Source organism: Papilio machaon, chromosome 23 (assembly GCF_912999745.1).
Source record: "Papilio machaon chromosome 23, ilPapMach1.1, whole genome shotgun sequence".
In the NCBI taxonomy this organism is placed as follows: domain Eukaryota; kingdom Metazoa; phylum Arthropoda; class Insecta; order Lepidoptera; family Papilionidae; genus Papilio; species Papilio machaon.
Genome location: NC_060008.1, coordinates 3,202,917 through 3,421,489, shown reverse-complemented (window position 1 = coordinate 3,421,489; position 218,573 = coordinate 3,202,917). Strand labels below are relative to the sequence as shown.

At 35.8% G+C, this 218,573-nt stretch overlaps 4 protein-coding genes and 1 non-coding gene across 20 annotated transcripts; 3 read left to right on the top strand and 2 right to left on the bottom strand.

The window, feature by feature from the left end:
* The first annotated feature begins 3,257 nt into the window (after positions 1–3,257).
* Trnan-guu lies at positions 3,258–3,331 on the top strand. The gene has a single exon. It is a non-coding gene; the product is annotated as a tRNA-Asn (tRNA).
* A 9,063-nt stretch (positions 3,332–12,394) lies between these two features.
* On the top strand, positions 12,395–101,581 carry LOC106708970 (transcriptional activator cubitus interruptus). Its single transcript, XM_045683629.1, has 21 exons — positions 12,395–12,660; positions 38,094–38,118; positions 56,557–56,895; positions 76,949–77,073; positions 92,709–92,801; positions 93,154–93,357; positions 93,697–93,871; positions 94,066–94,209; positions 94,508–94,670; positions 94,849–95,043; positions 95,608–95,772; positions 96,042–96,159; positions 96,474–96,646; positions 96,862–96,960; positions 97,391–97,547; positions 97,700–97,820; positions 98,096–98,236; positions 98,494–98,584; positions 98,819–98,986; positions 99,142–99,279; positions 99,398–101,581. The coding sequence occupies exons 3-21, from the start codon at positions 56,735–56,737 to the stop codon at positions 101,480–101,482; spliced, it is 4,716 nt and encodes a 1,571-aa protein (XP_045539585.1). The 5' UTR covers positions 12,395–12,660; positions 38,094–38,118; positions 56,557–56,734; the 3' UTR covers positions 101,483–101,581.
* LOC106718052 lies at positions 49,980–52,072 on the bottom strand. The gene is made up of 2 exons (XM_045683798.1): positions 50,101–52,072; positions 49,980–50,026 (listed from the first exon to the last, which is right to left on the bottom strand). The coding sequence occupies exons 1-2, from the start codon at positions 52,070–52,072 to the stop codon at positions 49,980–49,982; spliced, it is 2,019 nt and encodes a 672-aa protein (XP_045539754.1).
* A 4,838-nt stretch (positions 101,582–106,419) lies between the features above and the next one.
* On the bottom strand, positions 106,420–107,184 carry LOC106709037 (dual specificity protein phosphatase 1B). Its single transcript, XM_014500682.2, is given in 1 exon segment — positions 106,420–107,184. A coding segment is annotated over 1 exon segment (717 nt). The 3' UTR covers positions 106,420–106,467.
* A 16,940-nt stretch (positions 107,185–124,124) lies between these two features.
* Positions 124,125–214,945, top strand: LOC106708969 (twitchin). Of its 16 annotated transcripts, XM_045683723.1 has the most exons (157): positions 124,125–124,332; positions 128,178–128,415; positions 129,141–129,280; positions 130,430–130,451; positions 131,039–131,201; positions 131,990–132,131; positions 133,227–133,362; positions 133,450–133,653; positions 133,730–134,031; positions 134,191–134,817; positions 134,902–135,074; positions 135,158–135,331; positions 135,476–135,730; positions 136,026–136,145; positions 136,381–136,830; positions 137,059–137,166; positions 137,251–137,367; positions 137,465–137,629; positions 137,708–137,821; positions 137,941–138,039; positions 138,140–138,238; positions 138,374–138,469; positions 138,794–138,901; positions 140,668–140,775; positions 140,861–140,977; positions 141,066–141,230; positions 141,309–141,422; positions 141,534–141,632; positions 141,742–141,840; positions 141,917–142,012; positions 142,507–142,599; positions 142,684–142,761; positions 142,846–142,956; positions 143,031–143,126; positions 143,688–143,801; positions 143,893–143,967; positions 144,212–144,328; positions 144,788–144,895; positions 145,155–145,205; positions 145,600–145,632; positions 145,918–145,980; positions 146,442–146,534; positions 147,101–147,151; positions 147,367–147,468; positions 147,545–147,637; positions 147,705–147,818; positions 148,141–148,299; positions 148,405–148,467; positions 148,546–148,626; positions 148,717–148,800; positions 148,877–148,969; positions 149,369–149,434; positions 150,374–150,550; positions 150,633–150,881; positions 152,136–152,177; positions 153,057–153,089; positions 156,712–156,856; positions 157,564–157,800; positions 158,008–158,144; positions 161,422–161,547; positions 161,633–162,062; positions 162,148–162,253; positions 162,327–162,487; positions 162,564–162,702; positions 162,975–163,189; positions 163,276–163,607; positions 163,688–163,871; positions 163,986–164,110; positions 164,184–164,361; positions 164,481–164,605; positions 164,827–164,853; positions 165,847–166,006; positions 166,087–166,220; positions 166,409–166,580; positions 166,984–167,135; positions 167,438–167,588; positions 167,700–167,808; positions 168,309–168,505; positions 168,635–168,776; positions 169,122–169,270; positions 169,386–169,543; positions 169,742–169,883; positions 170,060–170,199; positions 170,652–170,886; positions 171,345–171,551; positions 171,795–171,958; positions 172,143–172,278; positions 172,516–172,640; positions 172,903–173,059; positions 173,659–173,856; positions 174,263–174,522; positions 174,603–174,753; positions 175,002–175,283; positions 175,590–175,730; positions 175,999–176,157; positions 176,557–176,695; positions 176,771–176,934; positions 177,033–177,346; positions 177,428–177,695; positions 177,786–177,946; positions 178,114–178,255; positions 178,689–178,797; positions 179,009–179,213; positions 179,409–179,676; positions 179,907–180,067; positions 180,605–180,749; positions 182,825–182,977; positions 183,640–183,768; positions 184,201–184,391; positions 184,940–185,054; positions 185,330–185,525; positions 185,968–186,186; positions 186,738–186,939; positions 187,533–187,677; positions 187,833–187,964; positions 188,326–188,539; positions 188,934–189,087; positions 189,808–190,044; positions 190,414–190,628; positions 190,725–190,944; positions 191,073–196,061; positions 196,202–196,369; positions 196,588–196,740; positions 196,899–197,048; positions 197,450–197,644; positions 197,913–198,117; positions 198,736–198,894; positions 199,339–199,680; positions 200,050–200,259; positions 200,505–200,860; positions 201,088–201,208; positions 201,703–201,900; positions 202,095–202,214; positions 202,509–202,673; positions 203,002–203,172; positions 203,289–203,405; positions 203,501–203,666; positions 204,132–204,292; positions 204,444–204,602; positions 205,784–205,991; positions 206,567–206,753; positions 207,129–207,283; positions 207,526–207,678; positions 208,029–208,158; positions 208,350–208,449; positions 208,803–208,968; positions 209,110–209,234; positions 210,600–210,795; positions 210,916–211,085; positions 211,223–211,341; positions 211,506–211,665; positions 212,069–212,235; positions 212,633–212,771; positions 213,195–213,309; positions 213,428–213,564; positions 214,053–214,222; positions 214,636–214,944. In XM_045683723.1, the coding sequence occupies exons 2-157, from the start codon at positions 128,243–128,245 to the stop codon at positions 214,837–214,839; spliced, it is 29,616 nt and encodes a 9,871-aa protein (XP_045539679.1). In that variant the 5' UTR covers positions 124,125–124,332; positions 128,178–128,242; the 3' UTR covers positions 214,840–214,944. The 16 variants fall into 16 exon arrangements, with proteins under 16 accessions (XP_045539679.1, XP_045539683.1, XP_045539682.1 ...); XM_045683727.1 differs by lacking the exons at positions 138,374–138,469; positions 138,794–138,901 and adding an exon at positions 140,076–140,171; XM_045683726.1 differs by lacking the exon at positions 138,794–138,901.
* The last annotated feature ends 3,628 nt before the right edge of the window (positions 214,946–218,573 follow it).

Sequence of the window (218,573 nt, the reverse complement as noted above, 5' to 3'; positions counted from 1 at the left end):
AACTTAATGGATTAATAGATACTAATTTAGTATCTGTGGTCAGCAACTTAGTGTGCACTTATTTAAAAAAAAAAAAAAAACAATCCCAATCAATATTCTCAACTGTAATCTGTCTGTTTTCCAAATTTCATAAACATATTGGAGTTTCATGGTAACAGTAACAAATATTCTATACTCCAAAATTTCACGTTTGTAACATTAATAAGGAGCCGTTGTCATCTTGTAGATACTGCGCAGATTGCATAACAATGTTTTCTTGCACCAAACAAGAACATCAGATGAATGTACATATAAAATTGTGAAAAAAGTAAAAAATTAGCAAGAAGTTTGTTAAGTATTAATTGTCTTACAACTACATAACTATTAAATTACTTGGACCATATTACTACTCTAGTCTTATAAGATAAGAATAATAACAAACTTTCAAGCAACCCTCTCAATGCTGACTCTAAATATGTATACAAAATATTAACACTTCTAACAGTCTACTTGTTGAAACAACAAAACACATGTCTCTATTGACAACACAAACAAAGGTAGTCAAAGGAGTCTCACTATTAACAGACTTTTTAAGAAGTTTTAGTCCTGGACCAGACAAATGACAAAAATTTTTTAGGAACTGAAAGAATATAATCAGGATTAGGCATAATTACTTCCTTGCCATTTTTCCCCTTTATGCGAAGTAAACAATATTGTTCATAAACCTATATCTTTGGTTAGCTAATGTTGGGTATTTGAGATATTTGTGTGTATGCATATCCATTTAATCATAGCATTTTAAGTTGGTTCTATGGAAACATAAAGAATTTAAATAATTAACTATGTTGTCTGGAGGTAAAGTTGAGAATATTTTAATTTAAATAGAAACAGTAAAAATTAATAATAACTAAATTAAAATTCATAATTAGTGTAGAAATAATAAATACAAGTTTTATAGAATTTGATGGCATCCATTCCATCTAATATTTATTCATATTAAGAACCCATAAGATTTGTTACATAATATCAAAAAATATACCACTAAAAAAGTTAAAAAGTAAATTTTGCTATTATATGTCAGCAATCTTGCATATTTTTAAACATAATTTTTTAAGTTACAAACCCAATAAGAATTTTAAAAGATTAAAAATAACGCTCAAAATGGCGTTTATTCTTACCAAAATTATTGGTATCAAGTAATTTGTACACTTTTTTAATATAACACTTACTTATTACAACTAGAGTTATGTAAACACGTTCAAAATATTAATATTGGTGGCTAGTCAATTTACATTTATTAAATTATAGTAACTGACTAGGTGTTTGAATGATTGAAAACTAGGACTGTTACAATGAAAACATAAATTCATGGTCAGGCGTAAAACGTATTTTAAAACAATTTTTTTGATTTGTAATTAATTTATTTCTCACTAAGATTATACTTTAATTTATTGTGATAATAAAAAGTGTAACAATGTAATATAAAAGGGGATAAATATCGATCATACACTCACCACAACAAGACAGCCGGCGAACTTGAAATAACCGCACCGATTCCCGATTTTTGGCCACGTTTCCCACAATGTTGGTCACTTAAATACACCAAAAAGCACTTCACTGAGGTAAAACTAGATAACCATAGAAATAATCAATTTTTTAAGTCACGGAACGAACAAAATACACAATGTTTTCACGAAGAACAAACGGTCGCAATTCACACGAACTACCGCTTTCGGTGGCAGAAATTTACTGTCAGTCTGATTCAGCCCACGAGCTTTGCCTGTATTGACTTCGACGGATTCAAGTTTACATTCGTTATAACCCTACTAAGTTGTACATCCCTAGAAAAACGTCGATGGCTGACAATCATCATTACTTTTTATTTTAGTAGGGTTATGTAAAATGTAGTTTGCGCCACCTAGTATTAGCGATTGTAAGCTTTGTGAAAATAATTACCTCACACACAGCGACATCTGTATTGATTCACTAAACCTATTTGTAAAACAGCGCCATTGCGCGTGTGAATGCTTTTTTAAGAATATGTTTCAAAATACGACGCATAGATGTCCTATTATTTTACAAATACTTTGGAATAAGATATCATGAATTTACACAATAAAAATCTTAAATTTAGTAAATAAATTAGAATACGTATAACGATTCGATTTGTAAAGCAGCATAATAAAAAAGTCACGATCATAACTAGATTGGTAAAAACCAACCAAAATATTACAATGATGTCCATATTCCTTTAGGACTAGTCTCTAGGTAGGGTTGCCAGTTTGGCCAGACATTTGGGTAGAAAGGCCGGACACGACCGTCAGTCGACTCTCGTCGCCGGCGCTCGGTCACTCTCGTTTGCGAAATGTAAAAAGCCTAACAAAAGCTGGACAACCCGGACACCCTTTATTTTGGAACGCGCAATCAAAAAACCTACCTATGTCCGTCTTTTACCGGACGCCTGGCAGCACTAGCTCTAGGTCTAGGCGAGTATCTCCAGGCATGATTTTTCTATTTTGTGTATTTGTACGAAGTTAAAATAATATGAAGCATTGTGTAAAATAAAATTGAGAAATAGATGAACCACTATCCTATTTACGATATCAGAAGATACGGTGCTAATAGATCTTAAAACAAAGTCCTTCCATAGACAAAGTTCCCATACATTGGGAACAAGAGATTTGTTTTATTTTCTTTTTGTAGTCGTAAACTTTCCAACAAGAAATGAATGAAAAAAGGCGTCTCTAAAACTCCAAATGAACGGTTTCGGTAACTTCCGCCCGAGGTGACCGCTGGCGACGAGGGTATTAGGGTGCAAAGATACGGACAGAGAAATACATCGCGAGGTTCAGTTAAAAAAATTAATTAGATCTGGAAATTACTGTTTGTATTTTAATTACCGTTTTCCGATCTAACATATCTAAAACAATTAATAACATTGTCTTGAAAAAAATTCTTACTAGCTGTCGCCCGCGACTCCGTCCGCTATGTGTTCTTCCAGACTGTATTCTACATCTATGACAAATTACAGCGATATCCACGAAGCCGTTCTGGAGATACCTTCCAACAAACATCCATCCATCTAAACTTTCGCATTTATAATATTAGTAAGATAATTTCCTCTCAATAACAACTCAACCCACGCTTCTAACCCAGAGGTATTGGCAAAGACAAATTCTTCTCCTGTTTGTATATGCCACAGTTGAATTTAATACGCCTAAGCTAAGGAAGCAACAATAAGCTGAGAACACTATCCACTAAGCTATAGGTTCATATGTGCCTCCGTGGCGCAATTGGCTAGCGCGTTCGGCTGTTAACCGAAAGGTTGGTGGTTCGAGCCCACCCGGGGGCGACACTTTTTGCCCAAATGTCCTAGAATCAAGGTTATTAATATCACATTTTTCCATAGCAAATTGGACGTCCTCGTACTTCTAAGAAAGTCACGGAGCGACTGTAAATAAGCGTTACCTAACCTAATACAAAGTAAGCCAGTATTGTTTCAAGTGAATTATATTAAATCAAAAAAGTTAATTAGTTGTAATATAGAGCTTCGACTCTACGCCTTTCTATAAAGGCGGCGTGAAGAATGTTATTAAGTGGGTGAGCTGAAAAAACAAAAATATCTCTATCTATCCACCTCGGACGTGATAATTAGAGATATTGGACTGTCCCGAGACAGCGTCACGGACAGACCGGCTAATATTTATATCTTAAGATCGACCGTCCATTTTAGTGGAGTAATTTAGTAGTCCGAGACCTTTATTGTCCTGCTGTTTGCGTTAAAACCGAATTCCTTAATTTTACGAGTCTTTGGTATTTTTTCTTTGTGATTTTTTAGTAGAAATTTAATGTTAAATTAAGTTGTAAATAAAACGTATCATAGTTTACTAAAATAATAAAAGAACAGTTAAAAGTTTTCTAAAATCAACACAGTTTAACCTAAACAATCAATCAAATTTCTCTTTTAAAAGACTCAACAAAGATATAAAATAATAACTATAAATTAGATTTCTAAAAAATTACTACATTATTCTATCTATATATATATATATATATAAAAGAAAGTCGTGTTAGTTACACTATTTATAACTCAAGAACGGCTGAATCGATTTGACTGAAAATAGGTAGCTTAGAACCAGGAAACGGACATAAGATAATTTTTACCCCGTTTTCTATTTTTTTATTCCGCGCGGACGGAGTCGCGGCTAAAAGCTAGTTAATAATAAAATTTGAGCGATTTTTAATAAACTAAAAATAAAACTGTCAACATAACAATGGAGCATCACCAATCATAACGAACTACGTCATGGAAGCCGCCATTACAGTTTGAATTTTCTCATACACACTATTACCTGCATTTTAAGTACTAATTACTATCATTATAATGTAATTAATTAAAAAAAAAAACAACATAATGTGATTAGTAAGCTAAAAATTACATACAAAACAAATAAAAATGGAACAAGGATACATTATGTGCCGGTAGTATTGTTCGGCTAAATTTATGTAAGTATAAAGTAACATTTTAAAATAGAAAACATTAATCTTTAGAAAACTTTAGTTGGTTAAAAGTTATTTTAAAGTTCCTTATCATAATTAATTTGATAACTGGCATAAGTCTTTGAGAAATGTTGAGTAAAATTTTCTCAAGTACAAGTTTTATAATATATAGTCTATCAAATAATCTAAAGAATGAATTAGACTTAATTTAAGTATACATAAATTAATAAATATGCCACACCCACATTTGAAAATATCCTTTTATAAACCGCTGTCTAATATCAATAAATATTCCAATTTATGTGCCTTTAAAAAATAATCCGTCAATTAATTTTCCTGGCGGATATTTCAGAAGCTAAAAGCTTAATATTTGCTGTAATAGAAAAGATTACCTTGTCCAATACATCGTTTGCTCATACATTTATCCTGTAAAATATTTATAAAATTTAATATGTTTTTACTCTTGTTCTGGACACTGAACTACCTACATAAATTTTTTGCAATATGGCTTTTATGTACCACAAAACGTTTTCATTAAAACGTAGTAAATCAATTCTGTGTAATATTTTTAATTAATTACACTTGAATTAATTTTTACTAACTTTTTATTTAATAAATTATACTTTTTAAAGTTTTATAAATTGCGTCGCGTGTTGGTATAAAATATTATATTAAATATATTACAAATAGTCTTTTAACTTGATAACGTTATGACTAATAGGCTCGGGGAGCGGCAGAATTAATGAAAAAAATACAATATACACAGCCGCGGTGTCGGATGCCTCTGTAGGGTTTCCAATAAAGCCTATTTCAATTTATTAGCTTGCTTTTAATGTATCGACGAGTAGAAAAGTTGTTACGAAGTCATTCCAAGAAGTTAATTAAATAATTATTTAACTTAATTACATGGCATACGATCTTGATCTTTCGATGTTAGACATTTTGTTTGAGAAATTTATTTCACGAGACAATTCGCTCTATCATCATCAATCTCAAGTCCTTTAACTTTTCGGAACATCAATTGCTCGACAACCCTTCGACCGGTTCGGATGCTACTGGAGAGACGTAATGGATCTGAAGTTGCGCGAGCTGCAAGCAGATAGCAAGCAGAGACGGCGCAAGTCAGGCGGCGTTGGCGATCTCTGGAGTCTGAAGCCAAGACCGAGTTCGGGTACTTCGCCATCGTAGTATGTATGCTTACATTCTTTGTCTTTAAGTGAATGGTACAAAAGAAACAATGATGAGCACAGAAGTACTATTTTATTTCTTAAAGGAACTACCCGCTGCGTTCGGTTTGTTCTCTAATATCTTTCTTACCCATTTATTAAAGGTTCGAACGTCTTCGAAAGCTTGACATTGATAAAAATAAAATTCCGAGAACACTTTCGAGCGCGACAGTACCTACTCGTAAACAACACAGATCTTCGTTTTTGGATGAAAAAAGTATCATGTAAGAAGAACCCAGCTGAGTAATATTTATGACTTTATATAGTCCCGCCTTATCGCACTTATGGGAATTATATTTATCTTTCTTCTTCTGTCTGCCCCCTGTTATCTTCTATTGCGTTTCTCCTTGCTGTGAGAATTGTTGGATTTTTTTTTTGTAAATTTCGTAGTCGGTAGGCTAGAAAAAAATAAAATAACATTTAAGTAAATTACTGATCTTTAAGTGTTAGTTTACATTATTATTTTTAAGCAAATCAATGTTTCCAGACAATTTTATTAAACCGTGGTTACATAAAATATTACTACCTACTGGACCATCCCCTGTGTACATTAGAGACCGGTGTAATCTTATGTAATCTATGAAAGTGTAATGTATATCTTACACCAAATAAACTTTTTTTCTATGAGTAATCTATACTTAGAGTCTTCCTTAGAGACCGATAAGACTCTGAGTGCGATAGTTAATTTTTTGAGTTTTGTATCGTTACTTAAGGGTTAACGTCGACACCTCTACTCCTCGCCCACCCGGCAGCGCCCCGCCTCGGGATCGCCGCGGCATCCACTCGAAGACTTACACGGGTGGACGCCGCGCGATCCGCGAGTTGTCGACGAGACGTCCACTCTCAGACCGCACGCCATCCACCCGTGCAAGTGAGAATGCTGTATCGCAATTTTACTATATTTATCCTACTCAATCGACGGTGTCGAGGCAGCGGAGAGTGAATTCCGCGGCGATCGCGAGGCTAGACGGTGCCGAGTGAGAGGAGTGGATCAATGCGTGATAACCTTTAATGAAATATAAAATTTCAATGTTCATTGGAATATGATATTTTGTCATACCAACAAAACGCTTACAAGAGAAATAAAAATTATATTTTCTAAGTATGCATACATTGGATCGAAGTTTCGCAATCTTCTGTAAAATGATACTATCCAGGTGTACATTTTCAACGTTTGTATGCTTCAAAGTTAACTAATTGGCAAAACAATTTACTTTGTCGTAATCGCCACTGACTATTTATAACATGACAGGCGATATTCTTTATACATTTTTAAGTATGCGATAACCTTTAAAAATATAATGTATACATATTTTTATTACTTAGGTAGTCTTTTACTTTTTATACCAAGTATAATCTAGGAATTCTAGATTTTTAGGAGTAATTTTATACTATTCGAACTTTTACTTCAGTTACCAGTTGGTTTCTACGACCAAAATCTCTGTATAAAACATATCTTCATCCCTGTCATTATTTTCAATAAAACGAAGATAACAATATGTGTTTTAAATGGGGATTTTGGTCATAGAAATCTACGATCAGTTACATTTCGAAAAAGTAATCGTGAAACGCTGAATCATTTTTTCAGAAGCATTGTTTTCTCTGTTTGTTTCATAGAGAATGAAAGGGACGATAGTTGTTTTATGCAGATGCAGTGACAGACAGAAAAGAAGTGAAAATTCAGATGACACGATGAGATAATGAATTTCATTATTTTATTACATCTTACAAAGATCGTCTTAGAACAATTTTCTAAAGAATCCATGTAAAACGATATCTAATTCCATTTATTTATTTGATAGCATTTTTTGTGGTTCTATATATAGAAAGAATAAGCTTTATATAATTAGTAATATGTTAGAAGGGGACAGGTGGACAAATCAAAGTGATCACGCTTCCCTAGCACACCACATTTTTTAACTTTATTAACATAAATTCCCAGTCGCAGCGACACATTGTGCTTATCAGAATGTCCATTTTTTATCTGTCTATATGGTAACCCTCTTAATAAAACCGATCACTTACTTTTTGGGAACAGATTAAGTTAGGATTTTTAGGGATACTTATAAATCAAATATTAAACACAGCGAGTGTATTCTTTTGTTGAATACTTTCTTAGTTATTGAATTTGAGTGTCACTAAGAGGGCCCTCTTACGGTCGCACTAAAAGTTTCAAACAGTCAGTAAGGGACTTCTTTAGTGTATAGATGTAATATGAAAAATCTGCACGAATAAATTATGCGAGTAATTATAATTATTAAAAGACCGATTGCATCAGTTAGTGTAGATTCAGAAATATTTTCTAAGCTTCTTTTTATGTAGAATGAATGAATGAGGAAGTACGCAAAGATTAAAAATTATTCTATTAATTAATTAATTATATTAATTAATATAATAATATTAATTATATTAATTATATTATTATTAAATTATTAAATTAAAAATTAACTTTAAAAGCTTCCAGTAAGATAAAAATAAAAGAAACAAAAAGAAACAAAAAGTAACAAAAAGCAACTAATCACGCTTCTTAAATGTCTATTTTTAATTTGACCGATTTTTAAGCAGAACAAAGAGTAAAAACAACATTTAATCGATTGCCACAAAAGTTTAATGCCAATGCGTCTTTTTCGTTGTATGTTTTTTGTTTGCTACGGAACCACGATTTAACGCGTCCGAGACGCTCTTTCTTTTTTTTTTTAATTCATGCGACTTTACTTTAGAGAGGACAGCGGAGTAACGGCGTCAGAAGAGATTATTGTAGATTGTCTATTTGTTTGGTTTTTGATGGCTTAATGATTCCATCGGAATTATTCGTGTACCAAAGTGATTTCAAATTGTCATGTTTAAAGTTTTATTCATTTCGTTATCGGGGTACGGAATGTTATTAAAGTGTAGGAAATGCAATTAACGTTAGCATAGATTTGTAATTGCGACTCATCTGAAATCGCGAATTTTCATTACTGTAGAACGCTTACAAAACATATTACTAATCTCTATTTTTTCAATGTGAATAAGAGAGAGGAAAACATCGTTTTTTACACGTGTTTCGCAGTAGAAAGTCAGGGTTAAGGGATGTTCTAAAACTACAATTAAAATATTCATAGAACAACGCACTAGTAGTAAATGAAGTCTACTGTTGTACTACAAGTATCATAAGTACCTACTAGTTACAACAGCTTGTATAAAACTCTTTAAAAGTATTTAATCATTTAACATGAGCTAGCCATTCCTAGAAATACTAGCACTAGTAATTCTCAACAGATAAGCACGTAATATTTTTGTACATCAGCGTCGCACGGGTGTCAGTGTCATGTGCACGATCAGCGAAATCGCAGGTGCATCGGAGATTAAAACGCACCGCGCGCGATACTATAATTGTACAGATAATAAATGTCAGAACGTCACAGATAAAACTAAGTTCAAAAGAAATATCAGATATAAAACCTTTTTGCTGCAATTTTAGTTTTAATATTTAGTATTTTTGTCGCAAGGTCTATTATTATCTATTACATTAATATATTAGGTAAGGATAAAGTAAGACTAAAAGAAGTATTTTGCTTTGACGAAAGGCAGAAATAAAGATTTTTTTAAAATACTAAGTAATTTTATGTGGTAAAGATAGTTTATATTAAATAAGACAATGTCTGACCGCAAGTGGCGTTGAAAATTATTGCAAGTAATTTGTTCAATGTGTTATTTTATCCCAACGAAATGATAGGTTTGAAGGATGTATGTGAATTGCGAACCGGGTTATAAAGATCGTATGTTACTATAAACTTTTATAAATAATTTAAATTGTTTAAATTTTTTTTATTAATTTTTTCCTTGTCAGCAAAACTTTTACAGTATAAATAAATAATCAGCTAAGTTAATTATGATTAAATGAAATGGAACGTTGCAAAAAGAATTAAAGTCCACGTCTAAATTAAGATAAGATATTTGTACCCGCTAAATAATTCAACATGAGGTCAAATGCTCGTCGACTTTAGGTGTCGGTGTGAGTTGACTCATATTGTTATTTCATTATAAATGCACGAATGTCTTAATTAAAGATCCAAACCGGCATAATAACTCTGAAAAAATACACAAGCTAAGATCTGACCGGGTCCATCGCGTATCCCTTTCTAACACGTCGTAATTTGATCGGCCGTCTCGTTTTGCGCCAGACAAACTTGTAAATTGTTATTTTTACGATTCATCTCGACTGTAACGACTTAACGCATCAAATAACTTATGAATTTAGCATTTACTACGTCGTCTTTAGTCTTCGAATCGCTTGTATCGATTGTTATTTAAGCCGTTCTTATAATTGTTGAGATGATCAAGTTATCTCGCTCAGACAAAACAAAATACAGCACAAGTCCTTTGAGCTTTCGAGTTTAGTTGCTTCACCGCGATTCCTTTTTGTAGTCCCGTCCCTTTTCTTTGAACATTTCATTCGTAACGTAAAACCTGTTCGATTTTCAAATCCTTTTAATGCCATCTAGTTTCAAATTGAATAAAACCTTATACTCTTTATTCGTAAGAGGAATAATTGAAGGAAATTTGTATGGATGTTAGGTTTTTAAAGGGTTTACTTTGAGATGTTACTGTCGCGTACTATCGATGTGGGATTTATATTTTGTTTTTTGTTTGCAGTGCATTAAGTCGTACTGACTTCAGGGCAGTATGCATTAGTTCTCTCTCTAACCATACATGATTCATACGGAACCCTATAAAGAGTTGCGATTTCACGCTAGTCGTTGACAGCGGTGTTCATACCTTCAAACTTGGTCATATATTTTTTGCTGCCTAATTAACACTCGTTATAAAAATAAAAAACTAAACGCAACTCGCAAGGCATAAATATTAATAATGACTTCATAATCACTAACAAGATAAAGTAATAAAACACTTATAAAAACGATTTCTAAATTTTATATTAATATGCAAGGAGAAAATAACATTTGTTTGTTTGTTCTGAATACGGACAATAAAATTATAGATTTTAAACCTTAGAAGGAAAGAACAGACTAATATAAATTCTGACTCGATTTTCGTTGAAATCTAATGAAAACAAATTAAAGCTACTTTTTAAAATTTAGTACAGACATAATAGTCTACAAGTATGTTGAGCATTTAATTCAATACTAGTTGTCGCCCGCGACTCTGTCCGCGATGAATTAAAAAAACTTAATTCTATATCTATGTCAAATATCAGCTACATCCGTTTAGCTGTTCTATATACACATAATAATTAACATTTGCATTTATAATATTAATTATATTAACTGTTGGAATCTATATTATAGATAAAAATGTCTGTGTTTAGACCTTATATATAAAATTCTAGTTACACAATGTTAGTTACCGTACTATTCCGAAACGGCTAGACCGATTTCTATAGCATTATATGTAACTATATACCTACATATTTAGTGGGTCTGAGAATCGAATACTATATATTTTTCATACTCCTAAGTTAACTGGAAGAACACATAGGCTACTTCTTAAGTTTTAGTTTAAGTGAGTTAAGGAGAGACAACTAGTATGTATATAAGTAAATGTATTATGTAAATGTCTGAAGGGACTAAATAATTATCTATTTGTAAAGTGCTCGACAAATACTCGTCACGGCAGCTTGTTTGTTATTGACCACTAAGCAAATGTTTTCCCAACGACAATGCACTGACGTTTCAAGTCAACGTTATGGGAAACTTCAAAAAAATTCCGTCTTCATACTTAAATGGACTAGTTCCCATAGGTTAGTTAGATTTGACTTGCGTATTTTAGTAGCTAAGTATATTTTCGGCAAAGATTGGCTGCGTCTTCACTAACCTTTTTTTTAACAATTAAAACTGTAATTAAGGCTGTTAAAACAGACTCTTCGTAGATTTCTACTGTTACCAAAATTTGGACAATTCCTTAAGTTTTGTCGACAGTAAACTTTATAATTATTAACTTTAAGGTATAATTTGTTACTATATTGTTTTTTTTTCTTTTTTTTTTGTAGAAACTAAATTACGCAAAAAAGTGCGGGCGGCACTTTCATTCTTGCAACATTGATGCGGAAGTTTTTACATTAGATACTGCTAAAATATTTGTGGATTGAAAGAAAACATTTTTCAAATTATTAGTATAATTTAAAATCTAATTAGTTGACTGTAACAATAAAAAACTTAAAACAAATACTGACTCATAAAACTATGTAGATTTAACATTGTATTATAAACATGCGCAGGCTCTGGTAAGACAAATAAAATACATTATCATTACTGTCCTCAATTTATAGACCACCCGCAAAATAAATTCGAAATGGTAACCATTATGTTGACTCACTAAAAAGCCTTTATCGTGCATGCAAATCCGTGAATTATCATTGTTTATGTAGTGCATCAGTCAGCATAGCGCTAAGAAAATGCGATTAAGACATTATCTGGTAACACTATCCGCGCCAGACAGGGACGGAAAACAAATACGCCCGCATACAATTTGTACGGAAATAACTTTGCGGGGGAGCGAGACGGTGAAATGTCAGTTTCTGTAATGTTTGGAACTGTTATGAGAAAACCACCATCTCTTTCGCACCTGACGTTTTACAATCGTTTATTGTCATGTTACTGTCTCGTTTCGACGGGCGAGATTGAGATGAAATCGCCGTTCCGTTGGCGCGTTTCATCCATGTTTTGCTATATCGGTTCGAGCCGCGCCGGCGGCGGACGTCGCTGTTGATTTGTTTTTTTTCTTCGTATGATTATAAACAGTCGTTTTAATATTATTTTTATAAAAGAAACTCAAGACTTTTAACGGTCTGCGTGATTCTGTGAACGATTGGATCTTATTATCTTCATTTGTAGTGTGACAAAGTTTATTTTTTTCATATTTATTTGACAAGTGCCTGTGTTGTGTTGTATTTATTATGCGAATGGATTGCTGCAGCATGTAGTTTGACACAAGATGACCTGACAAATCAAGAGTAAGTCTCTCAATATCCTATTTATATTCCCTAGTATAATATTAGAAAAAAGCAATTTACTTTAACATGTGGAAAATACTTCACGTGTTTATTTTTTCAAAAAAACGCGCGCTAAAGTTACTTTTTCTTAGTTATTTGTTAGTTCAAGTGACAATATTACGTGTACTAAAAGCTGTCAACATGTGGTCCGAGGAGGATTTTGTACCTGCCTCGGCCAGAATGAGATGGGGCTGACTTTTTGTAAGTTTTAAAAACAAAGCGATCCCGAGCAACGGCGGGGAGCCGGCCTTACAGTGCTGCAGTTCAGTCACGTTTTTAGTCTTTCCCGGGAATTGCTGGATTTTTTTTATTTATCACCTAACGTCTTGTCGTTGGTGCATTTTTATTAGAATTCTTTTGTATTCAATTTGAAGTTTTTTTTATTGTTGTGGCAAAGGAACGACGGATGTAGGTTTACCATAACTAAGCAGTTAGAAATTAATAAATATGGAATGTTTGTAGCATTTCATTTATTTTAAAAAATAAACAAGAAATGCAATAAAATGTTGCAATACTAATTAGTTAATTCAATGGCAGTAAATTAAATATTTGTGACAAAACTTACAAGCTAGATTATTGTTGGTTATTCATAAGTTTCATTATATCTACCTAAAGAAAAGTCAAAACCAAATAAATAAATTAAAAGCTAAGTCAAAGCGGTTGACGATGACCATCAAAAAGATAATGTTCTGAAGTAAAAATTCATCAGCAATAATCCGATTAAACAATAAAACGAATTTTATTTTCAAAGCCATTTTATGTTCAAATTGCAAACTATAAATCGATTTAAGTTGTAAAGTTTTACAATACAACAAACCGTTTTCGTGTTGCAAATGTTAAATTTAATTGGCAATAAATGTAAGTATTATACAAATGTCCAATTATTTATAAATAGCTTATTAAAAGAATTAACTGACCGATGTTAGTGTTTGTAAATTAAAAAAAAAACTATTAATAGGTCAATAATTATTTAACCATGTTGTGACCAAGACAAACAGTCATAATTGCACTACGACACAAAGTAACGATAATGTCAAATTTAATTTGCTTAAAAATTGCTTTGTAAACTTATTAATTAAATAGCTGTCGCCCGTGAATAGAACCGCGCAGATTAAAAAAAAAATTAGTAGCCTATGTGTTCTATCAGACTATGTTTTACATCTATACCAAATTTCAGTGTGATCCGTTTAGCAGTTCTGGAGATACCTTCTAACAAACATCCACCCAACAATCCATCGAAACATTCGCATTTAAAATATTAGTAAGATGTAATTTAAATATTTAACAAGTAACAAGGACTATATCTATGAAAACTCTTAAGGTAATTGGAGCTCAATTTTAAATGTTTTAGGATTGATTTTTACTTTTTATTTACTATTTCAATTTCTTATTGTCTGATGTAGTTTCCTAAATTAACAGAGAATGTCGTGTAACAAGTATTTAGCAATTTTTAATCTATGTGCTACATTAATATTTGGCTGTAAAGCTTTGTTACCTTTAGCTTATAGTGAAAAAAAAAACTATCTGTTATAAACTGCCCGAACAAATGGCGACGTTTGAAATTCTTTCCTCCAGTACGACAATGCGGTGCTTAGGAGCGCCGGTCACGAAACACGAACTGATAGAGTAATGATTTGTTTGGATTGCAAATTCGTTGCTCTCCATAGACCTAAGAAATACAAAGATGGAAAATAAGCAGAATATTTATTATTTACAAATTATTAAAGAAACAAATACTTTGCTCTTCGTGCACTATTTAAATTATTCCAAACACAATACGTAGCAAGTAAACAACATTGCATTTACAATTTAATCGACATGAAAAGAAAGATGAACATTATTCGAATAAAAAAATATCGAATGTACAATCATGTACTTCTTTGTTCGTTGTAAAAAGCATCGGTTCGGGCACATTAAATGTAATCTTTATAGAAATCGTTAGTTTTGTAGCGCTTGATTGGACCTCATCTATGATAAGGCTGCGATACGAATCATAAAATGTAACAACATATCCGTATAAAACGCCCTCCGTAGCCGACTCTCAACAGTTATAACTCTGCTTAAGATTGTAAGGCGTTCTTTCGGTCGCCGACTTAAATTACATTTCCACTAGACGAACGTTTCTGAAAAAAAAAACGTATTTTTCCTTAAGTTGATATAAAACCTTTATATTTCATCTTTGACTTGAGTAAATTTTCTAATGACTTAACCAAGATTAAAGAAATTTTATGTTTTTCTTATTTTTTAATTCTGAGGCACAATACTTTAATTTTATTGTAATATTGATTTGTTATGTACGATAAATAGAAAGAATTAAATAAAGTGGTCTATCTACTCTACTTTAATGTTATAAAGCATTAAAACCACAGTAACAAAGTGTTCCGCATACGAATGTTAGCTTGCGTTCGCAGTAATGAAAAATGTATAACTTAAAAAAGCACCATACCAAAGAGATCCAATCCATAGATCATCAATCGGGCTGATTAAGCAATTACCTAAACTATAAGTTCCTTTACTACTCCGCGGGGATACTGCCTTTTGATAATACCTCTCTGGTATACAGTGAGATTGTAAACGCTTTAAAAAACCTAACGATGTAACTATATTGTCGAGTTGATGAAAATTAATGATCCTCCAATCGTTCTTAATAACACCTAATACCTTTTGATCGGTCGTAACGTAATCAACGAATTATTTTATAGAATTTAATGTTATTTTTTATATTCAAGTTGCGGTTCAAGTGATTCTATAATTATGAACGAACAAGCTAGAGGTTTACTGTGAGTTAGCAACGACAAAATGACTGTAGAAAAATATAACTGTTTCTGTTTTTTTCAAAAAGAACTAGAGAGACGAATGTATATTTTAAATATTTTATTTAAAAAACTAGCTGTTGCCCGCGACTATGTCCACACCCAGTTAAAAAAAATAATAGAGGTATGTAAAATAGATAGTAGCTGATTTTCAGACCTACTGAATATAATATTTCATAAAAATCGTTCAAGCTGTTTCGGAGGAGTATGGTAACTAACATTGTGAAACGAGAATTTTATATTGAGATACGTTAACTATTAATTATTATTTTGTTGCACCTCTCTTAGTCGCAGATTTTTAAAGGTAGTCACTGAATAATGAACTTTTCATTCTTAAATAAAATATTAAATTTTTTGATACAAAAAGCTACAGTATAAGAAGATTACATTGTTCATGTAAAGAAGGCAAAAGTATATCGTTCAATGCAAATTCTGTGAATTTTTTAAAAATGAATCCGACATGAGTTGGTAACATTGGAATGTTTGTACGTGATTGTACTTCAATACAGTTTGATATACATTTTGTGAGATAGGTCAGTGGTATGTTTTACAAAAGCATGCTTCGGTATTCTCATAAATATGTCGCTGGAACATTGAAATACGAAAGTTTATTAATCGTTGTTACAACAGTCGATAAACTTTGGTAAACTTTTATCGGTTGTGACATTTCTTCATAAGTAAAAAAAACAAAACTGTTTTAAACAAAAAAAAAGGAAACCTTTATATCTTCAGGGTATTTATGTAATTTCACTAAAAAATTAACCTTATTATTGTGCAATAAGATTGAATTTATCTTACAAAGTAAATTATGAAATGAAATTGTTAAATATTATTACAATACGATTCGATAAAAAGTCGTATGAAAAAGTACAAATAACAATAACATATGTAAATAAATGGAAACGACTGTACTCACAGCGGGGTATTGACAAAAATTATATCGACCTATCAAACAAACAGAGACACATCTCGGGTTACATCTCTTAAATGATGTGACTGTTTTCGTCACATGGGTACATGTAATTCGTGTTTTAGTCTGATATCGCTAAGTCGGGACGCTGTTCGAAGATAAGTTGGAACAGGTCGCGGTAGGGTCACCCGAGGTCACGGGCGATGAAGACATTCGGACCCGGCAGAGGATACGAGACCGATTCGATAATGACCGGGATAAAAAATTACAGTACTTCTATACATATAATTGCCCGTTAGAAATATGTTTGTGTTATTGAATATCGCATAAACAGCAATGTTATCCGGGTTGCAAAGGTTATGAATACAATAATAAATTGTATTTGGTTAAACAAATTATATATTACTAGCTTCTACCCGCGACTCCGTCCGCGCGGAATAAAAAAAAAATAGAAAACGGGGTAAAAATTATCCTATGTCCGTTTCCTGGTTCTAAGCTACCTGCCCACCAATTTTCAGTCAAATCGATTGAGCCGTTCTTGAGTTATAAATAGTGTAACTAAAACGACTTTCTTTTATATATATAGATTAAAACATATCTGAATTTAGTAAGTCACTAGCTGTAGCTCGCGACTCCGTTCACGCAGAATTAAAAAAAAACTTAATAAGTAGCCTATGTTTTCTTCGAGACTATGTTCTACATCTGTGCCAAATTTTACCAAGATACGTTGAGCCGTTCCGGAGATACCTTCTAACAAACATTTATCCATCCATCCATCCAAAACATTCGCATTCATAATATTAGTAAGATTACACATTGAATAAGGGAAAACAAGACTTGTATAAGTCCTATCATTTCGCTTTAAAGATACTCGGCATTGGGTGGTGTTTTCAAATTTCAAATAGGTTTATGCGGATCCTTGTATGAAATCTATAGATGGAATATAAATATGTATGTTACTTCCCCTTAAGTACTATATGTGTTACCTAAAAAGTTTTCTCTGATTCCCTTTATCGGTTACTTTGATGCATTACTCTTTCTCTGTTGGTAATGATGCGTGCGATACGGAGTCATCAATTACAATCCCAACAAACGTCTCGGCGGCGTCATATCCTTAAGTGTCACTTCCACTAGGCGATTAGTCGTGTACGACCATATCGGCAGAAGCAGAACAAGCAGTCGAAATAACGAAATAGTCATCGCAACCTGTTTCTTAGTGGAAATGGGATTTTATATTCATGTGTAGTCTAAGAGCTTCTTTATTAAATTATCAAAGTAGTGAGAAATTCAATTAAATATTATTTTTCATGTCCCAACAAATAACGGATACAAAACGTCTTCGTGAATTAACATGTTAATTTGTTTTGTAAGATTGTTTGTTAATAATTTATTATGAAAATGCTACTGGTATGAAAGTCTTCAAAACAGGTAATAGGAATAAGCAGTTTGGACCAAGAGTGAACATTTTATTAATATGTACTTTTATCAATTTATTTATCCTAGTTTTGATATTTGTACTGTTACTGAGCAGATTTTTCGGTCTTTGTTTAGTAGGAATTCATTCATTCATTCAGTGATTGACACCATTATGGTCATTGTTTATAGTCCTTTAAGATTTTCCCATGGGTTTATTCTTGCTAACGTTCAAATCACGGTATTGTTAATATACATTTTTTGAAATAAACTTTCCGTCCATTCGAGATTTTATTGGCCAAATATAATTCTAGTAATATTTTATTGTCTACGAAAGCATTTCTTAGTATGTTTCGTAGAAAAATATATACTGTACATTTCAAACTAAAAATCAGGACAACATTAACTCGATTCTCAGACAGTATTATTTTAAACAAGTGAATTTCAAAAGAATATAAGTCAATATTAGTTTTTTTTAATGCAATCAAAAATCGAACAAAAATGTATTCGAACACCGTGACATTGCCAGAAAATACGTCTACAAAATATTTGTACAGTCAGCGTAGTAATGAGCACACAGGAGCGCGACGAATTCGAAACGTCGAAAAAAAAAACAAAAATCCAAAAGATCGTAGAACCAAAAAAAGCGTTCGGAAACCGAACGTCGAAAGAGTCGTCTTTCTAGGGTAGAACTAATTGGTATACGCTTGCCGTTGTTAAAAAAGTTATTTGTTGAGCTTGTAACACTGTTTGATAGATTCGAACGGAACGTGATATAAAAAAAAATCTGTCTCTCGGCATTGACCAGTAATTATTTCGGAGGCAGCCAGTATTATGCAACATGTGATTGTACCGCATAAGAACTTTTTTGATTGTGGTTGGATGTTTGGTTTTCACAATAGATTTGTAATGAAATCCATCTTCTAGATTATGAGTTTTTGAATTCATACAATGAAATAAGTACTCAGAAAATAATTAAAAAATAGTTTTGTCATTACATTATTTGGTTGGTATTACCAGAGAAGACGGTAAAATTCGAAAATGAATTGTAGCAATCAGTATTCCGAGTTTGATTATTATTTTTACATCCTTTAAATAACAGGACTGTCTGATATTTACATATAAGGAATCGAATGATTTAAACATTCTAGCATATGATTAACAAACTAAAACAGTTTCAGGATATTCATATTTGAACAAATGTCAAATCAAGATCAAACGTCAAGTTAACATAGTTTCTGGCTGTTAATAAGTCAAAGGAAAAAACTAAACCTGTCAATAACTATAATAATTGTTCGAACTTAAGACAGTTCAATCTTCTAACACCTATGTCACCGCCTACCTATCCACTTTAACATAACCAGCTATTGTCCATACATGCATAGCTGAAGACTTGCTAACAAGGGATGTGGTACAAAAAAACCCCTCGAGAAGTTCCGAATAGAGGAGATTTAGTGAACAAAGGACAAGCAGGTAGAATGGATTCTATTGTTAGACAATATTAGGACGTAATGCTCTAAAGACGGGGATGTAATAAATTCTACGAATGCTAAAAGCATGGACAGGTTGGGATGCTGTTGAGGATTTTAACTTACCTTTTCATGTTATGTAAGAAAAATATTTTTACTGAGATTTTCTTTAAGGTACAGTCGATGATAAAATGTACAAGATTTTTAGAAACACTTCATAATTTTACTATAATAAAGTTGAAGACGAAGTTAACATAATTATTATACGGCAACTTGTTTAATAGATGCGTTAAAGATAACCCGTTTCCAAACGCGTCTAACATTTAACTATTCTCTAATAGAGTTGGATCAATTTATTAGAAGTGATCAAATTAAAAACATCATTAAGCTCTCTTTTTCATAGGTTGACGTTAAAGTTACATTTTCATTAGTCTTCCGCCCTTGAATCGATTAATGTAAAAAAAATCGATTAGAATAAAAAGCCAATGCATAATTTTACATCTTGATCGTTCCATCTTCGATCAGATATCGTGTTTTTTATTAGAAATTATTATCGAAGGAATAAATTCTCTCGATTCTGTACAAATCGCGCTTCGGGCGAGGGACTATGGTTTAAATTAATGACATTTCTTTCACCGGAGCCCCTAAGTGTCGGTTCTACCTGACCCAATGATGTTTCTATTTAGCCATCAAAATACTCTTTTTTTTCTCTCGTTCCGCCATATCTGTAAAACTAGTTTCGGGAACACAAAACAGTATCCCATTGTTGGTCGTCCTTTAATGACTTTTCGACACCGTTTTGCCGATTTTAGGGTATCGTTTATTCTACGAATCGGCGCGGTCTATTTCGCCTATTGTATCGGTAAAAAGGCATCGAATTTGGTGCATTCTAATCAGTTAAATGGGGTGTAATTTATGTGTAAGGTGGACGTGATATATCCACAGCTATGCGGCCGCTGCCCTGTTATTAACGATCCTTTGACGTGTTTAACTACACAAAATGTGTTCCTTTTAGCCATTTGTGTGTTATAAAATTTGAGGAAGTTTCTGCGGTTATATTTTCAACATTGGATACAAGAGTACATTTTGTTTTATTATAACTTTATTGGAAATAATAATTTTGCGTGTGGCTATTTCATAGAATAAGGAAATTAATGTTTTTTTTGCGGAATCTTTTCTTAGGCGTTGTGATTAATTAAATATTCAAGGACAACTTATTCAATATATTCATATGCTATTTTAACAAACAAAAAGCAACTACTGTCTTGAGACAAATGTAGTTGTAGAGATAAGTTATCTAACCTAATATACCGAGGCGTAGCGAGCAACGGAAACGAATCAAACATGGAGTATTAAACAATCAAGCATTGAAGTGTATTTAAGTATTATCTTATCAAACGGACAGACAGACAGGATGCCCGCGTTAGCTCCCAGCGGAGTGACAGCGTGATCCCGGAGCAAACTGAGCTCAGCCTGGGTTACTTGGTGCGGGATGATTGCTCAGTGTTATGACGGAATTTGATACGGGTCAGACCCCTTGTTTGCGGAGGCTGCCTAACAAATTGTAGGGGTAGTTAGAAAGATTTAAAAAATTTATTCTCAACTAAAAAACAATATGAGGACATTCACCTAGAAGTAACTGATATTTCTGTTTGTTTAAATTTTATTTTATTACTTTTGTTTACTTAGATTTGAACTCCGATGTTCCGGAGATATGTACGTAAATAAGTCGTTTTGTTAAAAAAAACTCTGAACTAATTTCCTATCAGCCTATTATATTGGAAGTGCATATCTATCATAGAAATAATTGACTATATAGGGCAAGGGTGCTAGAATGAAGACCAAAGTATTTACGGATAGATGTGAAATATACATAAGAATCGAGTAACCTAAAAGGAAAAAGCAGGAAGACTAAGGACAAGAATACTATGTACCGCTACAATTTCAGTTCCTCTCTGTACTAACTCTACGGGGTATATTTCACCATTGCCCAAAACAAACACATTACTCTCATAAGCCGAAGGCGATAATAACAGTTTGCCTCTCCACTTAACATGTCGGTGCTAGCTACCGTCCGAACCTAGCTCAGATGTTACTGCTAGTGATGTGATCGTTTAACTTTTAACTTGTTATTTATTATCATTTATATCACTAATATTAGGTCCTTACATATGAAATTGGCGTTTTGTATGGGAGGAACAAAAAGTCGAATATTTTTTAATATGATATATTTAATTAATCAAAGTATGAACCATTATTTTCTATGCACTTTTGCCATCTCATAGGTAGTTCATTGATCCCTTTACTAAAAAAAAAACAGTCGGACGGGAATCAATAAAATCTTTGAAGGCGATTTGGACTGCCCCATCGGAGTTGATTTTTTTCCCTTGCAAGAAGTTATCCAAATTTCGAAAAAAATGGTAATCTGTTGGAGCAAGGTCCGGGGAGTACGGAGGATGTCTTAGACTTTCCAATTGAAGCTCTTCTAATTTAGTAGCCGTCTGTTGCGCAGTGTGTGGTCTAGCGTTGTCGTGAAGCAGCAGTGGCGTGGAGTGATTGACCAGCCTAGGTTGTTTAGCCGCTAGCTTTTCCATCATGGTTTGCAATTGCTGACAATAGACATCAGCCGTAATAGTCTGGCCAGATTTGAGAAAACTGTAATGAACAATACCGGCACTAGTCCACCAAACGCTTACAAGTAACTTTTTTGGGGTTAATTTTCGCTTGGGGCAGGATTTGGCTGGCTGGCCAGGATCCAACCATTGCGCTGAGCGCTTCCGATTATCGTAAAGAACCCATTTTTCATCACAGGTAATGATTTGGTTTAAAATACCTTCATTATTGTGCCGGTTTAGTAATGTAACGCAACAGTCGACGCGCGTTTGCCGGTTTGCTTCAGTCAATTCGTGAGGTACCCACCTTTCAAGCTTTTTAATCTTCCCAATTTGCTTCAAGTGAATTAAAACAGTTTTATCACTAACATCGCAGCCTGCAGCTAACTCGGACGTGGTTTGCGATGGATCCGCTTCCACAATAGCCTTCAACTCTTCATTATCAACTTGAGTCTCAGGCCGTCCACGGGGCTTGTTCTGCAGATCGAAATTTCCAGAACGAAAACGTTGAAACCAAAAACGAACTGTGTTTTCTTTTGCAACACGACCGCCATACACATCATTCACCCTTCGAGTCGTTTCCGCAGCACTAGTGCCACGGCGGAACTCGTACTCGTAAATAATGCGATATTTTAAGTTTTCCATTTTGTAAAATGAGTGACGCAAACAGAAAAAAACAGAAGAAAAAAAACAAATGAATGACGGTCATCGAACCACAAATACATGAGTCTATAGCTGTACAAATTTGAATTTGGAATTCCTTACCAAAGAGGAGAAATTCGTGATTAAAGTGGCCAGTACGAAAAACGCCAATTTCATATGTAAGGACCTAATATTAGTAATTTATGTTTTGACATATTTACATTTCGACTTCTTGGTATATCTAAATTAATTTATTAAAAAGTAGATTTTATAGTATTCAATACGTTAGAGATTAAATCATGAAAACAATGATATAGAGTATCTAATACAATAAGGTAGTTTCAACGTCTTTATTTTTGTTAGTGTTGTTATAATTTGAAACTTTAGTGGACATTTTTATGTTTCTTTCTTTTACCACCTTATTCAACATAGTGTAATCATATTCAGAATAGCCTTTGGTATTTTTGTAAAAATACAAATATTTAATATAGCAGCTTTTTAGGAACTAGTTGTGGCACATCACTAGCGGTGATGTTTGGACATAGTTATTATCTTGACGTTGATTTAGGCTGCGTGAGCGCAGGATTACGCCTAAGCGTTCAGTTTGTAGGGGAAACTGATTTTATTTTTTTATCCGTACACACACTTGTTTAGGGAATGTTTTGTTACTGATTTATAATAGTCTGTCCTCGTGGTGATTATTTTGTTAAATATGTAAATATTGTCTTGATTAATCGTCTAAGAATGTAATGTAAAAAGGCATATAGATGTTTCTTAGAATCTCAAGCCCCTTTTTCGTTGCACTTGCTGTATCGTAAATGGTTAAAACCACACATGACCTCGTCTACTGACAAAAGAGAAGTACTTAAATAAAGTTTTAGGATATAAGTGAACATGGTTCTTAATAATATATGATTTTCAAAAATTTTTAATTGATTCATCCATTTTACATTGTCATTACGGTGGTGATATTGAGTTGTTTTAAAAAGTTTCATCACAAATCTCTAATAGGTAATTCCGTAGGCCTTAAACCTGTTTTTGTCGGAATGCGAGTGGGCGCTTACTCCGGTTCGATTCCTGGCTGTTTGATTAAGAAATGTTTCGGCCTACTGGAGTCAGATTGGAGTGGACTACTTGAGCATGGACGAGGAAAAGCGCCGCTTCACTGGCTTCTATCAATAGAGCGAAAAATGCTTGAAGATCACATGGTCTTCAAGCATTTTTCTACACTACTACTTCTTACTACTTCCGAATTGTTATTGAGTAAAATGTTTAAACTAGCCTTTCTGTTATGTCATTTCTGGTTCGTTACATCTACATCAGATCAGATGAGACTAGTTGGACATATTTCTTAAGATTTCTACAAAAGTTTTGTAGCTCTTTTGCTATAATCATTCGCGAATTTACACGCGCGCGAAAAGACAGTTATCGGAAATGGAATTATGAATCTAGTCGCTAACACATCCTTCGTCGGCGACCCATAAAGCTTTGCACGTGACTTGTGGAACAAAAAAGCCTACTCGTTATTGTATTGCCCGGGGCCTATACTCGAGTATTAATTACACGCACTGTATTTATGGACCACTTTATAAAATATATACCAAAATTAAAACGCCCGTCTTGAGTACACGATATTTTACGTTCGGTTTTCATTTTTATTATACTGTGAGTGTTTAATTGGCGGCTTTCCAAACGCCCAGAGTTATTGAGAAATATTTTAATTATTCTTTGTTTTTACTATTTGCTTTTGAATTATATATTATTTGTTTTATATTATAAAAATTTTAATTATATATTATATATTGTTGTTTGTATACTAATGTTTACTTTGGTAATTATTTGGCGATTAACTAAATAGATTTGTTTCCTTTGGTTTCTGATACCAAAATATCTGTGTAAAACATCGTCATCCCTGTCATTATATTTGACAAAATAGAGTGTTTAAACAATATGTATTAAAAGGGGATTTTGGTCTCAGAAACCCACGGTTAGTATTTTAATTAACAGTAAGAACTGCCGTAACATAAAACAATATTATATAGTGTTACTTAACAAGGCTTTAAAAGCTACAATTAGACGTACCAATGGATTTTGCTAATTAACTTCGATACATGAAGTCTAACACTATTTATTTAATCTAAGTTAAGTTTATATAAATTCTGTCTGTTAAGTTGTTCATTAAATTATAAAGACATCATTTAAGAGAAATAATCTGTTTCTTCGCATTTAAAAAACCGCAATAACTCTTCCACCTTTATTTTTCTTTATTGATGCTCGTTTTTGACTTTGACGAATCGCTACCAAATATCCGTGTCAGAAGCAAACAAATCTTATTTCTTATCTCAATTCTCGAAACTTACAAAGAAAGCGAAAATAAACTTATCTTACTAATATTATAAATGCGAATGTGTAGATGTATGTATGGGAGGATGATTGTTAGAAGGTATCTTCAGAACGGATCAAAGACTCTCAATGAAATTTGGCATAGATGTAGAACATAGTCTGAAAGAAAATATAGGCTACTAATTAAGTGTTTTTTTTTTATTTCTTGCGAATGGAGTCGCGGGTGACAGCTAGTTAATACGTATTTTATATATCTCTCTGCCATTGTGACTATAACACGAGATAACTTGTTTTTGTATACAAGTGTTATCGTAATTAGTCGAATTAACCAGAACATATTAAATGGTAATAGCTGATCTGATCTTTCTCGGATAATGCCTAGACCTGTTTGCAAATAAATTGTAGTCTAGAAAATTATGCGTAAACCAGACTGGACATTAGGGTATTAGTCGTTTGACTAGATTGGACATTAGGGCAAGTGTAAGATATAGTTGAGCATACTGCAAGCTAACGTAGCTTTGATATATTTATTAGACTTGGTATATTAATTCGCCACTAAACCTCTTTTCCAAATTGTATAGTGCACGTGTCGTCATCGGAATTGAAAAAGAAATATACAGATAAAATATTTATAAACCTGTGCCCGCGACTTTGTCCGCGTGAAATACTGTCTTCGGATAGCATTTTAATTATTTAAGCTTATTTTGCTTAAACTTACAAAACATACACATAAGCCGTACATATTGCCATACAAACTGTTGTTTTACACCATTGAGTGTCAAACTTTTACAATGTTTGACTGTCATAAATATTTATATGTCAGATTAATAGCCTAAAAAATTAATTTCTAGCTTGTAGCTCTAAAAATGATGGTACTTCCATACAACATTTCATTCCCCCTTTCAATCCCTTACAACCATTTCTTCGCATTCAAAAGTAGCCTATGTCCTGTATCAGGCTCTAGACTATCTGTGTACCAAATTTCATTTACAGCTCAGTAGTATTGTCATGAAAGTGCAACAGACAGACAGAGTTATTTTCGCATTTATAATATTAGTAAAGATTAGGTAAATATTATTTATGTTTAAGGGTTTCTACACTTTTAAACATTCTTTAAACTCGAGTGGGATTAGTTAAGAAATATTGTAGGTACTTAAACACCGATAATCTCCGATACTTTATTGTTTGAACAAGTGGTTCTCTTTTCGTGGTCCTATACTTTTTTTTTAGTAAAAGGTGACTATTGTAGTCTACATTGTCAAAAGCATATGACATGTTAAACAGGTCCATATAACAATGGGATACGGGTATTTGAGAGAAATTATGAGTTATTGTATTCTGTGAGTGCTCGGGATTTGAATGCGGCTCTCTTTTAATAAAAAGATTATGTTCACAATCTTTTCATAACTTTGACAATTTTGTTTTCTTTTCATCTTGTATTTTTGCTACACTTGAGTAAAAATTGCAACAATAAGAAACACTTTGGTCTTTATTTTTGTGGATTATGCGGCAATTTCTTATGTATTTAACATATTAAAAAAAAAGGACAATTTATTCAAGACGTAAGTCGAGTAAGGCGAACCAATCAATACATAAATATGTTTCTCAAAAGTACTCCAAAACCTAACCTAAAGCAACACCTACTAGTCATTAGCGTACAGAGATTCCTGGATCGGCCAGTATCAATTGACATTTTATAATTCCTTATTACAATGTAATAAAGTCGAAAGTCCCTTGTTTGTGAGTTGTATAATAAAAGGCAACTGTAAATAGACAAGTTTGCCCATAATATCTCACAGTAACACTAAAAGTGATTCCCGGAAAAGGTTTTAAGTATATCTAATATTGACGGAGCACTGCCGGGGGGCGAACGGTAGCTTATTGGTATTTTGGATTCTGGTGCGTGTCTGTAAATGTTGGTTTATTAACAGTCACTAGATTTAGGGTGAAGAGGCTGAAGTAATTATTGTCCTTTTAACGTTTACGATTATTTTTATTAGTAAAAAATGTCAATTATTAAGTTTGTTATATCTCATTTTTTCATCTACTTTTTACCTTAACCTTTACAAAAATAATACATGTATTTGTTTTAAGTTTTTTTTTTCATTTGTCTAAATATTCTAAGTTTAATTAACAACAAATCTATAGTCAAAATATGATAATGTCTTTATCGTTTATTTAGTTTGTTATTTATTTTTTAATGTTCAGTCGGCGGTTCCACATCCAACTGTAAAAACTTAAAATTAATAAAATTGTCGTTAAAATTTTAAAACCAATTAATTTACAATCGTAGCTTTGCTCAAGTATTAATAAGTATAGATAAGACTATTTTGTAAAAAAGTATATTACGCTACCTGTGTTTTTATCGTTTCTCATATTTAATGGCTTTAAAATGTTAATCACCAATAAATAGTTGCATGTTTATTTTGTCAATATCTTAACAAAGTTAAATGTCGATAAACGCTAAGATTTTTATCTCACAAATAGATTTTATTCGCATAATTGAATGAAAGCCTTACCTTATTTAATATACCAAAGTAAAATACTGTTGTTTTAATCCCTATAGCGAAAAAAAAAATTGCATGTCTTAGTAACCAATAAAGTATATTATCATAGTATCAGTAGCCAAAATAAATATATTCTGACTTGCATAGAATTAATAAGAATTCGAAATATGTTAATAGAAGTACGTGACATGCGAAGAGAATCGTATGTATTTTTAATAATTGAGGCCGCCACTGAGCCAGAACAAATATTATCCCAAATGAATAATATGAACCGCCTGAATAAACATAAATCCTTTAATTTTTAAACTTTTTTATAGTACGTGAAAATGTAGTAATACAAGATGCACGCTTTATCCAATGATCGGTAAATATGGATGAATGTGTACACAACTCGAATAATTGTAGCAATGTAAAATAAACGTCCAAGATTTCCGTTTCTGTCCTTTGCTCCATAAAAGCTTCTAGTCTGAGCAACCTGTTTTAATAGGGTTGTCAGAATTTAATGTATTTGATTATTTAAAAAAAAACTTTTTTTTAAGTAATGGAATTTTTTATTTTCTAATTTTATATGCGCCTTATTTTGTGTATCATGTCCTGGATTAATTAATTTTTTAATTAATTTGTTATCACTTTAGGAGCCATTAAAATGATAAGAATACGGGTGAACGGTGGTAACCACAGTAGTATAAGACAGTAGCGTTGAAAATCAGCGCTGGCAACAACGGGCATAATGTAAACACTAACTGTTGATGGCGCCTGAGCCATATAGTCCAAACCAGCACTACTGTCCACTGTACTGGCAAAATGTAAAGTCTATTCATTCATAAAGACTGAATTTTTATCCATTACTACATTGCAATCACTTCGCTTTTTTAATAACTTCAATCAATAATTAAATAATGTTACGTTTATATTAAAATATCAATTCAGTAATTATTAATTACTTAATATAACAAAGTATGTAACTTTAAGTAAATTTAATAAATAAAAAATCCTAGATAAATCGTTCGTGACAGCCCTGTGTCTGCTCAGTCAATATTGACTGGCGCAGTAAGCTGCAGCGACGCGTCGCGGCAAACTGCCACTGCGTCAATATTTGCCTGTTTGCTTGTTTGCCAGCTCGCATCAACGTAATAATGCACCAGCTATGAACTAACCAACTTACAAACTGATTGGATATGATGGTTGCTTTTTAATCGTAATTTAAGAAGAATTAGATAAGATATGTTGATTTTGAAGTTAGTAGGTATAAGGGTGAGTTTTACGAAAAATGTTTACAAACGAAGTATTCAATGTAATTCAAAAGAAAGATTAAAAAATCATGGTTGATTAATATTTATATATCAGCTCACCATACATATGTCCCCACTGAGGGACTCGGAACCAACCCTAAGTTAGGGGTCACTAGGACATAGTTAACCACGCTGGCCTATTGCGGGTTGACTTCACACATATCTTTAAATTTCTTCGCAGATATGTGCAGGTTGCATCACGATGTTTTCCTTCATCGTAAAAACGTCGAAAAACACATTGGTACATAGCGGGATTCCAACTCCGTACCTGCAAATTACAAGTAAAGTGCTTAACCCCTGAGCCACCGACGCTTCATTTTAAATTAACATTATTTTATATAAGTAAAACATATTTATTACACATTAATAAAACTAATGCACTTCTCGTACATCAATATAACATCACTATTATCGCAGCAATAATCCATTTCCAGTCCGTTTCTCAGGACGTGAATTTATCTGGCGAGACATAAAATTAATACACTTCAATTGCTTTCTCTGCTATCTGTACTCGGCTTGGGACTTGATTGTGCGTTGAAATTTGTACAGTCAGCAGAGAACGGGTTAAACGAATGCGCCGAGTACCCGCTCTTGTATGTTAACGATAAAGTCCCTGCACTCAACTACGAATAATGATTGTCCTCAGAATATATCGATGTCGATATGAAAATCTTAGTACCTTTTGTCGAAGAATAATTATGTTCTTGAAGACGAGTTTATAGGAAAGTAATGAAAAAAGTTGTTCAACCGATTAATAATTAAGCGGAATTAGTTTTTTTCTACCAAAAACAAAACTTGATCTTTGATGTTAAGTGAGTTTTTAAGTTTTCTTTACTTAATATTGGTTGATTAAGATGTCTGTAACCGATTATACGAGTAAACAAAATAACCATATTTTTTCAATAAAGGTCGCAACTTCGTTTTGTAATCAACACATTTGCTTCTTTGATTAATTAACTACACCGATAAGGAACTTACATATTCAAACGCAAACGTTCTTAATTAATTTAAGTCAATTAAGTGTTTATTCTTTTAGAAGTTTCAAAAAGCCCACGCATTTAAGAAATTAAAACATATCAGAGATGGTTAGTTTTTTTTAAATGAAACAATAACTTAATACAAGTAAAAATATCGCATTTAGATGGAAGAAATCTTTATTACGCTTCCCACAAAACAAAGGCGCATAATAAAATCGGCTCGAGCCAAATCGTTAATACCCTACGCTTTCTTCCCGGCTATAATGCTATGGGCGTGGTGCACTGCGGCCGGCCACAAAACGAATACACAACAGAACAGGTATATTGTTATTACAACGTGACGAATATGTGTAATGCGCACACGCACGATTTGTGTGCGCAAATTGATAGGTGCGCGTCGGTAAATGTAAGACGAGACGTCGCACCGCTTCTTGTATTGATTGAAATAAGTTGAGTGGGTGTGCGAGCTTGATGAAGCGATTAGTTGTCGATCTATCTTTAACATATTTCACTCATGAATAAAACCTATTCATTATCATTTGTCATCATTAATTAAGTAATTTATTTTTAAATTAATCGTGTTAATATATTTAAAATTTATTTAAATCTTTTCACTGTTTAAAACTAATTAACAAGCCATAATATAAAAGTTCTTATTTGGTAAATAAGAGTGTCATGATGTGTTATTTTTAAATATTATTTAAAACTGTAATTTCAATAGCATTTAATATAATTAAATTTCGAATTTTTATGTTCCATAATAAGGAAGTAAGTACAGCAATAATATAACATTAACCGACTAAATTTCGCCCGCCGACGCAAAACGTGATACAATATCTTATAAAAAAAATATGCTCGCACTATAATTCATCGTACGCACTTTAATGATATCGACTGCGTAGTCCCGGCTCTATATAATTTACTAAGGATTGAGTTATTAGTACTTTACGTGTGGAGATATGAAAGAGTACTGCTTTAATGCGCTCGCTTTTTGGACATCTTAATGTGATTTTGATACGTAGAGTGTCGAGTAGAGAGTTCGAGATATTTTTTTTGTGGGACATTAGCTAAGATTGACTTTTCACGACGCTCATCAGATTGAGATATTTAAAAAGGTCTTGGAGTGACGAAATGTGGTGATTAGAATATCGTTTTCGTCTTAAATTATGGTACAGCGTAGATAGTGTGATTTTTATTATGTCGATTTGCATAATGAATCAGTGCACTAAAGATCATTAACATAAGAAAGTTATAAATTTAATTTTACTATAATTATGTTCCTCTTCACAACGCTGTATATTTTAAGATGGTAGCTTTCATAGATTATCAACTAATATTTTAAACTTTGAAAATAATTCTGTAATTTTAATAATGACTACTTAATTAAGATAAAATTCTTTTGTCACAAATTATTCTGTTAGTCCTTCGAGTCGGATCGTGGGCGTTGATTTGTCGCTCTATCGTGTCCCCTCTTGAATTGATTATGATGTTTTTTTAACGTTGCATTGTAGGGTAATAACCGATTCTTTATCTTTTTTAATGATCTTAGATTAACATGTTGGAAAAGAAAGACCGATACGACGGAAAAGTATGACTACGACAAAATTTATATAATTTGAATGCAAGCTATTTATTAATGCGTTTCACTTTATTTGAATTTAATGTTACATTTAATTCATTAATTAATAGTTTTTAAAACAATTGCGCTTATAAATCAAAGTAATGAAAACGTAATGCGATACAAAAGCAAAGTCCTGATAATTTAAGGTCAACGAACAATACAACACATACATAAATTGTATCAGATCAAAAGGAACAAGACAATAAACATTGTCTTGCACGTGGTCTAATGTAATAATTTCAAACCCTGCAATTGGCTGTTGCTTAATCGATTCGATATTCAAGCGGGACGACATAGTCATTAGTAACTGTTTCGTTCTGAACAAGGAATTATTATCTTCAAGTTGTATGTGAAGTCTTAAGATTTTACATTTAATTAGTAAAGATGTACAATCAAAATTGGAAAAGCGAAAAAAATATTGCGGTCACTTGGACTCTCTCTTATCCAGATGCGACTGTATACGAATAGCTTCAAAATATTATATTTTGTATTTTGGTTTTGCTTTCTTTTCCTACCTTTATTAAATAGTCGCCTTTAATATTTCTGTAATAGAATACGTTTGCCATACTACATTCCAAAGGTTATCCTTATAACGGAACCTGTTTCATCATAAAGAAATTATTTTTGAATATGTGCCTTGTCATCTCAAGTTTGTTAACACAGTCGGAGACTGGAGAGTTACCTCACTAATGACGTAGTGAGTTGCTTTATCGAAGAGTAATTAATTAATATTTTGAGAGCATTCAACCCTTAAGCACAACAGCTGCTTTATTCTTTACGATCATTAAAATTCTTAACGTCATACTTTTATACAAATGAAATAAAGTCGAAACGAATTTCGACGCGCTTTTTCAAAATAAAACCTCTTTAACATTTGAATCCGAAAGCGGGACCGCGAAACGAGTCCCTAACGATTTTAAAAAATATTTTTATTCTTTTTCTGCTCTGGCAAGACAGCATGTCGGCGCACAAGAGTCCTCCGGGCGATTTGGATATTTTTTTTACCTCCACTTGGCCGATGTGGTTGCCCTCGTCCGAGCTCGTTCTTGCGCGTAATGGCTTCATTATACCACTTGGAAAGTCGGAAAGAAGCTTCGGGGGCCGTACGCAAAAACTGGACGCGTATAACCCGACCCCGATCGAGACGTGCGCAAATTTCACGTGTTTTTACGAGCCTACGAATTATTACAGGGTACGATCGAAATTGTTGTCGTAATTGTTTGTGTGATTATGCAATTATGTGCTCAGTTTTGTTATTTTTGAAACTGCTGGATTTTGGTTACCGTTGCAATTTGTATACTGTATGATTACATCTTCTCGAAAATATATGTATTTTTTAATTCATTAAATATTTTTATAATTAACAATGTACATCTATATAAAATACAATTTTTATTAGTTAAATATTTTTTTCCTTTAAATAACCGTTATGTAATTAACGTATGAACTGTTACCCCCTCACTGGTTAAGTGCCAATTTACCGTCACGGGGGTCCTTCAATCGGCTCTCGAAGTAATGACAGGCTCCCGTAAATTCTTTGAAGTATAACCATCGATGTTTTTATTTTATTTTTTACGTTTCGATGCTTGAATCGTTTTACATTCACCCTATAATTAGGTACACCGTGTCTGTTGAGGCTCGTATTGTTTAGGAGAATTGGTAACTTTAGATCGCCGATAGTATGAAGATTCTCCTTTGCATCTTACTAATATTATAAATGCGAATGTTTAGACGGATGGATGGATGTTTGTTTGAAGGTAAATCCGGAATGTCTGTACGGATCTTGTTGAAATTTGGCACAGATGTAGAATATAGTCTGGAAGAACACATAGGCTACTTATTGTTTCTTTAATTCCAAGAGTGAGATGTCGCGGCCAAAAGCTATTTGTTATATACTTCGAAACTTTTATCTTTAAAGTTAATGAAAAGAGCTCTTTATTTCTAATCAACATTAGAAGCTCTTAACCGACTTCGAAAAGAAGTAGACTCTCAATTTGTCTGTATGTTATTTTAATCTTTGTATACTTTAGTTTTTAATATCTTAGCGTAAAGTTATTTTATATTGCATGAGAATTGCATGTTGTGTGTTACTCGATCCTTAAAGAAGTCATTCCTTTAAGAACATCACTTAAATAAATATTAACATTAATAAATTAGTTCAATTTCCAACCAAAGATGTGGTTGTAGACAAAACAGTTGAACAATTGTCGTACACGATCCTTTATACGCTCACAAAAGGGTCATTAATCTGGTCGTAGCATATGTTTATCTCTATTCATCCATTCAAAAGGTGCAATAAATACAGTGGATTCACGTAGTGCAATTGAAACGTACACTACTTAATAAACGCCGGCAAGCGACTATGTCGGCACAGCAGCGCCCCGTGTGGCCGGCGCAGGCATCGGTACTTCGTGCCCGGTTTATCGATAACGCGGGAAAGCGCTGTTCACATCACTATTTGTTTTGATTCTCTAATACATTTTATACTGAATTGTAAAAAGGGACTTCATTACAAGTTCCTTATAACGCATTCAATGACAGATTTTTTTTATTTGTAAGTTGCGCAGTAAAATATTGATACTGTCAAATTAATTAATAACATTTAAAGACCAAAATATGTATAGATTTTTTTATATAAAAGCAGTCAAAATCGTTTAGATGTTGTTCATTACTTTGTCTTACTTCTTTGCGACTTATTTGTTTGCAATTCATCTTTGTTAAATACCTACCACTAGTTAATTATATATCCATTAGTTTCAATATCTGGATGTTAGTTGACGTAATAATTGTTGCTCGTTTGTTCGCGTCAATTTTTAAAAATAAACTTTCTTGCCTTGGCTCGTATGTAGATAACAACGGTGGTCAAAATCAGGTTCAATGTTTTCTGTTGATTTATTATTTAGACTCAAGCTTTAACATCTTATTATAATGAAGTTTGAATATAAAAATAGTTTTGTAGTTTTTAACAATATTTTAGTAGTAAAGTTAATAACTTGTTTGATTCGTCGTTAAGAGTAAAAATTTCTTTTTAATTTTACTTTTGTTATATTTGGTATTTTGTTTTCGTTACGGATTTTGTTACGGAAATTCCAGGATTTTTATGTGAATACACATAAAGATCCTGGAATTTCCGTTATAAGAATGTGATTGAAAACATAAGTTTAACATACATATATCAAGAATACGAAAGAATTGCAGACGCAGGTATTAAAATTCTCGTCTCAAAAATATAATATCGATAATCGATTACATTACGTGTGGTCGTGTGGCGCGATCGGACGCGTCGATATCTCGTGAAAATATGCCATTACAGAGCGCTATTTCTCTCAGGCCCCGCCATATTTACCTTGTCGAAACACACGATTTATAAGTTAATCTTATTCGCTTCGTGCATTGTATGGTGGGGCGATTAGTTGAGTTTTTATTGGTGTACCGAAGCTGATTTACTGCTCTATAATTGTCAAGTGGCCATGATAGATATTTATGACAGTAGGCCATTGACTAGTGTTGTTAGTTACGACGCGTTCGTGAGATATCGATACATGAAACAGTCGATAATTAACATTAGAATTCAATCGTACTTATTGCGTAGGGTCATTTAATTTATTTGCTTTTTTAATGAAACTCATTAAGGTATCGAGGCGACTCTTTAATTATTCCATGATTAAAAATCGACGGATCTTTATCATTGTTTTGATTTTGGAGATTGTTGTATGGATCATTTCGTTTTTATTTTGTTTATTTATTTATTTATTTATTTATTTATTTATTTATTCGGAGAATTAACAGAAACAAGTTTATGTTATAGTTACATGCGTACAATCTAATATATAAGTACATAAAAACTTATATCCTAAAATATTCTCACTGAGACATACATATATGCAAAAGAAGCTACAAAAAAAGTAAGATTACATACATTTTAGTTTAGGAATTACTAATTAACTTTTAAATCGACTGTACTGTCAACTATCTTTAATTGTATCATAATGATAGTAATATGTCCGGGAAAACATATTCATTACTCAGTCATAAAATGTAGATTACTTAGTTAAATAGACTGAGATCATAAGTGTTTTTACGATCTAGATGTCCCACACCGCCGCGGGCGCGATGTTCCTGCCTTGATTACGTTCAGTATCAACTTCTTGCAATAAATCTTTCATATTTTCCGTATGCAACATTGATGGTGTTAGTTATAAACTTATAGCTGTATGTATGTTTAAGTTTTTATACAATTTTTTTTTATTTTAACTTTAAATTGTACGACTTTACTGAATTTTGATGTATTTTTTTATGGATAATGTATGGTAAATTGATCTCCTCAATTGTTTTTTTTCCATGATTATGATAATTATCTATGTTTAGATAATAGATTTGCAATGATATATCATTGCAAATCTAATTTATCATAATTTATAATTTATGAGGAAATAAGAGATTCAAGGCAGTCTTATGCACCTTTGTAGGATAATAGTGCATATATTAATCGTTGGTTTCTAAGACCTAAATCCCTATATAAAACATATTATCTCTGTTTTGTCAAAGATAATGAGAGGGATAATGATATGTTTCATACAGGGATTTTGGTCTCAGAAACCAACAATAAATCGTTTTTATAGACCTTTACTCTTGTGACTTGCACCAAACCGCAAGGCGCAAGTCTGCATACAAGTCCCCTTAAACACTTATAAAGCATTGTGCTGGCAGTTAATTAACCCTCAGTAGATTTATTGCGTTCACTTGCGGCCGTGTCACTTGTGATATAGAGGGGTCGATACAAACCTGTTCTCGGTCAAAATCGATTTTTGGTATCGGGGTTAATTGACCGAAGTGTCATTAAAATTTTATTCTTTAAAGTCAATGCATCGATTGTTTTATCGATGCTTAATTAAGTGGCTACACTTTTTGCTTTTGGAATTGATATGTTTAATAACTTTATAGTCAATATAGACCAAGTTTAACGTGTTTAATGAAATTTAAAAACGTGGTTTATTTTATGTATGTAAAAAAGTTACCTTAGGGAAAAACGTTTACAAATTGGATAAACTTAAATAATTAACAAGAATGTTAATTGTGCGTATATTACATGGTTAAAAAATTCCACAATAAACCTAATTGAGTAGTTGAAAAATACCTTGACGAGTGCACAATAATCAACCAATACGGTTAGCTAACTGTAGTCTTAACCTTCAGTGGAAAAAACGCCCATCACCACGCTATCCGTAGGTAAAGGTGGTGGCACACCGGTGTCTGTAAGGCGGGGCGCACACCGGACCTGTCCGATAATTAAAGAGGCCAGCGAATGATAAATAACGACCGTCCACGTTTTTACTACAGATGTCATTATCTCGACCAACTCTATCAGCCGTTGCTCAATTATGGCCGGGATGTCTATAGAGCTGTGCAACTCGGAATTTTTTGAAACTTTTAAATAGACAATATAATGCCTTTTTTTAAATAGAAATTGATGTAATTTAAATAACCACCTGCAGGCTACCTTTTAAATATGGATGTTCATCGCTTAATCGCTTATTACCTCCAAGATTGACGTTTTATAATGAAATTTTTCAAAGCAAATATGTTTATCGAACAATTATAACAATATCCTGTAGACTATTTTTGAATAAAGTCCTTAATATTCCTATCTTGTTATTAAATCTATAGTGATTCAAACGACATAAAACGTAAAAATTATCATCATGAGTTGTAGCAACTCTATGTTATATAAAAAGTCCTCGCGACAGCGTAGCGCATGAATAATCGAAAAGTCTGAGTTGATGAGAAGTGCGTGAGAGCTTTTTTGTCGTGACCGCGATGCGTGTGCGCCCCGCAGCCTGCGCCCTCTATAAAAAACCTTAAGAAACAAATAATTTATAATTGACCGTAAAAAATGTCACTTGAAGCGAGGCGTTAATTTGGAGGCGGCGTTTAATTGCATTGTTTGCTTTATTAGTAGGGGTGGGGTTAATAATAAGTTAATTGTAGATTTAGAGATGTATAGATAAAATATTTGAACAGTCTTGTTATTTTTAAACAATTTAAACTAGAGGATTTTTTTTAATCGGACTAAAAAGTGGTAATTTGTTTCATAGTAAAGTAAAAATGTTATTAAAGCTGCTTATTTCTTTTTTTTTTTAGATTTTGAAATTTTAATTTACTGTACTATACTATTTTTTTAAAAGAGAAGGTGGCAAACGAGCGGCGGGAACACCGAGACAATCAAAGGCACACATGGATATTTGCAACACCAGAGGAACTGCAGATGCGTTGCCGGCCTTACGGAATTCTAACAATTTCTAGTTTTTTTTCCATAAATTAGCAACGAACTTTCACATTAGAATTTTATCTTAAGTATTTCAGTTTCAATTTATTGACACTTAAATTTCATGATCATTAAACTTAATGCTTATTAAAATTATTCTTATGAAAGTTAAATTACAACACCATTAAATGTAAATTGTAAATATCAAGATGGCAAAAGTGAAAACATAAATTACATGGCTGCGTCGATAAATAAAGGCAAGACCATCGCTCAAATACATTAAGCATTCTACGTATAGTAATGACAATTTTCGGTTATGCCTGATTCACACGAAGGCAGTGCAAATGCCTTTATCAGTAAACGAACACTTAAACAATAGCGGTACTGTACTGTTTACTACTCTGCCCTCGTGTGAAACTAGCATTAATCAACGACACAATTCGCATTGACTGTTTTCCTACACTTTTTGTCAGACAAAACACGCCATTGTTCCAAACTTATAATTATAAAGACATTATTTTTGTTTACAGATGTCGAAGCGAGCCGTATAGTATGGTAAGTTTGTATATTCAATTGATTTTTTATCCTTCATCAAAAGGAACAGCCTGTATATTTTAATAAACTTTCAACTTTATTTCGGTCAATCTGTTTCTTAAAGAACATGTTTCTTAACTTAATTGAAATGGGTAACTGTATTTATCTTATACAATGTTCTACTACGTAAAAGAAACATATATCTAACATATACATATCGTCTGTACGTGTGAATACAATTAGATCAGAAGCAAATCACAAGAAGAATTCTTAATAAGGTTAGGTTATATTAAACAATTCGTAGAACGCATATGTCTACATTGTTGCAGTTTAATACATGTGAAGTATCGAAAACAATGCTTGCAATAGGGTTGTCCAATCTTAAATGACACTCTGAATTCTCTTAGGGGTTTTGTAATTTAATATAGTAATTTGAGTAATAGCTATTTGCATGCGTTGGAAATATTGACTACTTTATTTAATTAATCCTATTCTACATTTTGCTTAGAAAATAAATAAAAAAATAATTCTATTTAATTTAGTTCGATTCATTGGTAATTTAAATACCAATAACACTAAAAACTGGAGATATACAAAGTTATGTTTTAAAAAATGTCTTACCGTTAGTATATTTTCTCTCACTAAAAGTATTGTTGGAATTCCTTTAAAAATATAACTTAATACCATAACTTGAAACAAAGTTAGCTTGTTTACTCTTCAACCCTCATGTAGCGAGATTATTTTTAAGTTAATACGCCCTTTACATTGTAATACCTTACTCCAGCCGTCCGTTAGTCACGCGCCTTCGGACTTTATTGTCGTATTTACTAAATTCAGAGCCCCCTTTTTCTTTATTAAGTTCAATACAACTGGGTGCTTGCACTTTTCTGATGCATTAACTGAGTTGTTGCATTTGTTTTGATTTAGGTCATTGACCCTACAAAGTTTTGCAATTTTGTTGAAACTTTTAAATGTTTTTTGATACGGAAAAAATCTCTGCTTACATGATTAATAAGTCAACTCTTTCTCGTCACATATTATTATTAGAATTGTCTTACAGACGGTAAATCTAACCTCCTTAGTTTATATAAAATCTTGGAAAACGTATGTCAATTAGTAAAGTTCTTAACTAGATATTAAATATTGGTTATCAATTCACGTCTGAATGCAAGACTCCACTGTTTGAGATGTCTTATATCGAGTCTCCACTATCATAAAATGTATTACAAAAATAATACCATCCCTTTTTTATGTTTGAAAACACCAGTTGTTAGTCCTACTATGATTGTTAACGTGACCAGCCTTAAATGTATGCTAACGGTCTATGAGTTAGTAAATTGTATGTTTGTATGTTTACGATCAATTCACAGTATCAGCGGGCTATTCGTGCTTAAGTCCTATTGCGTGGGCAGTTTGAAAAATATTTTGTTGCGCCATATATTGAAAACACGTAATGTAATAAAATTGTTTATTTAATGTTTTTGAAGATGTGCAGAAAGGGACTACTGGTTCAGGGGTTAAGAAATTGACTTGTAATCTGGGTTCGAATCCCGCCATGTACCAGTGTTTATCGAGTTTTGATTTAGATATGTACATTTATACGACGTTCTTACGATGAAGGACAACTTCGTAATGCAACCACCTATTTTTCGTAATGCACATACCTGCGAAGAAATTAATTGATATGTGTGAAATCAACCAACCCGCACTGTGCCAGCTTGGTTAACTATGGCCTAGTTATCCCTAACTTTGGGTGCCTACCCAAAGTGCTTCGAGCCCCGCAGTGGAGACGTATAGTGATGATGATGGTGTAGAAAGGGATTCCCTGTTTATGAAACAGTAAAGAACAATAATTAATAGACGAGGATGAAATTACCAATAGAAACAAAAACAATCTAATTCAGTAGGGAAAAAATATCATAAACGTCAGTTTTAATCTTGTACTACGTAAAACGCATTATGGTCAATAGTTTGCTGTCCGTAGTACACCTTGTCCCGTCACGTACCGAACATTGGTAATCCCTTAAAATATGATCGTTGTAACATTCCTTTCATATTGATCAAATTGCCTTCCATTTACACGAATCTTAAAAGATGTCATAGAAAAAAAGAATACTATAAAGTGTAAGGATAGTTTTGAAAATGTGTTCCGTAGATTTTAGGAAAAATTCACTACCAAAATCCTGTAAATTAAAATAAAAAAATGAGTGTTTGTGTACCTGTACATAGATCTTCTACTATATTTTGTTACAATGTGTAGATCTCGGAAGGTTTTTTTAAAGTAAAAAACAACTAATGTACGCCAAATTGCTACTATAGACTATGTCAAAAGCAAGGCATAGATCCGTAGGAATGAACATTGTTAGAAACCTTACACGAGACATACCTATCACATTGAACGACGTGCATAGGAATTAGTACCTTGATGAGTTCTAAGAACAACATGACTAGATTTTATGCAAAGGTATCTGTACTAACAAATAACTTTTTTTTACATTATGTTTAGCATATTATTCATAATACAAAATATTAATCCGACCGCCAACCTTCGCTAGTCGGAGAAGCACCTCAAGAAGCTGGAGATAAACGATTGAACCTAGTTTATTTCTTGAATTACGACTAACATCTCATTTTTTGGCTGATTTTGTGGCATGATGTGGCAGGCTTTTCTCATTTTGTGGTATGATTTGATTGTTATAACACACTGACTTCTATAAATAGCTATGGCTATAAGACGTCATGTTTTGTGCCTATTTGATTTTTGCCAACTAGTAATTGAAATAGAAATAACTGTCATTAACATCAAAAGACGCATTTAAGTCGGAACGAAGCAAAATCTGTTATTTCCAAGCAATGACCTTTCTATTTATAGAGATCAGTGACTAACACATTATTTGAAAAAACGTTTATACAAACACATTAGGTGTTATTAAGATTAATTCCGCATGGAAGAAGTCGCGGGCGACAGCTAGTCTTTCATATAATTGTACAATCAATAGATTTAAAAGCACTGATTGCGCGACATCTTGAGGAACCCTAAAAAAGGTAGAAATAGTTCGTAGAGCACAATAAATGCAGTGTCGCTGTCGGTTTTTATCTCGATTCTAAGAAGCGCAGCAAGCAGCGAGCATACCGATACGTATACTACCTGATTAAGGCGAAGGTACAACCTTTAAATGGCTAGTTATTTCTTGAATGCGTATAAATTAGTGTTGGAATTCTTTTAGGTGCAAAGTTGTTTATTTAATACATAACTTGAGACATATAAATTACGTTAATAATGCCATTTCTTAACTTAATACATTTTAAAATGTATTTAAAATTTATACAATCAAGAAAATTATAGTGTCTGTGTATAATATATAAAATAATTCGTGAATATCATGTGTTGATACGAAAAAAACAATTGTTAAAATTTTTGTCTGTCTGTCCGCAAGTCTGCGTTTGGTTCTTCGAAAAGGCCTGGAAGGGACAGATTTTGTTGGGATTTTTAACTGATAGATATGGAAATATTATAATCTAATTCTACAATGGCAAAATCGCGGGCGATAACTAGTATAAATCTAAAAACTCTCAATTTGATTTAATTCTACTTAATTTCTTATTCTGTACTTGCCAGACTGTTGAAGTATTCGAATAGTGCAGAACTGACATCCTATTGGTTAGTTAAACGTTTAAAAGGTAATTTATCCATTGAACTGTCTTCAAACTGCCGTCCCCTTAACCGTGGTCGTGTCCGCAACGCCTGCAGTATTATAATGTTATGTGTCGTGCCGCGTGAATCATTCTTTATTGGATTACATTATATTGGCTGGAACCCTCAGCCGGGCAGTCGCCTGCCCTCGGCACCTCGACCTTCTCCGCAAGTATTAAACGGGGCCGTTTATCGCCTTTTAAGTCCCTGAAAACTAAGACTTTAGTTTGTAGGTTACGTGTGTATTTATCTATCGATTAACTTCTTGATAACCTTTTATGTATTAATCTTACGTTAATTTTCCACCGCAAAAACATCTGTAATAAAAAAAGGATGAATATTTTTTGTGCAAATATTAAAGTCGTGGAATTCCACCATTATTGAAATAGTCACAAGGTAGATTTGCCAGCTTAGTATGTAAAGAAAACGTTCACATTAAAGTTAATCCCAATTTCATTATAATTATTTGAACATCACTTACGAATAAGTTTTCGAAGGTCTTTGTTATCGAATACTAGAGAAAACTTATTATTAATAGCACTCCAGTCGAAACATGAGTTTGCGGTTAAAAGTGCTAGGCTTGTACTTGGTTAGGGAAAAAACAGGCATCGCTAAGGGATCTGACCGCAGAGCTAATGCGGCGCGTGCACTGGCAATTGTAATGCGCGGTTAATTTACCACTTGACACAGTGGTTAGGGTATCAGGATTTCTAGTGTACGATCTGGGATTCTTCAGTGAAATGATTTTTCAGACTACCCTTTTTCTGCTATTCGCTACTCTTCCATACATATCTATCAGCCGTCATATTTGAATTCACCCCCTTATGAGACATATCCTCTTTCACACAATCCATCCATACCTTTCATTACTTTCTTGTTTATGTGATAAAAGTAATTTTATTACGTAACGTTCTTACGTCACAAAGAAAATAGACCTAAAACATAATCATCAAATCAAAATAAGAGATGAGCATACGTTGATAAAAACAGAAATAAGAATGTAGCAAATCGATATTCAGAATTACCTAATTTATTTTAGAATGCATAGTAAAGTGACCCCCCACCCCAAACGACCACCTCCAAATGTTAATTGCCTCATTATATTTTTGTATTCGCGCGACGATTTCTATTCGTTGTTTATGATAGGTGTCGAGGAATGTTTGTTTAAGTACTTCGAAAGTTTTTGCATACGTAGAGAATAATAATAGAAAAGTAAAAAAAAAATGGCGCTGCCGCTATATAGTCGTAAATTACTTTTAAACTGATTGATAATCTACAGTCTATACGATATTCATTCAATGTGCCGTGGGTTTTCACTGCTGACACATCTATACAAAAATATTACTTCTTGGATAATTTGACTTGTTTGAGTTTTCCGGCAGTGGAAATATTTGGTGACATTAAAAAATACAGGCGAACCTAGATATAGGTATCTTCTCTTTAACCCGAGGTCCTCCTTTACTCCGTTGGAACTACACATGACTCTCGCTTGTACGAGGTTTTTTACTTATCCAGGTTCGAAATTCTAGTTATAAATAGAAAATCTTGATATTTTCCTATTTCCATGTTAACTTGCAACCTGTGTTAAATTCCAACTAAAAAAAACTTTTTTTTTTCCATAAATTATTTTCTAAATATGTATGAATAAATTTTCGTTATTTCATACCTATTTCATAAAGTAGCTCCATTATAAAAATTGATTAATCTTTGATTATAAAATAAATATCATCCTAACTCAATAACGTTGATGAAAAACATATAGAGATAGAATATAAATAGTTTTATTTCTGGAACTATCTTATAAATACGTCATCGATGATACATTTATGTGGATCAATAAAAATCAATAGGACTTAGTTTGGCCATGTTCCATCTTTATATTACTCGGAGGTTAATAGTTTATCTAGTGATGCAATAGAATAAATTAAATAAATGATTTAGTATCAATAGAAATTATTAAAACTTGAATAACACATTTAGTATTTTTATTAATATTTTAATGAGTTATTTAATACTTATGTATACTGTTCGTAAGAAACGGGATTCTTACCACGATTAGGCTGTTTGAGATCCCGATATTTCGGCACAGTTGCATGCGCCATGTTCACGGGTTGACTGGTGTTGTGCGGTAGTGTAAAAATGTTAAAGATAGCAGATGTAAGAATCCCGTTTCTTACGAACAGTATATTAGTAAAAACCACGAAAGTTTGAAGTTATAATACTTATGTATTCATTAATTGTTCATTAAATGACAAATCTTACTAATATTATAGATGCGAATGCTTAGATGGATGGATGGATGGATGGATGTTTGTTTGAAGGTATCTCCGGAACGGCTGAAAGGATCTTGATGAAATTTGGCACAGATGTAGAACATAGTCTGAAAGAATACATAAGCTACTTATTAAGTTATTTTTTAAATTCCGCGCGGACGGAGTCGCGGGCGACAGCTAGTATAATATGAATTTAATTTCTGAAAATCAGAAGAAGTTTCTTTTAATTATAGTACATAACTTTATAGCAAAATATAGCACTGAATTCAGTGTTGAAATGCTGATTTTGTAGAGACAAATGAAATCCTATAAATACCGCCAGTGCGTTTTAAAAATGATAAATCTATAAAATAAACTACTTAAGTATAAAAATACATTATACCGGTAATAAATAAATTTCACCTTTAAATTTTATTATCTGATTTTATATTCGTAGCTGCGAGTTTTATATTTAACTTCCTTCAACCGTGTCAGGAATACACTAAACGAATAGACACTGAATCTATCATGTATTCGAGCGTATCCAATCAATCCAAATTAGATCTTATAGCCATCAGAATAAGATTGATGATATCTTATTAAATGGTAGAGGTAACTTTGTTTAGTCAGAGGCGTCAAATCATTAGGTAGTCGACGCCGAAAACTAATAAAAAGTAGAAAACATAAAATGTTACCGTGAACGAAAACGTATTTGAGGTACGCGTCTGCAATAACGTATTGTTTTTGAATTAGTTTGCGTCTACCAAACTGTTTTATGTACTAGATAAGCTTTAGCAAGACATGAAATACACATTACGTATTAACGGTGATTACGATTGACTGAATTCCAAACACAATAACAATCCTTACTGATATTTTAAATGCGAAAGTAACTCTGTCTACTTGTTAGTCTGTCGCGCTTTCACGCCATAACTACAGAACCGATTTAAATGAAATTTGGTACACAGATAGTCAAGAGCCTGAAAAGGGACATAGGTTTCTTAATGCGAAAAAAAGGGTTGTAAGTGGTTGAAAATGTATGGAAAGTTGAATGGAAGTAAAGTCATTTTGTACAGCTAGAAACTTGAAATATGTCAAATATGTTTGGCTTAATTGGCTGTTAATTTGACAAAAATAAATATAACGTTCGAATTTTGTAAAAAATTAACCTCAAGGGTGTGAAATAACAATAAGTTTATGTTTTGTAAGTTTAAGTAAAACAATTAGCCTAAATTATTAAAATTCTACCGAAGGCATTATTTATTGCGGACAAAGTCGCGGGTGCAATTAGTAAAAAAAAAACTTATGTTACTTTGGGTTTGTGTAAGTTTCTAACATATAGTAATGACAGATTTTTCAATTAGAATACGAAAAATTAAAAATAGGTTTGTCAAAAGAACGCAAAATAATAATTTGTTCAGACAAAACAGTTGTTAACGCCCGTGATCTGTAATGAATGGGGACTAAAAGTCTCTATTACCATCATGTACTGTAGAATTTTTATTTTTATTTTTTATATTATTACTTTTATTCGAGATCTAAATTCTAAAAGCTTAATTCAGAATGACTGAATTCAGCTACTTAATTCCATAGTCACGTGTTGTCTAGACGCATTTCATTTAAAATTCGGACACTGACTTGCCATTTAATAAGGTGATAATAAGCGGAACAATTGATATTCAACATACTAATAAATATATAATAGAAACGTCTGTCCGGAACACCATACAATCGAATAGATCTATTAGGTTAACAAATCGTACGTACATTGTGCTTAAGTTTGTGCGCCAGAGAAAGATAAAAATATAAAATAAAAATTTTCTTCGCATTGAAAAAATTATCAGATCTTTAAATGTTGATGCTCAATTCTATAATTTAAAAATATCAATACTATTACGATAAAGCTCATTTTCATAAAATTCGAAAGAAGAAAGGATTTTTGGACCACGATTGGGCTATTTTTGAGCACACGATATTTGTCACCAATTATATATTTGACTGGCTAGTTTGTTCTCTCCTATATATATTCAAGTGCTTTTTTTTATTTAGCGTGTTTTATTTCCTTTCGTGCTATACAAATCAAAGTAACTTAAAGCATATCTCTTCTTACATCACCAGCCTTACCTGCCGGACGCGCACGTATAATACGCTTTTGGCTCCACACCGCTCAAAGGGCCTTATTCGTGGGGCAAGTTGGCGTTAGAGCTCATTGTAATTTATGGATGTCCACGCGCACCGCCCTGCGAATGCTAAGTCCCGATGAAAGGATTAACCGCCTGCCTTACTGCTCAGATAGACTAAGTTATCTGAATTTATTCAGTCGTTTGTGTGTCAGGTTTATGATGAGACCTTGTACTGCGTCTTTTTATCAGGTGTTTAGGGTCGTGCAAGTGTTGATTGTATCATTGTAAAGATGGTTGAGAAAAAAACTTTGTGATAGTCTTTGTGTTCTAGACTATGTTTTACAACCCTTTTTTTTTTTTTTTTTTTTTTTTATAGTGGGGAAATGCGTTACGCATACCACCGCGCCCTAGAGGGGAAAGGCGCGGTGGTTATGTCGGACTCTCTCCCTAGACGGAAGCCTACCGACTAAAACCCCACTGTTTCCCTCAGCTCACCGAGCACCAGGGCGCGGGCACACTGCGCGTATTCATCGCACGCCCCGATGGTGACTGGCCACAACGCCTCCTCAACATGTTTGCGTCCTCTCGTTGCACGGGAAACCTGTGCGTCCTCACTACTTTGTCTGAGTGACGGACTTCCCCCTAGTCCGCCACTCTAGTTCGGTTAAGGAGGGATAAGTCGGGCGAAAGCCCTTCTTCTCCCCCCTCTGCGGCGGCTTCGGATGGGGTCCTGGCTGGACGCCTCCCTCAGCCTCTCCGCTTCCTCTTTCTGCGAAATGACTACCTCGCAAAAGGTTTGGACGGCCCTCCAGGCTCTGTCCGACACCGTCATCCTCTGTACTACAGCCGGCAGGGAAAGATCTGGGCCCACTACCGCCACGAGATCCTGCCTTTGCAGCGCCCAGGCAGGGCATTCCGCCAGCGTGTGCTCTGCCGTGTCCGCAGGACAATCGGCACAGTGATGGCATTGCGCGGACGGCTCCCTCCCAATCCGGCACAGATAGCTGCCGAAGCAACCATGCCCCGTCAGCACCTGCGCCAGACGGAAGGTTACCGCACCGTGCTCCCTCCTCAACCAAGCCACCAGAACTGGGCCGATTGCCCCGACCGTTCTGGCGCCAGCCCGCGGCTCGCGGAGGCGGCATTGCCAGCTGGCCACTGCCGCTTCGCGTCTGCTCTGGCGAAACCTTTCGACCTCGGCTCTAGGGGGCAGAGAACCGTCAATACGGGTTCGATTTTCACGCCAAGCGTGAACCGCCGCCAACACTTCTGCCTCCAGCACCCACGGCAGAGAACCGGCCAGGGCGCAGGCCGCCTCATAAGATATGGTGCGGTACCCTCTCACCACCCTTATCGCCATCGTCCTCTGCGGTCGATGTAGGATGTCGACCGTTCGCCTGTTTAGGGCGCCGCTCCAGACTGGTGCGCCGTATAGCGCCATTGAGCTAACGACACCCATAAACAGGCGACGGCTCGCCGCCTTGGGGCCACCGACGTTGGGCAGCAAGCTGCCGAGTGCAGCGGCTGTCCGGAGGAGTTTGGGACCCAGCTGACGGAAGTGGCCCTCAAAGGTCCACCGACCGTCCAGCAAGAGGCCCAAATACCTCATGTGAGGTTCGATTTTAATATCGACGCCGCCGACCGTAATGTGCAACCCTGGAGGAGGTCTCCTCCGAGGACCGTGAAAGAAGAGGGCCTCTGATTTCTGGAGGGCGACCTCCAGACCTAGGGCCCGAATCCTCCCCACGACCTGGGCCACTCCCGCCGTCGCGAGGATCGCGCACTCCCGGTGTGTGGCGCCACGCGCCGTCACTAACGTGTCGTCGGCGTAGCAAGTCACGTCAACACCACGTATGAGAGAGCCTCGCAGGACCCAATCATAACCCACGTTCCAAAGAAGGGGGCCAAGGACTGAGCCCTGCGGAACCCCACAAGTAACCTCGTGACTACACCACCCGTTACGACCCCTATACGACACCGTTCTCTCAGATAAATAGTCGGCCACGATGCGGATCAGGTATTCCGGTACTCGATGATAGCGGAGGGCCTCGACAATGCAACTCCAGGGCAAGGTGTTAAATGCGTTCGCGATGTCCAAGGACACCGCGAGAACGACATTGCCCTGGGCAACTGCTTGTTCCGCTATCATTTTAACCCTCGCGATCGCGTGGACCGTGGACCTGCCTGGTCTGAAACCAAATTGTTTGTCGTCCAGGTCCGGGCCGACTGTCGTCATGTGATGGACGAGGCGGTTAGCGATTATCCGCTCCAGCACCTTCGCCGCTTCGTCTAATAAAACAATGGGCCGGTATGCCGCAGGAGAGTCCATTGGTCGACCCTCTTTTTTAATTAGGACCAAGGCACCATTTTTCCACGTGTTTGGGAATCGCCCTTGAGCGAGACAGTCGCTAAAGAGTTCGACGATCCTCTCTTCAAAAATATCCGCCGCCAGTACCCAGGCACGACCCGGTATGCCATCAGGCCCCGGGGCCGTCCTTTTGGCGCGCAGCCTTTGGATCGCCGCCCCGAACTCAGCAGGGGAAACAGGAGTTATGACCTCTCCCGTTTCGGGGCTTTCGTCCCTCGGAACCCTGTATGGCGGCGAGTGTGCCTCTTTGCGGGGAAAAAGGGAGGTCACAACTTCCCGCACGAGTTGGGGCGGCAGGCTCTGCGTCAATGGTGCCGCTTGCGCCCGGAGTTTACCGCGTACCATGAGATAGGGGCGGCCCCACGGATTCAGGTTTATGGAATCAATTAACTCTTCGCGCGCCCTATCTTTCGCATCTCGAATAGCCCGGCTTAGGTCATGTCTGGCAGCTTTGTACGCGTTAAGAAGGCTAGTCTCAACGACTTCGTCCCTTCGCCTCTTCCGACGTTGCCGCTGGTATTGGCGTCTGGCAGCTACACACACTGTGCGCAGTGCTGCTATTTCTGGAGACCACCAATACACATGCCTCTTTTGCGGTATTGGGCCTTGCCGAGGCATCGACGCGTCGCAGACACGGGACATCGACTCACGGAGCGCGGCAACCCTCCCGTCAATATCAAGCGAGCTGTCCGCAGGCGACCAAGTTTCCACATGGGCAGCTTCGACAAGAATATCCTGATTGAGTCGCTTCACCACCCACCGAGGGGTGTCCCTGTGAAGCGACTGGGGCCCCTGGTGTACTGGGACCGTGGACGTCTCCGACAAGACGAAACGGATGTAGCGGTGGTCGGATAGGGTTTCCGCATCTTCCACCACTTCCCAACCGCACACCCGTCTCGCAGTAGCAGGGCAGGCAAACGACAAGTCGACAACGGACGTGCCCTGCGGCCGGACACAAGTGGGTGTCGACCCCCGATTCAGGATACAGAGTCCCGTGGTCAGGGCCCACTCCTCCAACACCGCACCCCGAGCATTCGTGACGGTGCCACCCCAGGCCGAGTTTCTGGCATTGAAATCCCCCATCACCAGCACGGAATGGGGGAGATCTCTGCGCAGGAGAGTTCCAATCTGGTCTAGGAGACTCTCGAACTCGGCGAGGGTTTTGCTCGGAGCGCAGTAGACGCCGATGACCAAAGTACCCCCGACTGTGGCACCCACGTAACCGCGGCCCTTTTGAACCCCGTCGAGAGACAGGGGTCTCGAGGACCGGGGCACAGTGAGCGCAACGACTCCTTCCTCGTCACCCACCCAGTCAGCCCTGCTGGGGATAAAATAGGGCTCAGCAACCACGGCAAGTTGCGTGGACCACTCGGCCATGCTCTGTACAAGCAGGTCCTGGGCCCTGGCGCAATGGTTAAGATTAACCTGTAGGACCTTGAGAGCCATTATTGTTGCCGGCTTCCTCCGTCTCCATGGCAACCTCTGCTGACGCCTGTTGTGCTGGTTGTGGCTGGCTAACATTTGTTCTTCGGGAGATCTTGGGGGCTGGTGCGGAGCAACCCTTACCACCCAGTCTATGGTCCGCCGGTCTCTTGGCCGCAGCACAGATGGTGCAATGCGGGTTTGCCGTGCACTCTTTAAATTTGTGGCCGTCCACCCCGCATCGGAAGCATTGGTTGCTTCTGTCGACGTCCGCACTGCACTGCGCTCTTACGTGCCCCTTCTGGAGGCAGCGATAACAGCGCAGTGGTCGAGGCTCGAGCAACTTCACGCTAGCCGCCACCCAAGACAGGGTTAGACGACCCGCTGCGACAACCCTCTTCGCCGTTGCAACCGGACATTCAATCCAGGCGTGTCCCACCCCGAATCTGTCTTGGACTACACCGGTGCACCGGAGGCTTTCCTTCGTGCAGCTCCCCGCTTCGGCTACAGCAACTAGTATTTCCTCGACGGTGGCTGAATCGTCCAGGCCCGACACTTTGATCTCGATGGTCTTGGCCGGTCTGGAGACGCGGACCAGACTTCCATCGAAGACCTGGGTCAGCCTCTCCGCTAGCGCGTCAGCCTGCGGGCCGTTTTCCGAGCCCATAACTTCGAATCTCCGCGCACCAGTGGCGCACACCCGGAACCGTACGCCGGTCGTGATGCCAATATCCTGCAGCCTTATCTTGCTTTTGGCCTCCGCGATGACAGAATCATACGTGAGACCTTTTGCAGTACCCTCCGGCGTTATGGTCACTACAACCGCGGCGGTTTTCGGTTCGCTGACCGTTGGCGTTCGTGGCGCTCTCTGCCTCTGGGTGTTGGTAAAGACCCGAGTTCGGTCCGCCTTTTTCCTTCCTCTAAGCCCTTTTTTTACAACCTCGCTCCACGGCAGTTCTTTAGGCTGCTGCTGTATCGCAGGCTCTGCCGCCAACGGTTGGGGCTGGGGCTGAGGCTCCGTCGTCTTAGCCTTAGCCTTAGCCTTAGATGGCCTATTCGGGGCTTTCCCTGCGGCTTTGCCCGAGGCACTGCCCGAGGCTTGCCCGCTCGTTCCTGGACTTGGGCCTTCCGGTGCGCGCTGGTCCACAGGCTTGGGTCTGTTGTCCGCCGCAAGCGGGGGGCGGATGCGCTTCTCCGGCAAAAGCCGGTCCTCCAGCGCCTCGAACCTAGCGTTCACCATCGTGCCCACTTGGCACAGGATGGTGCGCACAAGGTCCTCATTTTCATTCCTCTGCGGTTCCGGCCTCGCAATAGGTGCAGTGAGTCGTTCCTTCATTTCCGTGACCTCCTTTCGGAGCTGCGCCACCTCGGCCTGCAGGCGAGCATTGGCCGCCTGTAGGCCCTTGGTCTCCTCGGAAACGCTCCTGCTATGTAGAACTTTGGCTGTTTTGGAGATTTCTTCGGCTGCGTCCTTCAGGGCCTTAATGTAGCCTCCTTTTAGATTTTTAGATGTGGAGGCCACTTTCTTGATAACCTCTACGTTATCTTTAATAATTTGGCTCAGGGAGCCGGCCGCCTGAAAATCCTCGCCTTCCTCATCAGAGAGCATCCTCGAAAGCATACGAGCTCGGGCTCTTGTCCGCGTCGCGATAGATGCTGCAGGCGCTTCTGCCTCAGCCCGACTTTGTTTCCCCTCTAGTTGCTCGGCATCGATGATCAGGTGTTTGGCTTTCGCCAGACCTGCATATGTGCGGGTGCTGGGCGGTCGACCCCTCCTCTTCCTGACCACGGGACTACCCTGGCGACTGCTTTCCGACATCGAAGCCGAGTGATCACTCGGCATCAGCTCCGCGTCCAGGTCCATGCCCATTTCCCTCCCTCGTCCATCGTGGGCTTCCAGCCCACTACCAGTCGTCGTATCCATATCGCGTGCATCTTTATCCATGTTACTCGCCGAAGTCGTCGTGTACTCACAGCAGGTTTTGGCCCCCCCAGAGTACGAGGGCCGGCCAGAGGTCGTTCTGACAGGATTTGCCAAGACGACCTCTGGGAGGGATTCTCCACCGGATGAACCAGTGGTACCCTCCTGGGGTACTGAACTATTTAAACTTGCCATTCATACTAGTCCAGTGTTCTCGGACACCGGAAACCGCCTTTTCAATACAGGGTGAGGTCCCCTAGCCCTGACGCGCAACCTTAGAGGCTGCCATCCTCCGACCTTGGTCCGCTGCATTTTATCGTGTTGCCTCACGCTGCCGACATCTGCCCTGACCTTTGCCCAGCAGGAGACCGAAAACGGTCGACCATGCCGCGCCCTCGACGTTTTAGCCCGACAGGGTGGCCGAATTGACCGACCCTGCCGCGCCGCTGCCTTGAAGGCACGCCAACCCACGACCCAAAGGGTCAGCTGGTGTCTTCCGTGGGCCCGTCCGGTATGAGAGGCCCTACCCGGCATGGCCCCACAGGTGACACCCCAACACCAGCACGACGGCACCAAAGTGCGCGCTGTGCCCAGCACCGTCCAAAATGGACGTGCTTGGGCCCCGACCTAAGCTCTACGCTAACCGTAGGACTCGGTGAGGCCCCTTAGTATCCGCGGGCCTTCCCGGTATGGGAAGCCCTACCCGGTATAGCCCCGCGGACACCGTCCCCCCCCCTAGCCAGTTGTTAGCCTCCCTAAAGTCGTTCGGGAGTTTCCAGGGTGCACCACGAGGAGGTCACTGGCCGTCGCACCCCTGTTTTACAACCCTGCCAAATTTTATTAAGATCCGTTCAGCCGTTCTGGAAATACCTTAAAACAAACATCCATCTATCCATCTGTTTGTGTAGATAACTTTGTGCAAATAATTCATTTTACCAACGCTTTGAATTCAATTGCGCCTTATAATGATGATAGAATTCTAAAAGAATAATAAAAGAAACATAGATAACAGTAATCACACTCTCAGCAACCACTAAACCTGCAATGAAGTTGTCACTCGATAGTAAAATTCCTCGATGAATATGCCAATGGAGATATTACGAGATTGTGAATTTATTTTACATCCTAACTAGAGACAACACACACTTTTGATTATTAAGATTAATTAATACTTTTATCCATTCGTCCTTGTATTTTTGATGTATCACAATTCCACATTTCACTTCAGCACGTGTCAGCATAACTTGCGCCGCCAACTGTACACATATTTGTCACCGCCTTAAAAGCGGTGTAATAAGACAATTTGTGTTCAGTGCATAGCCTCAGCGAGTAGAGGCCATATCTAATGAGGAGTTCATGAGTGTCACCATTGTCTCTAGTGACTTATAGGTAATGTGTCAGGAATTACTCCGTGATGAGGCGATTTAATGATCGGATCAAGACAAAGTTTTGGCACCAGTACCTCTCCATCTACTTAATTGGCACACTGATTTGTTATTGAATATCAATTTAGATCTACTTTGATGTATTTGTTTGTAAGATATTGCGATGTGGCCTTGATTAATGAGTAAAGACTAATGCGTAGAAGGTCGCGAAAAACAGGAAAGATATTTTTTTAAAATTATTACATTATAATTATACCGGAACTAAAATCGTCGTACATCCGAAAATAAGTTTAATCATAAGTTAATGTTTATAACTGGCTTGCATACCTGTAGGCGAATATTAAAAAGAAATCTTTATTTTAAATAGAGTTGTAAAATTCTTGGAACTTCATTTAAGAATACTTGTTCGTCCAGAAGAAACAATTGAATAAAGCGTTGCCGAAAACCAAAGCCAAAAGTTAAACGACCCTCGTAAATACGGTATCGATATTAATAAAAAGTTGACGGAGAAATCTAGAATAACCTCAATACGAGCAACACCAAAAGTCGAGATCTGGCCCCTTCTGAGAACACGTAGACACAATTCGACGACTAAAAAACAATTAATTCGTAATTAAGGGCCGTATTAAGAGATGGTATGGGAGCGCTGCATTGTCGCGCTCATTTAGACTTAAGGATGCGAAGTGACAATCCTATCGACATTATACTTTATGATTACATATTTCATTGTTTTCGAATTTACAATAACAATGATTTCAATTTTTATGCTTTAAAAATATCTAAATGTAATTGTAATAACCGTAGTTTCTCAAATATTCTCAACGAGGGTCTTATTCGAGCCTCGATTCAAAGTAAGGTGTCGTCTTGAAGTGTTTGTCTATGTGGGGCTTTGGACAACCAATTTGTAAGTCTCCGTCAGTCGTGACCTACAAAACAACAAAACACGACACTAATCGAATTCATTCAATACTTCACAATTCGATTTTTGAATGGCCGATAAAGTGCGACATTCGAAACGCGCTGCAATTTTGCATACGTAAACATCGTAAATCTCGTTCATTGAAATCGATATATCGATGGTATCGATATCGATATTTACGATCGATTCATTACGGCACTACGCGCCGTGCCTTATCGAGGGGACAACGCTCGAGTCACGTCCGAAACAATCACATCTTCATTAATTATATGAGGAATGTTTCTGTACTTGTTTCACTATAAGTCAAACTTTTATTGAATAATATTCGATGTATGTAAGTGTTAAGTACTTATTATTTAAATAATTATATTAAAGTCTTGTTGGAATAATTGAAAAATTTTGAATAGACGCTAATATTTAATCTAATACAATAAACAATATTTAGTAGCAATAATCTTTGTACATACAATTTTCATAAGCTTGTTTCACGCTTTTATGTTTTATCTGTAAGAATGTTTTTTTTTTTAGTTTATATACATATTTAAGGAATAAGTTTTAGGAGGTCTTTCTTGACTTAGAATGATCTAAATTGCTGAGAGATTCTTAATTTAATTAAAAAAATATATAGTCTTTACCGCTTTTACTATGACCAAGCACCAATCCATGTAAAAAACACGAGAAAATTGTGTCGGTCTTATTAAGCAGTCGTAAAAGTAAAAAGCGGTGTATACCTCGACCATCTTTGTGGAACAATGGCCTTTTTTTAATAAGCCAATCAAGGAAAATTAAATTTTCTCCCAGTGCATTTATGCTCGTCGTCTTGACCGTCCTGTTTATTTTCAGCTTGCTTTTTAATCATTTTTCGTTTTAATTAAGTATATTTATTTAATACTAGCGGTTGTCCGTGACTTCGTCAGCTGGGAATTTTAAAAAAGAAAAGCCTAAGGTACTCCCACACACGTCAGCTACCTTCCAAATTTCCGTGAAAATCGCTTCAGCTGTTTCTAAAATTATCCGAAGCGATCGCGTATTTGCGAATAGACAGACAGGCCAGAATTTAAAAAAATTGTTTCTTCGTTATAAATTTTACATATAAACTGTACACAGTATGGATAGAAGTGAAACTAGTAAGTTGTTTTATTTCAAAACGAAGCTGTTTTGCATGCGATGGAACTGTTATTGTTTAATGCGGTTTTTTGTGCCATTCGTCTTCAGCTCATATCTACCCCAAACTTGGAGTCTATCCAAGGGTGGGCCACAGTCAATCAGTTTTTTGTGGCATAGACGTTAATTATTTCTCTTATCTAGAGTCCAATAGACGATATCTGTACTAATTTAGATATAAATACCATACAATCTGTAAAGTTAATGTTATGTAACATATTCGTTTAGAAATTTTAATTACACGAAATATTTGAGTATTAGTTAATTAACTTAAACAATTTTTCCGTCCCGCCGCCAAACGGGCCACACCTCGGTTCTCAGTAAGTGATAATGAGGGCTCGATGTGAGCAAGGTCCGTTTCGTGTCAATTTGTCGCTCAGGTTTTTGCACAAAACCACCGGTCAAAATTCAACGGTAATTAAACGCTGTGCCTGGGCACTTGTAATTTTATTTGTTAATGAAAATTTTACAAGAAATCTGCACCTAAGTACAGTCTTAAGGTAACATAAATAGGGACCAAATTCGCAGGAATTGAATGCATAAGACATTTTTTTTGAGTATGCATATATGGAGTTAGTTATTTGAGTTCATTGCACGTATTCTTACGTAAAGATTATATGTATAGTACATTTGATAATGAAGACATTTGATATCTTGTTGCGTTTATAATTATTGACTATGTTTATGTACACTTTTCGATACAGGTTTCTGATATATTTACGAAGTCAAGTCAGATTCTGTCTGTAATCATTAGGTTAAAATTCTGTTAAATAGTGTGTATTGAGTTGGACTTCATAAAGTAGTATTCAGAATTGAGATTAAATGATAATCAAAATTATATTGGTCAAATTCTTGATAGAAATAAACTAAAGATTTGTAACTTAAAATCTATAACTAAAAATGCTACAGTAACCAATTTGTTAGTAAAAAAAGAAGATTCAATTAAATTTTGTTTGCAGTTGTAATATGCTCTAATTGAAATAACAAACGCTTCGTCAACTTAGTTAATAAGTTTCAACTAACTCGTAAAAATGAAGACGTAATGACGGCCAATTGGCCCAACGACGCCGGCGCACGCAAACTTAACACGAACGCATTAAATTTTTTAATTTGCTTTGAATATAAAAAAACATTAATTCAGTAATTTGAAAGCGGCTGCCGAATTAAATGCTAAATGTATATAATTAATTTTAATCATGTCTTTGTTACAGGTGCAAAAAAAGAAAATGATACGCTCGTTTGAAGATTTGCCGAAAATTAAACGCAAACGTTTATTATGACGCATTGTGTAAAGTAAAACTATGGAGATGATAAAAGAACTGACTTGATAGAACATAGTGTTCCTAACTTTGTGAGTGACGTACTGAATGATGTGGAACTGATTTGTGAATGATGCCTGATCGCGAGTCGGTAGGTCCGGGGACAACAGGTAGCGGTGGCTTCTTGCCACTTCAGTTCCCGTCGGCTTTCGCGGCGTTCCACGCGACCACGCCTCCCAGCGCACAGGCATCCGCCATGCACCACGCCACGCATTATCATCACCATGCCCAGTGAGTATTATCAATATCATTTTCTTATTGTTTAAGTGTTTTGTGTGTGTGTTTTCCTTGAGCAGACCATCACAGAGATAAGGTTTCTTACTCTTAAAACTAAATAAAGAAAACTGTGACTTCTCTGGAAAACTGTTTGATTACGAATTAGAGGTACAGAATTAAACTAATGTTTTTAAAACCACCTCGCTTCAAGATCTCCAATAGGAACTGAATGTATGCCTTAATATGTCATTTAACTTAAGGAAAGACGAATGGACTAGAAAAAACAAATGAAAACCGAGCTGACAATTACACTACTTTATAATACTGCAATGTAATGAAACATTTTAATGCAATCTTTAAATTCTTATTTTACAGATGGGTTAAAGGAATACATAAGCATAAAACGACTAAAGTTATCGCTACCCTCTGTACACTGTACCATTTTATAGTTGAATGCTTTTTAAATGCCAATTATGTTTTCGCGATATACTTTTGGTTTTAATGACTCATTATTGCCCTGTCTTATCGTAAATAGCTCGGATCATAATCAAATAAGTTTAGTAGCTTTACGTCCGATGAATTCATCTACATATGAAATTTAATTATAAATTTTCTCGCATGGCAAGTGTCCTTTAGTATTACGATCGTACCATGTTCTCCACTCGCTCCGTAACGCCAACTCCATTTATCGGACCGGACTATAAAATAGAGTGGTTCATTAAACATTCGGCCAAGAACATGCCACCACATCTTTTTATTGCATAACTACATGCGCCACGTTTTTGTCATCATAATATTTCAACACCGACTTTGTAACTACACGTTTTTAATTAAAAACCGTACAGTTCTTTAGTCAACGATAATTAATACGGTATTTATAAAGTACATCTTCATGAATTTAACATTTTACTGGCGAGATATCTTCGCAGTCGCCTATTTTTACTGAACGAGAATTTTTATTAGGAGCACTTCTTGCTTTTATTAGATTAGCATTGTCGGCATCGGTTTACGGCTACGGACCTCATAAAATCCAGTCCAGGTGGGACGTGGTGTTACTTAAGGCTAATTTATTGCACAAATGCGTCGACTGTTAAATGCGAAGACGGTATTAATCTTTACTAACCGACCATTAAAAGAGGTACCCATCGACAAGTGAATGGAGCCCTGACAAATGAAGAACAGGAAGTCATCAAAGGAATTGAGACGTTTACAATGTTAGTATGGACGTTAATAAAAGCGGGACGGTGCGTTTCAACAAACGAGTCGCTCGCCGCGCTCAAAGGGTACGTGATGTATGGAGGCGCGGCCGCTTGCCCGCCTGCCCGCACGATATGATTAATGTCTGCAGTCGTGCCCCAGGCCCTATACCACCGAGATTAGTCAATACCCAATGAAATTAAACAACTGTTAATTTTTCAAACGCTACACTCGTAGCATTCGACGTACTCTCTACTCACATTTCCCGTATTTTATTGTTTTAACTCAATAGCGCTTTGTTCGCGAGAAACACCGCACTCGATCTTCCAGACGTAGCGGTCACTTAAATCATTCTCGCGAAGATGGATGCGGTGTGTGCCGTAGTTAAATTTATTTCAAAGCCTCCCCAACACAATAGTTACGTCTACGACTTATTTATTGTGATTGCTGACTTCTTTATACTTACGATAAATAATTGCATTCCGTATGGAGTGTTAGGATTTATCTGTTATTTGTGATCTGGCTCACGGTGGATGCCTTTGCATTTGGTCGCCGGATGCCGTGCGGTCGACTGTACCCATTAACGACAGCTCTCGGTGCCTCATTTAACCCGCTGCAGCGATAATTGCCACCACGTGTTTATTTCCAAGGCATCTAATTATAGCACGCACAATGGGTTGGACACGATTGGTTATTTTGGATCCGTTCGCTTCGTCAAAGTCAATTTTGTCCGGTCACAAAAGAGGTGTTGCGAGCGGCCTGTCGTTTGATTCATTAACTAAGAACCCTTTGAACTGATATATTGGAATCGCGTTTCACTTTACCTATTAATCCTTCTTCGTCCTATTTACTGTCTTTCTCGTCAATGCTTTGTTCTTGTGATCGAAAATTATGCCCGACATTCTTTGGCATTTAAATTCCCTTTTTTCGTCGTAGCTTTATTGATTAATTTTCTTTAATGGAATTTTGTGACTAGAAATTATTTATTAATGAAGTAGCTCGTTTTGTATGATATTGCAAGCTTTATATACAACATAGCATCAATAAAGTAGAAACTCTCAAGAAATCTTTCATCTAACACATGCGACCCTACAATGGCATCTAAAGCATAATAGAGTGCCATTCTCTCGCCCGCATCCCACCAAGCTCTCATTGTGACTACGTCCTGTCTTCACAAATCATCGAGACGCGAAAAAAACAATATTATTATTGATGTAAAGACAAAAGCATTAAAGCAACGTGATTGGTCGTCGTGTGTGGTTGTCCATTGTTGGAGTAACATGAAGTGTCAGCAATAATTAGCTGCAATATCTTTATCGAGTTTAAAATCTAAATCTTTATTATTTAGATGTACGTTTCTTTTATCGATGACACTTAATACTTTGTATACTACTCTCGCTTCGTTACTATTTAACTTTGTGTCTTTATAACAAGAAAGATATTTGATACCGGTTTTTATTTGAATTGTAAAATCGGATTTATGTTTGTAAGCTTGGATTGGTATTTCGTTAAGAGGGTCGGAGACCAAACGTTATATTGTAATCATAATTTTATAAACATTTTACTCGATAAGCGTGTTTTATTTTCCTTTAGTTGTGTTCTACTCTGGTGTATTTTGTTATCTTTTGGTTACTTGTCTCCAATTTCCATTTATAATCTTTATTTTCGCTTTTTCTTTTATTTTTAGCAATTAATCCTAATTGTTCGGTCAGTGTTTTTTTAATAATTTGATTAATATAACTTTGAGTCACGTCTTTCAAATCATAGCTCATTAGAGAGCATTATTGTTAACAGATTAACCTTTAACCACTACTTCACAATGAGCAGTCAATTTACTACGGTAATCGTAGGCATTAGGCGTTTCATCATTTAGATTTGTTAATTCACACACTAATTCGCACACATTACTTGTTTGTAGGAGTTTGGTTCAATGTAAACGCTGTACACTGGTAACACTAATTACAATAGTTACATAAATATCTTGCTTTGTTTGAAGGTATCACCAGAACGGTTCAACTGATCTTGATGAAATTTGGCACAGATATAGAATATAGTCTTGAAGAACACATAGGCTAATTAATTTAGTTTCTTATTTCAATTCCGGGCGGACGGAGTCGCGGGCGACAGCTTGTTGTTAGATAAGACATAAAACAAACAACTTAAATAACTTAAACAATTTAAGATAACCTGGTACCAGTGCGAAGAGTATTGTTATTTAAATATAAAACTAATGGATATAATCAAGCTAAACTACATCCAGATTATTTATGTCCCTGTTCCCTGGGTTATTAGTTTCCTGTAGTGACAATAGCGGCACTGTCGGACAGGATGCCGGGAATGACCAATTTACGACCGGAACCCGGTCTCGGGAGCTATTGACCGATCGGAATCTTTTCGTAAACGGATCTGAGATTTGATTGGTCGTTGAATGGACACGTCATTGTTATTAGTGCAAGGGTTAAAAGATATTATATATACTCAACCTCGACATATGTTAAACATACTGATTATGTAATATGTTTTTGCTAATATAACAAAGCTACATATTTATGATTGATAGACATAGTTCAACGTTGTCATCATAAAAGTCCTTGTTTAGTGTACTTTTATTTATATTTACTTTCTTTTAAAAGCCGCCACAGTTCATCTTTTAAATATAAATAATAAAAAAAATCTAAGTAAAAATTGCTTTTTAAATTTTAATTTTTGTTAGTGATATATTTAGCGTGTCGAAGTGGGGGGCCGGCGCTCGGTGATGAGATGAATGTAATTAACCCAAATACAAATACGCGGCCACTTGAATTGTGCGTATTAATAGAAACTTCGATGACAGTTACGCAACATATATAAATATATGTTTTGACATGAGACATATCTCCCTCTCCTTATCCTACTTACGTAGGGTCAGCGCACCAGGTTTTGGTCCTACGGATCCAGTCGATCTATCTTCTGTCATCTCAGTCGTCACTCCATTCTTGATCCACGCAATCCATCCACCTCTACCTACACATCATCCATACCCTATGAAACATTTATAATGATAGCCACATTTATAAGGGTTGTCATTTACCGAAGCGAAACGAAACTTCAGCCAATGACATAGTTTACTCCGCCCAGTTCCGCTCTAGTGAATACCTGTAGCAAAACAATGTTGAATTATAATAGTGCAATTTAAAAATAGTACATCAACATCTTGGAGCAAAGCAAACTTAACAAATAAATACGAAAAGATTAAATGTTCTTTGAGAAATATTTATTAAAAAAAAATTCAACCAATGTATTAATCCCATAAGAATCCTTAATCAATTCGTCCACAAATACCTTTGCAAAAAATCTATATAAAATTATAATACTCGTATAATCTGCACACTGAATAAAACCTCTTTAGCAAAAAAAGGTCCAAGTCATGCAATGTCGCGTGCGTGCACAGTAGCGCAGTTTCGAATGCGCCCGCGCAGCGCCGGGCCCTCATTAAAGTAGGGAGCGTGTAAAGCTTTAAGATCGATTTAATGGACGCGAACGATATGGAATAAAGGAGGAAATAAAACGGTTATGGACTTGGATGTTCAACAAACAAATGTTAAAAGCTTATACGTTGGAATATGAATCAAAGACGGCCGTTTTAATCCTTCATTATACATAAAGATGAATGAAATCAGTAACTTCGTTTAGTTTTAGCTCTGTCCGTTGTGACTTAGATAAAGGGAAGGAAAGTGTCATGCAGAAACCCCAACAAAAGGATACTTCTTGGTGTTTTCTGTGATGTTATACATTACCATGAAACTTTGATAACTTACAAATATTAACTACAAGCTGAACCCCGCGACTCCGTCCGCGCGGAATTAGAAAAAACTTCATTAGTAACCTATATGATCTTCCAAATTACGCTCTACATCCATGCTAAATTTTAGTAAGATCTGTTGAGCAGTTCTGGATATATATACCTTCAAACAAACATCCATTCATCCCATCCAAACATTCGAATTTATAATATTAAGAAAGATGTTAGAAATTAGACAAAGTGATCATTTTAGCATTTTAGCAAGTAAAATCAATTCGCCCTTCCATTTAACAGAAAGCACAAAATGCCTCTCCAGACCGATACCCAATGATTCTTTATTTCGAAGGCGCGTTTTATTTCCCGAAGTTTTTTTTTTGGTGTTACGTTTAAGGCAGTTTAAATAAGTCATGGTGTTGGATGAGGACAATCGCGCGGAAATCGAAGCCGGGACTTATTGCCGCGGATCAATAAGCATCGTTATGGAAAATGATTATTAATCCGTTGGGAATGAGGTTTGTTTAAGAAGGTTTTATGACTGATTTGCTTTTAATTATTGTGCCATGTTGACCACAATGTCTTTTGTGTCCACTTGATTAAAGTAACAATTTCTTTATTGATTAAATTTCTTGATGAAAAGCGGTTTTTATGAATTTTATGTTAGACTGTATGAATTAATTTTTGATTTTTTACAAACCTCACTATGACATCCTCAGCAGCAGAACCTAACAAAGTTTTATCGAAATAAATCCAATCGTTCAATCGCATAGAGGACAACCATTTATTTTATTTATATAGAAGATTATATTTAACATAGGTGGCGACAAATTCTAAATCCGAGTACATCAGTCCGAAGCCCCGTAACACAATATGTTATCAAAGCGCACTGCTTCGGAAACACGGCACCTGTTAGCTTGTTTACACAGACAACAACTTCAGCATGCTTGTTCTATTGTATAAGTCACAGGCGGCAGCGATAAGTGTAATTATTAGATGTTGTTCGAATCGAGCAGATTTTTTTTCTATTCTGTATTATTATTTTTAACATGTAGGGTTTCAAATACATTTTAACTTAAACATACGTCAACCCTTTTATACCGTGACTAGTGCCCGGCGCAGATTTTTAGAGAAATTATAGTTATTGAAACATTATTATGCGTAGGCTTGCGATATCCCATTTTTACCAATAAATAATGAAGTACTTACACCGAAAGCATTGTGGTGATACATATTTATGGTGAAACATATAACCCCATTGACGTCCATAAACCATGACCATCAACAGTAGCGGTCAAAGGGATAAAAAACGTGTTTAACGAAACGGTGTCTAATAATATTTTATAAACAAACATTTAACGTTTAATACACGTTTTGGGCGAATTGTCGTAACAACATTTAACAATCATCATTCATCAACATTCAGTCTAACTTTAAATTATCTAAATCTAAATTTTTTTTTAAATATGTCTTAGTTATGTTAGATATACTACACATTAAATGTTCAAGAACAGTACAATAATCGCTAACATCTTATAAGTTAAATCAATACGTGCTGGGCTGAATAAACAAAAGCGCGTCAAGGATTAAATTTGTCCACGTGATGTCGTTGACGGAACGCCATCGGTTGACAAAGGGTTGACATGAAATAAATAGAAATTGTTTTTTATTTAATTGAATGAATATATTAACAATTTTGTTATTACTTTAGATGATGCTTAAAATTGATATTTTTCTTTTTACGTTTAATAATACAGATAACCATGTCCCGTACTAAGAACCTGGTACCAACTTTCGAAAAGTTCCAAGTTTTTTAAATCACTTTAAGAAAGTCAACGTCGAAATTAATAAACACATTAAGCATCGACAACAATGACACGAATGTGTTCGAAATTACACAGGAAGCTTTTGCATACGAGAAAAGAGCGATAAAAAAGCTTCGCGCTTCGAAAGGCATGTCTTTATTTTTAAAGTCGGCGGGTACAGTTATATTTTGTGTGTAATGAAATCGTTTGCGGGTAGACGCAATTTATAGACGACAGCGTCGACAGTTTGTGAACGTTGATTAACAAATGAATCGCTTTGGTTGTAATGTATCTGACATGCGACGGAATGCGAGCTAGTTAGCTTAAAAGCATTATTGCGGGTGTTAATGAGCGGTTTTAAGATTTATGTGTGTCTTCGAGTTGGCTGGATTAAAAGATCTTGTGTGAGATGAATCAATTCTGTAGACTTGTGATTGATTATATAGGGTTGGTAATATTTTTAAATGTTCTCAGTAAGAAAATAATGCGATCGGATTATGTGATTTACAATCTGAAGATAATGAGACCGAATCTAACAGTGCAAGTGAGTCTATCTTTGACATTTTTTTTCTAAATTTTGTTGAAATATGAAGAGTACTTTTCCATGTAGTTTTGAAGAAAAAAATAAATAAAAAAATTAACTATTGATTTTTGATCTAACCGTTGTTTGTATAATATTTTCGTTGGAGTAACTTTCTTGTACCACAATAAATTGGATCGATTTTTTCAACTGACTTTAAGACTGTGGCAAATTACACTGGATTTCAATAATACGTTTGCAGGAATTCGCTTTGACAATTTCATTACGATATCGGGTTTTGTTTAAGACCATAAACGATGCAAGATATGGTAAAAAGCTAAAAACATCAGGCAGCGTGGGCTGTAATCGTAATTTTCTTATTTATGTTTGAAATTTGAATACTCTCTTGACATGGACGACTGTTTTAAAATTTACCCGAAAAACCGTAGGTTTCTGAGTCTTTGTATTAAACATATCGTAATCCCCTGTCTTAACCTTTGATAAAACAGGTACAACAATATTTTGTTTCAAACGGCCATTTTGGTCTCGGAAACCCACGTTAACAGGTTAATATTATTTAATTTATTCTTCTACAAAATATCGATAATTCTTGTGCCAAATGCATTAATTCAGTGACCTATTACTGTATCTCACGTTGTATCCATACACTAAGTTTTATGATTTATATTAATGTCAATTATCTATTAACACAAAATGCCTATGATTTAGACACTACCCTCAATTTGTTACCATTAAAGGTCAAAAGCCCCAACAAGGGCTGTCAAGGTCATTAAACTCGTCGTTTCAATAAAAATATAACCCTATCTCTGCAACTGGGCCTTTTACGGCTCATTTCTCGTTTTATAACGCCTTTTATACATATAAATGTAGGAGTGTGTGTTTGTTAGCCGTCCGCTCTCCTAATTCATGACTGGTGGAGTTTTACGGGCGATAGCGGTGCCGAAAACGTCCCGTTTGTTTATCCTGCAGCTAATTAGATAGCATGCGTTTTATTATTAAGTAAACAGAGTTAATACATCCGTATTCTGACCTTTCTGTATAGATATATCGATGGCGCGGAGGCACTGTTATTTATTATGATTTAAGAAATCTTTATTTCCTTAATAAGAATTTACAATTCACTTTTTTTCCTTATTTGAAGTTAACAACTAAGTATAGTACATATTTTTTAATTAACAGCTTGGTATTTAAAAACACATTATACAGCAACTAAACACTACCTGTATGTATTACTTCAAAAAATACTCTTAGACACTGTTTAGTTAAACACGTGTTTTAACCCTTTGACCGCCGCTGATTGATATTATTGACATCTAAGTAGTGATATGTTTCACCATAAATATCTATCATAAGAAGGTTTTGGGTTTACTTCAATATTTTATTGATAAAGATCTCATTTCGCAATGCTAATATGATATTTCAATAACCAAGGTTTGTCAAAAATCCCCGTCGGGCGCTAGAGTTACGGTGAAAAAAGGTTGGCGTATGTTTAAGTTAAAAAGAACACTGTCTAAGTTATTTATGGTACCTAAAGTCCATTTTTAAACATGCAACATTGCTTTTTATTTTGTTTCAAAATAAAAATATAGAACAAAAGCTTAAAAAAAAGCTTATGAAATTTGTTATAAATCGTTTTTTATTTCATAACTCCAGGTTTAGTAGTTTGATCAAAATCATAGCTTTAAAATGCACTACTAACCGTGGATTTCTCAGACCAAAATCTCCATTTGAAACATATTGTTACCTCAGTTTTGCTTAAGGTAATAACAGGGTCGACGACATGTTTTATACAGAGTTTTTGGTTTCAGAAACCAACGGTCTGTTATGACGTTAAGTAAGTATATAATAATGAATTGGATATTTAATTTTTCGCAAAACTACAAAATGAGCAAGACGTGATCGTACACTCTCTGTCAAATACATCGTGATGTCATGCACCTCACTTCACTTCTACTTGAGAGCTTTCGACATGTATCCTCAGTATTTGATGGCCAGCATTCATAGATGCAGACGATTTTCTGTTCTCCTACAAACGATTTACGAGCTATAATCTGAGAGACAGTCGCGCAAACTTCATATATACAGCCAATAAGTAATCATTCCGTGATGACGTCAGACCTAGAAAGTGAAGCTACTTTAAATCTAAAATTATAGCTCGGACAACATATTCCTGATGAGAGAGGTCACACCGAGCGTTGACATGACTTTGAGATACACAACTCTGTATTATACTATCAAATTGTAAACATCGTCAGTTTATAATCTAACTAGTTTTATAACAGGCTGATGGAATTGTAAACTGAACGTATTTGGTAATTTGAATTTTTGTTTCCTGACACTTAATACTGATGTCAAATTGTGAATTGTAATTTATCGACTTTCTTCCTTAGAAAGATAAATTTCAGAAGTACCTAAATAACGCAACCCTTAAATTTATAAAAGTAACTGGACACAAACATGTAAAAAAACGCATAAATTAATATTTTATCACTTTATCGTTGTATAGGTGACATGTATGGTCTCAGTGAAGCTGAAGGATCGTTTCATAATTGAATTGATGAATACAAAAACGTTTAATGTTGACTTTTAATTAAAAACGAAGCAATGACGTACCTATTTATACTCAATGTGTGACTAACGACACTTTGTTGTGCACAGTAAAGTATAAAAAAGAATATCTTGCACGTCTTGCGAACATAAACATATCAATAAAGCATCAGTTATGGTTTTTAAGAAGACAAGGTGCGTAGAATACCAACACATCATTATAACGATAACAACATCGTTAATCAAATTGCATCAATTATTCAGTAAATTGCATACAAGTTACTATAGTGCTGCAAACATATGTGGCTCAGTGAGTTTTCGCGGTTAGGTCTCTCCGAAAATATATAAAACCTACTTAAGTATAGAAACTTTACAGACATGTCAACAAAGATCTTGTCACACTATGTCACCGCCGAGTCAGGACACAGACCTACAAATATTTTTCTAGTAAATTCTCTATTATGTTTATGTTACCGGCATATTACCAGCGACTTATCATAAACAGGTCAGCATGTGATAGCCTCCAACTCCTACTGATGATTAAATAATTATTAATTGCATTTACAGTATTTCCACTGTTATGTTTGCGCATTACTATCATAATAGTTTACAAATATCATGTCTATTATTGGACGAGGTAACAACTCTCTGATAGCAATTAAACGTTCACACACTTAACTCGTTAAGTGGCATCCCTTAGTGTATATTAAATATTAGTAATCTACATATCATTATGATCATCGTCATCATCACCATCACACCCTTTTCCCTCTGGATGATCAGCACAGTATTTACTACTCCATTGCACATCTCTATCAGCCGTCATATCTGAATTCACTCCTATGCAAATTCTCTTTCATATAATCCATCCATACTTCCATAATGTGGCTGTATTTTAAATTTATTTAATTATATATATAATTAAACTAGCTGTCGCCCGCGACAACGTCCGCGCTTAATTACCAAAAAACAATAAGTATCCTAAATTTCATTGCGATCCGTTCAGCCGTTCTGGAGATACCTTCAAACAAACATACATCCATCCATCTAATCAAACTTTCGCATTTATAATGTTAGTAAGATTATAGATATCGTCGAAACTGTTACTCACAATTAAATAATATTGCGTAATCCAACCAATATGTAATAATTGATAGTAGTAATTAATACGTATATATTTTACACAGTTCCGGTAGGGCAATGACATCATAATTAGTAGTTACCAGATCATAATTAATAACTGGCGGAGATTTATAATCTCGAGGTCTGGATAAAGATGTTATCGCGACCTTTAAATCCTAAGCGGGACCTAAAGTCGGTAAGTCACGTGCGCAAGTCCGATGACCCCCGGCGGAAGTGTACGCCGCGGGCCCAGTGTGGTGCGGCGTGGTGCGGCGCGAGGCAATAATATAATGCCAGATGATTTATTTGTAAACAGTCGCCGGCGCGGTACACGTCAACGCGCCACGGCGATATTATGCCGGTACAGGCGGACGACAAATTGGACGCTTTCGTCTCAAATAGGTGTATGAACTTTGTAAGGTACAGTCGAGTTATTCGCAAGAATGAGCTTATTTTCTTCATCATTTAGCCAGTGACTAGCCTTTGTTGCATCAATAAATACATTGCAAAAAGGCAATTTTCAATTATATTTCTTTTTAAGATAATATATTCATGCAAAATATAATAACTTACAATTGAATGATTTTTAATGATGAAATACTTTCAATAAAATTAATTAAACACTTGCCTAATACTTATTTTACTAAAGTTTAGCGTGATAATTTTTTATTACATCGTATAAGGTAACTCTTTCCGCCGCCTGTACCTTTGGTTTGTTTACAGCAGCGCCTTTTGTTTATTTTCGCTTCATTTGGATTAAAAAGCTCCTAAACTCTATTCCGGGCATTTATCGACGTTATTTAGGCATTGTTCCGTTTTTTTCGTTACATATGCGTGTCATAAAATTTTAGAGAACATGGGAAGTTGTCTATGTAAAATGTTTCATAAGGTCGTTAAGTTACTATTAATGTTATACTATTTTTAACCAGAACAGACCAGCTATGGAACTTACAATATATATAGAACATGTCCGTGAAAAAGAAAAATATCTTGTATGCTTTAGAACTAACTTTTAGAACTTTATTTAAATTATTTGAAAACTATATGGTCATACTAACTCTTAGTTTTGAATACGATTAGTAACCGTTGTCGTCCAGTATAACTTGTGTAAAATGTACTATTAGAGCTTAAACTTTCCATAATAAATTAATGATAATAATATTTATATCACCGCATACAGTAGTAAAGTTACATCACTAAAGTAATAAAAAATGACATAATTCCACGCGTTCATTTAAGATGTAAACATAAAATAAAACGAGCCTTACTAACATCTAGCCTCGTAAACAATGATGTAATAAATCAGCACGTAGTATTCTGAATGATTTCGACACGCCCTCTAGTGACATAAATCTACCATTTTAATTTTTTACTATCATCCGCAGAGGTCGGATCATATTTTTATGTATTTCTTTAATTTGTTTACATCGTAAACTTTTGATTGGACTACGAGATATGTGACGGTTTTATATCGACACCCTTTTTTAATATAATAAAGATTTAAGTTGTGTTACTTGAGAGATAAATTATGGATTTTCTCAGATTACTCAGCTTCTTACAAATAAGCCGTGTAAAATTGATGCTACATATCGATAGCTCCTACGAATAAGGGCCAATGTGCAAATTGATAACTTTTCAAGACAGGCTCTCAAAGTTTCAACCATATAGGCAAATAGGCCGAATTTAGGCCCTTTTACTTTAGCAAAAAAAACAACATTTACATCTGTAAATGAGTATTTTGTTTATTGCATGTTGTTAACTAAACTAAGAAGTAGCTTTTATCACGAGAAAAGTATAATATATTATAGTTAGGACCCATTGATATATGTATTTTACAACGCAATAAATCAGATATGCTAAATGTAGTGATATTCAGGTACAATTTGTCCCAGAAAAAACATCCACAGAATAAATTTTATATATAGAATGTCAATCTTAAAGGAAGAAAATTTAAAAAGAACTTTTTTCAATTTTTTTTTAAATTAAACATGGTACATTATACACAGTTACAATAAAAGTGTCTCTAAAACCATTGCGGGTTTGTTCAGACATTTTGGTACTACGCTATGAAATGTAACAACAGAAAAGAAGTTTAGATTTTTTTTACAACAGCAACTGAGGTTACCGTCACATACAGGTTGCACATACGGGTAATAATTTTATTAGACTCAGGATTTAAAATTAAGTTACATTAATTCGAAAGTATCAAGTAACATAAATTTTAATTTAAAATTTAGTTATACAAATAATATGATTAACTTTAAGCGTTCATATCCTCATTCGTGTGGGTGTTTCAAGTCTGTTCCACGGCTCTGCTCGCGGCCTCAGGCGACGGACCTCAAACTTGTCACCTGTCATTGAGCAGCATAATGTTACGTCTTATTCCGTCCCACTCAAATCTATGGCTAGTAAACCTTTCTCGTACAATACTATTCAATTATTGTTTATTTTAAAAATCTAGAACGTATTTTCCAGGAATTTTTTTGTCTCGTTCTTTATGCCAATTACTACAAAGACTTAAGAGGGATAGAATTAATGTGCCATTTTGGTACGTTGGTGTAAAAATAATCACATATAATACAGTATGTTTCCTTAATTCAAGTCGAATTCTTTATCAATGTAGTTCTCACAATTAAATAGTTGCAAGTTAACGTAAGTGACTATTAATAGTTGCTTCAGTCAATTTATTGTGCAATCAAACGCCGCGAGTAGGCAATATAATATGTTTGGAGACTGCTGTGTGCCAAATAGATAGGAAGTTGAAAAGATATGCGTAATGTGAATGAAGAGGGACGTCTTTAGGAAATTATTCGTTAATTTTGTTGATTAAATTATTATATTATTGCTGTTACCAGAAAAGTATAACTAAAGAAATCCTAAAGTGCGAAGTTATGTGCAAAACTTCTGTGGGCCTATGTGTGGCTAAGAAATCGTAGAGAAGTCATACTAACTCGTACTTACCCAATGAATTCGAATACTGTTTTTGCTAGAGTTACATATTCTACAGCAGAGTATTGGTATAGTAATACAAAATTATAAGATAACATATTTAAACATTTACTTAGCTCTTTATATAGTTACTAAGATGCTTTGGTTATAATTACTTTGATAATTCAATAAGCAACGCACAAAGCACATGACGACGATCTTTAACCCGAAAATACTATCTTAATTGCTTGTAACTTGTAAGCATTTGGGTCACTCGATAATGTTTCTGAAATGCTTACACGCGGCAGAAGCCGGCGTCATTGCGTAGACAGATATTTGTAAATTATGTGAATAGAAAAAGAAAATATGTTTCTATGCATATTTTTAACAAAACGAGCTAGTAACACAAAAGTCAATTACATTTTGTACTTAGAACATAAATTAATCAATATGTTATTAACAAGAATGCGAGGGATCTTTTCGGCAGTGTAAACTGACTATGTAAGTTCTATACTTGTTCTAGGATATGTATTATAACATTGCTCGGAAGGCGGATTCGAACCTCTACCCTTAACTTTATTCTATTGGTAGTTTATAAATGTATAACACTAGTGTTAGTTTTATAAATTCGAAGACACGTAATAAAATTTAATGAGAACAGTCTTGGAACGAACAAGAAATAGCCATAAAGCTATAAAAGGTTTCACAATAGTGCTGTAAGAAATCTGTACAGACTTCTAATAAAATTACAAACGTCGGTCGGCGAGTACTTTGTGCTTGTAAGGGCAAGTCACATTTGCGGAGATGTGTGGATGTGCGAACTATCTCACAGATTGAATTCTTTGCAAATTGCGTTCTTGTCTATTTTTTGTACTGTTTTTATATAAAAGCTATTTATTTTTTATTCTCTTTTAAATCTAACGTTAAGAAGGTTTTTAATTATTTTGCTGGTAATCAATTTTATTAGATAATGCACACATTATGTTGTTGAAAAATTCTTCATCTACGAAAGCTTAGTTACTTATTAGTAACATTATAATTACCAAATACTAATTAAAAACCAATTTTTCTGTTCAACACGTAATAAATATCTTGTCAACATAATTCTTCTAGAACGTACTATATATAATATGAACACGTCTAAAAAGCTTCATGTTGAAACAAAGCAATGCCGCGTACAAGTCATAACAGTCGGACAAGAGGTCGTTTCATTCTAGCGGACTGTAAACAGCCAGTTTTCCTTTTGCATTATTCAGTTGTGGGATTGACATGTCACAGCCGAGGATTCCGCGCCCGATAGACTCGTTGATTTATTACCTTCGTTATTTGTTAGTCTAGTTCTAGTACTGTGTGCTAGGTAGTAGGGCTGTTTTAAGGACCATTTATGCATATATTCGTACCACAAATTGTAAAAAAAATGTTAGTAAAGCATTCCTTTAGTGTAGGTATTTCACACTAAATCTACAAAAAGTATGACCCTTATTAGCCATTTAACAGCTCTGGGTGCGGCAGCGAGATTCCCAAAAGAATTCAGTATTTGAAAATGAATTGTTTTTAATACCATTTTAAAATTTTGACGTGTTCTCACATGCTACGATCAAGGCAAATTATTTCAGACTGATAATAATATTTTCTATTTGAATAAATACATTTATTGAACACGGACTAGTTTCTTTTTACCTAAATAAGCACGTCAGAAACTATCAAATGGCGGACTACTGTGACCATGAGTTATGTGCGCCGCACAATAAGCCTTGCCAGACCTTCTCGGAAGAAACTGACATACAGGATGATTCATTTTCGAAACGTTTAATTTAATTGAACTGTCATTTTTAAAAATAAAACCATGGAAAGGTCGTCCCGGTGTGCGCTGTGGGGGTCTGGCTCACCTTAACGCGTTAGTTTGGCGCTATGATGTCAGATGTTGCTTACCTTAAATGTTTTAATTTATTTTTGCACTTTTTTATCCCCTTTTTGTTTATCCAGTCAAGGAAATATTGTTTTTAAATATGATTACAATTCATTCAGTTTTTTCTTGTTAAAATGATGTCAGCAAAGGTTAGAGCTTTTTAAATCCTAACACTCGTAAGTTCGATTTTACAGAAAGGGAATCAATCTCCTTTTCCATTCTTCCTCTATTTTTCTATGTACTGCTATTGAAAAGAAGACTAAAGTTAATAATATTAATTGCAGATGTCATAAACATTTTGTCAAGTAAAGAAATAAAAATCATCCTGTGAATAAACTAAAGGCATTCTAAATTTCGTCGCGTTAATTCTCACCGTGTATACGTAAAGGAGATCTCGCTTTTTGTGTTGTTTTTGTCGGTCAGATTCCTCTCAGACCTTAATAAATCTGGCCCATGTCTAAGGAGTCGAGAATTAAGGCCGTGTCATTTGTCCGGAATATCCTGACATACTGTGCGCCTTTCAATGAAGTGCGAAATCGTTATCGTGTCGTAAAATTGCTGTAGCATTTTGCTTTTAATTCTTTTTTGTTTAAGCCTTTACGTTTCATTTTTTTATGCGGATTTGTAAAGATCTTGTATATTTTATGTACGAAATGTATATAATTTTTGAATTAAATAATAGTAGCCTAAAACAGTTTTGTTTCAATTACTTGTTCAATTGTTTTTCTTTTTTCATCTTTTTTCAACGTGACCGAATTGAAGTATATTTAATTTTTACTCATAACATTAATTCTTGAAGCCAATTATCTGCAAATATCTTGTTATAATCTGTAATGCTATCTTCGTAGTAACAAGTTCCGAGGGTTCAACGACATAGGGACGTCAATTTTAAACGCATTAGACTTTTACACGTCCCTGTCCGACCAGCGTGCGACGGGCCGTGAAGATAAGCGGCGCACATCCTACACGCGTCCGCGAGATGTCGCCCTCATCGGTTATTGATGGTGCCACAATATCTGATAACATTCGTGCACTTAACAACATTTAGTTATATTTTTACTCTGTGCTAACATGGCTTTGTTTAAATGGAGGTTATATATGAACTGAGTTTGACAGTTTTCGTGTATTGTTCTGTGTTTTTGTCTTACAAGATTATTATTGACAAATGTTTACAATAATTTATATCTTATTATATTATTTTAATAAGACAAAGAGATCCTTAATGACATCAAAATTCAAAAGAAACTATTTTACTGTTCTACGCTTTTTAGGTTTACTTTTTTTGACATGAATTCATTCCAAACGGTTTTTCTAGGGTCGGTATCTTTTACAATTTACTATCATTAAATCCTTTTGTATCGTATTAAACATATCTAATACAGAAACTAGAACTAGATATAAATTTGATGAATGTTATTTTAAAGTCTGTATTAATGTTCAAGTTGAGTAATTGTAGTACTTTGTAGTCTAAAGCAATATTGTTCTTAGTTAAAAGTAGACGCTAATGTGCTTTCAATTTGCATAAAAATAATATTTCCTCACAAAAAGCATGTATTTAAGTACATGACGAGTTACTTCTACCCACAAGATGTGGATGCTGTCACAAGTCCCTGTAATTGCCAACCGGTCTTATGTTAAATTCATGAAGCAATGATTGAGTCCTACGTACGCACGTCTAAGGAATACAAAATGGCCGTCAACTTAGATGCGATCCGATTACTGGCACCTGGAAATATCTAAGAAAAAGTAATTGAGACGTTCTAATCCATTTATATCTCGCATCTCGTCAACCACAGCAAAAACTGATTCATCGACCAATACAGATTATGTAGCTTGCATAGATTATAAAACTTTTTTTATCCTATCCTTTCATAGACAATACGTATCACCTTTTTTCGTCTTCCAAGTAGCTAATAAGTTGTTATAAAATAAAACCAAGAGTTTTACAATAATCAGTTCCCAGTCTTTTGTTTCTAACTCCGCCTACTGGATAACTGTCAGTTATGGAAACTTCTTATCCAGCCCCTTTTAAGTAAGTCATAATCATTACCAATAGGGGGCGTTGATGACAATGCCGTTCACTTCCTGAATTAATTAGTATAATAAGACACATCTAGACAAATTCATCACTAGGTCTGCAAAGGTAAAACTTTCTTATGTTAATCTTTAAAAATAAAACAAGCATTGACAATAACATGATAATCTCGTAAAAGGACCAACCATCTCCTTTACAGAAAGTAGAAAGCAACGAAGTTTTAATGTGTTAGTCTCATTAGATTATTTCTTAACATAAACTGTTTTAAATATACAATTACACACTTGTACAATTCAATCTGACGTCATCTGACTCTCACGATGTTATATTACGCGTGTAGTACACAATTTCGCACTAACAATCATTGAGTTTTATCGTCTTACAGCGTTTTATAGCGAAATTAACGAAAAGTGTTCCGTTCTAACCGCATTTATGTAGTATTATTTGAAATTAGTGAGAAATGGAATCGATGTTCGGACTTATTTCAAAGGTATTTTATAACTTGTAATGATAGACTTAAAAGCTGTGCATCTTCAATACATCGCGTTTGTTAATAAAGTTAATGATGGTGTACCGTCTGAATGAATAATAATGAGTAAATAGAGATTTTTCTGTTCGTGCTCTCTTTATTCTTATACTAGCTGTCGCCGGCGACTCCGTCCACGCAGAAATTTAAAAAAAACGTAATAAGTAGCCTATGTGTTCTTACACACTATGTCATCTACTACATCTATGCCAAGTTTCCAGTTCCAGTTTTTTAAACAAGCATCCATCCGTCCATTCATCCATCCATCCATTTAAACATTCGCATTTATAATATAAGTAAGATTAACTATTCCCTCTTCCATTAACCAATCCAACTTGAATAACTCTTACTCTTTGTCTTCAATGAGTTTTAAACCATTTCTAAAATTAATCTAACAATTAGTATCTCTTAACAGTTATTTGTCTTCAATTAGTATTCCAATTTAATATTTACTTAACGCTTCGACCATAAATGAAACATCAAAATCAAAAAAGTCAGTCTGCGCGAAATCTGTAAAACTTGTTTCACATCCAGCGCAACAGTTTCAAAACTTTCTTCCTAATCGAGTGGAGTCTGGATCTACTGCTGTCCCTGTCCGTCCGATTGGTTTGCGGTAAGAAGTGTGACGTGCGAAAAGGACAGCTCACATGAAGACGTCACGAGGCAAAGGCGCGCGAGTGTTCTTCCACTTATTTTATTTATTCTGTTGCTGCTATATTTTTTTTTATCTTTTTCCACGAGGCTACGTCTTTGTTCGCGTTCGGGGGGCGCGTTGCTCCGTGGCTGGTAAGTTGGATAATTTCTTTATCCAGTTCGCCCACCCGACAATTTTCTGGCCCGCATTATGTTATGAAGTTGATTTGTTTAATAATTTTATTACCGGCCTCAATCGGCTCGCGGCTATTGTATTCCCATTGTCTGAGAGAGTTTGCTCGTTGTTTATCAAGTTATAGCTCTATCACGGTTTTATTACCTTGTTTTAATTGTATTATTTCGCTTCAAAATTATTTTATTTCGTAATCTTTGTATTTGAATTATCTAATTAATTGGACGTTGGTACTTACTTTCTCAATTGATGTCTATTTTATAAAATATTTTCAAAAACAAAATGTTTGTGGGAAACATTTCTTTTGAGTAGTTTAAAGGTTAAAATAATAGGCGCCTTTTATTATCTTATATTAAGTTTAGTGTTGTGTTCCATGTATCCCCACTGTCCCCTGCACGTTGACAATTCAACAAGGTCACATGTCCAGACATAGTCAGGGATACAAAGGGAATGGGCTCCTCTTTTTGTCGACGGGATCCCAGCGAGGGCCTCGGGCCGAGTCAAGATGCCTGAGACGATAATCCGAATGATTTGAATAGGCAGGTGCTGTAATAGAGATGTTTGTGCTACACTGTTGTTGCAAAATTGTACACTTATAATGCGCATAGTTTGATGTAGCAGTAGAAGAAAGGTCTATCAAAAATTGCAGTAATATTTGCTGGCGGCTTGTTCATATTATAGAAAATGTTTTTGTTTTACGTGTTATTGCTTCTTACACTTTCTTACAAGTGTAGTTGTGTTCTTTTGACACATGATTAAATAAATATTGCAAGAAATTTGCAAATACGCACACATACTAACTAGTTCCAGTCACACTAAACTACACGGAGATCTAATTAATCTGGTCGTGTGTGCAGATTGGCGGCGGCGGCGGCGGCTGCAGCGGGCGCGACCAGCGAGCTGAGCTACCTTGCCGCTCTGCACCCCGCGTACCGCCCCGTGCCCTACGACCATCCGCTGTACGGCACCAATACTTTACGAGGTAAGTCACAAAACGTCTTCAGCTAATTCAACTTACTCTGAATGGTTTCCAAGCGTTTACCGAGTACTTTACTCGGTATGTTTATTTATATTTTATTCTAAGTAGTGCTTAAGTTTGCAACACGTGCGTAGAAAGTGTATTTATTAAGTTATCTATACATATTAATAAAATCGGAGTGTCTGTATGTAATATAAAAAAAACCTTATTTCGTATACATATATTTGCGTTGCTGTTAACTTAAAACCAATTTTTAAATTTTATGCGTGTATGTCTGTACGAGGCCATGTTTGTTCCGATAATCTCCGCAACGGCTAGACCGATTTCAGCGGGACTTTGACGAGAAGGGAGCTTATACCATTTGGCATTTTTTTATTACGGCGCTGAAGTCGAGCGCGACTGCCACTGGATGAATACAATTCATGATAAAGTGTATTTAAAACTGTTTTTAAATAACAAATACATGTCCTAATTGCAAGAGAAGAAAACAAATCGTCATCCCTGTCTTTGACAAACCAGAAATAACACTATCTTTTAACTGAGGTTCTCAAAAACCCTGTAGTTATTGTACTGCAACAACAAAGACAACATCAAATTTATTTGTCTCTCGTCTTTTTTATGTTAAATCTGACCCTGATCTGACTGGTTCAGATTTAAACAGAATAGATAGACTATATTTTTTAGCTTTCAGTATTGATATACCATGCACAAGACATTTCTTCGTATGCACCTTTAGTATTACGCAGAAGTCCTTTTTAACTGTGTTAGTTATCAACTCTTGTTTCAAGAAATTACTGTAACATAATACTGCTTCGTCTGCAACACGTCTATCTTGAGAATCAAATTGCACGCAAACTACGATACTGCTTATATAGCGGTTACCTATATAGTCTGTCCACTATTTCTCGTATCACAATGTTAGTTACCATACTCCGAAACGCCTTGACCGATTTTTATGAAATTTTATATGCATATTCATAAGGTCTGAGAATCGTCAACTATCTATTTTTCATCCCCTAAATGATAAGGGTTGTAAATTGGGCACAGATGAAGAACATATAGGCTACTAATTAATTTTTCATAACATCGCACAGACTGATTCGCGGGCTACAGCTGGTTAATCATATAAAGTGGTTGTCCTTTAATTAACTAGGATTTTTATCTAAATATTCTCAAGTCTTTTCTGTAATTCTTCAATGACAATAATAAGTCGCATCTTTTTGAATTCGATGGAAATGTGAAATTTTATCTATATACTAGCTGTCGCCCGCGACTCCGTCCGCGCGCAGTTAAAAAATGGGGGGGGGGTATGAAAAATAGATGTTGGCCGATTCTCAGACCTACTGAATATGCTCACAAAATTTCAACAAAATCGGTCAAGCCGTTTCGGAGGAGTACGGTGACGAAAACTGTGACACGAGAATTTTATATATTAGATCTCACTGGCTGACAATGTCATTGATTGTCTATGGGCTTATATTGGAACGTGGCAGTGTTTAAAGAGTTGATACTAACATATCTGTTTTAACAAGTCTATGGTTAGCCTTATAAAGGCAACATTGTTTAAATAGGTTTGTTTTAATTCCTCATTTCTATTGAATTAGACTATAGTCTCAGTCGTTTACTTCGGTGTCATTAATTACACATTTATATATGTTAAACGGCGGCAAACTCGCGCATCCAATGAGAAAATAAGAAACAAAACAATGTGCGCCAATTCTAAGTGACCCTTCAGCATAGAGCCATCTCATTCTCAGATCGTATAATAACGTAATGTGAGCGAGACACAAGATTGTCGGATATCTCACACAACCCCACAAACGGCGCAGACGGACACTATCAATGCAATTTATCTATACACTGAGGTGTTAATTAGGATTTGAACTCACGACTGCCACCATTCATTTTTCTGTAACGTTCAAACGAAAATCGACTTTAATACGAACCGAATAAAAGAGAAAATCAGTTATATATGTCGAGCGATGAATGATATGTAGAAGTGGCTATTAAGGGACAGGACGTGTTTAAGTCACGGGTTAAAATTGGCATGTTCTGCGGTAAAGGGGTTGAGATTTCGACCTTGCTATAGAGTTAAGACGGTAACACAAAACATTACTGTTGCTTAATCGGCGTTAAATAGTACATTATTTGAGTTAGTTACATGTTAATTAAATTAAGAAAACATATTGACTTACATTTAAAAATTAGTTTTTGTACCAGCTCCTTTGGGCACCGAAACGTATAGTAAATTTTTATATTTTTATAATATCTTGTTAATTTTTTCGACATTTTATAAATCTTTTTTTCTGATTGCTGTATCTAACATTATGACCAGTACACTTTAACTATCTATTCATATTTGTCCAGTAAGTGCACAAACAAAGCTTAGAGAATGTAAAATTATTCCACTTTATTGCTAACACGCCTTCACTAATATCGTCTATAGCTCAAACCGTAACAGATACATTAATGGACTGATGACTGGACAGATGGTACTAATGTTAGACTTACGCGGATTATACTTTACATTATTACTCTAATCTTTGACAACTAAAGTCTTGGTGTAACTAATGTTTTATTTGTTATGTTAACTAATAGTCTTGTTAGAGAAGCTTTGGTTTAAGTTTATTATTCGGTTATTTGTCATATTGGTTTAGTTAAGTTTTAATTTTTGTTCATTACTGTCAAACTTTTAGTTATGATCTTTAATAGATTCGTCCTTTTGCAGGAATTTTTGTAGTGTTCTAACGTTCTTTATGTGACATTCGAGGCCTTATTATTTGTTTTTATACACTTAAATATAAATACTTAATCGTATTTTCCATACCTTCGGCCGCTATAATCCTGTGCCTTGAGCATCAGTACAAAATTTACGTGGAATAGTTCCAAAGCGCCTACAGTACATATTAGCGATTCGTTGTGGACTTGCGTTCCCTTCAACATGTCTTTAGGGGCTCTGTTTATTTGTAATATTCACGGGTCACAATGATTTTAATCAAATAACTAAATGGTCGTAAAAATGTATTCATCATTTCGATGCGGCGCCTTTATAAAATTAGAGAACAACTAGTAAATAGTAACTAGCTTCGTTTTGTTGATTGGAAGATGAGACTGGTTATTATTATTTAACGGTTTTTTCTTCCTAAAGCTTGAAATATCTACAATTACACGAAAGTAAAAAGAAAAATTGTGCCATAGCTTTATCAAGCCAATGTAAATCAAGATTTCAACTCGCAATCCTCAAATGACTCTTTGTCATTCAAAGGTTATGTCTGACATAGTTTTCTTAAGAACAAATCAATACAAAACAACCGACGTCGTCTGGCGGACTGGTGGTTGTTTTTCCACAAGAATAAATGGCATCGAAGGCACGCAAGAAACTTAACCCTTCACGGTCGCCGGTATGGCTGTACCGAAACGAAACTGTTTACGTCGGAGGGAAAAAATTGCAACGCGGTGTCTGTTTACACCGGCGACGGGGCTCCGATAACAGTCGCGGGCCAGACTATAGATAACGCTCAATTAGCCGCGTTTCTTTTACGTGGACCGCTTTATGCGAAAGATACTTATTTATTATGTACTTCGGAAAAATATTTGGACATTAATTTCTAGTTAAAATAATGCATCGGTCATTTATCATTTAAACAGTTCTATTGCATATTATTTTTCATATATCTGTATTTTTATGAAATGTTACCTAAATCATTGAGGAAAGTTCATCAACAAATCTCATATAATTTTTTTTGATGACGTTACAATTACTTCCTCATTTTGTACTAGGTGCAGATAATTTAATATTTTATCTATTATCTAACTGATAATAAATACACGTAAAATTGTTCCTTTAATGTTTACAATATCGTGATGTTTTATTTAATTACATTCAAGGGATTTGCAAAAGAACAGCGCAACGTCGCTGATTGCGATTCCTAAATCTGTATTTAATGTATCTTCTGTCGAATTTCTCAAGCTATTAAATGTTCCAAAGCATTGCACACAATGTGCAAAAAACGCTTGATGGCGGCCAAATGGACAGACTGGCCTCGATTGACAACATTAAATAACTCCCGTCTTCGTCCTTAATTTTATTCCGGAGTCAAAAGCTATGCCTTGATGACTTCATTTAAAATCGAAAAATGTTTTTATTCGAGTTACTTTTGTATTAGAAGTCGAGGAAAGAAATGAAAGTTTTAGTGTGGTACTTAGTATCTTTAATTAATAATTGAAACCCTCAGTGTAAAATTTTCATACCAAATCTGCACTTAGTGTCTGTGACGGACTTCGTTATCAAAATGTCAGTTTGCGTAACTACTCATAGATATGTTTGAAATATTAGTACGTCTGTAGTAAATCCTGATATTTACCGGCTACCATGTTACAGGGTGTCATGTTGCATGACACCGCTGCTTGGTGTGACGTGACGTGTTTACTCCTCACTCACTTAATTATTATTTAGCCCGGGGTTTCGGATTTCGTCTACTGGATGTTCGGACACCGGATGGCGAACGTCCTGCACACTACAGACCTATATCTTCATTTAAACGCCAACATTGTTTATACACGCTTCAATGTACCTCGCGTGTGCCGCTGACCGATATTTTTATAGTCTTTTTTATTAAATACATCTTGAATATCAACAGTTCTTTGTTATATCAAGTTATTCGAAGATAAAGTTTACGTCGACTGAAATGGAAAGATTTTCCTCTTTTGCCTCTTAAGGTTTTTACATTTTGAGTACCTACAAAAACATGTGTTAAATTAAGACGTCGTGTTTATAAGTCAGGAAGTTAAACAACTTTTTTTTTAAATTGCTACTTATATTACAATAATAATAAAGACATGTCGGTGAGTCGGTTATGTTAAAGGCAGCAATAAAAGCTAGAGTTACAGTCGATCGAGTTAATTATGCAAAGTATAAGGCATCGGCAGCGGACTGCAAAATTTCGCAAGCGAAGTGACAAGCCGAAACTTAATAACTTACTCAGAAATGGCCGAGCAAATTGGGAGCCGAACGAGCGGTCGGACCGGCTTCGTAACCCAACACTGCCCGCCTGCCTCTCCGACACATATAAATTGTATTTTTATTCAAATCGAGTCTACGTGCCGCGATAAAAACCCCCCTTAAAAACAAATAGCGGTTCGTTCTTTTGTCATTCGTAGGAAAATTTACCTTAACTTACTAGACAGAAAGGTAGAAAATCGAAATTTAAAATAACATATCGTAAAGTTGTAGAAGACAAGGAGCTTGTTACGTCCTTAGCGAAGATTTAGTAATATAACCATGGTCTTCTACTGTTATAGCACATTTATAATAACATATTTTCATCTCTGTTCTTTCAAGCAAAATAACGGAGATGAAAATATGTTATCGAACAAATGACAGTGGAAACCAACCATAAGAAATCCTGCGCAATCCGGAAAGATGTAACAAAAGTGAATATCCAAGGCGCTTTAAAATCAAGAGGAACAATGTCACTTCATATGACTTTATTCTGGCTACTAAGTTGCATTAAGATCCTTTTATATAAAATTTCTACGCTCTTTTAACATCTCCACTTATTCATAATTACTTTGTAATTGAACATGAAAAACCAGAACACTGTAATTACTCGAAGACCCAAAAAGTCACTGCAAGGATAACCGTAGTAATAGCATACAATTTACTCAAGTTATTAATAAATAATTCTTCGCGCATTCTGTCATACGCATTAAATTTTGTGAGAAATTTAATCCTTTTATACACCTGTCCTTTACAATGAAGCTTTTGTCCATAATAATAATTAAAATCGAGTTATTTTTAAATGTTCCACAAACGCGTTTGATAATAAAAAGGTTAATAAAAATGTGAAATTCAAAATTGCAATCAGCCGAGCATTCGGTATGCAATCGATTCAGTCATAATGTATCCCGTCGAGTGTGAGATTATAAAATCGTTAAGCATCCAATCGTAAAAGTCGATATACCGAAAAATTAATACGCATTCGTATATGTATATGTCTTCAAAGCTCGATTATCGTAAATTAAGTCCCAACTCTTGGTTAACCGAGCGTATAAACTGTGAGCGAGATAGAGAGGTCGTGTTACTTCTGAGTAGAAAAAAAAATGAACACCGTAAAAGAGAAAAGGGTAAAAATAATATCGACGATTGTGGAATTGGTTAAAACCAATACCTCTTATCCTTTTAACAAGGTTAAACGGAAAAAGTTAGTTATAAATTGCTTTTGCCTTGATTTGTTGGGAATAGTTGAATGTAAGGCCACTTTCAACCTTCGACAATCTTCAACATTTCTATTATTTTCATGTGCTTGTGTATTCTTGTGTGCAAATAAATTGAAAATATTTGAGAATCGCTTGTAGAGAGTTGATGAAATTTTCAACAAAGTTGCTTCAACCATACATGTGTTTTAGATAGTAAAAAAAATCCCAAATTATCATTAGACCGGATATAAAATATATGTACTCATACATATAATCTCTGGACACTAGAAAATGCTGGAGTCATTTTTTTTTTCAATAATTTGCTTTGAATGGGTCCTCGGCTGGTTTCTAAATATCTTGTCAGGATAAATTTATCCTGCACCCTAATCTGTTTGGAGAGAGCGAGAAGTGCGAGGAACGGGTTTTAGAATGGGACGCAGCGATGCGCCCGCGCATCACAAGTGACCGGATTAATGCATTTTAAACGAAGAAGGCTTAATTTTGATCTCGGCTCCTTTAATTGAACGCTCCTTTTATTTTTTTATTTTTTTTTCGGTAAGAAGCGAGCATTACTTTGGTGTATTTGTTAAATTATTTTCTGAATTCAGTCGCAGTTCGTAAGGATTTAAATATTTCATTTTATTAAATGTAAGAATTATTCTTTATTAGTCAATCGTAATTGACATAAAAAGCATTTTATATTTTTTGATTTAATCTTAACTTCTGCTTCGTTTATATCTACGTGTAAAATACACTTTGATGTAAAATTAGTGTTTTGAATTCATAGAATTCAAGTCTTTCTTAGGCGAAAAATTTTCTTGTTTTTGTTTTATTATACTTATCCGTATAACTAGACAAAATAAGCGTATTGGAATTTCCGATAAACTTTCTCACTAAACGTAAGTATCTACTAAACAAAAATCTTCATCTGAATTAATTAAAGTAAAAGAAGCGACATTGAAAATGTCTTAGGAAGCTAAACGTTACAGATTTATAGGCGATCTATTTCTCAAGCGTCTTTATTTTCAATGTCGAGTCGAGAGCCCCCGACAGATCAGACAGTCGTTCGCGTTCTCGTTCCATGATTGACCGTGTCCACACTTCTCCCTGCCCGCTGTGAACCTTCATTGAAAACATTTTAATAAATAACTCCAATGCTCTTTTTAAAAGCGATAATTTCTCCTTTCGATACCTTTGTGTTAGCGTAATGTAGCCCATTTATATCTGTTGCTTTTACTTTGTTTCTTTCATGTTTCAAGTCCCTTCGGTTTTTAGACTTTGTACATTGTTGGAACAGAATTGGGGTTTGGCAATTTTGTTTCATTACTTTTTTATGTGTTACCTAAAGGGGATACTTAGGTAGATCTTAGAAAATTTGTTTTGTTACACATTTTATTTCTTGTTAACTGCATTCCGATACAGGATAGAGAGCAAAAATAAAGTCGGAATGCTCTGCATTTCCGATGGCTTTAGAGTTCCAATTAAATCAATCTAATCAACAAGAGAAGTGATACGCATACAAGAAATACTGCACGAATATATTACAAGTTGCAGCTAATGGATATCAAAGTAGAATGCGTCTTTTATAGAAAACTAGCTGTCGCCCGTGACTCCTTCCGCGCGGGATTAAATAAAAATGAATTAATATTCTATGTGTTCTTTCAGACTATGTTTTACATCTGTGCCAAACATCAAGATCCAAATTTTTTATTATATCCAGTCTCGTCATGTATTGACATCACTATAGTATATTCACTTATTATTAAATGGAAATTTATAATTCACTAGCTGTCGCCCGCGACTCCGTCCGCGCGCAGTTAAAAAAAAAATGAAAAATAGATGTTGGCTGATTCTCAGACCTACTGAATATGCTCACAAAATTTCATGAGAATCGGTCAAGCCGTTTCGGAGCAGTACGGTGACGAAAACTGTGACACGAGAATTTTATATATTAGATTATGAGGCAAAGATATTTTGTAAAAGTTTAAAAGCCACGCTTTATGGGAATGCCATCTCGCAGTGACAATATAAGATTTAAAGTGACTCCAGGTTAAATAAATACACATAAAATACATAAACACAAACAATAGAATGTTTATAGCCAAAAATGCAGCGCAGTAAGAAACAAATACAATAGTTAGAAATGTATTGAATGATGGCCTTCAACAATTTCTCTGATCGGGGAACCTGTTCCATCGTGATGGATGAAAAAAGCCGTGAGTCGGCGCCGATTGATCCGGCCGCCGCGAGATTGAGACATCTTGGAACGGGTTCCATCTCATTGGTGTAGGTTTTACATTATGCTCCCAATCATGAGCGGTAGCGTTTTACAAATATTTAGACACATATTTTTTTAAGTTACGTTGTAATACATGAAATTCTGCAGTGCTAAATTTTCCGATATTTTTTAATACTAGAAGATGGCAAACAAGCGGCCATCTGATGCAAACGGCTGATCGTAGACATCTGCATTGAGATTCGATTAGAGATGCAGAAAGGAGATATTTCTTTCTTTATTAAAAAGAATTGACATCCGGTACACAAGTCCGGTAACTTGCTGCATATTATTATTTTATTATGGCTGGTGTTAGTTTCTTTTGTTTTATACACTAAAAGCCAGATGATTATGACGGTATATCGTCATCTCTCAGGCCTTATCACGTGCGGTCGGCGCTCAAGGTTTTACGAAACTTAAAGGCTTAATTTTTTAAGGCAGGCCGCCTGGCTGTCGCCAACACTGCTTGAGAGGAATATAAATAAATATTTAGTTAAAAATTCGATAATTATAACTATTATAAGATATTTGATGCAAAAGTATTTTAAAAGAAATGAACTGACAGCGAAATAATGAATTTAACTCTACTTCATAATAATCCTCGCTGTAGTATAAACTCAAACCGAACGTAAATAAACAAAAATGTCAGACATTCCGCAATGACGGACGGAAAGAGACTGCCTCGAGCAGCAGCGCACGCTTCCTTATAAAACCTTTTGTGAGACTACCCTCAACAGTCCTAACACTATATACTTCGAAATTACTTTTAAAAGTACTTCTAGGTAACATATATTAAAGAAAAATTAAAAGTCCACCCTAATTCGGATAGGTTCCGAGCCCCGCGGTGGAGTCATATTATTTGAGCGTAGAACGATAACAATTTACTTATTTACTTTGATGTGAGATTTTAATTAACTGGTAGAGTTAACATACTTGAGTTCCTATTTGAGGGCGAGTCTTAAACTTGTTTATTAATCGCTCATCTCATAACTTAAACCACACGGTAACGCCCACGACACGCGCACGTAATTGTTCCCAGATTCTTTATTTCCAGTTTTTCGATCCCTCGCGTAGAGAACATAATCACTCCATGTGTCGAGATCTAATGATCTTTATTATAAAATCGATTCCTAGCAGATTGGGAATTTTGCTAATAAATTCAAATAACTCGATTACGAGCATCGCGTTAAAATCGATTTCAACCGGCGTCTATTAAGACGTTGTAGGTATTTTTATTTTAGACAATTCGAATCGGGTCGCTGACCATCATACCTATAGTTTATTGTTCTTTTTTTTAAGTTCTAAGTCTGTTAGTAACAAGCCTCTGTCGGAATCATCTTAAATACATTGGCTTTTGTGTGTAATTCGCTTCGGCTAATTCTTGCTAGTTTAGTTTTTTACAGTTTTTTTGTCCGATTTCCTACACTTATTGTTAATTCTTTATTCATTAATTCGTTCTATGCCAATTGAAGTTTATTCATGTTTGAATTTGTCTATACATCAGATGTGATATTAGAAAAACTTTTTTTTTTTAATAAATGTCAACAATCAAATTATTTTTTATGATCACACAATCCTAAACGAAATTATTAGATATGAGACTTTGTACGTGATAGACCTAATCATTAAGAAAGTGGCTGGGATCTTAATTGGGTCTTGTTAATTTTTTTTGTATGATAATTTAATTATGGTCCTTCGACATGTTTGTTAACATAACTTCGTGTTTAGGGAAACATACATCATAAAGTTGGGTCGAATCCTCGTTCTGATCTTCCGAGAAAGTCAATTAACAACTTAACACGTGTTTTTATGCGAAAATCAAAGACATGTGGTGACGGTATGGTACACGAATGCCACAACTGTTAAATATATGAGCTTAGGTCGTATTGTCAACGTTATAACGATTTCCTAACATCTGTTATTATTTCATCTACTGCAGTTATAAGCTACTTGCTACTTTTACGAAGCGTAATAAGACTCAATATTGCTAGAATAGCAATAGACGACGGATGCAAAATGTTCAAAGATTTAGATTAAATAACAATATTTTATTTAAGCGAAAATCTTGACGCTTTGAAAATATTTCTTTCTCCATACAGTAGACGATAGATAAGCGAAAAATTTAAAATAAATTATGAAAAACGACGGAATAAAATATGAAAATGTGTCATAAAAATGGCGAGCAGACAAGATTGTTCCTCATTAAGTCAGCAAGGATAAATCAGGCACTCTGTTATTTATAGGCAACGGCGACTTCTATATACTTAAGAAGTGAAGAAAATGAATTAGTTGCGTAGTTTGTAGTGTTTAGTAAACGAAACTTTGTTGCTCATAAAAATTCTTTGCTATGAATTTCCAGCCAGTAAGAAATGGATAAAAAAATAAACTTTTAAATTCTTTTTATTTGCCACGTGCTTTGTGGTGAAAGGGATACATTGTCTGGGTGCCCGCATGTCCGAGAATATTCATGCCTCAATTGCTGTTAAAGAACAGTCTACCAGCGGAACTTGTTCCAGCTACAACAATGAGTCTTGTCTTACATCGGGGTTATATTTTATGACACTTTTACGTTACATTATCACACTTGTGCGAATTCCCCACGAATTATGTTCTTCTACAGGAGGCTACAGTTTTCCGCGGGTATGTTTGTATGTTCTATTCTATTGTGACAGCCTGTATCCTACACGACGATTTTTTCGGGTACGTTGTCATTTAATTCGAAAATGGTTTATACTAGTTCAGACTTTATATTCAAACTATAAAGGTACTGGTAATAGGAATCTATATAGTGGCAACAAAAGTTTTCACTCCTAAATTAAATTAAGTTGATATTTTGGTTTAACTTTGGACCACTTAACTGACAAATAACGAGGCAATTAAATAAATAGACACTTAAAAACAAACGTTTGTCTATTCTTAATCTCTGGCCCTGGGGTAATTAAAACGCGGGCCCTTAACAAGTAATTAGTGTGAAGGGACCGGAAGGGCATATGGGCGCAGCTTGCTCGGTTTTGGATTTCTTACTACTGGTATTATCGTGCCTTGTTTCAAGTTCTAACTTTCATCTGCTATTTAAATGTATACAAAATGATACTGTGATGTCCTTTTTACCATATATTGATATAAAAAACTTTGTTTCCATGTTATATTCTATAGAATAATAATAATATAATAAAGAAATGGAGACACTTTAAAAAAATATTTTAAGTTTACTAAAATTATATTAATATAACTAAGACATTAACTGACATACTCAGAGACGTTACATGATCTTCAGTGTAGAATTAGTATGAGAAATAAACACTAAGTGAAGCCCCTATGGACTTTCAGTGCGGTAGGAAATTAAGTTATCTAACAGTCATGTGAATAAATCATCTCTGATTATATCAAAGTAGGAAAAGGATAGAAGATACAGATATGTGTACTTCAAGGAAAGAGCTAACCTTCTCCCGTTGAGGCATGATTACGGTTTGAATATTAAATAACGAGTTATGAAGCTGCAAGTGTTACCTTATGGGTTACAATTCGCGTTTATATGTTTGAATTAAGTTATTTTAAAGATAATTACATTTGTGTACGATATTACCGTGATTTTTATTGACTTATTTCTTCGCGAGTGATTAAGGATTTCTTTTTTTTTTTGTATAAAATTGTATTTCGCAAGATTTATTCGTTTGTAAGCGTCTTACTGGATCGTAACTCTGTAACTTTTATGTTTATTTTTTCAAGTTTTTGATGCAAGTCAGGCTATAAAGTTTGGTAACGATTTTGTAAAATTAAATCCAATTTATTGAGTAAATAAATCAAGGCAAATTGATTGTCGCTTTTTTTGTTAAAGCTTGAAGTCAAGACATCAATCATCCCTTCCAAGCTGAAGTACCTTTTTATCATTTTCCGAGAAGCGTCAGAATTATAGCTGTTTTACATAGCACCCCGGCTACCTGCTATAACGCTTGATTACAGAATAAAAAACCTTGTTAGCGGACGCGGCTGTTTTTTGCAGTATCTAAACGAACCTTCCCACTAATCGTTTTATTGGGTTTGATGTTTTAATGATCAGTCGGCTTTCACGACTTCTGAAAATTGCCAATATTTGTGATGATTTCACGTTGACTTCATTATAGTGTATAATTACCAAGGAAGAGATACATAGTACCTGATTTGAGCGACCATTCCTAAAGCTCAAGTGAGTTACTCATAAGGAGTTACTATAAGGAAACCATAGAAAATTCATCAAGATTTTTATCAATACTCGACGAAAGCATGAGGCGGCGTGGTTGTTTGAGGATCTTTATTTTTAATAATAAACTATTTATAAATTTCGTAAATTAATCTATAAATGAACAACCTTAACAGATTAATGTATAATTAAATACATCGAATGTCTGTCATTTGTTTTTTCATCTGTAGATATTTAAAAAAGGAAGGATCGCCGACATTACAAATTCACGTCGCCTCGCCTTCATCTCGCCGCACGTCCGTACAACAAGCAAACTCATAATTTACAGTCGCTCTCATTAGTATACGCCGCCGTTACGAAGTCAGTGCGCACACCGCGCCAGAAAGAGGCCGCCTAACAAAGCTATTGAAATTCATATTTTAACGCTCAAACTGACCGCAGACCGCTATATGTCGTCCACCCGGTTACAAATTTTACGCCCAATCGATATCGATAAAAATTAATACATCACTCGAGACCTAAGCGATGCGTACTGAAATGTCGATAAGCTAAAAGCGACCCAATCGTTCCGAACCGCCGCCCGATATTTCAACTATTTGATAAAAGTACGATAAAGCGGAATTTCGGGTGCGCTTTTTGCGAGCGGTTACACGAATGTCGCACGGGTGACCAACGCAGACGCAAATGGAATTCGAAACGGATCAACTTATTGCCCTCGATCGATGATTTGTTTTTTTTTCTCTATCGATTCGTACATCGATGTCTCGGTCGGTTCTCACACATTGCGATGAAGACATAAAAATTTTGGAAGTCGCCTGGCGGTGTGTCAAAAGGGGACCACATGCGTTAATTTCGTGATTTTTCGAGAAACCCATCTCGTTTAGGCGCTCACCAAATTGGTGGTCCCCGACGCCTCTCGCACAGAGCCATTATTTGTGGCCAAATAGCCCGCCGTATCGCCTGAGCGTGATCATCAAATCGAGCCGTTTTGTTTTTGCTTTATAGTTTATTTTTTGCCTTAAAAACGTGTTTGTTTTCGAAGGAATGGGCGTATAATTGTTATGGAGATTCGTGGCCGCCATGACACAATCTCGACGAGGCGTCCCGCTGATTATCTTTGATTAATAACTAAATAACTACGTTAGGTTATTAACCACATTCTCAGTTGTTCAGACTTGAACCGCCCGCCGGTTGAATAACACGTACGCTTGCAATTAAATAAGATAAAAAGATTTTTTTAATTGATCTTTGTAATTGCTCATGTTAGCAAGTATATATTTTCTTAGTATTTTTACTGTATAGGTTAATACTTTTCTATGTTTATCTACATAAAATTTAAATATTTAAGCACACATTAATTTACAATGAATTAGTACTTGATTAATCTTATATATATAAAAGAAAGTCGTGTTATTTACACCATTTATAACTCAAGAACGGTTGAATCGATTTGACTGAAAATTGGTGGGCAGGTAGCTTAGAACCAGGAAAAGGACATAGGATAATTTTTATCCCGTTTTCTTTTTCTTTTTTTTTTATTCCGCGCGGACGGAGTCGCGGGTAAAAGCTACTATAGTATAATTGTCTACAACGTGAATTAGACGATGATTGTTTTACGATCGCTTTCAAGCAATTAATTTATAGTAATAGATGTTTTATGAGGATTTTTAGCCGACTTCAAAAATACTATATTCATGCTAAAATATTGGAAATAACAGGTTAATTTTTAATAAAAACTACCTAATAGTTTTCTACGCTGAAAATTAACAAAATCAATCTTAATTATTCGGATTTTTTTGCGATAAAAATTATTTTATGAATACTTGCTTGAACTTTCAAATTTTTCATATAACTAAAATGTAAAAAAAATATTATGGAGGTAGTTCAAACATGTTCAATCAGGTAATATTTTAATAGCAATAAACTTGTAGTTGAGGGTTGAGCTATAAATATCGATTTTTGTTGGCCTGTTAAAACTTATCAAGACAACGTTTATCGAACTAAACGTAAAATAAACTCTACAAACGCACCGCTTATTATTTTGCCAACAAACAAATTTACGACCAACAGCTAGTAATAAAACGAGCAATAAAAACCCGCACTATAATGATCACAACATTATACGGGAAATATGCACAGCCACATTATGATTATGACGCCAAATTAACCTCATATAGGGTTGGCAAATATATTAAACGAAAAAAAAAAACATTGTAGTCTAAAAAGTTCGTTTATAGGAAGAAAAGTTTAAACAGACTACAAAAAGCTGTAGACATGCAACCTGATTTCTATCGTCATATTTGGTACCGCTTTACTAAGTAGATATGAAACACGCCACGATTCTCGTAAAGCATTTAGTTTCATGTTTTTATTAATCACCTACAGCGATAAGTAGGCAGTTTATATTCAAAATGCTTCTAGCGCGTTGACATCTCAATTTGCAGTTATTACTGTCTAGTATGACTAGCCCGGCTTGATTGGTTGCCTTATAAGCGCTGAATTTCTTTGTAGCAGACTTTTTAAATACTAAGTAGATTGCGGTGACTTTTATGGGCGTTATAAAACACAGATTTTAAAGTTGCGGATCGTTAGAAGTGTTTATTGGCTTTGGCCAAAAACTATTTTAATTATTTATGCTAAATTTGTGAAGTTTTATCTTTAGATAGAGCTGCTACATTTAACTAATAATTTTATAAGTAACACTAAATAATAAAATGATCATTACTAAATTGATACGTCCACCACCAGCGTTATACTTTTAATAACCTATTAATTAATTTTTATATATTCTGATTACTAATTTAGTTCATGTTCCATTTTAGTTTTTTGACGTGACTGTCCATAACTGATGTACACTTAAATAAGCCTTGTATAACTATAACTGAAGGTCATAAGGTCACTTCATCTCTATAGTAGATCAAAAGTCCTGATAATCATTTTAGTGAAGTCGTTATTATTTATTAATCATTGTATTTTTACTTCCAGGCTTAGAATATTTAAGTGCTGCGAGAAGTTTACATCCTGAGTTACACGCAGGCAGTACTCTAGCCAGTCAGGACTTTCAATTAAGTTTAGAAGGTAAGATAAATCTATTAATATTTTCATACATTAAATGTGAATTTTTTAAAAACATTTCATGTTGAATATAAAAACTACATCCCAATCAATACATTACCATGTTCAGGTATATTTATTTAACTCGTAATAAAACGATATAAATAACGAGATTTAAAATATTTTAATTAATGTCGATATGGTAACATTTAACAAATATCCCTGATATTGCAATTTATAGAAAAAAGATTTGTGTTATTAAATTACCAGCGTTGTAACATAAGTATAGTGCGTACCAATTTACCATTCGTTTATTCTGACGTAGCTATGTAATTAGATCATAAAAAATAATGCCTGAATCACATCGATGTTCCAGGATCAAGAATAGCTTCACCGACGAGATTAAGGTTGTCAGGGGGTGCGATAAGTGCATCGGCGAACCGCAAACGAGCTGTATCCTGGAGTCCTTATTCTGCAGAGTCGTTGGACCTGGCGGCGGTCATCCGCGCCTCGCCCGCCAGCCTGGCAGTCAGAGCACCTTCAGCCGCCTCCACCGGCAGCTATGGCCACCTTAGTGCTGGTGAGGATTGGATTAAGTCTTTCGGTAAATTATAGCCTTTTTACTTCTTCTTTTGCTCTAGTGCATGTTATTTTTAGTATGTTTGTAGAAGCCTCTATTTTATCTTCTATTTCATATGAATTGTAGTTAACTAGACTTGAAGTTAATGCTTGAATACTATTGCTTCTTAGCACTCTATTACATATCTAATCATATTTCCCTAGTAGTTGCGTTGTCTGCTTCCAAGCAAAGTTATTTTCTAGACAACGACCAATAATTGTCGTTGACTGGTTTAGCCTCATCGGAGTGCTTCAGTAGAACTTTTTAACATGTTATTTTCAAATGCTATGTTTATTAAAGGTGCGATATCACCGGCGCTGTCACTGTCACACGCGTCGCTGGCGCAGCAGCTGCTGGCGCGGGGTGGCGGCGGCGTGCTGGCGGGCGGCGTGCTACTCGACCCCGCGCACCAGCAGGCGGCCGCCGCTGCGGCACATCATGCGGCGCACGCGCATCTCGTAGCGGGAATACATAGGTAAGGTATATAAGTAGAAATATTTGTGTCCCATTGGTGTCATGACGTGCTTTTTTGTCAAGACATTGGAGTTTATTGAACAAAACAAGTCAATCTGATTGCAAGACAGATGTGGTGATAAAACTCAAGAAAACTGTGGATCAGAATCTTTTTTGAAATAACATCTATTAAGAATAGTTGTGACTGCATTTCAGATCTCACATATCGTCGCCCACGCAGTTGCTGCTGAGTGGTGCAGGCGGTGGTGCGATGGAGGTGCGCGGGGGCATGGCGCTGGACGCCAGTCACATGCAGCCCCATCAACAGCCCGAGATCACCAGCGTTATGGAGGCTGACAGGTGAGATAGTTTAGATAGTTTTTAACACGTTACAAAACATAAGTAAACAAAACCGATAGATTAAAAGGAATTAAACGTGAAGGTGAATCTCAGAAGAAGAATTAATCATTACTTTGGTATATAAGATCTTCGTTGAATTTCTTGCATCAAGCAAAACGAACCGTAGAGCAGCTTTATCAATTATTTTTGGTTGTAGTTTCAATTAATTTGCACAGCTCAGAATTGTACCCAATCACCATTTATTTCTTAAATTGATAGACTCACTATATCTAACAATTATTGTCTTTTATCTATCCAGCGCATCAACGGCGTTAAATCAAAGGAAGTCACCGCAAAGTGCAATGTCACATAGAGAGATGCACAGCAACAAGCCGCTGTCGGCCGCCGCAGAGAGCACAGTGCACGATGGACTCGACTCCAAGGACGAGCCGGGAGACTTCATTGAGACCAATTGTCATTGGGTGAGTGTTCGCTATCTAATTATATAGTAACAGAGCCAAACGTTGAATGATTTATTAAGGTTGTTTAACGTTGTTTTAGAGTTCAAGTAAACTTTAATGCGACTTCTTTCTTACTTATGTAAGTTCTTTCTTTCTTTCAAATTTTCGACACAAATATGAATACATGAATAATCTCCAGGTGGATTGTAAACTGGAATTCCCAACACAAGACGACTTGGTGAAGCACATAAACACGGACCACATCCACGCCAGCAAGAAGGCGTTCGTGTGCCGCTGGGTGGGCTGCTCGCGGGATGAAAAACCTTTCAAGGCTCAGTACATGCTGGTCGTGCACATGAGGAGGCATACGGGAGAGAAACCACATAAGTGTACTGTGAGTATTGATCTTTTACTTATTTCCTACAGCATAAGAGTTCATATTTTCATAACCTTCTACTGCAGTTATAGGAAGTCTTAATTACTTGTTAGAAAATAATCTGAGATAATTCTTGCTGTTTATTTAGTTCTTATTCAGCGTCGGTGGCTTAGGTGTTAAGCATTCGACTTGTAATCTGCAGGTTCTGGGTTAAAATCCCGCCATGTACCAATGTTTTCTTCGATTTTCGATTTACATACGTACATCTATTAGACATTGTTACGATGAAGGAAAACATCATGATGCAAACTGCACATGTATGCGAATAAATACAAAGATATGTGTAAAGTTAGGCCAGTATGGTTGATTATTGCCTAGTCACCACTAACTTAGGGTAGGCTCCGAGTCCCTCAGTAGGGACGTATAATGAGCTGATGATGATTAATTTCTTATAATTTTTTTATATTTTTAGGCAAACGAATTCGTGTGATTACGCAAAAGAGTTACGGATGCGTTATCATTTACCATTTTGTAATGTAATATTAGTTATTTGTAAATGCTTAATCTTAGAACATCTTTCAGTTCGAGGGATGCTGCAAGGCATATTCAAGATTAGAGAATCTGAAGACGCACCTGCGGAGTCACACGGGTGAGAAGCCGTACACGTGCGAGTATCCTGGCTGCGCTAAAGCCTTCTCCAACGCCAGCGATCGCGCCAAGCACCAGAACAGAACACACAGCAACGAGGTACGACAAGCAACATAGCTTTACAATTGTAGAGACATAAGAATATTGTATTGTAAGAGAATTCTAGTCTATTTTTATAATTATAATTGAGGATAAAGTTAATATTATATGTATTTAAGGAAAAACATTTGATACTAATCTCCTAAATGTGAATGTGGTAATCAGAGAGTCAGACTAACCACAGACTGTAGTGTGATCTGCAGTAAGACAAAACTTTTGATATTTTGCAATAGGAGTATTTATGTTTCTATTTCTACGATGTGTTTCAGAAACCGTACGTATGTAAAGCCCCGGGCTGCACCAAGAGGTACACGGACCCTTCATCTCTGCGCAAACATGTCAAGACTGTACACGGCGCTGAGTTTTACGCCAGTAAGAAGCACAAAGGTAAGCTTCATGTTATTGCCAAGAACTTCTAGGAAAGTCTAAATTTAAGTCAGTTCAATGTTGTAACTAACGTCTGTTTTTTTGTTCTTATTGTATTTATATCAATAATAATTTACGATATGATTAGAATTAGTATATAAATGGGTAAGCTTGTCTAACTGCTACTTTTAGACTCTAATTGGTCACTAAGGCCAGAAATTGTACATATTGAGGAACTGTTTTTGTAATCTTGATAAATTTTGACAGTAACATTTAGGTATCTTTAGGGCATTTAAATCCAGATATCTGATAACCTTTTACGTTCTACTTTCCAGGCTGTAGTCGTGGCGATGACTCAGCGGAGTCCGGGGGCGGCGGCGCCGGGTCCTCGCCGCGGTCGGAGGAGGGCGGCGCCCCCGTGGGCCGGGGTCATGCCTCCTCTGCTTCAGTCAAGAGCGAGAGTCCTGCGTCTCCACTTCCACACAACTTGCACACTCCAGCGCATCAGGTAAATACGTGTGATGTATATGGAGTCACATATCTATTGCTATCCTAAGCTACCGTTTCGATTTACTGTTAAAAACTGAGTTTAACTTCTTGCTTGTTTTCTAGAAATATTTTAACGTAACGTTTATTTATTTCAGCTTCGAATAGAACAAGATAGGTCATTTATTGTTATTATAGAACCTAATTATATATTGTTTTGACTGTAATATTTTCCAGTTGTCAGCTCAATGTGGTGGAGAACTGGACTTCGGCGGTTCAGGGCTCGGTGGCTTCAGTGATGAAAATGGCGCGCCTTATTTTAGACTTGATGGAGATGTAAGTATTGTTTATACATCGTTTATGATTCTATCTGCCATATTTATTGGTGATTGCTGAGTCTGGAATCCTTTAAAACATATTGTTCTCTGTTTTGTCAAAGATAATGGCAGAGATGATGATGTTTTCTGGAAGATTTTGGTCTTAGGAACGTTTTTAGGATTATTTAAGTTTAATGTGTATTTCTCTTGCTAACGACCATACCTTAAGTGGTCTTAGTGTAGATTTAGTTTAAGAAACATTACATTTTACTTGAGACTTCCTTTAGTAACAACGCAAATAATGATTCTGAGTAGTTCAGTAAATCATGGAACAGTCCACTAAAGACTTCTTTCTATTTCAAATTATTATAGCTTTAATTATCGTTTCTGAGTGTGGCAATATATCACCTTTTGTACTATGTACTAAATAATAAATAAATATAATGCAGGTGGAACAAGAAGTGGTAGGTGAGGTGGGTCAGTTGCCGCTGATGCTGCGTGCTATGGTTGCTATAGGCGAGCCGCGAACACAGCATGCGCCGCGCTTCGGACACAAGATGGCGGCGGGCCCGCGTATACTGCCGCACCCGCACGACATGCCCTCCGGTGAGATATAAGTGCACTTATAAATCTCAATTCTTATTTTTACCCGACAGATAAGAAGGGTAATGTTTTTCGTGGTTACCTTAGCATGTTTTATGTATGTGAGGTCTGTATTTTTTTAATGAAGTCTTATTAATTTAATAATTTTTTTACAGCTGGTATACCAGGTCGGACAGAGCTAGGTAACACTAACGTCGCGGTGGAGCTGAAGACAGGCCTTCCCAATACGAGGCGAGATTCCGGTATTTCGTCTGGCAGTAGTCTATATAGTGCAAGGTATGTTACTTAGCTTTTTATCATCGAACATCTTCACTAATCAGTCAATTAGGGCTAAGGGACTAACCGTGGGTTTCTGAGACTTAATTCTCTCTATAAAACACATCGTCATCCCTGTCATTTCAAATCTTTGTCAAAACAGAGACAACAATATGTTGTAAAAGTAGATTTTGTTCTCAGAAATCCACGGTAAGTGATTCTTTGAACTTCCAATATATTGTCACTAATCAAATTTAAAATCAACTTGTTATAAATAAATCTATTTGTGTAACTAGGTCATCAGACATATCGCGCAAGAGCAGCCAGGCGTCAGTGGTGTCAGGCGCAGTTAGCGCGGGCGGGGCCGGGGCCCAGCCGCGGCTGCTCCATCACCACAACAACGTCTACGACCAGCTCTCCCCGGATAGTAGTCGCAGGTATACATTATAACTAAACACTAGTGGTTTTTACAAATAACCTTGATGTCCCATTAAAACAACCTAAAATATAGAATAAAGTTTTTTTCATTATGTTCAACATGTTAAAACTGATTTATGTTAGTGACCTTTTAACATACAGTCTAAAATTATCATTAAACTCTGTTTTATTTAATTTTTAAAATGAAAGGACCGTCCGACTCGAAGGACCAAATGACTAAATTGTGCAATGTATTTACTGTGACAATGTTTGTCAGATCTAGTCAAGTGTCATGTGTGGGGTACGCGCCGCCACCCTCATCAGCTCTCGCCGCTGTTCAGGCTGTCAGGACCTCCCAGGGGAATCAGGTCAGATATTGTTTATTACGCAAAGTTGTAACAATTAGAAAAATATATTTACATGTCATATATAGGTGAAATTAAAAAAAAAGGCAAAATCCTCAACTTAAAAAAATAATCTAGAATTACTAGGTACTAAAACCGACATTTGATTTGGCACTTAGAGAACATGTGTACTTTTCCGGCCAACGTGCCAACTCAAGCACCGGGTACTTTGACTACAACAATGACATATTTGCGCAGGCGGTCCTCCTGCGCGGGGTGACGTGCTCGGAGGTGCGCGCGGAGGAGCTGGCGCTGGAGCTGGAGGCGGAGGTGCAGGTGAAGCAGGAGGCGCGTCGCCTGTCGGAGCAGTCCAACCTGAGCGACCAGCATGCCTACCAGCCATACCCCTGCGCCGCTGATGAAGTCGTAAGTCATTATAACTGTCTCATTGATATGTTACTTTATTACTAGCTACTTATTTGTCTGTTAAAAGCTGCTTTGTCTCAGTACCCATAGCAATAGCAGTTGTTACGTGGTTAATGGTCCGGTAGAAATCACTGCAAGTGTGATCTATTCCACAGGGTGACGCTCCCTTCCAGTTCAAAACTGAGAACGATCACGAGGCCGTGACGTACAAGGAGTCGCGGTCCAACTCCACTAACACAGTCGTCACCACCGCACAAGTGCACCATCCCAACCAGGAGGTTAACTTGGAACAGGTAACTTATTGCGCCATATCATATTTTATATTGGTTTTTTGGGGAATAAAAGTTAATAACAAGAACTTTCTTGTATATTTTATTTGTCTATAGAGTATAACATTTTATTACTGTTCAGGTGGCGGAAGGTGAAATGGTGGAGAACAAGCTGGTGATACCAGACGAGATGATGCAATATCTTAACCAATCAATATTGGCCACCGACACGGTAACACCAGCTAAGACGGACCCCGCCGACCCCGAGCCCAAGGACAAAGACCAGCCCACCAAAGACAACGCCGGTGACACGAAGAACACAAACAATTCCAGTGACAAAATCAGTGAAGTCGCCACCAGTGACGATTCCCTTCTCAAAAACTTAGGTGCCATAGGAAGTGATCTCAACATAAGTGATATTCCAGTCGATTTAAGATCTCTAGACGTTAGTATGTCTGGTAACAGCGGATCTCTTCTAGCTAAAACCCCGGAAGACAAAAGTACTCCTCTCCAGGAGCAAGTCATACCCGAAGTTGTAAAGGAGAAATGCGAACAGGACTTCTCTCAGCCACCGAACACCAACGCATCGAATAATCCGTTACAATCTCTGCAAACTATGACAGCGAATCAAACGGAACAATCAAACAGGATGCGAAAAAATAATCCTCTACCTCAGAAAACGGCAATGAGCCCGAAGACGATAGTGATGACTCCGCAGAATGTCCTCAGCCCGAGTCTAACTCACGGCATGCTGAGTCCTCAGAGTCTGCCGCACAGTGCGATGAGTCCACAAAGTGGAATGAGCCCACACAATATCCAGAGCGGAATGAGTCCGCATATGCCACACGTCATGAGTCCCCCCAGTGTTTACAATGTCATGAGCCCTCAAAGTGTCATGAGCGTCATGTCGCCGCAACATAATGCAATGAGTCCACAGAGTATGCAGAGTCTTATGAGTCCACAGATGCCTAATCAAATGATGATGAGTCCACGACATAACAATATAGGTAGCCCCATGTCTCAAAACATTGCTAGTCCCATGATGAACATTGCCAGTCCGATGAGCCACGGCATGGCCAGTCCCATGCACCCCGGCTTACAGAGCCCGCTGACAAGCCCCATGGTACAGAATATGTCAAACATGACGATGAATGGCACACCAGTACCGAACCAAACGCAAAATGTTATGATGAGTATGAATCAAATCAACCAAAACCAAATGTCTGGGGCTCCCTACGTGAACAATCGACAGACTTGCAATGCTAAGATGCCAAATAAAAATTATTCCAACGTTCCTCCCAATCAATACCAAAACCAAAACTACGGGCCGGTACCTCCCTATCCAGTACAAGTACAAAATCAAAACATGCGAAATCAACAAAACATGCAACAACAGTACCAAATGATGCAATACAATCAGAACCAAATGCCGAGACAGGGACAGATGGTGCAGAACCAACCGAACATGGCTTATAACAATCAAATGATGAACTACCAATCTGTCAATTACCACAATCAAATGCAAACGTCGCGGTCCTCGGCAATGAGTACCGACAACAGCGCAAACATCAGGACGATGAACAGCTACTGCGAACAACTAAATCAAATGCCACCTCAAAATCCTTACAACCAGAACATGCAGTATCCGCAACCACCTCCGTACAACTCGATCGTGAACGCAGCCAACGTGATGGGCCCACCTCCTCCTAAAAACAATCACCAGTACAATCAAGCTATGATGAACAACAATCAGTACTACAACCATCAACGGCCTTACAATCAGTGGGACTATCCGGGGAATCAGTTCAACAAGCACAACATGCAAAAATCGGTACAGAATTCGGTGAACATGTCAACCGGGAGTCAGAAACCGGTTAATGGGACTAGAGTATCGATGAACTGTAATCAGATGAAGAGCGATCAGCAGACGGATTGCAGTATGAACAGCGTGCGCAGTCAGAACCAGACGAGTGAGGTGCAGGTGTGGGATATATCACAGTCACAGATTGAAGCTTCGAATGGTAGAAAGAAGAACCAGAACACGATGCGTCAGGACACGTATCAAAGGACATTAGAGTACGTTGAGAGTTGCGAGAATTGGAAGAGTTCGGAGATGGTGTCGAGTAGTACGCACCCACTGCAAGCTGACAACATGGTTGTGAACGACCTACAGACGTCACTATCATCGTTTTATGAAGAAAATCAATATTTACAAATGATACAATAACATATTTTTGATAAGGAGACTCGATAACAAACACTTAAATCAGGGATCCCCAAACTATTCTCAATAAATGACCCCCTTTTCCGAAATAAACCGTTTCCACAGCCATGGCGAGATTATCTACATTTAAGATCAATTATTATTATTATTATTATTCATTCTGACGTAGGTCAATAAAAGACAGAGTGAGAAATAGCAATGCTTTAAGTTCGATATCGACTCCTTTAGGAATCCCTGACTTAAATGTTAAATGATTAAATTTTTGCCAAATTTTGTTTGAATTAATTCTTAAATAAAGAAACAATGGACAAAAGAATAAAACAAATCAATTAAAAATAAAATAATTTGACAACCATAGACATAGTTTTGATAATTACGAAATAGCTTTTGGTTAATTTAGGTCGTTATCGTCACTTATGTATCAAATTTCATACTAAATAAAATAGTACAGAATAACTTTAAATATTTTTTTCCGTTATACGTAATGTCTCCAGTCCAATATTGTATATTTCGTGGTTTAATAAATAGTTTGTATCAAGTTGTTCTACAGACTGATTAATTTTAAAATTCTAAATTTAGTTTGATTTAAGATTTTTCAAAGTACATAAAAATTTTGGTATTAAAAAAAAGACAAAACTCTTTCAATTACTGTGTAAATATATACTCTTTATAGATCGTCTTCCATGATTAATTAAGTACAATAATTAGTTATAGTTTATCAAAGTTAATTATAAATATTATTTGTACAGTTAAGACATATAATGTAACAATACAAAGTTTGACAGTGCCTTATTAACTTTGAACTTAAACAAAGAAAGAAAGAAGAAAGACTTTCTTTCACTTAAACAAACAAGTGCCTTTTTTGACGATATATAAACCTGTAGTTATTTAATTTATAATTATCGTAGAAAGGTTTTAATGAAAGAAATACTTTTAAAACATAAAGGTGATAACTGAGTTACTGTGTATCTTACATGAAACATTAAAAAAATTGTTATCTCTATTTATTGAGATAGAATTGAGAGAGATGAAAACATAGATGTAAAACTTATCCGGAGCACAAAATTGAAGAAGAAAAAAGCCTCTAGAGGCTTTTGTTGAGTTAAATTCCCTCACTCTTATCAATTTATACATAATAAAATTTCGAAATTGTACGACTTCTATAAATTACTAGATTTTACCCGCGACTTCGTCCGCGCGGAATAAAAAAAAACGCACACAAGATAAAAAAATTCTTATGTTCTTCTAGTTCTAAGCTACCTCCCCATCAATTTTCAGCTAAATCAGTTCGACCTATCTTGAGTTATAAATAGTGTAACTAACACGACTTTCTTTTTTATATATAGATATATCTATTGATGACATTAGGTAGTTACAGTAAAACAGAAGTCTTATATCACGCACAAAATAAAATCTGGATAATGTTCTAACTCTGATAACTGTTACATAATCTTTAACTTTTACTATAGTCAATATTTACTGTTAGAGCTAGTAAATGTCTGTTATTTTCTAATGGTGCTCTATAATTAAATTAACTCCAGTGAACACATGTAATGTAAAACTTAATTTTCTGTGAGTTTCCATTGTTTTTAAACTTGTATAAAAACATACAAAAATATGATTAGATTTCTATAGAAATATTGTACAAATATACATTTTTTTTTAGGATTTTTACATAATTGTTAAATGTAATTTTGCTAGTGTTAATTTTTAATTGTAATCTTTTATTATAGCTTGTTATATAATTAATGCAATATTAATTCTGATACGTTTTTATAACGTGGAATCTCTTAGTTTAATTTTTATGAGATTACTAGATGATAAGCTATTGTTATATTTTTTTATTTAAATGAAAATAAATGGTACGCACAAAATAGCACTGTAACAGAACAAACTACTATTTTGTAATAAATTATTGTTTTTTTTTATATTGTAAAAATGCATTTTGTAAACCTGTGAGCGATATTTTAATGAATTTATGGAATAAAAGTCCCTATCACTGATCTTTTATTTTATTACACGAAACTCAAGGTACTCGTGGTCAAGCGCTAACTTTTTCAATATAAAAAAAAAAAAACTGATGAAACTAAAATGATGAAAAAATTCATTTTTTTAAAATCTTACAAAGTTAATTTTCACTGCGTTACACTTGTAAAAACAATATTAACAAATTTTTGTACAAATAATGGGATAGGAGAAAGTCACGGTTAGACACCAACAGAAATTAAAACCTCTCTATTTCGTTAATAATTAACCTTATTCTTGAACGAATTTTTTCTTCTATATTCAAATTGATTAGAGTCCTTTCGTGTAAACTCTTATAAGTATAGACCAAAGGAATCCATTAATTACGAAATAAAACTGTAGAACTGCAGTGGAGTTGTTTGTATTCATATTAATAATATACATTCATTTTGACAAAACAGAAACACACAAGTTTCACTGCAGTCGAAAGCCACAGAACTTGTGACAGTTATATATTTGAAAACAATATATAATATTCCAGAGTATTCAAGAATGTTCAAAGCAAGCGATCATTCTTAAAAATCTGGAAAATAAATACAGAAATAGAATGTGTTGTCGTGCACATTCCCGCCGGCTACGTCACCGGCCGAATCGAAATAGACCAGATTATTTTGGAATATGTTGCCAACACGCGTCAGCGATCCGCCTAAAATCTAGTTGAATTCTGCATTCGTTATATATACCAATAATTTCACTCGAAACACTTGTATTCAATACCATATAATAAATTATTGTATACAAGTACATTAAAACAAATCGTCATCATTAGCCAATATCAGTCTGGACAGGCTTTTTACAAACCCTTCCATTACTATGCAGTTCTCCGCTTTTCGCATCTAGCGACGTCCTGTCGTTGGTACTAGATTATTGGTCCACCTGGAAAAAAGACGCCTCACGGATCTAGTCCTTGTTGCATATAGTTCAGGAAAATAAATGGTTAAGAAATCATTGTAACATTATAACAACCTTTCGGTAAAGACAAATCATGTTAATTTTTTTTAGCTAATCATGCAACAAGGAATATTTGTATGAAAACCAATTTTTACTTATCTTTTGCAACCATTGTCGACCCAGAAACTAAATCTGAAAAAAAAGCACATTAATGACTGCCACAATCAGAGTCGTTTAATGTAACTCTCGGGGACTTTATTAAGGTGACTGTTTAAGTGTGAATTTTTATCACTAAGGATGTTTATAGCGTAAACATGCTTCAAGCAATAAGTCTGGTAATCATTGAAATATTTTTTAAAAAGTGACTATGATCCAAAATTCTCATGACATTAGAACCTTCTAGGGTTTATTGAGATCCCACTTGATTAATATCAAATGTTAGTATGTTTTTATTGCAATAATGTGAGAGCAAGAAGTTATTTTCGGCTTTTGTCAAAAGTAATAAAAAACAAGAAGCAAAGTGCGCCATCCAAATGAGTGGGATGTTAACAACAAGTTAAATAGACCGTGTGTGACGGCCATTACAAAACACACATTAAAAATTATATTAAAAGACATCTTTACAAAAATAAGAAAACATTGAAAAAACATTGAAATTTTACCCATGACTGCAATCTCCACTTTGCTAATATATTTACAGTTGTATACCAAAATCGCCGTTTTCCCGTTGAAATTCTGCCACACATGTTTTCAAAGACCTCACTCAAAATACTATAAACAAAATAACTATCAGGATAATATATTTTTACCAGTTCACAAGAAGAAGCCATAAGATAAGCTGTCGAATATTATGTTTCGAGCTAATTTAATTTACTTCCATTATCTAAAACTATAACTTACGATAGTATAGAAAGCTCTATTATTATAATTTCGATTATATTAAGTTTAGGTGCGATTAAAGTACTGGCCATTTTAAACCAGAACAATAGGTGATTTTTATTTAATTTGTCAATAGCTTAAAAATAAAAACTCAATTTGAAGAGTAACCCGAGATACGACTACCTGTATTAACCACTGTTTATAAATAGACAGACCAAAATAACTGACCAATTAATAGTGGCCGTCGAAAAATAACAAAGAGACGGACTTGGCACTATATCTGTACAAATGATATGTACGAACTCTGTGGAGAAAATATAACGTTGTTTTAACGTATATTTGAATTGTTGGAACCATAATTAACAAAACTAATATTTGCTTTGACAGCGTTAATGACTTTTATTAAAAAGAACTAGCTGTCACCTGCGACTCTGTCCGCGTGGGGTTAAGAAAGTAGCCTATGTGTTCTTCTAGACTATGTTCTACATCTGTACCAAATTTCGTTGAGCCGTAAAGAACGCAGAAGCCGGAAACAATTTTAAAATGCAAGTATTGTTGATCAAGTTATCTTAAGTACTATATCTATGTCATAAGAGATTCGAATCAGAAATTTTACGTTTCTATGTGGGTGCGATGATTCTACGTCCAATTTAACATCGGCTGTGCGATTTAGTGCACTTCCTGCTGTATTAACATCGGTGGCCAGCAACTGATCTCTTATTAATTTATTATTAAAGCCCAGCGATGCTAAATTATTTAGTATAACTAAGTACATATGACTGTAATAGTAATAATATTGAACTAAACTGGAATAACATGTTTTTTTTTAAATAATTTTGTAAGAAACTAAGCATTAAAAAGGTTGAAGGTTTTAATTCTAAAATAAAATAATTAATAATTGACTGCTCGAATCAAATACCACCTCATTCGCCAAAGTAGGTCCAGCCGTTTACACTTCAGTTGGTTTTAAAGTCCACATACATCTCGAAATTATTATACATTTTTAAAGCTTCCTAAATACTACGATATACCAATAAATATTGAATACGGAGTGTCGTGTTAATTGTCTTTATCAAGATGAACAAATAAAACAATATAAATCAAATGCATAAATGAAAATGCTATAAATAGTTGACTTACAAGTTGTATTGCATTTTAAGACATTAACATCATGTTTACTGGGACAGCGACTGTCAGGCGATGAGGACGGCCAACGGTACAAGAATGCCCACGAAGATGGCCGTCACCGAGGCTATCTTGTACTTATGCTCGCGAGCCTTCACGTTCAGGTACGCCTCGAGCCTCAGGAAGCTACTCACGTCATAGTTCATACGCTCGTACTCCTTCAGCTGGCTAATGAAGCCAGGGTTGGGGTTAATGAACCTCCGCCTGTTGCGCACGTAAGAGAACGCCTCCTCGAACGTCAGTTGGTACTTCGCCATCAGATACGCTATCACAATTGTCGCAGATCGTGACACCCCGAAGTGGCAGTGCACCAGAACATTTCCTCTGTGAATCCCTTCATCGATGAACGCGTTCGCCATCGGAAAATACGGCAGCAGGTTGGTGTGGGGAGAGTCATATGCTCTGATGAAGAGTGTCGCTACATGTGGGTTGGGAAAAGCCGACTTCGGTATCCTGTGGGTCTCTATGGTGAGGACATGAGTTATATTAAGGGCGCGGATGACGTCCGCGTCGACCGCTGCCTTCGCGTTGCTGAGGTAGAGGCCAGGCACGATCTGACTGTAGCACGACTGCGTGCAGAGGTCTATCTTCTCATACACGACGCGTCTTGACCACGACCTCAGGCCATTGAATGCGAGAACAGGGTTAGGGATGCTGAGAAATGCCGCTACGAATGCACTTCTCAACATCACCAATAGAAGTCAATGAAATGTTATAATGTCCATTTTTCTTTACATTGTTAGTTTTCCGAAGTTTTTTAAATCTAAACATGTGGTTTAGTTTGTTCTTGATAATTTTGACGTGAATCAAATCACTTATTGTCATAGGAGTTGTTGACAGCGTGTTTTATATTTTTCTTCGAGTGCCAGTGCCCAAATGACATTGTCTTACCAATTATTGGTAGAGTTTTTATTATGTAAACGTATTCAAAACTCCGTGCTTATATTTCACGTCAGATCAGCACTCTTCGAAATGAATCTGCTTTCCTGGTCCTGTAAAGGTACTCTTAATTAAACATTATACTCATGTACTTCCGTTTTGTTTATAACAAATCGAGATTGTAACTTCAAAATCAATCAGAAAAATCAGAAGGTTCATTAAAAGTAAATGTATAAAATAAAACTAAACTTTACAGATTTATTTTGGTTGTTCGCAAAACAAATAACTCGGTCTGTATACAGTGACCTACTTGTTGTATCCAGGCCGGCGGTGGCGGTGGAGATCGGAACGCGGCGCTGAGTGCGGTGCTCGACGCCTCTCATCTCACGCCTGATCATTCTCAATGTAAAATTAATTCAACACTACCACATAAGTGTTGTCTGGTGGTACTAAATAAAAAACTAAGACTACCAGACAACTTTTGTAATGTATTGGTATTGAAACTAGATGGCGTTGCCCTCAATCTTTAAAAATCATGATGAACCTGGCCTTTGACTAGAAACTCTAGGATACACTAGATAATTATGCAATTTTTAAATAAAAATTTGAAATGACAATGTGCTTAAATATAGTAAAGTATGCCATTTAACTACGAAGATATCAGAATATATGAACCTCTCGCCACATTTCATTAAGGATTTTCTCAAGTCGAAATAAACAAGAAACTGTAGTCACAGTATACAGGATGTATTCTACGCGATGTCTTTAGTTTTGTTGTTTAAGTGCAAAATAAATAAAATGCTATTCAAATAATAAATGTTATTTATAAAATTCATTAATAATTAGCGTTTACCAGAATGATGTAAGCAATTTGTATTTACACATACAGATTTCATCGTTAAGAAATTACTAATGCGAAGTAATAGCCAAGAAGTCGAAATAAAAAAAAATCTTATAGGATTAATGAAGTAAAAGTTCTACGTAAATAGGCTAAAAAATCTTTTGAAACAAGCTTTAGCACAAAGTTAATATAGTACAAAAGCAATTAGTAAGAAATCCATTAAATAAAAGCTGCGACTTTTGCATTTTAAACTCTATTTTGTATATCCATTTACTATTTGTAAAGATGAAGGAAGAAATAAAGACAGAGAAAATTTATATTGAATTAGATACTTGTTACTTTACGATATTTAAATGCCAAGGTTAGTTAGTCATGATTTAAGATCACTTAGGATTACGATTTGCAAATGTAACACTTGCGTTACTATAAACACACTGTTAATGGAACATAAAGTCAAAATAACTTTGTACATTCAAGGTAGTTGTGTTGGCAAAAACAAAATATTCCGATTTTAGTCACCTGAAAACTAATAATCTGACATAAGATATAGAGGTACACTTTGGAATTGTTTTCTGCCTTTAATTAACTAACACACTGTGGTCCGTATCGCAACAAATTCATGCACGAAAACTGGTAATTTTTGCAAGATCAACGGTAGATGATGCATTCTTCCACCTTTTATTTCGATGCCAAAAGTGCATTTCTGGAATAACGAGTACCTATAATTTCAAATATCTTGCCGGCTCGGAACATCGCAGGAGTCGGTGCGCAGAACGCAATTTTATATGTACCGGGGAGCAGAGACGCGTGTGGAGGGCATTGCGCAGCGCGCAAGAGACGTAAACCTAGTGAAAATTCATCCTTTCAAACATTCGCATTTATAATGTTAGTAAAATATAGAAAAGATGAGTAAAAAGGAAAAGAAGAAGAGATACAGAAGAGGGGATAGGAAAAAAAGAATAGATTGTAACTATGATACGATAAAAAATGGAATGACGACTGAAATAAGAATGATAGATCGATCTGAAGAAGGAAAACCTGATGCACCAACCCCACGTAGAGTGAGATAAGAACACTGAGGTGATAATGAAGGTTAAGTTGTCTTTTTGTACATATGTGTTCCATAACTCTCATAAGTTCTTATATTGAGAAGTAATACATTAGTCGTTACATTTGTGCATTAGTTTGTGGAAGGTCGTTCCATATGTCGCTAGTAGCAATTAATAACAAATCGTATTACAGCTGGAGGTGCTGGACCAATACCAACGCGATAATTTATATTTTATGATCAAATTATGCGGAAATATTTGTGTAGCAGTTGCGTATTGAATTGGTACTTTTACAATTCGTTGCAATACTTTTTTTAAGCCCGTGAAGTCGAAAATTGAAGAGGCAAAAATCATTGTCATACGATTCTAATATCTGTCTTGGATTGACCTGTAAATTAATATATACAGTCGAACCTGGATAAGAAAGAAAAATATCGCGGTCCCTTGGACTCTCGCTTATCAAGACTAAACTGTACTGGAACTTTTACTGAAGAGTGACAGTTTTCACGTCTTCGGTCGTCAGCGTCCTCATTCAATCATCGACGTAACCTTTGCGTTAGCTAAAAATACATTATGTTGACGCTGACGGACAGAAGACAACTTGAGACGCTGTCTTATTAATATTGAAAAAAAATGAATATTTAAAACTCAACATCTCTTTCTTAACAATTTTAAATTTGTAATACTAAATATTAATATAAGTTAGATGTTAATAGAGCAGAAAAAGTAACGCAGTCTATCAACATGCTTTGCATGTTCACTTTAGTGGCTATATGTAATTCATAATAGCATGGAACTTGTTTAACCTTTTTTTCTCTCATAGGATATCAATTACAATGGAATTGGACGCTGTCACTGTAATTAAAACTTTTTCAGAAAGAATTTTACAAGTCATGAACACAACTATAGGTACAGATAAGACAATTCAAAAATGAGGAAACAGGTTATCTTCTAAAATCCTATTACTGTTTCTTATTTCAGCTAGAAACAAGTTTTATGAGATAAACCAAAAAGAAATGTTACTTATGATAATCGATATGAAATACAAATAAACTGTAGTCTGAATTTTATTTTAGTAACAAACAATTTTATTTCCAGCGATGCAACGAGAAGTGATTTCTGAAATATACGAAATTTGTTATCGAGAACGCAACCGCTGTTATTTACAAAATCTAATTTGTTTCGTTTCAGATATAAATCATGAAGAAACATATAAACATGGAGTTAAACAGGATTTAGAACGTGAAAGTAATACATTTTGATTAAAGAAATCTATTTTGCTACGTCTTAGAACTTCAACTTTTTAACTAAATTATATACGAGTATAATTTAATAAGTCTGCCTGGTCGGTGAATTTAGAACCTTAATATGTTTGCCACTATGCAATTTTCAATGGTTTTGAAAATTAATTTATCCTCAGGTACTAAATTCTTAGCAACTGCTTGTTAATAAGTTGTTCAAAGAGCATGTATATAAGTTTAAGCTCTAAAACATCTTCTCTTTCCATACAATTACATTTCTTTTTTCTCGGATAGTTGTTTTTGTAATGATTTAACGAATCATCAAATCGAACTTCGATCTTCGCATTAGCGTAAATAATCTTTCATAACCAACATTTCAAAGAAATTGTTACAATTCGAGCTTCAATTTCAATATCGTCGAATAATAAAGATTCGCCAACAGCAAACTCCCCCCTTATCTTCAAAAAGAAAGTTCGTAAAAATGAGTGACGTAAGCTTTGTCAGTTCGAAAAATGTTCATTTGAACATGAAACCTGCAACTTAGTCTCGCTTCTAAAATATTGTTTTTGTAACTAGGTTAACAATAAGGTTAATCGCTATTGCAGTTCAGTTTAATGCCTTTGCTGTACCGAAAGTGTTCTATTAATAATCGGAGATTTATATGAAAGCCTAGGTATTATAAGTGTTGTGAATGTACACACAATGCTGGGTATTTTGGGAGCGCGTTGGAGCGTCGTGCACGGCGTGCGCGGCGGCGGGCAGTGCAAGCTGGGCGGGCGAACGAGCGCGTGGTGTGCGCGACGGGTGTGAGTGACCAGTGACACACGTGCAGTGCGACACGATTGTAAGTCAAGAGGGCGCTTTTTTAACGATTAATGCTACGGAGTGCTTCGGTTCAGCGCCGGCAATGGATTAAGTGAAGTTATGCTAACATACTAATGCATGACCGCCACCGGCGGGGGATGAGAGCGGAATGGGCGAGTGTCGAGTGGCGCGTGGGCGTGGGCGTGCGCGTCGCGCGGTGTGGGCAGGGAAATTTGATAAGGCGATATGTCGGCCGACCGACTGGCCAGTTTTGTATGCAGCTAGTGTCGGTGGCGCGGACTATTTTTGACCGGCGGCCGGATATTTCGGCTGTTCCCTGCCGGCGCCGGCACGAGCGGCCGTGTTTGTTAATCTTGCCATTTTGAAAGTGAACGCTGCGCACGCGCACCTCGTATGAGATGTATGATTTCCAGGAATATCACATGGTTGCGCCTAAAATTGAACTATCAGTTAGATTACGCTTTGCATGTTGTGTACTATTAAATTTAATATGACTTGTGTCGTTAAAAAATCGCAAGCTGACCCCTCCGACAAATAAAGGTATATGTTATCTAGAATCTCCCTATAAAATCTAAGATATTTATTCGTTGAAGGGATTTAAATTTGAATTGACAATGTAAAATGTCTGTCATATGTCATATATTCAATGATTCAAATATAAAAGATAACAATATAAGCAAAACTAAAAATATATATCTTAAAATTACAAACTTTACGCAGGTCGTCCTTTAGAGAAGACATAAGGTGACACAAATCGCTTAAAAATAACTAAAAACTGAACAATTTAGTTCAAGGACGTTTTTTACCTGCCAAGTGCACCAAATATTAAAGCACTTTCAACTTTTTTACTTTTTGACTGGCCAACAAAGGTGTGATCTCCACTGGTTCATTCCTACATGATTAATAAAAAAATCACGTTATTGTCTTCATGTATACGTGATTATGTAAAATATATCGAAATTCGTCAACATTTTAAACATAAAATACATACACTAGCTTTTGCCCGCGACTCCGTTCACATGGCAATAAAAAAGGAAGATTATAAGTAGCCTTTGTGTTCTTCCAGGCTATGTTCTACATCTGAGCTAAATTTCATCAAGATCTGTTGAGCCGTTCCGAAGATACCTTCAAACAAACATCCATCCATCTAAACTTTCGCATTTATAATATTAATAAGGTATATAATTCATTGGTATTTCTCTTATTAAACGACATTACAAATGAAATATAAATTTTTTAAAACAATAACATTCAAACGTATTTGATATTTAGTCTGATATTAATTCAGTAGTAAATATTTACAAATATTTTTAACGAAAATTTAAAAATGAAAGAATAAAACCCTACTATATTTTCTTATCATTTTAGAGTAAAACAAACAACTTCTTACAAAACATTGTGCAACCACGAAATATTCGTAATAACCTATTTTTGTGCGGTATCACTAGGTGAGTATTAATTTCGCACCAGTTGTTTTAGCTCAGCCGTATAAAAGAACTTTAAATATAATGTTGGTTTTAATTCTTAACAAACTAAATATTTTTACTTTTAATGAGGTTGAAAGTTGAAAATATACGTAGCCGCTGTTAGTAAAATGGATTCCTTCAAATATGACGTCATTAAAAAACTGTTAAATTTGCATCCACCTTAATCGCTAGACAAAAGACTTTCCTCTCATATACCGGATGACTGGTAGAGAATGCCTTTAGGCATTAAGTCCTCCTTGTACTTATAAAAGTGCTAAAGAATAAATAAATAAAGTAAATAAAAGTAATGTTATGAATAACATGCATACTTTATACTTTAACCTGACACTAAATTACGCGTTAAGACCAAACTAAAACGCTTTAATATCTAAACAAGGTCTAAACAATGTTAATCACTTTCCCCTATTCATATATCAACAGTCTACTATAAACAAACGACACTGCCACTAAGTTTATAAGAGATAAGCATATAAAAAAATAAGTTTGTTAGAAAGACAAAAGTAATTTATGAATTCATCCAGAACAAAAAATGTAATCGTTCTCTATTATAATTACCACAAAAATATATTACAATATTTACTATGAGTTTATTGAAATTGGAATCTAAATGGTCTGCTCAAGTCGGTCGCTCATTTCTGAGTGTTCAGCATGTCTAGGGTTGCATATGAAGCGGCTGATATGCCTAAACATTGTGGACTCTAGACGTCTTCGGCCTATTTTGTTGATAAGCGGCTGCACGATCTTTTTTCTTTAGTGATTCGGAAAACAATGAGTTTATCAGACTGCGCATTATTGTGTGGTTGAAGAACGATAGAATCCGGTATTGGTATATATTGGAGATGCGCATTTTAATACAGAGCTGGGTCATGATCGATGCATTGATGCGTTTCGCAGTCAACCCTGGAATGTATTAATCGGTCCATCATCAATCCATTTTGAATGCATCAGTCATCTGTCACTTACGGGCTGGAACTGTTCACATCTCTCTCCATACAGGAAGGATTGGAATACCAGAACAAGTATTACTGTGATGTTAATATTCAAAGTAGTAATGAAAAGAAAAAACTCAAAGGCTAGAAGAATCAGGAGCATATATTACAAATGGAGTAAGATTATCGAAGTAGTGGTAATTGAAATTAGAGTTATAAGTTGCTGTAGAATAATTTGAAAAGTCACAATTACGAGTAAACCGGTCTATTTCAGTTAATACATGAAATAACAGGAATTAGTTGTAAGTAAAACAAGCAACAGGGAGTTGTGCTAGCTAAATCTGTAGACGTATTTAGGTTGCAGACGGCGAGTGCTGCCGGAACATGCGGCGACACGGATTGAGCGATATCGACATGTATTCATTTATATTCTGTATATAATAATTAAGAGTAAGCACTCGTATATTTCTACCTAACCTAAGCCTGTAGACAAAGTATCGTTCGATTAGATATATAGGTAGTAGAATTCTCACAATATATGTAAAGAAGGAATAAATAAAACATGTCAAGCACGTGACATCTTACTAATATTATAAATGCAAAACATTAAATGGATGGATGAATGTTTGTTATTACGTATTTCCAGAATGGCTAGCTGAAAATTGACGTAAATTTTTTTTTTATCCGCGCGGAAGGAGTTGCGGGCAACAGCTAGTAATTAGCGATATCGCTAATCGAATGTCGCACTTTTGTATTTGAAATTTATACCTTTAAATGGGTATTAAATGTTAATAGGGATCTATGTAAAGGTATGGCCAACTGTAGCGTAACTATATTAACCGATTTTGAAGTTAGAGATTTAGAGATGCAAATCGATAGTTACTCAGAAATCAGTACTTCAAAGTTTTTCATAATAAATGACTGAATAATTTTCTTTTAAGTATTATAATTTTAATAGGGAAATAAGAAAAATCATTTCATAAGTCAACTTGCACTTAATTTTTTTTCTCTGCAAATAGGATAAGGAATTTAACTAAAAACTTTTTGAAATTAACTTCAAACTACTCTTACATTTCGTTAAAAAAAAGTCCTTTATTTATTTAACATGAGTTACTTACCGCGCCGTAGCACCGCACCGTGTAGCAATGTTGATACATTTCGTAGACAACGTAGCAGCGTAGATGGTCCCGTAGACAATGTAGCTACAACAAAACCCGTTACTTAAAATTTGTTGTATTATTTTCTTTCTACGTTACAACTTACTATGTGTAAAAGTGAGAAAGTTGTACAGTTTCAATTTGTGGTTATCATGGACAATATGGTGATGATCACACTAAAAAAATACTTTTTAAATTATCCCACACTTCTAACTATTGTCTGATCCAGACACATTAGAATTTAGTAAAATGATGTGAACTAATCAATTAAGAACCGACCCGTTGGGGTCCATCATCACAGTGCGAGACGCGAAGGGACCGCGAAGTCCTCAAAACAAACAATTTCGAATGATGTAAACATCGATTATTGTATCGCTTTAGATAAATTGGCTTCAAAAGAAATTTATTTATTTTCTGTGTGCAATTAACCACCTGTTTATACGTTAGTTACGTCACAAGTCATACGCCCGACTAGTCATAGAACACGCACAATTTAACTCGACGAAATAATCTTTTTAATTATTCTTTCAAGATAAAGTTTTATTTCGGTGTAGGTGAAATTCATTACACTATCTATCAGAGCTAGAAATGCCAAACATTTGCCAAGACTAATGTTATTTTCGACTGTTGAACGTTTTATTAATCTTTGAACCATTAATTTTAAAGAATATAAAAATATATCAGGCTATCTTTACTTTAAAAATTCAAGTATAATATGAAAGGCGTGAAAGTATTTTATTTAAATTTCATGTACAAGAATTAATCGAAAATCATTTGTAGTACTAGCTGTGGGCTTTGACTTTAGTGACATTTATACATACGTACTATTGTCTGTTTTGTCAAAGAGACTGTAAAGGATGACAATATGAATTACAATTGGATAAGCGAGAAACCTCTATAGGCGAGAGTCATTGTTTAGTCACAGTACACTAACTCTATTACCGAGAACCTCGGGTTAGTGAGAAATTTTTATAGGCGAGAACAATTTCGCGGTCTAATAGAACTTAGAATCCAGGTTCGACTATATGCTGTTGTTACTACTAGAAGTACTAAGGTAAAATTTTTGTAACAACTTCATCTTAATCATTTTCTATGTACGTTGGAACTTTTATAATATGGAATTCTTAACACCTTTTAAATCAGTCGTGAATCTTGAGGCAAAGGTTTTCCATACTGCTTCGTTTTGTAATTCACCTATCAGATTTTGTAACTCTATTCATCAGACAAATCTCATCTTAAGAATACATGTTTTACTAACCCTACCAATATTAAGGTCAGTAACCGCAATTTGTTAAAACAAAAATTTTAAAGCATAAAAAAGAAAATTTCTTTTGAAAGTTTCGAAACATCGATAGTAGCTAACCTTCAAACTGTACAACAAAAATAACCAACCGCTGAACCGACCGACTATTCATAGAGCAAACGGACCAGAAGGCCTTAGCATAAATATTTTTCACACAAGATTTTCACCTGTCTCTCTCGCACCCGAAGGAAACACCATCACTGTCTCCACCAACATGGCCGACGTCCAACATGTTACGAAATATAATTATGAGTAGTTATTATTAATAAAAGCCACAATGTTACTTTTAATCATCGACTATTTAGTAATAGTCGTAAATTTTATTTACTTAAATTTTATTAATCTGGACGATATTTTAATAATAACTGCCATACTTTTTCCTTTTCATCTGTCACGTCGCATTAAATGGATGAATATAAGAGAATCAGATTTTTAACTAGTTTTGTTACAACTCTTTTTATAGTTTAAGAGCTGTACTATTTTACTAATCGATAGAAGATATTTGAAAACTTTCATTACGGATAATTTAGAGAATAAATAATAAACAAAGCTAAAGCTAACAAATACAGGGGTCTAGGCTCCGAATATGAATTTTTCCCATTCGGTGTCGAGACCCTTGGTCCGTGGGGTCCTAGCGCTAGAAGGCTTTTTAAGGAAACATCAAAAAGGTTAGTCGACATCACAGGAGACCGAAGAGCTGGTAGCTACCTCAGACAAAAATTAGTCTAGCCATTCAAAGAGGGAACGCTGCCAGTATCTTCGGAACCTTACCTAAAGGGACACCTTTTAATGACATATTTTAGTTTTTATATACGAGTATTATATTCAAATTAAGTGTAATTTATGGTGAAATTTAATAACAAAAATATATTCAACTATATATAATATATTCTACACTTAAAACCATGTAGATCGTAAACCAATTGATCATTCTTAAACCACCAACATTTTATATTTTAGTTGTAAAGCATCAAGAGGATAGAAATGATGATAGCGTATTAGTTGACTTGACTATATTACAGAAATAACCGTATAACTCTGTCATATTTAACGACCAGTCGGCAGCTGTTGTAACTTCTTCAAACACTCAAAAGTACGGAAACATTTATTACTGCCTATTAAATAAATGATATCTCTTTGGAGTTAGAATTAAGACAATTCTATTTAATATTTTACAATCGACTTGTTTGTTTATTGGTTACTATGACTTTATATATAAATATATATATAGCTGTTGTAATTGTTGAATTTGAACCTAAATCAAGCTAATTTCTGTTATATAACGCAAAGGTACATTTGGAAAAATAATGTTCCATATGTTGTTGGAAAAATAATGATGCAATATCAAAAACTTATGATATCTTACTAATATTATAAATGCGAATGTTTGGATTGATGAATGGATGGATGGATGGATGTTTGTTTGAAGGTATCTTCAGAACGGCTACATGGATCTCGTTGAAATTTGGCATAGATATAGAACATAGTCTGGAAGAACATATAGCCTACTAATTAAGTTTTTTTTTTTAATTCCGCACGAATAGTGTCGCGGGCAACAGCTAGTACAATAATAACCAACAAATATGTAATTTACAACCTTAGAATTCGACAGCCGTAAACTTTTTTATTAATACATATTATTGTCTGTTTTCTCAAAAACAATAAAAGGGATGATAAATGTCCTTGCAGTGGAATTCTACAGTAACATTGAAATAAACATCTTACTTCTTACTAATATTATAATAGCGAATGATAAGATGCATGATGGATGGATGGATGGATGTTAGAAGGTATTTCCAGAACGGCTGTATGGACCTCGCTGAAATTTGGCATAGATGGTAGAACTTAGTCTGGAAGAACACGTAGGGTAATTTTTTTTTTGAGTCGCGGACGACAATTTGTGATCAAATAAAATGGAAACTTCATCGTGTAACAGATGTATTCCTCGATCTCATAATCTCTCTTTATTACATTCATAGCCCTATTATCGTTATTTATTTGGCAACTCATTTTTCTTATAATATACATCAAATAAATATAATAATGTTTATATAAATTGGACCATTTAATGTCTAATATAAAGAAATATACGTATCTTTCGGAAAATCCCACACATTATATAATATCTACCGAATAGATCCAAGTAAATAATCGTAACCAACATATTGGCGATTTTTTTTATATATAGTTACTAGCTGTCACCCGCGACTCCGTCCGCGCGCAATTAAAAAATCTAAATGGGGGGTATGTAAAATAGATGTTGGCCGATTCTCAGACCTACTCAATATGCTCACAAAATTTCATTAGAATCGGTCAAGCCGTTTCGGAGGAGTTTAAGCACAAACACCGCGACACGAGAATTTAGATTTTTAATTACTTAATTTGATGAATACTATTCATATGAAAAAATAAAATAAGAAATAACAACATACGAAATATTTAGGAACCATTGATTATTATCAATTGATCCTGTGAATAATATAAATGTTATTCTTAAATGTAAACTACGACCAAAAGGAAAAGAGTTGCAAGAAATATATGATAGTAAACTTTACACCTGTATAAGTAAGATATAAATAGACTTTTTATTCCGCCTCTTTATCAGCACTACGAATGCAAAACAGTCTACGTGACCCGAGACGAGTCTCTTAAAAGAAGTAGCCAGTATTCTACTGAATTGCGTATTTATAAATGCGAAATTTTAGATGGATGTTTGTTAGAAGGTATCTCTAGAACGGCTCAACGGATCTTGATGATATTTGGCACAGATGTAGAACATAGTCTGGAAGAACAAATAAAATAAGTTTTTTTAATTGCGCGCGAACAGTGTCGCGAGCAACATCTACTATTGTAATAATTTCTTTTAGTGGAAAACATAGTTCGTTCATACGCAACCAGACTTAAGGACAAGGCAATAGCTTGCATTTCCTATGTTACAGTCATAGCAGTGACTTACATGAATATTTTCGCAATATTTCATTATCCACCTGTGGTTTAACCTTAAAACTGTAGAGTAGGGCAAGGTTGAAATATGATTTAAACAGTTCTTTCTTGTCTTGGCAACTGTACCTAAATAAATTCGAAGAGTTGTTGAGTAGCGTCTCGATTAGTGACAATAACTCGTTCGTTCAGCTTTTGGCACGAACATTTGCTTTCTCTGTGGTCCCGCTGAGGTCGCTCTTAATTAACCGATGCGTGAGCGCACAGGCTATTAAAATGAACGTATATATTTATTTTATTGTATTGATTTAGATTTTAATTGATGGAGTTTTAGAAGTCAAAACGGTGTACCAAAGACATTTAAACATATGTATGCGTTTTTTTTTAAAACCAAATTTATTTTACATCATTCCGTTACGAATAAGACCAGTTATAATATACAATACAATACACAAGAATATACAGTCGAACCTGCATAAGCGGGAAACCTCTATAAGCCAGAGTCATTGTCCTTTCCCGACGGGCTTCTATAAGCGAGAAATTCGGGTTAGAAAATTCTCTAAAACCAAGACATATCGCTGTCTCTTGAAATCTCGCTCCAGGTTCGACTGCATAACACTCATCGCTTCAATTAATCTACTTAAAATTTTACATCACAGATATGCTATTTAGTACTTCAATACGTCCATGAGATATTGAAATCGGTTGAAAATAGTCAATTTACGTATACTCTGTTCGATTGGTGGGCCAACATCCGTCATTGGGCGTCGTTAAATCAAACCCGCCGTGTAACTGTTGGACTGCACTCGTTAAAAAACCCATAAACGCGCCAATCAAATGCCAGTTTATAGCTTCGACGAATTGCCTCTGCTGTGGTGCCTTCGCAAAAATACACTCCAATTTCATTTCACATATAATTGATGGAATTATTTATTTATTCGGTTTGTGTATTTTTTTATAATAATACAACTCTAGCTGTGGCCCGCGACTCCGTCCGCGCGGAATTAAAAAAAATCTAATAAATAACCTATGTTCTCTTCCAGACTATGTTCTACATCTGTACCAAATTTTATCAAGATTTGTTGAGCCATTTAGGGGAAAACTTTTTTTTTTAAATAAAGGAGATACCTTCAAACAAACAAACATTATTCATCCATCTAAACATTCACATTTATTATATTAGTAACATTTCTTTTGTATTTAGACCTTAATAAAGTTAACGGATACGCAAGTTATTACAAAAAAAAAAAAATAAGCTCGACCTGACTACCTCTATAAAATACTACGCGGATAAAAATAATTCAGTGTCAGCTCTTATTTTTTTTAAATACACAGTAATGTCTCTAAGATTCCTTAATTAGAATAAGAATATAATTAAGTAATGGATCTAACAATCTGGAGACCGAAAATCTGGTGCGCCGTTCCCATACAAAGTGGGAGATAATGATGTTAGCGAAAAAAACTAAACTAAACTAAACTGCTTTAAAAAAAAATTATTTCAAATATATCGGAAGTACTCAAATCCTTACTAATATCTATGACGCAAGAATTGTTCGAATATATCAGAAATAGCCGAGCAAGTGAACTGGTTGAATATAATTAGACTTGATCAGTTCGCACAGACCCGTCACAAATAATTCGTCAATGCATCGTAATGCATACGGCTTCGTAATATGTAGATGGGAGCGTGGGTTTCTTTGCTTATATAAATTTTACTTTTGTTTAACTTACACTAGATTTAATTTATAAGCGATCAAAGATTAAGATCAACTTATAATTGCTTTCTTAGTCGACATGAGCGGAGGTTTTCTTAGTTAAAAGGTTCTTTTCTTAGTAAGAATACTTCAAAAACAGTTTATAGTAATATGAAAAACAAATCTACGTACACTTGAATTCACCGAAATAGCTAAGCGACCGCTGCCCATATACAGCTGCAATTTCAGATGCGTTGCCTAACTCTGACAGAGGAAGGGACTCACAGAAAGATAATATTTCATCTAAGGGAAAGAGGACTAAAATTAGGCCTCCAAATATAACCAAAAATATAGGTAGTGGCTACTGGTAAAATTGGTACACGCCAAATAACGATAACAAATCAATGTATTTATGCATGATTCATGAATTATACGCCATGCATTACCGAGGTAACATTAGCTTATGCTATGAATATGTAACGTGAATGTTCATCATAACAAACAGCGTAATAATTTAATCATAAATTATTATCCGTTTGGCAAATAAAAACCCGACAAATTATCAACGGATTTTTAAAGAGATTGTAATTTGTTGAAAAGTGTGTTTTATAAGTCCATGACACACACTTCAGTACTGTTTAGACTACCCTTTTGCCGTATACCTTTTTAACGTTTGATTATCATTGTGTTTTATCTTGTAAAGTTGTAAAGAAAATTCTTGCAATTATGTATCTCTTTTGAATGTTAACATAACTATACTTATTAAGAAGGTGTTACTTTTTTCTTGTGTAATTAAAACATTTGGTTAAAATCTAATAAAACTGTTGTGACAAATATTTATACAAATTGATAAAATTGGTTTCTGTTTGAAATATAGAAAAATATAAACTTGAGAGGTGTAAAGGGAAACCCGGATGGAACGAAATTCTTTTCGATTAAGTAGTGAAGGAACCAATGTTTATTCTATGAATAAAAAACTTAAGTCTTCACAAGAAGTACATTTTATTTCTATGAATTTTCGTTATATATTGTCACGTCGTTGCCATGGTGAAGTAGCGCTCACTCGTCGTTAACATACTTACTATAGCAAAAAGTGTCGTGACAACTTTTCGTAAGAATTTATTCCGTCTAGCCCCCTTTCACAACGCGCGATAAGGAACTTCGTTCCAAAAATCATGTTTACAATATTTTTTTTGTTTGTCCACAAATCCGCGTTTGTTCCGGGTAATCTCCGAAACGGCTGGACCAATTTTGACAATACTTTCACTGGAAGGTAGCTGATGTGGGCCCGAGTAACTTAGATTACCTTTTCTAACTCCTCGCGGGCGACCGTTTGTTACCGAGGGTTTCCACTGTACAAAAACATATTTCTAACTTTTCAAAAGTGATGACATCATATTTTTGTAACAGAATTTTGTCATTGGAATTAAGGTAATATCTAGCCAAGATTTGAGCGACAAATGATCGATAGAATATGCCAAAATACATGCGTTACTCATTAACTAATGATTCGTTGTTTATCTCCGATATATTTAGAGTTGGCTGTATTCTTAAAATTTCTTTCAGTGTTAACATAGTGTCGTGTTTTCTATTAATAACTTGAGAAATAATTAAATTGAAGAGACAGACAAAGCTCTAGATTGAGTATTGTAATTTTGCGTAACTCTTTCCTGAATGGGAAACTGTTTAAAATATATTAATGTCTCTGTTTTGTCAACGATAATGACAGGGGTGATGATATTTTATATACAAAGATTGTGGTCTCAGAAACGAACGATTAATCAGGATAAATATAACCTAACTACAAGTTAAAAGCAAAGAGATATTTTTAATTACTAGTGTCAAAAAACTACTGTAATGACGTGTGATATAGATTGATGTACAGTACGAAAAAATAGTGCAGAAATAAGTGGAAGAAGGACAAGGAGATCATGATATTTAAAACACCTACTATCTAATGACTTGCATCTCACAAGGCATGAAAATGCATTTAGCTTTTGACCGTTAGAATCCTGGGTTGCATCATACAGCACGTTCGCCAAACATTTGCCAAATCACGAGATGCTTTACCAATTACTCATTACCAAACGTAACCGATGCCCATCTGATTTCGATACCAATTAACGAAACACGTGATCGATAGTCTAAGATTCTTGCCAGTTCGTTAAATAGTTTTTCTCAGTATATTTGACTGGTGACTAATTCTTCGTTGAAATGTCATGAGGAAAATGTTGTGTGGTATTTGGTAAAAGTTTTGTTCGTTACATCGTTCAACACTTTCCACTTTTTTTTAACTATATTTTTTGTGGATATAGGTGGGGAGAGAACAGGTAACAAAATAATGTAATTTTTAATGTACTTGTATAAAGTACTTACTAATGACTCGACCTAGTAAGTATTTCACCTCTTTGTGCTTTAATTTAATTGTTCATGTATAGCTTCGTTTGTTTTATATAAAAAAATCTTAGGGATAGATGAAAAAGAAATCTAGCAAATTATCTTTTCTAGATCTGATACTTTCGAATTAATATATAATTCCAAAGTCACACAAAGACATAAACGTAAACTTACTAATGAGACGTTTAGTCAGTTATACTGAGATACTGAGTGCAGTAATTCATCTGATTTATTGGTCACCTGACCGCCCAGGTGCCAAAATTCGTTCCAGATCTACTACGTCATGAAAAAATATCGCTCACTGTTTTGATTTATTTGCACCAAAATAAGCTTCAATTAGTCTTCGAGAAGGGACAAATGCATGACGCAATATTTAACAGCTCATTGATGGTTTGTAGGCTAATTAGAGATTCACAGTCAGGTCTTTAGTAAACTCAAATTGGCCGCGCAGTTTTCCTACAACCTCACAGTTCTTATTATATTTATATTCACGATCGCTGATAGCCTTTGATGAGGTGTTGTTTGCTTGCCCTGTAATCCTAAAAAATCAGGATCAACTATTTTCATTCTTTTACCAGTAGCGATGCTTACTACCTGATAATTCATATGCAGAGAAGAAACGTCAGTCAGTAGTTGATAAATCTAGAAATTTTGTCACAACTGTTTATTAGAATATAATCTTTAATCGATAATGACGTGTCCTTTGCTACACTAAAAATTATAGTTTCTCAGTACTAAAGGTAGTTCTGTTATTAGCCAGTTAGGTCACCGGTTATCTTCGAGGGAAAACACCTCTGCAACGGCACGTCACAGGTGACGGACGTGGACGGGGCAAGTTATCCAACGGACGGGTGCAGCGGCCCACGCGCATTCCGACTCGTCCGCCCTGCCCCGTCGCCCGCCGCGGCCGCCTCGGCCATCAGCCAACATTTTCATAGTTTAGTTACGACTCCGACAACGACCCGACGCGTCCCGCCGCCGGCGAATCCATCCCGATTTCTCGACGAATCCAGTTTCTAATAACCTTCGTCAAGTTCTCGATCGATCGTTCGATTTGTACTATTGTGTGTTTGTGATCATCTAAAGTGCTTTGTGTATCTATATTTGGATTACTTTCATCTGATTTAGTTGGTATGTCGTTTTCTATCTCATTATTTAATTCTATTTCAGCAATGTCGTTTATTTCTTTGAATTTTTAAGGATCACATCTAATTTTAATTGAAACGATTAATTTTTATCGTTGAGTTTTGTTAGATAATCGATGAAATTTACGGAATATATATTACAAGAAAAGCTCAACGTCGGTTTGCCCAACTCCGAGGCCTTCAGCAGTTACAGAAATAGAACGAGACGTTTCGTTTATACTTGTGAAAATTTTAACATGCCCACACACTGTACACTTCACCTTGTCCAAGTAGATGGCGCTGACCGTGTGAGTCACTCGCTAGTGTACGAAAGCTCTTGAGCCAAGGAGCTTCAGACAAATGATACTTGGGGATAAATGTCTGTTCACGTAACATGATTGATGGTCTTCTGACAGTTAAGATTTGTTGATTCGGTAATAAATATTATCAGTAACATATACAACGATCATTTTTAACTTGTTGTCTTGTCCTTCGGTATCATAATTTATAAACAATTCAACTTGATAATTTAAATAGTATTGACATAACTAAGAGACATTTGAGCTTCTGTTTTCAACAATATTTCAGTGATTTAAAACTAGGTCGCTACTGCGTTTACAATATTTGGATCTTTTCGAGAACCATAATTTAAAATTTGATTAAATTTCAAGGCCGAATTTTTTTCTTCATATTTGCAGTACACACAACTTGATAGAAGAGTTTTTGTTTTAGGATCAAGGATTAAAAACGCGTATTTCAGTCATTATAAAGGAAAAAAACTAAAACATTGTTATGTTTACTCGCGACTTCGTATTTGTAAAATTTACTCAATATTTTTATAACTATATTCATGTTTTACAATGATATTTAATTTTAGACTTTGTTTTGATTGAACTTTTTAAAGACTTGGAAAATTTAAGGTAACTTAGATTTTTGTAGTTGTACATTTTGATAACTTAGATTTATAAAGTTTTATCGGCTTACATTTCCCACCTCTATTAGATGTTCTTGGACCATTTGCCGGAGGAACGACTTTTTTTTTTATCAAACATGACCTTCATTCTCTCCCCCATTTGTAACTGGTAAATGACAGGCTCATTACCAATTCGATCAATTAACTTCTATTATGCTTTTTCGTGTCTTTTTTATACCTCCCATAAAAAAGCTAATTAAACATTAAGCTTCTATTTAAATCATAATATTAACATTATTTAAGTTTCTTGTTTTGTAAGTTACTAACATAACATGGATTTCTGTTGTCCGAAAATAATAAATTTTAAACTTAAATTGTTTAAACTTTCGTGAGACATAATAATTAATTAATTAATTAAGAACGGCTAGATAACGTGTGATCGTCCGGTGACGGCACCGACTAGTTTCAGACCCGTCGGGGGTCAAGTCCTCAAACGAAGTCCTCAAAATAAACACTCGCCCTGAAGATGGACCCCCGACGGGTCCGAACCTAGTCGGTGCCGTCACCGGACGATCATACGTGAGTTAAGCCGATCTTATTTAATTAATTTTAAATTTATGTTGCTGTCGTAAGCAAAATTAATATCAATAGTTATTCACTTTAGTGGTCATACAATGTTGACGTTATCGACTTAACAGAAAGTAACAAGGTTGTCCTTAAATATGGAATTCAAACAAGGTTTTCAGTTTTTTATTGCAAATTTTAAGATAAAATAATTATAATTTACATATTTACATCGATGCAAATAAAACAAAGCTACATAAGTTTCTTTTTTTTAAATTTCATAACCTTGACTGTGTTTAAATACAAATATAACTAGAAATCTGTTCTTAAACGATGAAATGTCCTTTAATTATTAAAATTGGCATAGTATAGGGATACTATTTATCAACTTGACATTTTTCTAAAGAAATGTTTAGTAAATTACTTTGTTATTATTGGAAAAATTTAGTAGCGCAGGGACCACGCGCATTTGCTTCTCATTAAGATATCTACCTCACAATTTTTTGTAATGCATAATGAATTTTGCATTAGTAATCTGCCCAAATTATTATGTCGAGTGCCATTAGTTTGCCATCCCTGAGACAATCTATAAGAACAGTTATTCAAGCAACACTAGGCTCGAATAGGTTTGTCAAGTATATTACTAACGGCAATATTGGTGATGTAATGTTTTTAATGTCATCTCTCCTAAATCCTTCTGTTACCTTTTACCACTCTTACAAAATTTATGCACAAATACATATAGTCATACTTTTTGAACAAAATAGAGATAAAAAGTAATACAAAATTTCGCGAATTACAAATAATGCTTGGCGACAGGCAGGCAGATAAAAATAAAGAAAAAATTAAGACTTTTAAAATCTTATTCGCCGAAACCACGTCTATGGAATAAGGCTAGGGAGATGGGTAAGTTTTAGTATAGATGTTTCAGAATGTATACATGTTAACGTTTATTAACATATCCTATATTAGTAACGTAGTAGTAAAGTTGTGTCAAACAGGGTAATAACAAGTTGAAACTGCGGATGGTATGTTAACATTATATTAAAAACGTCATGTCACGTCTAGCTCGTGAACCTGGACGTTTTGTCATGTCCTTATTTTGTTTAAAAATAACTGTAGATTCCGTTTATGTATACGTAGGAGTTTTATATATTTTGTTGTTAATAATTTTACAAGTAATTTCAGACGAGTCTCGCAATTAAAGTTTATATTATTCTTTTTCAAATTTTAGACGCTTTTGTTTTGGCTAACATCCAGCTATACGTCGAGGAAAATTTAATGTTTTAGTTGTTTACGAAATTACTTCACGTATGCGGTTGGCAAAATGTTCTTTAGTAATCCCGATCAATTCGTAAAGTCACAATGTTTTCAAATGATTTCTAAAACCGATATTCAATAGCGTCGGCTTTCATTAAAACACTTTTTTATTTCACATTTTAGAGGTTTTACACGATCTTATATTTAATCAAAGGTTTAGAAGAATCTACAGTATGACGATTTTTTTTTTATTCTCAGAAGTTAGTATTGAACCCATCATGTACGCTATCTTATGTAATCTGTACATTATTTACTCTGATACCTACATATTTGCTTTCCTTGACAAATTTTCTTCAAATATCAATGTTCAGTTGAAGGTAAACTACCATTTTTTAAAGTGCGCCGCTTAAATTTCTAGAGCCCTATGTGAACTTTTTCACAGATCTTGCTGAACTTCCGTTACAGTAAAATAGACTTTGGGATCTTGTTAAAGCAGCTACGTTTTGTTTTTTCGATAATTTTAATGTCATAATGCGCAAAAAGGATAATAAAAATTAGTGTTAAAAGACCAGAGTACAGTGCTGGGAAAGTTCGTGAAACTGCATATATCTTGACAATTTATTTATTAAGTAAATTATAATCAGGAATAATTTAAAATTGTTATCTGAATTGAATTATTTAAATATAACTAAGAATGATAGTTGTAAGATAAATTGCCTCAAAAATACGAGCCTGTGGCCTGCAATAAACAAATTTTATTTTTTATTATTATCTAATATTTTGCTATCTAACTACCTTTTATTTTTTTATTGCAATTAATTATTATTTAAAATTATTGATTAATAATTTTTTTACTAAATTTTTTCCATTTTAACAATATTCCTCGGTGTTGTTCATATTCTATAGATCAAGTAAAAACAAGTGTATACCTAACTCTAGTAACTTAATTTCCTTCTCGAGTGTGATCTTGAACCCTTATCGGATAAACCGAGCAGAGTATTAATACGAACTTATTAAGTTATATTTTTTCCCTGAAAAGACATAGGTATCGCATTGGTGTCATGCATGGCAATATAGTTCGTTTTTGTTTTTAACAATGACTTATTTCTTACCAGGTGTAGGAGTTCGTGAGGTACAAGGAGGCTGTTGTTTCCGGCAGTAATGACCCGCAGTTAGCACGATGGGGGTGTCTGACGATTTAGCCCCGAGCTTCACACAGAAGCCGCAGCTGCGACAGGAAGATGACGGCAACAAGCTCATCTTCGAGTGCCAGCTTCTGGCTTCCCCAAAGCCGGAGATCAGCTGGTACCGCAGCGATGAGCTCCTCAAAGAAGACAACAGAACTGCGTTTAAGTGAGTACTTGTGTACATACCTAATTTAATGTTACTCAAGACTTAGGGGGGTAAGAATGTTTTCAAGAATGGATCAACTCCATTGTAACCTGGAGCCTAAATGACAAACGATTTTGATGATTATGGTATTCAGAGTAGAATAAGCTACGTAGAAAAGTAAATATGTGATTTTTTTTTTCAAAACTAGACAATCAATACTGAAATAACATTAGACTTTGAGAGAGATAATGATAATCGCGGTGGTCAAAGAAGACTGTAATTTATGTTCTTGCTATGACAATTCTTTTATAGAGCAACCGAACCGATATTATTTCCTTGAAAATCGCGATACAGTATTAAAAATTTATATAGACTTATAGAGAGATTGATGAGTTTATTGCCCCCATTCTATCGTAAATTGACTTAATAGTTTTACGTTTATTATTTATATATTTTACATTGTATTAAATAATAATCTTCATAGTATCGAACCCACGATCGCGGTAACAGAATTCTTAACCTATTCGCTCTAATCGTGCCATTTAGCTAGGAGACTTTATAAGTTATCTGTACAAATTCGTCTGCTAATTATTGGAATAATATACTAATATTTCTTGGAACCATTCAAATTAAGATAAAAAGCAAAGTTTCATTTGCATAACAATAGAACTCATGACCTCATGATCGGTAGTCTAAACCCTGAACCACTGAATTATCCGTGTAAAAATATAACAACGTATGTGCAGGATCCAAAGTATCGCGAACAACAAGTTCTTGGTGGTGCTGGAACTTGACGACGTGATCGAGACGGACGCGGGGCTGTACAAGGTCAAAGCTAAGAACAAGATGGGCGAGGTGGCCGCCTCCATCAATCTTAACTTTAGCCGTAAGTTAAATCTACATTATCTATACATATGTACAAAAGAAACAGGGAGTAAACAAGAACGAAACATGATCTTTGGTTACGGGATTCTTAACATCTGTCTTTAGTGTTTCGACTTTGCCAGTCAGTTATATTTGCAATTAAAGTTTAAATTGTTATGTTCAAACATAAATCAACATTAATAAATTAAAAATCAATAATATGCTATTTTCTTTGATCAGTTTATTTGGTCAACGCAATTAGCGGATGTAAAAGTCATTAGTGTTCGTCAAACTGCATCAAACATTTGTTACAATGTTCGTTCGTAATCCAATACTAATGCCAATAAAAATGCCTTCGCAAATAATGTCGTTAGTCATCGACGAAAATAACTGACGACAAAAAATGACTACAGAGCACTAACCCACGCTTTTCGCTACGCGCCAACACGAGAACTTTGGCTGAATTGCGTTGGCTGTTGGTAAGGCGTGTTTCTTAATGTTCTACGATGACTATATGCTACTGAAAGCTATGACGTTAACAAATGACGAATGAACAACCGAACAAAACAAGTTGATAAATTTGAAATGTTCGATAAAAAAACACTTCCTACGAAAAGAAGTAACATGTGGCAATTTATTATTTTATTTACTTTAATTATTATATATGATATACAGTACAGTATAACAAAAAAGACGTTTGTTTAAACACCTATAATGTTTAAATTGTATAATTGCAATAATCTCTTATTCATCGGATAAAAACCTATTATGATGAATGCATGTCTTTGGAGCCCGCCAATTATACAATTTGTATACAAAAACAACAAGGTCACACACGCCCGTAATCCAGAGCGGTAGGGGTAAAATTTGTATCTTGTTACAATAAATTTGTTCGTCCTCCTAGGATATTTATCTGCCGTTTTTACTTATACTATTCACTTACAAAAAAGCCTGTTCAAAAATCGTCTTGAAATCAAGAATAAAACGAAACACCTGGAATTTATTCTGAGAACAATCATCAAGATACATTTTACGTCTGTTGGATGTTATTCAATTCCATAAACATTCGACTTCATCCGCTAAAATTGTACTGTGCGTTTGTATCTAGACTCTTCCAATTGCTTTTGTAGTAAATCAAGTTTGTATTGACTAATACTTTTTTATATTTCAGCCGCTGACGAGGAGAAACAGAAGTGAGTAAAACATATTTAACTATTTTATAACTGTAATAAAAAAAAACTGAATGACTGGTCTCGGTATATGAGCCAAGTGTTTCATCTGAGGCTGAATGTAATAACCACAGGCAAATACAACACAAACACAACCACTGGACTTTAAAAATTATTTATGTCTTTAATAATTAAAAAGTTTAATAGACTAGATAGATAGATAGACATCTTTTAACGTGATTTCAGCACGCCTTTGTTAATTGAAAAGTTCGCCTACCATTATATCCTACCATATCTACTGTATCATGCATTTTTCACAATCAGTTGTTTTTCATTCCAATCCGCACTGAGCCAGCGTGGTTAACTGTGGCCTAATCACTCCTAACTTAGGGCCCTACCATAAGTGTCTAAGCCCCTTAGTGCGGACGAATAGTGAGCTGATTATGATAGTTTTTAAAGGTAAAAAGAAAATGTAAGCCCGCTACACACTTTCAGTTTTAACTCTACAGTTCTAATTAAACAGTCAGACTGTACCGTCGAACTGAAGGTGTGTAGCGGCGTAAAAAAATAATCATTATTAATCCTTACCTCGATTACACTTGTGTGAGCAGACAAGTGGACGGCAAAGCGCCGACGTTCGCGCGCAAGCCGGCCATAAGGCAGGAGGACGACGGCAAGCGACTCATCTTCGAGTGCCGCATTGAGGCTACGCCCGTGCCCAGCGTCGTCTGGTTCCACAACACGACTGAAGTCAAACCCGGATCCAGACATAAAGTAAGCAACACTAAGCCTCGGTCACTATCAATACGATACTGGAGTTTTAAATGATGATGATAAGTGCAAAATTTGTTGAGTCAGTTTTATGTCTGTTATAGATGTTCAGTTTTGATTGGCAGTTTTAACTGCGCAGTGGGCGTGTGTGGGCAAAATTTAATTATCATTTGAAGTGTGCAGTTAAAGTTTTGCCTACAGAAGCACAGTTTTGACTAAACAGTGGAACGTCTATAGCGGGTTTTAACTTTACAGTCATTATTTTTGATAAATTCTACCAAAACCTCATCTCTGCAATTAATAAACATATAACCAGATTAAAAGTTAATAATTTGAAAGTCATGTATATATATTATATATATATAACTTAGCCGAAGGTTATATACTTACATGACCTACGTTTAAATCCAGACAAAAAATTTAAAGTAATAAGAGATGGCCTTGACCTCGATCCGTTTGGCTTTAATCATAGACAGGTGTACACAAGCAATATATATGATGACCTACATTTGATTGATACTAAGTTGAAAGAGAATTTACTTTTTATATTACGATTGAAAGAATCAACCTAATTAATAATAATAAATTTAAAGTGAGCACTAAAAAAATTAAATTGATTGAGGTTCAGTTTATTAATAAAACTCAATTAGTCAAATAAAGATTTTAACATGTAAATGAAACATCACCATGTTTAATAGTAGTCAAGCGCATTCCGCAAGCCGAACAGCATGTATAAAAAGTACTATTGCCTAATATCGTAGTAATTGATTTTTTTCTGGTCTGTTCAACAGTTAACAGTAAGCAAAGATGGAAAGTCGTACTACGCCTCGTTGGAAATCAACAACGTGACAGTAGAGGACGCAGGCAAATACCGGGTGACAGCCAAGAACGAGCTCGGAGAGAGCAATGCAACAATCAGCTTGAACTTCGACAGTAAGAAATTGTTTATTACTAATTATATAAGTTTAACGCTGATTTAGATTGTGAGCATCAACACAAGAACTAAACGACATCAATTGGAACAAAACATTGTTTTAAATTTTAACCTCAACTACGAAGTATAAAATTCACTTTTCTATTGTTTCCTTTAATAATAATTTTCCTATTTTTAAGTACATTTCAAATTTTCAAATCTCAATAGCTTTCAATTGAATGTTAAAAAATTACTTCCTAACTTTTTCATACCGAAGAAAAAGTAAAGTTTTTAAAGTTAGAGTCATTGGATAAAGCGCTTAATGCTCATTAGCATAAGGTGTTTAAATGCTCATAATGTTTAACTTAGTTATAATATGTGTGAACCTAATCCACTAGTCATAAACATTGTTAGTTCCATTGTTCACGTAGAATTTGCAGCTAAGCTTATACGATCATTAAACTAATACAATATATCAAATACTCCACATGTTACACGACATTAGCTTATATGTATGGTAACAGACGATCTACGTGTCACAGTTTAAGATGTTTTCTTACATTATATGCCATATGACGAAAGCAACACAATTCTATACACTATACATGTCTTAAATCCATTTTATTTACCACATCATTTTGCTTATCACATGTAATTCTATCTATCTGCATGCAAATGAATACTCCATTCTACATCATAACGCATTCATAAACTACTTTCTAAAATCAACGCTGGTATGCTTTTATATTTTATAAATGTCCTTTTTATTTAAACAGAATCTGTTAATTTTTGCTTGAGCACTTGCACCGTTTCTTAAAGTAATAGCAAAGCAACTGATATGCGTACTGTTTTTTAGATTATACGGTAGAATTAAAAATATAAAAATTTAGTCCAAATATGATATTTATTTATTTTATTATAATAGCTACTCTCTTAATATCCTCAATTAACTCTATAATATTCCGTATTTGGCTGCGTAATATAATTAATAAATACACGTATCAAAGAAAACATCTTAAATATGACATTGCAAACAGTAAGAATAAGTAAGAAAGCTGCAAATTTTACTGAAAATGGACTTAATGTAAAAGCTAATGATGAAATTGACGTAATAGGCGACGAAGCCCCCGTGCCTGAAGACTCAATCAAACCTACATTTACGGAGAGGCCCGTCATCAGGCAATCGGAGGATGGTACCAAAATCACTTTCGAATGTCGATGCGTTGGCAAACCGAAACCAACCGTCACATGGTAAGAATAAAGATGATGTATGTTGAGAAAGTTGCATATACCTGAGAGATAGTATTAAATCTAACACAAATTTAATGTACACAACAGGTACCACGGTAAAAAGATAGTAAAAGAAAGTAATAGATACAAAATAACGCTCGAGGAGGATCAAACTTTATATTATATGGCGCGACTAGAAATCATAGGCGTGGAAAATTCTGATAAGGGAGAGTATAGAGCTGTAGCAAAAAACAAATACGGAGAAGGCGTAGCGAAAATCAATTTAAATTTTGAAGGTGGAGATAAACCAAAGTAAGCTCTTTTATATCTCGTGATTTATTAAAGAGCTTCAGTAGGGATTTTAATAAATCTTTTATTTTTTAAACAGAATTCCTGCTGGTAAAGCACCAAGGTTTCCTAAAAAGCCAACTATTAGACAAGATGGTGACTTACTAATTATGGAATGTATACTTGAAGCACATCCAATGCCAGATATCACATGGTTCCATGGAGATACAGAAATTAAAGATGGTGCAAAAATGAAAATGTCTAGAAAAGCAATTGGAAAAGATACTTTTAATTTAACACTAGAAATCTTAAATCCGACCAGAGAAGATGGCGGAAATTATCGATGTAACGCCTTTAACGTATTTGGTGAAAGCAATGCCAACATTGCTCTCAATTTTCAAGGTAAAAATACAAAAGAAAACCAAATTTAAATACTCGTAGAAATGTAAATACGTACGCATACAGGAGCAAACGCATGTGGGCTTTTGTGCTTTTTTTGCAGCATGATTGTACTTACTGTGTTTACAATACTTTACATGTTTAATGATTTCTTTTTTATAGGTGGGGACGATGAAAATGGCTTTGCTCCATCATTCATCGAGAAACCAAGAATAATCCCTAACGAGGATGGTACGTTAATAACAATGAGGTGTGTCTGCAAAGCAAAGCCGGCGGCAGAAGTAACGTGGTATAGAGGCACAACGGTTATCAAGGCTAGCAGTAAAATTCAAATTAAGTCGACCGTAATTGGCGAAGACGTTTATGAACTGGTATTGCTCTTATCAAACCCTACTGCGGCGGATGGTGGCGCTTACCGCTGTTATGTAAGAAATGAATTTGGCGAGAGCAATGCTAATCTAAACTTAAATATTGAGGCTGAACCAGAACCCGAAGGTGAAGGGCCATCGTTTGTTGAAAAGCCCACTATTCAGTCTAAAGACAACGGGAAATTGGTAATTATGGGTTGTAAAGTGAAAGCTAGCCCGAGACCGACAATTGTGTGGTATCACGAAGGCAGAGAAATTAGGGACTCGTCAAAAATTAAAACCAGGGTCGAAGTCAAAGAAGATATTTATACAATTATTTTGGAACTCATTGACCCTGGTATTGATGACTCCGGATTGTATAAATGCAACATCAAAAATGAACTTGGAGAGCTCAATGCCAATCTTACGCTCAATATTGAAAGTAGGTGTATGCAAATTTTAAACAAAAATTCATTTTTGCACACATAGTGTTAATAGACTAACGGTGTTTTTATTTTTATTTTAGTCATTCCAGTTATCAAAGAGAGACCAAAGATCATTAAAATAGTTAAAAAGAAGACTGTGATCGTTGAATGTAAAGTATTAAGTAAATTTGCACCTTCTTGTACGTGGTTTAAGGAAGCTAGTGCAGTCAAAGAGGATTCCAGGCATACCGTATTGATTGAACCACTTAGAGAAGTAGGCTTTTTGCTTCATATACTTACTTATTAATTATATTATTACAAAACAGATAGTTTCTTACTTGTAACATTGTGTTGCAGGGCGAATTTACAGTTAAATTAGAAATTTCAAATATTTCTCAACAAGACAAAGGCTCTTACAAACTTGTTGCTAGAAACGAGAAGGGCGAAGCTACATCTCAACAAGTTGAGATCACTGATATTCCGGAGGAAAAGGGCGATAAGCCGTATATCATTAAACATCTTAGAAGTCTTGTAAGTATCGACATTGTTAATGAATTAATATGATATAAATATAATATAAAAAATATCCAAAAGTTAAATTCACCAACAGTTTTCTACACTGATAATTTTTTAAAGCATTTATGTACAAATTATAAATGAAGTTTATTTTTATAGGCAAGGAAAGAAAATGAAGAAGCCGAATTTCTAGCAGTTCTCAAGACATCAGACCAATCCTGCAGATGTACTTGGTATAAGAATTCTACAGTTATCAGAGATTCATCTGAGGTCAACACTTCCTTCGACGGCACAAACGCACGGCTGATCATCAGAAAGGTGTCAACAAAGTACGTCGCAAATTACAGAGTTGTAATAAGAAACGAATTCGGCGAGGACGAATCCAGTGCCGATCTAACTCTTGTGGAAGAAAAGGTAATTTTTACTAATACTATGAATATAGTCTATACTGTATTGGAAATTCTAGCTTCACTTGTATGACACTCCCAAAATTAATGTGGCAACCTTATAGTGTTATTTATTTTATATTTTTTGTATTAAAAAATTATTTAACATTAATTGATTAACCTTACCGCCACTGATAAAAAGTAAATACTGAGACGAAGTCACCTAAATATGAAAGTGCATTTGCACGTTATAACATATATTAAAGATTTTACGGTTTTCTTACGGTAAAAATATGAAAAAACTAAACCTTTCTCTGCTCCAGAAAAAGAAAAAGGAAGAGGAGGAGGAAGAAACAACCGTAATCGAAGAATCTGAAGAGGAAATGTCTATAGTGGAAGAAAAATCGGTTATTGAACAAAATCATGTCGACGAAAGAAAAGAGGTAAGTGCTAAATGTCAAAGTGTTTATAAATATTGAATTTCAAATTCAATGAAAATGGACTGGATTCATAAGATAAAACTTAACACTATTAGAAATTCGATTGTTGTAGTAAATAAGCTCCTAAAAATCTTTTTTTAACAAGTTTTTTAGTTTTTTGCGTTCCTGATATTACATTTTTTAATAATGAACGCAAATACAGTAAGTCTTTTACAAAAAATTTATATTGTCTTCAAAGGAACAGATTCAAAAGCAAGAAGAAGAAATGCAAATTACTCAAGAAAAGAAATCCTCTGCAAAGAAAGTAACAAAGAAAGAAGAAACAAAAGTGGAAGAAAGCAGACAAGAAATGAAGATTGAATCCAAAAAAACCGAAGCTCAAGTAGAAGTTAAGAAAAACGAGGCGAAAAAAGCTGAAGCTGAGGTTGCAGAAACCAGAAAAGTTTTGGAAAAGAAGACCGCAAAAACTGAAGAGGAAAAGAAAGCTCTTTTAGAAAAAATTGAAGAAAGAAAGAAAAAACCAGAACCTGAACCTGAAGCCAAAATCGAAGGTATTCCAAAATTAAAGCCGGTGAAGCCTAAAGAAGAAGAAACTAAAGCTGCCGAAGAAAAGAAGGAGACAACCAAAAAAGTCGGAGAGAAAAAGAAAGTCGTCAAAAAGAAGGTTGTTTCTAAAAAAGAGGCCGATGTAAGTAATTCAAAGTATTTATACATTCATTTTTACTAGAGTTTTCTGTTGTAAATATCGAAAGTGTATTTTAAATAAGCTGTATCAAACTGTTTTATGTTGTAAACAGCCAATTACCATAAGATGTGACACATTATGTTTATTTACATACAAATCGTTACTTACACATTTCATTTTGTATTATTCATGTGTTAACGTTTAGATGTGCTAAACTGTATTTAACTGTAGGATGAATTCGAGTTCGAGGATGATTACGAGCGTCCTGTTTTGGAGAAATACGAAAAAATAACACCAACACCACTGTATAAAAAACCTAAAAAAGATGACATTCCTAAGGTAACATAACATACTTTATACACTTACAAACAAATAATTCACACAAAAATTACTTATTTAATTAAAAATGCACATACACAATAGGGTAAACGGGCGTCAATGTCTGAAGGCATTGAAATTGAAGAAGTTGAAAGTGAAGAAGAACCATCATCAGCTGGACCTGTACCCGATAAGAAACAAAAAACTGAAAACAAAGAAAAGGTAGAAACGAAACAATTTTATGTTTAAAACATTGTATTCAAGTTATTAAGCGTAGTGTTTTTATATTTTTGAAATTATAACGAAATTATATACGTAGGTTGAAGATGAAACGAAACGACCTAGCATTAAAAAGGGTATTCCTAAACCTGAAGAGCCTGTGGATGAACTATCCAAAGTCAAGTTATCCAAAGGTCCAACAAAACCCGACCAAGTAGAACCAGAAGAGTCGCAAGTTGCTCAGGTCAAAAAGTTGGCTAAAAAGGTAGCAACGAGTTACTTTTTCGTTAATTGTTAATAATTTTCTTATCACCTTCTTAATTTTTATTTCTAAATTTTAAAGCCTGAAGAAGAAAAAGAGTACGTCGATGATTATGAAAAGCCAGATTTAGAGAAATACGATAAAATATCTCCAACAAGTATAGACAAAACTAAAAAACAAAACGGAGTAAAAGAGGTATACAACGAATATATTATAAAGTAACAACCCAATTCCGTTTCTATTAATTTTCATGCATTAAATTTTGTGTTATTTAATGAATGAAAACTCTATAAACTATACCTATAATTTTATAGGACGAAATGATTGTCGACGATTACGAGAAACCGGAATTGGAAAAATATGAAAAAATTACTCCTACGCCAAAAGGCAAAAGGGGCTCTAAAGAAATTCAGGTAAAAAATTTAAACGCAGATTTACCAATTTTATACAAGTTTCACAATAATATCGTTCTTAAGTAAGCTTTCTTAAATCTATGTTGGTAATTGTCTATAGGATGACGTGGATATAATGAAAGGTAAAATTAAACCCAAAGATAATGAGGAGGAACCACAAATGCCAACACTACGTAAACGTTCTGTACCTAAAGATAAGGTAAACATAATTATTACATTACTCTAAATATAATTAATCAGAAAAGAAATATAACAACTGAAAAAACTTTTTTCCTTGGACTAAATTTAATAATTCGAAAACTAAAATAACCTATCAATTAATTTTGTCGCTTAGGACGAAGATAAGAAACCCGAAGAAAAACCAAAGAAAAAAACTGTGAAAAAAGTTGAACCGGGTACTAAAAAACGATCATCGATCAAAGAAAAGGAGGTACATCAAACTAAACACAGTTTACACTTAACACACGTAACATTTAAAAAAAATGACAATATTTAACACTAACAAAATAAGTGGTCTGGTAGTAATAGGATAATACTTAATACTTTGATATAAAGTAATATTTCGAAATAACGAAAAACAACTCTGCTTCAGTAACAATATCGCAATTGGTTTTGTTATTTTAACAGTGGCATATGCTTAAATACCTAAAGTGTATCAATATAATTAGCATTTGGAATGTAAATGTTGCTTACACTTGCTTCTATGTATACATATGTATGTTGTGTTAACATGTGCTAAACTGTTTCAATGTAGGACGAATTTGAATTCGAAGATGATTACGAGCGTCCAGTATTGGAGAAATACGAAAAAATTACACCAACACCATTACCCAAAACACGTAAAAAGGATGACATTCCTGAGGTAAATACACACTATTCTCTTACACCCACTGAAATTCGCACAAAATAAATTTAATACACTTCTTATTTAATTACTACTTACCTAAATAATAGGGAAAACGACCATCAATATCTGAAAAAATCGAGAGTATTGAAAGTGACGAAGCTGAAATATCTGAACCAGTTTCTGACAAAAAAACCAAAACCGACAGCAAAGAAAAGGTAGATAACAAAAAAAATCATAGTTTTAAATCATATCAATATTGGTAATATATTAAATTTTGTTACAAATAGCGTCGTACGAAAAATAATTTCTAAAGCCATTATTTATATACGTAGGTAGAAGATGAAATAAAGCGGCCTAGTGATAAAAAGGGCATTCCTAAACCCGAGGATTTAATTGACGAGCTATCAAATATTAAACTATCTAAAGGTCCAACTAAACCTGGCGACGAAAAACTTGAAGAACCACAAGTTGCTCAGGTTCATAAGTTAGTTAAAAAGGTATAACAACAAAAAAGATTTTTCTAAATTAACTAGGTACGGTTCTATAAAACATGATATTTTAACTTTATTTTTTAAATTTTAAAGCCTGGTGAAGAAAGAGAGTTTGTTGACGAATATGAAAAAACTGATCTAGATAAACACGACAAAGTATCGCCAACAAGGAGAGATAAAACTAAAACGAGAAAAGATTTACAAGAGGTAATACATAAAACCAATTTAAACAATTCATTTTATTAAAATTTAATGACACAAAAGTTTTTCATACACGTAGTTCCAATTATCTTATTTTGAGTTGTATTTCGAAAAATTTTATAGGATGAAATGATTGTCGACGAAGACGATAGATCAGAATCGGAATATGAAAAAGTTACCCGTACAACCAAAAGCAAACGTGGTTCTAAAGATGTACAGGTAATATTTTGTAGAAAAAAAATGAAAATTTGTGCAATAATATGAAAATTATGCACTTCGGCATATTTAAGTATAAACCATATTCATTGTTGTCTTTAGGACGAGGTGGATGTTATGAAAGGTAAAATTAAACCCAAAGACAAAGAAGAAGAATCACAAATGCCAACACTACGTAAACGTTCTGTACCTAAAGATAAGGTAAACTTATAGTTAGACTAAATTTTAATTGTAAATTGTAACTAAAAAACCACAATAATTCAATAACACTTACCACTTAGGACGACGATAAAAAACCCGATGAGAAACCAAAGAAGAAAACCGTTAAAAAAGATGGACCGGCTACTAAAAAACGTCCATCGATCCAAGAAAAGGAGGTACATAAATCAAAACAATTTACACATAACAAACGTAACATCCTAGACTCTAGCGATATTAACATTAATAAATATGGTCTGGTAGTAAGTAACACGAAATTCGGAATACAAACAAAACTTTAAGCTTTCATAACAATACAACTTTTATGACATAAAAGCGTAATAATTTAAGGTACTCACAATCAAATTAAAAATAATTTACACTTAACAAACCCAACGTTAGTATTGATGCGATTTTAAACAAAACAAAATACATACGTGATTAAGAAGGATTGAGATAGTTGTATTTAGCTAATATGAAATAAAACATTTCTGAATTATAAAAAAATGGCTTCAGTAATAATACCGCAAAAATAACAATTGTCATATATAACAATGGTTTATGCTTAATTACTACATATAACATTGGTACATATGGAATGTCAATGTTGCTTATACTTGCCTTTATGTATATACATTTGTTGTGCTAACGTATGCTTACTATATTTCAATGTAGGACGAATTTGAGTTCGAAGATGATTACGAGCGTCCAGTATTGGAGAAATACGAAAAAATTACACCAACACCATTACCCAAAACACGTAAAAAGAATGACATTCCTGAGGTAAATACACACCCTACACTTTTACACTCGCAATTTTTTCTTATTAAAAAAAAAACACTACATTTAAATTCACTTCATCAAATAGGGAAAACGGCCATCGGTGTCAGAAAATATTGAGAATGAGTATGTTGAAAGTGAAGAAGAACCATCCATAGCAGAACCCGTACTTGATAAAAAACCAATAGCTGCCAACAAAGAAAAGGTACATAAATTAAAACCTTTTTAAAAATCACTATTGTTAAGGTTAAAGTATTAAAAAAAATTAAAATATTATTCGAAATATTACGTAGGATGTAGATGAAATAAGACGACCTAGCCTTAAAAATGGTATTCCCAAACCCGAAGAGCCCGTGGATGAACTATCGAAAGTTAAGTTATCCAAAGGTCCAACAAAACCAGACCAGGTAGAACCAGAAGAGCCGAAAGTTGCGCAGGTTAAAAGGTTGGCTAAAAAGGTAACAGCAAGTTCCTTTTTCGTTATTTATTAAAAGATGTTTTAGCACGTTCTCATTTTTTATTTCTAAATTTTAAAGCCTGAAGAAGAGAAAGAGTACGTTGATGAATATGAAAAACCAGATCTAGAGAAATACGATAAACTATCACCAACAAGCACAGATAGAACTAAAGCACGAAACGATAAAGAAGAGGTAAAATCTTCTTCAAATTTCAATTTCAATTTACTTGCACAGTAGTTAAATTGTATTCTTTATTGTTAACGTATATTGTTAAAATAACTTTCAATGGACATAACTTTATAGGATGAAATGATTGTTGACGATGACGAAAAATCGGAATTAGAAGAAAACGAGAAAGTTAGACGTACAAAAAAAGTCAAACGTGGTTCTAAAGACGTACAGGTAAAAATTTGTAGGAAACAAAAAACCTAGAAAAAATGTTCTTTGAATGTACTATGAATGTATATGAAAATACAGGCCTAATGAGATAAAAATTTATAATTGTCTTTAGGACGAGGTGGATGTTATGAAAGGTAAAATTAAACCCAAAGATAACGAAGAAGAACCACAAATGCCAACACTCCGTAAACGTTCTGTACCTAAAGATAAGGTAAACATAATTATTACATTACACTAAATATAATAAATCGGAAAAGTAATATAACAACTGAAAACTTATGATTTAGGACGATGAACAGAAACCAGAAGAAAAACCAAAGAAAAAAACGGTAAAAAAAGTTGAACCGGGTACTAAAAAACGACCGTCACTCAAAGAAAAGGAGGTACACATTCAAACAACATTTTACACATAACATAGGAACACTTACAATTATAAACTTACACATAAATACTTAACATTTAACACTTAAAATTGTGGTGTGGTAGCATCAGGGTAACAACAGGGCTAAAATTTAATCAGTCTCCGCTTCAATGACTTTTGAAAACAGAATTTATTTCGCGAATATTGTCTATTTCTATAATGCATTTTCTTCCTACGTAAATACTTATTTTTCTCTGGCTTGCATGTATAAAGCTGTATGTTTTACTATGCTCCAAAGACTGTTCTTCTATTATCGCGTTGCATCGCAGCTTAAGACTAATTTTAGGAATTAATACGGTATCTTTGTGCTATATGGGTTTGTATTATGTATATTCATATTCTGCTGATCCTAACGTAATATTATAATGTATGTAATATTATGCAGTACCACTAAATTAAAATGTAATAGCTTAGAACTTCTAGAAATGTTCTAAATGTCTATTCAACATTTTAAAGGTTGTGGAAGAAGAATTTGTCGATGATTATGAAAGGCCAGTACTTGAAAAATACGAGAAAATCACACCGACACCAATACAGAAAAAGAAGAAGGTATACTAACATAATTATACATAATCACATACAATTAAACTTTAAAGAAACAAATAAATTCACACTTTAAATTTTAATGAATAGGACGAAAAGAAACCAGACGAAGAAGTACCTTCTGAGTCATTTACATCTAGGCGCCCTTCTGCTAAAGACAAGCCAGAGGTACGAATAGGATTAAACATATACTACCTACCTTAAATTGATCATATTGACAATCATACAAATTTATACACGCTCTTTCTTTAGCCAATGGATGTCGATGAGGAGGTTCAGTTGAGTAAACCGAAAGCTCCGTCAAAACCAGCGCCAGAAGATGTCTCATTAACACACAAAACACCAGCAGAAATCACTCCCACGGTGGGTAAACAGACACACTATCTTTGGTCTTTCAATGATTACATTTAATAACGAATACACTCTATATAATATAGGAGGACGAGGCTGAGGCGAAATTGAACGTCAAAAAGCCAGAAATCATTGAGGAAAAAACATTTAAGAAACCATCTGTTAAAGACAAGGACAAAAAGGTAGGATTTAATCAAAATAAAAATATATCTAAAGCTTATTTACTTTCAAAAATAGAGTTATTATTAAATTGTAAAAGTTAATTTTTTTGCCTTCATTTTCTAATTTAATTTGAATTCTTACTTAATAAAATTATACGGCTATCCACAGACTGAGATTTATAAATCTCAAGTTGTTTCACCGTCAGATATTTTAAGGAGAGTCAGTGTTATTACAAAGGTATTCATGTATAAAGAATTTATGGGTACAAATAGTACACACACATGCACAATAGCACAATCGTAAATGTTCGTGGGCTATAAAAATCACAATTTAGCTAAAATCCACCGCCCTAGTTTCACAACTTGCAACGTTAAAGCACTTATGGATAATAATTTGTACAGTCTTAAAAATATTTTTAATTATTCTTCAAAACACTATTTTTCTGTTTGTTCTATTCTTACTTAATACTTTATTCAACCTATCTTTTCCTTGTCGGATGGTTTAAGCACTTCTCCTTTCAATATTACTTTGTACGACACTGCAGCACTATCTAACATTTCTGTATATAATTTCGGGGTCAGGGTGAAGACACAGAGGAGTCTGTTAGTCTCACCAAGCCTCGCACTAAGACAAGCACCACTGCTCCGGAGGATGCATCTCTTACGCACAAGACACCAGCTAAGAAAGAGCCAACGGTACTGCCTCTTTTTCAATTTTTAATTATCTCAACCAATCTCAAGTTATTCATTCGAAAAGTATCATAAAATAACGATTTAATTAATTTAGGAGGGAACTGAAGCGGCAGCACTAAAAGTTAAAAAGCCAGCTGTTGTCAAGAAAGGAGTCAAAGATGACAAAGAGGTAGAATATTAAATCAAATTTCTGTCCCTAAGAGCGTATTTACAAGGAGTATAGAAATTAAAAGATTTTAATATGGTTGAGATACTTAAAGAAGTACACTAACGAATCTCTTTACGCATGTCTTCTAATATCACATTTTGAACACTGCACCACCAATCTAACTCGGTAGAACCTGCATTAATTATAATCAATTACGCTTTGAATAATGTAGACATCCGATATTAAACTTATTTTGATTATTTAGGAGCCTTTGGCAATTCAAGGAGGCAAATTCGAAATACCAAAACTTAAGAAAACCGTTAAGAAAACTACAGACAAACCTAAACAAGCAACACATAGTGAACAGGAAATACACGATGGGGTAAACACTACTTAGTACTTTGAGTATGAAAATATAATGTCAATTTCTTCTGTACTTGTATCTACAAACTTCAATCTTTTGTACATACTTTGTATGTTTAAAATACTACTGTACACGCACTACAAACACTTGAATACACTTTTCTTTTTCTAAATGTTCACACACTGCACACACATTCTTAGCTTACACAACATATTCGTAATGTCGATTGCCTCAAATGTTATTTCGTTTTTTCTTTAAAATCTGTGGGCTTACAATGTTTTGGTCGTCGCAAGTCAAGTCGCATGCTCTTTTCTATTGTCTTTTTTTCGCAGATGTGGTACGTATATGTCTTTTATCTATTATTTTCTCTACAAAGCCTTATCATATTAAAAAAAAACTCCATCTTTCCAGCTTGGATAACTAATGATGGTGGAATGGTCTATGTTCAACCAATTAATGGTTTTATTAATTTTCCAGTATGAGCTTGACTTTGTTGACGACTACGAGCGACCGGTATTGGAGAAATACGAAAAGATTTCTCCCACGCCTACAGTCAAGGAGAAGAAAGAAAAAGAACAAAAAACGGTGAGTTTTTGAACTACAAATTTAACTTATTATACTTGTAAGATTATTTCTTAAGTTTATTTATTTATTTATTTATTTATTTATTTATTTACAATACAATGATAACCTAAAATAGAACTATGTCCCACAAAATTATATAAAATAATTTGACTGTGGGATCAAAAATTTAATTTAAATTTAAATTAATATAAAATAAAATTAGATAAATATGATAATTAAAATTAAAATAAATTTTAAATAAAAAAACATATTAAAACAGGTGACAATGGTAGCTCAGGCACAACATCAAGCACAATATCTCGAAGTAAAGGTAGAAAGCAAAGAAAGACATTCACTTAGTGTGTCCCTACATACAAAACATCTTTAAATATGGGTATTTAAGAAATTTATACATCAAAATTATAGTACTTACCAATGTACTTATCTTATTTAAAGATGTTTGAACCCTATGCTCGATTCCATTTCGGTTGTCCTGTGAAAATGGATTTTCTTGACAAACCAATAAAGCAATGATGCCAATGTAAATAATCATAAAACTTTTAACGGTACAACAATGTATTATTTGACTCCATTTTGTTCAATTCCAAAGTGATTAACAAATTCATACGAATTGTTCCTAAAAATTTTTTGAACGGCACGATTATGTTTTTTCTTCAACCATGATTCAATAACTTAATTATAATTATTTTTCGGTTTTTTTTTAGACTGAAAGCAGAAGAACTTCGATGCAATCAGAGGTAAATACATCTATATATATAAAAGAAAGTCGTGTTAGTTACACTATTTATAACTCAAGATCGGTCGAACTGATTTAGCTGAAAATTGATGGGAGGTAGCTTAGAACTAGGAGACGGACATATGAACTTTTTTATCTTGTGTGCATTTTTTTTATTCCGCGCGGACGGAGTCGCGGGTAAAAGCTAGTTTTAAATAATATTAGTAATCTTTTGTTATTGTAAAAAGCTAAAAACAAAAGAAAATCGAAATTAAAATTTCCATTAAATATTAACTGTGTTTAATAGATGAAAGAAGAAATCAAAACCGAAAGCCGTAGAAGTTCAATCATTGAAAACAAAGCACTTAAGGTAAGTTTTACAAAAACTTGGTTAAAAAGATTTTAGCTAAATATGATTCCTGTGATACGATAAAAGTACTAGTTTAGATTAAAAAGGGATAAAATACAGATAATGTAAATTTAATAATAATAAATAATAAAGATTCTTTAATGCATACTTAAAATATTACAGCATCAGTATCGCCTTGGCTCTGTAACTAGGTTCACCTGTATTTAAGGAGCCAATGACTTCCCTTTCTATTGCATCATACAAAATACAAGAGTATGAGTACAAATGTAGCAATTGAAGTGGAAATTAAATTAATTTAAAGTCATTAATTAGAAGAAAAAAAATTGAGATTTTTTTAATAATTATTAAAAGATGTTGTAAATACTCCTAGTAATTTGAGTCCTATGTAACAAGAAGGCACATTCTTCATGTCTTACTTATTTCATTTGCAATGAGATAAATAAAATACACTTTTATAACAGCTTACAAAAGAAACGGCTGAAAGTAGAAAGTCATCGATTTCTTCAATATCTGAACAGCAACAAGTATCCACTGTACGAAAGGGATCGCTCAAGGTAATTAATAGAATATTTTTTTTTATTAACGATAATAAATACTACACGGGCACAAAAACATGAGACTTGAGAAGACGCAATATTGCTATTTCAAACTTACGCTTTTCTTATGTCTACTTTTTAGTCTATAATCTAAAATATGGAATAAATTTCCAGAAACCAGAAATTGTGTCACGATACTAAGGTCGCATTTTATTGTGCCTAGTGCACTATAATACTATAGGCAAAAAAAAAACTATAGTAAAGCTATAGTTTGAATTAGGTTTTTTAAAACCTGTTTAGCAAATTTCGCTTGCGAGCATCGCGCATACCCTTTAGCCAAATCCAAGTTTTTTACACTTAGAACTTATTGAAACATTAGTGCTAACTTAATTTTAAGATTTTATTCGTGAAAATAAACCGTTTTCGCTTACTTTAAAATTTTTATGTAGTACATAACTTGAATTTAGAGATTTTTTAAATTTATTTTTATTAGTTTAGCTGCCGTTTTGTTTGATGCTTTTGGTTCCACTATTGACAGTAAAATTACAGAGCGTGAATATATTTTTCCTGCTTTATGCTTTTAGACCGCCGTAAGAGAATCTGAAGTAAATGAATTAGAGCAAATAAAATTAAAGGTAAGATCGCTTATTAGATTTTGAGCATGCATAAGAAACCTGAAAGAAAAAACTGTGAATAAGTTATGTAAATACACGAACAAATTTATAATTGTGATGTTATATCTGTATATATTTGCGTGTCCTGTAAATAACAATCTTGTCAATAATATTAAATCTTACTATAAACATATTCGTCAAAAGAGGTATAAAAGATCCTTATTTTTGAAAAATAGGACGACACTACTAAAGGCAAGCCAGAAGAAAAACCTGACGAACACACAGAACACAAAACAGAAACACCATTCCCATGGCGAAAACCAAAACAAAACACAGAGGTATACGAACATATACAATTACACACATATAAAACACCATTGCCCCATCACACTAACACTAATTACCTTTTGTTAGGAAACAAATGATAAATCAACACCAAAACGCAGTGTTAGCTTAGACCAACCAAGAAAATCGTCCTTCCCCTGGCGACGATCAAGTAAAGGAGAGGTAATTCACTTACAAAATGTACAATATAGACTGCAGTACATTTACTAAATAAATATGCTTCAAACAGGACGGTGAGGATGACACAGAAACAGAAACAAACACAACACAAACAAAAAGAACATTACACAAAACACCAGAAGAACCTACACCCACTACACGGCGTACTTCTAAACACGATGAGGTATACTTGTGAAACTACATTCATGATTGATCGTTCAATATTTTATTTAAATAGTAAACTATTAGTATAGGATACAATTGACAAAAAACCAGATACGCACAATAAAACAGATAAAACTGATTCAATAGAAACTTATTACCCATGGCGATGAGACGTCGTAACTTTAAGAAAGAAGTATAAAAGTTAATTAATTCATGTTTTAGTATTCTAATTAACAGTTTAATTATCTAAAATATCTCTATTTTAAATATTAAAAAGATTAATAGTCAACTTTCTTAAAATACTTTTTGTTGTAACTTTTAAAAATAATCGTTTCATACAGGATGCGATAGAGCCAACATCGCGTAAACCTACAGACATTTCATCCGGTCCTTTAGACAATGAAAATGGTGTAGATATACCAATTACTAATAAAAACCATGAATACATAAATAACGAAAAGGATACATACCCATGGCGCCGATCAAGTACCACAAAAGAGGTAGTCATTACTTTTTTTAAATTACTTATCTTTTACTAAAGATTTAACGTTTAAATTCGAATATTAGGCGTCAACATACTAAAAAGACGTATAAATTTTGTTTAGAAAACAGAAACACCTGAGCGCAAAGAATCAATTCCAAATTCAGAGACCAGTGAAAAAGTTGAGGTACACAACATTTTTAAGTTGCTATAAAATACTCTTTTATGTCTTTACGAATAATTAAAAATTGTTAAAACTTGTCAGGTCGCTGATATTAACAAAGATAAAATACCAAATAAACCAACAGAACCGTCTTACCCTTGGAGGAAACAGACAAACAAGGAGGTAAACAATTGATAATTATTAAAATACAACTCTAATAATTTTAAAAACCAAGTTTAAAAAAATCTTTATCTTTACTTATTTCGTCATTAGGTTCCAATATTTATCACACCTGACGATGACACAAAGCATAACGCAGTATCTTTTTCATGGAACGTTATTCCCGAAATACCACAGGTACACATGCACAATACTTTTACACGTAAAAAATATTTACACTTTACAATACAGCTAATACTAATTCAAATACCAGGCAGAACAAACGCCAGAATTGGAAGACAAATTCAAGCCAACACTACTCGACATACGTGACACTGTACCATGGAGAAGGGCTAAATCTCCTCAGGTACACACAAACCTACTTTATAAAATGTATAATCAGCACCCAATCAGAATAGGATTTATCTTTTTCTAAGTTTGTAAAAATAGACACTGTTGTAAAAATAGTTAGCAGAAGACAAACAATTTATACGTTCTATTTCACCGTCTTTGTAAGATGTAATTTTGACTACTTTTTCTCTGTGCTATTAGGCTACCTATTATGATTGCGCGCTGACTACATCACTCAAAACGTTTTAAACTTTCACACCAACTCTTATACTATTACACTATACTCACATCGACCTTACTCAGTATAATACACATTAAACTCTCATAACTCTAAATACTTTTAGCAGAATAAAAATAATTTAACATTATTGATACCTAAACAATTGTATGGTCATTCATATCGTATCTTCTATAGGCTGAAGACAAGGAACAGAGCAAGCCGACATTAGAAACACCACCTAGCAGCACTCCGTCTGATGAGGTAGATTGGCCTCAAAGTAGTATTAGCAACAAAACTAAAAAGAAATTCACAACATTTTACAAATTGCACCAAAGCACCAAAATTTGCACAAAGTTTAAATTGCACAGATTTTATATCTGCACAATTGGTATTTAGAACAGCACACGTATTTAGATAACACAAGTAGATAGTATAACTTATTTAAATTATATATTGTAGGTTTAACTTTGTTTAATTCTATGATTTAATTCAATTGTATGAATTAAAAGGATACGTAAGTATGAAACTAACTATTAACATATATGTTATTATGTCAGCAATACCTGCATCTATTTTACTCTTTAAATAAATGTTGTTTTTTAAATTTCCTGCCTTAGCTTTTGCTTCTAACATCTTTCACTAGTTTAAAATGTTTGTATTATTTCTCACGATTTTCATAGGATTGGTGGTAAGTTAATTGTTACATTATATATTTATATTTAGTAAATTTTAAGCCACTTTGTTGTTTCAATAAAGAATTTAAATTAAAGTGACAACATTCCTTCCCCTCATTTTCAAGAGCGGATTTGGTAGTTCCCATGGGTAACAGGTATTTAACAGTGGTAGATCAATAAAGAACGACAATATTTGTTGGGTGCACTAATGGGTCGGGTTGACCGGTGCAATATCGTTTATGCTGATGAGTGTGTGCCGGAAGCCTAATTTTAGTCCTCGTTCCCTTCCCCCTAATCTTATAAGTATAGAAGAGTTGATTTTGCTAAGGAGGGAACGCATAGGAAGGGGAAATATCCTCTTTCTGTGCGTCCCCTCCTCCGTTGATTATAGGTAGACATCTGCAATTGCGGACATCTATGGGCATCGTTCGCTTTGCTATTTCGGCGAATGCAGATAGCCGCGTGCTAGTTTGCCGCATTATAGTACAAAAAGATTTTTGCAGAACGCTTATTATTTTACTTACAGAAAGTGGCAGCGAAGGAAGAAAAGGTAGAGGCAGAAGTCAAAAAGGCTAAAGCTACAACGTTAAAGAAGAAGGCAGAAGATTTGCCAGAAATCCCAGACTATGAAAGGCCAGAACTTGAGAAATACGAAAAGATTTCACCTACTCCCACAACCAGGGAGAAGCCCGAAAAGGATAAGGTGTGATAAAAAACCTTATAAATAAAATAGGACATTCTTGCAAATTGTATAATCAACACAATGTCTGTTTTTTTATTAATAGCCGGCAGATAAACCGAAAATCGCAGAAGTCAAAGCTCCTGAAGAACCACCAGCACCAGCTGCTCCTAAAATTAAGGAGCCTGAAGAGAAGCCAGCCGCACCTAAAATTGAAGTGGTACGCGAAAAATCACCAAAACCGGAAATGCCCAGGAAACCCTCCCTGTCACCCGCTCCACCCGGAAGACGTGGCTCGCTCATTCCTCCCCCGGAGGAAATGGGAAGACGTCCTTCTCTCATCATCAGCGACGAGGTATGCATTATATTTTTCAGTAAATTGTGTTTAATGAAACATTTTAATTTCCCTTTTTACAAAATTAAATCTTTAGCTACCTTAAAAATGTACATCGTCACTTTTCTAAAGGTATGAATAAGTAGCTATTCTTAATTATGACATACAATTTAGAATAGTACGGTTTATTGTTTTGTACAAAAGTCAAAAGCATACCGCCATTTCAAATTCATTTTTTATTCAAGTTAATCTTTGTAATTTGTATAAAATCGTAATTAATTTTGATTTTTGTACTAAGCAAAACAATTTTGAGCCCCTTTTGTAGTGTAGTATCCTACTCTCTCAAGCCGAACCCGTAACCTTAGACACCTTTGGTTATTTCCTTTGAATTACGCCAATAATCAGCAATTTCCACGACACAGCTTTGAGTTAAACTTCGTTCGCTTGATTAGTGTCGAAAAGGTTAGTTGATTTATACGGATTTTAAAATAGTAGTGTCCTACACTCCCCGCTTTTAGATCTTAGCATTCACGAGTTTCACAATATACACTGATACAACGATAGACAGCGTTTCTGTAGATATTAAGATCGTACAAAACATAATCCACAGGAGAATAGAAAACTAAGACCTGGTGAGGTGATCGAAGACAAGAAGGTAAAAGCAAAATTGCTAAGAATATTACGTGAATGCTATACGTTAAAAATAACGCCGTGATGAGGATTTAACTATAATTGTCAACGAAATTTTAATGCATCTGACGCGGTTAAAAACAACTCATGTCTTGGTAAATTTGGATAATCACATATTTTAGACAGATTTCACACACACGTAATTATTTCATACAATTTGAAACTTTAATAAATATATCCTATGTATGTGACTATCCATTTTATCTTCTAGTTACAATACTTTTACTCGTACAAAGCACAATGCTAAATTGCACACACTTTTGAGGTTCAGAGCACAAAATAAACTGCACAGCTTGTAAGCACGAATGCACACAATAACGGCCACATAGGTTGAACATGTATTTCTATGCAGGATCTATTGCAGACATTAACTACAGCGCAACTTGTATGGGAGAAAGCTAACAAAAATTAACAAGAAGATTACGCAACCCGTAACGTAATAACTCATGCACTAGCTGTTGAGGTCGAGCACCAAATAATGATTCTGAGGTGTTAGTTTAGGCAGGTCACTCAGGTTCGGCATCAGAGAATTAGGTAGGCACAACCACGTCTTAGGGGGTTATTATCAATATTTTTTAACAACAGGTCACGAAATTACGTCCTGGAGAAGTTTTAGACGAGAAAAAGGTGAGATCGTTTGGGTCTAATCAGTTTTAGGTGGACGCTGCTCGCTTTTGCAAAGCATTTTGTTTAATTTTTATTTTTCTATACTTCAATTTCACCCATGTTGTATATCTCTACGGACTCTTTATTGTTATGTCGTTATGCACAACTCAATACACAACTTTACAATTGAATTCTTAACTTCTCACGAATGAAAAACAATAATGACAATTTTAAAGAACAATTAATTTCCATTATCTTGTTCTTTCTCGTTGATCTTTCCTATCTTAGATACATCTTGATTCTTTTCTATAGTATGATACATTTCTTCTAGTTTGTTCTTTTTATACTGTTTTTCAATAAACCCCTGATCGTCGTCTTCACAAGCCGCTTTGCAGACCAGCGGTATTCTCTATAATACCAAGATCGCTAATGCAAGTTAATACAACTTCTTACATATAAGAGATCCCGGACATTACACGGCTCTCTTTTGAACATTGCTTTTTTAGTTTATTTACTAAAACAGCTTCTGTTTTCGTTTCGAATTTCCAATAACGACAGATTTAGTATTTATTAACTTTCCGCTAATGTAGTGAAATAATATTAGAATGCTGCATCTATTAAAAATTAATCTTAAAACTTACAAATTGAAGTTAAATAAAATAAAAAAATCACCAATAATTTATCACTGGACAAACATTTTTGACAACAAATGATATAATTTCATGATTACATTAAAACCATTTCAACTAATAGGGACAATTTTCATAAACATGGCGGCAACAATTTGATTCACATTTAACACGACATAAATACACATTTGTACAGAGCACATCTTAGTTTAAGCGCACAAAATTAACAGAGAATGCCTTACTAAAATAATTATTTTTTTCCCCAAAAAAGAAACGCGGCAGGCCGGGTGAACTATCGGACGAGGTACAAAATGTGTGAAAGATATATGTTTAGAAATTATATGTCATAGAAAAAAAACTTTTAGATACGTGGCTAACATAGTTTTTTTTTTCAAAAGTGATTAATTTTGTATTTTTTTATGTTAAAGCCGATTTTAAAAGATACCAATTATAGAAAGGTGAGCAAAACCCGAAATAATTGGTTTAAATATATGTCACTCGATGTCCAATTGAATAATATTCGTTCTCACTATCTTCATTTTACGTGTATAATAGATAAGAAGTACATACAATCTAGAGCGACTAACACCTTGTCATTCTAACTCCTGACGTCGTTAAAAATTTAACCACAACACAATACTAGAGCTACCATGACATAAGAGATTGTTTTGAATTAATTTTTCGATTTGTTGGTCGACATATTGTAAATATTAGCTATTGAACCTACCTTTTATGTTATGACACTTTAAATATTGTGAAAAAAGTGCATAATAACGGAGCAAATGATAGTAAACTTTACAGTCCGTTAAAATTAAGTTGCTTAATCCACGCAATAAATAACTGTTCTGCTTTTAATGTAATAAATCACATAACTAGAACTCCGTATGCATCCGTACTTATAATTATAGCATGATCCTATTAACATAACAACTGTAATATAGATCGTCCAAATATTATTAATTTATTGTATTTTAAATACTAACACCCAAGATGCCGCAAAACGTTATTTTTGGATGGAAACCCTTCGCGAAAACAAAATTCCAACTTCAATGAATGTTTTGAAAATAATTCGAAATATAGTCGAACATAAAAATTTAAGAAAAACTAGACTTACTAGTAACTTTTTTGACATTTATTTTAAGTTCCTGTCGTCTTCTCAGCCAGAAGTACGGTCAGACTATTCTGATGATTGATAATAATTATTATAGATACAGCTGTAAAGGTAGGCCAAGAGCGGATTCAAGGTGAACTCAAAATGCATCCTTTACAATCGCTATTTGGCATCTTGACTGAGTTATGTTCAGTACATCGCATTGTTAAAAAGATATTAATCTTTTCAAAACTCACTTGTCACTTTTGAATATTATCTTCACCTATATGTGATCTGCGGATTTTATGTGAAATCATTTAGTAGGCCAAAGTGCATTTCTTATAGTTCCTACATCAATATTGCAAAATAACGCATTCGTAAAAATAATTTAACGAATCTTATTATGGTCTATATTTCAACGTTTAGTCGGACAATTTATCTATTGGGTTTTAGTAAATATTAGATTTCGAGTACAAAAACAACAACCATTTTTATAGTGTAATATGTCGACTGTTGATTCATGCAACGTTAGCCAACAAATCAATACAATTTAAGGTCGATATAAATACAAGATCGCTACGCTGACAAATTTAGACACAAATATTTCAATGACAACAACAGAATTAAACATGTTATTATTAAAAACAAGGCACGCCCCACAAATAGATTGTTTGGGAAGAGTGATTGATAGACACATTTATGGATGAGGGACGAGAATATACTGTATGGAGCTAGCGTGGGACGACAGCTGACCAAAGTATAGCAGCCGATACGACCATATCCAAAAAACACTTGGCATGTCTAACGCCGCTCTCATGGTCAGAATAATTCACGATCAATACGAGATAGTAACAAACTCTATATGGCTGTACATTTAGCAATAACTTAAGCATTTCAAATCAAAGAGTTTTCTTTATAACATTTGCATTATGAGAAATCTAAAAGAATTATCGTTAATGAATAAACTAATTACTATTGGCAGACATACCGTAGTTTTTTAATTTGTTTTGAATTACCATTCAATAGTAATTTAAATGTAAAAATTATGTACAAAGTACTCGTATATTCATTAACAATATCGAGATTATTACAGCTATTTATTGCATTTATTTCATGATACTTGTGCCCGCGGCTTCGTCCGCGTGAAATAATGTTTTCGTTTAGCATTTTTAAGGCTTATTATTTTACTTAACCGACGTGCTATGCGTTGATGTATGGATGTAGACATAGAGAGAGGTGTGCCAGGACCGTGCCTAATGTAGGTTAGTAGACGATAGTAGGCGATACTTCCATACAAATTTTCATCCCCACATTGAACCCCTTACAACCCCTTTTTCTGCCTAAAAATGTAGCCTATGTCCTTCCTCAGGCTCTAGTCTATCTGTGTACCAAATTTAATTTAAATCGGTTCAGTAGTTTTGGCGTGAAAGCGAGACAGACAGACAGAGTTACTTTCGCATTTATAATATTAGTAAGGATTTAAAATAAAGAAGGTCAGTAAAACTACGAAACGGAAAGTTCAATAAACATTAATTTATTTGGAATATGTCAATGTCAAGAAAAACGAAAGATCACACAATCAAGAAGTCGTCAACAACAGATCAGACATCGAGTGGCGACAGCGTTTTGCACATATTAATACCGACATTCAAGTACACACCGAACGGATCGCTCACCTTAATCTGATAATTAATTGAATTGGTCCGTTGATTTGTGTTGAGCATAAATAGATGTCCGCTCCCCCCGCGTCCGGCGCACTCCGGACTATCTGTCCGCGACGCTCACCTCAGTCTTTTGACATTCGCGCCCATTTTTACACAACGATACTGATCGAACTGTCCCTAATCGAAACTTCTTCAAAGTTTATAATTTTTTTTTATAAAAAAATCGCAAATAGGGTGTAACACTTAAATTACCTTAATAAGCATTTATAGTTGAAAATTATTAAGTGGACATGAACGAAATAAATCTTGGACGGGAATGGAACACGAAATGTTCGTTACAAAAGTTTCCAATTTCGCAAACGGTATTTTTAATTATTTAACTGTGATAAGTGTCTGTGATTTAATGAACTCCGATTATTTATATTTTTCCGTTCGTTTTGTGGCATCTTTAACTTAATTTGTTAAAACCATGACAACTATAGTGAAAAAGCTTTCAATCACTACACTTAGTGTAGAACAAACGCTTGATGTGGTAAGTACTCTTTTGATTCAAGTTTTACAAATTGACGTAAGTTTATTAAAAGTTATTAAAGTTTTAAATTTTAATTTTTTCATTAATAAACTTTGTTGCAAATCTTTATCATCGAAATTTTAACATGTTTGGGTTCAATTTTAAATATATATATTTCTGTCTTAATTGTAAGATTTTATGTAACGTTTAAAAAGTGTACGGATATAATGAATTACAATCGTATTTATCGCTAAGCGCAGCGTTAGCACTTGCGCCATATATATCAGGAAGTCCAGATCTTCATTGTCAGGTCATTTGGCGAGCGTTCATGACGCACTGCATCTGTCATAACGTTACTTATGTCCCTTGTATTTAGTTACAGGGCTATTTTTCAATCTAAATTTAATCTTACAGCTTGTACAATTGAAGATTTAATGACTTTTAATATGCTCATGTCTGTTAAATGTTTTGCGGATGTCCTATTTAAAATTTTTGAGATTTGGAGGAATAACCCAAATGTTATTCAGTAAATACCTAATTAATATATGTCTGGACAATTTATCAACAAATATCATTACACATTTTAATGTCTTTTTAACTGTGATTAACACTGTAAAGTAAGAATCGTAGGACACATTTTAATACTGAATTAATTGTGTAGCGACGAAAATCGGGCGACTCGAGAAGACCATCAGTACAAGACTTGGAAGGTCTCATTAATAAACCTTCAACGCCACTGAGACCCACTGGCAATGAAGGCCCACCGGTCATCGTTGATGCTCCAGAGAGTAACTCCGCTGTCGAGGGTAAGATTCATATTAATCATTATTGCACAAATTCCTCCGACATGATAAATTATAGATTACTATTTCTAACAAAAAACTAATTATCCTACATCTACCTTTTGTCAACATATTAAAATGATACGGTCTATTGCTCATTTTTTGAGGCGGTGCCAAATGACGTTAGAAAAATTCCTACACCTGAAATCTCGGTTGTGATAAAATAACACAATTTAAAAGAAAATGAGATAAACCGCATCTGTAAAAAGAACATCAAAGTAGAGGAAATATATATGAACTCATTTAAACAACAATTTGTGAAATAATGTCTTCGTTATTGCTATAGATAAGGCAGCCAGAAACGTAAACGTACCCTCATAATCTTGTGAAAGCAAAAAATAAATGTGGTAGAGATAAAGATGTCACGTCTTACTATGATAAATTCAGATAACGATGGCTGCTATTAGGTACTCCAAATAGCACATTCAAGAATAAAATTATATGTCCGATGTTGCTTCGTTGCAAAATTAACCATGTTTTTCATCGCTACTTCTATGATTTAGTCGACAACTGATATTCTTTATTTTATAACAAATACTTGTAAACTTTTAATCTTTATTCTGAATTTATCATTTCGCGTCGTAAATACTGTTTGAAGTAATTGCATATTAACTAATAAAATTCCTATTCAAAGAACTGTACATTACAGTTATTATTTTTTCTGGGAACAGATCAAGTTGGTTACCTCTCCATACTGGTGGAGGGTACACCGCCGCCGACGTTTAAGTTCTACAAGGGAGTGACAGAAATTATCGAGGGAGGGCGTTTCAAGTACATTACAGAAGGAGACACGGGTCGCATCACACTGTGCATGAGAAAAGTAAAGCCCAACGATGAGGGTAAATACAAAGTTGTTGTCAGCAACATCCACGGCGAGGACTCTGCTGAAATGCAACTATATGTATCCGGTACGTTAGTTTTATTCTAAGCTTCTTACTAAACAACAGTTTCAACCTTTTATCAAAACTAATATGTTCAATGTCTTGTAATGAAACCTTCGAAGTTACAATTAGAAACACGCAAAATACTCAACACTGTTACATATTTGGTTATATTGTTGTGAAAACGTTATTACAATCTCATTAATGAGTTTTAATGATTAAATCTATTAATAGATGCCAGTGGTATGGACTTCAGAGCTTTACTCAAAAAGCGAAAATACCAAAAATGGGGTGAAAAGAATGAAGAACCCGATTGGGGCGACCTCAAAGAAGTTGAAAAACCAATTCCACCTCTAAAGAAAGTTGAAAAGGTAAGTCTTCTAGTATTACATGGATATCTTAATTTTAAGAAAACCAAAGGAATCATCAATGATGGTAAAATCGTAAAGCAAAGGTGGTGATATAAATTCTTAAATAAACATTAAAAATCAAGATCTGGCAGATCTTTTTTTCATTTTCCGAAATCTTTTAAAATATTAAGGAGAAAAACATCTGCTTGATCTTATTAAAATTGATTATAAATAGAAAGTTAAACTAAAACTGAAACATTTAAACTCTGCTAATTAAAATCTAATATTTATAATTCAATTTCGAACTTCAATTAGCCTTCGAATTAGGTCTTGGGTGTAACCTATCCAGTGCCTGATTTCAATGACTTGCACATGTTTCTACAGTGCAAATTCTCAGTTAAGTAATTAAAATAATTTAACGGCCGATTTGTTATGATGTAAGAATGCAAATAATGGCGAATTTATTATTTCTATGGTCAGTCATAAAAGTTTATGTAATGAACTGAATACAGTTAATTGTCAGTTCTGGACTGAAGATTCTTTATTCCTGGATTTAGAACATACGAAATGTCGAATAAATTTTATGAAGTAAAAATCGAATCATGTTACAAAATTGATCCTTAGGGATTAGAAACTGGTTACTTCGAAGACGACGGCTACATTGTGGTTGTCTCAGAAGGACTTGAGATATATAGATTCCCAGCGGATAGACGCAGAAACTCTTCAAACTGGTCCTGGGTTAAGGTCCTCGAAACAAAACATCATCATTCATTCCGCATTACAACTTTCAAACTTACAACTTTTATACCTTAACCTATTTTTATAATTATTGAAACCTCTTTGGTTGCACTTTTAAATCTTTTGAAATGACACAAATACGTTTTTGTGACAACGTCGATGTCAGATTAGTCAAAACAATATTTTGGCACAATAGTGATTTCTTGGATAACTCATCAAAAATGGCTGGATGGTTGTTTAAAAAAGTAATATATCACTTCAATGTTAGTATTCTCTCTTCTGTTATTAACTTTTAGTGTACATTTTAAATTAGTAGTACTTGTTGTACAAAGCTGAAATCTATACACACTACATACATAGCTTTTACTGACGAAATGGCTTGGTGTCATATTTTCAATTTTTAAGTAGGAAATATAAAGAGTGCGTCATCATGATTTATTATAAATTCTAGGGCATTTATCAAATAAGGAGACGTATGTCTCTTCCCGAAATAATACCCGATTGGCCCGCATTGTTGGAGGCTGTGAAATCAAAGGTTCGATAAAATGAAGAAATAAAAACGATACAAGACTTGTACTCTTTTAAAATTAATGAGACAAGTAATTTGTATATGTAATATTTTGTAAATTGCAGTAATAATAATAATTTTACTTTTGAATAATATTCTAAAAGGGTAAAAGATCTATTTTAAAACATGGAATGATAATAAATAAAACGATAAATAACAATTGAACTAAATTTGTCCTCTAAAGTTGACTTTATTTACGAAGTAACCTTTGTAAACAAGGCTTTGCCAAAAATCTTTGCATCGATATCTTGATATCGATAAATAACGTGTAAATGGAGTCAATTTAGAGCGATTTAAATAAAAATGGCTAAATAATGATTTTTTAAATAATATGCACAGTTTTTGTATCACCACCTCATTTCACTTTACTTTTTAACTTCATTTTAAGGGAATGTAAGTGGAATGAATTTGGTATAATATTTTTTGTCTCTTGCGTTGTTGTCCGTTTTGTTTACAGGTTTATCTGTGACGTCGGATTGAGGAGCTTCTGTCACGTCATTTTATTTTTCAAATATTATTTCTGTCCTCATTTTAACACGTTCACTGCCACCGACTCGCCTGGCGAGTTAATTTTTATATGAAAAAAGTCGTAGTGGCATAGAACGTGTTCAATCATTATTAATTTCTTCCGGTGCATCCGGTGATTGCCAGATTTTGGAATTTTTTATAATTTACTGCTGTGCTAATTTATAATTGAACTATTAATACATTTTGTAGATGATAGTTACATTTGTATTAGTTGAAATAGATTATTAAAATCTGATTTAGTAAGAAATTAGTGAGACTAAAATGAGTGAAGTCTTTAATGGGTTTTGCTACTAAAATTAGGATAGTAATTTTAGTGTAAATTAATCACTAATAAATACCAACACAAGTTGTCTATAAATTGTAGTGGGGAAAAAAGTTACTAAGAGTTATGGAAATTTTATAGAAATCGCATAGTAGACGGACATCTCTGGCAGAACTGATTCCGGATTGGCCGGTACTGCAAAAGTGCAAAAGAAAGGAGGTTTGCAACGAGCGTTTCTTCGTCTAAGACGACACAGTGCATTTCGTGTTGTATGCAAATTATTGTCGCACAGAAAAACATTTCACGAAACACGTCAACGTTTTGTCTAGAAAAAGTGGAAAATGCCTACTCCTAGCTAAATTAATGTCATTATAGCGATGAAGTATTAATGAAAAAAATTCATATCCTTACGAAGTTAGGAACAAAGATTAAAATTTTAAAAAGCACATACAGTATATCAAACAGATATGAGACGTATTTAATCAAAATTTGTTTCAAATAAAATATACTAGTAATAGTACAAGTAGTTACGCTTTTTTTATTTAATATTCCAGTAGGCTGAAGCTCTTTGTGAATATTACTGTTTATTACTCAAATAGAGGCATATTTTCCGCTTTATCTAGAAATATTTCTGGAGGAATTTACACTTGTTCCCTTGTATAAATAGCACAAAATTTTACCAAAACTTATTCTATAAGTCAGTACTGCAAATATTTTTTCAGCGCACGAACGACTATATTTTCAGTAGTAGCACAGCGCACAGGTCACAATGATGCACAGATAGTATATGAATGTATAAGAATTTAAATATAAGATGCCAAAAACGATGGAATTATGGCAAATTTTATTTCTGAATCAACATTTTCATCGTTTTTGGTTTATAATTCAACATTATATAGCATTTCAAATCAATCTTAGCACGTCACAATGAGGAAGTTTCAATTTTTGTACAGAAGCATGGGTTTTGAATTGAGGGGTGATCATGATGACGAATGGCTGATGTATCTAACGCCTCGGTACCTCACAATGATTTCACTGAATGTCATGCGTTTGAATTATCGTTGAGGTTAAAAATTGGGGTATTTTATCGTCAGCACAAGCAGCTTTTGGTCTGAAAAGCACATTTGTTTATCGCACACACCGATACGTTTATATTTATAGTTTATATAGTTTCATTAATTGGTCACGGGCATTGCTTTCAGAAACCTGAATCTTTCTTGAAGCCCCTTGTAGATCAATCCGCAAAGGAGGGTAAAGATAAGAAGGTGACCTTTGAAGCCATTTTCACTAAACCAAATGCTAAGCCTAAGTGGTTCTTCCGTAAGGATGTAAGTATCATCAACATTTAAACAATAGCAATTAAAAGTTTCTACACATCTAAACTTTTATATTAATTGCCTATTTGTTTTAAAGGAACTTTTCCCAGGATCTAAGTATAAGATGACAAATGAAGGCGACTCATACAAGTTGATCATCATGAATCCCAAAGTGGAAGATACGGGCAAGATCACAATTGAAATTGGTGGCGTGACAAGCACCGCCTTCTTGCAAGTGGACGAACCAGACCCAACATACAGCTTTACTAAACATTTGAAGAAAACACTTACTGGATACACAAAGCATGAAGTTGTTCTGGAATGTGCGGTGTCCAACAGCCTGGCTATCGTATCTTGGTGGAAAGGTGAAAAGAAATTGGAAGACAGTGATGAATTCCAGACATCTAAAGATCTATCAGGTGTATGCAGATTAGTTATAAAGGCAGCAAAATTAGAGGATGCTGGTAAATACATGTGCAAAATTGAAAAACAACCAGACAAGACTGAATGTGAAGTTAAGATTATCGGTAGGTTCACGGAACTTGATATTACTTTTTAAGTGACTTTCATATTTCTACCTATGTTTAAATCAATACAATATTTATATTACAGAATATCCTTACAAGTTCACCAAGGTACTTAAGTCGCAACAGGCTATTGAAAAAGATACCATCACCCTGCTTTGTGAACTTGACGATGCCATGGGTGATGTTAAATGGTTAGTCAAATATTTACTACATTAAGTACTAAAGTTGCAAAAACTTTGCTAACTTATCAAAAATATTTTTCAGGTTCAAGAACGACCAGCCACTGAAGGCTGACAAGCGTATCTCAATAGTCAAGGAGGGTCGTAAACGTAAAGTGGTTATCAAGGACGCAAAGGTCACTGATGCTGGTAACTTTAAATGCGTCAGTAATGCTGATGAGACAGCATGCGAATTGATCGTCAAATGTAAGATTTTTTCTATTTTATACTTTAACTGTCATTTTATTTGACTATTATTAATCTTTTACAAATCGTATTGCAGACTCGAATCGCTTCAACAAGAAGTTGAAGGATACCGAAGCAGTTGAAAGAGACAAGGTGGTGCTGGAGGTGGAATTGCAGGACCAGACTGCCGAGGCTGTTTGGTCCTTCAACGGTACACCCATTGTACCGGATGAGAGGTACGATTGAAACTATCTATATGCCGATGTTTAAGCCGTAAACGAAATATAACTAAACTAACTAGGGTGACGCAATGACCCGAAGTGGACCTTGGCCTCCGACAACAAGTCTCCTATTTTTCTGATCCCGCTCTTTTTTTTTAAATAATTGTATAATTTAAAAAACATACATACGAATTGGGAATCTCCTCCTTTTTTAAGCCGGTTAAAAAGTAATTCGATATGTTTCGAAATGTACATCTTTCAAATTCAAATAAACCTAATCTCAATAGGATCGAAATTAAGAACCTGGGTGGTGGAAAACATCAACTTATCTTCAATAAGCTAGAGATGGAAGATGACGGTGAAATCCTGTGCGAATCTGGAAAACTGACATCTTCGTGTAAGCTTACAGTTAAGAAGGGTGAATCGAAGCCATCTATCGAATGCCCAGATGAATTTAATGGACCCGCAGGACATCCCTTCGTTATTGAAGTGCCGTACAAAAGTAAGATTGTATACCATTCTTAAGAGATAATGCTAGGGATAAATATTTTTAAGTTAAACATTTGTAATAAAAATTGTCCTGTATAGTTTCAGGCACACGTCAAACTCCAATTGAGGCTAAACTATTCAAGGATGGTAAAGCTCTACCGGCTAAAGAAGTCGAGGTAGTTGTGGAACAAGAGAAAATTCTTTTCAAACTCAAAAAGCCAACTAGAGAAGGATCTGGTGGATACCAAATCAAACTATCCAACGCTCAGGGAGAAGATTCCAAGGATGTTACCATTATCATGCAGAGCGCGCCAACGCCACCACAAGACGTTGAGGTCTCGGAAGTGTTCCAGACTTCATGTGTCGTTGCATGGAAAGTCCCACAGGATGATGGTGGATCACCAATCGTCAAATATGTTATTGAACGACAGGTAAAAATCAAGATAATCTTATATTTATAAGCTAGGACTATCCGAAAACTTGTTTATTTATCTATTTTTAATTTTTATAGGATATGTCGCTAAAAGCTGGCTGGGACAACGTTGCCGAAGTGGCACACGGACAACCTACTAAATATAAGGTCGAAGATCTTGTCGCAAAGAAAACATACAAATTCAGAATTCGTGCCGTCAATAAGATTGGATCTAGTGAACCTGGACTCTTTGGCAAGCCTGTTCTTGCTAAGGATCCATGGGGTAAGTAAACTACAAGTATCTTGGAGATTGCTCGTCTATTATTTACCATGTGTTTTGATATTTGTTTTAAACTTGAATCTTATCATCGCTTTCTTATTTTCAATATTTTTATAGATGAGCCATCGAAGCCTAAGGGAGTAGAACTGAAGGATTGGGACAAAGACCACGCTGATCTTAAATGGCAAAAGCCCGACAACGATGGTGGAGCGCCAATCACTGGCTATGTCATCGAGTATAAAGTATGTCTATTCTCGTGTTTTTTTTTTAATATGAGATTAAATACGGAGATTTAAAAAAATCACCCATTTTTAGGAGAAATTCGGCAAAGACTGGGTAAAGGGCAAGGAAGTGGATGGCGATTGCCTAGAAGCAACTCAAGACGGACTTAAAGAGGGATGCACTTATGAGTTCAGAGTCCGAGCCATCAACAAGGCAGGTCCCGGTGAACCTAGTGACAGCACTAAGCCTATTGTTGCTAAGTGCAGATTTGGTGAGTACTTTAATTTTAAGGTATTCCAATTTTCAGTCTTTAGTATTTGAAATTAATTCACTCGGGTTATTGAACATAGAATCATTCGTATATTTGTAAAATAAAATTATTTATTCCAGTTAAGCCATATATCGTTGGAGAGGGTCTTCAGAGTATGATCATCAAGAAGGGACAAGTAATTTCCTTCGATATTAAATACGGTGGAGAGCCCGAACCGGAAGTTAGATGGATGCACGGGGAAGAGGTAAATATTTAGTCTTTAGTTATGTTCTATTGTCATTTAAATTCAAAAGAATACAATCACTAAAACTGCTCATATTTCACAAATCATATTTTACAATATAAATTTAAATTGTATTTCATAAAGTTATAACGTACCGATTTTGGTAAACTCATAAAAATTATATCTAAGACATTTCTGATTACGAAAAAAAATTAATAATGATTTTATTTTCTCCAAAAAAGAAACGTGGCAAGCCGTTCAGGGAAAAGGTCAGCTGGGTGATATCAATGTTGTATTTCATAAATGTTTTTAAAAACTTCTATCACACGTTCTACTATTTACACTCTCAAATGTGGCTAACTCACTACAGACACTATGTTATTGGTACTATGTCAGTTGTGCCTCTTTGAATGAAGAAAATGTTTCCTTTATCTACATATAAAAAATTACATACCTACTTATTATTAAACTTTTATTCAATATGGCACTACTGGAAACAAAAACTCGCAAGAGACGCGATCATTAACATTTTTACATTCAATTTGAAAGCTTTCAATGTTGTATCAACACTGTTCTAAAAAAATCGTATGTGTACTTGTTGTACGCACATAAGATGTGAGGTTATACTTCTGATCGCGGAACAAAGTTAAATTAACTCTAAATATAAGCGTCGAAAAAGTTATTTTAAAGTAAATAAAACCGTTAAATTAAATCAATTATTATTTGAATATAGCAATCGAAAAATGAAGTCAGCATTAAGAATTAACAGTATCATTATACGTCAATAATGACTAACTTAATTACGTCTTATTGACGCAATTTTCATCTCTACATTTTAAGTAATGACGCTCTGAAAGAAATATGACCTCTGACTCACGCATCTCAATTCTCAATGTCAAACTTCACCAATGTGCAAAGAAAACATGACAAGAACATGGTGGTAGGTCACGGACATTACGAAAGATGACCAATCAAACGAATTTTCTTTTAATATTGTCTCTTATATCTTCATATAACAATTACGACATTTTCAACCACGTGAATTCAATAAATGTCGACAATTTCTAACTAAATCTATGTATGAATTTATTGTTAACACTTGATGTTGTGTTTTATCGTAATTGGTTTTTCATAGACACTTTTCATAACTTTTCTTCAATCTAGTAGTTAATCATCTATTTAATAAATGAAAAGAACTATGGAAAATCAAACACGACATAACTTTTCGGCTTATATATTCCTAACATGTGTACTAATTGTAGGAAATTCGCGACGATGGAGAACGTATCACCATCGACAAATATGAGAGAAACACTGTACTAACTGTGAGGAAAACTACAAGAATTGACAGTGGAAAATATAAATTGGTACTTACCAACTCGTCTGGTACTTGCGAAAGCATTGCTGATGTAGTAGTTCTCGGTAAGGATGCCAAAATAAGATTTTTTTTCTTCTTTAAGTTATTTTTCTCCAGTTATTAATTTCACTTATTTATATTTCAGACAAACCTAACCGACCGAACGGACCAATTGAAGTTGTTGAGATTCGCGCTGAAAAAGCAACTGTCAAATGGCAAAAGCCTGATGACTGGCAAGGATCTGATATTACCGGATATACACTTGAGAAAATGGACTTGGTAGGTTTATTAAATTATCGTCAGGAATTAAATAAATAATAATTTATAATACCAAATATGACCCAGAATCGTAGGAAGCACATTTATTTTTAACAAAAAAAAAGATTAAAGTTTAAATGTTACAGTGGTCACTTCATCCGGAAAAATTTAGAAAGTACTATGAGTAAACATTGATATTTCTATTTCAGGATACCGGTAACTGGGTACCATGTGGTGAATGTGGCCCAGAACCTACAGAGTTCACGGTCAAGGGTCTGACACCAAATCACAAATACAAATTTAGGGTTCGAGCAGTAAATAAAGAAGGTGAATCAGAGCCATTAGAAACGGATGGAGCCATTGTTGCAAGGAATCCTTACGGTATGTTTCTAAAATATTAAATCGCGTGAATTATGTTGCTGATCCACAAACATTTACAAAATAAAAATATTTTCATCCAACTAATTTCAAAGATTGAAATGTACAGATGCTCTAAAATATCCATTAAACAAAATACAGTAACGTCAAATACCTAAGTTCGATTTATTCGTATTAATTACCATAAAACACTTCTTATTTGCCGCATTTTCAAGTTGTTCATATTTTATTCCCATTTTTGTCGTTGGAATCGTATATAGTGAACGTATCAAATGACAGCTGATGTCATTGGTCGTTGCTGTCAATGTCACTCTCATGCCTTTTTTGTTTACAAACAAGATATTTAAAAATGTTGGTTTTCGAAATAAAGGTGATGGGGTTAATTAATTGTTTTCTGTTTGATCAGACCCACCGAAAGCTCCTGGTAAACCGAACATCATTGATTATGACAACATGTCGGTTACTCTACAATGGGAACCTCCAAGTGATAATGGTGGTAGACCGATACTCGGCTACGTGATCGAAATGAAAGACAAATTCACCGCTGATTGGATAGAGGTGAGTATTTTTCAAAGTACTATAATCTCCATTTTACGCTAATAATCTTGTAAAATTTTCTTTTTTAATTGAAAATAAACCCATCGGGTGTGTCACGATGAATTAAATTTACCCTCAATCAAATCAATTTTTTTAACAGAGAAATCTTTTAAATCTTATCTAATGCTTAATACATATATTTTAAAGATAACACAGTTACATTTTTACAAGAAACAATGATTTTTAGAATGGTCAAATCCAAATATAAATGTTTCAAAGGATATGAAGATATGAATAAACTAAATCTGTTTGTTCCTCCATAGGTTGGTAAACTGACAGAGCCCAAAACAGAGTACAAGGTCGAGGGACTCAAGGAAAAGATGATATACCAGTTCCGAGTAAAAGCTTACAACAAAGCTGGTGTGGGCGATGCTTCACAACCAACTGAAAACCATCTCTGCAAGCATAGAAACTGTGAGTACACTTATTTAATAATTTATTAGAGTTGAGGGTAGTTTCATAATGTTAAAAAAAAATGTTATTAGTTATTTATGCCAGTGCTGATGAATATAATTTAATTTCCAGTGAAACCTCGCATAGAGCGCAGCACATTCAAGTCTGTTATTATCAAGGCTGGACGTACACACAAGTGGTCAGTGGATGTCATTGGTGAACCTCCACCGGAGACCACATGGTTAGTTAAATATAATTAGATAAGTTTTTGGAATAGAAACATATCTATATTTCTATGTTCTGTATAACTGAGTTCTAAGGGTCCATTCACAAATCTTAGGGTAGATAGTAGAAACAAGATTTAATTTTTCTTTTCACATCTTTTTCATGCTTTCACTTGATAGAAAAGATGTCCAATGTATGTATGTATATTTATGTTTAAATGTATTTGAAACACTGTCTAAGTTTTTTATAGTAAGTCCCTTAATGTCTATTTAAATATTTTAGCAGTGTGATAAATAAATTAGAACTTTTTATTCATTGCACTTGTGTATAACAATCAGCATTGTGTAGACTAAGATAACTTGCGAAACTTGTAAAGATAACTTTTAAAACACAGTTCCACTAGTGACTTAGAGCAATGTGCCACTAGCATTATATCTACCACAAGCCGAGTGACCTAATGAGTCTTAATAGATTAAATTGACTTACCATAGAACATAATAAAAAATTATTTCCTAGGTCATGGCGTGAGAACATAAAGCTCGTTAACACAGAGCGTATTAAGATTGAGAACAAAGAATACCACACTGACTTCACAATAGTGAATGCGGTGCGACGTGACACGGGCAAGTACACGCTGCGGGCTGAAAACTGCAATGGCTTTGATGAGGAGACAGTCGAGTTGACAGTACTGAGCAAACCAAGCGCACCTAAAGGTAACTTGATATGACATTGTATCTTTAATATTATAAACATAACTTGTTTTTTTTTTTACATTTTTCTTTTAGAAAATAACTTAGATTTTTTTTATTATTTTTGTCTAAATTTATTGTGTTTTTAAACAGGTCCGTTGGAAGTAACTGACGTGCACGCGGAAGGTTGCAAGGTGAAATGGGAGAAACCGGAAGACGACGGCGGCTCTCCTGTCAAGGAGTACGAGCTGGAGAAGATGGACCTCGCTACTGGCAAGTGGGTCCGTGTTGGAAGGTAAGTCTTAGCACGATATTTTTTTCTGTTAAATCTAGGATTATAGAGTCTCGGTCTAACCAGGCTAGACAGAGGTGGTGGACCATGACAACTTAAGCAAATCAAATGTTCTACAACGGTAGCGCTCTCTGTCCCTATCTACAATACATATTTTTTTTAATGAAACCTTGTTTAGTTTAATGATTGGATTAAAACTGAAATAAACTTGCTGTTTAATGTCAAAAGAACTTAAATTTAAAGAATAATCTAGTTAATTTTTAGGTGGTTATCATTGCTTACTTGTGAAGTATTGTAGTTCCAAAAATTCAAATGAGGGTATTTGTACATGTAACATTTGTACTATAGAGTGGCGGGTGACAAGAAGCCGTTAGAGATGGAAGTGACAGGCCTGGAGCCCGGACACCAGTACAAGTTCCGTGTCACCGCAGTCAACGACGAGGGAGACTCGGAGCCGCTCGAGACAGAGCGCGCTATACTCGCCAAGAATCCATACGGTCAGTGCATAAAATTAAAAAAAATGACCGTCTCCAAAAAAATAAATAACAAGTGTATAAAAATATACTTAGTTCGATATTAAACATATTTTTTATTTTTATTTTAATAATGCAGATGTGTCGGATAAGCCCGGCAACGTGGAGGTGGCGGATCACGACAACCAGAGCGCTGACATCAAGTGGGAGCCGCCGGCGAACGATGGTGGCGCCCCCATACTCAAGTACATTATACAGAAGAAACCCAAGGGCGGCGACTGGGAGAACGCCGCTGAGGTAAGATACGTACTATAAATACAAAAAAAAAGGCTAGTTATTATTTTATTAGTAAGAAAGACTCTAAATATTTACTTTGTGTATAAAATTGCAATTAAATATGGGAAAATGCAGTCGCTTTTTCTTTTCTTTTCTTTTTTACTACAACAATCTTACATTATTTAGACACACTGTAATCTAAACTTGTCTAATTTATAGGTACCAGGATCCGCTACATCAGCTAAAGTGGACGGATTGCCCGAAGGCAGCGAGTACCAGTTCAGGGTGATCGCAGTCAACAAGGCCGGACCCTCAGAGCCATCAGATGCCACCAAGATGACCACCATCAGGCACAAAGCTCGTAAGTCACAACTGAAAGTGAATTAAAAAATATTTGAAGTCAAATTTAATAGTAAAACTCTAGTATCAAGTTATATATTAAAGTGATTTCTAATGTATCACAATCTATGATGGCGCCATCTATCTTTGAATTTCGCATATGAGATTTTTTTATGACACGTTTTTTTGTATTTGCAGTGAAACCTCGTATCGATCGTACGAACCTTAAAGCACTTGCGGTGCGCGCCGGCAAACCCATCTTCTTCGATGTAAACGTGCGAGGTGAACCTGCACCTAAAGTGCAATGGTTCCAGAAGTGGAAGGCTGAAGAGAAGGAGGTACGTACTTTGTTACGTTAAAAGTTATGAAAATACTAGCTTAAGCCCGCGACTTAATCCGCGAAAAACATACCATGTTCTACATTTTTGTCAAATATCAGCAAGATCTGTTTAGCCGATCTAGAGATCCAACAAACAAATATCCATCCATCCATCTAAACATTGACATCTATATATATCTATCTATATCTATATATATATAAAAGAAAGTCGTGTTAGTTACACTATTTATAACTCAAGAACGGCTGAATCGATTTGACTGAAAATTGGTGGGCAAGTAGCTTAGAACCAGGAAACGGACATAGGATAATTTTTACCCCGTTTTCTATTTTTTATTCCGCGCGGACGGAGTCGCGGGTAAAAGCTAGTTTATAATATTAGTAAGATAAGTGTAAGTACACAATCGAAATTCAACTCTATCACAACTGACTAGAGTTCAATTTTCCATACAGGTAACAGAGAACGTAATTAACGTGGACTACAACACGAAGCTGGACATCAAAGAGTCAGTGCGGGCTATGACCGGCACTTACCGTATTCTGGCCACCAACGAGCACGGCAGTGATGAGGCCGAGGTGGAGATCACGGTGCTGTCAGCTCCCGGCAAGCCTACCGGACCTCTCAAGGTCACCGATGTCACAAAGAACGGCTGCAAGCTAGCCTGGAAGAAGCCTGAGGATGATGGCGGTAAGAATCTTACTAAATTATTAAAGATTCTTGTATAGAAATGTGGTTATTTAATTTCGGTTTTGGCTTTTTATAAACTATATCATAGGATTTCTAATTTATTCTAATATCTAAATTGTACCAACAACTGAAAAGGAAAACGAAATCGCATATTTTGGATAGATTTATATATGTAACTAGCTGTCGCCCGCGACTCCATCCGCGCGCAGTTAAAAAATGGGGGGGGGTATGAAAAATAGATGTTGGCCGATTCTCAAACTTACTGAATATGCTCACAAAATTTCATGAGAATCGGTCAAGCCGTTTCGGAGAAGTACGGGAACGAAAACTGTGACACGAGAATTTTATATATTAGATAGTGAGACAATTTTTCCTGAACTAACCAAATCGCTTTTTTTATCTTCAGATGTTATAGTAAAGTGGGTAATAAACTTTTGTTCATGTAACCTTTGTTACAGGTAAACCTGTCACTGGTTACGTTGTTGAGAAGTTGAATAAGGCAACCGGCCGGTGGGTGCCAGTGGGAAAGACTGACGACACTGAAATGGAGATCAAGGGTTTGCAGGAAGGCGAGGAGTACGAGTTCAGAGTACGAGCCGTCAATGAAGAGGGAGAGTCGGAACCATTGAAGACTGACCACTCTATATTAGCTAAGAATCCATACGGTCAGTTTGTATTTCATCATAATTTTGTATGGAGATAGTTTGTCAGGCTTTAAAAGTATACGCCTACACTTACTTGATGTTAAGATTTTTCTTAAATATCTAATGAAATTATTAGAAGCCTAAAATTTTAACTTTCGTTCTAACAAGTTCTTGCTTTATATTATAAAAAATTGTGTATTTAAAATGGGCTATACAAAGTATATTCTATAATTTTATTACATAAAATATTTGTGTGTTGTTTAGATATCCCCGGCAAGCCGTCAGTGCCTACAATTGAAGACTGGGACGTTGACCGCGTGGACCTCAAATGGGAGGCGCCCAAGAATACGGGCGGAGCACCCATCACTGGATACATCATTGAGAAGAAGGAGAAGTTTGGCCAGTGGCAGGAGGCACTTGTTACCACGGTAATGTACCAACTTTTCTAGCTTTCTTTAATAGTAGCGAAATCACGCCACCTATCGGGTCATCTTGGTCTAAAATTTTTCTAGGAACTACTTGAACTAAAGTCTTCAAAAGCCTTCAGTATTATTCCTGCAGTTTTTTTACGGTATCAAACAAATATAACCCTTATGATGTTGTATTTCACAGACGCCGGAGTGCAAGGCGCGCGTACCAGAGTTGCGCGAAGGCAATACGTACCAGTTCCGCGTGCGAGCCGTCAACAAGGCCGGCCCTGGAGAACCGGGAGAACCGACACAGCCTCATGTCGCTAAAGCCAGATTCTGTAAGTCAATTTTATAATTAAATTAATTGCCACTCTAACCGTGGGTTTCTGAGCCAAAAATCTCCGTTTAAAACATATTTCTATCTCTGTTTTGTCAAAGATAATGATAGGGATGACGATATGTTTTATACAGAGATTTTAGTGTCAGAAACCCACGGTTAGAGACAAACACTAAGCAAATGCTAAACAAGAACTCAACAATATTGTATTAATTTTTGAATTTGCTTTCATTTGCAGTGAAACCATACATAAACCGAGACAAGATGGTTGCAATCAGAGTACGCGCTGGTACCACAATCAGACTGGACGTTGACGTGAGAGGAGAACCCCCGCCGACTAAGACATGGACATTCGCCAACAAGGTAATGTATAATGTCCTAATAATGTTCAAAGTTATGTATACTATATTTTTCTTATCTTCTATTTTCTTGTCATCATCATCAGCTCATTATAGTCCCCACTGAGAGGCTCGGAACCTACCCCAAGTTAGGGGTGACTAGGACATAGTCAATGCTGACCAAGTGCGGGTTGACTTCACACATATCATTGTTTCTCAGATAGTTTTCCTTCATAATAAGAACGTTGGAAGATTTTCTTGTATTTATTATATGTTTTTGGTTCCAGGTGATCGAAACCGGTGTCGGTGTGAAGCTGGAAAACGAGGACTACAACACAAAGCTCCAAATCTTCGATTCCACCTGGAAGAACTCTGGCATCTACACGCTCAAGGCGGAGAACGACTCGGGCGTGGACGAAGCTACAGTAGAAGTAACCGTACTTGGTGAGTACAATTAAACTGCACTGTTTTATAAAATTTAATTTCTCCGAATTCTTAATATCTCACTAATATTATAAACTAGCTTTTACCCGCGACTCCGTCCGCGCGGAATAAAAAAATGCACCCAAGATAAAAAAGTTCCTATGTCCGTCTCCTAGTTCTAAGCTACCTCCCCATCAATTTTCAGCTAAATCAGTTCGACCGATCTTGAGTTATAAATAGTGTAACTAACACGACTTTCTTTTATATGTATAAGATGCGAGTGTTTGAATGTATTGATGGATGGATGGATGTTTGTTACAAGGTATCTCCAGAACGGCTGAATGAATCTCGATGAAATTTGATACAGATGTAGAAAACAGTCTTTAACACTTGGGCTACATATGATTTCGTAAATATGTACGGTTCCCGTGGTATAGATACTTTTGATTTACGTATTTACACGATAAATCTGCAACGGTTTAACACAATGTATAACGTAGTCTCTAGTATTACATGAGATACATCATGTTTTTTTTTAATTCTGTGCAAAAGCGCCCAAAATTTAGTTACATAAGTTGTTTCTTATGTTTGTTTAATATAAACGTAACTTCCACTTTCAGACAAACCAGGCAAGCCGGAAGGTCCGCTGGAGGTGTCCGACGTGCACGCTGACCATGTCAAGTTGAGCTGGAACAAGCCGAAGCACACCGGCGGCTTGCCACTCAGCGCGTACGTTGTAGAGAAGATGGACACGCTCACCGGCAAGTGGGTGCCTGCGGGCACTGTCGACCCTGACACCACTGAGGCTACTGTCACTGGTAAATACTGTTTTACCGATATTTCCAGTTACGTCATCCACTGACAGGCTAACCATGGTATTTTGTGACTCCTTGATTTTCGCTATTTCATCTCTTCGCCTTATTAATAATAGAAATAGACTTTACTATTGTGAACTTCGATCGAATGGATACATTTTTAGAAATCAATTCAACCAACGAATCGGCTATTTGTACTGTTTTACCGACGTTTACGTCACAGGTTCGGATTGTACACTGTTTTATCGACGTGTACATAAAATTATGGAACAAGCACACTTGAAGCTTACTTGTCGCCACTTTAGCAGGTTAATCTTCTGTTTAGTTCTTAATATAACGTCATAAAATATACCAAATAAAACAAACTTGCGAATTTTTTTAAGTCTTTATATTTATTTGTCTTTTATAGGATTGGAAGCCGGTCATACTTACCAGTTCAGGGTAAAGGCCCTGAACGAGGAAGGTGAGTCGGAGCCCCTGGACACGGACCACGGCATCCTGGCTAAGAATCCGTACGACGTGCCCGCGCCCCCCGGCCTGCCGGACATTGTGGACTGGGACGAGAAGTCTGCCAAACTGAAGTGGGAACCCCCCATCAGGGACAACGGAGCACCCATCACTGGGTACATCATCGAAGTCATGGATAGAGATAGGGGCGAGTTTGTTAAGGTATGTTTTTTTATTAACATTTTTTTAAACGAATTCTCATTTAATTTGACTTAAAACGGTTTCTCCGTCGGTTTCTTTAGGCCGCCGAGATCCAAGGCAACATCTGCCAAGGCACTGTACCCAAGTTGGAGGAGGGCAATCAGTACCAGTTCAGAGTGCGCGCGTTGAACAAGGCCGGACAGTCCGAGCCTTCTGAGAACACCAACTGGCACACTGCTAAACCACGATTCTGTGAGTATATCCTTTGTACAATACGTACACGATAACACGAGACGTGTATGACTAAGAGCTGCGCGTTTGTATTCTGCAGAACTTCGTTAATAATTTAAAAAAAATCAAACGAAAAGTATAATTAGAACATTAATTTTCTTGAACACATCTCACATTTTAAAGCAGGATAAATGTATTGCTTTCTCTGTTTCTCTTATTCATTGTTATATAAGTCCATTTCACTTAAAAATATATATTTTTTATTTCAGTGAAACCGCGCATCGATCGTACAAACTTGAACCCATTGACTGTAAAAGCTGGGTTACCAGTATCATTAGATGTCAAAGTATTCGGTGAACCACCGGCCACAGTCACCTGGTACTTCAAGGGCGAGGAGCTGAAGAATGGTCCCAACTTGGAGATCATCAATGTGGACTACAACACCAAGTTCCTGATGACGAAGAGCAAACGCGCTAATACCGGAAAGTACGTCATTAAAGCGAAGAACGAAGTTGGAGAAGACGAGGCCGAAGTCGAGATTTCAATCCTCGGTATGTAAACACACCATTTATTTTAACGCAACAACTTATAAAACTCGAAATATTTAATTTTCTATTAGAGCAAGGGATTTTTTTTTAATTTTTTTAGGACATAAACCTTGCCTTGTCTGATGCTAGAATATTTTAACAAAGTAATCATAATAATTTTGGTAATTTCATTGGTATTAATGGGTAAGCTATTTAGTAAATATATTACCCATTTTGACAAAAAGGCTGGCAATAAAAAAATGATTTGTAGTTTTTGAGTTCTTTCATACATTTCAACCAATATTAAATATTTGTATTAATAATTTATAGGCAAGCCATCTAAACCCAAGGGTCCGTTGGAAGTATCTGATGTGACAAAGAACAGCTGCACCCTGACTTGGGACAAGCCGGAGGACGACGGTGGCGCCCCCATCGAGTACTACGAGATTGAGAAGTTGGATCCACTTACTGGTATGTTAAATATCATTCAAATTTTGTTACAGATAAGAGTTAGTTATTTTTATTTTTAAATTAAATTAGTTATTTAATCCCTAAACTGCTTGATAACAGGAAAAAAAGATTATTCCAGCGTTTGCCTAATAATAGACAGATGGAAGATACACTGGAAGGGATAGAACACTTTATTCTAGATTTTAAACTCAGATACAATCTCGGTTCAATGTCTTATTCATGAAATAACAAAAAAACAACATATTATTGTATAAATAACATCGTTTAGGACAATGGCTGCCTTGCGGTACTGCTAAGGACTGTAAGGCAAACATAGCGGGCCTGCAGGAAGGCAAGCCTTACAAGTTCCGAGTCAAGGCTGTCAACAAGGAGGGCGAGTCCGAGGAACTGGAGACAGAGAAACCAATCATCGCTAAGAATCCATACGGTATTTTTTACAATTTAACAATTATATGATACTTTGCAGCAAATGACTAAAATAATCTTTAGTCTGTATCCTTAATTATTAAAATAATAATAATTTACAAAATTTTGTATGGACGGATGGATGTTTGTTAGTGTATCTCCAGAACAGTTGTATGGATTTGGACGAAATTTGTGGTACACTAAAGAAAGCATAAGCTAGCTTTTTTAGACAAAGTCGCACGCGACAACTAGCTCAAAATACTTTACAGATTACTGACGATGTCCTTTGACTCGTAAACTAAACTGAATTTCACCTTAAAATGGTGCAATAATACCGAGAAAGATCTTGTTTACAGTAAAAACAGCTTTGTATTTTTTAATTCAAGTTATTCACGTATTGTACGTATGATGTTAATTATAGACGAGCCCGGCAAGCCCGGCCGGCCGGAGCCCCGCAACTGGGACAAGGACTTTGTTGACCTCGAGTGGTCCCCGCCCAAGGAGGACGGTGGCGCCCCCATCACTGGCTACATTGTGCAGAAACGTGAGAAGGGTGGAAGGTAAAACTGATACTAATCAGTATTATGTGGCTCAGAGGTTAAGTACTTGACTACAAAATATGGTCTTGTTTACAGAACATGGCAAGACTGTCTCAAAACGAGCGGGGAACGTCCCACGGGCCGCGTGACAGACGTGGAAGAGGGCCACGAGTACCAGTTCCGTGTGATTGCTGTCAACAAGGCAGGTCCTGGAGAACCCTCGGAGCCAAGTCGATCTGTTATCGCCAAGCCGAGATTCTGTAAGTGTAACTTAGTTGAAACATTCAAAAGTAAATATATTTTACTCCCTTTCTTGGTAATTAAGTTAAATTAAACAATAAATTATGTAATATTACAGTGGCACCTCAAATCGACCGCAAATACCTACAAAAACGTAAGATCAAAGTGGGCCAGACCCTCAAGATGGAAGCCGATGTCAAGGGTGAACCTGAACCCACCATCACATGGACCTTCAACGACCAGGCTCTCAAGACCGAAGAGAGGTTGAAGATAGAAAACAATGACTATCATACTTCGTTCTCACTGCTGAAGGTGACCAGAGCTGACAGCGGCAAGTACACAGTCACAGCAAAGAACGACTCCGGTACTGACACCGTGGACGTCGAAGTTTCCGTTGTTAGCAAACCCGCTAAGCCTAAAGGACCATTGCAAGTAAGTTATCATATATGAGTGTAATTATAGATCTTTAGGGTAGATTTAGGACCATTTCTATGTTATCTGTCTTGTTTCCAGGTTTCTGATGTCAAAGCAGACGGCTGCAAACTCAAATGGGAGCCGCCAGAGGACGACGGTGGTGAGCCTGTCGAGAGCTACGTTGTTGAACGTATGGACACCGACTCGGGCAGATGGGTGCCCGTTTGTACCACAAAGACCCCTGAGGCTGACGTCACGGGCCTCAATGAGGGCAAGGACTACATGTTTAGGGTGAAGGCCGTCAACCCTGAGGGAGAGAGCGAGCCGCTCGTCACTGACACCGCTACTACAGCTAAGAATCCCTATGGTGAGAGAATAATCATTATTAAACTACCTACCACACTCAGAGACATTAATTTAACCAGTGAAGAATAAATTTAATATTTTACTTCATTAGGTGAACCGGATGCACCTGGTAAGCCAGAATTCAAGGACTGGGACAAACAACACGTGGACCTCAAATGGGAGAAGCCTGCCAACGATGGTGGCGCCCCCATCACAGCCTACATCGTGGAGAAGAAAGACCGCGATACCGGCAAATGGGTGAAAGCTGTTGAGGTAAATTTTGTTATTATATAAAAGATTAACTCTACTAAAGTTTAAAACTACACAGTACCCTATTTAAATTACTAAATTTAGTCTAAATCAGTACAAGTACGTACACGTACGTACGCGGACACGTATGCGTAACATACACGCACATTCAATTTTGTATGAATTCTTAGGTACCAGGACACAAGACGGAGGCTCGTGTTCCCGATCTGATAGAAGGCAAGACGTACCAGTTCCGTGTGAAGGCGGTCAACAAGGCAGGCCCCGGCAAACCATCCCAGGCCACCGACAATCTTTTGGCTAAGGATAGATTTGGTAAGTTATTTATTTTATTGCCTCACTTCTTTTTATATTACAAGGTAATAAACGAGCAAATGCAAATTGCAAATGCCTTGGCTACCTTTAACCATCTGAGGAGAAGACGCACAAAAAATGAATATTTCTCCTTCCTATGCATCTCCTCCGCTATCAAATCCACTTCCCCTTCCCATCCTTTCCATATAAGAAAAGGGTGGGAAGGGAAAGAAGACAAAAATTAGTCCTCCAGTACCACACTCATCGGACGAAATGCGCAACTACTTCCACTTGACGTCTGTCTTCTGTGAGGTCGTGGTATTTCACTGAGCGAGGACAATTCGTGCAACTGATGTTGTTGTTGCTGACGTCTTCTTTGTACCAGTAATAGTTTTAGTTGTAATGTCGTTCATTTTAAACTTTCTAATATAATGTATTTGTAATTATTTTTCAGCGCCGCCTAAGATCGATCGTACTAATATGCGTGATATTACCATCAAGGCGGGTCAAATGATTCGACTTGACGTCAAGGTCAGCGGTGAACCTCCACCGACCAAGACATGGTACGTAATAAATATAGCATACGAACTAGTTACCTAAAAAACTAAAATAAAAAAAATGTTCTCTGTGTTAAATCAAAGATGGCGTGTTTTTATTTCTTTAATAATACGATATGGGATAAGAGAATTGAGTACAGGGATGTTTGAAAATAGTCCACTTATTCTATGTAAAGTTGATTTTTATTATATTTTATTTTAAATTATATAATTTCAGGTTCCAGAACAAGGAGCGTCTGTCGACACGCGACGATCTGTCCATAGACTCGGAGGAGTACCGCATTAAGTTGTCTGTGGTGGTGGCATCGCGCAAACACAGCGGCACCTACGTCCTCAAGGCGGAGAACAGCAGTGGACGGGATGAAGCCTCTATTGAGGTTAAGGTCCTGGATGTGCCTGCTAAGCCTGAGGGACCACTTAAGGTAGGTGTTATGTCTGTGTAAATGAAAGCTACAGTTCTATGTGGTATAAAGTCTAAGCTCTGTAAAAAATTGCTGCTAACACTAACTTTTTAGGTCTAAATTAAAACATTTCTAACTGTAAGTTTGAACATAATTATTACAGCAAAAATACTTATGGCTTCTCTACACATTGAAATAATGATCGTTTATTCGTAGATTTCCGACGTGCACAAAGAAGGTTGTACGCTGAAATGGAACGCGCCATTGGACGATGGTGGCGCCCCCATTGACCACTACCTGGTGGAGAAACTGGACACGGAGACGGGTCGCTGGGTGCCCGCGCTCAAGACCAAGGATCCCAAGGCTGAGGTGGAGAACCTGGTGCCCGGACACGAGTACAAGTTCAGAGTGTCCGCTGTTAACAATGAAGGTGTCTCTGAACCTCTGGAGGGCGAGCATTCGATTATCGCCAAGAATCCGTTCGGTAAGTTTAAACGATATAACGAAATTAAGGGTTTAATGGTCAAAATATGGATACTTTATAATATTAGAGTAATGTTTGTGATGCTGTTCTTCACTAGATGGCAATTTAAATATTTGTTTTTTTCTTTCCAAAAAAACTTAAGCATGTTTATACAATGGATTCTTTTAAACTTACCATTTATGTAAATAATAACTTATTCTGAATTGTTAATGTATTTCTCTTGTCATCAGACGAGCCCGGCAAGCCTGGTACTCCCGAGGTTGTGGACTGGGACAAGGATCACGTGGACCTCAAGTGGCAGAAACCCATCAAGGACGGTGGCGCTCCCATCACTGGATACATCATAGAGAAAAGAGAAGTCGGCTCGCCAAAGTGGGTGAAAGCCTGCGAGGTAAGATTTTATTGAGATCGCAGAATTGAATAATAAAGACTATAACATTCCCGCATTCATCAGCTACCTTCCAGTCTAAATCCCGTCAAAATCGGTCCATTCTGGAGATTACCCAGAACAAGCACAGCTTTGCAGACGGACACAAAGACATACAAAAAAAAAGGTTTTTCGTTTTCGGATACGTCAATACATCATGTGTCTGAAATATTATCTTTTTTTCGATGTTACACACAGACACTCCAATTTTATTAATACAGTCGAAACCGTTTATGGCGACATCGTTTAGAACAACATACCGGTTAAATTGACCAAAATCAAAGGTCCTGGCTGAATGTTATATACATATCTTTCCTATTAATACCTGTCACCGGTTGTTACAACTATCGGTTTTTACGACTCAATATGAGTAGTCCCTTCGATGTCGTTATAACAGATTTTGACTGTATGTAAAGATTCATATTAAAAAACTTTTTTGGTGTAGGAAATTTTTACATTTTAGATGTAAAGTAAACTTATTAGAAATTCTTATAATTCCAGGTTGGTCCTAATGATAACGAGAAAGCCACAGTACCTAATCTAGATGAAGGTGTGGAGTACGAGTTCAGAGTGAAGGCGGTGAACGAGGCCGGCCCTGGCGAGCCTAGTGACGCCAGCAAGTCCGTCACATGCAAACCTAGGCGACGTAAGTATTATATACTTAGTATGCAAATCTTTCAATTAATTTATTTTTATTTACACTTAGAATCAAGGAAAAGTATTTACTCACATAATCCTTACTAATATTATAAATGCGAAAGTAACTCTGTCTGTCTGTCTGTCTGTCTCGCTTTCACGCCAAAACTACTGAACCGTTTTAAATGAAATTTGGTACACAGATAGTCTAGAGCCTGAGGATGGACATAGGCTATATTTTAACGCGAAAAAGGGGTTGTAAGGGGTTGAAAGTGGGGGTGAAAGTTTGTGGAAGTGTCGCCTACTATTGTTTACTGAACCGATTTAAATGAAATTTGGTACACAGATATTCTAGAGCCTCAGAAAGAACATAGGCTACTTTTTAACGCGAAAACAGGGTTGTAAGGGGTTGAAAGTGGGGGTGGTAATTTGTATGGAAGTATTGTCATTTTAACAGTTAGAAGCTTGAAATTTCTTTCTAAGGCTGCTAATTTGATAGAAATAAATATTAAATTAAATTTTTGTAAAAATGTTACCCTCAAGGGTGCTAAATAACTATAGGGGATGAAATTTTGTTTGGGAATATTTTAGACTTTGGTGAATGTTTTGTTTAGTATGTTTTGCTGTTACCCTTACCAATATTTAGTCTATTGCCTCAGAAAGAACATAGTCTATTCTTAAACGCGAAAAAAGGGTTGTAAGGGTTGTAAAAATGTTACCCTCAAGGGTGCTAAATAACTATAGGGGATGAAATTTTGTTTGGGAATATTTTAGACTTTGGTGAATGTTTTGTTTAGTATGTTTTGCTTTTACCCTTACCAATATTTAGTCTATTGCCTCAGAAAGAACATAGTCTATTCTTAAACGCGAAAAAAGGGTTGTAAGGGGTTGAAAGTAGGGGTGGTGATTTGTATGGAAGTATCGTAATTTTTACAGTTAGAAGCATGAAACTTCTGTCTAAGGCTGCTAATTTGATATAAATAAATATGAAATTCAATTTCTGTAAAAATTTTACCCTGAAGGGTGCTAAATAACAATAGGGGATGAAAATTTGTTTGGGAATATGTGAGGTTTAGGTGAATGTTTTATTGAATATGCTTTGCTGTTACCCTTACTGATATTTAGTCTAGAGCCCGAGAAAGAACAAAGACTACTTTTTAACGCGAAAAAAGGGTTGTAAGGGGTTGATTGAATGTGGGGGTGGTAATTTGTATGGAAGTATCGTCATTTTTACAGTAAGAAGCTTGAAACTTCTTTCTAATGCTGCTAATTGGGGATGAAAATTTGTTTCGCAATATGTGAGGTTTTAATGAATGTTTTGTTTAATATGTTTTACTATTATACTTACTGATATTTAGCTTAGAGCCTGAGAAAGGACAGAGATTAATTTTTATCGTGAAAGAGGGTTTATAAGAGGGTAAAAGTAGGGGTGGAAATTTGTATGGACGTATCGTCATTTTTACAGTTAGAAGCTTATAACTTTTTTTAGGCTGCTAATTTGATATTAATAAATAGGTCATTTAAAGTTTTACCCTTAATGTTGCAATATAATAAGGGAATAGGGGATGAAAATTTGCATAAGAGTAAATTAATATTTTGTAAGTTCCATTTGTTTTGTTGTAATTTTTTATAAGTTTAAATAAAATACCTCAACAACAACAACTAAATTCACGCCCGTAACCCAGAGGGATAGGTAGAGACCAAACACCTACATTTGGTGAGGTCGTGGCACACCTATCTCTATGTCTACATCCATACATCAACGCATAGCACGTCGGTCAAGTAAAATAATAATCCTTAAAAAAATGCTTAACGAAAACAGTATTTCACGCGGACGAAGTCGCGGGCACAGCTAGTAAAAAATAAAACTTTTTACTTTTAATAAAAATTTAATAATAAAATGAATAATTTTTCACATTGAAAAACTAAAAAGAGGTCCTATTTTCTTTACATCTTTAATGTATATCAATTGTTTTTTTTTATACTTTTGTCTAGTTCAGATTTTTTAGAAATTTCTTCGTTTAATTAAGGATTCTTTCTTTTCATGTTTCAACAAAATTTAACATTTAATTGTATTTTTTCCAGTGGCACCAAAGATTGATCGTCGTAATCTCCGTCCTATCAAAGTGCGGGAGGGTGAGCCCATCTCGTTAGATGTGAAGGTATCAGGTGAACCTGCACCCGACGTTACCTGGACACTCAACGGCAAGTCTGTTACCTCCGGTAATGGACTTAAGTGTACGTATTTTTTATATAGCTATTTAAATACGACTTAGAAACTGCTTTGCTAACGGTTAAGTTAAACTTTTTTTTAAACCTATATATCTTACTAATATTATAAATGCGAATGTTTAGATGTATGGATGTTTGTTTAAAGGTATCTCTAGAACGACTGTATGAATCTTGGTTTAATTTGGCACAAATGTAGAACATAGTATGAAAGGATATAAGCTACTTATATTTTTTTTATTTCGCGCGGACAGACCGCGGGCGAAAACTAGTGGAAAATAAAAATAGTTTACATACTTCAATCATATATTTAGTGAATTTATTTAATTCTATTATAATTTGGCTTTTTGAATTGTTTCAAACATGATCTGTTTGTAGTTAAAATACCTCTCGCAATATCTGAATTTTTATCAACTTGTTAGTCATTCCAATCTATTAAAATGTTTGATATCTATATATATAAAAGAAAGTAGTGTTAGTTACACTATTTATAACTCAAGATAGGTCGAACTGATTTAGCTGAAAATTGATGGGGAGGTAGCTTAGAACTAGGAGACGGACATAGGAACTTTTTTATCTTGAGTGCATTTTATATCTTTTATTTTTATTCCGCGCGGACGAAGTCGCGGGTAAAAGCTAGTCTTTCATAAAAATATCTTTGTGTTTTGTAGTGGTGAATGTACCTTATCTCAGCAAGTACCAACACGCCAGCCCTCGCCGCAAGGACTCCGGCACATACAAGATACAGGCCTTCAACAAGTACGGACAGGACACCGCAGAGCTGGACATCACTGTCACATGTGAGGACCTTATTATTACACTAACTGTATATTTCATTATAGAAAAAAAATGTTTCAAACATTTGTACTTAATACAAAAAATACTATTTAAAATTTAATATAAACTTGGAAAGTTTCGTCTGATGAGTGAGCGTGTGGGTTTTAGTTTAATTTTAGTCCAATTTCCATTCTTTTTCGTATAAGGAAATGATGGGAAGTAGAAATGGATGCGAAAAAGATGCATAAGAAGGGTAAATATTTTCTTTCTGTGCTGCACCTCCTCCGTAGGTATGCAACACATCTAAAATTGCATACCTATATTGGGCACCTATAGTTTCTGTCTTTCAGATTCATGTGACTACTTTCTCGTTTGGTACTTTTTTACATTTTTCTACAGTGAATATTCGAGGTTAAATTGAAAATTTATAAATAACTTACTTTCTTTATCCATAGCGAAACCGGACAAGCCGGAAGGTCCATTAGAAGTGTCTGACATACACAAGGACGGCTGCACACTGAAGTGGAAGAGGCCAAAAGACGATGGTGGAGAACCCATCGAGGGTTACGTGGTTGAAAAGTACGACACAGAGACAGGCACATGGATGCCTGTTGGCAAGACACTTGGCAATGTACCTGAGATGGAGGTATGACATAGTACTGTTTATGACAAGGTTGTTTCCCGTTGGGAGAATCCAATTCAAAGAATAAATCCCAATAGGAAATTAGGTGCCAGTAGGCCGTCAGTAGGAGCTACGGTGACTCAGGGGTTAAGCACTTGACTTGCAATCTCCAGGTCCTGGGTTCGAATCCCGCCATATACCAATTTGTTTTTCGATTTACATATGTACATATATGCGACGTTCTTACGATGAAGGAAAATATCGTGTTGCTGCACATATCTGAGAAGAAATTCAATGATATATGTGAAGTCAACCCGCACTTGGCCAGCATTGACTATGTCCTAGTCACCTCTAACTTAGAGTACGCTCCGAGCCCCTCAGTGGGGACGTATAGTGACCTGATGATGAGGCCGTTTAAAATTAGTAATAATTAAATTATTTAGTTGTTTCCAAGTTTGGAATAATATTTGCTAGAAGGTGAAAAATTTTAATTTTGTTTCATCCATTGAATTATGTATTATTTATTTATTTGTGTTTTGTGAATCAGCAGTAAACAAATATTATATATGTAGGTTGAAGGTTTGATCCCTGGTCATGAGTACAAGTTCCGTGTGAAGGCGGTCAATAAGGAGGGCGAGTCGGAGCCTTTAGAAACATTCGGTGCTATCGTCGCTAAAGATCCATTCAGTAAGATTATAATATATATGTATTTGTATTTTACTAGCTGTCGCCCGCGAATCCGTCTGCGTCAAATTAAATTAATAGCTAAACGGATCTTGATGAAATTTGACACATATGTAGAACATAATCTGGAAAACACATAGGCTACATTTTAAGTTTGTTTTTAATTTCGCGCGGACGGAGTCGCAGGCGACAGCTTATTATCATAAAACATATTGAAATAAAAATTACCATAAAGTTCATAACTAATATATTAACAAGATGTTTTCTTATTTTTCCAGCTGTACCAGATGCTCCAACAACACCAGTACCTGATGACTGGTCTGCCAACCATGTGGACCTGAAGTGGGAGGCGCCGATATCTGACGGCGGCTCACCTATTATTGGTTACATTATTGAGAAGAAGGACAAATATAGTCCATTGTGGGAAAAAGCTCTGGAGACTCACACACCTACACCAAGTGCCACTATCAATGGGTAAGAGGTTCATATATATTAATTTGGTATTCCTATGAAAAGTTTTATCATTTTGACTACTACAATAATATTGGTACTTAATTAGAGTTTAATTTCATTTAAATGACAATGTTTAAGCTTAGCACATTTCTGTATACTAATAAAATTGGTTCGAAAAATAGGCCATCTTTACTAGAGAAAATGTAATTTTTGCAATTTCATAGTACATGTGTTAGTATTTTTCCTTTTTATACTTTACTAGCTGCTGCCCGCGAATAAAACAAACTTAGGAGCCTATGTGTTCTTACACATTGTGTTCTACATCTATACAAAATTTCATCGAGATCCATACAACCGTTTTGAAGATAAAACATCCATCCATTTATCCATCCATCCATACAAACATTTTTAAAGACCATATTACAGATATAGACAGACATAATATTAATACAATTTTTTCCAGTCTGATCGAAGGCAACGAGTACCAGTTCCGCGTGATAGCTGTGAACAAGGCGGGTCAGAGTAAGCCTTCTGAGGGCAGTAAGACATTTGTGGCCAAGCCGCGTTTCCTCGCACCCAAGATTGACCGCCGCCATCTTCGTGACGTCACACTCTCAGCTGGCGCCACACTCAAGTTTGAAGCCGCTATCACTGGCGAGCCCGCGCCCGCTGTTGAATGGAGGTATAGTAGTATTCTGATATCTTGTCGGCTCTAAACTTTGTGCGAGTCACTGCGCAGAATACAATGTTAGTGTTGGAGCGTAGCAAGATAAGGGGGGAAGGTACTGCGCAGCAAGCACATGACTTTGGGTTGCCAAAATATTTCAAAAAATTTAAATTAATGATATTTCTAGATATTACATTTTGCAACAAAAACAGCGTTCCAGCTTGTTCGTCTATCTAAAAATAACAATTATGTGCACCTTGTTTACTTATTGACGCTCTCAGAATTATTAAATGAACAGTGAGTCCTTTAACGTAGGTTAAATTAGAGAAACTCACAATTAAGGGACTGTTTAATCGTTGGTTTCTGAGCCAAAATATACCTGTATCTCTCATTATCTTTGTAAAAAACAGAGATAACACAATAATTGACAAAGGTATTTTGGTCTCAGAAAACAAAGATAAATCAGCATTCCTAACCTAAGTATGAGGAAGAGGCAAAAAGTGCGGTTAGACCGTATCAAATAGAAATCCATATCAGCCTATTTAAATGTTATCTATGTTTCACAGATATCAGAACATGCCTCTACGTCCATCAAAGGCTGTGACAATCGACTCTCCGGACTACTTCACCAAGTTGGTGGTACGTCCGGTACGACGTGATGACTCCGGCGAGTACACCGTCACAGCTGTCAACTCCAGTGGCAAAGATACCGTCACCATCAACGTGGTGGTCACTGACAAGCCCACTAAACCTGAAGGACCTCTACAGGTAAGTTTTAAAATAGCATTTTTTTTTAATTACATAAAATAACTAGCTGGGGCCCGCGATTCCGTCCGCGCGGAATTAAAAATAAACGTAGTAAGTAGCCTATGTGTTCTTACAGACTATGTTCTACATTTGTGCCAAATTTCATCAAGATATGTTGAGCCTTTCTGGAGATACCTTCAAACAAACATCCATCCATCCATCCATCTAAACATTCGAATTAATACTATTAGTATGATATTACCCGTTGTCTGCTTCAAATATTAGTGATATACGAGATTATTGGTTTACTTTTACAAATTTAGGTTTTGAATTATTTATAAATCAGATTTATCGGTTTCCATTTTATTTTATTGGATAACTAGCAGTTGCCCACGACTTAAACTAATAATAAATATAGCCTATATCATCCGGGGATAATGTAGGTACCCAACAGTGAAATAGTTTTTCCAATCGACTCACTAGTTTCGAAGCCTATTCAATTCAAATGAAGAAATCTTTCTTTTTTATACAACTACTATATGCATTTTGAAGCGCGAGAATATTTTTGCAAAAGTTTTAAATTAATATAATAAAAATCAACGTTTTTTATACAGATCTCAGATGTACACAAAGAAGGTGCGACATTGAAATGGAAGCGACCGAAGGACGACGGCGGTGCGCCCATAGAGTACTACCAAGTGGACAAACTGGACACGGAGACTGGCTGCTGGGTACCTTGTGCCCGCTCTGAGGAACCAAGTGAGTGCAACTATATTATAAATTGTTTATTAACACTGGATTTTCCCATAGGTTTCACCAAATTCCACAGCGACGTGTCTCAAGGTCACATAAAATTTAATTTTGTCTAATGGTCAATATGTAGAAATATATTTAATTCATCATATTTATTTCAGAGTGCGAAGTGACTGGTCTGACACCAGGCAAGGAATACAAGTTCCGCGTGTCTGCTGTCAACTCTGAGGGTGAGTCGGAGCCTTTAGTCTCCGAGACTAGTATCGTCGCCAAGAATCCGTTCGATGAACCTGGTAAGATATATCTTTATATGTACCTTTATACACCAGTTAGTAAAAAATATGTGAAGTTATTTGCAATTTAGGAGACACTGAAGAAAAACCTTACTAATATAAATGTCAATGTTTAGATGGATGGATGTATGTTTGAAGGTATCTCCATAACGGCTCAACGGATCTTGATGAAATTTGGTACAGATGTAGATCATAGTCTGGAAGAACATATAAGCTACTTTTTTTTAATTCCGCGCGGACGGATTACATAAGAAATTGTCGGAAAAGAGAATGGCCTATGTTTAACATTGAGAAAGCTGTATTATTTACAGCGCCATCTATTGTAAGGCAATAGGTCTTAATTTTGTCTTCTCATTCCCAGGAGCACCAGGCACACCCTCGGTGACAGATTGGGACAAGGACCATGTTGACCTCAAGTGGACCCCGCCGAAGGAAGATGGTGGAGCGCCCATCGAGGGTTACATTGTGGAGAAGAAGGATAAATTTGGCAACTGGGAGAAGGCGCTGGAAGTACCAGCTGATAAGACCACTGCGACTGTACCTGATCTTGTTGAAGGTCAGACGTATGAGTTCAGGTTTGTTTGACATTTTATTATTGATATTTGTAAAGTGAGTTATACATATTTCAAATAGACATTTGGAAAGAAATATTTAGATCTTGTAAATTGTTATCTTTATAACTCTACAATTGACTTTCTTTTTTTAATTAAATACTTGCGCATTATTAACCGTGGGTTTCTGAAACCAAAGTAAACGTTTGAAACATATTGTTATCTCTGTATTGTCAAAGATAATGACAGGGATGACGATATGTTTTATATAGAGGTTTTAGACTCAGAAACCCACGGTAAGATATTCAGAAAATTAAAGCTTTAAAATTTGTGTGTACGGGCTGTGTTTATTTTGCGTTAATTGCATATAAAACTATATTTTTTTAAGTTCTTCATTTATCTTTTTCTTATGATTCAGAGTGCGAGCGGTGAACAAGGCAGGTCCGGGCGAGCCCAGTGACAGTACACATCCTATAGTGGCAAAGCCGCGCAACATGGCGCCCAAGATAGACAGGACTAACCTCATAGATATCAAGATCAAAGTCGGACAGAAGTTTGCCTTCGACGTCAAGGTCAGTTAAGATATATTTTTACAGTCAAACAAGGATATCTGTGTCGGTGAGAGGGGCGCTGCTATCGCGCTTAGTTAAAGAAAACATAACAAATACAGTACAAAAAAGATTTTATAACACTTTTTGACGTTGACAGTGCAGTGCTAGTGTGCTGACATAATTTACTTTAACTTATGTCCACTGGAACAGATATCCTTGTCGGTTTATATCTTACTAGCTTTTACCCGCGACTCCGTCCGCGCGGAATAAAAAATAGAAATCGGGATAAAAATTATATGAAAAAAAATGTTATCCTATGTCCGTTTCCTGGTTCTAAGCTACCTGCCCACCAATTTTCAGTCAAATCGATTCAGCCGTTCTTGAGTTATAAATAGTGTAACTAACACGACTTTCTTTTATATATATAGATTTTAAACACTGTACTATGGTCGAAAGTGAATTTATTCAAAACTGGAAATTTGTTTGTGTTTTCTAGTAAAAGTTTAAAAAAATTGCCTAAGTTTCTTCCTCACTCATAGGCTACATTTCAGTGATAGTTCCGTCGTCAGTTAAATACATCATGTTCTGAAAATATTACATTTATTCGCGTTATTACATACAGACATTCAAATTTTATTAATTGTAAAGATAGTATAAAAGTCTTATAATGATTCTTAAATAAAACAGTATTTTTAGCAAACTAAAAATTAAACTTATATGGAATTAATGTTTCAATTACAGGTTTCTGGTGAACCGATGCCAGAAACGAAATGGTTCTTAGCTAAAAAGGAGGTGAAGTCATACGGCGACATGAAGGTGCAGCACTCCGACTACAACACGAAGCTGACGTGCAAAGCTGCCACGAGGTCTGACAGCGGCCGGTACACCATCACCGCTGAGAACGTCAACGGCAAAGACGTCGCTGAAGTCGAGGTGATCGTGCTCAGCGTGCCCAGCCCACCTGGAGGACCACTTAAGGTTGGTACTTTAGTACTAAGATTAAGTTCTATGTAGTGTTTTTTTTTTAATTCATTGAGAAATTCTGTAACTACTTTTCGTTCGAATCTTCACTGTCAAATAAAGTTACAAAAATATAGATAAAGTATGTAAAAATATGCATATAGTATATTTATTACGACTTTACCTAATCAAGCTACATACTTCGTAAGATGGTTAGCGGAGAGACAAGCCTCAATTCGTTCATCAACTCGTACTAACTACAACTCCTTTTAATTCATGAGAAAGTTATTTTTGGATCTTACCGCCGTACTCAGAGACCTTAAGATTTACTATACTACATTTTAAACGGCTTTTTAACTGATCATTTACACTTTCATACATGTCCAGGTATCAGATGTGCACGCAAACGGCGCCAAGTTGTCATGGAACCCGCCCGCAGACGACGGCGGTCAGCCCATAGAGAAGTACGTGGTGGAGCGCATGGACGAGGCCACGGGCCGCTGGGTGCAGGCCGGAGAGACCCTGGGTCCAGAGACCAGCCTGCCAGTCGACGGCCTCCAGCCCGGACACAAGTACAAGTTCAGGGTGCGCGCTGTTAACAGGTAACTTGCTTTTCTTTACTATTTTTACACAAGTTATAGCGCCATCTAACGGACCTTTGCCATCTTGGCATACTATTAAAATAAATTATTTTTCAGACAAGGCAAATCGGAGCCTCTCACGACACCGCATGCTACTGAAGCTAAGAATCCATTCGACGTGGCCGGCAAGCCCGGTACACCCAAGATCAAGGACTTCGACAAGGACTTTGTGGAGTTGGAATGGACCCGACCAGAGACAGACGGTGGCGCACCCATCACGGGCTACGTCATCGAGAAGAAGGACCGCTTCTCACCCGACTGGGAGGAGTGTGCTCAGGTATATATTTATATTAAAAACTATTGCATAATTTTGTATTTAGTTAATATTAAATAGTTTAAGTTGATATTAAACACCTTCACTATATCTATATTTTAAGGAAATTTAAACCTCTATTCTTTTTTCAGATCGAGGGCGATGTAACTTCTGGTAAAGTTCCGGACCTCATCGAAGGCAATACGTATGAGTTCCGCGTGCGGGCGGTCAACAAGGCCGGCAAGGGCGTGCCCAGCGACGGAACAGCGCCGCATCTCGCCAGACCTAAGAACTTACCACCCAAAATTGACAGAAACTTCATGTTTGACATTAAGATCAAAGTCGGACAGAACTTCGACCTTGAAGTGCCCGTGGTTGGAGAACCAACGCCCACTAAAGAATGGCTACACGGTGACAACGTCGTACTTAACACTGACAGGATCAAGATTGTTAACGACGCTCACACCACCAAGTTCCGTGTGATCGATGCTAAGAGAGCAGATTCCGGAACTTACACTCTCAAAGCCAAAAATATTAACGGCACCGATTCTGCAACTGTCAAAGTTTTAGTAATGGACGTACCGACCGCGCCGGAGGGACCGCTTCGTGTGGACGACATCACGAAGTCTGGCTGCTCGCTGCGCTGGCGGCCGCCTAAGGACGATGGCGGCTGTGAGATCACACACTACGTTGTTGAAAAAATGGACCAAGAAAACCTCCGCTGGGTTCCCGCTGGAGAAGTGCAAGGTTGCCACATGCGTATTGATCATCTCATTGAAGGACACGACTACAACTTCCGCGTCCGCGCCGTCAACAAACAAGGCGAGTCGCACCCGCTTGTAGGCCAGGAACCGATCACTGCCAAGGATCCGTACGGAACACCAGACAAACCTGGCACTCCGGTAGTCAAGGACTGGGACAAAGATCACATGGACTTGGAATGGGTCCCGCCCAAGAAAGATGGCGGCGCTCCAATTACAGGTTACGTTATCGAGGCCAAGAAAAAGTACGGCCCTTGGGAAGTCGCAGCCACTGTACCTGGAAACCAAACTACAGCTACAGTTCCAGGGTTGCAGGAAGGAGAGGAGTATGAATTTAGAGTCATCGCTGTTAACAAAGCAGGCAACGGTGAACCTAGCGATGCATCCACTCCGCAAGTGGCTAAAGCCAGATTTTGCGCTCCACACTTCGACAAGATACTGCTCGCTGACAAGACCGTCAAGGCCGGACAGCGCATACAGTATGAGATACCAATCGAAGCGTCACCTAAGCCGACTGTCGAATGGCAGATCAACGGCAAAGTTGTTCAGCCATCAGATAGACTCGATATTCAAATTTTGCACAACAGGGTTATCTTAGACATTCCATTCTCCGTTCGCGCCGACGGCGGAGTTTACAAATTGACATTAAAGAATGATCTTGGAGTATGTTCAGCTTCGGCTCAAGTCACAGTTCTAGACAAGCCGTCCAGGCCGGAGAAGCCGCTCGTGGTCTCCGATGTTACAAAGGATTCATGCTCGCTGTCATGGAAGGTCCCGCTCGACGACGGTGGATCACCGATTTTGCATTACGTAATCGAGAAAATGGACTTATCTCGCGGTACGTGGTCAGATGCAGGCATGAGCACCTTCCTTTCTCATCAAGTGACAAGATTAATACACATGAAGGAATATCTGTTTAGAGTGAGTGCAGTAAACGCCATCGGTCAATCTGAACCACTTGAATTAGACCGCGCTATTGTTGCGAAGAACGAGTTCGACGAACCTTCCGCTCCTGGTAAACCTGTAGCAACAGACTGGAGCAAGGATCACGTCGATTTGGAATGGGCCGCCCCCAAATCCGACGGCGGTGCACCCATTACCGGATACATTGTGCAAAAGAAGGAAAAGGGCAGCCCCTACTGGGTAAATGCCGTCCATGTGCCTCCTAAACAGACTAAGGCAACTGTGCCAGATCTAATAGAAGGTCAAGACTATGAATTCAGAATTATCGCCGTCAATCAAGCCGGACAATCCGAACCCAGTGAACCTTCCGATATTATCACTGCTAAGGACAGATTTGTCGCACCTAAAATCATCACACCACTTAAGGAGGTTCGCATCAAGGCCGGACTTATTTTCCACGTCGACGTGGACTTCATCGGTGAGCCTACGCCAGATGTCAAATGGACTTGCGAGGGTAGAACTGTGGCAACTAACGAGAGAACTACAGTTACCTCAGTTGGACACCATACTATTATTCATACTGTGAACTGCAAGCGTTCAGATGCTGGCAAATACAACTTACTCTTGAAGAATGACTCTGGAACTGACGAGGGCAGCTTTGAACTCATCGTTTTGGACGTACCTGGTGCACCACAACCTCCATTCGAATACGAGGAGATTACTGCACAATCTGTTACCTTATCATGGAAGCCACCTAAAGACAATGGCGGCAGTGAACTTACCGCCTACGTCATTGAAAAACGTGATCTCACTCATGGTGGCGGCTGGGTTCCGGCCGTTACTTACATCAACCCTAAAAATACACACGCAACTGTTCCTCGTCTGTCCGAGGGTACCAAGTACGAGTTCAGAGTGTTCGCAGAGAACTTGCAGGGTCGGTCTGAACCTCTCGTGACCGACAAACCTGTGGTTGCCAAGAACCAATATACTGTACCTGGCAAACCAGGAAAACCGGAGCTCGTTTCCGCAGATAAGGACCATATTAAGATCAAATGGTCATCGCCTATATCGAACGGTGGCTCTAACATTTTGGGCTACGACGTTGAAAGAAGAGACAAAGCTACAGGCAGATGGATCAAGCTCAACAAGGAACCTGTTAGGTTCAACGAGTATGAGGATGACAGGGTACAAGAAGGTCACCAATATGAATACAGAGTGTCTGCTGTCAACGCAGCTGGACCTGGCCAGCCTTCTGAACCATCTAACGTTATCATTGCTAAACCTATGAAAGAGAAACCGAAATTGTCGCTCGACCACCTGATCGGTCGTAAGATCAAAGTCCGCGCTGGTGAACCGATCAATATTAACATTCCAATCGCCGGTGCACCGACACCGAAGATCACTTGGACCAAGGGTGCCATCCCACTTGTTCCTTCACACAGGCTGTCTGCTGAGACGAGTCCCGATGAGACTAAACTCAGCATCGAGAAGTCTACTAGAGACGATGCTGGCAAATATACTATCACTGCAACTAATGAATATGGCAAAGACTCTGCTGACATTGAGGTTATTGTCGTCGACAAACCTGGTGTGCCTAAGGGACCTCTATCATGCACACCTATTACACATGAGACCATGAGTCTGACGTGGTTACCGCCCACAGATGACGGCGGCAGTGAAATCACTGGTTACGTCGTCGAGGTTGCCGAATTCGGTGTCAACGATTGGCGCACTGTCGCCGGTTTCTGTCCAAAGTGCTCGTTTACTGTTAAAAACTTAACAGAGGGCAAGAAATATGTCTTTAGAGTACGAGCTGAAAACTTGTACGGACTCTCCGATCCACTGGAGAGCAAGCCGATTATCGCTAAACTACCTTTCGATCCACCAGATGCACCAGTCACGCCTAAGATCACTGGATACAGTGCAAACAGCTGTTCCCTCGAATGGCAGCCGCCGACCAACACCGGTGGAAGACCTATTACCGGTTACAACGTCGAGAAGAGGGAACGTGGTGGTGAATGGGTAAAGGTTAACAACTATCCTACACCCAACACGTGTTACACCGTCCAAGACTTACGTGAGGGTAACCGTTACGAGTTCCGCGTTATTGCAGTCAACGAAGCCGGTCCCGGCAAACCCAGCAAACCGACCGAACCTATTATTGCACAAACTCAAAGACTTAAGCCCAGCGCTCCCGAGGCACCTAAGCCAGACAGAATCACTAAAGATTCGGTCACGCTTTCCTGGAGACCGCCAAAGAGCGACGGCGGAGCAAAGATTAAGGGCTATATCATCCAACAGAAGGCGAAAGGAGATAAAGAATGGAAGGATGTTAACGACACACCTATCCCGAGCCTCGTTCACACGGTACCAAAACTCAAAGAAGGCGAAGAGTACCAGTTCAGAGTTATCGCCGTTAATGAAGTCGGTAATTCGGAGCCTAGCAAACCGACTGCCGACATTACGATTGCGGAACAACCGAACAAACCTTGCATGGATCTCGGCGGCGTGCGTGACATCACAGTGCGCGCGGGTGAAGATTTCTCTATTCACGTGCCGTACACCGGCTTCCCGCAACCAACCGCGTCCTGGTTCGCCGACGATAATCTTCTCGACGTCGATGGCGATTCGAGAATATTCCAGAAGATCACACCAGATTCTGCTTCGCTCGTGGTTAAGAACGCCAAGAGATCAGACGGAGGCCAGTATAGATTGCAACTCCGCAACCCATCCGGATACGACACGGCCACTATCAATGTGCGCGTGCTCGACAGACCTGGCAAACCTGAAAACCTCCGCGCGGACGAATTCGAGGGCGAAGCGCTCACGCTTTACTGGAACCCGCCCAAAGACAATGGAGGCGGAGAGATAACAAATTATGTGGTGGAAAAACGCGAAGCACGTTCACCCACTTGGACCAAGGTGTCCGGATATGTCACGACACCGTTCCTCCGCGTGAAGAACTTGACCGTCGGCAGGGACTACGAGTTCAGAGTCATGGCTGAAAACCAATACGGTCAATCGGACCCGGCTCAGACGACCGAGCCGATCAAGGCGAGACATCCGTTCGACCCGCCGGGCCCGCCCGGCGTGCCGCGGTCCGTCGAGACCACGGAGTCGTCGATCACGGTCACGTGGTCCAAGCCGCGCAACGACGGCGGCTCCCCGATCACCGGTTACATACTCGAGAAGAGGCTCATCACCGAAGACAAGTGGACGAAGGCGTGCCACGCTCACATTCCAGACACGACGTACCGGGTGACCGGACTGATCGAGAACCACGAGTACGAGTTCCGTGTGTGTGCGGTTAACGCGGCCGGGCAGGGGCCGTACTCGCAGAGCTCGGACGCGATCCGCGCCTGCGCACCGCCCAACTGCCCGCGCATCACCAGCGACCTCAGCCTGCGCGATATCACCGTTATCGCCGGCGAGGAGATCAAGATCACCGTACCCTTCACCGGCAACCCGAGACCCAAGGTAACTTTATATCATACAATTCAACAAAATGATTCCCAATTCTATTGAACTTTTTTAAGTTTTAAATAATATTTTAAATAAGGACTCATCACCTTTCATTTTATTCGTTAGTTCTTATAAACAATATGCTCCATTACTAGGTATCATGGATCGTGAACAACGATGAGGTGTTCCCGGACAGCCGCATCCGGTTTGTGACGTCAGACCGCGACACGGTGTTCCTCAACAGCTGCGCCAAGCGCTCCGACACCGGCTCCTACACAGTGCAGCTCGTCAACAGCGAGGGCTCCGACAGCGGCACCTGCAGAGTGAGTTCCCACAATATATTCATCAATTTGAGTTGATTCGGTAAAAGTAGTGTACTAAGATAGTAGGAAATTGTCATCGATACTTCGCTTCTTTAGATTAAGGCATTAAGTTCAAGCATTAATTAGTTGAGCTTTAATTATAATACTTACATCTATACTAAAATAAAAGTTTCCAACATATGCTAAGCGTAGCTTTATCAAGTTACATTGTTCCACAGGTGCTGGTTGTAGACAAGCCATCTCCGCCAGTGGGTCCATTGGATTGCTCGGATATCACACCAGACACATGCACGTTGTCATGGAAACCGCCGCTAGATGATGGCGGCTCGCCCATCACTAACTACATTGTCGAGAAGATGGACAATACTGGCGTAAGTAGCTGACTTGTATTATAAAACTGATATTTTTTTTTATAAAGAAAGAAAGGTATGGTAATACATTTTTATTGTTCATGTGATACGGTTTTTATAATAATAAATCAATACAATGATAGATAATAATAGACAAACTTTTTATATATAATCCACAGGTCTGGTCCAAGATATCTTCATTTGTACGAAACTGTCATTACAATGTAATGGGATTAGAACCTAACAAAAGGTACACGTTCCGTGTTCGCGCTGAGAACCAATACGGCGTGTCCGAACCTCTGACTATGGACGACTCGATTACCGCCAAGGTTTGTAGTATTTTGTTATTAATAACTATATTAATGTAAATACAACAATGTAACTCTAAATTTTAGTTCCCAAAATACTAAATTATCAAACACGCCAATACAACGGTTAGCAATTACAGCTAAATTTTGGTTAAAACGTATTAAATTCTGTTCACTATAAAAAGACATTCTCAGCTGAAAAAAAGATCAAACAACGCCAACAAGATAGAGATTATCATCTCACATACTCTATAAGTCTTATTAAATAAGTGGAAAGATAATGACAGGGATGACAATATGATTTATACATAAATGTTGGTCTCAGAGACCAAAGGTTAGTCAATAATCAAGCTTTTAAGTACTCCTACGTTCTTTTGTTCAAATTACTGTATTTCCTGCAAATATTTGTTCTCTGTGTTCAGTACTCGTTTACTGTACCGGATGCGCCGGGCATGCCGCGTGTACTGGACTGGGATGGCTCAACGGCCACCGTGACATGGGACCGGCCGCGCTCCGACGGAGGTGCGCGTATTCAGGGTTACAAGGTCGAGTTCAGAGATGTCCAGGACAGCGTCTGGTCCAGTGCTGATTACCTCGTCAAGGAATGTAATTACCAGGTCAGTGGATTGCAAACGATATGAATATTACTGGGTTTGTTGAATTACTGGGTAAATATTATCTCGACAGTTAATTTAATGCTTCACTTAGTAATAAAAGTTTTTTGTTTCAAGGAATGAATATCGTTGATTTAGTAATATTGAAAATAAAACCTAAACAGGACCCAAAGTCTTTCACGATTAGAAAAGGAATCAGTGTGGTTTATAAAAAACAATTTTTACCGAACCTTTGTAAATTGTATTTCTTTTTTTTAATGTTATCACTTAGGCTTATAACTTGGAACCCGGTCACGAGTACGAGTTCCGCGTGCGCGCTAAGAACGCGGCGGGCCTGAGCAAGCACTCAGCGAGCTCGGCGCCGTTCCGCGTACGCGCGCGCGCAGCCCCGCCCTCCGCGCCGCAGAGCCCGCGTGTGCTGCGTGTCGGCCGCAACTACGTCGACCTCGTGTGGCAGCCACCGGCCAACGACGGAGGTAATGACTAACCACAGGACTACATGACTGACTAAACCAGGGATTCCCAAAGTTGTCAAAGTTGAAAGAATCTGTTTCCTGGGGGTCGACGAGGTCTAAAAATCGACCCCTATTAATCGTTGTCGTAATACAGGCGAATTTATAACCTCCTTCTTTTTAAAGTCGGCTAAAAAACTCAAAGTAACTAAGAACCAAAAGTTTCATCATCTCCCGGGCCTTTTCCCACTCACGTGGGGTCGGCACACAAGGAAAATCTTAAAGTTTTGATTAATTAAGAAACGGCTTAACTCACGTTTGATCGTCCGGTGACGGCACCGACTAGTTTCGGAACCATCGGGGGTCCATCTTCAGGGCGAGTGTTTATTCAGAGGACTTCGCGGTTAAAGTTTTGGCTTAAGTTTTACGTACGGCCGTCGTCTGCCTGTCGCCAACCCTACTTGGGAGGAAAGTAACAAAATAAAAGTTCATAGTCATAAAATAATCTTGATGTCAAGATGATTTATCTATCTATATGATGGGTTGTATGCTAACTAAAAATCTTTATTTTGTGCACGCACAGGGTGTGACGTTAGTATTTGGGGGCGTGGTTACATGTACGTAATACGTATCTTGTTTCAGGTTCGCGTATTACTGGTTATATAATCGAGCGACGTGAGACGAGCAGCTCTGTGTGGCTGAAGTGCAACGACTACAACGTACAGGACACCAGCTACACCGCGCTGCAGCTGCACGAGCGCGCTGATTACGAGTTCCGTATCATTGCTGTCAATGCTGCAGGTGAGAAATTGCTTATTTGTAACATTTACCTTGATATGTTGGTTACCAATTTTATTACTTCTTGAGGGTTTAATCTTACTAATATTATAAATGCGAATGTTTAGATGGATGGATGGATGTTTGTAGTCATAGTCTGGAAGAACGCATAGTCTACTTATTAAGTTTTTTTAATTCCGCGCGGACGGAGTCGCGGGCGTCAGTCGTCTATGTTTTATGGCACTCTATGTAATTAGATCTTCTTTAAACTATTATGCATGAAAGATGCAAAGATTGTGTTAGCTTTTTTGTAGCAATAAACAAGTTAATATGAGTGGGGAATATATAAGTCTTTGTGTCCTTCGTAGCCTTTAGTTTTTCAAAGTGTAACATATTATTATTTCTGTACTTTATTACTAAAAGTGCTAGTAATAGAATCCAAAGTATTAAACTAATGCATGTGTTCAGGCAAATCTGAGCCATCAAGCTGCACCACACCAGTGCGTACCGGGGAGGAGGCGGGCGGTGTGAAGCCGGAATGGCTGAAGCCGCTGCCGGCCACATTGACCGCGCCGCTGGGTCGCCCCTACACGCTGCAATGCCAGGCCAGTGGCACGCCAGTGCCCACCGGACGCTGGCTCAAGAACGGACGCGAGATCGTACTCGGAGCTAGGTATATCGCGGAGTCTCGCGAGGGCACGCTGAAGCTGAACATCCTGGAGGTGGCGGATGGTGATGAAGGCGACTACACTTGTGAAGCTATTAACAGTCTCGGCTTTATCTACTGCATCGCACATCTTAAGATCGGAAGTAAGTTCCTTGTTGTCTTAATCATTGTTATTGTCTTAATGTATTGTATTGTCTTACTGTCTTAATATAGTTATTTATACATATTAAATAAAATTGGAGTGTCTGAATGTAATATTAATAAAAAAAAATCCTATTTCGTGCACGCGATGTATTTGCGTTGCTAGTTACCAAAATCCAAATTTTAAAATATTTGTCTGTGCCCGCAAGGCCTCGTTTGTTCCGGGTAATCTCTGGAACGACTGAACCGATTTTACCGGGACTTGGTCTCAAGGGTAGCTGAGGCATGCGGGAATGTTATAGGCTACTTTTTTTTAAGCTGGCGATAGCTAGTCAAAAATAAATGTATGAATAATAAATAAATATTGCCAGGTCCACCTCGCATCACCCGTATGCCGGGCGACCTCCACTTGCCCGAGCACGACAACACAAAGATCAAGATCCTGTACACTGGTGACCAGCCGGTTGACGTGACGTTGTCGCGTGACGGCCGCGTGCTAACCGAGACACCGCACTTCAAGTACACCGTCTTCGATGATTATATACTCATCTTTATCAAGGATATTACTAAAGATGATATGGGTAAGTAGAACCTTTAGATAACTTGATTACTGTACTTTCATTTTAAGTAAAATAATAGTCAAATAAAAAAAAGATAAAGTAAGCTAAACAATTTTAATTCATTTTCACTGTCTATGGTCAATTGATTTTTCTTTTTTTTTTTTGTTGACATACTATGAACAACTTTGGTAAAGCCAAAATATTTTTTTTTGAATGGCACAAATTTCTCAATTTTTATCAAAGTGTCGTCATATATTTCTTTCCAGGCACATACAAATTAACTATCAAGAACAACTCTGGTGAGACATCAGAAACGTTCTCAGTGACGGTCACTGGACTGCCAGGACCACCGCAAGGTCCACTAGAAGTTAGTGACATAACACGTCACACGTGCACGTTGTCATGGAAACCGCCTGCCTATGACGGAGGTTTACCAATCACGCATTACGTAGTGGAACGTATCGATGTGACAGGCACCACTTGGATAACGATAGCCTCCTCCGTACGAGACACCAAGTTTACAGTTCACGGTCTGACTGAAGGTCAAGAGTATAACTTCAGGGTTCACGCCGCTAACGACAATGGTATCGGACCAGGATTGGAAGGTGTCAACCCTGTTAAGGTAATACATTCTTTATTAACATATTTTTTTTTTTTTTTTTCGAAGGACTACATATTTAAAATTTAATTTGAAAAAATTCACACGTCTGTGAAACTAAAAATCGTTTAGTAGTTACTTAAGCAATCTCTTTGTTTAGATTTCTCATATTAAGTGTACACTAAGGAGCTTCCTTAGTGCTTTGAGTGCGCTAATTAGTGTGGACAATTAAATTACTTACTACTTTCCAGGCTAAGGCACCATTCGACCCACCATCAGCGCCTGGCGTGCCCAAGATTCTGGAAGTGGGCGGACATTTTGTGCACTTGGAGTGGGAGAAACCCGAGAGCGATGGCGGCGCTAGGATACAAGGTAAATGACACGGAAACAAGGAGTAAACTAAAAAGTTTTAATATAATTACTATTAATACTAAATTTACTATCTGAATTATAATGTTAACTATTTTTACATTAATTGATCAAAATAAGTTAGAAGTGATGTTAATCTATTTACTATTTTATACTTAATTCAGAATTATGAGGGAGCTCTCGAGCCTAGTTACTCTTAAACGAGGTTTAGGCTAAGCGCCATTGGCGCCCGGCCACCTCAAGCCCGGTGAAGCTGTAAATGCCTCTTCAAGGCAAACAGTGACTACTCAGTTGAAAAAAAAAACAGAATTAGGTAGATATAGTAAAACTTTATAAGCGAGAGTCATTGTCCGTTCACTACGGACGACCTCCATCACAGAGAAACTAGAGTTAGAGAGAAACCTCTGTAAACGAGAATGAGTTGTCTGTTGGACTCTAGCTAATCCAGATTTGACTTAAATTCACTTTTAGTACATTACAATACACTTGTTGTCCAGGTTACTGGGTAGACAAGCGCGAGGTTGGCTCTAGCAGCTGGCAGCGTGTGAACGCCACACTGTGCCTGCCGACGCAGCTGAACTGCGCCAACCTGGTGGAGGGTCGCCAGTACGAGTTCCAGGTGACGGCGCAAAACGAGGCAGGTGTGTCACCGCCCAGCACAGCCTCGCAGCAGGTCAAGGTCGTCGATCCTAAGGGTGAGTTACGCTGCAGGTAGTTGAAGGGGGCGGATATCGTTGGGCGTGGCTTAAATGACGGAAGGAGGTCCTTAAAAAATATTTTCAATAATTCTAAATTTCAAAATACTACTCAAATTATTGTTTAAAAATAAAATTAAGTAGACAAATACTACAGTTTGTGCGGAGTTTATTTATGTTCTGTATTTTTACAGCGGCTACGCCACCTGAGATCGTGAAACCTTTGAAGAACGCTAACTGCATTCAGAACCATAACGCCAAGTTCCAGTGCACAATCACCGGATCACCTAAACCCACCATCACTTGGTATAAGGGTAAGTTTTATTTTACCAGTATAGTAGTATTCAAATATAGTGGCGGCTCTTAACTTCGCACGTAACACAATTTTAGTAATCAGATGTCCTTAGGCTCGCAAGATATTTAAAAAGAGTAATAAATGAAATTTAATACCGAATATGTACACATTTCTGCGTATATCTGATTCAAAGATGGCGCTCATGTCCCATTTACCCTTAAGGAGTTTCATGTGTATTGCAACGTTCTTACATACTCTATAACAATATATAACTTAGTTAATTATGTCTTAATGACTTTATGTTATGTTCCAGGTGCACGTGAGATAACTAACGGTCCACGGTACCGTATCTGGAGTGAGGGTGACAACCACTTCCTGACTGTGGCGGATGTGTTCGGTGAGGATGCTGACGAGTACGTGTGTCGCGCCGTCAACCGCGCCGGTGTCAAGAGCACGCGCGCTGAACTGCTTATTATGAGTGAGTCTTATTGTATACACATAAGGTTCATTTTTGTTTGACTCTAATATAGAAATAGCTTGGTATAGTTCAGTAATATTGCTCAAAATAGAAGACTTATTGTAGATTTAGTATGTAAAATCTGCACTAAGGGAATGATTGATTAATCATTAAATGATGCTTAGGGCGAGCAAGTACGCTTTGTGACAATATTATGCTATTGAGTGTTTTTAAATGTTGTTAAAATATACATCTAATGGTGGTGAAAAATATAATTTACACGGAATATGATTTTTGAGTGATTTTCGATATTCAAGAACTCTTAGTAAAAGAAGTCTTTTATGTTCAGCTGCACCTAAACTGAACGTACCACCTCGGTTCCGTGACACGGCGTACTTCGACAAGGGAGAGAACGTTGTGATCAAGATCCCCTTCACTGGCCATCCCGTGCCCAAGATCACATGGGTGCGCGAGGGAGAGACCATCGAGTCTGGTCTGCATTACCATGTCGAGAGGAAAGGTGAGATTAATGGCAACACAGATATTTTAATTATGTAACCATGGATCAATTTTAACATCTACAACACAAAATCTTTTCACAAAAAGATTTTTTTCTAAATAGAAACTTATTTTCAGAGCGCCATGCGATCTTAACCATCCGTGATGCCAGCAAGATGGACTCTGGTCCGTACAGAATCACCGCAGAGAACGAACTGGGACAGGACTCTGCAGTTATAAACATCGAAATCAGTGGTATGTATACGTTTTACAAGCAGTTTACCTCTGTTCTTTAAATGAATGAATGATTTAAGTCATTCATTGAGATACTCATTCATTCGTTCATTCAGACCGTCCGGACCCGCCGCGGTTCCCTGCCGTGGACAGTATCGGTGTGGACTCGCTGGCGGTGAGCTGGCGCGCACCTGTATGGGACGGCGGCTCCGACATCACCAGCTACCTGGTCGAGAAGAGGGAACACCCCATGACCAGCTGGATACGAGTTGGTACCACCAGGTTAGTGCCCACTAGAGTTAAATTCTCGTGACTTAATTTTGATGTGAAACATCTATAGAATCACTTGTTAACCGAATTGTTGGCGTGGCGACGCTTGCCGTGGCGACGGGTCGCCACACTATACTAAAGTATACATATATATATATATATATTATGTGTAGTAGATTAGTTAATTATTTAAATCACACACACGGAAGTGTCCACTAGCACACTAGCTGTCGCCCGCGGCTCCGTTCGCACGGAATTTTGCTATATTTAATTCTTGTAATAATATTATCTTTTATGCATATTACTTGTACACACACGATGTTTCACATCTGCCAGGTGTCCCATGACGGCTCACAAGTTTTTTTGTTTAATGTTGTTTTTATAGAGTGAGTCTTTAATGTACATTTCTCATTCTAAATCAACAGACTCTCAACAGAATGTAATGATAAATGTTGTCTAAACAATTTTCTCCTGCAGGTTCACAACCATGGCAGTGACAGGATTAGTCCCCGGAAAGCAGTACGAGTTCCGCGTCTACGCTGAGAACATCTACGGTCGCTCGGAGCCCAGCGAGCCCACCACACTCGTCCAGACCAAGGCTATCATCAAAAAGGAATTCAAAAAGAAGGAATATCCAGGTAAGAAACAAAGTGCAACTTTATAGTTCTGTATTAAAAACTAAAGTAATATAAATAATGGAGTAATTTCATACAAAAAAATCTTGATGAAAGATTGAAATAAATTTAGATTTTTAATAAAGTTATATTTTATTATATATTTTTTTTCTAGTGGACGAGACTGGAAAACGTATCCGCACTAACGCTGACCACGGACCAGTGAAAGACTACGACAGCTACGTATTTGATGTGTACAGCAAGTATGTACCGCAGCCTGTCGACATCAGCACCTGCTCTGTGTATGACAAATACGACATACTGGAGGAGATTGGTAAGTAACACACTGTACACACACGTGCACGTACACGCACATTACGTATGCGCACGCACACAACGTACACGCATTTGTAGATTACGTACATATTTGTAGATTTTGAACACATAATCATAGTGTGGTTAGCAGAACAGAGAAATAATTGCACGATAAAAAATTACATATCTACTTTAAAAAAGATCTAAATTTCTAGATAATCATGTTTAGGTGTGGTTTTTATAAATAGAGATTGTGTAGTAATTAACTAAGAAAGTATGTTCCTAAAACAATAATATTTAAAATGTGTTTTGATAATTGAAAATTAAATGCATGTGTTTCTTATAAATTTTTTTTATAAACTGTTATATAATCTGTATGATTTTTTGCTTAAATTGTTATTTAAAAAAAAGAATTTAAGCATGTTAATAAAACTAGAACTAAAATAGACTCACGAAGTTGTTTGAGAGAGACTCCAATGATTGAATAGTTTTTTAACACTGAACTAATATTGTAGTTAAACATTTTGAACTCTAAGTATAAGTACATAGTGGTGAATTTCGCAGGTGACTTCGTGAGAGCCTCTTCTAAACGGAAACGCGACGGAGGTCTGTGTGTGATAAGATCGATGTAGTGCATCTCTATCTGTCTCTGCATCTCTCTGTCTCACACGCACACTGCTATATTTTATAGTTTTAAATATATATATATATCTGAAGGTTTATTTAGATAACATTTGGAAGAGAATTAACAAAAAAAAAATCCGTCTAAATCATACCTTCAAGTTATTTATTGTAATATTTTTTTAGCATGGATTTTATTAGTTAATATTTTATTTATAATAGATATAAATGATGTTCTCTTATTTTATAATATTATTTACATATACAGTATGTATTAAAATATAAATAATTATTTATTTACGTAGATAGTTGCGCACGTTTTTGCATTTCGATCACATCTTATATTGCAATGTAAAATTTAATGTAGTGGTAAAAACATAATTAGTAAACAATATATAAAACTGATAATAAAAAAAGTACAGCACGAATTTAAACTTTAAAACATAACTATAGAGTTGATTTTCATAAAAGTAGAAAATAAAGCACGCGTAATTAATAAGCCTAAGTAGTAATTTGAATCTTATGTCGTATGCTTTAAGGTTTAAGTTCGCAAGTATGAGGTTGTTGTAACTGTTGTAGGTACAGGCGCGTTCGGAGTTGTACACAGATGTCGCGAGAGGAGTACGGGCAATTACTTTGCGGCTAAGTTCATACCTGTTGCTGGTGCGATGGAGAAGGAGTTAATCAAGAAAGAGATAGATATAATGAATCAGCTACATCACAGGAAATTGATCAATTTGCATGACGCTTTCGAAGATGATGATGAAATGGTGCTCATATTCGAATTGTAAGTAATCTTAAAAATTGAAATTTAATCTAATTTGCTTATTATTTTGCATAATAAAGATGTTTTGATGTTTTAACGATGTTCAACTTGTCCAACACAGTTAATTTTTCCGTTTTGTAACTGAGTGGATCGTTGGTTTCTGAGACCTAAATCCCTTTATAAAACATATTACCATCTCTGTCATTATCTTTGACAAAACAAAGATAACAATATCTTCTTCTATATATATAAAAATGAATTGGTGTTCGTTAGTCTCACTAAAACTCGAGAACGGCTGAACGGATTTATCTTATCTTAGTCTTGAAATGTTCGTGGAGGTCTAGGGAAGGTTTAAAAGGCGAAAAAAAATTAATACCGCTATTAAGTTTTTTTTCCTGCGCGCGGACGGAGTCGGGGGCGACAGCTAGTTTTTTATATAAGGATATTGGTCTCGAAAACCAACGATGACTGGAACATTGCGATGTTCTATAGCCTAAACGACTTAAACCTTTGACAACTGAGGTGTAATTTGATTTATATTCTTTCTTTGTATGTCGTTAGGTTTTTTTGAATGTTCTAACATTTATGTGTGTCAGTTTGTCTGGCGGCGAGTTGTTCGAGCGCATCACGGAGCCAGGGTACAGCATGAGCGAGGCGGAGGCGGCGCACTACATGCGGCAGGTGTGCGAGGGTGTGCGTCACATGCACGAGCAGAACATCATACATCTGGACCTCAAGCCTGAGAATGTCATGTGTCAGACGAGAACCGGCACTGATGTCAAGGTAAATTATACCTTATTACTACAGGATTAGGTAACGTATTGCCCTGAACAACTTTATTGTGACAAGTTCTTTACAATATCGAATAAAACTGAATTCCAAGTCTTTTTTTCTCTTTGTCTCAAGTCTTTTAACTCTTCTCATGTAACATAGGGGTATTTTTAGAGACAATATAGAGCTAGGGATTGTTTTATGTTTTTTACATCTATTTTTTTTAAAGCTTTCTAATATAGACGCGATTGTATGGAGTGTAAAATTTGATCTATCTAACTAGATAAATAAAAACTTTTAAACTCTTTAAAATATAGTTCAGTAGTTTTTGAGTTTATTTAAAAAAATCAATTATAACTCTTTTTCATTGAATTGTCTTGTTTTTAGATCATAGACTTCGGCCTGGCTACAAAGCTGGATCCCAATGAGGTAGTGAAGATATCAACTGGTACTGCAGAGTTTGCAGCACCGGAGATCGTGGAGCGCGAGCCCGTCGGCTTCTACACCGACATGTGGGCCGTTGGTGTACTCGCCTACGTTCTGTAAGTAACGTCTAAATGTGGGCTTACACTGCACAACTGTTTGTATAACCTTCAAACATTTTGGCGACTAGTAACTTCGAACTACATGCAGTTGATCTTGACCTGCTAAAAAAATTGAAACTACCTACACAAGAATATAATCATCTTTGCTGTTTTATATAATTTTTATTCATACAGGCAGATGTATTTTGCTTTATTTTAGAGACGACTTTTAATTTTGAAATGTTTTCTTTGTTGTATAGATTGTCTGGTTTATCACCGTTCGCTGGTAACAACGATATTGAGACCCTAAAGAATGTGAAGGCATGCGACTGGGAGTTCGACGAGGAGGCCTTCCAACATGTGTCTGATGACGCTAAAGACTTCATCCGACGTCTGCTTGTTAAGAACAAGGAGTAAGTCATTTAGTTTAGTAGAAAATCCCTACAAAAAAATGATACAATCCACAATAGAAACCAGTTGTATTTATGCTTTATAAGTACTATAAATGTGAAATTTTGGATGGATGGATAGATGGATGTTTGTTAGAAGGTATTTCCAGAACAGCTCTGCAGATCTTGATGAAATTTGGCACACATGTAGAACATAGTCTGGAAGAACACATAAGCTACTTATTAACTTTTGTTTCGTCCGTGCGGACGAAATCGCGGGCTACAGCTAGTATATCTTTTAATTTTTATTAGTTAAATATGCTTTGGTTTTTTATGTAATTTTTGTATTAATATATGTGTATTTGTATGTTCAGGAAGCGTATGACTGCGCACGAGTGTCTCGCTCACCGCTGGCTGGCGGGAGAGGGCGCTGCGTCTCGCACTGCGCCAGTACCTGCGCGCCGCCTTGAACAGATGCGCGACAGACTGCGCTCCAGGTACCAGGTGTGTATTGAACCCTAATGCTATACAAATAGAGTGCATTTTTATTTGATATCAAGACGGTGAGAACTTCAAGGACAAATCATGTTTATGTATATTTCGTTACACGAAAGAGACAAAAGATTGAGTCTTTATCAGTTAGTCGATTTCTATTGAAATTATAATTTTTATTGAAAATACGTCTTTTTCGTTAGAATTGGTCGTCGTTCGTGTTGCCGATCGGCAGGCTGAGCGAGTACAGTTCTTTGCGCAAGTTGCTCATCGAGAAATGGAAGATATACGATGGACAGTTTGGTAAGTTAACTTTGTATTTATCACAAAATCTCATTCAATCCAATAACCAGCGACAGGGCCGTTTCTTGTATTTAGTCTCATGTTTTATTTCCATAGGCAACACTGAAGACAGACTTAAATTTCGCAAAAAAAAAATCGTATAAATTTATTATTTATTAAAAAAAACATTATTACTCAGGGGTTATATTGACTTTAATCTGCATGGGTTCGAATTCTGCCATGTAATTTTCGATTTACTATATTCAAAGATATGTGTGAAGCCAACCCTTAACTTAGGGTAGGTTTCGAGTCCCTTAGTGGACGTATAGTGAGCTGGTGATATCAATTAGTTAAGTAAGAGATGTTCCGTATAGATCGTCGTCAAGCGGCGCCGAGGTTTGTGATAAAGCCTCAGTCCGCCTTCTGCTACGAGGGTCAGTCTGTGAAGCTGTACTGCCGCGTGGTTGCCTGCGCCACACCAACAGTCACCTGGTCCCGCAACAACCGTGAACTGCGACAATCTGTCAAGTTTATGAAGAGGTAATATTCAAACACTTTTAAGGGAAACTTAATTTCAGGATGTACTATTAGATTAAAGTTTTTCTTAAGATGTGATATAACCAAAAAAAAAATAATTATCTTTATATATTTAGTTGTATATAAGTATATAAATTTTTATAGATATTCCGGCAACGATTACTACTTCATAATAAATCGTACGAAGTTGGAGGATCGTGGAGAATACATCATCCGTGCGGAGAACCACTACGGCTTCCGCGAGGAGGTCGTCTTCCTCAACGTGCAGCGTACGTCACTCTATCCTTACTACCTTCTCTTCTCTCTTCTTCTCTCTCTGTACTACTCCATCTCTGTCATTCAAATTCATCGCTCGAAAGAAATAGCTTAAGCATTTTTTTTCTAAACGTAATTATTTTTGACAAATCGAGGTTGTTGAGGTGAATATTTTTATTTGGAACACATAGTTATTAGTTTTTTTTTTTTATATTTCGTTTTAAAAAGCAAACATTTATTTTTGTATTTGAATCTATATTCAACTAGCTGTCACCCGCGACTCCGTCCGCGTGGAAATAATAAAAAACTTAATAAGTAGCCTATGTATTCCTCAAGACTATGTTCTACATCTGTGCCAAATTTAATCAAGATCCGTTGAGCCTTTCTGGAGATACTTTCAAACAAATATCTATTCAAAATATTCGCATTTATAATATTAAGTAGGATTAATAACTTAATGAAAGTCTTAAATTACTAAATTTAATCTGTAAGTGTTTAAAATTACCATTACGGTGGGTTTCTTAAACCAAAATTATCATTATATCTGTTTTGTCAAATTCACAGGTATGACGATGTATTTCATACAAAAATTGTAATCTCAGAAACCAACAGTAATCAGTATTACTTTTGGGATTATTTTGAATCTGATATCATTATGAATTTTAATACTTTAGCATTAAATTTGCAAATTTATATCAATTTCCGTGTCTGAGAATAGTTCGGAGTGAGTTATTTACCATCGTCCGATGTCTTGACAACAATTGAACTATAAATTGTACGCGCAGAAATATTTATAGCCATCCCCAAGCAATAAATGTCACATCAAACACTTGGCCCGTGCGTCACATATACTATATGTATATAAATATATGTTTCTTAATGATTTTAACTAGTAACTTTGAAAAAAAACGACGAAATTTCTACTTATTCAGTCTTAAACTGTTTAATTCTTTTTAAAATACAATTAAACGCTATTTACGTATTAAATCACTTACCAGTTGATGGCTCCTACGTAAACTATAGTATGTTTTAAACGTAAATTTTGCAAGAAAAAAACTTTAAACATTTATACGATTAATTACGAAGTATCAAACATGTACATGCAATAGACGGCCAAAATTTAGTTAACTTCTTTCTAGAGTTACTTTGAAATTTATACAGAAATTAGTATTTATCAAATTAATTATTTAATTAACAAAAAACAAGGTGTAAATTGTAATTCTATTGATACTGCCGAATACTTACCATATTTAAGCATAGCTGAAGTTAATTACTCAGTTTTCATTGTTGATACACATGTATAAAAACATACCTACTACCACAAACAACTATTCCAAGTAGTATATATCTGTAAGTTGACTTCTGTATATAAATTGTAGCGGTGCCGCGAGTACAGCGCCAACCACCGGCCGAGGCGCCGCGTCGTCGCGAGCCTCTGCCTTACACCTTCTGGCAGGAGTCCAGCGAGACTGCCCCCGCCTTCACCTTCCAGCTGCGACCTCGTGTGATGCAGGCTCGCGACACCTGCAAGCTGCTCTGCTGTCTCAGCGGCAAGCCCACGCCCACTGTCAAATGGTACGTCACTGACACGCCCCGCCCACACACACCAAGTGCACATTATGTGCTAACTGTTTACTTTAAAAGGCAGTTTAATATGTCTTGATCTGACTTAACAATTGATTGTTAAACCTCCAGGTACAAAGACAAGCGCGAGCTGTCCAAGTACGATTACAATATGACGCACTCGGATGGTGTGGTTACGATGGAGATCGTGGACTGCAGGCCAGAAGACAGCGGCAAGTACACCTGCGTTGCCACCAACGTACACGGCACAGACGAGACCTCATGCGTCGTTATTGTTGAAGGTGAGCGAACTAATGTAGACTTTATGATAATTGTGGTTAGGTTTATTTTACTGTGATTTTATAATGTAGGCAAGGAAAAGGAAGATTTGCAGAAAAAACACTGAATTTAATTTGAAAATTGTTATTGTGTGATGCAGGAGAGGTAATAAGTGCAGAGCAGGCGCAGCTGGCGCACAATTTCCTGCACTCGGGTGATCGCCGCTACATTGAGAAGCCGCTCAAACCTGCGCCTCAGCCCATCATCACCAAGACAAAGGTAAAACTGTGAATAATTCTAGACATGAAGTTAATTTAAAAAGTTATTAAAAACGCTATCTATTGGCAGTATGAAAACATACAAATAAAAAAAATGCTAACGATAATCTGACTTTTGGCTTTGTTTTTTACTGCAATTTGAATCTTATTACTTTGTCTATAAAGGTGACAATCGATCCGCCGAGCAAGTCGCAGGCGCAGGCGCCGCGACCGAAGTACTCGCCACAGAACTCCATTGAGCCAAGCAAGAAGAAGTACGGAGCCAAACTAGGAGACTCTGACTCCACCTCCTCGCGATCTAGAAGCGCTACTAAGGAACTAGTCTGTAAGTAAACTCTGACTTTTTGTTGCACAAATTGTTGATTTTTTTATAATTTTTCAGGACTTTAGTAGCTATTTAAATCTTCATAAGTCTTAATTATTTGCGTTTAAATTTGTCTAAGCAATGTTGTTTTATTGGAACACAAGATTACATTGTCCTTTATTTCCTTTTTTATATCATTCAATCCTTTCTGAAATAGTACTACAAGCTTATCTGGGACAAGAAGAGAAGCACTGTTATCACGGCACTGTCATAAAATATATAAAACCTATAAAACCATAAAAATGACAAGGATCTTGACACTTTTTTGACATTGACAATGCGGCCGCTAGTGAGCTTGATAATTTAGTTTGATTTATGCCTACCTGGTTAGATTTGGTCGATGTATACTGATTTGTATGTACAGTGCCTGCATCCGACTCGTCGATGTGTGCGCCATCTTTCGCCCGAGCTCTGCCGGATGCTGTGACTGCGCGAGATGCTGCACCTCTGCTGCTGTCGTGCAGTGTACGAGGTGATCCCGACCCGCGCGTTGAATGGTACAAGGATGGTCAGCCGCTGCACTCCTCTGAGGTATGTACTATCAGGGAATTTGACGGTATTCCAACTTAAAAGCGACACAAATATGTCTGACTTATAAAAACGTTGGATAGACTATTTTACTTTGCCCTATAATGTCGTTTTTGCATTTAAATAATTGATTATTTTTATGAATGGGTGGAGTTTGTCTTCGGTGCAAAAAAACAAAGCAATTTTTCTATAAGTGGGTCACTGCGAAGTGGCCTGAGTTTACATAACTGAAACGAGTTTCTATAACCTGTAAAGAGAGATAGAGAAAGGAAGGAACATGTTAAACATAATTACTATATGAAAAGGGCAACAAAGCCTTTGAATTTTTTTCATGTGATAATTTAGTTTATATGTTGTAAAAGTGAACAAACAGACAGATGTATGTATATGTATGTTGCAGGTGGTGGACCTGAAGTACAAGAATAGCGTAGCTTCGCTGGCTATCGCGGAGGTGTTCCCCGAGGACGAGGGTGTGTACTCGCTGAAGGCCATCAACAGTCAGGGCGAGGTTGAGACCAAGTGCAAGGTCACCGTCAAACGTTAGTACCACCAATAAATAATTAAAACTGACTTAAATCACTTACTGTGGGTTTTTGAGACCAAAATCTTTATTCTCCTTGTTTTGATAGCGTTTTGTACAGAGAGATGTTGGTCTCAGAAACCAATGATTAGGGTGTACATTTCTCATACTGGACTATGTGTAGATTTTTTGTACAAGACCACTTAATGTCTCCGACAGTATCCTATTACAAGAACTAACTATTTTTCCAAGATAATTCTTGAAGAACTTAATATTAGGAATGTTTTGTAGGAAAGGAGATTGACTTATTTGGAAAAATTGGACCTAGATTTTCTTTGAATATTCGATAAATGGCTATTAACTGTATTTTAAATTGATGGGAAAAGAAACAAACAAGTTAAAGCGTATAATGAAATTTTTTTTACTAATGTGACTTGTTTAGCGGCGGAGAGCGCGCCCTCTGGCGGTGTCAAGTTCGGAGACAAGCCGCCCAGGATCGTGGACCACGCCGTGTCACAGATCGTCAATGATGGTGATGCTGTCACGCTGTCCTGCAGGTCAGATAACTGCATTATAAGATTTGACAACAACGTCTCCCTCTAGTGACAAATTTAAATGTTAACACATTCCCTGAAGGAATTAGAAGGCTCTTTAATTTATTTTATATTTATGTAGGATCGTGGGCGCGGAGAGATTCGACGTGGTATGGCTCCACAACTACAAGGAGATCAAGCCCTCCAAGGACTTCCAGTATTCCAGTGAGGCCAACATACACAAGCTACACATCGCTGAGATATTCCCAGAAGACGCAGGTCAGTACTTGAAACTGGAGAAACTAGAGAGTTCCGCAATTGTTAAGAATTGATTATTTTTGTAACAGCTAAATTTTAATAACAGCGCCATCTAGTGAATTATGTTTATTCAAATTGTAAGCTTCACAGTCTTAGTTTAAACTAGCTTTTACCCGCGACTCATTCCGCGCGGAATAAAAAAATGCACACAAGATAAAAAAAAGTTCCTATGTCCGTCTCCTAGTTCTAAGCTACCTCCCCATCAATTTTCAGCTAAATCAGTTCGACCGATCTTGAGTTATAAATAGTGTACTAGCTTTTACCCGCGACTCCGTCCGCGCGGAGTAAAATATAGAAAACGGGGTAAAAATTATCCTATGTCCGTTTCCTGGTTCTAAGCTACCTGCCCACCAATTTTCAGTCAAATCGATTCAGCCGTTCTTGAGTTAAAAATAGTGTAACTAACACGACTTTCTTTTATATATATAGATTTATAATGTAATGTCCAGGTGTATACACATGTGAGGCGTTCAACGACGCGGGAGAGTCGTTCTCGTCGTGCTCGCTGGTGGTGCGTGTGTCGGGAGAGCAGACAGCCACTCCGCAGTACACCACCTTCCCCACATCCACCACCGTCGGTACAGGAGAACCAGCACTCTTCACTGCGCAGTTGGAGCAGGTAATATAGAACTTAAAGTAAGATAAATATGATAAAAAACAAGCATATAATTAACATGCATGCGTAATATGATCTAGATTAGGGATTCTCAAAGTAGTGGTGGTGGTAATACTTTAAGTTCGACCCCAAGGAGTCGATATTGAACTTAAAGTATTGTTAATTCTCACTCTGTCTTCTTCTATTGACCTAAGTCAGAATTAAAAAAAAAATTGATCTTAAAAGTAAGTAATTTTGTCTTGGGGAGTCTGAGGTAACAGTTCATTTTGGAAAAAGGGTCACTTGTCCAAAATAGTTTGGGGATCCCTGATCTAGGTAATTCAGAGTTGTTCGAGCACTAATGAACATCTTAAGTGTACATTTAGTGTGTAAGTTTCATACTGCTGTATTTACCACAACTTTAATTTCATTTTCAGCCACCACTCCAACTGCAATGGCTGAAGGACGGTAAACCTATCGACGAGAGTTCACCGCGTTACAACTTCACAATGGAGGGCGCCACATACCGCCTTGAAATTACAAAATGCAATTCCGACGACAGCGGACAATATCAAGCACGAGCAGTCGGCAACAAGGGAGACTCACTCGCCGCTTTCTATCTCAATGTCGTCGATAACTAAGACAAGGACTGACTGGACCCAAATTACACCCTTGTGGTACACCAAGACTTTATACAAATCTACAGCTAAATTAATCACTAATATCAATACTGGAATACGATTTTTATACAATTCGGAGTCTAATAGTGTAAAGGAGTTTTTTTTTATATTAAATTATTTATTATTTATTAATATATTAAGTAAATAATAAGTGTTACACCCTATCGAATGCCTACGAGAAGTCGCTTGGAAGATGGAATCCTCGCTCTCTAGTCAACTTAACTTTTAAATGTTATTTTTTATTTATTGTCGACATTATCAATTGTTATGTTGTTTATTTAACAGAATATCGCAGCTTCTCTTTGAAAATTTTATAAAGCTTGAAGTTAATCAATGTTGCTTTAGTTTTGTGCCGGCGTTGTGCGAGGGCGCCCTGTCCGCCACCACAGGCCGCTCTCATCGCCACATCGCCACATCGCCGGAACAAATATTTATTATTTTTATATAAATTGTATTATTTAATTGTACATAACTTATATCATGCGACAGCGTTATTTATAAATAAATATGTATACCTTAAAAATAATAATGCTGTTTTATTTTTTAACTCTTATCCCATATACCGTAGTTCCTAAAGGACTCCAATGGATGGCAGCACAATGCACATGTAGATTAATGCATCAAATTAAAAAAAAAAAAAACGAAATTCGTCTCAAATTTAAACATAATTTCTAGTTTTATTCAAAATTTCTACCTCAGTGAATCTCGTAAATGGCGTTTTTCAATTATTCAAAACATCATTTCTATATACAACTTAACTAATAACTAAATCCTAACATAGTTTATGTTAACCTTAAGTTAAAAGAATAGCAAGTTAAGGCAAGTTGTAGAGCTAGCTGGCAGCAACAATCGGAACATAATACTCTGCATTCCGAACGTATAACGTGACTTAGCACTAACTCGCCCCTCATTCAAACACATAGATCTGATTTTAAAATATGAAATCCTCAGAAACGAGTTGAGACGTGGATGCTTTTTTGTTTCATTACTTTTTTTTTCAAATCAGAGGTAACCGGCTATAAGTCGGCGAGAGATTTTTATTATTTATCATTTTAACAGTCTTATCTTGTTATTAGCTGGCCCGCGACTCCGTCCGCGTCCGCGCAGAGTTAAAAAAAAAACAATTAGTAGCCTGTTTTTTTCCAGACTATGTTCTACATCTATGGCAAATTTCAGCAAGATTAGCCGTTCTGGAAGATACCTTCTAGCAAACACCCATCCATCCATCCAAACTTTCGCCTTTATATCACAGTAAGATAGTTTCACAATATCAATTTTATTGTTGGTTTCTGAGACCAAAATTTGTGTATAAAATATATCGTCTTTGACAAAACAAAGATAACGATATGTTTTAAACGAGGATTTTTTTAAATATTAAAAGGTGGCAAACGAGCAAACGGTCACCTGAATTCGCCGAAATAGCGAGGCGACCGATACCCATAGACATCCGCAAATTCATATTCGTTGCCTACCTTTAATCAACGGAGAAGGGGACACACAGAAAGAATGTAGCACTTCCTATGCGTCCCCTCTTCTACCAAAACCACTTCTCATTCCTATCGTTTCCTAATACGACAAGGGTGGGAAGGGAAAGAGAACTAAAATTATGCCTCATCAGACTGTACGCGGAATTGCTTCCACTTGACGCCTGTCTTCTGTGTGGTCGTGGTATTGCACCGGTCGACCCGGCCAATTCGTGCACCCAACAAATATTGTTGTTGCGGGATCTTCCACTGTTAAAATGACCACTGATAAAATGTTGGTCTCAGAAACCAACGATTGATGATGTAAAATAACAGTCTAATAAAAACAAAAAGAACAATGCATAAGAACATTATGTGGCTAAGTAATCAAAAGATGGCACTAGTTTAATATTGTAAAACTAATTTTTATGCTATTTAATATTTAGGTGTGAACCTTTCAGTAGTAATAGAAAAAGATATTCAATTATCTACTTACTTAAAAAAAAAAGCGATCAATTTCATCTGCATCTACATAATGTATAACTTCTTAAAATTTACACAAAAGACAAAACATTTCACATGTGTAAGTCAGCATAAATTCGCACCTACGAGTAGCATCTCCATTTAATTATTATAATGTGTTATTTTTAATCATACATATAACACTATTATTAATGAAGATACTAAATACCTATAAATAAACGAAAATGCTTTAAACAATAAGCATGTAAAACTTACTACATATATAACTAGAACGACGTTTCTAAAATCCAATCCTTTCCTAAAAATAATTTGGCTACTTTCCTGCTAAAAAAGTAGAAATCGCATGCACGGTTCTTGCGCTTATATTGAACGATGATGCCAAATAATTATCACTTACATGCAAAAGAATAAAGATAAAAAAAAATCATCAAAAACTACAATAATTTTTGTATAGAACACAATCTTCTTTAATAAAATAGTTAAGCAAATTCGTCTCGACTTCTGTGCGTGATTGTACCTCAATTGATTCCAAACTCCATACAATATATTTTATTAGGAGATAATATTTAAATAGAGGCATTCAGTGAGCGCAGTAACAAATTCTAACGCACCAATTAAAGATTCGTTATGACGCCGGCCCACTGCTGGGATTATAAACTTCGTGTATCACAACCGATTCATATACGAAACCATAATAGTAAAATTAATGCTCAATAAAACAGTAGCGTGGACGCGCCGGCCTCTGACCATTAACCCGTGTTCAAAACGCTATTAAAAACGTGGAATTAAAAAAAATAAAGTAAAAAAAAACGAGCCGAAGACAAAAACCGAAGGCGGCCGGTGAACGGAACAAAAAGTATCATATCTCCATTTCATATTTCAATATTTATCACGGGATCATTCTTTTTCGAACAAAATTCGAAAAGGGTATGCTTTTGGACTTTTTACTCGCTGTCCGTTTCGTTCGGTTTCTCTTATTATAAACGAGCGCGCGAGCGAAGATACATTTTTTAAAAATCATTCCGTTTTTGAACTTCTTACGCGATTCTCGGACTTGTGGCGGGTTTACGTTAGATTTGTATGGATACGGCTACGGCCAATTATTATGATAATTAGACACTATCAACTACAGACAATATCTGTAGATTATTAAATGCTATGTCATTACAGACAGATATTTGCGAATAGATGTAGTCTTATACTAGACATGGCTCATGTATCTGATATCATGGCTAATATGCGAATGTTTAGATGTATGGATGGATGGATGTTTGTTAGAACGTATCTGCAGAATGGCTCAACGGATCTAGGTGAAAATTAGCATACACAAAAGCTACAAATTAGATTTTTTTAAACATCCCACGGACATTATTTTTAAATAAGACAAGATTTTAGGATCGGAATAGGTTTTATTTATTTTTATGGTAAATACTAGCTGTCGCCCGCGACTCCGTCCGCGCTCAGTTAAAAAATGGGGGGGGGGTTATGAAAAATAGATGTTGGCCGATTTTCAGACCTACTGAATATGCTCACAAAATTTCATGAGAATCGGTCAAGCCGTTTCGGAGGAGTACGGTGACGAAAACTGTGACACGAGAATTTTATATATTAGATAAGGTGGCAAACGAGCACGATGCCATTTGTTTTCTCCAAAATAACGAAGTGACCACTGCCCAAAGATGTCCGCATTTACAGATGCATTGCCTAACTTATATCCATAGAGGAGATGATGCACAGAAAGAGGATATT

What these genes read in the sequence shown, in the direction of transcription:
- LOC106718052 (XM_045683798.1), bottom strand. Translation starts at nt 52,072, where the DNA reads ATGGCAAGTTTAAATAGTTCAGTACCCCAGGAGGGTACCACTGGTTCA. An exon ending in GGCGGACCATAGACTGGGTG is followed by an intron (nt 50,027 to 50,100) that starts GTAAGGGTTGCT and finishes CCAGCACAACAG; the next exon opens with GCGTCAGCAGAGGTTGCCAT.
- LOC106708970 (XM_045683629.1), top strand. Translation starts at nt 56,735, where the DNA reads ATGATGCCTGATCGCGAGTCGGTAGGTCCGGGGACAACAGGTAGCGGT. An exon ending in CGGCACCAATACTTTACGAG is followed by an intron (nt 77,074 to 92,708) that starts GTAAGTCACAAA and finishes TTTTACTTCCAG; the next exon opens with GCTTAGAATATTTAAGTGCT. An exon ending in TGCACACTCCAGCGCATCAG is followed by an intron (nt 96,647 to 96,861) that starts GTAAATACGTGT and finishes AATATTTTCCAG; the next exon opens with TTGTCAGCTCAATGTGGTGG.
- LOC106708969 (XM_045683723.1), top strand. Translation starts at nt 128,243, where the DNA reads ATGGGGGTGTCTGACGATTTAGCCCCGAGCTTCACACAGAAGCCGCAG. An exon ending in ATGGTGCTCATATTCGAATT is followed by an intron (nt 205,992 to 206,566) that starts GTAAGTAATCTT and finishes TATGTGTGTCAG; the next exon opens with TTTGTCTGGCGGCGAGTTGT. An exon ending in CCATCATCACCAAGACAAAG is followed by an intron (nt 211,342 to 211,505) that starts GTAAAACTGTGA and finishes TTGTCTATAAAG; the next exon opens with GTGACAATCGATCCGCCGAG.